At 47.8% G+C, this 202,404-nt stretch overlaps 20 protein-coding genes and 1 long non-coding RNA gene across 35 annotated transcripts; 9 read left to right on the top strand and 12 right to left on the bottom strand.

Annotated features, from left to right (window-relative positions):
- Positions 1-278: 278 nt before the first annotated feature.
- Positions 279-10,691, top strand: tnfsf10 (TNF superfamily member 10). The gene is made up of 7 exons (XM_052054908.1): positions 279-285; positions 3,580-3,860; positions 5,320-5,445; positions 7,538-7,583; positions 7,809-7,925; positions 9,230-9,483; positions 9,747-10,691. The coding sequence occupies exons 1-7, from the start codon at positions 279-281 to the stop codon at positions 9,954-9,956; spliced, it is 1,041 nt and encodes a 346-aa protein (XP_051910868.1). The 3' UTR covers positions 9,957-10,691.
- A 537-nt stretch (positions 10,692-11,228) lies between these two features.
- Positions 11,229-15,501, bottom strand: msl2b (MSL complex subunit 2b). Its single transcript, XM_052054615.1, has 3 exons — positions 15,317-15,501; positions 12,808-14,021; positions 11,229-12,357 (listed from the first exon to the last, which is right to left on the bottom strand). The coding sequence occupies exons 1-3, from the start codon at positions 15,456-15,458 to the stop codon at positions 12,058-12,060; spliced, it is 1,656 nt and encodes a 551-aa protein (XP_051910575.1). The 5' UTR covers positions 15,459-15,501; the 3' UTR covers positions 11,229-12,057.
- An 11,097-nt stretch (positions 15,502-26,598) lies between these two features.
- On the bottom strand, positions 26,599-33,163 carry LOC127593293 (vasoactive intestinal polypeptide receptor 2-like). Its single transcript, XM_052054624.1, has 13 exons — positions 32,861-33,163; positions 31,700-31,799; positions 31,478-31,585; positions 30,872-30,969; positions 29,727-29,824; positions 29,127-29,274; positions 28,831-28,981; positions 28,322-28,382; positions 28,012-28,081; positions 27,810-27,901; positions 27,434-27,572; positions 27,248-27,289; positions 26,599-27,178 (listed from the first exon to the last, which is right to left on the bottom strand). The coding sequence occupies exons 1-13, from the start codon at positions 32,897-32,899 to the stop codon at positions 26,999-27,001; spliced, it is 1,326 nt and encodes a 441-aa protein (XP_051910584.1). The 5' UTR covers positions 32,900-33,163; the 3' UTR covers positions 26,599-26,998.
- Positions 33,164-33,761: 598 nt separating this feature from the next.
- On the bottom strand, positions 33,762-54,334 carry LOC127593288 (disco-interacting protein 2 homolog C-like). 5 transcript variants are annotated; one of them, XM_052054608.1, is made up of 38 exons: positions 53,975-54,334; positions 48,852-48,923; positions 48,196-48,300; positions 47,539-47,664; positions 47,185-47,475; positions 46,980-47,102; positions 46,717-46,863; positions 45,999-46,118; positions 45,681-45,878; positions 45,508-45,599; positions 45,213-45,323; positions 44,851-44,974; positions 44,655-44,764; positions 44,362-44,464; positions 44,150-44,214; positions 43,645-43,738; positions 43,439-43,558; positions 43,023-43,137; positions 42,795-42,934; positions 41,760-41,896; positions 41,450-41,658; positions 41,232-41,346; positions 40,905-41,106; positions 40,387-40,487; positions 40,219-40,299; positions 39,952-40,075; positions 39,757-39,878; positions 39,317-39,428; positions 38,932-39,041; positions 38,677-38,807; positions 38,391-38,559; positions 38,135-38,305; positions 37,517-37,578; positions 37,376-37,433; positions 36,870-36,944; positions 36,621-36,795; positions 36,408-36,531; positions 33,762-36,115 (listed from the first exon to the last, which is right to left on the bottom strand). In XM_052054608.1, exons 1-38 carry the CDS (start codon positions 54,051-54,053, stop codon positions 35,863-35,865), a joined length of 4,866 nt encoding a protein of 1,621 aa, XP_051910568.1. In that variant the 5' UTR covers positions 54,054-54,334; the 3' UTR covers positions 33,762-35,862. The 5 variants fall into 5 exon arrangements, with proteins under 5 accessions (XP_051910568.1, XP_051910569.1, XP_051910565.1 ...); XM_052054609.1 differs by having other exon boundaries at positions 47,185-47,454; XM_052054605.1 differs by having other exon boundaries at positions 40,219-40,487.
- A 906-nt stretch (positions 54,335-55,240) lies between these two features.
- Positions 55,241-62,500, bottom strand: LOC127593450 (uncharacterized). Its single transcript, XM_052054907.1, has 14 exons — positions 61,501-62,500; positions 59,184-61,431; positions 59,006-59,126; positions 58,792-58,896; positions 58,643-58,691; positions 57,822-57,958; positions 57,638-57,750; positions 57,432-57,539; positions 56,898-57,113; positions 56,755-56,831; positions 56,417-56,602; positions 56,255-56,324; positions 56,040-56,177; positions 55,241-55,975 (listed from the first exon to the last, which is right to left on the bottom strand). Coding segments are annotated over exons 1-14 (3,651 nt in total). The 5' UTR covers positions 61,503-62,500; the 3' UTR covers positions 55,241-55,894.
- Positions 62,501-62,781: 281 nt separating this feature from the next.
- LOC127593313 (gamma-aminobutyric acid receptor subunit rho-3-like) lies at positions 62,782-75,226 on the bottom strand. 4 transcript variants are annotated; one of them, XM_052054674.1, is made up of 12 exons: positions 75,077-75,226; positions 72,832-72,970; positions 69,657-70,171; positions 69,044-69,156; positions 66,212-66,279; positions 65,422-65,645; positions 65,200-65,282; positions 64,983-65,120; positions 64,333-64,485; positions 63,760-63,821; positions 63,521-63,652; positions 62,782-63,437 (listed from the first exon to the last, which is right to left on the bottom strand). In XM_052054674.1, the coding sequence occupies exons 3-12, from the start codon at positions 69,791-69,793 to the stop codon at positions 63,135-63,137; spliced, it is 1,413 nt and encodes a 470-aa protein (XP_051910634.1). In that variant the 5' UTR covers positions 69,794-70,171; positions 72,832-72,970; positions 75,077-75,226; the 3' UTR covers positions 62,782-63,134. The 4 variants fall into 4 exon arrangements, with proteins under 4 accessions (XP_051910634.1, XP_051910633.1, XP_051910635.1 ...); XM_052054673.1 differs by having other exon boundaries at positions 72,869-72,970; XM_052054676.1 differs by having other exon boundaries at positions 63,274-63,437; positions 63,741-63,821; positions 72,869-72,970.
- Positions 70,498-76,915, top strand: LOC127593318 (CD276 antigen-like). The gene is made up of 8 exons (XM_052054684.1): positions 70,498-70,661; positions 71,984-72,154; positions 74,195-74,491; positions 74,650-74,934; positions 75,021-75,347; positions 75,482-75,589; positions 75,663-75,725; positions 76,765-76,915. The coding sequence occupies exons 2-8, from the start codon at positions 72,070-72,072 to the stop codon at positions 76,833-76,835; spliced, it is 1,236 nt and encodes a 411-aa protein (XP_051910644.1). The 5' UTR covers positions 70,498-70,661; positions 71,984-72,069; the 3' UTR covers positions 76,836-76,915.
- A 6,267-nt stretch (positions 76,916-83,182) lies between these two features.
- Positions 83,183-89,262, bottom strand: mynn (myoneurin). 2 transcript variants are annotated; one of them, XM_052054661.1, is made up of 9 exons: positions 89,172-89,262; positions 88,119-88,181; positions 87,606-87,873; positions 86,478-87,499; positions 86,190-86,349; positions 85,208-85,386; positions 85,036-85,128; positions 84,833-84,958; positions 83,183-84,148 (listed from the first exon to the last, which is right to left on the bottom strand). In XM_052054661.1, exons 3-9 carry the CDS (start codon positions 87,869-87,871, stop codon positions 83,754-83,756), a joined length of 2,241 nt encoding a protein of 746 aa, XP_051910621.1. In that variant the 5' UTR covers positions 87,872-87,873; positions 88,119-88,181; positions 89,172-89,262; the 3' UTR covers positions 83,183-83,753. The 2 variants fall into 2 exon arrangements, with proteins under 2 accessions (XP_051910621.1, XP_051910622.1); XM_052054662.1 differs by lacking the exon at positions 89,172-89,262 and adding an exon at positions 88,276-89,156.
- Positions 89,263-89,757: 495 nt separating this feature from the next.
- On the top strand, positions 89,758-91,479 carry emc9 (ER membrane protein complex subunit 9). Its single transcript, XM_052054701.1, has 6 exons — positions 89,758-89,919; positions 90,073-90,278; positions 90,350-90,426; positions 90,499-90,568; positions 90,652-90,746; positions 90,975-91,479. The coding sequence occupies exons 2-6, from the start codon at positions 90,084-90,086 to the stop codon at positions 91,153-91,155; spliced, it is 618 nt and encodes a 205-aa protein (XP_051910661.1). The 5' UTR covers positions 89,758-89,919; positions 90,073-90,083; the 3' UTR covers positions 91,156-91,479.
- A 233-nt stretch (positions 91,480-91,712) lies between these two features.
- irf9 (interferon regulatory factor 9) lies at positions 91,713-97,345 on the bottom strand. Its single transcript, XM_052054681.1, has 9 exons — positions 97,146-97,345; positions 96,658-96,780; positions 95,528-95,708; positions 95,198-95,343; positions 94,941-95,025; positions 94,473-94,532; positions 93,394-93,786; positions 92,673-92,788; positions 91,713-92,561 (listed from the first exon to the last, which is right to left on the bottom strand). Exons 1-9 carry the CDS (start codon positions 97,200-97,202, stop codon positions 92,427-92,429), a joined length of 1,296 nt encoding a protein of 431 aa, XP_051910641.1. The 5' UTR covers positions 97,203-97,345; the 3' UTR covers positions 91,713-92,426.
- Positions 97,346-98,289: 944 nt separating this feature from the next.
- LOC127593298 (E3 ubiquitin-protein ligase RNF31-like) lies at positions 98,290-106,740 on the bottom strand. Its single transcript, XM_052054641.1, has 25 exons — positions 106,588-106,740; positions 105,907-106,111; positions 105,607-105,753; positions 105,381-105,536; positions 105,250-105,309; positions 105,045-105,180; positions 104,433-104,582; positions 104,186-104,336; positions 104,024-104,043; positions 103,675-103,817; positions 103,107-103,337; positions 102,579-102,851; positions 102,267-102,452; positions 101,654-101,860; positions 101,264-101,437; positions 101,037-101,135; positions 100,639-100,728; positions 100,440-100,554; positions 100,071-100,183; positions 99,417-99,530; positions 99,280-99,328; positions 99,045-99,141; positions 98,748-98,913; positions 98,501-98,574; positions 98,290-98,465 (listed from the first exon to the last, which is right to left on the bottom strand). The coding sequence occupies exons 2-24, from the start codon at positions 106,078-106,080 to the stop codon at positions 98,506-98,508; spliced, it is 3,120 nt and encodes a 1,039-aa protein (XP_051910601.1). The 5' UTR covers positions 106,081-106,111; positions 106,588-106,740; the 3' UTR covers positions 98,290-98,465; positions 98,501-98,505.
- Positions 106,741-106,877: 137 nt separating this feature from the next.
- Positions 106,878-109,210, top strand: psme2 (proteasome activator subunit 2). Its single transcript, XM_052054693.1, has 11 exons — positions 106,878-107,092; positions 107,321-107,353; positions 107,472-107,534; positions 107,669-107,746; positions 108,116-108,158; positions 108,241-108,338; positions 108,423-108,491; positions 108,602-108,669; positions 108,746-108,800; positions 108,882-108,968; positions 109,036-109,210. Exons 1-11 carry the CDS (start codon positions 107,045-107,047, stop codon positions 109,114-109,116), a joined length of 723 nt encoding a protein of 240 aa, XP_051910653.1. The 5' UTR covers positions 106,878-107,044; the 3' UTR covers positions 109,117-109,210.
- Positions 109,206-110,674, bottom strand: lsm5 (LSM5 homolog, U6 small nuclear RNA and mRNA degradation associated). The gene is made up of 5 exons (XM_052054703.1): positions 110,413-110,674; positions 109,782-109,877; positions 109,618-109,645; positions 109,469-109,541; positions 109,206-109,390 (listed from the first exon to the last, which is right to left on the bottom strand). The coding sequence occupies exons 1-5, from the start codon at positions 110,471-110,473 to the stop codon at positions 109,358-109,360; spliced, it is 291 nt and encodes a 96-aa protein (XP_051910663.1). The 5' UTR covers positions 110,474-110,674; the 3' UTR covers positions 109,206-109,357.
- Positions 110,675-110,875: 201 nt separating this feature from the next.
- Positions 110,876-116,667, top strand: avl9 (AVL9 homolog (S. cerevisiase)). The gene is made up of 16 exons (XM_052054669.1): positions 110,876-111,235; positions 112,068-112,188; positions 112,287-112,372; positions 112,469-112,540; positions 112,650-112,739; positions 112,806-112,872; positions 112,952-112,992; positions 113,200-113,238; positions 113,319-113,388; positions 113,462-113,856; positions 114,247-114,390; positions 114,464-114,674; positions 114,848-114,965; positions 115,296-115,349; positions 115,470-115,558; positions 115,823-116,667. Exons 1-16 carry the CDS (start codon positions 111,152-111,154, stop codon positions 115,942-115,944), a joined length of 1,803 nt encoding a protein of 600 aa, XP_051910629.1. The 5' UTR covers positions 110,876-111,151; the 3' UTR covers positions 115,945-116,667.
- Positions 116,668-116,858: 191 nt separating this feature from the next.
- On the bottom strand, positions 116,859-122,447 carry kbtbd2 (kelch repeat and BTB (POZ) domain containing 2). Its single transcript, XM_052054668.1, has 4 exons — positions 122,274-122,447; positions 120,137-120,678; positions 119,886-120,051; positions 116,859-119,785 (listed from the first exon to the last, which is right to left on the bottom strand). The coding sequence occupies exons 2-4, from the start codon at positions 120,307-120,309 to the stop codon at positions 118,253-118,255; spliced, it is 1,872 nt and encodes a 623-aa protein (XP_051910628.1). The 5' UTR covers positions 120,310-120,678; positions 122,274-122,447; the 3' UTR covers positions 116,859-118,252.
- Positions 122,448-123,037: 590 nt separating this feature from the next.
- Positions 123,038-126,786, top strand: LOC127593311 (bucky ball-like). Of its 2 annotated transcripts, none has more exons than XM_052054671.1 (7): positions 123,038-123,469; positions 124,187-124,339; positions 124,455-125,819; positions 125,913-126,026; positions 126,247-126,357; positions 126,430-126,482; positions 126,547-126,786. In XM_052054671.1, the coding sequence occupies exons 1-6, from the start codon at positions 123,463-123,465 to the stop codon at positions 126,453-126,455; spliced, it is 1,776 nt and encodes a 591-aa protein (XP_051910631.1). In that variant the 5' UTR covers positions 123,038-123,462; the 3' UTR covers positions 126,456-126,482; positions 126,547-126,786. The 2 variants fall into 2 exon arrangements, with proteins under 2 accessions (XP_051910631.1, XP_051910630.1); XM_052054670.1 differs by having other exon boundaries at positions 123,040-123,469; positions 124,187-124,366.
- Positions 126,787-127,899: 1,113 nt separating this feature from the next.
- LOC127593307 (uncharacterized) lies at positions 127,900-131,336 on the top strand. 4 transcript variants are annotated; one of them, XM_052054666.1, is made up of 4 exons: positions 127,900-128,345; positions 128,827-130,563; positions 130,955-131,041; positions 131,161-131,336. In XM_052054666.1, the coding sequence occupies exons 1-4, from the start codon at positions 128,072-128,074 to the stop codon at positions 131,187-131,189; spliced, it is 2,127 nt and encodes a 708-aa protein (XP_051910626.1). In that variant the 5' UTR covers positions 127,900-128,071; the 3' UTR covers positions 131,190-131,336. The 4 variants fall into 4 exon arrangements, with proteins under 4 accessions (XP_051910626.1, XP_051910627.1, XP_051910623.1 ...); XM_052054667.1 differs by having other exon boundaries at positions 127,901-128,345; positions 130,958-131,041; XM_052054663.1 differs by having other exon boundaries at positions 127,901-128,345; positions 128,827-130,578.
- Positions 131,337-135,134: 3,798 nt separating this feature from the next.
- Positions 135,135-142,404, top strand: rnf152 (ring finger protein 152). 2 transcript variants are annotated; one of them, XM_052054700.1, is made up of 4 exons: positions 135,141-135,279; positions 140,610-140,643; positions 140,675-142,173; positions 142,208-142,404. In XM_052054700.1, exon 3 carries the CDS (start codon positions 140,778-140,780, stop codon positions 141,399-141,401), a length of 624 nt encoding a protein of 207 aa, XP_051910660.1. In that variant the 5' UTR covers positions 135,141-135,279; positions 140,610-140,643; positions 140,675-140,777; the 3' UTR covers positions 141,402-142,173; positions 142,208-142,404. The 2 variants fall into 2 exon arrangements, with proteins under 2 accessions (XP_051910659.1, XP_051910660.1); XM_052054699.1 differs by having other exon boundaries at positions 135,135-135,279; positions 140,610-142,173.
- LOC127593300 (cadherin-20-like) lies at positions 142,402-172,113 on the bottom strand. Its single transcript, XM_052054648.1, has 12 exons — positions 171,891-172,113; positions 148,713-148,971; positions 147,321-147,615; positions 147,030-147,149; positions 146,774-146,941; positions 146,111-146,298; positions 145,604-145,878; positions 145,232-145,368; positions 144,846-144,967; positions 144,668-144,785; positions 144,253-144,504; positions 142,402-144,144 (listed from the first exon to the last, which is right to left on the bottom strand). Exons 2-12 carry the CDS (start codon positions 148,965-148,967, stop codon positions 143,639-143,641), a joined length of 2,436 nt encoding a protein of 811 aa, XP_051910608.1. The 5' UTR covers positions 148,968-148,971; positions 171,891-172,113; the 3' UTR covers positions 142,402-143,638.
- LOC127593327 (uncharacterized) lies at positions 144,961-186,616 on the top strand. Of its 2 annotated transcripts, XR_007960373.1 has the most exons (6): positions 144,961-145,116; positions 145,206-145,507; positions 145,611-145,692; positions 182,768-182,872; positions 183,043-183,122; positions 185,705-186,616. It is a non-coding gene; the product is annotated as an uncharacterized LOC127593327 (long non-coding RNA). The 2 variants fall into 2 exon arrangements; XR_007960372.1 differs by having other exon boundaries at positions 144,961-145,507.
- Positions 186,617-195,384: 8,768 nt separating this feature from the next.
- mc4r (melanocortin 4 receptor) lies at positions 195,385-198,458 on the bottom strand. The gene has a single exon (XM_052054689.1). The coding sequence runs from the start codon at positions 198,192-198,194 to the stop codon at positions 197,214-197,216; it is 981 nt and encodes a 326-aa protein (XP_051910649.1). The 5' UTR covers positions 198,195-198,458; the 3' UTR covers positions 195,385-197,213.
- Positions 198,459-202,404: the final 3,946 nt, after the last annotated feature.

Genomic DNA, 202,404 nt, shown 5'->3' with positions numbered 1-202,404 from the left:
TCCAGGTGGTTCGTGATAGAGTCACTTTTTTTCCTTTTTGGATACCTTCCCATTGGATTTACACTTGACACTTCCTTACTCTGAATTACGTCCGGTTGGTGTCATACAAGAATGTGATGGCGGGGGAGTTGGAGGTGATGGGTGGGCGGTAGGGGCCCCTGGAATACACCGTCCCCCGAGAGCCCTGTTGGAGCTTGTTACAAACCTGCAGACGAGCGAAAGAGCAACAAGACATCCAGCTACGATTCAACTGTTGAAAGCAAACATGTCTGCCACACATGGAGGGTGAGGGTGTGTGTGTTGAGAGGGTGGGGGTGGGGGTTGGGGGTCTGCGTGTTCCCTCCCACACCTCCTCATTAATCTGGGACCAGAGGATGAGGTTGAAGAAAAACACAGGCGCCGTAAAAATAAGCAGCCAGAATGTGAAAGGAAAGCTGCGGCTGGGAGGAATTCTCCTGGGAGAATGTTATCACCGCCGCTGAGGGGCACATTGTTCACTCTTCCTGACAGGCCCAATGCGTGGGTGTGGGCATGGGGTGGGGGCATCGGGCACCTGGAAGGCTGAAGGGAGGGTAATGAGTGGGGCTCTGCTCCGCTGCTTCCATACCTCTGTTTGTGGTTGGTACGGAAAACTAAGACGAATGGAAACACCTTGAAAATATCTTCGTTCTCAAAGTAAATGAAAAAAAAAATCGAACTTTTTTTTTGGGGGGGGGGGGTTATTCTCCAAAGATTGTTGAAAAAATATGTCCGTATTCTTTTTGAGAATTATTTTCGTCTACATTTTTTTCTTGAAAAAAACGTCATCCAAGTGACAACGCGTAAGGCGTGACGTAATCAAGCTTCCATGTGACCACGTGACCTCACTCCAAGCTCGCTCATTTTCAATTTGGTGGATGTTGTCGAATCAGAACCTTCAATCATTCACTCATGTCTGACAGTGAACTTTACTCCACATTCCTCAATTAAAATTAAACACGCGGAATAAAAGTTTTGTCTAGTCAAGAACAAAAAAAGAAGAAGAAAAACGTTGAGAAAAGCAAGTACAGGCAAGAAAAAAATGTTTGGAAAGTCCCCAAATGTTTGTTACGTTGTGATTGGTCAGCTGTCAGCTTTCTGGCGTGCCCACATGGCCAACCCCATTGTGTGTGTTGCGTGTGTGAGAGAAAGAAAGAGAGAAAAAGAGAACGAGATTGTCCGCAGGGCGTCGACTTTGGCACGTCGACAGGAAAGGAAAATTTATCAGATGATGTCCACATTTGGATTCTTTCTTTTGTTTTCGTAGCGAACCCAGAGCCAACTTCAGCCTGCTAAACACATCAGCTCGCGCGGCATCAAAGACCAAATGAAGTTGTTGGCTTCCATTTTATTTATTTGTTCCTTTGTTTGAACGCTCATTTGTGTCAACTCTGAAATTATGTCTTTCTCTTTTCTACTCAGCACGTAGTTGTAATAACCCATTTTAGCGAAGAGTCGTTTTAACTTCTTTGACTGACGTGCGTGCGTGCGCGTGTGTATGCGATAAATTGTTGGGTAGAAAATTGTGCACATATGACTTTTTAACCACCTTATTAAAAAGGACATTAAAGTCAGTCCAGACGTTTTCTGGTGAGTCAGCATTAAGGGAGGATGCTGTCATGGACTACCATGACCTCTGCGTGCACACACACACACACACACACACACACACACACACACACACACACACTTGCCCCCAGCAGGCCTCTTAGGCGTAGCACTGGAGTGTAACTCCAGCGTTGAGTGTCTCCCACGGGCCTGCGAGGCGTACGATTCCAGATTGAGGCCAGATGTTCGTGTTCCTCATGTGGCCGCCAGCCTACCAGCGGCATCCATTTATAGGCGGCGGCGTTTCCAACATGCAACAGGACGCCGCCGCCGGCGGCGGGGTGGTGATCACAGGGGTCGGCGTGCCGGCGGGGATCTTCCAGTTCTGACGCAGACGCTATAAAGTTGTAAAGTGGACACACACGCGGGCGCAGTGGGAGTTGAAATGAGTTACGCCAGGATGGGGGCGGAGGGGGTTGAAGAGAGAAACCGTCCACTTGTAAATGTATGACTTTCACCATCTTTCCTGCGCCTCTTCAGTGAAACTTTGTCCCCGGACGGCGCACGGGAAGCGGTTGCACGCAGAGGAAAGAAAAGGGGGGACTTAGCCTCAAAGCTAACATGTTAGCCTTGTGATTCTTTGTGTGCATGTGTTTATGGCCTATCTCGAGTGTGTCGGCACAGCGGGCCAATAATGAAAGCAACATGCTAACAGCAGGCAGTGAAAGCAACACGTGTACTTTGGACTTGACCGCCTTTTCTTCTTTCCTTTCCTTTTGTTTTATATTCTTTGTACTTGTGCCCCTGAGCGACTTTATCTTCTTTAATGCAGTCAGTCAACATCCAAACGGCACTTTTTCACGCGCTGCTCCTTATAGCGTGTTGACGTGTTAGCGTGTCAACGCCAAAGTGACCCGGCTGCATCCGTTTGCTATTCCCTCTTCGCAAATTAGTAGCCTGACACTTGATATGAACACCATGCGGTCGCTTTGACCTTCAGAAGCTTTGAAATGTTTTCCCATTTCGATCCAATTCTCTCAGCGCTGGGTGGCTCCGTGTGGACGCGATCTTGCTAGCTGCTGAGCCATTCATATTGATTTTAATTTCTGTCGGAGATCACCTGAGGTCAACGCTAATTAGTAACAGGGTGAAAATGTCACAAAGATGCCATTGAACATCACAATGTGACATTATTGCATGGCATCTTTGTGTGAGATAGCGTTATGACGTCGCGTTATGACGTCGCGTTATGACGTAGCGTTATAAGATAAGATAAGAAAACCTTTATTAGTCTCGCAATGGAGAAATTCCCGATTCACAGCAGCAAAGTTATGAAAGGAAGAAGTAGAACAACAAAATATCGGAGCTGCCGGAAAGGCAGCCACTCACGCGACGCCATTTTGAAGTCCAAATAACAAAAATAACACAACACATAGGACACAGACAGTCGTGCAATCTTCACCACTTTTCTGCATACACTTTGTTCTCTTATGACGTAGCGTTACGGCGTAGCGTCACGGCGTAGCGTTACGGCCTAGCGTTAAGTCGTAGCGGGAGGTTGTCGCATTACATCATCGTCCTACGTCATTGTGTTCCGTCATTGTTAGGTCGTTGCGCTCGATTATCGTGTTGCCGTATTACGTTGCGGCGGGATGTCATTGCGCTACATCATTTCGTGACGAGCGCACTCTCTTAATGCGTTACGTTACATCGCGGCATTATTTCGTAGCACGGTCGCATGTATTTCACCTTTCACATCGTTGCGGCACATCAGTGTGTCGCATCACATTGCGCGCAACATCCGCGCGATATTGTGCGACAGCAATATCATATTGTCGCAATTGAGTTATGTAATGACATCGTCGGTTACATGCTCGCATCAAATTGTAATTTCCCATCTGACAACACCAAAAAGATTTGTGGAGCACACAAGGCAGTAAGACCCCCCCCCCCCCCCCCCCCCCCGGCCGGCACTCCTCCTGGGCGGGGAGGGTTGAGGAGGTTCGGCTACAGCTGCGGAACCTCCCCCGTCCCGTTCCCCCCCCCCCCCCCCCTTCACCTTCCCTCCTCCTCGACAAACTTTCTCCTCCTCCCCTTCGTCACTCCTCCCCGGCCATTGTTCGTGCTCGCGCGCTGGAAGACTGTGGGGCTGCCTGTGGCCGCGTACCGGGCGGCGCTCTGTCGCCATGACGGGCTCCGCTCCGCAGTTCGGAGTCGTGCTACTGCTGGCCGTCCTGCTGCAGACCGTCCTCGTCGCCGTCACCGTGTTGCACTTCAGCACTTCGCTCAACGCCGTAAGTCGCACCAGCGCGCCGCGCGCAAACCGGGAAGATGAGCGAGCGAGCGAGTAGGTGCGCGGAAGTCAATAAAGTAAGTCGCGAGCACGTCGATAAGTCAACGAGTAAGTAAACACGCGAGTGGGTCGATAACTAAGGACGTGCGCGAGTAAATAAGTCGGGTAAATGAGTCAACAGATGAGTAAATGCCAAGTAAATAAGTGAGAGAGCGCGGGGGGGAGTGTGTAAGTAGTCAGTAGGTGAGCACGTCGATAACTAATAACCAAATGAATAAATAAGTAAACACGTAAGTGAGCAGAGGAGTATAACTAAGTGTGTGCGTCAGGAAATGAATACGTAAGTAAATGAGTAGATAAGTGAGTGAGCTGATAAGTACTTAAGCAGAGAAGTAAATAAGTACGTCAGTAAACGCGTAAATAAGCGAGTAAGTACGTGAGTGGGGGGGGGGCGAGGTAAACAACGATAAGTAAGTGTTTTTTGTTATTGTAAAGTGTCCTTGGGTGTCTTGAAAGGCGCTTATAAATAAAATGTATTATTATTATTATAAAAGCAAACGAGCAAGTAGTCAAGAAGTGAGTGAGCGTGAGTAAATAGGTGAGTAATTATGCAAGAGTAAAAAAAAGTAAAAAGCAAGCCTGCCCGTACGTTTTTACTCTCACTCGGTATACATTCGAAAACCGGTCAGCTTTACGTGCTTTGTCAAAATAGGTTCGCAACGCTTTTTTCCCCCAACTTTTGCAGATGTAAGAAAGATCGTTAAAAATACTTTAAGACGAGCGGTTCTTCAACTTTCATTGGTTATATTTGAACACAACTTATCAGTGCTTTTGCTTTCTGTTGCCACCGCTGTTGTTTCGAAAGATGCCCCAGAAGAACTTCGAGTTGTCGTTTTTGAACTCTTGCGAGCAATCAGGAAGTTTTTTTTTAAAATATATAACCGTGCATGTGCGCGTGCATGTGCCTTCTGGATCACGTCCAACAAAGTCAAGTTGAATCAGTGAGGCATGCGAAGTGCAGAGTAATGGATACTCATGAGCAGCGCAATCCTCAGCTCGACTGTCTTTCCCAATCTTTAATTCGCCACGGCTAACGTACCGTTTTTCTTCTTATTATTATTATTATTATTATGATTGGAACAGGTCATCTTTTTATCTTCGAACAATCTCCCGGCACACCATCAAACAAATGATGAGCACAAAAAAAAAGTATCAATGGCGACGATCTTCCAAAACAAAGCGGCTGTGAAACGCGGGCCTGTTTTGTCAAGCACAAACACGCATTTCCAAATTCGGTTGTCTCAATGTCAACGGGCGGGACACTCGGGCTTGTCGCGGCGTCCGCACGTCACTGTACGTCACTGGCATGGATAGGATGTCGGAAATGAATTGGCATTTGGCAGATAGGCGAGTCATTCACTTACTCATCTCCTCATCTTCTCCGTGTTGACGCCGTGCAGCTGAAGGAGACGTTCTCCAGGAGCAGCGTGTCGTGCCTGAAAGGCTGGGACCTGCAGAGCACGTCGACGGTGCCGGACGATCCCTGCTGGCAGGTCACGCAGCAGTTCCATCAACTCATCGAGAAGGTCAGCCGCGCGAAAACTTCCGTTTTTTTTTTTTCTTCAGTGGCAGGAAACGGCTGCGGAGACACAATCGAGAATTAATTTCTAGTCGTCATAAAGTATCTTAATAATAATAATAGAAATAATAATGTGGTTTTAAATTCATTCATTCATTTATCTTCCGAGCCGCTTGATCCACACTAGGGTCGCGGGGGTTGCTGGAGCCTATCCCAGCTGTCTTCGGGCAGTAGGCGGGGGGGACAACCCGGAATCGGTTGCCAGCCAATCGCAGTTGCATGGTTTTAAATTAAAATATCAAATAAAGTTGTGATGAAGTGTTGACAAGAACCACAGAGAATGGAGTGCATTTCTGCCCTTTTGAAGATCTCAAGGCTTCGATTTGTTTGACAGTGCGCAATGACAATAAAAACGCTAATTCTCATGTTTTTATTTGCGCTGGCGCATCTGCACCGCATCACGCTGAAAGCTCTTTCTAATCATTTCCACGACTTTGTTGGATCACAAAGCTTCTCGCAAATACATTTTCAGGCCACAATAATAAGCTAATGCGAAAACAATAAGCGCTCGGATTGTCAATCAGATGTCAGCGTGCGCGGGTGTTCTTTGTCAAGGCAGAACCGGTCACGATGAAACATGATCACAACGTCGTCATTGTAATTGATTCCAAAATATCACCTGTTGGCGACGTAGCATAATGAAAAATACTTGTGAATGTCCGATTAGCTTTCTTGCTAAATGTTAGCATACCAACCGTAGCAGTGCTAGCATTTGAGATATTCTCTTGTCCAAAAAGTACCTGGCCATAAGGACAGAATTAAAAACCTCGATTCATTTTGTAAGTCTGCTGTGGGTTAGCATCTGAGCTATTCACTTTCATACGAGTACCTGACCACGGGAAAAAAATATGGACAAATCTTAAAAGGGGAACTAAAATTATCAACATTTTCTGTAGTATGTTTAAGGTGCATATCTTCTTGATCCGCTGCGGTGTACTAAAATGTAAATACCGGTAGTATTTATTCTTTAAAAACATTTGTAAAACACAGGGGTCGGCATGTTTACGTGTTTTCCATCCCGCGACAAATTTCACATCGGTAAGACCCACTTTACAGTATGTAACCTTGCAACAGCTCTTCAGGAATCGTTCAGGTTGCTTTTCCAACTTTTATTGCCACCAAGGCCTACACAACACCATCCTCAAATTCACATGCGGTCGCAATCATGTTTGCCGGCTAATTTAATACGCTAACAAAAGTATACGTAACTACGTCTGATACACCGCTAGTCGCGACTGTTAGCGACATGTGGCTAGCAGCTAGCCGCTTCAAATGCACTTCACTGACTCGCTCACGTTAACGGGCCGCAATAAATAAAATTCACACGTGAATGTTTCGAGTTTATAAGAACATTTCTTTCGTGCTGAATCCGAATCACTGTAATGTTAGCATTGGCGTTTAAAAAAAAAAAAGTTCAAGATGTTAATCGCAGTGACACACAATGAAGTCATTGACGTCTGCGCGTGTGATGTGATCCCCTGCGCTTGAATCGCCGTTGGAATGTGCGCACCTGCGCATGCGCATGGACACACACAGAAGAGGCTTGTGCCACCGTCAAAGCAGGAAGTTCTCATCGCGTAAAAATGAAGAAATAAATTGACTGTAAAAAGGTGCGGGCGCATTGCTAATCATTTCAAGTAATCAAGTTAGTGCGGGCGGCACTATTAGTGAGCGTCTCTGTCGAATATAGCGAATTTTTTTTGACATCATGCTTGATGCTCTCGCGGTGTTCCGAGATGAATTTGGAATTTGAACATTTCCAGATGATTTACGGGGCACACTTGGGTGCTGTTACGTTGCCTGTTTTCGATAATTGCGATGCGATTGTGGCGCTGCACAGAGCTGGATTGCATCGGGTAAATCTCGACTGAAGGCCGACTGGAAAGGGGCTATTCAGATATTATCCAGTCAAGGATGTTTGACGGTGTTTCCGAGAACCTTCTGGAGTTCGTTGTTGTTTCCCCCCAATTTGCGTGAGACAAGCAAATACCCAACTCGACTGTGTTTTAATGTGTGTTTTTTGTTTTGTTGCGGAGCAGTCGCTGTCGCAGCGCTACCAGAAGCAGATCTCGTCAGCGGTCAGAGGTGACAAATATATCACATCTTCTTCAGATTCGATTAGATAAGAAACATGGAGGGGGGCACAATTTGGCAGCAGTGCTCTTGGAGTGCCATTTAGGATTGAAAAAAATGTTTTTTTTTAAGGGGGGGCACGTGTAGAGTGGCGCAGTTGGCCAAGTTACGCTCTCTAAGAACAATAGTGCAATTATTGTTGCCGTTTGACTCACCGATGGGGCACTTCCTGTTCAGATGAAGTGTCTCGGGTTCTGCCCTCGCTGGTGCCAGAGGGCGGCACGTCGCCACGGCCCAAAGTCGCCGCTCACGTCACCGGAAACTTCGCACCCAAACTGGAGGGAGGAGGAGCTGGTAAGACGTCCGCAATGGAACACAAGAGAAGAGAATCAGCTTTTGCCCCGACTCGCAAACAGCAAATTTTCACTTTTACAGCAGCAGACCACAATCATGGCAGAATTGAAAATGACCAAATCATCTGCTGCGCGGCCGTTATGTTTTGATATTTTCAATTGCGCTCCACAGATCGATGCAGCTACTAGTTTTGATTGTAAAGTCAACAATCAATTATCGACACAAATGATAGTCGGCCATTTTGGCGAATTGGAGGAGCTGCACACCGAAACAAGCAAATGAGATGCGATGTGTTGCTGTCCAACCTGCTTCCCACATATCCAGGGCAAGAGAGCACAAAATGAAACGGTCATTTTTTTTCCTCCAAAATACAAGCACTGAAATGTGCGTGCAAAACTGTTTGGAAGAATCAAATCATGAATCATTCTCATTCTACAGGCATTACGCAAGATTCTTTTGGTCAGACTCAATTAACCAGATACTGACCATAACAAGGCATTTCAAGCTGGTTCCAATGTTAACAACCGAGCCCCAACTGTCAACAGATGCCAGACAAGGTGGCGTTAAAGCGCTGCTTTGATATGAATGAAACTCCTCAGCCTACTGCAACATAGTGTAGTTTCCTTGGTGGCAAGATGCCACAAAATGATGCCAGAACACTGTGAAATGAAACTCCCAAATTCACTTTAACTTATTTCCTTGGTAGCAACATGTGAATTTCTCAGTCAAGAACAGAATAAAGGTCCCAAGGGGGTGGGGTGACAACCCACAGAGAACACTCTAAAATGAATTAAACAGATTTCCAGTTCGGCAGTCACAGATTGAGGGGAAGATATCACTGGTTATTGAAAAACTCATCTAGTTGCGGTTTTTGTGCTTGGCCTAAATGGATACAAAATTACTGCATCGCGGCCAAAGACGACGCTGAAGTGAGGGGAGGCGCTCCATTTACAATTTGTGTATTATAATTTAAATGCTTTGCTGCCACCTTGTGGCCATCAGCATCTATTACAAGCCTTTTTGAGTGGGCTTGCAGATGTTTGCTGGTTGGTGCATGTGTTGAAATAAGTCAATATGAAAAAACCAAAACAAAAAATAACGATCACCTTCTTAAAACAAAGTCTCATTTTGACAAAAACAACATTTTGTACTGCCTGACAAAACTGCAAAAATGACTTTTTGACATTTTAGGAAGGTGACACGACAGCACTCTGGATAATGTAAATATTCGGTGGACTGGATGGAAAAACAAAGTGTGGCATACATCTCTTACATGCGATGACATACCCGATTTTGGTGTTCAGTCTCCTCCGCAGGGCCTACGGTGGCCATCCGGCGCGTTCACGGCCAAAAGATTTCGTGGTGGGAGGGCGAGAAAGGTCTGGCGTTCCTGCAGGACGTCCAGCTGGTGGACGGCGAGCTGGTGGTGCCGCGGCCAGGTCTTTACTACGTCTACGCCCAGACCTACTTCAGACATAGCCGCGCCCTGGACGAGGACGCCCAGGACGATGGTGGCGAGGACAGAGGGAGGCCTCTCCTGCAGTACATCTACAAGAAGGTGATGGCGCTCTCGTGCATTTTCCCACATACTGCCTGATCGCTCCTGCAAAAGCTTCAAATTATTCCCCCCCCCCCTCACAAAAATCCAAATCTCAATCACAAAATGACAAATATCAAAATATCTGTCGTGTGGCGCAGCCATATTGCTAGTGTCAGCAGTGCACATCAGCAAAGACGCGCTTTGGCCCCCAGAGGGAGCTAAAAAATCTAAATGAAATTCATGGACCGGGATGATGAGCTTTTTCTCCTCGCTTTTCGCAGGTGAGCAGCTACCCGGTTCCCATCCTGCTGATGAAGACCAGCAGGACTTCCTGCTGGTCCCGGGACTCCCAATTTTCGCTGCACTCGGCACACCAAGGGGGGCTCTTCTCTCTCAGCCCCGGAGACCGCCTCTTTGTCACCGTCACCAATGCCTCCGCCGTGGACATGGATGAGAAGAGCAGCTTCTTTGGTGCCTTCCTCATCAGCTAGAACGCAAGGGGGCGCTGTTGCACTTTGAAGGCCTTTGGAGGAACCTGTCAAGCAAAACTTGATGAACATCAACGTTACATGCCTAGGACGAAGGCGGGAGTGGCGCCGAGCGTTGACGGGAGATGAGGTGGCAATGGACACGACCATTTGGAAACTTTTTTTCGAATTGAAAATAATAAATAAAAAATGTCCTACCCAATTCGGCCACTAGGAGGCTCCCTTCCACAAATGGTTTATTTGTTGAAGGGAATTCTTCCTTTTCAGCTGATTGAAAAGTGGTTTTCTCAAGCACTTCTGAGTTTTGAAGACACAGCTGCATTGAGGAAAAAGGTGATCTTCAAATCTGTGAACTTAAAGATGTTTGTAATCGACCTTGTTTGTGCTTCGTTCATGTTTGCCCGCTAAACGTGCGTGGGATCCGAAACAAGCGAATGGCTCCATTTGCTGTTCACTGAACAACTCGCCCATCGCTCCAGTGCCATTTGGTGACAATCTTGGTGCTAAAGAAACCGTTTTTCTGTGACTCGAAGTGCTTCACTTGGACCAAAGTAGCCCTTTGCCACCATCTTGTGTCATCAACAGGTAACTTCAAACCCCCTTCAGAGTAGCGTGAGTGACTCGCAGATTCCAATTGTAAAAAGGAGAGGATTGCCTCTCAGATGTAAATAAAACGTGAATGTAAATATCTTTGATCTGTAAATATGTGCAATAAAGATTTTGAAACTTTCTAACAAATTATTACCAGTTGTTTTTTTTGCTTGCTTGGTCGTCAATCTGCTCAGTAGCGCCACCTGTGGACAACTGTCAGAAGAAGAGCATCAAAGACTCAAGTCACAGCAGTCAACTGTTTGGATTTTCTTTTGTTTGTGGAAATATGATACAGTTATATTACAGGTACTCAAATGCCCGAGGAGGGTGGAGGGGATGGGAGGAGGGCAGGGGGGGGCGGGCAACGGCAATGGGGGACACCAGACATGAAACGCAAAGAAAGCGACCCTCAGAGAATCTACAATAAATACTCGTAACGCACGTTTGAAAAAAAACAAAAAAAGATCAACCTCATCCTCGTCTTTTTAGCAGCAAATTGGTGAGGGGAGGGACCCACAAAAATGTAAAAACGACGTCGACATGAGGAGTGCCTAAACACAAAACAGCACGGTAACACCCCCCCGCCCCCAAGAGGAAAATGAAAAGTAAACTCACGTGTAAGCTGGTGGATGTTTTTCGTTTTGTTTGTTTTCACTTCCTGTCACATTTTTTTTTGAACTTCCAGCCAGAATTGCCAAAACACACAGGCCCTCCGTGGTGCGCCTGTGGTGTATGTCGCAAGCAGACTTCAATCATTCGTTTTCTGTTGTCCTCCTCGGAGTCGCCAGACAAACACTCACACTTGGGGCCAATTTCGTGTCTTCAATTGAACAATGTTCCTGGAATTTGGGAGGAAGAAAAGTTCAGAGAGGAAACCCGGGAGGTTGGATTCAAACCCGCAACCACAAAAATGCGCCAAGCGTTTTGAACATGGCGGCAAAATGTTTGTGTCTGCTTCTTCTTATTAGTGTTGAGCTTGTGGGATTTTTCAGCTTAAAGCGCCAATTGTTGGCTTCATTTTTCAAAGTCAAGATTGAAAAATTGGGAGGTATATTTGAATTTCTGCTTTCTTGGATTCGAGTCCTGACTGAGGACCGGTCACTCGTAAATCACAGGACAAACACTCCCATTCACACCTATGGACAATTTACAGTCTTCAATTAACCTAACATGCATGTTTTTGGCATGTTGGGAAAAGAACACGCAAACTCCACGCAGGAAGCCCAGATTCGAACGCAGAACTGCGAACCAGAAGTGTCAACCACTCCACCCACTGTGCTGCCCTGTCTAAGACGTAATGTATAAAATAGATCCTACAATGGCTTCCACGGAGGTTCATGTACAAAACATTCATCGATATAAATTATACCAGTCAGTGATGACGACGACGACGACGACAAAGCTAACGGCGACGGGCGTGACGGTAAAAGACACGTGACCGCCACGTCCCCGGGGTGACCCGACGGGAATGCGTGCGAGACGGGGGCACCAAGTTTTTCGAGTGGGTGGAAAGTCAACAGTCAAAGTGCATCTCCAGCGAGTCGTCAAAGGCGCGGCCGTCGTGACCCGCCGCCGACAGGAAGGCGGTGGCGACCGGCGAGCCCGTAGCGCCGGCCACGTTGAGCAGGGCGGCGCCGGGGGCGGCGCCGGCCGGCCCCCGCAGGGCGGCGGCGGCGATGCTGGTGAGGTTGATGCCCAGCGTCAGCCGTGTCTGCTCCAGGGCTTTCTCGGGCACGGCGAAGGCCTCCAGCTTCTTCTCGCCATTTGCCATGTACGAGTTCTGGCAGCCGCGGCAGATGCAGTCCTGGCACGCCTACAAAACACACATACACACAAATGAATAGGTTAGATGTAGATACATTTTGTAGGCATTGTCTTGTCTTGGCGCCCCCACTAAAACTGTATTCTGCCACCAGTGATTGCCTGACAATGCCGTGCAGTGCCCCTAGTGGTGGAAGTAGTTAAAACCACCCAAAATTGCATTAGAGTACAGTAAAGTGCCCCCCAGTGGCAAAAGTAGTTAAAACCATGAACAAAATTAGAATAAAATGAAATGAATATTTAAAAAAAGCTAAATTACAAAAAGGAGTAGAATTTAAAAATGCATTTCACTATTTCCATCGGATCATTTTATAACGATGACGATCAGCATGATAGTAATGTTAGTAGCAATAATAAATGTATTTCAATTACCGGTAATAAAGAGATAACAAAAGGTTTTGATGTCTGGCATTGGCCGTCTGCCTCGTGCTCGGTTGCTCACCTTGCGGTTGGAGTAGCACGGACAGCGCTGCCCCCTGCAGGTGAGCACCGAGGGGTTCTGTGTGGCTCGGCCGCACTTGCAGCCCTTCTTCTCCACGGGCTTCTTGTACAGCGGCTTGGAGGGGCTGGCCGGGTGACTGAGCGGGTGAGCGTGGGGGTGGGGGGGCCCGCGGGGCTGCGAGCGGGGCTTGGGGGCCCTGGCCTTGGCCTTTTTGGCGCACCCGTGGTGCTCCCCCGTCTTCCTGGGCGGCTTGCTGGAGCCCAGCGGGGCCTTGCCCACCTTGGGCGGGCCGCCGTTGGGCACGGGCGCCAAGTGGAAATGGGGCGTGGCGGCGGGAAAGTCGCACACGGGTGTGGCGCCGAGGCGGGGGCAGTGGGGGGCGCCGTTGGGAGGGGTTCCCCGCAGGAGGCTGTCAATGGGGAGGGGCCGCAGTTTCTCGCTGTCGCTTTCCGAGCGGGAGCGCTTGCGTTGGCAGCGAGAAGGTCCACGGGGGGCGGCGCTGGGGGACGTAGTGGGCGCTTGCGGGTGAGGGCGGAAGGGGTGACAGCTGCTCTCCAGAGGGAGGGCCGGGCAGAGAGGCCCGTTGACAGACAGAGGCGTGGGGGGGTCGTCGGGCTCGGTGTCCGTGTCAAGAGTCCGCAGAACCTCCTCCACGCTCAGCAGCAGCGGCCCCGTTCCGTGTTTCAGCTCGTCGCCGAAGCCGCCCAAGTCGCAAAGGCCCCCCACCGCCACCGCCCCCGTCGGGATCTCCTCGCAAAAGTCCTCCTGCTTGACGACCGCTCGGCCCGGATCCAGCGAGGAGCCCAATCCGTTACAATCGTGAAGCCCGTTGACACCGGCGGTGGTGGTGGCGACCTCGTTGGGATGCGGCGCTTCCTCGGGTGGCGCCTCGCCTTCCGCGGGGTCAGGCTCAAGTTCAGATTCGGACTCGCTCTCGGCCAGCCGCAGGCCCTCGTTGAGGACGGCCTGCAGGTCGGGCGAGTCGGCGGCGGCGCCGGCGATGTGTGGGGCGAGCGGCGAGTGCGTGATGTACAGGCACAGCTTGCGATAGCATCGCACCAACAGGGACAGCTGCCGGTTCTCCTGGAACCGCGAATAGTCTTTGCACCAGCTGCACGACGGCTTCAGCTGCATCCGTTGACCTTTGCACCCACGGCACACATAATGCTGACACGATGAGTCGGTGGGGGCCATGGGGTCCTGCAGCAGGTTACCTGCGACGCAAGATGGAGGACGGCAAACATTAAAGTACAGAAAAAAAAATTAAGGCCATAGTGCAAATTGATCAGCATCAGGGCACCTAATTCACCGTTTTGAGAGCTTTCCCACACTCCAAAATGTCACCAAATAGCCTCAGTAGGTCCCCAAGACTTTTTTTATTCAATTCAACTCAGATTTAGGTGGCAAGAAAAAAAAATGGTAGGCATGTTTAAATGTTGAATTGTAAGGAAAGTTACTCTTGACCATTGCGTGTTTGACGAAGCACTAGAACACAAAACTAATTACTCAACCCTGACTAAACAAACTCTTTCAGTCAGACGACTCTTATCAACGCCCCCATGCAGCCCACCTTCCTTCTTTTTAACATCCGGGAGCCTTTTTTTCATCACGAGCATTATATCTGGAATGGATGAACTTTTCCTCCTTCCTGTCTCCTCACAGCTGCCTCAAGTGTGTTTATTTATATTCCGCGGCGACAAACGGCTCTTTGAGCGCCGCTTCCTTAGCAACGTTGGCCGCTAACGTCTGCAGCTGCAGGCAGGAGAAAAAAAATAGGATGAAGGCTCATTGATAAGGGCAACCGCAAGTTGTATGGGCCACTGTCTCGTATTGATCATTCATTCGGACTGAGGAGGATGAACAGGAAAGAGAACGTTAAAAAAAAAATTCAACCAGTCCACCCACCCATCCACTTGGCATATGTTACGTTGAATCCAGAACGTCAGAATTTTTTAAAATTATACTTATGACCTTTTTTTCCCCCCACTGAAAATTCACTCTGCTCGAGTCACATGGAAATCCAAAACAGCAGCAGCGCAAGAGCACAAAAGGGGGTGTGTCGTGATGCTGGAAGCTGCCTTCACTATCCTCGGGAAAACATAAGCTCACATTGCCGCGGGGACAATATTTCATTACTTTTCCCTTCTGATTGGAATGCTGCCTTGCGAAACATGTTGAAAGCAATACTTTTAGTCAATACAATAAAGATTCGTCTCATAACGTGCAGCGGTTCTGCCCGGGTCAGTAAACTGTCAGAATGTAAACGGAATGTAAAATAGTGCTACGGATGGGTAGGATGGCGGCACGATGCGTGTTTCGAAGTGATGTGGGACAATGACTTGAATAGTTGCATTGCGACTAAATTGTGAATTACTCTTCGTCACTTCCGACTGCACTTAAACGCATCATCGCGGAAAAAAACCGCTCGCATGGCAGCTGACAACAACCACGCAAAGCAAGCCAGTCAAATGATGAAAAGACAACTTTTTTATCGCATTCTCGCACTCACCGCAGACCAAACAGGACACAGACTGTCGGAAGAAAGGCAGTAGCTTGCACAGCTCGGACAGGGCGCGGGGGTCTCGGGGGTCGCACTGCAGCACCGAGCGGCTCGCAGACACGTAGAGCGACGTCGCGTTCACCGGGTTCATCGCAGCGGCCTGACCCGGCGAGCCGGTCAGCTCGGTTCTGATGCGTTCAAAGCAGCAACAAAGTGTCCGGGAAACACAAAGACGACACGCGGCGAATGGACACTGGGGGCTTTGAAGACAACATATGGGGCCAGGGTCTTAACCTCGCTTCCTCACTCCCATCCCAAATTTATCCTCAATGCAGAGTCGTACACAAGCAGGCCCTGGTTCGGGTCGGTGGAGCATAGTGTGCAGACCGAAGCCTGGACGTCGCTTCAGAGCTGCTCGGCCGGTGCTCTCTCATTGGGGCTTTGGTTACAAAAATGACCAGCTTTGCTGCGGCTGCACCGCGATACTTCCATAGTCGGTGTGCGTCCTAGGCCCGGTTTGAAAAGCGGCCGCCGGGCTGGTGTCATGGAAGGCGGGCTCGGTACCGGACCAGTGGTCTTCCGTGTCTTGTTATTGTTCGCCGAGACTCATGGCGGCCCACAACAAACCAACCGAAAAGGCCGCGTCGTCGCCAACAAGCTCTCCTTTGGCCACAAGGAGCAGCGCCTGGCCGTCGACGAGCTAGCAGTCCCCCCTGGATGAGATTTTCAGTTCGTCAAGGAAGAATTTCGCGGCTCCACCGGTTCGCTTGGGAGCGCAAAGCTGAGGGCAGCGAAAGCCTCGGGCTCTCGTGACGGCGCTAGCCGCCCGAACTACACAGGAAAGCGGGCTGAGGAAGCAGGCCGCAGGGGCTCCGCGCGGGTGTCAGCGGGGTTCAACTCTTGCCGTTGCTCCCCTCGGTGGTCTTGAGGCGTCCAAAAGGAAACTTGGAACCGAAATAAAAAACCTCTCCGAGCGTCGGTGGAGCCAGCGGCCACGGAAACTGAATTTAGTCCGTGTTTGTGTTGGATGCTACAGCTAGCAGCGGCGTAGTCCACATACCGCCTGTCGCCTTTCCCACACACGTCCACCTAGGGGCGCTGTGCCGCAAATCTCGCGAGGACGTTTATGACGTAGTTTGACGTCACGAGACGCTCATGAATGAATCTGACCAGGATATCAACTTTGTTTCAAAATAAAACAAAAGAATTTAAATGTTTTGAAGGTGTTATCTTAGATCTCTATTCATAATCATAATTGTCAAGGAAATTAATGAAATTGCATCTTGATCGTTGCATTTTAATTCCTGTAATTGCCTCATAGAGCTTTGCTCTGTCTGCTGCGTCGTCTGTAGCACCTACAACCATAATGAGGATAAGCACTGTAGAAAATGGACAGCTGATTGTACAACAATTTTTAATAGTGAGCACATGGCTGTGACTAATTCCTCTTCTTGGAGTGTTTCAGCAGTGTCTCGCGCCACAATGTTTTAAAATCATTATGCTTTATAGTGTCGTCGCCTGCTCCCTATGAGGTCTATTCTTAGTAGAGCCGTGATTCCCCCTGACTCACACATTGCACTAAAATAAATCTTTTGCGCATATATGGGCACAATGATGCTAAACTCTGGCAGCTTCCGCACCTTTTTCCGACTGCCTAATTATATTTTCCACTTCACACACATGTGCATGGTACACATGCTTCCTATTTTGCCGCGTGTCCTCGTAGTACTTAAGGTCAACACGCATCGGGCTTCTATCACATCACCAGCAGAGTCCAGTTCGTGGAGCGTTTAAGGATGTGGACCACTCTCGAGACCCGATGTTGTATTTTCCTCTTCATCTTTGGATTTGTGCTGATACAAGGTAAATTTGTGGGTGACATACAGCTGCAGTGGGAGGATAAATCCTTCTCCGTTAGTCTAAACAATATCAGTAGCTCTGACCTCAATTTTAAATACATTAATCGTGCTGTATGTAGCACACTTACGTGCTTTTGTATTGCGTTTGTATAGGCCAAGGTACCAAATACATGGACCACCACTGCATATGTATTTCTTGTTCTGTGATTCTGCAGTGGATTCCAACGTTCCGGATGTGCGGCTGCCTTGCTGTCGCAGTGTAAGCTCCAGGAGGTTTCTGCGTATCATGCGGTGCTTTGAGCAAAAACCACGAGAGGACTGCAAGCAGCACGCTTTCCTGTAAGCGACACCAACCCCCCCCCCCAAAAAAACACACACACACACAAACAGAACAGCGCATGACGGTTCTTTTGATTAGGATCATCCCTGGAACTTGTGTGATCGCAACTCAGCATGGATACTGCGTGGGGGCGAAACCACTCATGATTTGAACTCTTTTGTAGCATCGTAACCAAGAGAAGCAAACAGTGGTGTGTCAGTCCTGCGGCCAAGTGGCTCAAAGACATGATGGATAAGGTGAGCGTGTTTAAACACTGTCAAAAATCTTGAACATGTGTCTATCATCCAGCAATCATAACGGCTTGGGCCCCAACCCTGACTCCTGTGGGACACCACAAGTAAATATCCCAAGAAGTTGATCAGAGATTAGGTTTTACAATTTTTTTGACAGCCATGGAAATAACTTTATTTAAATGAAACATGAAAGGTATTTTTTCAGTCGTCCACTGTAAAGGTTTTCATTAAAAAAACGTAATAGCTGTTGCATAACATGCTGTAACAAACATGACGAATAAAAGGGCTAACATAAAATATGTGTGATGACCACGACCAAAATTAAAATACATAAGAACAGATAGGGTGAAGAAAATAATTGTGCTCACTTTGTCACTCTCAAACAGCTGAGCACCATTTGTCACCTTTGCACTCCCCCAGTGGTTTTCACTCCTCCACCCAGATCAACTATTTCAGACTCTTGACTGACTCATTGTCAGATTGTTCGCTCAGTACTTATGAAAGATGTACTAGCACAAGCTTTCTTGGAATTATCTTCAGTTGCCAACCCTGTCTACCTGCCCGACCTTCTTGCCTCACCTGCTACGCTCAACCGCGACTTTTACCTGAACATGTTTGCCTGATTTCATAGCATGACATGACCTGGCTTCAAACCCCATTCCCATCTGGATTTTGCAGTTAACATTCCTGTCGTGTGGTATACTGCAGTTGGGTTCGACATACACTCGAGTCAGATTCAGTTGAATATCCAGGCCCATTATCGTGCCTCACTTGTGACCACAGACTTTTCATCAGATGCCACAGAGCCCACATACACAAGGAACACGACCAGACCCGCCAGAACGAGACAAAACAACTTCGTCTTGTATTCGTTCGAGTTTCAAAAGTGTCTTGCCGACTCGAACAGCTCACAAAATTATGTTTCGACCCGCATAAATGTGTACAATTGACAACAGTGAAGCTGATGTGTGCTTGACTGTTAAAAGCTATTTTACAAGCCACATTTAAATTGCTTCCAAATGAGTTATGTGGATCGCACGTGAACTGAATTGAGGCGATCGTCCCCCATCATAAAAAGCAAAGGTTGATGTATCGCAAGTGGGGGCGGGGGGGGCGGGCATGTCGTCTAATAACTGTCACAGCCACTGAGTGCTGTACCGAATAAAGTGAGTCGCGGTAAATTACACGGCACTCCTTTCCCACGTGTAAAGAGTTAAAATCGAGATCGGGTGGTCGGAGGAGATAGGAGGGTGGGCCCGCTCAAAGTGTTTGTGACAATTCAAGGGTTTCAGTGACAGTCGGAATGTTAACAAGCGCAAAAGACAAATGTTCCCACAGCGCGTTAAAAGGAAATGGAGGAGGAAGAGGAGAATCTTGCATCAAGACTTCCTCACTCGTAAACAAAATCAGCTCTCTTTTAGATCATTTTTTTCCCTCCATATTTGCAATCGGTGCTTCCTGACCTCTCAACACAGTACAGCGAATCCCCCGGTGAAACACATTTCACCGTCTCAAATCAGACTTTTAAATGTCAGTAATTGCAATCTATTTTTTTAATGCCAACATATCATATGAAACATCATTGAGGGGCTAGAAGCAATAATGTAAATTATTGTTATTTACGAAACAGAACCTCTATGTAGAATTTTTCAACTTGAAATAACAACATAGGCGTCATCTCTTCCATGGAACTCCACTACAGCACAATTCTACTGTGTACAAAAAATAAATAAAATAAAATACAAAAAAAAACCCACCAACAACCAAAAATAATCTGTGCTATCGCGGCGGAGCGAATGACGAACAGCCTTGACTAGACGTTTTTGGTATTACTCAAAAATGTGTTGATTGTCACCACCCAAGCGTGGCTCAGTAAATGTACACTTGTGCTAATTCGCGTTTGTCTTCCGTTTTAGAACAAGTTGAAGTGTCCTCCGGCAATGTCCATGTGGTCCTCCAACTGAACATGTCACACCGGATTTTTTTTTATTTTCTATTTATTTTTTTTCTTACACGAATATCCTCTTCTCCCCAAAAAGTTATTTTTTGTATATTTGTTGCATTTTTTAAGCTACAAAAATAAACGCTGATTGGATCTTTGACTGGATGTTCACTTGGCGTCAAATAAGTAAGCAAAGAACTAAAGTGAGCCAAGATTTTGCCGTTGCCCCTATTTGTAGTGCCAGTCTTCTCCACTGGGTGTCACCAAAGACGAACAAGAACGAGAAACTGCCGACAACTGCTTTACGACTTTCCAAAAACTTTTTTTAAATGGATTGTTCACAAGAGCAAGCTACATTTTTCTTTCCTTCGCAAAGAAAAATGAAAATAATGAAATGATAAAAAGAGAAAGAATAGCGGTCATGACTTGACAATTTACAAATATTTACACATTTATTGACAGACTGATGAGGATTGCTGTTACCTCATCTTAGCATAGCCTGACTCAGCTGGCCACACACATAAAAAGACGCACACACACATCCTTCCTGTTTGCGTAAAAAAGGGAGAACACACTCATGCCGGAAGGAATCACGGGCACGATTAGAAATCACGAATGATGTCCACATTTTCCATCGTACGCCTCCTTTACTCATCACTTGTTTGACCCTTGACATATTTCTTTCACGTGGGAACGCACCGTGCTCGACGGCTGATTTACTTCGGCGCTGCCACATTTGTGTCAATGACACGAACGAACAATTGTCTTTTGTTTTCAAAATGTTCATCAGGATGACACAAAATTAAAAAAAAAAGATTTAAATCTGTAGGCTGCAAATAAATATCAAGTCAAGGTCCGATGACGTGGCTTTTAATCGCTCATGCTGACATATCAGGACAGATATGAAATCGTATTTTATCACGAGCTACAAATAAGTGTAGTCTGAGAACCTGCTGTTGAGAGAAAAGAGAATGACGCTTAAATTCAAAGTAGACTTCAATATAAATCGGAAGCATTTCAGAAAAAGCGGATCTATTTTTGGGGGCCATAGTGCGCTAAGCGAGAGCAGACCCTTGTGGCACTTGACCCCGTCTCCGTGCCGATCATGTGGTGACATGTCAGAAAGAAAATGGAAAGACAGAAAGAGCAAGTCACATCAAAAGATCCGGTAGTGACACACACACACACCACACACACAACCCGCAACAGACAAAACCGCAGGCAGGAATGCTCAGCACAGACAGCACTTCTTGAGGAAGCTGAAGAAAATATAGAATTCCCCACAAATTGCTCAGCAAATTTTACAGATGCACAACAGAAGTAGACCACACACACATCGGTGGAGGAGCCTTCAAACCATGAAACGACTCATTTGTAAGCCGTGCCGCAAAAGGGGGCACACAACATGACCCCCCCCCAAAAAAAAAACAACCCCCCCCCAAAAAAAACATGCTCGTCAAACTTCTCCCATCTGGCAGATGCGACACCAGCGTGGGGCCTAAAAAAAACTACCCGAGCAAATGCCGATCTGTCACCCCCGCTGTGCAATACTTCAACGTTAATACTGTGCAATAAATATCTCCATATCTTAAATTCGACTGAATAGAATTCATCCATCTTTTGCGCATTTGATACCTCTTTTTCTTTTTGCACTAATAAAGCTATTTTATGACAACTTCACTCAAACTCACAGTCTGCTTTTTTTTAATCTTCATGGGTTTTTCCTTGTTTTCCTTTATTCATTCATATTTTCTTTCATTATTTAAAACTATTTAAAAAAATATTCTCTATGTAGAGTGAGTAGAGGAAAATTTGCATTTCCCCGCTCAATGCTGCCATTTGGTTTTCATTGTGCAGATTAGACATTTTCCCGACATTCCAGTTTGGTCAATTCCTCAACAGCGCGTTGATCAAAGGTGCCACCAAAAAAAAAAAAAAAAACTGCACCACAACATCGAGTTCAGCCGACTTTGGTCACTCGAGTGATTCCCAGCAAATGAGGGTGTTGTCCATTCAGAAGAAGAGAATCCGGAAAGAGAAAAGGGAGGATGATTAAACTCTTGACACGACTTCACTTCTGCTTTTTTTACGCCTTAAATTCGGATGTCCGATTGTTGCCGCTTCACAAAATTCTCCAACACAAACCAAGAGGTCTTCTTTCGATTTGTCCCGTCTTATCTCCCCAGTGGTGTTAAAATGCTGAACTCTGGAAGCCTGCAGAAGACATTTTTGCTGGCCACCGTTCTGGTGGCCCTGGTCCAGTGCGGACATGGGCAAGGTAAGTTGGATCTTCTGATTTGCGCCGGAGCACGAAACTAAATCTTGGTGTGTTTTGGCCCGTTAGGTAAGCCCACCGAATGCTGCAGGAGGGTCAGCGACGTGGAGCTAACGGAGGAAATCTTCGCCTACCGAGTGGACGCAAAGGCTCGATTGCCGTGCCTGCCCGCTGTCATGTGAGTATCACTTGATCCCACCACGTAAAAAGGTCGCAGCTCCGCATATCTTTCATAACAGCCGCTCACCTGGACTTCATGATTACAATGATTGAGCTTGCGCCGGCTTTCAGTCAAGTCGGTTAATAAAATTCAAATCCCAACTCAAACCGCCGTCCGTTTGCGCCACCGCGGTGCGGTCCAACCTTGCGGCTTTCTGGAAAAGCTGCGCAGCACCGCCCCCTACAGCCAATCGTGTGCACAGCACCGTCCCCAACAGCCAACTGTAGCTGCCGATAAAATCGACACAGAGCACTCGCAATGACTTGGCGACACCAAGCTAACGATGCTAACCGTTGTCGTCCTGCAGCTTCTACACCCAAAACGACTCCTACTGCGCCGCAATCCGCGCCCCGTGGGTCTTCCAGAAGGCCGCCGCCATCAGGTGACTTTCACCATCATACTCATCATCTTTATCATCATCATGATCCACCTCATCCTCATCTTCCTCTCGCTTCGTGTTCCTCACAGGAAGGCCGCCGCCGCTCAGGCTCTGACCACGAGCCCGCCGTCCAAAAAGTCGCTGCTCGCCATCATCACTTCGGCGGCCTCCGCCCCTTCGTCATCTGCACCGTCATCATCATCCTCACCCTAAGCCCTTGCATCTTTTTGACTTCGCCAAGCAGACGAGCACTTTGTGGGAGGATGAAGATCGAATCGCTTTTGCGTCTGACAATTATTTATTAGTTCATGAATCGAATTGGGTTATCGTGTTTATTTATTAAAAACAAAAACAAAAGTACCATTTAGAAAAATGCTACTTTGTAACTTATTTTGTTTTATTTATTGATGATGTTATGATTGGCACCTTGGTTACCAGAGGTCACGAATAAATTTTTTTTTTTTAAATGTAATGAACTTGTCTGGTGTTTTAATTTACATTTAAGCAGCTGCAGCACTTTGGTGAACACCAATGAGGTTGGGCATCTAAAATTCTTGCATGTGGGCAAAGAGTCATTGTCGCGAATGCACTTTGGCTCCTGATTGACAGCCCAACAAACAAATACAAAATGAGAACACTTGCAAGGAGCAGCAGTCGTTCACAACTCATGCCCAGACACTAACATGCAGACCGCCCTGCTCCGACTCAGAACGTCACTACCTAGGCAACGCCTCTCAAGGAACACAAATACAACAGTTCTTGAAATTCTCATCAATGCGTTTGGTTCCTTCTGACCTTCTTCACCCTTTTCGGACAATCCGTGACGAGCACAGAGTCAAGTCAAGTCAACAGTATTTATAGAGCACTTTCAAACAGCCATCGCTGCATACAAAGTGCTGTACATGGAGCGATTTAACATACACAATAAACAGTAAGACGAAATGGTAATAAAGGCGGTAGAAAGCACCAAGCAGTAAAATCATGCCGAGTCGAACGCCAAAGAATACAAGTGGGTTTTGAGGAGGGCTTTAAAGATGGGCAGCGAGGAGGCTTGCCGAATGTTCAGTGGGAGGTCATTCCAGAGAGAGGGACCAGCAACAGAAAAGGCTCGATCCCCTCTGAGCCTGAGTTTAGTTCTTGGTACTTCTAACAAAGACTGGTCCACAGACCTGAGGCGCCAGGCAGGTGTGTAGGGGCGGATGAGCTCAGAGAGGTAAGGTGGCGGTCACACGAGTCAATCACACCCCTAGCATGTGTCACTGTCATTGGACCACGTCAACAGTGAAGTTCCCCAGAGGAATGAGGGCGTCCAAAAGTGGGAATGCTCTCTAGCGCCCCCTATAAAGACTCCAACAAGCTCGGTATTCCGAGCTGCTGTTTGCTGCACAAACAACAGTCAGGAAGAGGTTCAATCTTTGGCTCATCAGGCCCAAAGATTTTTTTTCTCATGGTCTGAGAGGCCTTCAGGTGCCTTTTGGGAAACTCCAGGCAGGCTGCCATGTGCCTTTTACAAAGGAGTACCTTCCGTCAAACCAGAGTTATTCATTGATTAGCACATTGTTCTTTTTTTGGGGGCAAATTCAGTTCAGAAAACAGAGCTGTGCAAAGTGCCTGTCACAAAGCAGTTAACAGGAGAATCAAACAACGCGTTACAAAGGCTGACTGGCGACTCGGCATTAACTCATTCAGTACCAGCCAATTCTGGACCAAGTCTGAAAAGACGTTTAAAAACGTCTTTGGGAGTGAATGAGTTAAATGAGGTGACCCGCCGAAGACTGCCGAACAAAAGCATTTTGGTTGTAAAGCACGTTGCTAAGTAAGAACCTGGGTTGGTTGTGTAAAAAAACAAAACAAAACAAATGCTTGCAATAGTTTTTGCCCCCAAAAAGTACGCAAAAGGCGGTTGGCCAAGTGGATGACGGCAATGGCACCTGGATGAGACAGCGGGGACTTGACATTGTTTCCACCCGACTCATGTGGTGACATGTCATGAAGAAATCGATGACAGAGTATATTTAAAAAAAAAAAAAAAGTCACACAAACATCCGCAAGTGACACATCCCCCACGATGTGGTTTCACAACACACCTTTTTGACCGAGGGGGGTGTCATCTGAGAATTTCAGACAACTGTCAAGTCGTGGTGCCAATTGTCACATTGTTTGAGCGAAAAATACATTTTTGTTTTTTGCGGTCAGTGTGTGAAAATACCTGTTAAATTTTTTTATTAATAAATACATATATAAGTAAATAAATAAATGAAACCATACCATAATTTGATGTGTCTGCTTCGTGGCGACAGTGGAAAATTTAAACTCTAAATCTATGCCATGCAAAAATAAATAGCAGAAAAGTAGAAAGTGATGCGTTCAAGGACCACACGGCATTTTTAAAACACATGGGCCAGGTAATTCACAGAAAGTCAAATTCGACTTGATTAAAAGAAGCTAAAAAAAAAAGAAACGGAGCCGGAAGATGACGTTCGGAAAGATCCAACATGGGTCACTTTGAGCAATTCCGAGCAAATGAAGGCGTCAGTCAATGAGAAAAAGCGAAAACCGGGTGGGGGGGGGGGGGGGGGGATGATGACTCAAGCGCAAGACTTCACTTCTGCTTTTTTTTACGCCTTAAATGTGCCCGCCTGAGAGTTGTCGCTTCAGACGCTTCTGCAGCACTCCAGCGAAAGATAAACCAAGAGAGCTTTCGACTTTTTCTTTTCCAATTCTTCCCGTCTTATCTCCCGCTGGTGTTAAAATGCTGAACTCTGGAAGCCTACAGAAGACATTTTTGCTGGCCGCCGTTCTGGTGGCCCTGGTCCAGTGCGGACACGGCCAAGGTAAGTTGATCTTTTGATTTGTGTTGGGAGGACCAAACTCAAGTCTTGTTTGCGTTTCGACCCGGTAGGAAAGCCCACCGAATGCTGCACCAAAGTGAGCTCCAAGGAGATCACGGAGGAAGTCTTTGGATTTCGAGTGCAGATTCCTCAGGGCAGGTGCCTACCCGCCATCATGTGAGTATCACTTACTTTATTTTTTGAATGGTATCTTGAGTTTTAGGAAGTACGTTGAAGTGACTTTCATTTGGAGGGAAGGAGTGCCTTGACGCCATCTTGTGGCTCCGAGCAACCAGTCCACTGTTCCGTCTATACAGTATTACTTTTTTACTTCCCCTCCTCACAAAGTTTAGCACGGTCCAAATCCCATAGCTGGGGGAGAAAAAATAAAATTAAACACCAACTGAGATGGCTTAGAACTATTTTCCTGCCATCTTAAATTGGAGTTTAAACTGGAATAAAAGATGCTGAATTTTTCAAGGCTAAAAAAATTAATAAATAAGCATTTCTCATTGAAATTTAAACTCAGAAGACATGAACACGCGAGCTTTCAGGGAAAGATGTGAAACAGCGCCCCCCTATGGCCAATCACTGATGCAATTACGGTGACTCGATGGCGCCATGCTAACGCTGCTAACTGTTCTCATCGCGCAGCTTCTACACCAAGGATAACTACTACTGCGCTGCGGTCAACGCCCCGTGGGTCCGCCAGAAGGCCAACGCCATCAGGTGACTTTCACCTTCATCCTCATCGCCACCCCCATCATCTTCATCCTCATCTAATTCTCGCTTTGTGCCCTCACAGGAAGGCCGCCGCCAAAGCCGCCGCCGCTCGGGCTTTGACCGCCAGCCCGCCGGCCAAAAGCTCGCCGATCGCCATCCTCACCTCCACAGCCTCCGCTCCTTCATCATCTCCACCACCACCACCATCATCATCCTCATCGTCCACTTCATCCTACACCTTCTCCCCTCGCCTCCGTCCCACACTTCATTAAAAAAGACGCGCACTTTGTTCGGAAGATGAAGATCGAATCACTTTAGGGTCTTACAATTATTTATTGGTTATTTAATGCGTTATTTATTGGCCAACTTTGACTATGTAATTTATTTAGTGTCATGAAAATGTGTATTTATTTATGATGTGACAATGGCCTGATAGTGGTCACAAAAAAGAAGAGTAATAAAAAACAAACAAAAAAATGGGACTTGGAAGATTTTCTGGTGTTTTTAATCACATTTAAAGAGTTGACGAGTAGTTTGCGTATCTGCCACATTTCGGAGGTTGGGGGTTCGAATCGGCCTCTGGGTCAATTTGCATGTGCTGCACATGCTAGTGTAGAGTTTCTCTTCGAAAAACATGCATTGAAGCCTTTTTTTTTATGTGCCCTTTTTCTTTATAAGCAAAAGGTCAAAATCTTCAGGGTGTTGCTATTAGTCCCATTATAATATTCGACGCAAGCGGTGGAAATAAACGATTCGGGTTTCAAAGAAATGTATCGGAATAAGGAAATAGTTGCACTATGTTGCGTGTGAAGATAGCGTATTTAGAATGAAAGGTGAAAAAAAATGAATAGTTTTTTTTTTTGTAGAGGAACCTTGAGGATCATGGCGGTCACAGCAGAAAGGTCTCCGTCTGCAAGATGGATGCCGTTCGGGAGTTCCTGGGGAACGGGGCCGAGTGTTCAGCGCCGTTAGCGGCCAGCGTGGCTGCGGCGCGCAGATCGCACTCCCGGCCGCTCACGTAGCGTTTGAAGGACAAGCTCCGACGTATCCTCCGCAGCTCGCTTTGGACCTGGGTGGGGGGGGGGGGGACATTTTAATAGATGGCAAAGCGCTTAGGAGGATGAAGCCTGGAGCTCACCTCGCAGTTGAGGAAGCAGTAAAGTACGGCCACGATGAAACCCTGAAACACACAAAATTGGACGATGAGGATGTTTGGGGGGGGGGGGGGGGGAATCATCAATCAGCAACTTTATATGTCAAAGTAAGTTAAAAAAATAATAATCATAATCAAGAAAAAGCATTGTGGCATTTTTTATGGTGAGACCTGGAAAGATCCGAGGCCCAGTTCAAAGAAGATCTTGACGCGCCGCATGGTTTTATCGCTGGGCTCCATCAGGTGGACGAAGACCACGTAGTTGATCCCAAACAAAGGGATGAGCAGGAGGGTGGATTTGGCCAATCGCCTTGCACACACAAGCCCAAGAAAAAAAAAAAAGTGCTAACCAGATTATCTTTTTTCATCGCTTGGCTGCAGTATCAATTTTCCTCCAATAGAGGGTGCTAATCGAGTGGGAAAACAGTCCTGAGAACATGTTGACTACCCCCTCCCCCTAAGCCTTAAAATCTAATGGACATCGTAAATGGTTACATACTGAAAAGTTCACCGTGAGCAAAGAGAAAAAGAACGGACGCCGGCTTACTTGTATTGCGACTGCTCGTTGCCGCCCACGTCGGTGCAGCGCAGCTTCTGCACCAGGATGCGAATGATGCTGATGAACAGGATGAAGTTCACCTGGCGACACACAACACACATGCGCAGGATTGAAAAAACAAGCAGGGTAACACTCAGGACTGGTCGCCGACAAGTCCTATCACCCGGCTCCGGTTGTGGGGCGTACGTACGACGACACACGCCAGGATGGGCCAGTCCAGCACTCTGCTGGGAACAGGGTTGTCGTTCCTTTCCCAGCACCTGAAATCGAGTGCGCAGGATTTTAGCATCTCATTCGTTAGCGCGACAAAAACAGCGAATCGCAAAGTCGTTTTCTGAACTAGAGAATGCGGATTACGGCTCAAATGCAGTGGGCGGGTTTCGCGAGCCACGGAGGCGCCACCACACCTCATCTCCAGCCATGCCATAATAGAGAAAAGGGGAGGGGCTTAGTGGCAAATGGCGCTCTTTGGCATTGGGAAAGGTCCCGGAAGGACTCACCAAGTGTCATCCAGGTGGAGGCGACATAAGATCCATGCCACCGTGAACACGCACGGAATTCCTGAAGGCCACAAAGACAGGAAGTGTTCACAGCGAAGCTCGGCCAGACACACACACACACACACACACACGATGGATGTTGTGAGCCAGACAATGTTTGGATCCCGTGCGGCTGAGTGAAAACACTTTGGAGACCGAGACTGATGACTCGTTTTGTTCCCGGTGACGTGTTTTGGGAAAATGTCAGCAGTGTCTCACCGTAGGGTTTCAAGCTAGGATGTTGCAAGTCAGACTTGGGATCTTAGATATGGATTAGGGTTCCAAATGAAAAATAGGATATCCAGTCAGGTTAGGAGTTTAAAAAAATAGTAGTCACCTAGTTAAATTTCAAATTAAGGGTTTAATTGGCAAAAAAAATGTTGAAAGGAGTGTTGAGGTTTCAAAAGGGGTGAGGGCAAATTGCGGCGCAATGCATCCGACGGGTTGGCCCGCGGCCGCGCGTGTCCTACCCCAGCCAATCAGCAAGTAGACGGCGAGTCGGGCGTAGCGAGCGTGGACCACCAGGAGCAGCGTGTGAAGGTAGAGTGCCTCCACCAGGAGCCAGAAGAAGTTAGCCATGATGGAGTAGTTCAGGAAGACCAAACTGCTCTTGCAGCCCACCTGCAACAACGTAACGGACGCACACACGGATTTTTTTTGTTGTCATACGACATCGAGAAATGTATCGTGAAGAGTGAAAGAAATGCGGAGCTGATGAAGGGATGTATTTTGATTAGAGCATGTCGGGGCGCGTCGATGACATCACCAGCGAGGGTTGGACGCTGCAGTCGAGCGTCTCCGCCTCCTCCTCGTTGGAGAAGAGCAGCAGGTCTTTGGTGAGCACGGCCACGCCCCTCAGCATGAAGGATGCAAACAGGTTGATGTGGATGTAGTTCCTCATGCAGTGAAGCCTCCTGCCCAAAAAAAACGTTTTACGCGGGCGAAGGAGGATGAATGTTAAAAATGTAAACAAGATGAACGTTTGGCAACGGTGTGTAAACACGTACACGACCTAATCCAAATCCAGCTCGGCATGCTGCCTAAATCGTCGCGGTGGCGTATTAGACCAGCCATGCCGACATGTATCAAAAAATGTCCGGTCTGCGCCGTTGTGGGTGTGGACACAGCAGACTCCGTTTGTTGCCAATCAAAGGGACTCCTCTTGATGAAGAGGATGCCGCCATCTTGATTGTAACTACCGATTATTATAACTGCTCTTTAAAATACAGAATGAGCCTTAAGATGCGAGTGGACCTCCACCAGGACGACGCTAACCATAGCTACGACTCTTCGTGAAGGGATCTTAATGATAATCAATAACTAGTCTATGGGATGCAAAATGTGTGTGTGTGGTGTGCGCGCACACCTGATGAAAGCGATGATGACGGTGCTGCTGAGCAGACTGAGAAGAGATAAGCTGTGACCCAGCGTGGAAAGACCCATCACCACTTTGTAGAACACCAGCTGAAGACACAAACGCATCATCCTCTCAGGTCAGGATTTCTTTGGACAACAGTAAGAAAATGCTCGAGTATTGCCTGCAAAGTTTGAAGCCCGAAGGGATTGTGTGGGACTTAAAAGAGATTCTGCTGTAAGACGACGCACAATAGGAGGAATTCTGACCCGGGTTGTGCAACGCGTACACAAAAACGCTGAAGAGCGAGTCTTCGAGTGCAGCTGCTTTCTTTTTATGAGCCTCCGAGCTTTAAGATGTCCATTTTGGGAGACATTTTGTCTTTTTTGACGTGTTTGGGTCTGGCCAACCACTCACACACACACACACACACACACACACACACAAACTGCCTTGCATACTTGTGTGGGTGTACGTCGACGTGTGCGCGTCTGTAAAGTGTGTGTGTGTGTGTGTAAATCCCTACATGTGTTTCTGTGTGCGTCTTTGTGTCCATCCATCCATCTGGCCATCCGTCCGTCCGTCAGTCCTCGTGTATTGCGCGTGTGCTCGCGTTACTTTGCACACATGCCAACTTCTGCACGGGCATCTGTCAACGTGTGTGTGCATGTGTGTCTGTACGTTGCTGTGCATGTATGTCTATCCATGTCCATGTGTGTGTGTGTTTACATATGTGAGCGTGTGCCCGATTTCCACGAAACGTTCTCCAGATGGAAAAGCGTGGAACGTCCAACAGGAAACAAACAGAAGCTTCCCTGAGATGAAGTCTCACACACACACACACACACCTGACAGCTCTGGACAAGATCTCATGCCAGGCGTGGAAGAGTGATGGTGTGTGTGTGTGTGTGTGTGTGTATGTGTGTGTGTTCATCTTTCACTCCTATTGAACGTCTCAGTGTGTTCTTTTTAGTCAAGTGGCACATTGTTTAGCAGCGATGACAACACAAAGTCGTCTTTCATGTCTTCTTCCTCGTCACGTAAACACAGGCTGATGATGAGTCCTGACAGGAAGTCAGCACTTTCCACGTAGCCATGTTGGAGTGAGCCCAAAAAAAAAAAAAAAAGAAAAAATGTGTTTGACTCATTGGGCTCACCTCGTTTGGTTGGTCGGTGTCGTTGGACGAACAGGCGGCGGCGATGACGGGGTAAACGTCCGACCAACCTTGCTGGGTGCACTTCCTGCTCAGGTTACCTACGGCACATCACAGGAGCAGTTGATGATGTGAAATAAAATAAAGCGAAACAATCTTCTTCCCCAACATTCACAGTATTCACGAACACTTGACGTACTTAAGACAACAGTTGGCGAATACCTGCCTAATTAAGACAACAGAAGCTAACACTTAGCAAATAACTGACAACAGTTAGCAAACAATGGCTAACAATTAGCAAATGACTCCCGACGGCTAATGTATTGACGCTGAGAGTTAGCGACTAAATTACCCACCAAAAGCTAACGTAGAGAAGCTAACAATTAGCAAATAACTGCCAACAGTTAGCAAACAATGGCTAACAATTAGCAAATGACTCCCGACGGCTAATGTATTGACGCTGAGAGTTAGCGACTAAATTACCCACCAAAAGCTAACGTAAAGAAGCTAACAATTAGCCGGCCACAATTAGCAAATATCTACTCAGAATTATCTCTGGAGCTATGAAGATAATGCTAACTAAATTAGCGTCGCGTGCTAACGACTTACCCTTCTTCCCAAACAGGTGCTGGAGGGGCACAGGGCAGGGTTGGGTGACCACTTCGCCCACCGCCGCGCTGCGCCAGCATGAAGCGTTGTCCCACTCGCCGACGCATCCTGAGAGATCCACGAAATGAAAACAATGAACGCAAAGTGGTTTGAGCATTTATTTTTGCAAGCTGCAAACAAAGAATAGTAAATAATCAATGATGGTGTAAGTGCGCAGTGCACCTGCGGGGGGCGCTGTTAACTCCTGCAAGCCTGCATGGCACTCTTGACTTGCTCTCTTCATCTCCCAGCTGAAGTGGCAGCGAGGAAATCTGCCGGCCGCCTGCCGGGAGATCAACCAAAAGAGAACAAGATTTGGGAATAAGTCAAAAGTTCATGTTGAGAAACGCCACTGCCGCAGCTTTGTGGACAAAGTTCACCACTGCGATAAAAAAAAAAAAAAAACTTGCACAATGTGTCTATAATTCTTCACAAGCATGATGCAGAAAACTTTTGAAACACAGAGGGAACCGTTTTACTTAAAAGGAAAAAAAAATAGCAGAATGCAGTTTGTGTCCTAAATGTTTTCCTCGAAAAGAAAATTTGGCGCTGGTCAGGTAAACACAGCTGGCATCAGAAAAAAACGTCTTTCCCCACAATTTACTCGCTTTTGCTCTCTTCACTCTCACACTGCAAAATAAGAAGTGAGCTGATTGAGTCCGTCCGTCAGATTAACTTCACTGTTAGTTACTGTGTGTGTGTGTGTGTGTCTGTGTTTGGGGGAGTGGGAGTGGGGGGTCGGGGTTAGGCAGAGGCTGTTTACATTAAGACTCTAAAGCATTTATGAGCTGTCGGGGTGTTTTCAGTGCACTTACCCCCCCCCCCACACACACACACACACACACTCGCACACACACATTCATTAACAAAAACAACTTCGGTTGAAACAAAGAGAACCACACGCATGTGGACCATTTGTTGACTCCCGTGTGTGCTTTTGGGTCAAAACGATAACACGGAGAAGATAAAGAAGATAAAACATTAACCAGACGCACTGGCAGCCAACTTTGTCACATCGTTGGACACTTCGCGCAGCCCGTGGAAGTGTGATGTCATCGCGCATGTGTACGTGACGTCACTGCGTATGCCAATAGGAATGTGGCGCGTTGTACGAGGTGTTAAAATCCACGAAAAGACGAGTTGAGAGGACAATATGACTCTAAAACGCATGAAAAGAATGACCACGACATCAGGGGAGACGAGAAGGTGATGCCATAGCGCATGGGCCGAATGTAAATGACTTCCGATGATGTGAGATGTTAAAATGATAAGATGATGTCATGGGAGATTCGACAAAGTTATGAGAGGTTATTGTCATAGGAGATGAGAATATGATGAACCAACCTCATGCGTGAAGAATACGAGGAACAGGATGAACTTCATGATCTTGTCATTCAGCGGACTTGCGGACCTCCGGACTTCTTCACATCCGTGCCTGTTCTTGTTCCGGAATGCACAAGTCCTTTAAAAGTTGACTCGACGGACAACAAACCCCAAAAGTTTTCCATGCATGTTCCGTTGTCGAGGAGCACAGAGGTGAGTGCAGCACACATGAGCTGCTTCAACTGCAGCTCATTGCAAGAGGTGCGCGCGCTCGCCACACGAATGGGAGTCACGCGCAATCCCACCTTCTGGGCAACGGCGACCTCTGGCGGACAAAAGTGTATCTTTAAAAAAATGGTCAAGTATTCATGCAAAAGTCAGGGCAGTAATGAAGGCTATACCATCGCAGAAATAGCAAGAACGTCGTTCAAATAGGTGCACACAAATACAGTTTAGTCAATTTTTGCGGCCTCACAATCCGAGATTTGTTCCTTTCTTAATCAAAATGTATTCATTTTCAGGCCAATAAATCGACTGAAGTTGAATATCAAGTTCGGCATTGCGGATGTTTTGAGATTAAAGTATATTGGTACTCGTAAACACCGAAGAGTGCAAGAAATATCTAAACGCATTACACTCGAACATAAATATATGGCTTTTGTTGACATTTTGGTACCTGTGGAGCTCCAGCATACAAATACCTGGATTTTTTTCGGGCTGCCATCTTGGAAATGTGCATGGCCCGCCCGAGTGCGATTTAAAATGCCACATTTCGTGCTTTTTTTTCCTTTCACTTATCTGCACCAGTAAAGTAGCTAAAAACACGGTGTAAACAAATCTATCTTTTTTTTTTACAGGCTAAATGTTTCAAATGTCTTCTTTCGAGTGGTCACGTGATCACAAGTACACCTTGAAGGCGGAGTCTCTTTAGCCAATCAAAGCACTTTATTGCACTTGTTTAGTGTGACGTGAGCCAGTAGACGACTCTTATAAAAGTGTCATTTCATCTTTTTTAAGTCATGTGTACAAAACAAGTCACACACATTTGTACCGTACAAAATCAACACTATTTACATACAATACACTCTCAAGCACACGCACGCAGACACACACACACTCACAAACACACTTGATGGGACGTCCTTTGTCGCGCTTGAACACACACGGAGGCTAAAACCGCTAGCATCGCTGAACTAGCTGATATGCATAAAGACATCCTCGCTTCCCCTTCCTGTCGGTGATGAAATAAAAGACTTGATGACACATATTGAAAATATTCTACATAATCTGCGTCACAGTCCGCGGCATACTGCTAACTACGCTAACAGCGCAAAGCTAGCCAACACCAACACCTCCACCTTTTCGGGATGGACTGACAATAAAGTTTTTATTTGTAATAAATATTCATCTTTAATCGTCTTCATTCTTTTCTAGACTTTGAATAAAACATCTGAGTTAGTGCACGTAAGACACAGCAAAGTGTTTTGTAGCAAAACACGCAACCACACGACTACTAAAGATACTCGTCTTGGTCAAAATGATTTCGAAGGTGGTGAGGAGAAATGAACTCTTAAAAGTTAGTGTTTCATTTCATTGCAAAAAGGTTAGCGTTCAACAAAATGGGGCAATATGACGAAGACTAAAAACAGATATTTTGCCGTGATGCAGCTTTTTAAAACAACAAGCCAACTGCATCAACTGTTTTCCATGGGGAAAATAAAGTCTTTTTTTCAGCTGGCAAAGGAAATGAGGACAAACTAGTTGTTGGCTCAGAGAAAATAAAGTGTCGGCCGCCAAAGTGTGGACAGGCTTCCCTTTGTTCAGCGTGTCGCACATACAACTTTGGGGTATCCTATTGCTACAGTGTTAGCTTAGCCCATGGGAATGAAATGGCAAGATCTCATGTCAAAACATCAATATCAATATTTTGTTTTGTTATAAGCAGACACCCATGCAAAACAATGCTCTCTTTGCCCACATGCGGGGGGCATTACACTCGCGAATTGCGCCAGCCTTTTCATTCCTCAGAAATGGAATTCAAAAGAGGAAAAATAGCATGTTGTAGTTTCCAAGAACATTGTGTAACAACATAATTAGATAGAATGTAAAGAATAAAACAATATCTTCATTCTGATGAAATGCTGCAATCGAATTCATTGTGCTGCTCCTTCTGGTGTGCCCGCCTTGACCACACGGAGGCAGTACAGTACCACAATCATGCAGACTCAAGCGAAGAAGAGTACTTCTTCTATTCTGACTGCTGTAATAGTCTTCATTTTTTGCAGAGGATAAACAATATATGTACCCGTGAGAATTGTTTTCTAAAACCACAACTGCTGTTTTAAATATCGAAAGTGTCATTGTTTTTGTTCTCAGTTTAGCTTTTGAGTAAACTTAAAATGGGATTGGCATGAAACAGCTGGAAGCCTTTTTTGGACAACTTTTTGCTTACTGGGGAGGTGCCACACAATGCTCACATCTCAAGGCACCACTCTGCCTAAAAGGAGTAAAATCAACTTATTTTGCATGATTTCCCCCCCCCCAAAAAAAGTCTTCCAACTTGCAAAAATTCCTGGTTTTATACCCAGAGAAAGTTTCCGACTCCAAAATTAGCGCAATTTTACAACCGTAGTTGATGGTAGCTAAAATCCCTTCAAATTCCCACTGAAGCGACACCAAATGTCCCTGTCTCACTCACTCACTCACACACAAACACACACACATCCACACACACATGCGCACACACGCGGTCTGCTGGGGTGGTGAGAGGGCTGCATATTGGGGCTACTCGACACCTCCTGGTCTTTTCGCTTCCTCTCCATATAGATTGTTATGTCAATGTACAATATTTATATTTTTTACAAGAGGCTCCTTGCGGGTTTCCCTTCCGTTACCACGAAGCTTCCCTGGCGGCGGTCACGCGCACGACGTTAGCGGCGCGCTCAGTCAACTAACGAGGGACAAAAGCGACAAGTGGAGAGCGCACACACACACACGCACACACACACGCACGCACGTGCACGCTACATGTTGTAGGCCACGTAGATGGGGTCCAGCTGGTCCTGCAGGAAGCCGTCGCGCAGGTGCATCCGCTGTTTTTCGCCGCGCGAGTTGATGGGGATGACCCCAATGTCGGTCACCACCACCACGCCCACAATCAGGTAATGCTCCTCCAGCACCGCCTTGGTCACCATGGGAACTAGGTCCAGCGCCTCCTGCTCCGAGCCCTCCAGCTCCACCACCACCACCAGCAGGTTGGTCCACGGGAACACGGCACTGGGGGAACAAGCGTGAGCTCGTTAGGTAAGCTGAGCTGCAACCTTGCGCAATATGTAGAGGGCCAACGAAGTACAGCTTATACGCACCCGCGGCATATTGCTTAATTGAGGGGAACTTTTTCTGAGAGTAAGTCTGTGGCTTCACAGTTTGCCGGTAATACTTGCGTATGTGCACTATTTGGGGCGGGGCTTGAGTTGAGTCGAGTTACGTCTAGTTCAGGCACATCGCGCGACGCGCGGTCAGCTTGAGGTATGACGGCATTAAGTGTGGCGCAATGGTGGCGACGTACCACTCCATGATGCTCTTATGCGCGCGGATGACAGACGTCTCGATGTCGATGGGGTGGTAGCGCATCCCCCGCAGCTCCATGGCCTCCTCCAGGGCGCCCACCACAAACAAAGCGTCGTGTCTCTCTGCCGCGCACACACACAGCGGCCGCGTTGGAAAACCTCTCGTGGGCCACACTTGAGTTTTGGAAAGCAGGCAGGCGGCGAAGGCTAACCTCCGTTGGCGTCGGTGAGCTCGGTGCGGCGGAGGAAGCCCAGGTAGCCCGTCCGGGCCCAAACGGTCTGCGTGTCGCCGAAGCTCAGCCTGGAGTTGAAGTGGTCCGACTGCAGGACCTCCTCGCCGTAGCCGCTGTAGTAGCCGCTGCCGTTGTGGGCGCTGTGCACCCAGATCTGAGGCGAGAAGAACGAGGAGAGAGGTCAGCCCCGCCACCAGGTGGCAGCGGCCACGGGTCTGATGATAGCACCTCTCCCAGGTGCGAGTCCCCCAGAGGGCCTTTGGTCTCGGGGTTGGCGATAATGATGCGAACTCCAGGCAGGATCTAAAAAAAAAAAAAACACATCAAGAGAGAGACAGATGTGGCGTTGCCATGGTTAGTGCCACAAATTCATCAGATGCGGGTTATTATGAAACACAAAGAAAGAAAGAAATAAAGAGGCGGGGTCTTCTTGAGTGTGGAGCGCACACGCATGCCGTGTTTGAGAACGGGCAGCGTGCCCGTAGCCCTCGTATGTGCAGACGAGCAGGCGGGGCGAGGAGATTGTTTATCACAGATGGGTTTGAGTCACTTGACTGTGTGAGGACACGTCGTCCACGCCGCAAATACTCTTGACATTTAACTCTTGCTGGGAAAATGGATGGCATCCGGCTTTTTTTTTTTTTTCAACAAAAATCTCAAGTATCTCCTCTCGACTGATCCACTCGACCGAGCAGCAAAAAAAAAAAAAAAAGTGTTTGTGCGGGTGTGCTGACCTTTCCGGATTCCATCAGAGGGAGACTGTGAGGAGAACCTCTCTCCACCAGACGCACCCTGAAACACACGCACACGCGTTTTGACGGTCACACGCCTTTTCATAATCAAGAGGAGACACTTGGACAAGAAAACGGTCTGACCTGTCATGGCGCAGTGCCCTCATGTCCACATAGACCGTGGTGGGGTCCGGTCCTGACGTGCCCTGCGCACGATGAAAATAATAATAAGCCAACATTTACGCTGCAGTCAACTTTTGCCAATGAAATTCATTGAAACGACAAAATCTGTCCTAGCCATAAAAATAAAATAAAATAAATAAACAGAACAAACGACTCAAAACAACTGTAGTTATACAGTATGTGTGTTTTAATGGGTCTGGCCCAGGAACCAGGCCGTTTTTTGGGGTGGTGAGCATTTGGGTGTAATTAGTATTTTTGATGGTTAGCAACTGGCATCATAAATCCCAGTATAATTTTTTTCCTCCTCATGAAATGATCCGGCATCCATTTTTTGGGGTCATCAAGTCAAATTAGATCAGATCATAACAGTCCACCTGCACAGGGAAGGCTTTGCGAGCCATCGGGGCGCCACCACATCCCATGTGCAGCTGCGCCATAATAAAGGAAAACCTCGCATAGTATCTTAAAACAAAATACCACCAGATGGCGCTATTTTTTAATCAAAATGTATTGTTTTTGTCTCTCTCCCTCACTCCCCCCCCCCCACACACACACACTCAGTGCATGGCGTATATTTACCTGCAAGCAGATGGCCAGGTTGACCCTGCAGCCAAAGGCTGTGCTGACCGAACGCGGGTGCAGGCCGAGATCTTTGAAGAGTTTGGAGAAGGAGAGCGTGAGGGACATCCTGGGCCTCTCCTCGGCCACCACCACACACGCCCGCACCCGCGACAGGTCCAGACCACGGGCCTGCGCGAAGTAAAAACCGCAAGCCGCCTCAGCATCGCGTGACCTCGCGCGTCCGAGCGGCGGCTGTGACGAGACAGGAACTCACCTTGAGGGTTTCGGTTTGCAGGCCGAGACCTTTGGTGCAAAGCTCCATGACGCTGTAGGAGCAGAAGGTGTCTCGCACCCGCAACTGGCTGACGGCCAGCAGCCACAGCGCCGGGTTGGACTCCAGCTCCACTGGCGGGATCAGGATGGACTGGTGGCCTGAGTAGACACTGCACGCACACACACACACACACACACACACACGTTGAAAGCGAATGGTTGTCATGCCAGCAGTCATAGAAAAGGGTGGAAAACCGAGTTAAGCGACAGAATAAGCGAGGCCCAACCTGCAGAGACACCAGAGGACGAAGCCGAGGCCGCAGTACGGGTCGAGGCAGATGGCCACCTCTCTTGACGGGTACAACTCACACTGCAGCTTCACAGAGCGGCAGAACGCTCCCACGGCATTATGGGACATCTGTCAGTGGAGGTGGCGAGGGGAGACACGAGGGCTCGGATGATGGGAATGTTTGAAGCCAGCATGAAAGGGACAACGGGGACCCCCTAAATGATGTTGAGGCCGGTCGGGGTCATGAACTGACCTGGACGCCCGCCAGCATGCCGGTGGTGGACACGCTGAAGTCCAAATATGCCAAACCGTCAGGGTTGCTGGGTTTGTACAATGCCGGAGGTTTCTTCTTTGGCAGGTCGTCTGCAGCGCGCACACAAAGGGAGGAAAAGGTTGCTGAGCTGTTTGGTCATGGAATCCATTTTTTGAGAGTTTAAAAAAAAAATGAAAAATTGGATGTCAAATTTCGGCCCTCGAGGGCCACGATGCTCATTTCAATCAGGTCGAAAGTACAGATAATCAGTTTTCAAATTCATGAACTAAAAGTAAAACATCACCAGAAAAATAAGACATGAGTTCAGACACACCACCAAAAAACCCAACAACAAAAAACCCGTGTGTGTGTGTGTGTGTGTTACCAGTGTCCAGGACAGGCGGCCAATTTCTGATGTCCACGGTGGCCGTGGCCTCTTTGGAGCGGAGCAGCTTGCAAATGACGGCCGTGGTCATCACGCAGGCCGATTGGCTAACCTGCAGCGGGGGCGGGGGATGACACGGCTCGTAAGTGCTGCGCGCCGCAAAAGAATCTTTTTCGAAAAAACAACGAGCAGCAGGGAACTTCCGGCGGGGCAGAAAGCAATTGACTAAAGTTGATTTATCTAAAAGTGAAACAAAGGTTCAGCCACCTGATAGGGTTCCCCCTCCCCCAATTAAAATCAACAAATAATATAAATAAACCAAATGAAAAATAAAAAAATCCAGCATCTGTGGGTGAGAAGGTTGAAATCGAGTGATTTTCATAAATGAATAAGCCAAAGCTCGTGCCACCCGGAAGTACATGTCCTGCCTCCGGTCAGACCTCCACGATCATCTTGACGGTGGGCAGCGTGGTGGAGATGTTCTGCGGGTGGGGCGGTCGCACTGTGATGGGGACGCAGCCGGCGTACAGCGCGCCGTAGAAGGCGGCGATCAGGTCGATACCTGCGGGGGCCGTTGCGTGGGGTCAGCGGGGAATTCGGGAGTTTCAAAACCGGATCAGTGGAGCGGTTCCTACCGGGTGGGTAGACCAGAGCCACGTGGTCTCCTTCCTGCAGGCCGCCGCGCTCCATTAGCAGAGCCGCCACTCGCTCTGCCCGCTTGTGGAGCTGCAGGCAGGTGAGGGAGTTGGAGACTGCCCCCTGGTGGAGGCAGAGGGAAGCGCAGCTTTCAAAACCGCAGACGAGTGAGCGCCACATCCGTTTATGACCCGCCCATCAAGACATTTGAGGAGGTCGGACTATCACAGTAATCGTCGAGGCGCATCCTGGAGTGGCGTCCTTACCCGAGAGCTGAGCAGAGTGTAGAGAATGTGGTCAGGTGTTGTTTGAGCTCGCCACTGCAAAACCTCTGACAGGAACAGGAACTGCGTACCCAGGAAGTGAGTTGAGAGTGGAAAGGATGTCGAGGAAGAACAACAACATAAAAATTCTATTGAGATGATTCGTCTCACCTGGTCGTTGTCATCCGTCTGTCCCAGATCTCTCCCGCTCGCCTGAGCGATCCGCTTGCCTGACACCAGATTGCCCACCATCACGGAGGCGGGGCCGATTTCTGCAACCCACGCCCACAATCAAGAAGACAAACAGGCATCCCTCGACACTTCAAAATAAAAATGTTTTGGTGAAAATGAAAATTTGCAGAAACTAGATCTTCCTAGAATTATATAGAAGTACGTTGCGACCTTTTTTGAAAATTTTATTTTACCACATATATTAAAAAACTAAAACTAACACTAAATCAAAAAAAACCTTTAAAACAAAGCATTTAAAAAAAATAAAGAGGAACAAGACCTTTTTTCCCCCCACATATATTAAAAAAAACTAAAACTAACACTAAAACAAAAAATAAACCTTAAAACAAAGCATTAAAAAAATAAAAAGTAACAAACCTGCACTTAGAAACTAAGTAAAGGTAACGGAATAAACACACACACACACACACTTATTCAGACACGAGCGTGGTTCCCACCTGGCTGCTTCTGTCGAGGCTTGGGAAGGTTGCTGACGCAGGTGTGGGGGCACATGAGGACGTTGCAGGGGTGCAGTCCCCCCTCCAGGTACAGCTGCTTGATCTCAGACAGGTGGATGCCGCCCAGCGGAGTCTTGGGCAACGTGTTGGCCGGAACCAGAGCCAAACAGAAGACGCCCACGCCGTGGATGCTGTCGATTGCCTGGCAGGTGGGTTGGGCGGGGGGGAGGAGGGTGTGTGGGGACCATTCATGAAAATCTCTAGGCCACGTGAGAAGCGTTTGCGGCGTACTGTCGGTGAACTTGAAGGCAGCGCGCGGCCTCTTACCTGCAGGACGCGACTCATCCACTGGAAGCTGTCTTCCTCGGTGGAGTCCGGCCGCTGCTCGGCCACCACCACGATCCGCTCGTCCCTCAGGACGGTCACGGAGAAAACGGCTATCCTGCAATGGCGGCAGCACAACCGTTATTAAATGCCGTCGGCATCCGGCCGCTTGCCGGGAGCTTGTTGGCGTCAATGTGACTCGCGGGGGGGGGGGGGCTCACCTTCCCCTGTAGACGAACTTCATGGGCTCCACCGCCAAGGCCGTGGCCACGACGTCGTCGGCGTTGTGCCGGCGCCCGCTGACCATGATGAGGCCGTCCATCTTGCCTGTGATGAAGACCAGGCCGCCGGGTCCAATGAAGCCCAGCAGGCCGGTCCGCACGAAGGCGTACTCGCTCACCAGCCCGCCGCCGCCGCTCACCGGGTACACCTTGCGGGGCAAATGTGTCAGCGTCATTTCTTTGATCTCAAGATCGGTCGCAAGTTTGGGTTGGAGGCGGAAAAGACCGACGATGGAAGGGATGAGCTGACCTCGAAGGTGTTCTTGGTCATGCCGGTGAGGCCGTAGTAGGACGTGCCGGTGGCGATGGCGCACACGCACAGCTCGCCAATCTCGTCCGTCTGACAGAGCTGAGGGACGCCTTCGGGCTTCACCACGCACACCAGCCCTGGATGAGCGCCGCACACCCGAGTCACAACGCCATTTAAGTTTTGTGCCGATGTACAGCCAATGAGACCGATTTGGAATAAATAACTTGCAATGTGTACGCAAGCTATGAAAAGGAGTTCATTTTGTAGAAGTTAATTTAATATTGTACATGATTTAATGGTACATTTCAATTTTACACAATCTATTGAATTATTAGTTACCGTATTGGCCCGAATATAAGACGCATTGCATTGAAATAAGAAGGTGGGGATCGTCTGATATTCGGGGTCTAGACGTTATACCCACTCACGACGCTAGATGGCGACAGATATCATTGAAGCGAATGCTGAACTTGACTCCCCAGGGCCAAAGCGAACCCCTGTCACGAAGAATAAAAATAAAAATAGCGATAGCACAAAGAAGAAAAATAAAAAATAGCGCTAAGAAAGAAAAGAGAAGGAAATAATAGAAGAGAGAACAGAAAATGGAGAAACGTAGCGACAATCTGGAGAAAAGTGGGTCGAAGATCGGCCAGGTTAACTGGCAGCTGAGGAGAAGTTATGATGTAAACTTCAAGATGCTTTTTCTCTCAAATATATTGTTATAATCATTTGTTTCGGATGGACTGTAATATTTTTTGTATAAAAATTTATTTGGTGTTCAAAAAGTCTTTTTTTTCAAATTTGAGTCTTGAAAAAGAGGGGGTTGTCTTATAATCGGGGCCGTCTAATATTCGGGCCATACGGTAATTACTTGATGAAATCAATTTCACAAAATGTTACTGGCGATGGATTTTTTTTTCTAATATGGTTTATTATTATGTGCTATGAAACAAATTGACCAATTATACTCAACTATTTTTTTATTTTATTTTATTTTTAATCAGTGATGCAAAAAAAAACAACCAAGAAACGTACCTCCTGGCATCACCGTCCCGACGTCCTGCACGGTGAGGACAGAGAGACGCTCCTCCGTGTCCACGCGGACCACTCCGTAACTGAGACCCTGCATGGACAGCACGCCGCGACCTGGTGGCTGGCTGCTGTCCTCCGCTGGCCTGTAAACACACACACACACAAATACACACACGGAATGCCTAAGTTTGCAGTCTTTTGCATATGGACCGTACATGTGTGTGTGCGTACCTCCTGATGGCGACCGTCAGAGCCTCGGGCGAACTGGCGCAGGGACAGATGACCTCCGCTCGCAGGCCTTTGGTCTGAAAGACGTTGAGGAACGCGTCGCACGACGAGATGGACCCTGAGAGGAATGAGAAGAATGCGCTGGGGTTCAACAACCATCTGCACAGGTGACTCTTTTTGTCCATTTTTCAATGTCCAACCTTGCTGTTCTGTCACAAGAACAGTGAATGGCCAAAACTCACAATAGAATCTAATCTAATATCTAGTCACCGCAGTCAATTTTGAAGTGAAAGAACACCAACGCAAGAAGAGCCGCATTGAAACTCATGAATCTGCCAAGACTCCATTAAGCTGCGAAGTGGCTGTCATTAAAACGAGGAATTTTTATAACACTTTAAATGACATCAAACGGGAATTACAAGGGTTGGAACCGTCGGCCACGAGAAGCATGCGCAGGGAGCTCAGGTTGATGTCCTTCTGGTCCTTGTGGGCCACCAGAGCCCAGTGCATGTCCCTGGACTTCACACAGGACACTTTGGCTGCAGCGACACACACACACACACATATGTCATGTATTTGACGGACAGGTGAAGTCGGCGCTCCGAGTGACGTTTTCCAAGCTCACCTTTGTACTGGCACACTTTCTGGATCCATGATAGAGGGTTGACCTTCATCAGCGAGTAAGGCACGCTGATCACGTGCATCATGTTCATCACGCTCTGCACACACACACAAACACACACACGCACGCACGCAGCACATTAGCGCCGTGTTGGCAGAGGAGACATCGTCTTGATTTATGAGTGGCCCAACCGACACATGAAAGAAAAAGAACATGAAACATTCCCGGTTTAAGCCCTTTGAGTTTTGACTGATTGTGCAAACGAAACCGCCCCAAGAAAGGGGAGACTTGCTCCTTTCAACCAGAAAAAAAAAATAATTCTAGCTTTTCCAGTTCTTTAGTTAGCAGTTGAATAATGATTGGGTTTCAACAAAAATGCCCAGTTTCTGACAACAACAAAAAAGCGGAGAGTGAGCATTCTGTGAAAAGAAACAACTTGATATTTTCTTTCGGATTTGCTTGCTTTTGCGATGACTCAAATGCTTTTTTAAAAAAGTGAAGTTATCACCGTCAGGATGCCGTGCCACAATCCCACGTCCTTCTTGAAGTCCAGAACGTTGACGATGGTCTCGGCTGCGGGAGGAGAGATGTGTTCCGAAGGTTACTATGCAGCCATCGGAGGGGAAGGGCGGTTGGAGGAGGGGGGAGGGGTTCTCTGTGTGCATTTTGTGTCAAAAAGGGACCTTGAAACCCATGAATAGTTGGTTGTACGCGTCTCACCCTCAGTGTAGCAGCAGGACTGCGTGAGGGCCTGGCAGTGCGTGAGCAGAGCGATCCTGGTCACCGTGACGCCCAGCACGCTGCCGTCTTTGCACGTTTTATACTGGAAAAAAGGTACAACATGAACTCATTCAGTACCAGACCAAAAGTCTGAAAAGACGTTTAAAAACGTCTTTGGGAGTGAATGAGTTAACGACCGCGCACACGGATGAAACAGTTCTCCCAAATGATGGCCGAATAAATTATTATTTTTTTTTTTTGCTCATGTCAATTGTGATTTTCCTTTCGTGCACCTCAATGTAAGCCGTGTCGTTGTTTGCGTCCTTAATGTGAGGGAACCAGTCTCTGGGCGGCTTGGACAGGTGCTTGGACTCGGTGACGAACCACAGCAGTTTGGGCCAACCTGCGCACGCGTAAAAGCGGCGACGGGACTCAAAGTTTGCCCGGACACGTGCGGCGATAAATCACAGACGTTTAAAATGGACTTACCTTTGAATTGTGGAATCTCCCCCGTGGCGCTCTTGGGGAGCCCCTTATGGCAGGCGTCACTGGTCAGCGCCACGGTGACGCCGCAGCTTCCCAGCAGGAAACCGATCTGCTGACTTCCCGCATCCTATGCGAGGGCACGCGGAAGAAGGTTTTATGTGAAACTGACGGCGCATTTGTCCATCTGTGGCACACGCGTGACTTCGCGCAGGTGGGAAGAAGCTTTCAGCGCTCTGTAACCACGGCGACGCAGGCCCGCAGTGGGAGTGGCTTTCAAAGAAACCGTTTCTGACAGCGGTGACGCTCAAAGGCCGTCCGTACGCCCGCCACTAGCGGCGCATTGAATAGATATTTTTTTGCGTTACCTTGCGGCTGAGGGGCACCTCGATGGGAACCGGGACCACCTCGGCCAGCAGGCAGCCATAGAACGCCACCACGAAGGCCACCGGGTCGTTGTTGGGGAACACCAGCGCCACCTGCGGGTGGAGAGTGAGGGTGTCATTTCCAAAAAGTATATGCAGCTCATGGGTGAATTTTTTTTTTTCAGGGGATTAGGAAAAAAAAAAAACAAGCCCAAAAATTGCCCAAACTCACTGGCCTGCGAGTGTATTTTTCAAACAGGAGGTTGAAAGAAAGAAAGAAATGAGACGCGGCCCTCACCCTGTCTCCGGGCCGCACCATGGGCTCCTGCTTGCTGCCCAACTTGTGGAGGATGTTGTAAGCTAGCTTGATGCTGCGCGACCACAGCTTCCCTGCATGCACACGTACGCACATCGTGAGGCTTGAAAGATTGGGATGGGGGTTGGGGGGGGCATGCCCGCCTGCCCACCTACCGTAAGTGAGCACGTAGAGAGGCTTGCCCGCCGTGTCCAGACTGGTAAGGCAGGGGGCTTTCGGGGAGATGGTGCCCCAGCGTTGGAGGGCGGCCTCCAGCGAAGGCGGCCAGTTGGTGACCACCCCCAGGGAGTCACCTCGCACCGGCATCATCTCCGCCCCCTCGGGGCGAGGCTGATTGGGGTCCGGCTGTTGGACTGGACACAAGTAGACAATTGTACGTTTGTCTGATTTGTCAGATTTTCCTTCTCCAAAATATTTTCAGCACTCCTGCGGCGACATTTTGTGTCACCTATTTGGAATTTGTGACTTCTAACCTTCCAGAAGTTCGTCAAAGTCATCGACGAAGAACTCGCGTAGCGGCGGCCGGCGAGGTTGCTTGAGCGTGTTGACAAGCTGCTGGATCTTGGCCGACACGCGACTGCTGACCGGGACGCCTGCCAAGGCAAAAAACAAAAATTGCGATGAGAGTCACCGTGCCGCACTGTTGGCCTCGGGTGAACCTGCCACCGTCGTGGATATAACCACTTATTACGCAAGTCGGAGAGTTGGAGGCTTAGCGCAGAGAAGATATTGTAGTGGTGCCCTTGAGCAAGGCATCAAACTAGTATACAACGTGGCCTTGAGTTACAGGTGCCATTGTTTAGGCTGAAATCTTTGTCTTAAAATACAAGTAAAAATCAGAGATACCAATCCGTTTCAGACCCCCACCACTAGATAGCGCTAGTATACTTCACAACAACATCAGTAGGTGGCGCTCTTACACTATTTTTCCATTCACTCCCAAAGACGTTTTTAAACGTCTTTTCAGACTTGGTCCAGAATTGGCTGGTACTGAATGAGTCAAGCTGCTGTGCCAAATGCTACTAAAGCCCACAGAAGAAGAAGCAGCTGCCGCTTGAGTCAAGCTATCAAGGGCGACGCCCCTTTATGTGAGTAAGGGAATGATGTCGCTTTTGCGCGGATCCCTGTTGACGACAATAAAAATCGAAAAGCTGAAAAAAAAAATGGAGCATTTGTGTACGGCGCTCTTACCGTCGCCGGTTTCCATGCGCTCTGCGTTGCCGTACTTCTGCGTGTTGCGGGCGATGGTGCCCATGTTGGACATGGGATGGCGCTCCGTGTGGGAGTGAGGTGAGTCTGACGAGTAGCCAGACACGTCCGGCGGGCCCGAGTGGTTTTCTGGAAGGGGCAGAATGACGGAAGCGGTATTTATTTTTTTGCGGTTTGCACAGGCGTGAGGTTTTATGTGAGGGTGATATCGGCTAGCTGAGGGAAGGAGGAAGTACGGGGCGTACCGTCAGACTCCAGCGGCGGCGGCCACAGCATATCGGAGCCAAACTCGCAGGAGCGCCGCAAAGATCCTCCGTTCTCAGCGACGCTCAGCGCTCCTTTCCTCTTCAGAGATAGGTGGCCGATGCCTGCGCGTGCCAACGCAAACGCATGAGTCACATGCCTTCATCGTTAGCATCAGGCTAGCAAACTTTGGTGCGATTGCGTCACCGTGGTGCGAGGGCGCTAGGTGGCCCTGCTGCAGGTGTCCCGGTCCTCCGTGCGTGTGCCCCAAGTGGGCCAGATGCGAGATGTGCGCATGCGCCAGCGAGTCGGCCAGACGCCCGGCATTGCCGCTGCCGCCGCTTTGCGTCGATGAAGACGAGGAGGAGGTGGAGCCCAGGTGGGCGGGGCCGAGCTGGGACGGCCGGCCCATCCAGTGCTCCATGCTCGACATGTCGTCGCAAGGGCCCGCCTCCTCCTCCGAACCCGACGAGGAGTCTGAGCACAAGGGCGACAGGCCTAGTGAGGGTCAGTCACGTGTCGCGTGCGTGTGCGCGGCGGCGCCGTGCGGCGTGCGCTCACCTGGCGGCGTGTACGCGTCCATGGAGGTCTGCACGACCAGGGAGCGACGTTTGGACGGCATGGGCACCGCCACCTTCCTTTCCACGTGGCGCGCCAGCATGGCTTGGACCGCCTCTGTGTGAACGTCTGGGACAGAGAGAGAGGCGTCCGTCAGTCACGTGACATTAATACAAAGCATGTCCACTTCTACGCCTTTCTGCGACTGGCGCAGAAATTATGGCGACTACCTCCGTCGTAATGTTTAAATCTCGACTTAAGACTTATTTGTACAGTCAGGCACCTAGTTTGCAAAATAGTCCCCTTTGTCATCTGGATTTCGGGCTGTTTTACTGCCTCTTCTCCACTGCACCTAGTTTGCAAAATAATCCCCTTTGTCAGCTGGATTTTGGGCTGTTTTACTGCCCCTTCTCCACTGCACCTAGTTTGCAAAATAGTCCCCTTTGTCATCTGGATTTTGGGCTGTTTTACTGCCTCTTCTCCACTACAAGATTCTGCCAAACAAGGGAGCAGCAGACAATATGAAAGTTTCGAGGAGTAAAACTAGAACTGTTTCATCCTAATTTGAAGAGCAGATTTTCTATCACCGATATCACCAGAGACCAATGAGACCAATTTTAATGAGACACAAATAACAGCGGGATTTTTTTTTTTCTTTACCTGAGCGGTAGCGTTCATCTCTGGTGCCCGATGTTCGCCGTCGATGGAAGCGGGCGGCAGAGGGCGGGCCCAAAGGGACCCGATGCGACATTGGACCTTCCATCCCTGCGGAGAGCAGCACGCAAACACACAAACACGCGCACGTGCAAGCACACACCCACACAAACACCGAAATTAACGCACGCACGCACGCACACACGCACACAAACCACCACATGGACAAACACACATTCAGACACACAAACATTTGCACAACCGCACACAAGTTTCAAAACAGAAGAGCACACGGCAAAAAAAAAAGGAAAACATGAAGATGATTTATCAGAAAAATTGTCATTTTTCTGCACTGATCAAATGAAATAAGTGATCAAGGAAAAAAAAGCAATAAAACGCCTAAAAAAAACCGTGATCAATCAAATAAAAGGTGATTGGCTGTTTGCATCAAGAGCAGACCCCGCCGTGCAGGAGAGCAGGCCCAAGCTGAGCTCCAGGGAGCATTCGCCTACGTCAGCTAACGGCGGCGGCTAAACGGCTAATCAAGCGCTGTCGTAGTTTGTCGTGATTGCAAATTGATTGGGGCCACATATCATTTTTTGGGGGGTGGGGGGTCCCTTCTACTTTAGCAGAGTGAGGGGGTTCAGAGGTGGCTAAATTACCTCCAGCATGAGGAACAAACGCTCTGATCAGCTTGGACCTCTTCTTCTCATAACCCTTCTGAGTGATGTCGCCTGAAAACACACACACACACAAAACGTCTCTGCCAATCAGTGACACGCACCGGGCGGTTCAAAGGTGACAAATTAAAATGAGATGATGATGAAAAATGGATGTGGACGGACGAGCGAGCAGAGGACTTTGTACTCGAAGGTCCAAACCGAGGACAACTGGAGGGACGTTGGGCCAAGTTGCCATGGGAACATGGTCCCGGCCACTCGACGAGCCCTCGGGTGCAACAAGCAGGACTAACACAGATAATCCCGCCGCTCATACTCCATTAAACGCACCGCTTGACTAATTATTGATCCGGAGACTCCACAACAACACAGAACCTCGGTGGCGCCGCTAATAAACTATGCAAGAGGAGGAAGAGCGGGAGGAAGGACGAAGAGGAGGAGTTGAGAGGCGGGCGTGGAGGAAAAAGGAGTGAAAGCGCACGAGGAGCAAAAGGAGGAGGAAGGGTCGGGAGGATGAGAAAGGGGAGGGGGCCAGAACAGGAAGTGCAGGAAGAGAAGTCGAAAAAGGAAGAGAGGGAAGAGGAGGAGCATGAGAAGGGTGGGGGAGGAGGAGGAGGAGGAGCATCAGTCATCCCGTGCGAGTGCACATCGTGTCAATAACAGGAGCGCCATGATTGGACTCCACAAACTAGCCAATGACAGTGCGTCGGCATCCACGCATCTCTCACGACGTGCGTGCGGGTGTGTGTGTGTGTGTCTCTGATCAACTTCGATGATGGCCTTATTATTTTTTTTTTCCACACACATTCACATGCACGCACGCACACACACCGAGCGGGTCCACAGGGAGAAGACATCTTCCACCAACATCGCAGTGTGGAACAGGGAGGGAGTTGCCTAGCAACGTTTCTCCAGGAGAAGGCCGCCGCAGCCCAGGCGGCCATCTTGGATGTGGAACGTGTTCATATGCGTGTGCGTCTGCATCCTCTGTGTGTGTGTGTGTGTGTGTGTGTGTACTCATTGCGGTCTGAGAGGCATTCGATGGCACAGGAGTTTTACTTCGAGATGAGATGAATGAATGAATTGGTCCTTGTTTAGGGACACACGTCACCCACAGCGTAGCCCAGCCGACTTTGGCTGAGAGGTGGCCAACACCTTGAACTGGTCGCCACTCAACATCAGGTCATGTCGACAAACAACGGACTGGTTGCTGGTCAACATCAGAGTACAATTAGGAAAAACAAAGTGGTGATTAATTTTTTTTTTTAAAAAGCCAGAACGGACGCTGCATCTTCAGCTTTATCTTCCATCTTGTTTCTCTTTGTTTCCCTCCCTGCTCACATCTGCATCGACATCCTGTTTTATTTGATCTCCTTTTTCTCATCACATCACACACACACCATGCAAACCGGCTCCATGGTAACAAGACACACACACACACAAGCATGCGTCATGCACTGGGACCTTGGGCTGTCACGCTCACATGTTGGGACCCGTGTGGTCTGAAGAGCGTCTGCTAGCTGATTAGCCCGCGCGGGCTCGCGCACGCACGCACACGCGCGCAAAGCTACATAAGCGTCAGCAGAAAAACAAAGTAGGCCTGGCTGGTGATTCAATGGGTCAAGACGTCAAGAAGTGTAAAAATAGCCGCATGGCACTTGAGGAGATGAAAAGAAAATATCGCCCATCGCGCGGCGCACGAGGCGTGACGCAGCCTCTCAGATGCTGCCTTCAATCGCCGCATGATGTTGTTGTCGAAAATCTGGATGATTGGTCTTTTTCACCAGGATGAGGAGCTTTTAAGCAGGGCGGAATGTGATTGGCTGATGGCAGAGTTGTAAACGAGCCTTCAATTACCTTTTCTCTTTCAGCGAGCAGAAAGGGGAGGGATGAGCACTTGCTAATAATAATAATAGTAATAGTCCATACTCTGACAAGGACAGCATGCTTAGCATGTGTTCTAAAAAAAAACAGCTCACTAGTGATTGGACGCTGCGACTACCTCAGAAGAATTAAAACAAAAGAAAAATGTCAACATTTATTTTTTCTCACTAAACATGACCAAATATTCGCAAAGAGACTTCATCTCACTTTCAGTCAGTGGAAACAACCTAACCAGATGGAAACTTTGGGAAAAAATAAGTCCTCCGGAAAAACCGCCAGCTTTTCTTTTTTTTTGGCGTTCACGCACACATTCGTCCATCTACGTCGAGGCGCATGGCCACCGGAGCGTTTCGCGGATTAGTCACCAACACCCTGAACAAAGATGGTGTCTTTGCCTCTCGAAAAACACACCCGCACACTCTCAAGCAGCTGCATCAACTCGTTTTGCTCCTTACTTGAGTGACTCAAACAGGCTTCAGGTGAGCAATTCAAACGCAGCATGGAGACGCGCTAATTAAATCAACCGCCGCGCTGGAGGAAATTATCCAATTTCACTTTAATTGGCCCCGAAATTATTTTTTTCCTTTTAGGACAAAGTAATGTATCTCCGTTCGATCGTCGTCAATGCCAGCGACGTACGGGTGACAGGAGGAATCATTTAAATGTTTGGCAAACGCAATCGAGCGCCCGTTGCCATTCACGCAGGAGTAGAAGTCCGAGTGAAGCCGAAGTCCATCATCAACAGGCACCGATTTTCACCGTGTGCAAAATAAGACCAGCTCATCAATATTTCAGCGTGCAGCTGCAAATAATGTACACCCGCGGGCAATTAGACACCGCTCCAGAAAGGATCATTTTGCCGACAGATGCCAGGAGATGAAGATGAAGTTCCTTGGCATCAACATACCACCAAGGTAGCAACAAAGGCACTTTAATGTAGTTCCTTGACACCGAAGCAAACACCGTACATGATTTTTGTGCCATTTTTGGTTGGTAAGGTGACGTAAGATTTTTCAACAGGTGCCTTGGCTGAATAAAGGTTGAGAAAAATAAACCCTCAGGTGATCAAAAAGTGATCTCGCTGACTTTTGAGTCACAGTGCACGAGGGCCAGAAAAGGAGATGATCGCACTTGGCAAGCCAGCAAAAAAATCATGTTTTTCATATTTGGGGTTTCCAAAAGAGGCGGAGTCTCTCAGAGACCAACAAGTGAGCTTTGGCAAGCATCGATCGACAAATCCCATCGCGCCTCAATGCCTCTCTTTCGGGGGGACTCGTTTCCTAAAGAGACATGTCACTAGGGGAACACCAAATATGTTGCGACTGAGTCATCTCCAGTGACGAGAAACATCCACCTTGAGACTCTTATCACGAATGAGAACTCTGAAACAAACAAGGACGTCCGCCACACATTCATCCATAAATTCAAGGCAACGAAAGAAACATGAAAGCGCTCAAATGTCCAAAAGCACACATGCGGCTTGATACCAGCAGGAGTATTTCATCACACAATCCAACACGTCAACGCTCGCCGATGAGTCGTCAGTGATATTTACATTTCAAATCCAGGCTCAGCGTATTCATATTCAGCAATTCATCTGAACCGGAAGTTAGCCGACCACCAGGGGGCGAAGGCACAGTGAAGGCTTCATAAAGTTGTCTAAATAAACTAGTCGGAAGGCTTGTTGAGCATTTGCCAATTTGGCAGACCGGCATCCACCGAGCTGGGCGGGCCGGCGCAGCAGAGGGAGGGACTTGGAGATGCACGTGGCTGCGTCACAGTTTGGTGGCTGGAAGCCAATCGAAATCTTACGCTCATGCTGTGTCTAAAACCGGCGCAGGCTAGACAGCTGGTCCAATGCAGCGCATTCCATTCATAAATATGTGAACAGCGGGCATCAAGCCTGAATCATTGTATTATATTTATACATCATCTCAATGGCTGGCACATCTATGGGTGGGCCACAAATGACTGAGGGTGCGCGTTCTCCAATTGTCCACTTTGTGCTTCCACCATGTTGAGATGCTAATGTGCGACGAGCAAACACAGCATTTGAAGAGAATGAAAGGAATCTCTTTAAATGGCCACGATTGAAGTCGGCTCTGACCACTCCCACAGCGGCGCAGCCCTTGCACAGACCACATAAGGGAACCTTATGGGCCAAACAGCTCAGTGAAGGGTTCAAAGAGCAACAGGTGAGCAAATGTGACTCATTCAAACCACTTGTCTTCAAATAGAAGTCGAAGCGCTGTCAATTATTATGCGGCAAGCAAACTTGTGCCTCACTCTTTGCATTGTCCAGGTATTAGACTCAACCAATTCTCCAAATCAAGTGACTCCACTAACTTGGGTGCAAAGAAATTTGATTGGGACAGCCCTAGCTATAACTAAATACAAACTTTCTGCAGACTGGGTGATTTTTATTGCAACACGCACACACTTAAGATGTGCTCACCGGAAGTGTGCGGTAGATCATCACCAGTATGTTTCTGGGCCGTGCAAGCCACGATGAATAAAATATGTCGCTTCCATTATATAAGGCTCAAATGCTCCAATGTGAGATGCTCGTTGTGTGTTCTAGCAGCTGTGACTGAGCTCCACATGCATGCAAGGATCACCGTGCATGTGTGTGGCGGGAAAAGGCGGAGTAAAGGGGATGGATTGGGGTGGTGAAAAATCTCCTCCAGCATCCCCCTCCTCAGAGCAGGCCTAGCCAGCCTCAAATGTCGGACGTCAGAAGGCCCAAATAAACGGCGCCGATCCGCTGCATCCGCAATGCCAACAACATGCGCGCTCCCGCACAATCGCGCACACGCACGTGCACAGGTAACCTCGCACGACGGTGTCAACATCTCAAGGTCAAACCGGGAGGGGGTGTTGCGGGTGGGGGGGGGGGTATGTTGACCTCACTCGCGGGGACCAGACAAAGAGCCAAACAGGACCGAGGCTCGCCGTCGCCCCCCGCCCCCCCCTCCGACTGAGGCTCGCCGTCGGCCTGCTGCACGGAGCTGGCCGGGCCGGTGCCTGACAAACATCTGGATGGGAGGAGCGGGCGGGCGGGCGGGCGGTGGAGGAGGGGCAGGAGGAAGGAGTCGGGAGTAGGAGGAGAGGGTGGGGGGGCTCTAACAATTAAATTCCGTTAGTGTCGGTGCGGATGGCGATGAGATAAGAGAGCAGGGGGGGCTTTGATTGAGGGTGGGGTTGCTGAGGGGTGGTCTTACCCTCTGACAGCTCCAGCTCCAACTCGGCCAGGCGGGCTCGGATCTCCAACGGTATCGGCGACGCCTCTCGGTCCGCCATTCCGCCTCGTATCGCGGTGAAAACACCTTCAGCCTCCTCCTCCGGCTTCCTCCTCCTAGTCGCTTCCCTCCTCGGCGAAAGGCGCGCGCGACGACCAGCGAGGAGAACAAAGAAAGGGGGCTGCAAAGTCTCGCCTCTTAGCGGGGGTCCGTCATGGCGTCCGCCGACCTCGAATGGCTCAAGTCCGTCGCGGCGCAGTGGCTGGGGCTCGGGTGGTCGCGCTCCTCGCGGTGGGGATGGGGAGGATGAGGATGAGGACGAGGAGGCTCGCCGAGCTTTGCTGCCGCTTTGCTTGGATTGCCAATGGGGTCACGTGACGACGACGAGGCACAGGAGGGGATGCGGCGTCGATCGTCACCGCCAGGGGGCGCTGCAGACAACCACACCGAGTCAACAGTGACGTGGATATCGCCATGTGGACAGACGACAGAGGTTTTGAAACTTTTTAGAGCCAAGTGCCACCAGAATTAATTGTTCGCTCTCTGTTTATACCACAAACACGATCCACAATTAAAACAAAAAGCTTTTAATTCCAAAGAAGTGCGTTTGATCTACAATTTTTAACCAATGTAACACAGTTTCAACATTAACTCTGCGCTTAAATGAAGCAATGCAAAGCAATCAATCGAGCAATGTTAATGGAGTGGCTTCGTGATGAAATGCTGCATCCAGCAGTGATGATCCACTGAACTCTCTGGATGATGGCTTGAAGTGAGATAACAGTGTTGGCATCTGATGAACGACTAGATTGGGCCGTGAATTTTTGGGCGGGTCACGAGTTTGTGTTTGAGGTTGTTTTGATGATTGCCTGGGGTGCTCCCCAATCGCACAAGGAGGAAAGCAGGCGCCCTGCTTTTCAAACTAACGTTAAATCGGAACATTGCAATAAATATTCTGGAAAAACGATTATTCGTGATGCTTGAGGGATTTGGACCAAATGTTGCGAGGACACCTGGGAACCGTTTTTAATATGGTTAGAAAATGCATACGTCTCAAGCTCCCAATGTGTAATATTCCTGATGTTTTTCATGACAGATGGTTGTTTACGTTGTCATTCCTGATCATTCTTGTGGTGGAACTCACCTGCCCCCTACTGGCCACCAAGTCATACTGCAGCGATCCTGTTTTGACCCACATAAAAAAAATTTTTTTTTTACCTTTTACCAGCAGCACGGACAAGCCACACATTTTATCATCGAAAAGGCACTTGTTTAATATTTCTCAGTATTATATACAATTTACAAACGGACAACGTACCTGGTTCACACGTAAAATCAGGAGCAAAATGGAACTTGGCAGTCAAAAGAAATCAAGTACACTGAGGAATCGGTACTTTTGTTGAGGACTCAAATGTTTACCTCGATGGAACAGTCAGATATCACAAATAAAAACAAAACACGTGATCATCCAGCCTTGGCAATTTTGCTTGTGCATACAGTCAGGCAGTAATGCTTTCAGTGAAAAAATATATATTTCTGAGAAGGGAAAGAAAATGTAAAATAAGCAACTGAGATAATCTAGTGGCCAAAGTGTGCGCACCCTCATAAATGCGAGTGTACCTGTGCTCAGAATTAACCAATCACATTCAAACTCATGTTCGAAGAAAAAAAAAATGGCCACCAGAAAGCTTGGAAGGTTCAATGAAATTAAAAGTGATGAAACACATGCAGAAAAACAAAACCTGATCGTGATTTGTGGAAAATCTCACCCGTCACAAAATGTGAGTGAGAAGGAAACACAAACTAGCAACGGGAAAAGGAACAGATGTGAAAACAGTCACCGGTGCATGAGGAAGTCCACCAGGTGCACGTTGACATTCCACCTCAAGTATTTTCCAAAATCTACTTCTCTTCAACGGGAGGTGCTGGCCTACCAGACGAAGATTTCTGGCAGATGGCAGCGTAGCTCAGCTTCTGGGTTGCCTGCTCAATCACAAATCGATGTGACGATTGGCCAACTAATCCACCTTTAATTGATATGTTTTACCTCATGAGCGATGTCGTCGGCAGCGGTGGTGGTGGTCAAAGGTTGAGCCGGTTCGGGTGTCTTCTCCACGCCGAGGGGAGGAAAGTCGGAGGCTACGAGCTGGATGGGTGATGACTGGCGAGGAGTTGCCGGTTTTGTCTAGACAGACGCGCGCTGTCAAAGCTGCAAGGGCAAACCAAGCCAGAAAAAAAAAAAAAGAGTCCGATCGAACTTACATGATGCACGCCAGCTGTCTTAAGAGCAGCCCAAAGCTTCTTTCTCCTTCTCTGATCGTCATTTACAGACCTGCAGATCAGGGCGGTGACGTCACGCTCACTCCACACCCTCCGCAAAAAGTAATTCACTGCTGCATTTTATATTCCGCTTCATTTTTTTACCTTCCTGTGTGCCCCCCGGTCAGGCTATCGTAGCATCTGCTGTGACGAGGCCTGTTGCCTCTTGAATGGGACCACCCTCGAGCCGGCCTCGAGGCGTTGGACATTTCCACCGAGGATTTCCCCGCCAGGTCGTCAGAATTCTTTTGATGACCGATTTGATACCAGCCCGATGTCCTGGCGCCATTCCTGAGTGACGGCGACCGCAATTAACTCATTCGGTACCAGCCAATTCTGGACCAAGTCCGAAAAGACGTTTCAAAACGTCTTTGGGAGTGAATGGAGTTAACGACGTCGAGTGTATGAAAAGAAATGCGAATTTTTCTTCCGATGGACAGTACCTTTTTCTGCGCGCGACGTGATGTTGGAAGTAAGGGGACGCTTGCAAGCCATTCAGGGCGCCGCTGAGCTCAAGTGGCTACGGACAAAAAGTTCTCAGTTGGTGTGACGAGAAAGAGGAGGAAAGCTTCCCGCGGCGACTCACCTCAGCTCCGTCGGAGTATCCGGAATCAGACCACACGGGGTAGGTGAAATCGTAAAGCTGCTGGTAAGCGTCCGGGGGCAAATAAGACGGCTCCACGTTGGGGCAAAAGCCGTTTCCGGGTATGTGGGACGTGGGGGTTGTTGATTTGGCTTTCATCCTCACCTTGATGGGCTTCCCCTGGAAAAGCCGAACTTCCTCTCGCAGGTACACGTAGGCCTGAGGACATGCGCAAAAAGTGGCACGTTTAATCAGCACGCGGGCCATTAATAGCTTTTATCGACTCATGACATTTGATTTGGACGGCCTGGAACTCAGTTTTCATTTTTGTTCAAAGAAAAAAAAAATTTTCGGACCCGTATTGAATCCAGCTGTCACATTTAGCACTACAAGTACAATTCAAAACATCGCCAGAAAGGTACAACATAAGTCATGAGAGTTTGCTTCCATTTTGCATCCTGTTTTGTCACCGCCCTACGTGGAATCCTCTCGCATGATCAGCCACAAACTCGCCATGCGGTGACAGCTGTCAATCACCTGGTAGGCGTCGGCCTCGGATCCGAAGGTGACGAACCAGTAGTCGCCGCTCACAACCTCGCAGCTCAGGAACTTGGGCAGCTTCTTGTCACTGAAGAGAGCTTCCACCTCCTGCGGAAAAAAAAAAATCGGCATTTTTAGGAAAGGGGGGTGGGGTGGGGGTGAGGGGGGGGTCGGACGAGGGTGAGGATGAAGAGGAGTCGGACAGGTCTTTCCTCGCGAGGGGTACTGCTGGGGATCTCCCGCAGGATGAGGACATATCGGATGGGGTTGGCTCGCACTTTGTGCCCGCAAGGTGACATCTGGACCTGCGGCACAGCTGAGGAGCGACGAGATTAAGTCCGAGTGGCCCACGTTGAGAAGGATCAGCCCGACGTCACCGGCACTGACTTTTAACGACGTCTGTGACGAGCTGCAAATCGGCACCGAGACATTTGATGGCGTGGAGGCCGGCCAGCGCCGCGATGGGAACGTATTGCTCGTCATCCATCCGCGACTGGAGGTACAAGTCACTGGCCAGGTAGTCCCTGGTAAGAAACGCAGGAAGTGGTGCAAACGTCCGAACATTGACTTGATTCGAAGTGCGGAAATTTGAGTCTCTGAGGCCTGGGCCCCCCTGTGCCGGAAAATAAATTTACATTTTCGATTTGATATTTTTCCTCTTTGCGTCGAGACAAAGCTAAAGAAAATGGGGTTACGGTCAAACCTCAGTTTTCATCCATAATCCGTTCCAGAAGGCGGTTCAAAAACCGAAACCGCGCTTTTTCAAATAAAAATGTTTACTGAACACGTCTGCCCACAATGGAAAGCAACGAGGAGGAAGCGTCGCTTCCTCGTGTAAGGAAGGCAAGAGGAGTCAAATGGTGCATTCAAGTCACCTCAGTTCGTTCGAGAACCGAAATTCATTCATCATCCGAGGCACAAAAAAAACCCTCTAAATTTTTGGTCGAAAAGCGAACCGAGATGTTCGAAAACTGAGGTTTGACTGTACTTCATTTTGCATTTTTGGACTTCCCCTGCGATCAAAGCAGTCTTTCTTTCCAGATACTGTGGAATTAGTGACGCTCGCATCACGATCGCTTGCCGATTTCCGGGAGAAAAGTACGTGATCGGCATATGTCGATCGGTGCTCAGTGCCGATCACACAAAAAAATAAATAAATAACTCACACGATGACTGCTTTGTGTCTCATCGAAGACGAACGTTCTCACCTACTCAGACAACAGTCCAGCGTAGACCTCAGCTGTTCCATTAGCTCACCTGAAAGGACAAAAAAGCCGTGAGCGCAAAGTGGGCCTACACAGACAAGGAAGGGTGCAGCATGGTGGTGGTGGTGGGTTGGGAGGGGGGGGGGGTATACCTGAGTCTGGTTCTGGTAGGATGTGGTTTTCGGTTGCTTTGGGTTGGTCTTCAACCTCAGTCACGCCCACGCCGATGTAGCCGAGCTCCGTGTGCAGCGCGTGGCCTTCCCGCCAACCGTGCAACACGCCACCGAAATGAATCCAATCCAAAATAAACTCTTTTACATTTGAGAAAAGAAGGAAAAAAAAACAAAAAAAGAAGAAGCAGCTCACTTTGCGGGTCCACCCGCTCGTCGGGAAGCTGCAGCCAAGGCTGTCGAGCTTGCGGAAGGTTGTAGTTGGATCCGGTCCACACCTCAGCGTCAGGGTTGAGGGTCTGCGACGATCCGAGCGGCTGAAAGCGGCACAAACGAGCGTCTTCGACGTCCAAAGGAGAAGGCGCAACACTTACGGCCTCGGGGCAGCCCGTGTGCCAGGCCCAGTGAGGGACCATCTCATCCGGGCTCTGCGGCGCCCCCTGGACCCATGCCTGGCAGGGGTCCTCTACAGCGGGCCCGATCCAGGTCTGGTGGACCGAGGCGTCGGCGTCCCCTCCGAGCAGCTCTGACACCAAGTCCCGCATGTCGCTCTCCTCGCCCGGCGCCTCTCGACCCAGGATCTCGTAAGATGGCGTCAGAGCGTGAAGGTCCAGCTGGTCGAACTCCACCTGGACGCCGAGGTCCCGCAGATGACGTGAAATCTCATCCGGACGGCCCACGTCGACCGTTTCGGCGTCGGAAAAAGCATGCGGCGGAGTTTTCGGATGCTCCAAGGGGACCGTTTCCTCTTCACCCCGCAGAGATCCGTTTGTCGGTTCTGGAGGATCCGACTCATGAGATCTTCTCGAACTTGCGTCGGGCTCGGAGAATGCAGCCAAACTGACTTTCGCTCTCATGTCTTCATTATCTCTCGCTGTGCCTTCTCCATTTCCGCACTGTTGGGGTGAAGTTGAGAGGACGCCGGGAAAGGACACTTGCGAGTGTGTCGGGTTGCCGTGGATGAGTTTGTCTTCGGGAGCATCTTCTTGGCACTCGTCGTGCTGCTCCGTGACATTCGATTCTGGACCGCAGCTCAGACGGGAACGAGGGACTTCTTTGAGATTGTCACCAGCATGTTGTGAATTCTCCTGGAAGATGGCGTTTTTTTTCCGCCATGTTTGAAGCTCCGAAGACGCACTCTGCTCCAGGAGCATCATCCCGTCACACGAGTCTTCTTCATCGGTGAGTCCAAGACATTCGACGCTTTCCCTCTCGGGGACATCGTCTTCTCCCCGCGATGAACATTTATCTTCGCCTTCAATTTGCGACTCTGTGATGTCAGATTCTGGACAGGAGTGGAATTCTTTGGGACTATCGATAGTTGGATGTGAACGTTGGACGTGATCGAGTTGGTTTTCCCGGAAGATGGCGGGCGTTTGCTTTGAGGTGCGACTCATCGAGGGCTCCTCCTCCGTGAACGTTGTCCGGTCGCACGAGTCGTCTTCATCATCTAGTCCGGGAGTTTTCAACTCGACCACACTGGTTAAGATGAGTGGGGCAGGGGTCAGTTGTGTGAGAGTTGCGTTTTGGCGGATGACCTCGTCTTCCTGGCTTTTATTTGCGGGGACACCATCTTCTCTCAGGATTGAACTTTGATCTTCTTCATCGCTTTGTTGCTCTGTGACGTCAGGTTTCGGAAACGAACGTGCTTCTTTGGGACTTTCACTAGCCGGTTGCGAGCGCCGGATGTGATCGAGTTGAATTTCCTCTGAGGCCTGGATTGAAGACGCGCTCTGCTCGGTCAGCATCGGGTGGTCACCTTCTGCTTTTGAAGGCTCGTTGCCTTCAGGAATTCCTCTCGGCACGTGCGGGTCGACTTGAAGTTCTGGAATTATTCCTGAAGCGGCGGTCAGTGGTGCCGAGTTCAAGGGCTGGTTGAGCAGAGGCGAGGTTGTCTGTCCACCAGCACATGTTCCAGATTCTCGGGTCTGGTTGTGGTCGTCGTGGTCAAGGTCATTTGTGTCGATGGAGCAGATGCTGTAGAACCTCCGAGTCCTCGTTTGGAAGTCCTGACCCAGTGTTGTTGTGACAATACAGTCCTCACCTATTAGGGAAACCCGATCCTGATGCGAGACCGATGACAACGTCAAGTCACGCGGCACCTTGCCACAACTGTCGCCCTTTGTTCCACTGGAACCGGACCGGTAATCTTCTGGGTGGGGGAGCTTCTGACCCTCAAGGTTTTGAGTGAACCACTGGGCTCGTCGTGTAGCGTTTGCCACGATGTTTTGTCCGGTCAGACTCTGGGAGAGCACCTCCATGTAGGCGGCCGGCTCACAGTTGCGCAAGCGGGAGAGGGTCACGCCTGCCGATGAGTCCGGGATAACGCTCGCGCCGACCGGGATAAGAATAGCTCGCTCCTCCTTGTGAGAGCTCGGAGCTTGGACAGTCTTCTCACTGACGACCGTCCGCGCTTGGTGATCAAGTCCCGGACGACCTTCCGCGCGGGCCGCTCCAGAATCTTCTTCTTCATCCAGAGAAACATGTTGAGCCACGGCCACGGCCTGGTGCCTCACTTGTTCCACGCCGTTATGGATGTGGTCCCGGTGAGGGGTGTGCAGTAAGCTGCTTTTCTCGCTGTTCCGGTCTGGCCCGGCCTCCTTACTGAAGCAGCAGCCCATCCTGCCAGAGGATACAATTCAACGAAAAGAACACGCGGAAATGAGAAGGTCCTCGCATAGGCTTACTCACATGCGGAAAGACAAGAGCTTCTACTGCCCACCGGCCTCACTCCCCGAACCCCCTCCCTTACCAGGAATAGCGCATGTGAAGGGGTTCATATGTCGCTGCCACTCAACACAACACCGTATGCGACTGAGTGTGTGCGTATGTGTGCCCCTTAGAGGCTTCAGTGAGTCGGGTCAGCACATGGTCCGGTGGCCCCCAATCACAGTGCGCGACTCCCCCCCCTCCCACTCATCCCACTATTGAACTCTTGTGCTCTCCCGCTGTTTCTTTCTCTTTCACTTACAACAACTCGGCCCTGGCCACTTTTGGGCCCCTCCCTGGCGAAACATGTACATTATTCCTTCTACAGGACTATAGGATGAAAGTTACCCCCTGAAAGGTCACGTGAGCAAAAAGTTTAGAGGTCATATGAAGTTCAGCTGTTAAAGTTACCGGTATCTTGCATTTTATGCTCATCCTGAAGTTTCCTGGCGGTGGCGTGAACTTTTTCCTGATCACGTCCTGCAATTGAGGACTGTGCACTAAACGTGATCAAAATCAGTAAAGATATCTGTCATTTATCACGCAGTGTATTTGGACGACAGTTCAAACGTGGAGTCACCTCCGCAGCTCATAGCGCGACGTGTGCCTGTGTATAGTGTGTCGAATCAAGTTCATTTTTATTTCTCCGCCAATAATATTTGCCCCTTATACTTCAAAGAACATTGTACGTCCAATGTACCAATTGCTAAAAATCTCATACCATCTATCGATGCTATACATACTCAAAATGCATAGAAAATCAAAGGTTAGTGAACTATTCTAAGATAATGTGAAGCCAAATTTCGCTGAATCACCTGTACAAAAACTCATTTCCAACTCAAAAGCTCACCCGCTCTACCTCTTAGCCTAGCTAGTTAGCCTAGCTAGCAGGCTTGAAAGTAAGAGTGCTAACGAGAGCCATGAGGTAAAGTTGTTGCGTTCGCTAAACACATGAACTCATATTTAAACTTTAATTAATTTCATGTGTTATCAAAGAAGGAAAATGTACAAACGGGGACTCACTGAAAGTTGTGCTCGGTGAGCTCAGCATCCAAAACTTACGTAGGGCGCGTGTGATCCTCGCGCCATTTTGGCTTTTTGTTGCAGCCACGCAGTAATGGTCTTGAGTAGCTATGGCAACAGCGCACTTCCTGCTTTACGTGACAGACTCAAAGTAGATCAAAAAGATTCAAGTCGACCCAACACCTTGTATGTGTGTGTGGTTTTTTTTTAAAATAAAGAATATAATAAAAAGACAAAAGCTTGAGGAGGGTGAAATCACATTTTTGATCAATGAATGCAACCATCCAAAAGGTTTGCCGCGCAATTTCTTGAAACTGAAGATGACTTGTAGCTGACGAAATTAATATACAGTAGAGTGAGTAGACAGTTAAAAAAAAATGGAAAAGAGCTGTCTTCAGAAAGAAGTCGTAGACGTTGAAATGAGTCTTTGACTCCATTATTTCCTTTACCATGAAGTGATGACTGCAAACAATCACTCTGAGTGACTCCAACGATAAACAATATTTGCCGTTTTAAGGTTAAGAACGTTAATCAGCAAAACTCAGATCGATTGTGAATATTTGGAAAAGAGCTCATATCAGCCGACTGTTGTCTCAGGAATAGAGGCTCCAGTAGATGGTGTTGAAGAGGAGATAGGACAGCGGGAAGGCCAGGCGGGAGTACGAGTCGATCATGTAGCTGTTGCTGACCAAGAGGTCCACATTCTCGCGCACGGACCGCTGCCGGCGGAGGCGCGTCCCCTCCGAGGGCCGCGGGTCGCGCTGGGGCGACGCGTTCGGCGGGGGCTCGGAGGCCAGCCCCTGGGCCGCACGGGGGAACGGCGTCAGCTCCATATCGTTGTCGTGGAAGCAGCCGTCAAACGCCATGGCCTGGCTAGCGTTGAAGGAGGACGGCAGCTGGGAGGACACCAAAGGCAAATGAGGCAACGCTTGTCCACTCGAGGGAGCCGCTTCCTCTTTTTTTTTTTTTTTTTGCTCACCTTCCCCCTCCTCATTTTCCTCATCTCCTCCAGGGTGGTGCAGTAGTTGACCGCCGCGTACTCGATGACAGACAGGAAAACAAAGAGGAAGCTGGTCCACAGGTAGATGTCCACCGCCTTCACGTACGACACCTGCGAGTGACGCAGATCAATCAGTACGTCTTTCTTTTTCGCGCAAGCATGAGTACTTGTACTTAAGTCGCCCGTGTGAGTACTCAGCTGGTGAAGGCAGGTGGTACCTGAGGCATGGAGGACGACACTCCTGTGATGATGGTGGACATGGTGAGCACGGTGGTCATACCTGCAGGGGGACATGGGAAGTATCAAAAGTATCGGGTCACATTGCAGCACAATTCAATCAGATTTTTTTTTCTCTCTTAAAATTGGTTGGTGAAAATATCTTTATTCATTCATTTTTAAATATGTATTTTCATTCCTTTTATGGGTATATTTATTGTAAGTATTCAAATCAAAAATATTTGAAAAATTTTACACAAACAGCGCACTTACATTTTATTTTATAAAATGATTGTTGAATATTATTTCGTTATTTTTTACAAATCCAACAAAGCAAATACGATTTTCTTTTTAAATCAGACAATGTGACATCATCATCGTTGACGCACAAAGGTTCACAATTTTTTTCCTGCATTAGTGACGTCAACGTATCCTTTTTCTCCTTAAAATGGATTCAATTAAAAACTATTTGTAATTATTCGACTTCCTTCATTTGTTTGTTTTCAAGATCAAACGTTGCGCCGGGGAGGGGGGGGGGGGGGGCCTCAGTCACCGACATGCGTTTGCGTGCGCACCCAGAGAGACGCGGGCCGGTACGGCTCTGCGGTCGATCCAGAAGGAAACCCAGGACAGGACCACCATCAGCATGGTGGGGAAGTACGTCTGCAGCATGAAGAAGAAGATGTGCCGCCGCAGGATGAAGTTGATGAGCAGCCGGTTGTACCAACCTGACACACGCGCACACAAATACACAAACGCACGATATTGAAATGCCAAGTTGTTGTGATTTCCAAACTTTTCCCACTGTGACGGTCAACCGTAACTTGTACAACGCAATTGAAAAAAAAAAATGCATGCAACTGAAACTGCACACCCTCCTATATTCAAAGAAAACTAAAACTAATCCTAAAACAATGAAAGTAAAAGTTTAAAAAAAAATCTAAAAAAAAAAAAAGAAGCAATGTAACCACATTGAAACGCATGTTAAACGGGAGTCAGCACACCCCCGTCCGTCTCTGAGCAACCCCAAATAAACTTCAGCTGTTCTAGTAGGCTTTCGTGATATTGGAGCGTTTCACTTTTTATCGGCGCTGTGGTTGTGCTACAATCGTTCCGACTATTGTTGCTGAATTGTCTCATTAGTGAGGACAAGTGTATACTAGTACACAGAAATGAAGCTGGACATCAAGGACGTGGAAAAACTTGACTCCGCACTGCCACATACCTGTGCTGCTGTAGAAGGCCAAGCCACTGGACGGGCGGAAATGCTCAATGAAGAACTGAGACAAAACAATCTCATCCGTCCTCAGGGAGTCGTTGCCGTTTTTCCAGTAGAGCATCAGATCATTCTCGTTGTACGCGTCTGAGGACAAAATATTCCATGTCAATCCGTTATATTTCTACCGCGATCAACTGTGCGTGTGTGTGTGTGTGTGCCTCACAGCTCTCCAGTTCCAACGAGCAGTTCTGCGTGTCCAGAGGGAAGCTGCTGAAGTCCATGGAGCAAAGAGACGTAACGGTCACCCTGAAAGCAACACAAAACTCTTCAGCAGCCAGGCATGCGGCATCCATCTTGTCCCAGATTGACCTTTCTGCTCATGTTGCCATGGCGAGCTGGCGGCAGCAAGTCAAGGTTTTCTTCCGAGAGCATCTTGGCGGCCCACCTGACGCTGTAGAGGATGTTCCCGTCGGGGTACACGCGTAGCATGATGTTCTCCATGGTGGTATCGTGGATAAAGGAACGCTTGGAGTGCGCAAAGAAGATATCTGGCACCCAGATCTTCTTGACCAACCGCGAGTCGAACGTCCTGCTCTGGTTGTTGTGCGACGGGAATGCCAGACGCTCGTCCTTCCAATAGTGACGCAGGTACAAGGTCATGGTGAAGTCCTGCGGACACGTCCGTGTGAGCGCCGGCGCCACTTTAGTCGATCGCAAGCGTGTTCTACTTTTCTACGTTTGGTATTTTCATAAAGGCGGCCCGGTAGTCCAGTGGTTAGCGCGTCGGCTTCACAGTGCAGAGGTACCGGGTTCGATTCCAGCTCCGGCCTCCCTGTGTGGAGTTTGCATGTTCTCCCCGGGCCTGCGTGGGTTTTCTCCGGGTGCTCCGGTTTCCTCCCACATTCCAAAAACATGCATGGCAGGCTGATTGGACGTTCTAAATTGTCCCTAGGTGTGAATGTGAGCGTGGATGGTTGTTCGTCTCTGTGTGCCCTGCGATTGGCTGGCAACCGATTCAGGGTGTCCCCCGCCTACTGCCCGAAGACAGCTGGGATAGGCTCCAGCACCCCCCGTGACCCTAGTGAGGATTAAGCGGTTCGGAAAATGGATGGATGGATGGATGGTATTTTCATACACGGGAACAGTTAGGAATTGGCCGTTTGCGCCGTTGTGGGAGTGGAAATGATGGAAGATTAATAATGAAAAAATAATAATAATAATTGAAACTGACTCACCATGTTGACTTCGGAGATGCTGTCAATGCTCTCCACCTGCACGTCGATGCCCACGGGGATGGCCGCTCCTGCCAGTCACAAAGTTTCAACGATATCAGGACCTCTTCCGAAATTTTTTTTTTTTCAACTTTAGCCAGACGTAGCATCCCTCACAACATTTTGGAAACCGACATTTGTACAGTTTTCCAAATTGCCTTGTCAAAAGGCGCAGCCATCTGCCGCCACCAGGAAGTAAATGTGGCGAAATGTGGCGAAAATCCCCATGACGTGTTTGTCACGGTGCTTGTCGTCGGGGCTGTTGCGGTCGTGAATGTTCTGTCATGAAACAACAATGTTGCAGTGAGCATCTTTTTTTTTTTTTTAACCACATCCACGGAGGTGCGCCAAATGTTGGCGACTGGGAAATGTTCAGTCATGAAACAACAACGTTGCGATGACCAGGCTTTTTTTTTTTCTTTTCTTTTTTTAAACCACGTCTTCGGGCTGTCTGTGATAAACTGTGGTTTGGGTTGTTCACTGACCTCGATCTGCTTGGGGTTATAAGTGTGTGTGTGTGTGTGCGCGCGTTCTATTGTGTGCCAGAGAGTGTGTTAATTCCACCTGAGCGTCAGCACGACAGCAGCTCAATAAACACTTTATCTAATGAAGCTCGGCAAAGCTCCCGCAGAGGCTGTCGCCACGACAACCGATGCCAGGGTGGGAAAAAAAAAAGTGAGTGGGGGGGTGACTCATGCACTCTTTTCCCACGTCACGCCCCAATGCCGGTGGTGCGTGCGCTTGAGATGCTTCTCTGAAATTCCACCTCGAGTGGCAGTTATGTCATGCTGCCAGTGGTATTGATGTGTTAGTATCAGAGCTTTTTTTTTTTTAAATCACACTAAAAAGGTATCTGCACCAGTATGATAGTGTTGTCGGTTTTCGTGTACAAATAAGTCAAAATTAAAAAAAAAAAGGGGAATGGCATTGCCAACAATGCTTCAGTTATCGGTCGCTTGACGGGATGATGAATGTCGAGTGAACGCCTGTATCGCATGACCACATGCGCGACTGCAAGCGAGAACTTGCGCTCACAAACATGTCCGTCGGTCACGGTACGAATGACGTATGGTCACAAACATGTGAATTGCGCTCGACGAGGGACAAGAATGGCGCTAATGATGAGGAGGAGGACGAAGAGGAGGATGATGGATGGGTAAGCGATGGGGGATCTGGTCAATCACGATACCTTGACGGATGCCGGCTGCGACCTCTCCGTCAAATCCGTCGCGTGACGCGAAAACGAACTCCGACAAGACTCAACAATAAGAAGTGTTAAAACGTCTTCTGCGTGAATGGCGAGTGATCATTTCATGACGGTTAAAATGATTTGGCCAAGATTAGCTGTTCTAAAATCAGTAAAAAAAAATCAGCGGCCTTTTTGAAAATTCATTTCACTTGTGGTAAAAAAAAAAAATACTCAAGGACTATTATTGTAAAGATTTTAAATATATAAAATATATAATAAATGATATAATAAAATTATATTAAATTAATTATTATTATTTAAAATTAAATAATGTAATATTGTCACTGTTTAAGAGGCAAAAAAAAAATACAATCTTTTATTCATTCAATTGCTGTTTAAATTAATGGGTCAATTAATTAATTTAAATGTTCGCCATTGAACAGAAAAAACTGTCGCGGCTGACCTTTACTTGCCTTAAAAAAAAAAAAAAACACACAAATAAATCGATAAATAAAAATGCAAAACCAAAGTAACTTCCCAATTCAGGCAGGATTACCATCGTGCGGCGCGAAAAGCTGTGCAGTGGCAAAGCAACCCCGTTGAGACATTTGAGTGCAAATGAGAGGACAGGACGAAAAAGGGAACATAATCACGGGGAGTCAGTCTGGCAATTATCATCAAGAGCGGCCCCAAACCAGCAACTAAATTCCACGAAGACACGCTACGCTCGTACAGCACCAACGTCATACCGTACATGCATGGAGGTGGGAGTAAATATGAGGCGGAGTCTCACTCCTACACCATCACTATTGACTCAACACACAACGCCATCAAAGTATTGTACAGTGTGTGTGTGTGTGTGTGTGTGTGTGTGTGCGCGTTTCCATTTCAAAGTTCAACTCTCCCGAGCCCTTAAGGGCTTGACCTGACAGCACCTCAAGTGACAGTGATTGGTTACGCGAGAGAGAATGTGTGCTTGCGAGGAACCGAGTGTCCCCGGGACAGGGCGGAGGGAGGCGGGGGGCCTCATTTTGTTTTCTGTGGCATGCGAGCACACGCTGGAACGCAAACACACGTGCACTGCAATTAGGCGAAAGGACACGGCAACGCTCACGCAGAAAACAGAGTATGCGATAAACAAACAGTGTGTGTGTGCGTGTGTGTTTTAGAACATCTTTGTTTGTTTGTTTTGGAAAGACACCCCCCCCCTCCCACACCCCCATTACCTCACGTCATTGTGCATATTGTCGTGCATGGGACATTTCAGACAATACTTTGTTTCCATCTGTTCCAGACCGGGAATATAATCCAGATTATGGCACATGACCCCCCCCCCCACCCTTTCCAACTCACATAATAGCAGCACACGCTCGTTGTATTACAATAACACGCACGCAAGGACACACACACACAATCCTGTCGGGAGTGAGTGCGCACACACTTGTGGTATCTGGGTCATTTGTTGAGTGATTTGGGATTGGTTGAATCGCCCCAGTGCCCTTCATCACATCATCGGGTCGAGCGTCATGATCGGATCTTAGAATAGTTGGGGGCCTTCTCTGCCTCTTTTTCATGCTGCGAATGAAAAGTGTGTGTGTGTGAGGGACCTCCAAAGCCAGGCCTCATGGCGAAGTCGTGCTCCTCGATTCTCAGCAGCTGTTCGGTTTTGATCAGCAGAGTTTTGGTGCTGTCCTGCTTCTTCAGTTTGTAGTCGATGCGTCTAGCCAAAGAAAAACACACACGCGCGGCGTGAGCACCAAAATTCCTCGAACGTGCCCCCAGGCCCATAGCGCATCAGATTAGATCAGATTACAAGGTCACAAATGACGTGGCCTTGTTGCCAATTTTGGCTTTTGCTTGCTGTATTTAGTGACTGGCCGAGGTAGTACACCCATCCAGGCATCCATTTTGTAATCCGCTGATCCAGGAACCTATCCCAGCTTGTCTTCCGGCAGGACGCGGGGGGGGACACACCCTGAACTGGTTGCCAGCCAATCACAGGGCACCGATCGCACTCATACTGACACCTAAGGCCGATTTTGAGTGTTTCGTTGACCTGCCGTGCATGTTTTTGGCATGTGGGAGGAAATTGGAGTACCCGCAGAAAACCCACTCAGGCACGGGGGGAGAGCAGGCAAACTCCACACGGGGAGGCCGGAGCCGTAATCGAACCCTGCATCTGTGTGTGTGTGTGTGTGTGTGTGTGAGCGTATCCCTCACCCTCCAAACTTGAACTTGCTGTTTTCCCCGAGGAAGATCTCCTTGTGCCTCCTGCGTCCGGAGCTGCGGCCGCCGGTCACCATGGCGACCAGGCTGGCGACGGCCACGGTCAAGCAGGTCAGTACGTCGACCTTCATCTTTCACAGCATCACCCCAACCCTCAGCGGCCGATAACCTATCTCCGCCCGCCCCACCCCGCCTCCTCCGAGACGCCTCCACCTCTTCTGCGCTCCAGTCGGGCCCACTAACGGCGGACGTCAATCATCTGGCGGAGGGTGGCCAACGCTTGCAGAAGCATCTCGGGAAGTGGTCCATCTTCTTCATCTCCGGGCGGTTTGCCTCCCGGGCGCTCGTCGGTCGTCCTCCGTCTGCCTGCCGCCTGCTTCATCCGTGTATTGTTCTCTCTCTCTCTCTCGCTGATTAAAATCGATATGAATCCATTTCTACCGGCGATAGAGGAATGACACTAATTCCACGCTAATCCTCTTATGCGCGGACAGCAATCTTTCTTTAACCTACAAACACACACACACACACACACGCTTTTGGCGGCATTTCGAAACATCGTTTTGAAAAAGGAACTATGTTGACGTGACGGGAGGGGCTTCCTTTCACGGGGCCACAGCCTCGTCTTTGCGTTCAATCAAATCAATGGATGGATTATTTTCCCGATGCTTTTGATTGTGCGCACGAAAAAGGATTTGCGAATGAGAAAACAAAATCAACGTTGAGGGAATAAAAGTGAATTTTGGCGCAACATGCAAGCTGCCCTTTGAAAACAAACCGCTCTGACATTTCGGCAAACGGGTTGCCTGTGCGCGCGTGCGTGCGCGTGTCCAAGTGAGCTCCGCCCACGGCGAGAGAGACCGAGTGTGCGGCGGAGTGTGTGAGAGGGCGTGCGCGAGTGTCTATTCTCTAAATAACCTGTTGATCCAGTCAAGCTCGGGCGCTCGCGGGGCTCTCTCACTCACTCGCTCAACTTTTCCTCTTTCGCCTCAAGTCAGAGTAAGTGCTCCCCAACTTCCACACATCTGGCTCCTCTCTCGCAATTCATCACTCGTGTCTAATCGGGACCCAATCTTCTGTTCTTCTCACTTTGCTTTTTGCACCTCCAACATTTCACACATTCAGAGGTACTGATCTCAGGTTTGCCGTGGTGCTTTTGATCTCTCACTACTCTCAGAGTTTGAAAAGTCTGGCTTCTTTTGTCTCACTCCTCTCTCGAATATTTCTGAAGACATCCTAACTCGCACTTTGTGGCATCTCGCTTCGCTCGCACTCAAGCCTCGCTCATCACTTCAAGTTTAGGCGTCTCACTCCTTTCGCCAATCTCAGACGTCTCTGCCTCCTCTCACACATTCTCAGAATTTCTGATCTCACTCTTCCAGGAGTGCTGCTATGCCTCACTCATCTCACATTCTCAAAGCGGTTGACATCCCATTCCTGAAATGATTTTGGCGATCTCGCGCCTCTCCTCGACTCACTCCTGACAAACTGGTGTCTCACGCACTGACTGGACTTTCTTACGTCTTACTCCTCTCACACATCAATATACCAAAAGAATCTCGGGAATAGTGACGCTGCGAAATACATCGCAGCATTTTATTTGCCTCTTTCATCCGAGAAGCTATGCGTTGCTTTTTTTTTTGGCGGTCAAGCACACAAACTGTGGTCAGAGTGTAACAAACGGTGCTGATAAAGTGGTTTAATAATAAAGCGGTTATTAATATCATGCGCCAGCTGGACTCGTGGAAGGGATCAGGTTTTAACCTGCAGCTAGTCTTTGATTCCAATGATCGGCCGACTGTTGCATTTTGTCCGTCGCGGCAGTCAATTTATCGTTATTTGAAGAGCCGCGAGCGGCTCCCGATCGTGTCAGCAGCAGCTTTACTTTTTGTGTGTGTGTGTGTTGATGTTTTGTTTTGAATTGACGCGCCTTTATCGGCTGTGGATTAGCGCGCTTCATCTAGCTTTGCGTCGGAGCGTGACGAGCTCTTGCGCTCTATCGCGTCACTCATCAGGTCGTCAGCGGAGATAAAGAGATGCTAAGAAATGCCAAAGAAAGTGCGACGGGTGTCAAAGGGAGAAGGAAAAAAAAAACCATTCTCCGGAAGGACATAACTCGCTTTTGATTTTCGACTTTGAGGTGATGAAAAGGGAGGTTGAAGCAAAATCCTCCCGGGGGATCAAAACCTGGATTCTCCCGGAACGACAGCACATGCTCTGTCACGTTCTCCGTCTTACCGTGTCCACATCAGCCAGAAGTGCTCTGTCATTATGCCTTTTTCTTTTTCTTATGTGTGGGTACGGGCCGCAAAACCGCACAGATCCAAAGAAAAACCTGCGAGGAAGCAGCACGGCGACACAGCGGAGAGCATGGACTGAAGGCTGCACGATTCTACGGCCTCGAACCATGTCGGCATTTATTTGCATCTGGGCCTGCTTCCTGCTCCGGATCAGCGCGACTGCCACCGCCGCCACACACGACAAGACGCCAGGTGAGAAACAAACGCGTCTTTGTCCCGCAACGAACCGGCAAAAACCCCCGGGAGGGTTCGCTTTGAGAGGAAAATCGGATCACGTATCTGGCTAGAACAGATAGGGCTTGATTTGACAAAAAGCAACTGAAAACCAGGACACGATTTCGTACATCTGAAAGACATGCTGAAAGGACACCGGAGAATTGATCTTTTTTCTTATTTTCATTACAAAAATAATTTGCTGAGTAAGCAAAGCGGTTTTTAAGCTTCGGAATCGAAGGCGGTATGAGGTGGAATTAAGCTTGTCACAATGAGGCAGCTTTGGCCTGTCAAGACAAGTCAGCAGGGACGAAGCGGTGGGGCAAAAAATGTGCTGCGGGGGTCTTTGCTGACCGTTCAACTCCGCTCCAGACTAATTGCAAGTCTGATGGGACACGATTGGATTTGTTTCCTCTACTGCGGTGGGTCTTAAATTATTAGAATGCCTGTTAGGGGAGTGAGGAAAGTTTGTAATATTAAAAGTGTATTTCTTCATACAGGAGGACTAACGTTCTAAATTACCCCTCGCTAGCTTTGACTCTTGCATTGAGTCATTTTTAAAATTATTTTTTTTCCAGAAACAAAAGCTGTATTTTTCAACAATATACAGTGCAACACTTTTCCGCGATTACAAAAATTAATTACTGTGTACATACTGGGAAAGGAGAGCAGCTAGAAAATGAGAAGACTCACATGGTAGCTGATGTTGGCCCCCGCTCACACACCGGAGATCACACGAAGCCTCGTCGACGTCGCGCGGCACCTGACCAGGCCACGCCTCTTAAAGGGTCATGTCTAAAATACAGATATGACAATATTTACAGGGTTTTCTATACATTTTATACGCTCATTTTTTGTGTGTTCCAATACATTTACAGGGTGTTCAAAAAATACACAATTAATATGACCAATTTGTTGAACACTAAATGATTGAGATTTTTCTGTCAACAATAGAAAACGTTTTAAACTCCTCGTGATGTTTACGATCGCGATTTAAAATGTTCTCCCGCGAATCCCAAATTTTTGACAACCCCTTTCTCTTTAACTCTGTTTCTGAGGAACAGGTGAGCATATCAAGGAGTTTTCGGGGCTTTGCTAATCTGCGCGGTGAGTCAGCCAAGTGCTACTGTCTGTGCTGCAATTCAGACAAAGAATTACGGGAACGTCCGTTCCCGTCTGCTTTGCGAGGGAGCAGGCAAATGCTCGAGGAAAAGTCATGCCAGGCAGGGAGGGAGACTCGGCGCCTCATTTCAGAGCCTCGGGGGCGACAAAAACACACATCACGTGCTCCTGCAGGCCTCCGATGCCTGCGCTTGCCGAACAGAATTCAAAGTAGAAAGTCTCAAAAATGCGCTCTGCTTCCTCTTTTGATGTGATGAGCAACCCACGTCATGGCCTGTCACAAAGAACCTTAGTGGAAGTGACACCCACTTAAATACGTCAGCATGGTTTCCAAATCAGTGTAACACACACAGCATCTCGACTTTAAGGTGAACTAACCTATGAGTTTTTCAAAAGACGTGCTTGTGTCGATTCCAAAATTCCCTCAAATTATAAACATGTTTCCCCTTTAAATTCTCGTTTTATTGTCTCTCTATATGGACACCGTTTAATACTGTGCCCTCAATTAGGTTGTACACTCTGTCTCCCTCTAGCGGACACAGAGATACACTGCAGCTGTAATCTGCTTTCAGGCTGGATTTCTGCTAAAAGTGGCTAAAGTATCCATCTGAACCTTACATTGAAAGAAAAAGCCTTCTTGAACACCTGAACTTTATTTGGGGTTCACTTGAGGCACTTTAAACATTGGCAGGTATGTGCTGAGTTCCATTGAAGATGAGTTCACATCTAATTGGTTAATTCTGAACACAACATCTTCCTCAGCTGTATTGTTTATTTTGATTTCGCCTCACTAAAAATCTCTTGTGCAGGTTGTGTGGGTGGACATTAAATCTGGAAAAAATGGCATTCTAAACACAGGGTGTGCAGACTTTTAATATCCTCTCCTTCCCGTTCCAGATGAAACCGTCACATGCTTGGTGTCAGAGGAGTGCCACCTGCCGTGCATGTTCACCCCCGCCCCCAACCAAAGCGTGCGCTGGTTCCGGCGGGACGTGGTAATGTTCAGCTTCGGCGAGACGCAAGCCGAGAGTCAAGCGCTGGCCGGGCGGGCCACCATGTTCCCGCCCATGATCGCGGGGGGCAACGCCACCCTGGTCCTCAGGGAGGTTGGTCTAAAGGACCGCGGCATGTACCGGTGTCACGTACGAACATCCGAGGGGGAACACAGCGCCAAGGTCGTCTTGAAGGTGGAGGGTACGTTTCGCGACCGCTTTAGGACAATCAATTGTTGAGCGACAGAGTAGAGCGGCAATCTTATACCAACCAATTTTTGACTCTTCACGACTTAATGATTTCCAGTTCCTGACTTTTTTTTCCCCTCATGGTATTTTGACTCTTGTCCGTAAGTGTAGCGCTCATCCATGGCCTTTCCCTGGAGCTTTCGCGGCTGAGCGGTTACGAGGAGATGAAGTGCACCGTACGAGATGTGTTCCCACCGCCCCGGGTCACCTGGGCCACGGAACCGCCCACTTTCGAGGACCTGCGGCCGATCACCCGCATGCTGGCTGACAAGCGCGGTCTGTACACTGCCGACAGCAGACTGAAGGTTCTAAAAGGCCAGCCGGACCTTATCTACATTTGCAAAGTCACCACCTCCTACGGGGGGCCCACGTGGACGTCGTCATTGCGGGAGAGGAGTAAGAGCGTCGACGTTAAGAGCGGAATGAGAACCTTTTCCGTTGTCTCGAAATATCTGTGTTCCAATTATGTTCCCCCCCGACAGCAATAACAGGAAATGAGGGTCGGGATTTGACCATCCCGTGTTTCGCCCCGCCGTACCTGAACAGCCCCATCCTCCACTGGAGCTTCTCCAAGGGCGAAGACCCGGCGCACATCCTGACTTATGACAGCCGCTCGGGGCACAGCACCGCGGCGCCCGCCTGGGAGCACCACGTAGAACTGGACGGCTTCAGGGTCCCGTTCGGAGACGGCTCGCTGCGCCTGATGGACCCCGAGCACACCCGACACCAGGGAACCTACAGCTGCATCTTCTCCATGCCGTACAATACGCACACGGAGCGATCCGACGTCGCCATCGACTTACCCACTGGTGAGCAGAAGGTTACATCAACATCATGTTTGTAGTCTGCCTGAATTTATACTACACAAAACGGGCTAATGACAAGAGCTAGTTGGGGTAAACTAACCCAGAAACATAATAAATGTGTGTGTTTTCACGCGTAGCCAATCGAAGCACCTCACCGCAGACGTCTTACTGGTGGATCGTCGGCCTGGTGGTTGCTGTGACGGTCCTGGCACTGACGGCCATGTTGGTCTACCTGAGGCTCCGAGGTGAGACCACGGCAGGCTTGGTACAAGCGTGTGGATGAGACATTCACTCTCCGTTTGGTTGTGTGTGTGTCAGGAAACGCGGCGAAATCTTCATCCCGTTACCCCGAGGAGGAGACTGAGTTGAATTCGGTCAGAGGTACGGCAGAAGACGATGGAAAATGTGTCGGATAGAAATACTTACACATGAACACGAGGTGGCGCCATTGTGTTTTCCTGGCAGAGTCCGACTTGCAACAACAACCCGAAAAAGACCTTCGGGGGGGGGGGGGTTGCCTTTTTTTTCAACAATCATTTGAATCATTGACCATTGAATTTAAATCAGTATCAAAAATACTTTTATTATATGAAGCAATAAAGTAATTCAGACGTTTGGAATTTGTTACATTTCCCTTTCAGGGATTTAAAAATAAACATTTCTCGATTAAAAAAAAAAAACATTTTAAAAATGCTGGCTGTTTGGACGTTCTAAATTGTCCCTGCATGCATGGTTGTTCGTCTCTGTGTGCCCTGATCGGCTGGCAACTGATTCAGGGTGTCCCCCGCCTACTGCCCGAAGACGGCTGGGATAGGCTCCAGCACCCCCCGCGACCCTAGTGAGGATCAAGCGGTTCGGAAAATGGATGGATTTTAAAAATAATATAATACACAATACAGTATATATTAATATATTATCAACCCAGATTTTTTTCTGGCAGGTTTAGCACAATAAATTACAACGAACTGCACTTGACATAAAGTACAAAATCATTTTGATCCATTTTATCTTCCCGTTTATGTCAATTAGTACTTGCGGGATCAAATTTAGTGCAAGGAAAATCACATTCGATGTGCATGCAGACCAAATTTGTATGTTGTACATTCATATTCTGAACCGCTTATCCACACTAGATGGCACTCCTCTGTCACCATACATTTGTAAGAACAATTTTCTTTCCCATGAGAGTTCAAATTAGCACTATCAATGCTGCTAAAAATGTTTTTTTAAACGTGAATACAACTCATTGAAAAAAATTCATGTTGGTATGATTTTGCCCTTGAAGAATTTAATTAATATGCATTAAGCCGCAAGAAAACTACATAACTGCATTTACTGCTTTACCGCATGTGGGGAAGTCACTATTTGTGTGAGATGATATTTCTCTCAAATTGCTTACAGTATTTTGTGGCCTTTTCAGACGTGGAGGGCGAAGGTGAGAACAGCCGTCGTCCCGCTGGAGACAACAACGGACAGCCGGGCCTCTCCTGACCCCCACCACGGACAAGCACACATGAACACTCTGTCCTACGTGTCTATGGTGTCGAGACATTTTGTATGATGTGATATATATATATAGTAACTACTCACAAAAAAAAACATTATTGAGATCTATTGGACTTTCATTTTAAATTTATGGAACAACCTAAAATGCACTCTGGGCTTGGAAGGTGAACCTTATCGGACCTTTGGTCAACTTTTGAAAGCCTGTGTGAAACCGTTAAATGTTTCCATATTTTTTTGGATAGCTGTCGGCCAAAGGGCAAAATTCAGCGTGGGTGTTTGATGATCTCGTCTTGGCTTTTCTGGCACTCTTCCAGCGTCTCTGTTCGCCGCCGATAAGATAAAATATCCTTCATTCGTCCCACACTGGGGAAATTTACAATGTCAAATTTACAAGGCCGATGACACTCCGGCGAGGTTTTCAGAGGGAGACGGCGGCCATTGAGCTTGGAGTGTCATCAGTGGGTTGCGACAGAGAGACTGGAAGTGGGACAGAAAGGCTTAGAAAGGGATTTTCTGGGAAACTTTCTTGGATCAAAAACAAGCCTCCTGAATTTGGGCGTTTAGCTCCCCTAGAGAGAGAAAATGCAATCCAGATGTGCTTTTGAGAAAGGGAGGCCAAAATGGAATGCAGCCCGGGTGGATACCAAAGAGGGTTGGAATGTCTTGCAGACATCTAGCCTGCGTTGACTCAGCGGCACTCAGCGCCACAGTGTAATCATGTTCAAGCCGCCAACATTGAACAACAAAAACAGTCTCAGATCACGCGCAAGGGAGCCACAAACGTCAATGTATGCCTGTGGAAACTGGGCCACAGGGCAGTATTCCGACACTATCATGACACAGACGCTGCTCACTTGCCTCGCTAAAGAAACTGAAGGTAAAGGGGATGGCTTGGCCGAGCATGTCCCCAGAACTAAACCCTGTTGAGCGTCTGTGGGGCATCGTCAAACGGAAGGCAAATTTGAGGGGTGTCCTCACTCTTGTGCACCCACAAACTATTTTTGAAATAGGGCGATAGTTTCAACTGAGCAGCAGAATGAGTTTGAGTTCCATTTTTTTTTTCGTTCATTACTGCTGTCTGATTTTATTGTGTTTTCACCCAGTGACGCTAGTTAAAAGTTAAACCTCCTCATGAGCGCAGGAAGGCCGCTGAATTTTTTTTTTTTTTAATGGGCGGCCGCGTCGTGTGGGTGTGTGTGTACGCTAGAGGGAAGGCGGGATCGCCTCACACACACACGCAGATGATACCATGGACTGCAGTGGACAACTTTAGCTGCACTCCTCTTGGACCCTTGACCTCAGCGGAATGGAATGCTGGTGGACCAGTTGTGAACTTGGAGGCCAATGAGTAACGCCAAGAGGACGATGACAATAAAGACAAGGACAGCTGCGGTGGTGGCGCTCCTGTGCCACCTGGTCATTGGAGGTAAGGAGTACCTGGACATATCTCCCCCTTGCCCCTCTTTTTTTGGGGGGGTCTGATGAAGGAAAAACTGTTTGATGTTGTCGGAAACAAGAATGATTCATGGCCAACGTGTGCATGTCGTATCACGCGGTACAATAAAATCTAATCAATTGTCAATGACGGCTATTCAAGTCGAAAGGTTGACTGTTTTACAAAGGGCTGGCAATGATTCAAAACCACCAGTTTCTCGCGTTCAAAAAGACATGGTCTCATCTCAATAGTTTTTACCTGTTGATGAATGCGGCGTAGCATTTTTTGGGTTTTGTTTCCTTTCGCCCGTTGTAGGACCTGTTGTCGGTTCAGTTTGGAGCAGGCTGTCAGTATTTAACTCATGCCAGCAAAGCCTGTTGCTGTTCCACGGGTGGGGGTCCTGTCCAGCTGTCACAAAGACGATCAAGTTAACAAGTTAACAATGCGAAGATTTAGTTTTTGTTCTTTCTCCCCAATCTTGCTGTTGTAGACTGTAAATTTCCCCAATGTGGGACAAATAAAGGATATCTTATCTTAAGTACCTAAAGTGGTAAACAAATTATTTTGGAAGAAATAACAGAGCATGCCGTTATCTATCATTGTTGTCCTATGGTCTTACCTAGAAATCATTTCCTCAATGATGAACCATTAACAAAATGACTATCCAGATTCTGAGACGGATGGCAGCAAAATTATAAAAACATCACCATGTTGTATGAAAACACGATCAAATAAACGGGGGAAAAAAATTGAAATAGAGCCCTCCCGTGAGGGGCTGAAACACACAAAGGACACTATCGAAGAGTAATTGCTCATATTTTAAAATGTACACATATATTTTTCCCTTGACTTGAGTGGCGGCATAACGCAAACTTTGGCTAGCAAAAAAAAAAATCTATTTAGCTATATATATATATATATATTTATATTAGATAGATAGATAGATAGATAGATAGATAGATAGATAGATAGATAGATAGATAGATAGATAGATAGATAGATAGATAGATAGATAGATAGATAGATAGATAGATAGATAGATAGATAGATAGATAGATAGATAGATAGATAGATAGATAGATAGATAGATAGATAGATAGATAAGCTAGCTAGCTCCTATCTATCTAGCTCACGAGAATGAAGCTAGCTAACTCCTATCTCGCTAGCTAGCTACACACACACACACACACACACACAAGTATTTTAATTTTGGTCATGATGGAGCTACTTGGACATCTTAGTAGCCTACAATTTTTTTTTTCCTACTTGGAGTAAGAAGTTTGAGAACAAGCGTTAGGTCGGGAAACAGCTGCTGATGGTCTGTTTCCTTCGTGAAGTATCGGATGACACGTCACGTTCACTAGTCACAGAGTATCACCTTCCAGATAAAAAATCCCAAGGTCAAGGGCACGCCTTGGATTACTGGAAAGGGAAGGTTGAATCTTGCCATTTGTAGGCGATGGTATTTTATAACGCTTGACGCGGAAGCACTCTTATCCAGGTCTAGTTTGAACACATTTTAAATATCGAGTCAGACTTAGACGTACTCGCTTGAATTAAAAGGAAGAACCAAGTTACTTTTCAGCATTCCAGCGCACGAGTTGTGATTGCTCAATGAGGACAGTACATCTATTCAGGAGCATGTCACTGTGTAGTCATTGTGCATGTGATTGGTTTCACTCGACAGGAGATGATTTCACTTTCATTTTCAATATGGTGCCAATTTGAATCTGGTTGAATTTTATTTTATCGGTTACTGTGTCTTCAATTTGATTTTACGGCGGATTGAACTGGACCGCAAATGTGATTTTATCTCATTCCGGCAGCGCATTCAATCTCATCCAACGTCATTTTGGATTCAAGATGACTTCAATGGGGATGAAAATGAATTTTACAGTCGATTGAAGCGCAATTAACCGCAGATTTAATTCGACTCGAATCTAATTTCTTTGTGGATTCAATCGTCTTAAATCGGATTTCACGTGGGCTTGCTTCTGACCTGCTCGCGGTGATGTTTGATAGATGTCAGCGACGTTCTGTGTCGATGGAACAGCAGCTGCCTTTTAGAGTGCAAATTCTCCATCGGAGATGACGTGGTCATCCACTGGCACCAGCTTCCAGAGATCCAGGTTCATTCCTTCTACTACAACGCCGATCAGCTCCAGAACCAGAATGAGAGCTTCAAGGGCCGAACGTTGCTGTTCAAGGAAAATATCCGCAAAGGAAACGCTTCTCTGCTACTCAAGGACGTGAATGTTGGAGATGGAGGGAGGTACAAGTGCTATGTGGGAACCCTCATGGGCACCAATGAGTCGTTCGTCAACCTCCACATCGAAGGCAAGTCGACAAATAGTCTGATATACATCAGAGATGCAAGCAAAGACTTTCGACGATTTTCAATCATCCAGGTTCACTGTTGATACTCTACCTGGACATTATTTTCTCGTCGGCTGTTCGCAGCTCCGGTCACTCGAATCCATTTTCATCGCGACGGACGGCAGCTGAACTGCAGCTCAGACAGAATCTTCCCTCGACCTGAACTTCGCTGGTCCACAGAGCCTGCGCTGCCTCACGCCCTCATCAACACCAGCGAAGTCCGCCAAGAGACGCAGACGGAGCTGTACAACATCAGCGGCTCGCTCGACCTGGCGGGTGACGCTCTTCCGGACGTGGAATACGTCTGTGACGTCAGCAGCTCCCGCAGCGGCAACAGAGTCACGTGGAAGAAAACAGGTGAGATAATTCATTGGTTATTTTTCGTGAAGATTTTTTTTTGTCATTAGCAAGATTGTTTTCGTTCATAGTGCGAGTCATTCTTGTCTTCTTCCAGTTGTGAACATTTCCGACGTAGAAACAAGCATCGAGTGCGCGTCAGTGAGTGACCAAATCAGCCTCGAGTGGACGTTCAACAGCACCGACATCATCGCCAGCAAGCGAGCCGGCCACAAACTCTACATCGCTGAGCATTGGAGGAAGCACGTGAAGGCCTTGTCCGAGGCGGGAAGACTCGATCTGCGAGCTCTAACGGGTTGCCAGAGTGGAATGTACACGTGCATGCTGAGCAACGCCACGCAAAGACGCATTCACGACGTCTACCTGGTAGTGATGGTAATGGCAACCCAAGACGGTGAGCTCCGACTCAAATGAGATGACGTCACCGGAAAAGACAAAAACGATTTACGGCAGACCCTCGCCAATCAGTCAACTGCCATTTGCGAGGGTTCTGCTACATTTTATTTGAAAGCGTCCGTAGAATATGTTTGTTTTCAGTGGAAACTCTCCTTTATTGTGAGGGTTACAATCCGGATATGCATCATCGAGTATTTGGGAAAAAAAGCGCAGAGGGAAGGAGTACTCCGTGTTCTGAAATTGTTTGGGGTAAAACGTTCAAACACTTTCGACACTTTTTTAAAATGGTTTTTAAAATTTTTTTTAGCAGGGATTGATCATTTAACCACGACCTAATGACATTGAACTGGTTCAAAAAGATCCCGAATCAGCTTCACATTTTGTGTTTTGGTCAATTTTGCTGCTGTTGAGAAATGACAACACGCCGTCGGAACGAACAAATGAACTCGGATCTTCTTGTTGCAGGAAGTCCCAAGTCGGCTGGCGTCGTGATCGGCGGCGCGATCGCCGGCGTGATCGGCGTTGTGATCGTCGTATCCGCGTGGGTCACCTACAAGAAAAAAAGTAGGCCCTTCCAACCGTGATTGTGTTTCTGAGACATTGTCTTATAACGTTATAAAAGACTTGTTCAATAGAACATTATCAAGATAAGCGCAACTGATGATGAAAACTTTCCACTTTGAAATGTTTTAAGATTTTGCTTTGCTGTCATCATCAGGAAACAGAGGAAAGCCAAAATTGAGGGATGAAGCATCGAATCCACTTTCATCACTGTCAGCCCAAGAGCGGAAAGACGAACGAGTGAGCGAGCAGGATTTACTTTGAACCCCGGGTGGGGGACATCCTGATCCTGGAATGGTCGCCAGTCAATCACAGGGCACAGAAAGATAAACACTCGCACTGATGGGACAACTTAGGGTCACATTTAAGCTTGAACTGTGCCTCAATGACTTTTTTGAGGGGGCGGGGGAAGCGGGGTGAGACCTGGATTGGCTGTCGGTCAGTCTCAGCTAGGTCGCTGAGAAATAAGCAATCATTCACACCGGATGTATGATTGAGGCTCGACGCTGAGCTGGAGTCGAGCCCAGTTGACTTTTGGAGAGAGAAGTGGGGTCCATCATCCTGAATGGTAAAAGAGAAAAGCATCCAGCGCTGCCTTCCAACTAAAAATGTGAAATTGGAGCTGTCCGTCCTGCTGCCTCTTTTGTGGACTTTTTTTTTTAAGAATGTATTATGACATGTGTACATGCCTTGTCAGTTTCATCTCACTTATGTGTGTGTGTGTGTGTATAATTGTGTCAACCCATCGGAAAAGATTGATCATTTACTGTACTGCCAATAACATGATTTCTCAAAGGTCAATTTCAAATTGACTACTTGGAGAAGAAGAAAAAAAAACCTGACATTATCTTCGGAAAGCTTCGTCAACATGGGGAAAATTCCCATCAAATTAAAAATCTGCATGTGAAAGACACGATCAGTAGTCACGCTTAAAATAGAAATGTCGCCTTCCACACCCACGCCTGAAATTTAACACCTTGTTTCGATTTCCAACGTGCCACCTTTGTGACGTGACTCCAGGTAAGATAAGATATAAGATAAGATATCCTTTATTTGTCCCACAATGGGGAAATTTGTAGTTGCGCGTCAGAGCTAAGGTGCGCTGAGACAAAAGATGAAACGCTCGCCAAAGGATTGAAAAGAAACACTCAAGTCGCCTGACAATGTCGCGGGACATTGAGAACAATCTGATGACAAGTCAAACGGGTTGTGTTGAATCGCTATTTTTTAATTACATGGTAATGTTTTTATCCGGTCACAAGTCTAATGAGCATTTTCTGTACAGAAGCCAAAACGTTCATCCAAACCAAGTAGGAAAAAAACAAAACAAAAGCAAACAACCCATAAACATTTGGCGTGCGCACGAGGTGAAGAAGCACAAAAATGATCACGTCACATGTCTTGAATGTTCCGACTGGGGCGCGGCCGTCAACGCGCGAGGCCTGACTTCGCGTTAAGATCTCGTGTTTGCGCTCGAGCGCTTTTCTCTCTTTCAAAGGATCACGTTTGTCACAACAAGGAATGGGCCACGCGCACACGATTTCATTTCATATGCAGCTCAAGGTCTCTGTACTAGTCCACGTTTTGTCCTCACTAAGTATGATTCGGCGCCAACCGTGTCTAAGGAGCGGCTACTCGTGCACGACCGTGTAGAGTTCCTAGTTTTAATTGTGTACTCGTCGGCCAAACGCGGCACGGCTAGTATAAAGTCAAAGAGCGTACTAGTACACGAACCCTCAAATGTCCATCAAGGATATGAAACCAACGCTCGAAGCGCGTCACTGTGGCGGCGCCGGCGCGTTGTGTTCCATGTTGTCCACCGTGCGGATGATGACGATCTGCTCCAGGTTCTGCGCCGGCGAAGGCGGCGGCCTCAACTGCTCCACCAGCGCGTGCAGCGTTTCCGAGTTGATGGTGGACACGGGGTCGGCTTCAAAGCCCTCCGGCTCGGGTTGGGAGATGGCCGTGTTGCTGGGCTCCGCCTTCATCCCCCGCAGAGAGTCGCTCAGAGAGGCGGCGTCTGACGGGCCGCCGCCTTCTGCGCCGCCGGCCGGCGGCGTCGCCGGTTCCGGGTTGCTCGGCTCGGCTTCGGGGATAGAGCTCAGACTTTTGCCGTCCTTGCTCAGTTTGCTCTGTACGAAGGCGATGGGATGGCTGGACGCCAGCAGGACGACTGCGGGCACGAGAGCACAAAGTAAAATGGCGCCGAAAAAGCCGAGGGCGCAAACGTTCTCGTGCTCTCGTCGCAAAAAGAGACTCTGGTGAGAACACCGAAGGATCTTCAATTGTGAAAATGACGCCAATAGGGCGACCCGGAGGGCAAGTGGTTAGCACGTTGGCCTCACGGTGCAGAGGTGCAAGGGTTTGAGTCCGACTACGACCTTCCTGAGTGGAGTTCGCATGTTCTCCCACGTGCCTACATGGGTTTTCTCTGGGTACTCCGGTTTCCTCCCACATTCCCAAAACATGCGCGGCCCATCGCAAAATGGCGGGATGACGCCACGAGTCCATTGCGGCCTGCCTAAAAGCATCTTAGGTTTTCGGAAAAGCGACTCCTTGCGGGTCTCTTGCTGTTGTATTCGTCTGCAGGCATTTAATTTTTCCAAAGACACCGTTACAGCGTTACACCGTTGTTGTTGTTTTTTTTAAGTCATCTCAAAATAAATTTTTCTGTGCGTAAAATGTAAAATGAAGAGCTAAAACTTTATATGGAACTTTTGAGTCCCTCTCGACTAAGTGGCAACTCGTAACTTGAAAAATTGGCGGTCATTTTTTTTTTTTTGAATTGTTTTTTTTCCCGTCCTGCAGCAGCGATCGGAGTTTAACATGACAAGATTGAAGGGCGGTGCCGGCTCACCTGCCCGCGCTCTCTCCTTGTGTTGTCGCACTTCGTCGGCGTGCGCCTTCTCCTGGTGTTTGATCATGTTCTTCACGCTAGCGAAGCGATTGCCGCAAAGCAGGCACTGCACGCCGTTGGTGCCGTCTTGAGTCGGCGCACACAAAAGAGCGTCGTAAACGAGTGAAGGCGGAACGTTGGAAGCTCACCGGCGGGAAGCTCACCGGGGTGAAGTCGCCGCATGTGCTTCTTCAGTTCCGACGACGTGACGAAGCTGCTCTCGCACTGCGGCTGGGAGCACTTGTACGGCGTCTCGCCTGGACGCAAACGGGACGGGGGGGGGTCACGCCATCATCAAACGCGGTTGTTTTGCGACGGGCGGCCCGCTTTCCTTACCTGTGTGCTTGCGCGCGTGCGCGATGAGCGAGGACGAGACGGAGAAGGACATGCCGCACAGGTCGCACTGGTACGGCTTCTCGCCCGTGTGCCGCCGCTTGTGGTAGGTCAGCGTGCTGGACTGGGCGAAGGCCTGGCCGCATACGTCGCACACGTACGGCTTTTCGCCGCTGTGCAGCCTGCAGGGGGAGCAGCCGCGACACATTTTTAAACAATCATGTTTATTTTATTCATTCATTCATCTTCCGAGCCGCTTGATCCTCACTAGGGTCGCGGGGGGTGCTGGAGCCTATCCCAGCCGTCTTCGGGCAGTAGGCGGGGGACACCCTGGATCAGTTGCCAGCCAATCGCAGGGCACACAGAAACGAACAACCATCCACGCTCACACTCACACCTAGGGACAATTTAGAGCGTCCAATCAGCCTGCTATGCATATTTTTGGAATGTGGGAGGAAACCGGAGCACCCGGAGAAAACCCACGCAGGCCCGGGGAAGACATGCAAACTCCACACAGGGAGGCCGGAGCTGGAATCGAACCCGGTACCTCTGCACTGTGAAGCCGACGTGCTAACCACTGGGCTACCGGGCCGCCCGCGTTTATTTTATTTTATTTTTATTTTTTTTACAGCGTACAGGCAAGTCTGTGTTTTGAGTCGCGCTCCTTTCGTGTCGCAACACCGCAGGCGGCACCGAGCGGTTGCTAGTTGAGCATATGTGGTTCAGATTTCAATTTATATTGCTTGGTTGAAAATGCGGGTGTTGAAAAAAAACTCTTTTTAGGTTTCCTTGGTTGAATTTGGGTGTCAAGTTGTTTAGTTAGCGACAACTGCAAATAAATGGCGTGAAGCAGCTTTTTTTTGCATGAGGGTAAATAGAGCGATGGATTTGAATACGTTTGCATCGTGTTCACATGTGTCAAAACATTTGAGCAAAAAAAAAAAAAAAAAATCGAGTGAAGCGCAAAACCCTGCCCCGCCCCTACCTGACGTGGATCTTGTAGTTGGACGAGGTGGCGAACTTGAAGCCGCAGCGGTCGCACGTGTACGGCTTCTCCTCGCCGTGGTGCATGCGGCGGTGGGCCACCAGCTGACACTTCTGAGCAAAACACTTGTCGCAGTCGTTGCAGCTAAAGGGCTTCTCGCCTGCGGCAAACACGGACAACGTCCTTGTGTGATGCGATCATGACCTCGGCCACACATTTAAAACATTCTGCCGCCGCCCTCGGCCGGCTAGCGACCCTCCACGGCTTTTTTATGAATCCGCCGCTTACCCGTGTGCGTACGCAGGTGAGTTTTGAGCTGCGTAGCCTGTCGGAAGGTTTTGGAGCAGAAGATGCAGATGAAGGGCTTGAGGCCCGCGTGGATCTGCTCGTGCCTCCGCAGGCTGCACAAGTCTTTGAACGTTCTGTTGCACTCGATGCAGGACCGCGTCGTCTCTTCCGAGGCGTTGGAGGCGTTCTGCTCCGCGTCCTCCGCCGCCTCCGCGCCGCTGTCGTCGTCCTCGCCGTCCGTTTTGCTCCGGCCGCGGCCCCTCCCCCGACCCCGCCCGCGACCCCGGCTGCGTCCGCGCCGCACCTCCCCGACGCGCTGCCTCTTGGCAGGCGGTTCGTCCAGCGAGGGGCTCCAGTCGGCCGACGTGTCGCCAAAATCCTTCACGCTCGTGTCGGAATCCTCAAGGAAGTCTTCTTCGGTCTTGACCTGGCTTGTTCCTCCTCTTCCTCTGCCCCTCCCCCTGCCCCTGCCACGGCCACGGCCTCTCCCCCTGTGGGCTGCGGGTTTCGGGGTATTGTCGGCCGGGTTGCTCTCCTCTGCCGGACTGCTACTCTGAATTCCTCCTTCTTCATCCAAACAAGCGGCTTTGCTCCCCTGACTTTCCTGGCCTTCCGGATTTTCTCGGCCTTCTTGATTTTCTCGGCCTTCCTGACCTCCCTGGTCCTCCTGGTCTTCCTCACCTCCCTGGCCTTCCTCGCCTCCCTGGCCTTCCTCGCCTCCCTCGGCTCCCTTGCCTTCCTCGCTTACCTGGCCTTCCTTGCCTCCCTGGCCTTCCTCAGCAACCCGGCCTTTCTGACCCTCATCCATCCACCCACCCGCCACCGAGACGATGGCCAGAGAGACCGGAGAGTCAGGACTCCCCGGAGAGCCCGGACTGAGCGAAGAGAGGCCCGCCTCTTTGTCCAACTCTGAGTGGGACGCCTCGCCGGCCTCGGACGAGTGAGAAATTCCTTCCAGATACTTTGTAGCGTCGGACATTCCCAGGAAGATGGCGGCTCGGCGTACAGCAGATTGTCTGGTGCTGAAAGTAACATCCATAAACAATCCATTTATTATCCGCGGCGGGTAGTAACCAAGCACAAAGCGTCGGCTGTCGCCTGAAAATTTTGAAGCTGTATCTATCTTACCTGCTGAGGTTCATTTGTCCCGTGTAGACAAACTCCAGCAGCTTCTCCAGGGCATAGCGGCTGACTTTGTCAGGGTCCAAAGTGGTGATGGCCTGTTCCTTCTCAGCCTGGGAGGAGAAGTACTTGCTGAACGCCGCGAGGATGTTTCGGTGAGCCCGGAACTCCACGTCTCTCACCATAATGGTGACGTCGCACAGGAAGTCCATTTCCCGCTGCTGATGCAGGCGCTGCAGGAGCAGCTTGCCATGATTGGCGCTGAGAGCCATCGCTGTCAGAGAGTCGACATTAATCACACCGACTCTTGTCGATCCGAGCTCATTTCTCTCAGGCGGACTATGGCGTTTCACATTGTATGTTAGTAGGAAGGAGTGAGAACAGGCTCTAAGGAATATGTGTGTTCGTAAAGTGTAAATGTTTATTAAAGCGTGTAGGATGGGGAGGGGGGGAACTATATTTAAAAAAAAGTTAATTCACAAGTGTATCTTGAGTGTGTAACACTAAAAACTTTCTTACTTTCAGCAGTTTCCCAGTGATGCTGAGAAGTTGAGTCCTCTGTTAATGTCACTTGTGTGTGCTCTACAAGAAATAAAAGCTGGGGTTAGGGTTTAAACAAGGGTTTTTACGTTCAAAATTTATGCTTTTAAGTTACACGGTGCAGCGTTATAAGTACCGGTTTAGGTTTCAAAGTCAAGTCCAGCGTGAGTGTTCACACCACCAGACTTCGGTTTCTTTGTAAAGTTTCAGTCCGGTGATGGAACTTTAGATCAGGATTTGCGTTTCGAAGAAAAGCTTGAAAGCTGAGCGACAGTTTTAAAGACTGAAAGTCGGATTTCAAGACTGACCCAAGGTGAGACTAGGGTTGGGGTTTAAAAGTATGGTTTTAAGACAACGAGGGAGTTTCAAAGGCAGGTAGGTAAGGTTTCAAGCTACTGTGAGGGTGTATAAGTAAGGTTTCGAGGCACGCTGAGCATTTCAAACAGTGGTTATGGGTCTTTAATTGAGGGTTATTTAAAACAACATTTATTTTAGTTCATAACTGCCAAAGAAGTGTCAAGGCAAGTTAAGCAAACTGTTGGGGTTAGAAGTCGAGTGGGGAACACTAGCTGTCGGCTAATAAGAAGCAGTTTTGGAAAATAAAAGCTCCCTCCCGTTTCCTGAGTAGGCCTTCGAGCAATGCTAATGCTAATAGCCGTCCCGAAGCTCGCCTTAAGCGAAAAGCCCCGTCTGCTTCGTGTGGCACAGAGTCCACTTCCCAGCACGTAATCTCGCCAGCACGCTGGTTCCGAAGAGCTTCTACCGCCCGCTTGTCGGTTCGGGCTGCTGTTGTCGAGAAGCTGAAGCTAAGGCAACTAAAACGGGACCAAAAGGCGCGCATAATACTGTGCTCTTATTTCGAAGGATTCACCGATTGCCCCGGCGGTGGCCACATAAGTTCGCCCAAATTGCAGCAAACACCCAATTCGGAGGCAAATCGTGCAAACGTGCCATTCGTGGTCAGAATCAGTCAGCTTCAAAGCTCCATTTTTAAACGAAGTCAAAGTAAATAAAAGCAGTAAAGTGCTGTACCTTGGAATATCCGTGCACCGCGGCCGTTACCTCGGGATTGTCTGAGATCTCGCGAGACTAAGGTGGCCGCCTAGTAAGACTCAATAATCAGCTGCTCAGTCGGAATCGGAATGATATTGGTCATGCTCTTCTTTAATGATGTAAATAATTGATTGAGATTGACTAAAAGAATTACTTAATTACTCAAAACATGCAAAAGTATTTATTTTGCCATATTTGGGGTACTTTATGAGGAATATATTGAAGATGTGTTTCATTTACGTCAAACACTTTCACGGCGAGTGGTCAAACGCGTACTACAAATAACGCATTAACGTACTAACAATTGTTGTTACAACAATATCATATTTCAAGGGAGTACTTTTTTTCATTTACGTTCGCATTTTGGTTAGATGAGACCGCAGAAGAAACAACAGTGATCGACAAGCTTCTACTCCAATCAGGTTATGGAAGGTCGCAACGTTAACCAATGAATGATCGCATCTGAGAAACACGAGAACGCGATGAGACGGAACCAAAGATGATTGGCACGCGTTTTCTCCAATCAAGTAAAGACAATCTCATTACGTTGACCAATGATTGCTCTTGGCAACAGAATCAACCCATTTGCATTAGCAGTCTCTCGACTGGATGTTGTTGCCGTCAACAAGGCTCGTTATCTTGTACCTTTTTGGTTGATAGATTTAAATGAATCGCTACATTTTGGTAACAAGTTGAATTTTTCAGACGATAGCCGACGTTTTTTATGGTTAGATCTTTATTGCGTTCGACGCAAGCCTGCATTTAGTACTTGTGTTTAGCGTTGATGCTAATGTAATACATTCTCCATCACTTGTAGCGAGCTACTGTAACCCTTTTGCTAGCTCGCTCGCGATTAGGAGCAGTTGTATCCTAAATTCAGGTGCTGCTGTCATGGGGGAGGTGGAGCTGTCATGCCGGGCCTACGTCAAGATGTACCTCCACGCCTGCCTGTTCCCCCGTTGTAGCGTCAACGGGCTGCTGTTGTCTTCCAGCTCGGCAGGGGGCGCCGTCTGCGTGACTGACTGCGTGCCGCTGCTGCACTCGCACCTGTCCCTGGCACCCGTCACTCAGCTGGCACTCACACAGGTAAGAATCCGTTTACATGGATGCAATGGACGGATGGAGACCATTTAATGAAAATAATCCTGATGTTGCAGGTGGACGTGTGGTGCTCGCAGACGCAGCAAAGGATTGTGGGATACTACCAAGCCAATGCCTGCGCGTCAGACTGCAGGTGAGTCCCTGCCAATTGTCCATAAGTAAACTGAGTTACAAGAGGTGATGGAAGCAACCAACCTTTTGACAGCCCAACACAAGCAGCCATGAAGATCGCCGACAAGATTGCAGAGCAGTTTGACGGCGCCGTTCTACTCATGGTCAGAATGTTTTATTCGCCTCAAACGATGACATGCAGGTACGAAGTGTCTTCATCTGTTCTGATGTTTGTCACCCTCTACAGCTGGACGGGAGCAAAATGTCTCCCGACTACCGGGTTCCTCCCATCGTCATGTATGAACGCAAAGACTCGAAATGGATGCTGAAAGACAAGCACACGTAAGGAGAGGTCATGTCCGATTCTGCCATGTCCAGGTTTTTGTTGAACAGCCCACTAGCTTGATGGTAACAGAATCCAGAACGCCATAGACGGGCTATCTGAAATTAGTCTAAATATTTTGGTCATTATAAACTTAACCCAGCTGATACTATAACAAAAGCAAATACATTTACATTGATCCACAAACATTTTATAATGAAATCATGATTCACCTCTTCCAATTCCAGGATCATGCTGAGGCAGTGGGAGGAGACGCGTGGTATTGCCGTCCAGATGTTGGAGTCCGGCGACCACTCGCTCTTGGTGGATTTCGACAGCCACCTGGATGACATCACCAGAGACTGGACCAATCAGAAACTGAACGCCAAAATCGCTGAGTTGGCCTCGCCAGCCAATGGTAATATCTAGAAGCAAGGGAGAAGTCCTTCAAGTAATTCATGAACTTTTTTTCTGTTACCGGGAGGGATGATGACAAGAATGCTGTTGAAAACTTTTATTCTTCATCTCGTTGTTTCACGAACACAACAGAACAAACGACAAGAACAGTATGTGTGCCAACCCGTGTTTTTGTCCCGAGGAATGTCGTTTTGACTTCAAGGACATGTAAACATACCACAAGAAGACTCCACTTCACATTCCATCCACTTGGACTTTTTCTGTTTTTGCTGACATGAAATGACCCTAACCTATCAGTGAGTGTGTTTAATAATAATAATAAAAAGGTTAACCGTGCACTATGTTATTGGTTGTTAGTAAAAAAAAAAGTTTGATTGACAAAAAACAATTGCCAAACCGTAAATATTCCTGACATGATTTTGATCTTCAGTGACCATGACCAATAATAATAAAAAAAACATCCTGTGTTTAAACGACAAGATCGACATTTTGTATGCTCTCAAGTGTCAAAAGCAGGACATGCAAATAAATGTGACCAATATCGGAGATATGCCGATTTGAGTGCAGCGTAAACGCCTGGACGGAATAAACCTGATCGATGTCTGCACAAATGAACAAAAAAAAACTATAAACACAAACAACCACACTACGAATATAACATTAAATATGGTCTAAAATTAATACATTGGAGGTGCATAGAACATTAAATACGTAGTAACGTTGGGCGGGTCAATACAAGCGGAACGAACTCGACGAAACACATCATTGTGTTATTTTACTGGACGCACGACTGCGTACGTCCATGTCGTCACGGCACAGTGTTGACACTTGTGGAGTTATTTAGATGCCATTTGGAGGTCTGGTGGTGGTTTTGTGTGTTCTAAGAATGTAAACGGAAATCTCTGCACACCCTTGACCCCTGTCCTATCATTTATATTTCCCCCTTTGAAAATATTGAAACTGACATACAGGTTGTAGGTCCTGCCACTGGCGGGAAAATATTTGAAATGAGTTCTCTTGGTCTAATTTTGATCTCACGAAAATGGCATTGAACGGGTGGGTCGACTTTTGATGACCTCTCGACATGGAATCCAATTCTCCATTAAATTGGCCACCTTGAGCCACAGTGGAATTCCAGCCAGTGTGTTTTGTTTCAGTTTGTAGTGTGTGCCACGTCATTCCATTCAGTCGGGCAGAATTCAAACTTGATGAAAAGACCCCCGCCAATTCAAGAAAAGTGACATTTGTGCTATTTTGGCTTAAGAGCCCGCCGCGACCTTCCGTCAAGGCGCCGGTTCGCCCGTCTGCACGGCCACCAAGTTGAGCGTGATCTCGTCCAGCGGAGACTGCAGGAGGCCAAAGGGGTCCAGGATGGAGCGAGCGCTTTCCACCTGCTGCTCGGCCCACGGCAGCGTCACCTGACATCCGCCGCCAAGAATCACAATTGAAAGGATTCAAACATCCGGACCATGGATGTGTCCCCTGGTTTGGCCAGGAAGTGCCCCCCCCCCCCCGGGGTACTCGAGTACCTGAACGATGATGAGTTTTCCGGCCGGATCGTCGGTGCAGCTGAGTTCTTCGCCGAAGCTGAGAGTGAGGCTGCACTGCGGCGGCTCGCCGCCGTTCACGCGGAAGTTGTCCAGCTCTGAAATTCGACCGTCATGACAAAAAGGACAAAAATCACATGTCGGCCTACGTTTGAAGACAAATGGGAACCAATGCGTGAAGACGGGAGCATTGAGCTGACCACCGCAACTCACAGCTGAGTTCTCTGTCAAGGACAACGTTGCACTCTTATTGCGAAACTGAGCAACTCTTCAGACTTGTAATAAAAAAAAAAAAAAAAAAAAAAAAAATCAAAAAATGTCACTACTTTAAAATTGATCAACTTTTACAACCTGCGAAGATAATGAGGGTCACGCAAATCACTGATGACAATTTGACTCCCCCCCCCCCCCCCCCCGAAGGGGTGGACTTTCTTTTGTTGCCAGCAGTTTAGACGTTCATCTTTGTGAAATGCATTTGCCTTGACTGAATTTGTTCGGTGACCACGCTTGTTACAAATTTTCAACAAAAAAAAAAAAAACACCACCAAAAATAAAAAATAAAACACTATAAAAAAAAACAATGGAATTAATCCAGCAGTTTTGTGCACGCCAGGTTTCAAGCTGATATCCTACAACGTGTGCTTTTACCCCCCCACCCCAAGCAGATATCGAAGCAAAACAATCCAAACACATCGTCACTCACGTTGCTTGAAGGCGTCTTTGCTGAAGAGCAGGACGGGCTCAGAGTTCCTCTCCATTTTGCACAGACCCGGCGAGGTGGCGTGCGGCCCCGTCCAGAAGACCCGGCCGCGGCAGAAGCGGCGGCCGTACACACCCTGGCGGGTGGACGTGAGCACCACGCCCTTCTCCATGAAAGGCAGCAGGGAGAGCAGCGCCGCCCTATCGGTGGGCGGCGAAGGCGGCGAGGGCAGCGGTTCCGGCAGGTGGATGCGCGGGAAGCAGACGTCGGGGGCCGGCATGGGCGGCATGGGCGAGGTCGACGGGGCGTACAAGACGCGCACGTCGGGCCCGTGGATGTGACGCGTCAGCATTTGCTGGCCCAAGTAGTGCACCGTCACGTGTAGTGAGTCCTTTTCTAAACAACCGTCCACAAAATACAATTATCTTTTATTTACATTTCCAAATTGATGTTCTTTCATCCTCAATGAAACAAATATAGACATGATATCTCAATTTGCAATTTTGAATTAGTTTTGCGACCTGTCACGTTATTCATTACATATTTTTTGTTCTTTCACTTAAAAAAAAAATTCTGTTCAGTTACCACAAAAAAAGGAGAGCGGTATTTATTTGACTTAATTTGGATATTTAATATTTATGAATGTGATTGTATTTATTTCCCATGTAAAGTTAATTAAAAAGTAGCTTTGTCATTTTGCTATTCATTTGAATGATATCAGCTATTTTAATTACAGTTTTGATACTTCACATTCATTTCAACCTTTATGACATTTTAATTTTGGATTATTTTTTGGAACTTGTGATGTATTATTATTACTACAATAGTGTATTTTTATTTCACTTGTAGAAAACTTTCAAATAAATTAAAACAAAAATCCTTTGTAATTCTAAATAAATTGAATTTTGCCATTTTATTATTGATTACATTTTGATCGATGCCCCTTTTACATATTTTATTCTCCCCTCCCCCCTAAAAAATTGAATAGCGATTTTGACACTTTGCCACAGTTTATTGCATTTTTCGTTCAATGTTTTTTTACGTTCTTTTATAAAGACGGATGGATGGAGCCGAGCGCTTACCTTCTTCTGGAGGCGTGACGCTCTCCTCAATGCGGACGTCCAGTTGGATCTCCCTGAGCGCTGCAGGGACGGAAAGTGCAAAAACTTTGAGCCCCGACCCCGATCTTATGGCACAACACGAAACGTCACAAAAAGTATACGTTGGCATGATTCTCCCGTGCAAAGAACCCACATGCTTACTTCGAGCTGCACGTTGTGTATTTAAAAAATAAATAGAAATAGAAAACTGAATCAAATACTGTTAGCTCAATGCTAATGCAAAACGGCATAAATTATCTAACTCATCTTAGATTCTTTATCCTCTGCAAACAACTCATATCACAGGTTAATTGTATCTCCTGCCATTTAGTGGAAAAAAAATATTGTTCTCCCCGTCAGTATATAATAAAAATATTTTTTTTGTCATAAACCCCCTCCCCAAAATGATTGATGTCGCATATATTAGCGGCGTCTGTGGTTGAAACTCACAGGCTTCCTGCGTGGCGTCGTCTATCTGGACCGGATGCTGTTCTGGCAGGAGATGCTCAGTCTGGAGCTCGACGTCTTCAGCACCCTGCGCCGCAGCCACAAAACACTGTCACGCAAGCTAGCACGCTAACAGCAATAAAGAAAGAATGCTAACAAGCTAACACAACAAGCCTCCCTTTTCTTCTTCTTGTCTTTGGGACATGTAGCGTGGCAAGAATCCTTTGAATTTATACACTTTGGACCGATTTGACACGCACCAGCTGGATTTTGACGTCATTCTCCATCTTGATGCGCTTGACGTGAGCGATATCTTCACTGACTGGTACGTCTCTGCTGCTGCAGCTGGTCCTGCGCTTCGACTTCCTGACGCTTTTCTTACATTTCTTCTCCGGCTTTTGTGCTCCTTGACAGATACACAAACCAAACGAGTCAGCATGTTTTTTTCTTTTAATGTGCTTATTTACTTTATTTTATTCATATGTGGGTGTGAATTCTTGTTTGTCTGTATGTGAACTGACATGTAGCTGGAACCAGTCGATTGTTCTTCTCTCTCTAGGCAAGCTACCCCCATAAATTGGTGAGCATACCATTTTCACCCTGCTCGCCGGTGGGTACCAGTCGGTAGACTTTGTAGGGCTCGGAGATGTCCAGCTGGGCTCGCTCCACCACCTCGCTGAACTCGGGGCTCTTGTTGAGGGCGCAGCGGAGTCGCGTCTTCCAGCTGGCCGGATTGCTGTCGCTCAGCCTGCCCTTGAACTGCGCCCACGCCTCAACAACAACAAAAAGTACGTTTTTCCTTTTTTTTTTTTTTTGTTGGCAACTTTTGTAGTTCTGGTGACATGCACAGTTTACACCCACAACACTTATCCGCTTCCCAATTGACGCTTCTAGCACTTAATGAGGAAAATCTCGAGGTGCTGGCGATGATTTGACAACAACGGACAAACAGAGAGCAGCTAGTTTACAAAAGACGAGTCAGCTTTCCCAACTTTGCTATTTGGTTGCGATATTGAGCAACTTTTCTGAGCCCTCGAGCAACTTTAATTTCAATCAGTGGAATCATTTTCACATCGTTTTGGGACAAGGACCTCCTCGGCCAAGTCGTTTGATAGCTCATTTTACAATCTTACATTAATTGATTCATTTCAAATGTGAATTTATGATTACAAACCACATCTATTTGCGAAAACACTCACGAGAAGGATAAAGAAGATGTGCACAATCGATGGCGGCCCAAGCTTAAACGGTGCCCCGTGTGCGAGGCAACACCCACCCTCACCTTGAAATCATTTACACATTCCCTCGGCATAATCAATCTGGATTCATCTTCAACACGACAGGCGGTTTTCAAGGATTTCTTTCGATTGGGAGCCGCCCAACCTTGACAAACATTTACTTGTCTGATGCATCGATGAGTCACAAAAGAAACGAGTACACGTTCATAAGTGCAGTTTGAAGGAAAGGCCGAGATTGTGTAAGCATCAGACATGAGCAAGCGCTCACCGAGCGTGATGTGGAGAAATGAACCGCCGCAACTTTCAACACAACAGTAACCTACTAACTAAAGAATGAACAAGTAGCGGAATGCGCATGCAACTACGAGAAGGAAACGCAAACTCACATTGAAACCCTGCTCTTTACAAAATGCTGCTTGCCATTAGATAGGACGCCCTTCCAAACAGAATCACACACACACACACAGTCACACAAATCACACCTTGAAAATGGCGGCATCCTCGTCCTTGCGGAAGTCCTGCTTGCCAGCATGTTTCCATGGAATGCGGAACATGGTTTGGGCCTCATCCTCCCACTTCAGACCAGGAAACTGACCGCTGGTCACCTGCCAGCACGCATAACTTTTAGTTGACAGGTTCTAAAACAAGATTTGAGCAAAGCACTTCTTTCACCTAAATCACAGATGTCAAACTCCGGTCCTCGAAGGGCCCCATTATCGCGCATGTTTTCGATGTTTCCCTCCTCTAACACACCTAATTCGAAATGATCAAGAACATCATCAGGCTCCTGCGGGGCTTGAGCTGATCATTTGAATCAGTTGTGTTGCAGCAGAGAGAGATGGAAAAACAATGCCGAGGTGAGTTTTCAGGTCAGCAAATCGCGGGGAACAAGTTGGGGGCGGGGAAGGGGGGGGATATTTCTTGATCACATCCTGCACCTCCTCCTGAGCTGACTCACACGCACGCGTACCTGTTCCACGATCCACGAGCGCAATCGACGCGTGCATCGCGGCGTCTTCGGTGCCATGGCTCCAAACAAGCGACTCCGAGCCAAGCTGTGGGTGGGTGTGTTGGGAGACGCACACAAAAAAACAAAAAAAAAAAAAAATAAATACACACACAAAACACATAACGCAGTTAGTTTGTAACTTAATAAATACACAGATAAAAAGAGCTGGTTCGCAAGTCGGCACTTCCTCGTTGAATCTATAAACACTTTCGTTCGGTCGCGCAAACGAGAAGAAACATTTAGCAAAGCGAGAGCGCGTCTAAAATTGTCCCCCAAAATGTCGGCGGTCTCAATTCGGAAGTGGATTTAAGTTTCGTTTACCTCAGTGGGCGCCACAGCTTGTTCTGCCGCTGTGTCGGGGTCGGTACGTGCGTGCGTGCGCGCGCGCATTCCCGTGGCCTGCGTGAGCGTTTGTGTATTGCCTCGACAGGGCTCGCGTGAACGCGCTTCAGCAGATCGCTGGGAGTTTCTATGAAATCACGTGACATGCAGGAAACCTGACAACTGCTGGCCACTAGGAGGACACAAAGTACGCAGACGCACGCAGCGATCCACTTTGTTGAGACATATGCATAAAAATAATTATATATACAGTATATATTAATCATGGACTCTATTAAAATGCATTGTCATCCAAGGTTACATTTGTGCTTCCAGTCAATTTATGACGGTGAACTATTTATATGCGACATTTTCACTGACAACCCCCCCCCCCCCCCCACACCAGCTGTCTTGTTTTCTTAAAACTTTTCTGAGCCAAGCATATATTTTATATCCAGTTCCAAGTCACAGGACACCTCGAAATAGAAATAGAAGAGACGAAACATACAAAAATCATGTAGGTCATTATTATCGTAATACTTGGTCGTGTTTTCTGAGGCGTTACTTGGTATATAAAGACTTGTCACATCATCAATACACACAAAAAAAATAGTTGCTTCAAAAATAAATAAATGTTTCTGTCTGTGTAGGCGGTCATCTGTCCTGATAATGTGTGATCCAAGTAACACTTGTGTATAAGTTGTCGCGTTTGTCTTATATACCCCAAAATGGAAATGACTCCAACAAATATGTTATTTGTCTAATAAAAAGTCACATAGTGGAATTGTTTGGACAGTATATTTTTATTGATCAATAAAGCACAAAAATGATCATCTTGGCACAGTTAAGTACGTAGAAACGGGATAGATAATGCCAAATAAATATCTTTCTTCTTTGCTGACAAACTTGATGAACATTGACTCATGAGGTATGCAGCTAGTTCAAAATAACCGTTATATGCGTGTGTACACTGCATACCGTACGCCAGACGGAAGTTGGCTCAGCTTGTGTCAGGGTGGTGCGTTGCGTTCCTGGGAACCTTTTCGCCCAGAGGAATCTCCATTAGTTTCTGTAGGAAAGAATCGAGGCATTTAAAAAAAAATGTTGGCAACCTATCCTGCTCTAAACCGAGTCCTTTTGGGAAGTCATTTGTCATATTTTCATGAAAAAACAGGGCAATCATTCATAATTCAAGCGACCACAGAAAAAACAACTTTGCCTTGATGCATTCAAAGATTTCACCTTGCGCAGTCGAGCGTGGTAGGTGTCGTCGTCTTCGTTGTCGGCCCTCTGCATCTCCACGTGGTGGCGTTCGCAGGTTCGGATCAAGTCGTGTGCGTCGTAGACAAGCGCGGGGTCCAGCGAGTGGGCGTTGATCAGACTGACCAGGTACTCTCCGTAGTGTTTGCTGCACAGAGTGATTTTACTTCCTTCATTCACTCGGGCGGCATTGCAAATGTCAAACCTGTTCCATATTTACGATGTCGAATCCTCATGTGTGCCATCACGACGGAGTTGCGTGAGGGGCGTCATACTCACCCGCAGAGTCCGGCCTGGCCGGGCTGAGTCTGGATGCCACAGGGCGAGTCGACGAGCTGACCTCCTTCCTCTTTCTGCTCCATCACGCCGCAAGTGCCTGCGTCATACAGGAGAGTACACGAAAGGTACACATTTAACGGAGGAGGGAGAAAAGCAGTGGGCCAAATACAGACCCCTCTGTTCATTTCCGGGAACATGTGAGCATTTACATAAAACACTTGCTGGTCACTCTTACCCGCCTGCAGTTCGTCAGAAGGTTCTGTGTTGAATTCCACGCCTCTCATCTGACAAACAGAAGCGGATGGGGACATGTGAGCCAACAATTAAGACGCTGAGATGAAATCTGGAGCTAGCACTGGCGTGGGGTCGCACTTGCAGCAGCGCCTGCAGCCGTGTGGTCTCCCAGTCTCTTAGGTAGAAGAGACAATCGCGAGGATGGTGAGTGTGGAAGCCCTTGAAGTGGCACTGTTCGGTCCTGCAGCCCGTCTGCAACACATTGGGAGGGAAAAGTGCTCGTAATCTGCTCAACACAAATAGAAGTTGACATGCTTGTTTCAAGTAGCAAAAGTCTAAGTACTGATTGAACTACTTTCCTCATAGTAATTGGTATAAAGTAGTGCTTTTCTACCTCGGGTACTCAAAGCGCTTTGCGCTGCCACCTCATTTACCGACTGACAACGCAGCATCGGGAGCAACTGGGGGGTTCAGTGTCTTGCTCAAGGACACTACGACATGGGTCGCAATGGCCGGGGATCGATCACCAACCTCTCTGGGTTGGGAAACGGCCACTCTACCATTGAGCCACACTCGTCCCCCCAACCGGAATATGAATAAGCGGCATAGAAAATAGATGCACGAATGATGAATAAGCACAACTGCGCCGTCATCTGCGTCTGCTTCAAACTGGCGCCATTTCCATCTACAAGAACTTGCACCGAACGCAAGAACATTCGGGAGGGCTGCTTCCCTTTGTAATACTCCACAGAATAAAAGCGTCGGGTCAACCAAAGTATGTTGTGCACCCACCGTGTAGTAAGGGTTGTTGCAGCCACTGCAGAACTGGTACCTGCATTGGGAGCAAGTGAAGTGCATGCAGCCGCCTTTCGTCAGCGCGTACTGGAAGCGGCAATGAGGACAGGCTGCAACGACAAGCTGACATTTACTCAACAACCTTGTCAATCATCATCGGGTGTGTGTGAATGCTCGGACTGGGCGATATGGACTTAAAATAAAGGCCCACATTTTCCTCATAAAATTCAGTTGACGGTCCTCCGATTAACCCCAGTTGGAAGTTCCCAAGAACATCTGAACTTTATTTGGGGCTTAGCAGAGGCACTTGAAATGGTGGCTGGTAGGTGCTGATGTCTAAACTGCTAAAATGGAATCCCAACCCACTGATGCCGTTGTCCCTCAGGTAGCCAGCCAGGCCCTGCCTCTGGTACTCGGGGTCGTTGTCCCGCTTCCACTGATGGAATTGCTCGCAGGTCAGATCCTGGTGCTGAGGCTCCCACTTACAACACAGACGGATGGAATCCAGCGGTCAGCGTATCAAAACTTGACGACAATCGCTCCCCGCGTGTGTTCTGTCACTCACCGTTTTCTTGCACTTGGCACAGAAGCTGTTGCAACACGACAGACATGTCACCTTCAGTTGGTCGCCTTCATTGATGAAGCCCGAGACGCACTGCAGGACATGACATCAACAAAAGACGTTCACCAACACTGCCACGGTAAGACTTAAAAGTGATAAATATGTACAATATCTCATAAAAGTGAGGACGCCTCGCACATCTGTTCGTGACACAACACTGAAGAAGTGACACTTGGCAGCAACGTGCAGTAGTCAGGCATGAATGTAAATAAGCGGCAACAAATGCATGTCGACCCATAAGAGAAAATGTCCATAATCGGCTATCAATTTGATTTTGCCACTGAGATGTGGTCGTTTGGACGGCAACATTTCGTCGCGGCTTTGGTAAAGACGACACGCACGTGGCAGCACCACAGGAACTTGGGGTCCTTCATCAGCGCGTGCTCCGTCAGTTTTCTGTGGAAGAGCTCGTAGACGTCAGGCTCCAGACAACCCCGCAGCTGTGAAGCACACGCATCCAGTGAGGTCATAGCGGCCCTTTCCACATCCGCCTATACATGCCTCCTCATAACTCTGCATTTCCCCCCCGCACCCCTTGGGCCCCTCCCTCCCCGCTTCCAGGTCGCACCTGGATATCCAGCGTGAAGAAGTAACTGTCCAGCTGCTCGGGATCAGTGATGTCGGGCCCGCGGCAGATGGGACAAACCATTTCCCAGATGTGCCCGTCGCGCACCTTGATGGTGAAGTGCTGCGTGAAGCAGTCCAGACACACCGAGCACTGGCATGACGTCAGAGACTGCATCTGCACACGGACCCCCCAAAAAAAAAAGAAAGTATTTTGTCAGTTTAAAAAATAAAAATCAACAAAAAGCATGAGCAGGTAAAAATGTATTTAAATCTAGAAAAAAATGCATTAAATTGGCATTTGTTGTGAATGCCTTGAATATAGATTTTTTGATGATTTAATGAACTTTTGGGGGGGCAATGATTCCCCCCCACCCATTGGAGGTATGCCGACCTTGCTCCGAGGGAAGATGCTGAGGCAGCACGGACACTTATTGTTGAGGACACGCCTGATGAAATCGCGGTCGTGCGACTCCCTGACCGCTTGCACCACGTCCTCGAGCGAGTAGGCAACGCCGGGCTCCTGCAGCAGCGACAGGGTCAGCTCGCAGCGCCCCCAGCTGGGCAGGCCGTACAGCGCCAGCAGACGTCGGCACATCCGCTGCGGGGGGGTGGGCGAGAGATGTTAGCCGAGGTGCGCGCTGCAAATGAAAACCCGTTGCGGCATTTATCCCGGCTTGAGGCCCGTGTACTAGTACACTCTTTGCACTCACTAGTTGGACAATTCAGCTCACGGGCGGAACGACAATTGTACTAGTATTTTTTTTTTTTAGCTGATGTATGACATTTTTGCACTGTAGTACAACTTTAGTTTAATCATAGGACAGCTGAATATTACTAGTGAAGGAAAACAGCAGTACTTGACACCTGTGTGCTACTAGTACTATTAGAGAAGCTCCTACTTGTATGCCAAAGTTGTCATACTAGTATGCAGGATTAGACATACATGTTACAGAAACGCTCTACGAGCTGGAACGGTTTTCCACAGCGGCATCGTAAGGGTCTACCTCTTTGTTGGGGTGGTTGGGGTCCACGGGTGGCTCGGGCTGCTCGTTCCAGATCCGCTGATGGAAAGCGTCCAGTAGGGGTCGCTGCAGCACAGACAGGGCTCCTTTCACCTCGCCGCCGCTTTGCAGCAGGGCCTCCTCGCACTGGCATGCGTCCCGAAAGCCCAGAGAGTGGAGCTCCGCCATCTGTCCGCACACACACTTTTATTCAGCCGCCGTCCATTTTCGTACTTTGACTCATGTCACTCCGATGATTTTTAAATGCTTTGCAGCCGGCTGCTGCAAAAACAATTTTGTTGTTGTAGCTCCAACCTTCATCTGTCGGTCTCTGAGCAGCTGCGTCACGGCTCGCTCGGTGTCACCCCCCGACGCCAACCAGGCCAGCTTGGCCTCGGCTTTGGAGAGCTTCACGGCTTGGCCGCCGGCCGAGGCGCTCACCTGCACCGAGGCGGCCAAGGCGCAAAGCTCGTCCAGCAGGTGCGGCAGTTCCGACGCCTGCCAATCACACGGGTCCACGCTGCTGCCGCCGCACGCGCGCAGCGCGGCGTACACTTCCTCGGGGCTGATGCCGTGCTTCTCGGCTTCCTGCAGGCCGAGCGCATGATAAGATTGCGAGAAAGAGTCGTCGTTCTGGCCAAAGGCATGTCTACAAAAATCATGATTACAAAAATATTGCTTTGGCGATATCTTGGTGCCAAAGAAACTGTTGAAATGAAGGAAAAAAAGCTTCATTCAAGTCAGGCCGTAGCCTTGTCTAATCATAAAAAAAATGCTTTGCTGCCATCTTGTGACAGTTTCTACAAACAGAGGGGGTTCACTGCAAGGATGAAAGCTTCTTACTTTGATCTGGCGCACGAGCTTGAGCCCGTCTTCCCTCATGCGTTCCTGCCTCTTCAGATCCAAACTGGCTCTTGGCTTGGGCCTGGGTGGGTTGCCTTGATGCTTGGCATCACCTGAGGCCTTTGGGGGGTGCGGGGGTGCATCTGACTGTGAACCCAGAGAGCTGCACACCTTGCACGCCTCTGCGGACGCGGGGTTGACAAAGGTGCAGAACCGACACGTCCAAGGAGACTGAGGAAGACAAAAAAATTCCCATCCGGAGGTCACACCTTGCTAAGGGTCATTTCACAGCAGGGGAAAGCAGACAGAGTGGACGTCATTGGCTGAGAAACTTGGCTGGGGGGGGGGGGGGGGTGTTAAAGGAAGTCATTTGGCCCCACTGCTGGGCAGGGCGCAGGGCTTAAGCGCAGAAGGACTCGCGCAAAGACAAAAGATCAGAAATATGTAAATGACAACAATCACCAGCCACTGCTGACACCCAACTCTTTGTTCACAAACATTTTAAAAGTCGATGATCCATCGTCTTGTTATTTTTCAGTGTTTTTGAAAATCACACAACTGTACCAACCTGTCCGCGGGTGTCCGTACCAGAACTCAGGCTGGAAAAACCCAGGTTGATCAATGGGCGAGGGGCCAGACGGGGGCGCTCACACACCTCACACAGGATACTGCTGCCTTGATTGATGACCGTGCAGCTCTTACACTGCCACTCTGTGAACACATTTGAACAGGGATTTTTTTGCACGTGGGTGCTAGATTATTTTTGCTCACTACTATTATGATTTTTATTTTTTTTTAATCTCTCTTAACTTCCCATACAAATGTTCCAAAAACTGTCCGGCCATTTGCAACCCAAGTTGGAATGATGCACGGCAAGGCGTCACATCTCATTTCCACTGCAAGCAGACCCCTCTCACCTGCGTTGGAGGGCGTCGAGCTGTGTTTCCAGGTAGGGCGCAAGCGAGTCGCGTGGATTGTTGACGCACGTCAACATCGATGGCGGCATGTTAGAAGGAGGAAAAGAGTTAACGTGGACCTTGTGTTTGGATTAAACCCTTTCCGGTATCCCCTTTCCATACCTGTTCGTCTTGGCGGGTGTGAGCACTGTCCTGGTGTGACCTTTGCGCTCGGGGTGCGAGTGGAAGAGGCCATCGCATTTCAGGCACAGCGTGTGTTCGCATGTGGCGCACTGAGCATGCACGGGTGACACGCCGCAGATGGAACACATTCCTTCAGAGGTAGCAAACAAACAACACGTTCAAGGAAAGGGGAGAAAAAAAACGAGAGATGAGTGTAATTATGAATATGACGTTTGAAGTGGCATACCCTGCATTGTTTTCAGTCTTCGCTCTCGCTTGTGACTGGTCCTCGCCGGGTGACGATGGAAGAGGTCGTCGCACGCATCACAGAAGGACTGGTTGGCACACGAGGGGCAGACGACCATTGCCGAGCCTCCGCACAGGTTGCACTGGTCCGCTGCACGCACAATTTCAAAGTCGGTACTTCCCAAAACTTGAATTCAATAGCACTGTGCTGTAATTTGGCAGTCATTCTTTTGCACGCCACTCACTAAATCAGTGGTTGTCAACTGTTGTCACCGATTTTCACTGAGTCACGAAACACTTTTACAGAAATTAAGAACAATAAAGTAAATAGTTTTTTTACAAAAAGCCCTTGAACACATGCAATAATTTTTTTAAAACATCAGTTTTTGTTACACGTTCAGAGCACCTAATTTCGAAACCGGGGATCAACACAACCGATCGGACGGTGACTTTAGTCAAATTAAACTTTCATGCATTTTTTTGAAAGAATTCTACACTATCTGTCAAGCTGCTTTTTGTTGTGAAGCGAGTTGCGTTCACTGACAGCATACAGCGCTGTAGCACTCTCCTAATCCTAATGTGATCAATCACTAAACATTTGTGAGCAACTGACATGACGACGGCGGTTCCGGAGCTTGTCCGGCGACTGCTGCTAAGTTGGGCTTGGGCATCAAGGGCGGCGGTGGCGGCTTGGGTGATGACTTCTTCTCTTCTGGTACGGTTACGGGGGCTTCAGTCACCGTCGCATCCTGGATTACAAAAATAAAAATTGTCTGTCTTCACCTTGGCTTTGCAAGAGTGCGAAATATTATGTACACCTGCGGTCCGGCCAACTCAGGGACCAACTCTTTGAAGACTTCTCGATGAGGATGCGTGCCCTGAAGATGTATAAATAAGGACGCTGTGAATCCGCAAAGATAGCAAATGGCTCCTTAGGGACAAGTCAAACCTTAATGAGCATTTCCAGCTCCCTGCGAAACGTCATGACTTCCAGCGTCACCTTGGCGACTGTGTCGCGATCAGGCTCGGCGACATCATCGGGAAAGCTGAGGCCGTCCGACTGCTCTTTGGTGTAGCCGTAAAGGAAGAGCACCCTCCGCCCGCCCTGCGCGACAGCGACTTGGCCATCAGGCATCGGTTTGGGTTGTCGACATGACGCCAGTGGCGACGCTCACCTGGATGGCGTCCACGGTGGATCTGAAGACCGGATTGTTGTGCTTGACACTGCGCCAGTACTTGGGCCTAGTGACGCTGGTCAGGTTGTAGCCATACTTTTCCAAAATGCTCAAGGCTTTCATCAAATTATTCAATGAATCCAACACCTGAAGGGAAAAGATTACACCATTCTAAATTACCATTTTCAATTACCGGTAGGTTCAACTTACATTTATGTACTCTAACCAGCTAAATGTTACGAAATGTACACCTCTCGTCTCTTCATCAAAACTTAGAGGAGTCGAATGTCAAGTGCTGACCTGAGCTCTGCTGCTGCCAGACACATTTTCCCTCAGCATTGTCTCTACCATGAGGTGACGATACTTCTGGGACAGCGGCAGTGGGTAGCTGGCCATCAACTGGGCCTCAGCCTTTCCGCCCTGGCCCAGTCCTGAGGTAAGGTAGGCTATGGCTCTATTCCTTGCCTCCTCCATCTGCCCAATGCTGCTACTCACTGCAAATAAACTGGGGAGACAGATTAATTCACATTTAAAGTGTAGAGAGGCGTCATGTTTGATCCAATCTGTGAGCAACATTTTGTCAGTGTGATGAAGGAAATATGGCGCAGGTATCAACAACAAAGTACAGAGCATCAGAACCTCAACTGAAGGACATTTTTAAAAAAACTATATGAATAGTTTTCCTGAAAATAATTCCTCTGGTATTCTCTTTGAGCTAACGCATATCGTTTGCTTTCATTGACGCCGGTAACTTCCTGTCAAGGTAAAATCCAAACCCAGAGGAACAACGAGTTCAACTTAACGAGCGACATAAAGCCAAACGTCGACGTTTCATGTACTCAAACTTTGCTTCAGCGAGAAAAGAAGCGTCACCACGTACACGCAAACACCGTTTAACGTAGCTTTTAACCGCCGAGTACCCAAAAGACAACATTTAAGAAAAAAACGAAAACATAAGACAATCGACGCGTTTTGCCTCACCTGAACTTAATCGAGTACAGTAGTCATATCGGCAGAACGAAGTCGGAAGTTCAGATCCAACGCTACTTCTGGTCCGGTCCGGTTTGGTTTTCACATTAAAAGTGTATTGAAAATGCTTCGAGTGTACTGTATTTCCGTCGTGGTTTACGATTTTCATGGGAACATTTTCCAGCAAAGTGGAGAAAGTAGAATCATAAATCAAATCAAGAACTAAATTAATCCATCTGAGTTAAATGACATTGTTTATTTTATTGAACAATATGCGTTACTTTGAGTTGAAGGTCAAAGCGGAAATTGTCAGTTAAACGCGAAGAGGGAGGCGGTGCTTCAAATCGAAAGTAAACTCTAGCGTACGAGGAAATAAAATAAAATCACTTTTCTTCGTTCTGCCGTTGCACCTTTGCTGACTTTCACGTTTTTGTTTTACTCGTTTGAAAAAAGTAGTTTTCCGGCTGCCATGCCCAAAAGTTCCGTGTTGAAGATAAGCAGCGAAAATGCAGCTAGGGTAAGTTTTTGTTTTCATTTTAAACGAAGGAAAATGACCAGAAACTCGCCTGCAGAAAATGCCTACCATGTTTAGCATCACTAACGTGTTCTAATAAATGGATTCGGTGTTGCTGGCAATGGAAGCCATTAATTTGATGCAAAATGAAAGTAAAATGAGAAGTGAGTCAGCAGATCGTGAGGCTAAACGTTCAGTCTTCGATTTTCACTTATTTGTTATCTTTTGCAGGTGGAAATCTTCCACCAGGCCATGTCAAATGAGGTTTGTTTCCGAAATGTGCTTCAGTTCCTTTTTTTAAATATTATAAATCTAAAAAACTACAGGGAAAATCTCCTAAGTAATGTTCTCAAGATGCAACATGACATTTTTTCCTCTCTAGGCAAAAAATCTCTTCTCCACCGTCATTCCGTCCAAGATCCTCCAGATGGACGCTCTGCTCCAGGTCCAAAATCAAATCAATAAAAAACATTCTATTGCCAAGCAACATACACACGATAATCAAAGCTGGACTTTGACCGGCTAAAAAGTCCCACGTGATATATGAAAGCAGTCAAGTGATTAAATGTTTCTTGTCAGGATGTCTCCGTGACAGACATGTCGTCGCTCAAAGCTCCACTGGACATCCCCATACCTGACCCACCCCCCGCCGATGAGGTGTCTACTCGGGAATTTTCTGACTTCTATTGACCATGATTCGTTTGAGATTTGCGCGTCAGTAATTTATGACACTTTGCTTCTGTCCTTTTGCACCATGACATGAAGAATAAAGGCTTGCTTGATTATCAGGAAATGCTTAAGATGGATTTAAGACACTACTGACACATATGCACATTTGTACCGCTAGAGGGAGCCAACTTACCACACTGAGAACCTTTGTTAATTCATGCCAATGTTCACAGCTTTGTAGTGGCCCTTTTATAAACCGTTTTGAAAAGGTACCGTTGCAGTAGTCCAGACGAGAAGGAATTTGGTAAAAGAACGAATGATGGTGGTTCCCTAATTGCTCATGTGACTTTGTGACAGGACATGGAGACGAATGAGGACGAAGAGAAGAAGAAGAAAAAAAGTCAAGTATTGTTGATGCTTACTGTGGTGCAGGGATTTGGTTGTGATGTCCAGGAGCTTGAGCCCTCTGCTTGCTCCCACAGAACCCATATGCGGCTTCATCAAGTCCCACGAGATCATCTTGGCGCTGGTGGGCAGATTGAAACCCGAGATTGTCAGCCTGCGAGAGACCATCATCACCGTAAGCTTGTTGGCGACATGACTGCTTGGAGCGTATTCCCCACACGCTTTGGCTTGGGCGCGACTTCCGTCTGTGTATTTACAGGTCACAAGCTGGATTCAACACCTCATCCCCAAAATTGAAGATGGTAATGACTTTGGCGTCGGCATTCAGGTACGTTTTAACCTGTGTGCTTTTCAGATTTGAGCTGTATTACATATTGTGACATCACAGCTCGTTAAAATGTCACCACACGCCAAGTTTCTAATTTTGTTGGCTTGCAGGAGAAAATCTTGGAGAGAATCACTGCAGTCAAAACAAAAGTAGAAGGCTTTCAGACGAACCTCAACAAGTAGGTGGTGAGGCGTGAAAACAAGAAACTGTGCCAAATCGCCAATATGTGATCGGCACGTCGTGATCTGATTTAGGTACTTGCTGGAGAGGGGAGACGCTGTGGCCAAAGCGTCCAAAGACACTCACGTGGTGAGTTGGAAAACCTTGTGACAGTTTTTTTTTGGGGGGGGGGGTGTCGGAGGCACAGAGGTGGACTTGTTTTCTTTCCAGATGGACTACCGCTTGCTGGTCCATGACAAGGATGTGGCCATCTACTCCGACATCCGTATGATCATCCTGGACTTGCGTAGTTTCTATGTGAGTGGAGGAAAGAAAAAAAAAGTTTAGCAATTAACGTGTCTTACACCGCTTTCCTTCCTTTAAGGTGGAACTGTACGACATGATCAGCAAGAACATGGACAAGGTGACCAATCCCAAAGGCGAGGAGAAGCCGTCCATGTACTGAAACAGGCAACCCATGAGCAGATTTTTTTTTTTTTTTTTGCTCTCAGATAAACTTAGTTAAACACAGAAGTACTCAATAAAACAGTATCATTTTATGTGTGTGTGTGTGCACACTTCATCTTGCACTTTTTATTGTCAAACCAAGAAGCTTTTTTACAAAAAGTGCCCTTCTACCCTGAAGAACAAGAAGGAACAACAAAAAAATCAAAAATAAAACAAAACTGCTCCAACAGATGCCGGTCTTAAACTTCCGGGCCTTCTCCGCCTGGGATGAGCTGCACAGGAAACACAAAATCTTTATTTTCATCTTCTATACTGATGACACATTGAGCTGTCACGGGGCAGTTCGTTACCATGGTGATGTTGTTGCCATTGAGCAAGATCTGGTCCAGTTTGGTGATCCTGCGGCCCTCTGGTGTTAGTTCACTAAAGCACGGGAACATGCACCATTAATGAACAAGAAACAGAAGACTTGAAGCAGGAAAAAATATATACAACTTACAATTCAGTCACATCCTCGAGGACCATGTCTTAAGCGCAACAAGTTATGGAATCTCCACCATGACCAGGAAAACAATATGATAAACATATACAGTCCCAGATACTCAAAATCAAGTGACTCTGACTCGGGACGTTCCTAATACACAGGTTTGCTTTTTAGGATACTGACAAAGTCATCAAAGCCCAGCAAAGTGCCGACAATTTCTTTGTCCGTCTTCATGACAATGTGGATGCGAGAACCGATGCACTTGTCCACAAGCTCTGAAACACCCAAAAACATACATTTGCATACATAGAAAAACAAACAAAAAAAGATTACAAACCATTCACCCTGAGCAATAAACCTAAATTAATTGCCCAGCCGTAGGACAGGATATATTCAATAGATGAACAAAATTGTGTTTATTTAATGAGTATGAAAAACAGTTTTCCAGTCATTTTATACAAACGTGGCTTATGAATGGACAGAACTGTGGTCGTCATTTCTACTTACAAAATTCAGGACACCTGGATTGGTGTGCAAATGCAATTACTTCAAATGTGTCGCCATGCTGTATTGTATTTAGTGGTACAACAGTTAGCTTTAACACATAACCGCTTTTCTACATCATACTCTAAAAATTCTCTTTTAAAAAATGAAATGTTAACACCACGCGGAAGAGCTACGCCGCTTACATGAGCTGTAAAATGTTATCTGTTGTTCAAGTGAGGCGAATTTTAGTGTGGTCAGGGTCATTTGTCCAACCTAATAATGTTGTACTATATGTATTTTTAATAATTCTTAAAATGTACAAACCCAACGGGAGCAACTGAGAAGGATTCGTCGCTTGATTTGCCGCCATGTTTGATGAAAGCATCCAGACAGAAGCAATTGAAGGCCGCAAACCAGGCCAAAGGCGTCGAGCCCCGACGTCGAGGATGTTTTCTTGTCAAATGCAAATGTGAATTAAAACATTAATAAATGTTACTTTGAATCGACGGGTGCGTTCGATTCAATTTATGTTGAAAAAAAAGGTACTCAAACAGAAGGACTCACATCGATGAGTAACACGTGACGCTGCAATTTGTTGTGGTAAAACATGACGTTATCGTTTACTTTCAAAGAGTACAGAGTCCAAGTCAAGAGGGTTTTCGGATACAGTATTGACAAGATGGTGGTCCCCGGTCCGTCGTTTGCGACGGATATCCGGCTACCAAACACAAAACAAATCCATAAGAACTGCTGGGTAGATCCAGTACACACTTTATAACGTATCCTCAAAGCGCGAACAATGTACACATTAACACAGTCATAATTGTCTGCTGTTGTCGTTTTTATTCATCCTATGAGGTTTGGTGGGTGTAGCCGGAAATAACAGGCAATGCCTGCCTTTACTGAATTTTGTTCTCTGCGCGCTCTGATTAGGCGGAAGTGAGAATCAGTTCTACGGTACTGTGTTGACACCGTTTCATTCCGTTGTGGTCTGACTGGATTCAACCGCGGCTCCATCAGTGTTGTGTTCAAGCCCCACGAGTGGGAGCCCGGATTGGAGCCTATGGAGCCGCAGGACGTAGACGAGCCACGGGGGCCGGTGATCCACATCGTCGTGGTCGGCTTTCATCACAAGAAGGGCTGCCAGGTCCGTCAACCTTCTGCTGCTGCATACCACGATAGCAACATGCTAACAACTACATTACAACCGCACGAAAGAAGGCAGGCGCGATGATAATGATCATGACGATGCATCAGCTGTTTTCTGGTGGTTACGTAATGTCCTGCACATCTTTCCATCTGTTGCTCCAGTTGTTGTTGCACAAAAGACAACAGCAACATCCCAAAGTAGGGTTTAAATCGGTTGCGATTTCAAAGTAGAGCTTCAAGTCATGGTTACGGTTTCAACACTGGAATAGGGTTTCAACCACGGGTGTCTATGTGGTATACATAATTTAAAGTAGGATTTCAAGTCTGGATTGGAGCGTCCATTTAAGGTTTCAAATCATGGTCAGAGTTTCAAAGCAGCGTTAGGATTTGGGTTTCCTATCAGATGATCTTGCTAGTGCTCTGTTGTCATCTTTGTTGGTGGGGAGCCAAACCTGCCTGTTGTGCTTTGATTGAGCTCATACGCAAAACCTGTTCTGCAAACCAACACCTGTTAGACAGCTCCGTTGCCATTTTGTCTTTTTCGCATGACAAAAGAAGCACGCGTTTGCGATGGAAGCGCCTGACTCCACCAACAGCCTCTCCTCCTTCCATAGTCTGCCACTTGTACGGTTACACACCTTAAGTATGCCACTAGTATTACTACTCTATGACATTTCTGCCCACTTGAAGTGCAATGGCATGTTGCTAGTGTGGCAAAACTGTGGGCTACGAGTATACCTAATGAAGTACTAGAATCATAAATGTTTACTAGTACAGGTTTGTCACGTTGCTACTTGCGAAATCTACTTTTTGTTTCTGTCCGACATCAGGTGGAGTTTTCGTACCCTCCGCTGATGCCGCACGAGGGTCACGATAGCAACGTGCTGCCCGAGGAGTGGAAGTACCTCCCGTTCCTGGCGCTGCCCGACGGAGCGCACAACTACCTGGAAGGTACGAGTGCAACTGCTGTGAAAAGCTAAATTTCACCTCCTGTGTCAAACAAACATGGCCGCCCCACACAGGTGAATTTTGTATTTTTTGTCCCGCAGATACGGTCTACTTCCATCTCCCCCCGCTTGGCAGAGACACCAAGTGCGTCTACGGTGTGTCCTGCTACCGGCAGATCGAGGCCAAGGTCATGCTAGGTTGCCACGGTGACGATGTGACAGCCATCCTTTGATTGAGAGTGCGGCAATTGCTGAATTTTTTTTGGTGTCGTTCCCATCCTCAGGCGCTGAAGGTCCGACAGGCCGACGTGACCCGTGAAACGGTGCAGAAGAGCGTCTGCGTGCTGAGCAGGGTGGTGAGGCACACCGCTCACGTTATGCTACGTCGCTAATGAAAAGGCGTGAACTCCAGCGCCCAAGTCCACCAAAACTTTTTTCCACAGCTAAGTTGTTTGTCGTTTGCAGCCTCTGTTCGGTCTTGTCCAAGCCAAACTGCAGCTCATCACACACGCTTACTTTGAGGAGAAAGACTTCTCTCAAATTTCCATCCTGAAGGTGAGAAAGCATCTTCCGCTTCACGCATGCGGACGCCACTCACCTTTTAATTGGCTTTTTCCGCAGGAACTTTACGAGCACATGAACGGCTCCTTGAGGGGCTCCGCTCTGGACGGCTCGCAGGTCTTCCTCGGTATGTCTTTGTCAGATGCAAATGTCCACGTTTGCTCTTCTTTGTGCCTTTGGTGATGAGCTTTTTCGTCTCTCTGCAGGCTTGTCACCGCGAGATCTCATCCTGCACTTCAGACACAAGGTAGAAGATGAAGGAGCATGCGCAAAATGTGGACGTAGGGGCAATAGCACATGAAGTGGAAAAAATATACAAATGGGACAAAAGTTTTGGGATGCCATGTGAAAAATGTCCCAATATTGTGACACCTTGTCCATTGGGTTAAAAAACAAAAACACACCCACCTAGCTGAATGTCCAAATCTAAAGAAATCGTCTTCCATCCCCACAGGTTCTCATCCTTGTCAAGCTCATCCTGCTGGAGAAGAAGGTGTCATCAAGCACACACATACACAGTCTACTTCCTGTCTGTGTCGCCGCTTTGTGACTGACGACCGGTCACCTCCATAGGTCCTCTTCTACGTGTCGCCCGTCAGCAGACTCGTGGGAACGCTGATGACAGTCCTGTCGTTGTTCCCAGGTGCGTAATGCGCAAAGAGCGGCCACTTCATTAGGTACGGCATTCACCATCGCGCGTGCGTGCGTGCGCGCAGGCATGATGGAGCACGGCCTGGTGGAGTCTTCGCACTACCAGCCCAAGAGCAGCCCGTCGGAGGACCCGAACCTAGCGGCGAGCGTCTCAGGGGCCGAGGAGTTTGAGGCGGTGTCCGCCTCGGAGCTGCTGCGGGGCGATGGGGACGCCCGGGGGTCGCCCTCCAGCAACGGCGCCGAGCCTCACCTCAAGCCGCCCTCCCGCGCATCCCCCGAGTCATCGGAGAGCGACTGGGAGACGTTGGATCCCGGCGTGCTGGACGAGGGGGCGGAGGGCAAGGCGCCGGCCGTGCCCATCACGGTGCAGCCGCTCGGGGGGCAGGGCGCCGTCGCACAGGGGCTGCTGTCCGGTCTGGAGGAGGACCAGTATGGCATGCCGCTTGCCATCTTCACCAAAGTAAATGCACATTGGCTGAATCGCGCTGACGCGCTCGTGCCTCTTCGTGCGTGGCGACATGCGGACGAGGGGTGAAAGTGCCAAATTTCGGGAGAGAAGCCACCCTGGATGGGTTGCCAGCCAGTCAGAGGGCACATGTAAACAAACAACGGATTGGTCGCCAGTCAGTGTCTGGCAACATATAGACAAACCCTGAACTGGTTGCTGCCAGTCAATGCGAGTACACAAATCCACATAGGAAGGCCTGGGCACAGATTCTAACCCAGAACCTTGACACAGTTCAGCAGACATGCTCACCACTCGTCCAGTGTGCTGCGGCGATGAGAAGCAAAATGCTTCTTCCCATTGTGATGGCACCGTGCCTCATGATGCGTCCGACCTTGCGCGCAGGGTTACCTGTGTCTCCCATACATGGCGCTGCAGCAGCACCACCTTCTGTCCGATGTGTCGGTACGCGGCTTTGTCGCCGGGGCAACCAACGTCCTCTTCCGTCAGCAGAGGCACCTAAGCGATGCCGTGGTGGAGGTCGAAGAGGTGAGCGAAGACGGAAAATTGTCAGAGCGTTTGTTCCCTCTCCGAATGGAATCTCTCAAGCGGCTTCCCGTAGGCCAACATCCAGATCCACGACGGCGAGTTGCGCAAAGTTTTGGGCCTGACCACGGCCGACCTGCGCTTTGCGGACTACCTGCTGAAGCATGTGACGGAGAACCGAGATGACGTCTTCCTGGACGGGACCGGCTGGGAGGGCGGCGACGAGTGGATCCGGGCACAGTTCGCGGTCTACCTCCACGCTCTGCTGGCGTCCTGCTTGCAAGAAGGTGCGAGGAGTCACGTTCACATCTCAGTCGCCCTCTGGGAATGCCGCCAAAAAATCGCAGTTGTACAAGACATTAATGCGAGACCAGCACATTTTTGGGGGGAAATGCATGAATACAATTTGAAAGAAATGCAAATTGCAGTTGTCAACATTCCCACACGTCTTTTGTGGCAGATAACGAGAGGCTGCTGGCGGATTACGGCACCCCTTTCATCACCAGCTGGAAGGTCACGCACAACTACCGCCTGTGGCACAGCAACAAGCATGCCGCCATGGCCGCCGTCACGCCCGGGTAACGCCACCTTGTCCTTTTGGCATCAAATGCCTGATTTCCCGCCCAATTACTAAAAGCTAGTTTCTATATTTATTTTTTTGCTGTTTTGGTGTCTTGTCTAATATAAACGTTGTACTTGGCTGCCAAGGAACTGTGTTGAAAGGAGAATTAATTAGGAGCCCTATTAAAATACACTATTCACCTTATCGAAATAGAATGCTTTGCTGCCATCTTGTGGCATCCATAAGCAATTACGAATCTTTGTCGGGGCTGGGTGGGGCGTTGATGACAAAGTAAAAAAAAATAAAATCTTACTTTGTTCTCTTCAACAAACCTCGTGTGCTGCAGACATCCGTTCCAGGGACAGTACAGCGTTGCCGATGTTAAACTGCGTCTGACACAGTGAGTCCCGCACGCTTGCAGCTCAACAGCAGCTTAAAATAAAAAAAAAGTTGTACCATAACTGTATTGAAATAATTGTTTGCCGATAATTCGAAAACATTTCTTTTTGCTTGTGTGCAGCTCGGTGAACAACAGCGAGCGCGGCAAGAAGATCGGCAATGCCATGATGACCACCAGCAGGAGTGTGGTCCAAACCGGGAAGGCCGTCGGTGAGAAAGCGCAAACATTTACAGAGTGTAGTTAACTGTCAAATTAAACATCACACAGACACCAAAGCAAAGTGCATTACATCTATTTTTCATGCGTCTGCATGACTGTATAACACACGGCTGCCTCTAGTGGCCAAGGCAGGCACAACATAAATTTGGATTGCACGATTTGACAATTTAATGAGCAAAATTCACTTTAAAAATAAACTTCACTTGACTCACCGATTGGCTGATGACTGGCCATTCACCATCTTGTGGTCTCAGGTCAGTCAGTGGGCGGAGCTTTCACCAGCGCCAAGTCAGCCATGTCGTCCTGGTTCTCCACCCTGGCCCAGCCAGCTGCCGCCTCCCACCCGGAGACTGCCGCTGACCAGGCTCAACCGTGACCCCACTCGTGTCAGGTTGGTCCCCTAACGGACCCCCACCCCCACCCCCTCCCCTGCTACCAGAGACTTGACCCTCTTGGCAACAAAGTGGCGCCGACGTGATTGCACTGTTCACATCACTGCTGTTTTGGATCGCTGGAGTACCTTCTGTGAAGCACGACGGATGCTCTCAACTTTAATGTCATCCGCATTTACCACGACACCAGTCCAGCTGTCATGACACTGTGGTTGCCTTGGTAACAGCATGGTTACTTTGGGTCAGGTTTTGGGCGGAGATATTGTGCTGCTTAATCAAAATGGGGAAATATCAACATTTTGGGGAATTTTTTTAGTCACAAAAGACAAACCAATTCACTGTTGACTGTGTAAAGGTTACGACCTTAGCAAGTTGCAGTTTATGCACACATTTTTAAAGCAGTTTTATAATGCTCAAGTTCCCCTTCTATAAAATATTTAGGCTATTGATGTGCTTATTTCAACTGATCAGTAACAGGTAATTTGGGGCTTTTCAAAACCATAGAAATATATTTGAGAAGGCTCTTTTAGCTGAAATACACCAGTAAGTAAGACATTTTGAGACATAAAAGGTTTTTCCGTGAGTAATATTTCCGACAATCTGCAAAAAAAAAAAAAAAATCAATGCTGTTACTTGAACAGGCACATTGTCATGACAATTATCCTTGTGTATAATTCAATTTCCTGAATGAAAACTGACAACCTTCACCTGCTTGTTATGTTCGGCCTTTTCTTTTTTCGTTGGTCTTATTTATTTGTCATGTATGAATTTCAATCAAATATCGACACGTTTTGTCTGCACCCTGGAGAAATGGATGTTTGCAGACTTGTCCTGTAAAAAAATAAATCATTTTATGCTTTGCGACAAATCCGTTCCATTCGACGAAAATGAGAAACTCTTTTCGATTATACTTTAATAAATTATAGTTCAGAGGGGAAACAGTGCCAACGGAATACGATGCAGCCAAACATGCTCCAAACGTCCGCCATGAAGCACCTGTGCTCATGGAGTTTAAGATCTCACCACGCCAGACTCCTGCTAGTGGTTGCCAAGGGCTGGTTTCCAGGGCAACAAGCTCCCAGGCCCGCTTAATGAACGAGGACCGACTTCCAGCCACAGTCACACTACAGTAATGTCTAATTTTCATTAAAAAAAAACAAACAAACCACTAATACAAAATAGAACGGGTTGTCGCCCCCCCCCACCGCCCCAAACTGTAACACATGTTTTAAACATATGAAAAATAGCTATTTATCATACTTCAGCAGCTTAGAAATGAGAACTGCTAAGAAGAGGTGTCTGTGTCTGTGTTACCAATGACGATCACCAGCATAGCGTGAGGCGTTAAACGATGGTTGTGTGGAAGGCCCCAGGCGCAGTGGGCGTAGCCAAGGGCAGAGTGGGCGAGCGACTGGACCCGCAGTCGCCCACAACCAAGAGAGGCAAGGGGGGTATCTACAGTCTCCCTGCCCCTGTACTGCCATAACAAGCCTTTTTTACATTTTATTTGTTGTTCAGAAAGTTGCTTGATTAGATTAATCCCGAGGTCACTCTCAGCTCCTCTGAAGAGATTGTCCAAACACGGTCGGAGGACGGGGGGGATCGAAAAGGGGCGGGGTGAGTGTTGAAGCACCCAGAGATGAGCCAGCCAACCAATTTTGGATCCCACTTGGCGCCTATCCCAGCTGATTTTTGGGCGAGGGCAATTGAACTGAAAAATTGGACGTTGAAAAGTGTTGATTTGGCGCCACCTTAATGTAAAAAGTATTTCGAGTTGCATTTAGGAGTAAGTAGTGCTTTGCTACCCTGTTATGGCATCCCGACGCAACGAGCGGACAGTTGCTGTGCACGGCAGGGCTCGGTCCCAATTCTCTGTATCCCAAACCTTTTTTTGTGGATCGTGTTTGAAGAGAAAAAGCGACGGAAAACTCTCAACACGTTTGGCCAATTGAGCTGACATGCATGGTTTTGGAATGTGGGAGCAAGCCGGAGTACTCGCAGGAAAACAAAAAACAAAACAAAAACCCCACGCAAGCACGGGGAGAACATGCAAACTCCACGCAGCAAACCAAGAGATTCGAATCCTTCAGCCTGGGAACCGCGAGGGCAAACGTGTTTGAGCAGACACCCCCCCCCCAACCCACCACCACCACGTTATGAGCTCAAGAAGAAAAGAAGTTTGCGAGGTCCGTTATGTTTGGAGCCAAGGTCCCCGAGCGGCAGATTCTGCGTCCTTTCGAGGGTTCCCGCGCCCCGCACCCCCAGCTGGCTCACCAGGGGGGTGCCTGAAAGCTATACGAGGGGGAGGGACACCAGCTCCCCATCCATGTTGAACTCCTCGGCGCCGTCGGGCGAGAAGAGGTAGGCGGGCGGCTTCCACGGGGACTCCTCCAGGCAGGATGGGTACAGCTTGCCCACAGTGCAGTGGAAGCCGGTGCCCAGTTCCCAGAGCACGCGCTCCGACACGGGCTGCCGCAGGTACCAGCGGTCCAGCTCCACCTCGTACTTGTAGATGGCGTACTTGGGCCGGTCGTTCATGTGCGTCTCGCGCTTAAAGATGCACAGCCCGTCGAGCAGCACCACGGCGTGCACGCTGGGGTCCGAGTAGGGCTTGGCGGGGATATTGGCGGCCTGGCGCCACTCGTTCTTGTTGATGTCGTAGATCTCCACGTCCAGCGAGGAGGAGTCGGGCGGCGGGCAGGCGCCGCGAGCCGAGCTGCCCCTCACGTGCAGGCCGCCCAGGTAGAAGATGAGGTCCCCGAAGGCGGCGGCCGAGGCGTAGCAGCGGCTGGTTTTGCGAAGGGCCATCTCCACCCAGGCGTCGGCGCGCGGCAGGTAGCAGTACATGAGGTCGAGGGTCAGCACGTAGATGCAGTCGTGCGCCACCACGCACGTGCTCCAGCTCCACGCCAGCGGCAGCGGGCTCACCATACTCCACTCGTCCTTCACGCGGTCGTAGCGCTCCACCGTGCGCCGGTTGAGCTCGCCGCCGACGTTGTCGCCGCCCACGGCGTAGATGCAGCCGTCGCAGTAGACCAGCGAGGGCTTGAGCCGGGCGCACAGCATGGGCGTCTTGGCCACCCAGGTGTTCTGCTGGGCGTCCAGCCAGAAGAAGCTGTCCACCGCCACCTGCAGGCCGCCGCCGCGGCTAAAGGCGTTCTCCAGCACCACCTCGCCGCCGGCGATGAACACGTCGTTGTCGGGGGTGACCAGCGTGCCCACCTTCTGCAGGTTTCGCGGCGGGTTGCGCAGCTTGTAGACCTTCTCGGCCTGCGGGCTGTAGCACACCATGGCGGGCACCAGCGGCATCATCACGTTCATGACCGGCATCTCGGACAGCGCCTCCACGAAGATGAGCATCTCCTCCTTGGTCATGCCCAGGCGCGGCTTGAAGAACTTGGGCATGGACTTGTAGAGGCCCTGCACCACCACCGACTTGTCGTTGGGCGGCAGGCCCCGGAACCAGGCCCGCTGTGTCACCTCGGAGAGCGCGTCGATGCGGATCTGGCTGAGCACCGACGACAGGTGCTGCGAGCGCGCCTCCATGTTGTACTCCAGCCACAGCATGGCCGCCTCTCGCACGGTCTCCTCCTTCTCCACGTTGAGGTTGTCGCTGCTCAGCACGTCCAGCAGCAGCTCGTGCGACAGCTGCAGGAAGGCGTCCTGCCGGTACACCATGGGGAACTTGTGCTCCACCATGCGCTTGGCGCTCTGCTTTAGCTCGCTGCAGCTGAACAGGTCGCCGATGCTCAGCATGCGCACGCAGTTCTCGGGGTTGATCTTCTTCACCAGGTAATCGCGGCACTGCAGCAGGGCGTCCTCCACCTGGACGGACATTTGTGAAACAAAATGCCCACGGGATTTGATTTTATTTTTTCAGCCCCAATAACATTTTATACAAGCGTACGACGGCTTGCCAGCTGACCTGCAGAAAGCAAGCGGTCTCGTAGAGCGGCTCCACGGTGCTGTCGCTGATGGCCAGGTGGCCTGTGTAGGCGTACGTGATGATGATCTGCAGCGTGGCGGCGTCCACGTTCCTCAGGTGCACGTGCGTCTGCTTGCTCTCGCTCAGGCCGCCCATGAACATCGCCCTGCGCGCACACCGCCGCCGCCACCAATCAGGGGGTTTCCTCGCACGTAAAACTTGAGGGGGTGAGGGGGAGCACACTAACTGACCTGAAATAGGAGCTGCACGCAGCCAACACCATCTTGTGGCACGGGAACTCCGTGTCGTCCACTAGCAGCACCACGTCCGTCAGCAGCTTCTGCTCGTAGAAGAACTTGAGCTGCTCCAGCAGGGAGACGGCGTAGTCCGCGTTGACCGGCCGGCGCTCGCCCAGACCCGACATGGTCGCATCACACGAATCGCGCCCCAGTTTTGAAGAGTACGCGCGGCCGGCTGAGCCGGGCTCGATACCACCAGAAGAAAAACCGTAGACCTCTGAGGGATTCTGGGACAAGGAGGGAGGGAGAGGGAGCGGGAGGAGGGGGGGTGGGGGGATAGACAGCTCCTCTGGTCCAAGTGGAGTCACCCGGCTGCTCCTTGGCGAGGAGGCGAAGGGCAAGCTTGGGTGCTCCGGAGGAAGAAATCCTCTGTCTTGATGGTGTGCAGAGGTTAGAGGTCATACAGCAGCGAAGAGGCACCGGGGGGTCGGGAGGAGGCTGGAGGTAGTGGCGACGCGGGACCAGCGTCACAACACAACTACATCAGCAGCGGCCTGCGGGAGACGGAAGACAAGGAGCGCAGCTGGGATGAGTCAGACGTCCGGCGGAAAAGACGATGACAAACGCCCCTGAGGTTTATTGTTGTTTTCATTTAAACAGTGTTCCACTTGTATCACTGCTGATACCGTTACCCAGGAATGAATGGAAAGTCACCAGCAACTCGAAGGCAAACAAAGAGAATCCTGCGTTCACTTCCACTATAAATGACGAGCTGCGACTTCCATCAATCAAGCGTCTTATCTTTCCCCATTGAAATCAACCCAAATGCCATGAATGCAGTCCAGCCTAAAAACAAACTCAAAAGTGTTCAACGCAGAACAATTGCACTCAATATGAGACTTTATCAAAACATTTTGTGATTACGCAAATAAAATAACGAATCCCATTTTTTGGTCACACGTTCTCCTTCAATTGTGCTGCTGCTTCTTCTGGTGTGCTTATATATACGGTATTGGAGGGTCAGCTCCTCTGTGCTCCTCAGCACGTCACTAATATTACTTGCTTTTCCAGAGGATAAAGACCATATACCAGTCAGTATAATATTAGCTTTCTACAAATGAGCCACCCATTTATCTTGCACATGTCAAGTATCTTTTTGTCACCTTTACATGTGCCCGGCAGCTGTAAGTAACAACCTCTATTCACCTCTTCGATGACCACCCAACGGCTTGCTGACATAGATGACATCTATCTACCTTTTTATACTCATTGCTTCCCGGCTCAAATATGAATTACAGCCTGGGGAAAATATGCATGTTTCGGGGATGTGGGAGGGGACGCCGACACAAGCGAGAAATGTTGGGAGATGCAAACTCTCCATAGGAAGGAAAGATTCAAACACAGGCCGGAAACTTAGAACAAAAGGGACCGACGTGCTCAACACTCGATCACCATGCCGCCTATTCTGGGGGTGTTTTTATAAACGACAACAATCCGTTGCGGGGTGTGGTGTCTTGCAAACGCTAACAGCTAATCGGGATTGGATGATACAAGCATGCCACCCTTCTCATCGCGTTTTATTTGGGGTAATTTTAATTCCAGAACGAAAAAGTTGACAAACGGCAAAATCGTGTTTCCGGTCATCACATTTTTAAAGGAACCTTACGGTGTGCTAAGCGGGGGTTAGCTCGTCATCACCCTAATGTCCAAACATACAAATGGCCTCCTCTTCATTAACGCTTTACTTAATACACTCTTCTCACAGTCAACTCGACAAATCACCCCCCGGGGAGCCGGGAGTCGAGTGCCCTCGCCTTTTGATCGAGCGTACGTCTAAATCAGTCCGCCTCTATGCAATGTTCCATACGCGGCTCAAGTAACATTAGCAACGCCGCGGCCAATTAGTTAGTAGCTTTGGCTCTCAGTTTACGCGCCATCAATCATGCCGCTTGCCGCCGCGAACCAAAATCAAGTGTCTCCATTATAGAGTCAAATGTGTCAAATATTTCCATAGAAAGACAAAAAAAACAAACAAAGACGGTGGCCATTGCGAGTGAACGACACGGGTAGGCTAACGGCAAGCTAAACGCTCGTCTGGTTCTTCCTCCTCCCGGACGCCTCAAACACGAAGCAAGAATGCTTTTCTCACGCTCGTTTGATGATGACTCCAAGCGACGAGAGGTCACGAAGTGGTTTCTTGTCAACGGGAGGTGTAGAACGTAGTCCAAAAGATAAGTTTCGATGGTAAATAAGTGTGTTCGGTTGAGCCGAAATGACAGCCTTCCAGCGCATTTTCAAGCGCCTGAAAGAACCCAGTCGCGGAGGCCGAAGGAGGACAACACTGCGCATGCGTAGAAAACTCACTATTTTACCGGAACGCATTCGTCATTTTCACCTCACTTAAATGTGTAAAATGACACAACCGCCCCAATAAGACGTTCTTTGTGCTATACCGCCACTCCAACTGTTTTTTGTTTATTTGTTTGTTTGTTTCTTCATTTATTAATTCATTCATTCATTCTTTTACATCCGCCATGTCGGCGAAAGCAAACTGCGCATGCCTGTAAACTGTCCCACTGAATTCAGTAACCACATTCATTTCTTTTTTTTTTAATTTTATTTTGTTCGCCACGTAAACGTTTTAACTAATCAAACCGTCATACTGAAGGCCAGTATGTATTTGTCATTCATTTATGGATTTATTTATTCCTTTATTTGTCCGTACGAGCGGCTAAGCTTAATGCGCATGCGTGTAAAACTGTCTATGATTTTTAAAAAATATATATATTTCGCATATATTTACAGTAATATGAGAAATGTATAAAATACGAAATTCATCTTATTCATAGATTTGTAAACCTTGAGTATTTACCAAAAATATAAAGGAAAGCAATTAGGACTGTTCATTAGTCCAACATCCGCATATCTGCATTAGTTGTTGTTTTCAATTAATTTAAACTTTTTAACTGTCCACGTTGTTACACACACAGCCACACAAAACGCGCCTGTCTGTCTACTTATTAATTACACACAAGGCACGGTTTTTTTTTGGTTTGTTTTTTTTGTCACACCACCATTTTGTCGCAGTCTTGTCTGTTTTTGATTTTATTAGTTTGTCTCCTGATCCATTGAGGACCTGTATTCCTATATTGCTGCAGCCAGGTGCCGGCTGTTGAACTAATTACAAGTTTTTAGTCGGTTCAAGTTCTCAGTGACTTGTTAAACGATTCGGACACTAAGTTTGAAAGCTTGTTGCTGCTTATTTGTCGGCCGTTGTGCTTCTGTGTTTTTTTTTTATTTCGGACGGCCCGAGTGTAAGGAAAGAAAGGACGGAAGACATGGAAGGTAAGGAATTGTTTATTAAGTCGCGTCCCGTCAATTGCTGTGATCTTTTCTTCTGTTTTTCAACCTTCCTATGCATCTGCACCCTTGCACACATCTACTTGAAAACACGAAAGTCTGTGGAGTCACACGTTGTCACATGGGCTAGGCCTAAGGCCTAGACTCAGGGGTTGAAAAGAGTTGCAACCATGAGTACAAAAGTATTTAATTGTCAATTACGGTTCCCATTTTATTTTTTTTTGGGGGGGGGGATTGGGGGTGCTCTCATTGTTTTTATTTCATTAACTTGCGCAGTGCTTGTATTGAAAAGAAAAAAAACCCCAACACAAGCTTATCAAAACAACGCACTTCCATAGTTTTGCTACTGTTGTGAACCGATCAACAAAAATGCTAACCTAGCAAAAGATTGCACCTGACAAATTATATTTTACAGGCATGTTTTAAGACCCCCCTCCCATTAAATATGAAATTTGAATCTTTAAATCTGAAAAAATATATTTAAATTCAATGTTTTGGTTACAGATCATTCTTGGTGCTAACTTATCTCTTGAATAAGTCGGTGAATGAGGAAATGATGAATCGCGAATCTGTTGCAGTTGTCGTTAATGCTCCCGGGCTCGGCTGTTCCTCCATGTTGTGTTGTTCCTTTTTATTGGCTTTCGATCAAGATCCCAACCGCAGTGAACTGTATCTCTGGCCTGAAGTCTGATTTCATTCCAGACGGAGGCAGGCCACCGTATTCCTGTGGCAACGGACAGCAGAGAGGTCATCACCCCAGACCTTTCTTCTATGTGCAGCCTCCCTCTCAACCTTACTACATTCATCAACACTGGCAGATGAATAACCCCTATCACCACTATGGCCTGCCTACAGGTGTCAAATTAGAAGACCTTTGCATTCGTAAGTCTCCAGATAGAAGTCCTCTGGACTTCTGTTATGGGGTTCCGTTATAAATGTATACATAAATAAATTTTGTGTTGAAATCCAGGCTTTCATTTCGGCCGTCCCTATATGACTCCTTACCAGTACATGCCGTACCCGGGCTTCGTTGTCCCTCACTCCCCGTTGTATCCCATGGATTCCCGACGCATGTTTGAGCCTCGCTTCTACGCTCCCGCCTGGAACGACGTTCTGCGACCGCCACACCATCAGCAGTCTCACACCCGGCGAGAGACGGTCAGCTGCGAGGTCCAGACCGACCCCAGCGACGGCATCAGCAACCTGCTGGATTCCCTGGACAAGATCCAAGCCACCGAGAGGGAGCTGGACTCTGGAATGGCGTCGCAGTCCTCCGGGATGTCCTCGGTCGAGGAGAAGAAAGCTCAAGAGCAAGGCGATGCTAACCTTGTGTCAGCGGTGCCGGATGCGACTCGTTTAGAGTCTCCGACTGCGGCATTCAGTGACTCCACCACCGCTGTGTATGATGCCGAATCCAGCCACAGGAGCCTGGATGCCTCGAGCCCTCAGGCATGCTGGTCCGGAAGTTTGGAAGTGGAGCTGCCTCTCGACAGTTCTTCCCTTCACGAGGACGGTCCTGATCCTGAGCATCCAGCGTCGCTGGAGTTTTTCCTCGCTTGCGATAAGTCACAAGTCACAGATATCCAGTCAGATATTCCGGTGGCTGATCACAGTACTCCCAAATGTGATGCCGACGACACCGTCAAGCGAGCAGATGCTGTCGGGCCCCCATCGCCTTCTCTTTCGTCTGGGAAGCTGAAGGATGAAAAGAGTGGCTGCAAAACTTTGAGCCAAGTCGATACAGATTACAAGATCCTTCAGATGCCTTTAGAAGGCGTTTTCACCTCAGAAGCGGGTTCACACGTCTCGCCCTTGGCTAGCCCGCCCTACTACTACCACCGCCACAGCCTCTCCATGCAGAGCACCCACGAGCGCATGAGCGTCCTAAGCCCGTCCCTGGATGAGCTCTCCTCTCGGGATGAAATGTTTTCCACAGACCTAGAGGACGGGGATCTCTTCCCAAGGCAGGCCTACACGGGCGGAAGGCTCGCAGAAGTTGCGGAGCACGTGTGGCTTCCCTCCCCCAAGAGGCTAATGTGCGCCTGCTGCGGGAAAAATCTGCCCAAAGGCAGCGGTCGAAGCAAAGGCCACGCCGTCAAGGCGTATAGGGACGAGGCCGCCGACTCCGAGGAGGATGTCAGGTACGCAAGAGTGCCACCCAGAAAGCATTTCACCCCCAGGAAGCTTTTTTTGGGCCCCCAGAGGCAGCCTGCCAAGTTCTGGTACAAAAGGAGCCCCTACAAGGAGCCTGCGGACTCTCCGGACCCCGACCAGGGTTATGACGGCAAGCCTGTGGAGATGAGTGGCGGCGAGCTGCAGTGCGGAACCTGTGGGGGTGCGTGTCATCTCTCGGTATTATTATTAACACTGAATGGAAATGTATCGCATTCAAGCATAAATATACACCATTTGTCGTGGTCGTTCACAGACAGATTCTGCAGAGAGGAGCACGGCGTACCCGAGCAAAGCAAGAGGGCCAACGGCGGTGGGGGTGGAGGAGGCGTTCCCAGAAGATGGCAAGCGTCTCCTGTGCAGCGACAAGGTCCAAAGATGATGACTTGATGGTCATGTGCGACTTCAGCATTTAAAATAAGAGCAGCAAATATGTACTTGGTGACCTGGCGGCTTTTGGAATTCGGAAACGCCTGGCAGGGACACCCGTGTTGGTTCAGGAAATCAAATCCAGAGAGGCTTTGGGCATTTAACTGCTTGGCATAGAATCAACACGGAGCAATGTCACCAAATTGGCGTTTGATCGGCAGAATCGAGCGCTCCAAGGAAGGCAATGGCGCACCAAAGGCACCGAGATGATGATGACGACAACGGCCGTAATGACGACGACAAAGAACTGCCGTCCTCGCACCGGGACAGAGGTTTGTTGTCGTTTTTTTTTTCCTCCTCTTGTTTTTATTTTTGCTGCAATTTTCAATGACATTTGCTTCCAGGCGCCTTAGCGAGAGAACCGAAATGATTTCTCATGACTGACTTCTGTTGAACTGTAAGTTACCATCTTCAGAATGTGGATTATGAATATTATATGACGATGATTTCTCCTTCCACAGGTCCCCCTTGATGGTGTAAATGTTGGTGGATATTAAAAAAAATAAAAGCATGAAATGTTTCTAGGGCACCAGGTGTAAATGCACTGCACAGAAAGCCTCTTTTTGTTGGCAAAAAAAATAATTTAAAAAATACATTGCATGTTTCTGGATATCACAAAGAGGCAAGTGGGCTCAAAGGTTGTATTGCAGTTGATGATGTCACAGTTTGGGGCCAGTCCAATAAAATGTTGTCATAACCGACGCTTTGTCTGCTCTTTATTACTCACGCAAGGATTGACTCGTTTTGTATCCATTTAGAGATCTGTGGAGAGACTTGCATAGTTTGGTTTGTAAAGAAACCAGTTTACCAGAGTCACTTTTTGTACATACCAGATAAGTTGTCATGTTACATTTTCGAGACCGTACACTAGCTGGACACTTTATTTGACGGATATGTAAAAAGTAAGCAGCCGGAAATGTCCGTCCAATGCGAGCCGCCTGCTGGAGCCCATCCCAGCTGTCTTCGGAGTTCACCCTGAACTGGTCGCAGGGCACACATAGACAAACGGCCACTCGCAATCACACCTCGGGATGAAATTACCGTCCAATCAACCTACCATGCATGTACCAGGAGAACATGCAAACCGCGCAGGAAGGCCGGATTCCGGATTCGAACCCTGAACCTCTGTACTGTCAAGCAGATGTGCTAACCACTGATCAACTGTAATACAGTACAATTAAACTTCTTTTTTTCTACAGCGTGTATATTCATTTTGTGTCTAAGGTGAGCTGAAGGCTATCTCGGCCGGCTCCGGGCGAGTAATAGACTACACCCTAGACTGGTCGCCGGGGCAATCACAGAGCACATATTCACAAGCATTCACCATTCAGATTCGAACCAAGAACCTCCGAATTGTGAAGCAGACTTGCCAAACGTTTGTCCAATGATCAAAGGGTCACGCTGCCTTCCACTGCAGATGGAAGTCAGGGATTTTAGAGAAAATTGACATCTGGCAGAAGCAACTGAATGTCAAATCAATGATGATAGAAATGATTTGGCTACGTTTGTTGGTTACACAACATGGCAGAATGTGTTTGTTTAAAAAAAATGTCCAGAAGTGCATTGGTTGTTCGCTTATTATCCAATTTAACCAGTTGTGCCTAAACTTTTACTCCCAAACCGCATAAAGAAAGAAACGATGCAAGGCTGTCCACTTTTGGAAAAGTGTTGTACTTTAAATACAGCCATGATGGGACACTTGCCACCATCTTGCCTCCTCGATCTGTGCTCAACTGGCCGCACGCACGCTCAGCTGCAGGAAATCATCAATCTTGATCGGGCGCTCATCACCTGCAGCCACGCTCCATCCAATCAGAGCAAGAACACCCCCCCCCCTGCCCCACCCGGTGAAGCATTATCAGGAGGGTTCACCTTTGACTTTGGTCTAAATGCTGCCACGTGAGCTGAGTTGCTTTGTCTCACGCAGTCTTTTGGAAAGAAAGTTTGCTCGTTCAACTCGACTACATTTGGCTTTGTTTCCCGGGAATGGAGGCAGAGTCTTCAAACGTGCACGCTTCCTACGGTTTGGGCCTTGGCGGTCCAAAATTGCCACCTGGACCTGCACAAGGAGCTCCGCGGGCCTGCGAGCCTCCCGACGAGGCTCGTCCTGAGGATCCGCAACAGCAGAGCCATCAGAACCACAAGCCTCTCTTCTATTTTCCGCCCTCGCAGCCGTACCTGCCCATGCAGGGTCTTCAGTGGCCGCTCCCCATGGCAGTGCCGGTTGGCTACAACCCCTATTACGGCTACCCGCCTTTAGGTTGGTTTGTGCTTCCGCCTTGTTTTACACCGCATGTTCTTATGAGCTCATGCAAAGCATTGAAGCCAAATTTTTGAGAAGAGCGTGGAAAAAAATCTCTATTTTTAAAACAAAAAATGATTTGCACATTCTGTATTTTTTAATTTTTTTGTCATAAATTGAAGTAGAGATGGTTTACTTGAGTGGGGCCCCATTCAAGTGTGGTGCACTGCATCTGACCACCAGTCCTTAATTTAAAACTCATTCACTCCCAAAGACGTTTTTAAACGTCTTTTCAGACTTGGTCTAGAAATGGCTGGTACTGAATGAGTTTTGAATTTTGTCTCCTGAAAATGATTAACGGATTGCGTTTAAAAATATGAAGTGGGCTCTTTGTGTACACAGGGATGCTGCTCCCCCCCCCCCCCCCCCGAAGTTTGGCTCCAAATTAAAATATCCCATGTTGGAGCTTTCTAATAAACCCTTTTGCACTCCGTTCCAGGTTACGGCATGCCAATGATTCCACACTACCAGCCCAATCCTTACATGGAGACTCCCACCTTCATCATGCCCCGCTCGAACCTCCACCTGACGGACTACAGGCGCATGTTGAACCCTTACTACTACCAGGCCATGGCCTACCGCGCCCGCAGGTACCGCTACCAGCACAGCGCACCGGCCAAAGAAGTCACCAGCAGTGAGGTCCAAACGGAACCGCTCACGAGTACTCGTATCGCCAGCAATCCAGATTCTGGCAATCCTGGGGTTCTCAATGTTTGTCCTGGTGAGAATACACAAAGCGGACCCCCCGGTGTGCCCCCCTTACTGGTGCAGAGTGATGACAAGCGCACTATGGAGGCGAGAACTCCTCCCAACGGAAGTTTCGTCATCCAGACGGAGGAGTTGACCATCGAGTGCTGCGCCACACCAGTTGGAATCCAACTTCTTCACTCTCGTGAGAACGCCGAGGTCTCCTGTGGCTTCCCCACGGACGACGGGCCGGGCGTTCCTGCAGAGAAGACGCACCAAACTTGCCCTGATATCATCTTGGTTGAGAGTCCCGGTGAGACGATTCTCAAGTTGGAGGAGGAGTCCAAGAACCATCAAGATGCCCCCATGGGATCTGTGGTTCAGGACATGACCGCCATGAACGATCTACAACTGGCCTCACGGAGTGTCCAATCTCAAATTGAGCAGGAGCGACCAGTGTGGTCAATAGAGGACACTTTGGTTCCCTCCACTGACTCGCTGACCCCCACGGAAGAATCAGATGGAAGGCTCCATCTGGCTGAAGAAGCGCCACCGGATGAGGCTCAGACGGGAGACACCGGTCCCTCTGTGGAGGATGAGCTGGTCTGTGAGGCAGAGGTGTGCTATAGTATGGAGGAATCTCCTGAGCGAGAGCACAAAGCAGAATCTCATCTTTCGCCCGGTTTAGGAAGTTCTCATCAGGAAGATAAAACGCAACCGAGGCAAGAACCACATTTCCAGGAGCATCAGGACATCTCGTTCGAGTCCTTACCCACGTACCTTCCCTCCAGTAGCTGGAGAGCAGACTTTGACAGGGTCTACGTTTCTAGCAGGATGCCACCCGCTCCCAAAAAGCAGAACCAAGCTATGAACCGGACCGATTTAGAGGTTCCCAGTCGGAGGAGAAAACTGGAGCTGGATTTCAGGGACCAGTATTCTGTGCGGAAGCCCAAGGAGAGGTACAAGCCCAAAGGCAAGGTGGATTGCCAAAGCCTCTCGGACCACGAGTGTTGCCTCACCAGAACCTTCAACGAAAACATATTCCCTCTAAAGACTGAACGACTTTGCACCAGATGTTTGGCCAAGGCCGGTCCGGGTCACAAAAGGAAGGCTGTCCCCTTCCAGCAGTGCAACCAGGCCTTGATGTCCACCTGCGACGCCTGCAAATCTCACGCCAACAAAAAACATCGGAGGAAAGGTTCCGTCCCCGATGTCGGGGCCCCATGGCGCGGACGCGACACGGAGGCCGAGTCTTCGGACAACAGCTCGAGTCGCGCAGGCCTCAAGTGGCGACCCGACAGGTGGAAGAGGCCGCTGGGCTCCAAGCAGAACTGGGAGAAGAACTACACGTGTGATGAAACGCAGCCTCGCCAACTTGTGGCTTGGGAGAGACGACAGCAGTGTCCCCACGGCATTCGAGAGCTGGACGAGAACTTGCCAGTGTCCCCGCAGGACAAACGGAGGCACGCTGACCAGCTTTACTGGACACGTAGGTGGCAAACAGGTGTACTTGTATGACCCTTGTAAAGCTTGAACCATTGACCTTGACCAGATGGACGTGCATGTTCAAAAGTTTAGAGAGTCAAATGAAGTTCACCTGTGAAAGGTTTTCGTGGGTAGGTGTCAAACTCCGGTCCTCCAAAGCATCCAGCCTTCATGTTTTCGGTGTTTTCCCTCCAACACGCCTAATTCAAGTGATGGGGATTATCAGGCTCTTGCAGAGCTTGCTGATGATCTGCTCCTTTGTAATGGGTGTGTTGGAGGGAGATACAGAAAAAAATGCAGGATGGTGGGGCCGGTGTTTGACACTTGAAAGGGATTTATTTTTTTAATGTTTGAGAATTTGACAAACTATCTTAATGTGCAACCTTTTCGTCCAGCAGAGAAGTCATGGAAAACGGTCACAGCCAATCCCGAAGGCACGAGATCACCGCACTTGAACAAACACAAAATGTCACATTCACAAGGTGCCTCCTCTCTCCGTGTCCGATTCACTGACGTTAAAAATTTTTTGAAAAATATTACAATAAGCATATTACAATAAGCAACGCATGAAATGTTTAACCATTTTTTTCTCTCTGTTCAGGAACTCACAGAAAAGACACTCGATGCTGATTTGCACAAGAGCACCACCCACTTTTACTTTTAAATGTCACTTTTAAATGTTTTGTACACTTAAATTATTTCCACGTATTTATAGACAACACAACTGTCACTATTTATTAGCCATTACATAAACACCGATTTGAAGTAATATATTTTTTGTGCATTGTTTGTATTGTAAATTAATGAAAATAAAAACGTGAACACACAACAACACTGCCTTGTTCGAGTCACTCTGTGGTTGGGAAATGTAGTTCTTGACAAAACCAAAAAGTTTCGGACGTAACTTTTCCAAATTACGAGCACAAATGTGGCCTTGCTGAGATCCAGTTAGCTTAGTAATGAGGTTAATATTAGCACCGAGTTGTAAATACAATATGCCCCCCCCCCCCCCCCCCCAATGCTAATGATCGTTGAGCTGTGTGGCTCCTTCTGGACTGAACGCTAATGCTAGCTGTGTACCCGCTAATGCTAGCTGTGTATGTACCCATTAGCATTCTGGACTGAATGCTAATGCTAGTTGTGTACTCTGACGCGTCTCCATCTTGTATCACGTGATTTATGGAAACTGAAATGACAGTGTTTAGCAATTTATTGACCACCCCCCACCTCATAAAATGTCCATTTTCAAATTAAACTGCTGCGTATTCACATAAGCTACAGTGTTTCTATCAAGCTACGCAGGCGATTGTGTCCTCCATTATTGTCCAATCTGTTATGTCAGGCCGTGGGCCAAACGTGTTAAATAATGATTCATCACAAACCGTTATAGTTCACGCTGTGTGGAATCAAGTGATTGGACCCGTTTTGCTGCGGTATAGTCATTCTAAATGAATCCTGTAGCGCAGCACGTGAAAATGTATAGAAATAGATTTATTGTAAATTTCAAGTAAATTCGAAAATGTGACCTCTTTCTACACACAGTCACTTGTGTTAGATGTGTATCTTATGGATAGTTGCAAGGAAAATTCAGGCTACAATGTAGGTTTTCTAACAAGGATTAGGGTTTCGTTGAACACGCACAGACACACAAGCTTGAAAACGACTTGTCGCTGTTAAAGTCAAAGAAGTTGCTCTGCCGGCTGCTAACAGCAGATATCATATCCCTCCCCCCCAATCCCAACTTCTGTCATCCCTCTTCTCCCCCGCCCGATGCCCGCCGCCGTGTCACGGATCACCGCCGGCAAATGGCCAACAGTGCGCTGCGGTGGGCTGCGATGCCGCTTTTCAAGTGCGCCCGTTTACCGACACGCCTTGGAAATCGTTGAAGGCTCGCCTGGCGGAGACCATGCGGCTCATAAAAAGGTCATTAGACCTGCGGATGCTGCACAAACTAGATTGAAGGGGGAAAAAAACCTACACACACATTGCAGAAATGTCAAAGTGTGTGTGTGTGTCTTTTTGAAGAATGATGCGAGAAGGAAGGAAAGGTAGATGGGAGCGAGCGAGGGTGCGAGGAAATTTGAAAGCAAGGTGAAAAAGTATTGACATATAGGAACTATAGGAAGGAAAAAAGAAAGTAGGTCGGGAAGAGGGAAGTCAAGAAGGACGAAAAAGGAAAAAGTGGAGGAAGAAAGGAAGCAAAGGAGGAAGGTCAGAAGGGACGGAAGAAAAAAAAGGAAGGCTTCTGGCCTGAAAATTCTTCATTTCCGAGATGTTCACGCACCCCCACCACCACCCCCTGCCATGTCAATGCTGCCACCCCCTCAGCACCTTCCACCCACCTTCCCCGCAGCCGAGCTCCAACGTGTCCAAAGTGAAAAGCAAATTAGCCGGCGATCATTCATCACCCGCAGAGAGAAGATGAGAGAATTAATTAGCGCGGCAGGAGGAGCAAAGAGCTTTGGCGAGTTGTTGCTGAGCGCGGAGGAGGCGTCACTGGCCCATTCGCGGCGACTCCGAATAAACAAACGTTAGGGTTTCAAATTGTGACTCATGTTGCGGATGAAAAAGTCGCAAATGTTCTCCAAGGCGTTTGCAGACGTAAACGAACGAACCGGGCGAGACGAGCTTTCAGTTTTATTCATGGAAGATGGAGTGTCAGTCATTTTGATTTTATTTGATTTTATTCAATTTTAGCTTTAGTTAGGTCACTAGTTTTCATTAACCTTGGTACCAGATGTAATTTCTCCTCTTTGCAATGAACGAACCCGGGAAGGTAACTCTTGGCTTTTACCCGAGTCACACACTCCAAAGTATTGCCTCCGCAAAGGTTTTTGGAGTGCAAGATGATATTGGCGGTGCGATGAAGGTTAACCCGCTTACCGAATCTCCATCTCGGGGCCGGTAAAGTGATTCCGCTCGTTCCCGGGCGTCTATCTCCCCGGCCGGAGCGAACCTTCCGTAGCCGGAATGAACTCAATCTCCCGTCACGGTGGATCCGATTATCCAACTTTGCACCGAGGTCACCTTCCAGATTTTGATTGCGTTTGGACGGAAAGGCTCAGACGTGCTCCTTATGGAACAGTTGAAATTGCAATGCTGTTGTCATGGTGACAAGAGTCCAAGTGAGCGAGCACACGTTCAGGGTTGGGAATCTTAACGCGACTTATTTCAGATATGCGGAACCTAGTTTTTTGGCATGAGGGCGGAGGCGGCGATAAAAATGCCGTCATTCAAAAGCGCAACATTTTTAATTTTCAAGAAAATGTTATTGAAATCCCATCCCAGCCGTCTTCGGGGTGTAGGCGAGGGACAACCCTGAACCGATAACCAATCGCAAGGGCGCACAGAGACGAACAAACATCCGCGTTATTCGCACTCACACCTCAGGACAATTTCGAGTGCTCAATCGGCCCACCATGCATGTTTTTGGCACGTGGGAGGAAACTGGAATACCCGGAGAAAAGCCACGCAGGCCCGGGGAGAACATGCAAACTCCACAAAGGGAGACCGGAGCAGGAATTGAACCTGGTACTTCTGCACTGTGAGGTCAACGCGCCAACCACTTGACCACCCGGCCGCCACCCCCCCCCCCCCCCTCCCCACGAGAACAAACACGCTAAATTGGTTCAGCACGTGTTTGTCCAGGTAGTGGCGTGCTAACCGCTAACCGCAACAAATTTTCAAACAAGTCAACAGGAGTTCACGGTACAAACCTGACAAAACATTTCATCTTTACCCAATTTGCAGCCATATTACCGCCACTTTAAAGTTTTGTAGCAAAAAGTCGCAGGTAATTAGCATAGCCGCAAGCGCCGCCGAGCGACATTGATCCTGAGCGTCATGATCTTAATTGTCATTCATCGCCATCTTCGGCGAGTAAATAAACATGAATGGGATGCAACCTTGAATCTTTGTTTTCTTTTCCTTTCTTGATCAATAACGCAGCCCGTGCTCGTCCGATGACGGCTGATTAGCAACAAAGTCAACAAGCAGCAGAAAATGACTTTGTAAGCAGAGAAATGACTGAGCAGGTTTTGGTTTTAGTTTTTGTGTGTGTTTTTTTTTTTTCATTATGATGTCGAAGAACATTTCATCACAAGAGTGTCGCCCCATTTTCGTCTGACCTCCTTTTCCAGGAAAGTCGTCCTCCCTTGCGCCTGGCAGGAAAGCAGATGAGGCGTGTTTAAAAAATTGTGTTGGTGCGGATGAGCTGCATACCCCCCTCGCCCCCACCTCCCCCGTGGGAGGCTAACAGATGCGCTGGCTTCGGGAGTCATCCACTGCACCATAAGGTGGCGCTAGAACAAGAAGAGGCAGAGAAGGTTCCTAATTGGAAATTCGTTCGTACCCTTCCGTGGACTGATATCAGTGGAAGATGAAGCCGACTCGAACATTTCATCTTTACTTGTGGTTTGACAATTGAATTCTGAGCACTTCCGCAGTTAGAAGAGGGTGTGTGAACTTGAGTTACTCACTCCCCTCAATAACCCCCACCCCGCTCCCCCCTATAAACCCCTCGATCCACCCAATCTACCTTGTACAACCTGCTCGGGCGCCAGTGCGCATGCGCGATGGAGGCAGGCGGGCAGGGAGGGCGTGGCCGCCTCCTTGTTGTGCGTTCCTCCCCCCTTGTATTCCTCCCCGTGTTGTTGTGTTGCATTCCCGCAACGAGGACCAGCTGCAGACACGCACGCACGCACGCACACTGCCGCGCGAGGTGAGTCTCTTCCTTTTTGCGTCATTGAGTCACCGTTTGTCCGCTCGCCTTTGTTTGTTTTGTTTTTTTTGTGTTCGTCTTTACTGTCACGATATGCGTCGTTCGGGCGCGCGTGTGTTGGAGAGTATGTGTGCACTGGGCGTGTGTTTGCGTGCGGGACTATTGTTGTGTCTGGAACAAATTGTGTGTTCATGTTATTGTCCAGATGCTGTTGGTTTGTGTGTGTGTGCGTGTGTATGTGTGTGTGTGAGCGCGCATTGCGCGTGCTCGTCTTCATTGTCCCAGCAATTGTGAGACAAGCAGACAAAGTTAAAGTCCACAATAAGGTTGATTTTGATCTTGTTTTTTTTTTCCATCTCGATGTTCCCAGCGTTGTGAGCGCTGGAATAATGGAAGGTCACACCAGGACGAGTTTAGAGACCCCCCCCCCCCCCCCCCTCCTGGGCCCCCCCCCCCCCCCACCCCAAAAGTGTTTTTCTTTAAATAACAAGTTGGATATGCTCCCACTTTTAGGAAGTGTCGCCTTAATCTTGCCGTGTAATTGCCTGCAGGATTACGAAGTCTTAACACAGCGTCCCTGCCAGCTCGTTGCTTCTTGTCTTGACTCCAGATTGTGTGTGTGCACGCTCGTACGCGCGCTTGTGTTTGTGAAATAACACGTTTGTAAATCAGCGAGAACATGCCAAACATTCCCTAGTTTGTTGTTTTCCCCTGGAATCTCAAACAGGGCGTCACTTTGGCTTCATGAAATCACGGACTGAGTGGCCAGAAGGCCCCAAAAGGGCCGAATGCCTCTCGAGGGAACCTGTGTTCGTAAGACTGCAATGGAATGTAATTCTCTCCCCCAAAGGAGGTTTTTGTTTGATAAATACACAAAACAAGTATGGCGAAAGGGGGTCAAGGATCGTGGTAAAAGCGCAGTAAAAATTTGGCTGAGCCTTAAATGTTGACTCTGATTTTGGGAATGTTGCTGAAGTAAATGTAACCTTCAGCTTTGGGTTTCGTAGATGTAACATTGGATCACGTAGATGTCACGTAGATGTCACCCTGGAATGTGTCCGTGGTAGCCTCAGATCACGTTAATGAAGCCTAGGATGAGCTTTTCATCAAGTGGTGTAAAATTCAGTCTCAGATCATGAAATCTGTAGCCCCGCCCGAATCTTCGCCTCTTGATCCGATCATGCAAATGTGATCTGCACAAAGGTGTGGATGCTCCTAGTGGGAATTTATTTTTCCATATTTTCATCATCAGCATGTGTCAATGATGTCACATTTATGGAAGAAAACATCGAAATAAGGACATTTAATTTTTAAAAAAAAGTGTTTTCATATGCACCTCATCCATAATGAAAAGCAATATACACTTTAAAAAAAATCATTTTTGATCATTTATTTAATTTTTGTGAATCTGGGATGGTTTTCACACCTTTGTTGGCATGTTTCCATTTTCTTAAAGCAGAATGCATGAATCTTAATCGTTCCACCTGGCTCATGCGCTATTGATCAGACATCTTGTCTGATTAGCATACGGAGCTAATGAGGACTTCCTTTGCATCTCTGATGTTTTTTTTTTCCCCCTTATCGTCCCCCAATCGGCTCGCACCTGGGCTTCATTTTCATTCCCGAAACGTTCCTTGGAAGGCCAAGCGTGTTTGTCCACGCGGGGCTGCATGATCGCTCTCCATCTGTCAGGATGAATTTTGCAACCGTTCGGTGGTTTCTGGTGTGGCTCTTTGTGGTCTTGTGGTTTTTCACATTTTTTTTGAAAAAAATTTCAAAAAAATTTTAATTCCCCCCCCCCCCATGCGTTCGCTTTCCACGGCGCTTGGAATCAATCTCCGTCTCGCGGGTGTTCCTGTTGTTCGGCGCTCTGTCTGCCAGCCGTGATCGATGGTCGTCGTTTCAGTTGGCCGGACGGATCGTAAGCGCTGACGAATGGCCCGGGTTGAACGTCTCTGTTCGGTTGTCGCTCCCAGAAAAATGGATTAGTTTGCCTTTCGCTGTCAAGGAGGAGAAAACCTGGAAGTGACTTCCTGTTAGGATCGTTTTTATTGAATTGGCTGCTGGCTATTTTTACAACAACAACAAAAAATAATCAATGGTTGTTTGTGTATGTGTGCCCTGCGATTGGCTAGCAACCAGTTCAGTGTGTACCCTACCTACTGTCCCAAGACTCCAGCACGCCTGCGTAGCCCTCATAAGGATAAGCGGTTGGATATTTCATCCAGTTTTTTTCGGATTGTGGGTTAATCCCACTACGGTGTTCACACCTGGTTTGCCGGCCCATTGCTGGCTAGCACGCACGATACAAAATGTTATTAAAAGGCTTCCTACCCCGACCGCTGCGGGACACAACGACGCCGCTAATGAGATAGAAACCCCGCTGGCCGGCCGTATCCCGACCGTGCGAGCACCGAATCATTCAGTCTTTTAATTGGCGGGATGTTGCTCCAGGAAATGCAATCAACCAGACGATGTTATGAATAGAGATGAAGTTGTGTGTGTGTGTGTGTGTGTGTGTGAGGAAGCAGAATGTTGGAGGAGTGCTTAACACAACTGCCTCACACGTCTGAATTTGGGGGAGGGAGGTGGTTGAGGGGTCAAATCCACTTTCTGAACTTCCTGGATGTCGTCGGCATGTACCCCCTTTTCTCCTCCCACATTCCATAAACATGCATGTGCAATGAAGGCTCGAAATGAGGGATGACTAACTCCGGTCCTCGAGGGTCCCTCTGCTGCATATTTTAAATGTTTCCCTCCTCCAACAAAATTATAAATAGTTGTCGAAATGCGACCTCTGATTGGCTGGCGACCAGCCTCAAGTTAACTGGTATAGGGTCAAACTGCCCTGCGCCCCTGCGGAAGGTAAGCGCTCGAGAAAACGGATGGATGGATGCGAGGTACAAAAAGACCATGAAGAAGAGACGCAGACTGTGTGTCCTTGGACCGCTTGAAGGCCAAGGGTGTTGTCGGTGAACTGTTGTCTGAATGCAACATGGAGATGATTACGATCTATTATCGCCGCTAATCAAGTGTGAGTGCACACAAGTGCTGCTTGGGAGAATGCAAATAACGCCAGCATCCCCTTGTCACGGCAACAGAAAAACTGCAGAAACGCCATCAGCTCATTTGTTTCGTTCACCTGCTAAAAAAGAGATTCAGCACCAGCTCATGTTAGCGGTACGGTGACAGTGTTTATTCTTGCTTACGTCTTAGCTAAGCTAACATTCGCTGTCTGGGCCTGGCTCGATACTTTGGACCAGAAAGCTAATCAAATCTTGATATGTCAGTTTATGTGACCTGTGAAAGAAACTTTATTGGTCTTTGTCGTATGATCAGGAGCACCAAATGCAAAACACAACATCTTCAGAGGTATCGGTGCACCCACCTTCTGATCTAATCTGATCGAGCTTTATAAAGGCTTTATAAAGTGCTTTGATAAGGCACCCAGATATATTTGTGTGTGTGTTTGTTGACGGAAATCAGTTGGACTTTGTGTTCTGACTGATTACATCACATTGATTGCAGATTGATTCACGCGCTAATTTAACTCTCGCCACATTTAATTCCTGAGTGGATGTCTCCTGCAGCCCATTTAGGCAGCAAATTTAGTTCTCTAAATTCCAATGGATTTTTCCCCCCTCCCTAATGAAGCCTAAGGCTTATTTGCCAACAAACTCTGTGTTTGGCACCCAATTTAGCTCTTTCCACATTTTGCAATGTCAATCAAATCAAGCAAGCTTTTAAATCTCTGCTAAATCATGTTAATTAATGGTACAGATGTAGATGTATAGTCGTATATGCATGTTATATGAAACACCACACAGACTTACGGTTGGATTTTTATTTTTATTGTTGGATTTTATGACCTTCATAATGCTTTGTGTGTGTGAGTGTGTGTGAGAGAGAGAGAGAGAGACCTGGTAGAGCAGCCGCATGTGCTTGGGAAACATTCAAAGAGACAACGCGGCGGCGTAAAATATAGCAATTAATGTTTATTAGCATCATTTTCATGGCTGATCGACCGCCATTGTTGCGCTCTTCTTCTTCTCCTTTTCCCTTCTCTCCTTCTTCTTCTACTACTAATTCTGATTCGTATATTAAAGGGCACGCGGCGCCTCCCACTGGAGCTTCTCGCTCTCGCCGCGGACATGCGTGCTAACGGGAACACGTATTCATCACGCCAAGCGCCGCATGGGGTTCGCGTGACATTTTTGCCTGACATTTTTAGCTCTGTGCGGGGTCTCACATTAAAAGGAGTTGCGCTTGTTCTTGCAGGTATTTTGTTGCGCCCTCACACTCCGTGGCCAGTGCGAATGTGTCCGTGTTTGTGTGTGCGTGTCAATGCTGCCGGCCATAGTGGTTATTTTTAAACTTGTGCACTTTCCCTTTGGCTGATTGTATGTGGATGCCCCGAGGGAGTCCGTGTGTGTGTGAGCGCGCGTGACTTCGTTAACTTGCTGGTGTGTGTGTGTGTGTGTGTGGGTGCCACCTGCATGTGATGACGTCATGACTACCCTCCGGTGGAATTATTCATACGCTTGCTGAGGACAAAAAATACAATAAATAACTGTCCTATATAACTACTGTTGACTACATTTCCCCCTACAATACTGCATTTTTTTTTACAATCACAACTTTTTTTTTAAATACACAGTCTAGCAGCGTGTGTTTAAAATGGGTCATACGAGGCAGATCGAAGTCATAAATCAAATGACATCATCGCTGTTTGCTTGTTTCAACCCGGCCTCTGAACAGCACCCCCTAGCGGCCCACGATACCATTAGCGGTTGTCATGTTTACGCCACGCCGACGCCCACATACGTCAATTCCCCGCATTCAAACATTTATCTGCCAACTAAAAGTTGACGCTTTTATTCCGTGTAAAATGTACTTTTAGATTTATGCTCGTATAATTACTATAAAAATTAGGAGACATACATGGCACACAAAATGCAAAAAACTGATTGAGTGGCATTGGTGAGCAATGATGTCCTTTAATGAGTGAGCAGAGGAAAAGAATAATGAGAGCAAATGGGAGGGGGGGGGCGTGGATCACGACCCCCCCGTCCTTTCCTCTAAAAATGCCTTTGCAAGTGCGTCTTTGATTGTTTCTCTGAAAATGATTTTCATGACCATCGAAGCGGGCCAAGTCGTGACTCAGCATTTTTTCCTGCTCACTCGCCACCGACTCTTGAGTCAGCACTTTTGGACAAACTCTCACAACGCAATCAAGTAATGAGGTCGCATTAATCAGTGCACTGCTCATCGCTGACCCCCACCCCCCGCCCTCCGGTTTTCATTTGAACGTTGATGCTCTTTTGTTGCAGATGGACGAGCATGTCGCCGGCAGCAGGCCGTGACGTCGCCGCGACGCCATCGAGGTCGTCGTCAGAGCACCGGTTAAGGACGTTTTCGGAATCCCTTTTTGGGGTGAATTGAAATCACAGCGAATTATTGAGGGACCGCAGAGACATTTTTTTTTCCCCTGTCCCGCCATGGAGACTCTTTCCCAAGATTCCCTGCTGGAATGCCAGATCTGCTTCAACTATTTCAGCCCCCGGCGGCGACCAAAGCTGCTGGACTGCCGCCACACGTGCTGCTCGGTGTGCCTGACGCAGATGCGCAGCAGCCACAAGGAGATTCGCTGCCCGTGGTGTCGCAACGTCACCAAGCTGCCGCCCGGCCTCTCCGTGGCCCACCTGCCCGACGACCCCGACGCGGCGGGCGCCGTGGCCATCCCGCGCGCCTGCGAGCGCGCGCCCGTCTTCATCCGCCTGCCCGGCAGCGGCTGCTACGTGCTGCCGCTGCCCGCCGACGAAGAACACCCGGCGAGCCTGCTGGCGTGCCGCTTCCTGCCGGGCGGCGGGCAGAAGGGCGTGGCGGTGGTCACCGTGCCTGAAGAGAGACGACCTCTTGGCGCCCTTCTGGAGCTGGAGGCCGACGACGAGTTGGAGCGACGGGCCGGGGGTCCGGCGGCGGGCGGGGGGGCCAAGGGGTCCGCGTGGTCAGGCGTGTGTACGGTGGTGCTCGTAGCGTGCGTGCTGCTCTTTCTGCTCGGCATCGTGCTGCACAACATGTCGTGCATCTCCAAGCGCTTCACCGTCATCTCCTGCGGATGAAGCGCCGCCGGGGTTGACCTTGACCTTCCAAACGACCTTTTCGGAGGTCAACCTTTTGGAGACGAAACATTCCCAAACAAACACTTCCAAGACCTCATCCAGTCCTTCCTTTCACCCTTTTGTTATTCTAGGCTCAGGCTTGTGTGATTGGTTGTTTAGTTCGTGATGAGTTCAGTTGTCGTGAGTCAAAAGATTTGGGACTTGGACTCCCAACGAAGTGGGAAAGGACGTCTGTGTGACTTGTCACCTGAAGTCCACGTCGACGATAAAATTCTTAGAAGACAAAACGTGATGTTTTTTTTTCATCCGTGTCCACTTTGGAATTCAGATTTCATGTCCGGATCCTGGGGCGGCCCGGTAGTCCAGTGGTTAGCACGTCGGCTTCACAGTGCAGAGGTACCGGGTTCGATTCCAGCTCCGGCCTCCCTGTGTGGAGTTTGCATGTTCTCCCCGGGCCTGCGTGGGTTTTCTCCGGGTGCTCCGGTTTCCTCCCACATTCCGAAAACATGCGTGGCGGGCTGATTGAACACTCTGAATTGTCCCTAAGTGTGAGTGTGATTGCGAATGGTTGTTCGTTTCTGTGTGCCCTGCGATTGGCTGGCAACCGATTCAGGGTGTCCCCCGCCTACTGCCCGGAGACAGCTGGGATAGGCTCCAGCACCCCCCGCGACCCTAATGAGGATCAAGCGGCTCGGAAGATGAATGAATGAATGAATGAATGTCCGGATCCTATTTTGGAACTGTGTAGTTCCAAATCGAGGTGACAAATCAAGTCAGTCTAGACAAATCGGTCCGCCTAAAGTCAGTCTAAATGTTTTTAATCGCAGGCGAAAAACCGTTTTTCTTTGCGAATGTGTCTTTTGCGTTGTTCTGTTAACGTTTTTAACTGTCGGTGTGCTTTCGGTTTGTGTGAAACACATCTTGTCTAGGAAATGTGATATTTTTAAAATAAATTCGCCATGCCTTGCTTCATTTGTCGGAACGTAATCAGGGCACCAAGTCAGCTTTTGAGTCTTTTTATTACCAAGAATACAAAAAAAAAAGTACCGACATTCGCATACTACCTTTGGCGTAGCATGAGCAACCCAATATGTTCAAGTAAAAAGATCAAAAAGCACCCTCACAGTTTGTTTTCTTTTGCTGCTCTTGTTGGTTTTTAAAATCCCAAAATGTTCTTTTGTACATTTGGCACTTAATGCAGACGACAGCGACAAGTGGCGTTTAACGTGGCGGCGATGACATCGTCGACCCCGTCGATGCACGCAGGCCTTTGGACTGGCGCGATGTTCTCCTGGATGAAAGCCGCTCGTGAAAACTTCTCATGTGAATGAGCAGCTGCTTCCCGTCCATCAATAAATTAGCTCCGATATAAATACAAAACCAACAAATATTCCTCCAGACCCGATGAGGCGTCATCGGCGTTTTTCTGCTGGGAATCTTTTCATCTTTTGTGGCGCTGTTTCGTACATGTGTGCTTTGCAGTTGGCTCTCCAGGACGTGGAAGCCACTCAAGGGTTACAACCAGGCCCGTCGAGGCGGAATTGGGTCCGTGTTTATGAATGCCTCTTCGTCCAGAACGCCCGTCATCTAGGCGAGCTCCTTTAAGCGTGACTTTATAACCCCCTAAAATCAGTTAGCATCAACATATTTAGACTAATAAATTAAGCTCCAGACCCGATGAGGCGGTGGCAGTGTCAGTACTCATTCAACCTTCTTTTCCAGTGCCTTGATGTCGATTCTCTGGAGGCTGGATATTGGAATGCAAAGAACCAGGCCCGTTGAGGCAAATCTATGTTGCATTCTTTCCAGATAGTTCTCCAGCACACTCCGCATTGACAACTTTTTGCAACAGTCTTGATGATGTAGCTCACCCATTGAGGCACCACTGGATGGTTAAATCAGGCCCGTCGAGGTGTAATTCAGTCGGTTCCTGGTGCTTTAGCTTTATTTCCAGATGACTTTGAAGGGCTGTGTGTATTCCTAGCGTCCAGTATGCTGTACATCTTGACCTTGGAACCCACTGAACCAGGCCCGTTGAGGCGGAAAAGCTGTCAGTCTTTACGTTCTTTGTGGATGGTTCGAGAAAGACATGAGCGTTGCCACTGTATTAGAGACACTCAACGATGTAACTTCTCGAAAAGCCACTGTGGAGTTAAAATCAGGCCCGTCTAAGCGGAATTCAATCCATTTGATGCTTTGTGCTCTTTCCAGAAGGTTCCTGAAAGCCGTGTGTGTTGCTAGCACATGGGAGGACTGTTAGCGTCCAGCACGCCGTACATCTCGGCCAGCTTCTTGAAGCGCGGTCCCCAGTCGTTGAGGTAGTCGTACTCGTGGTCGCTGCTCGACACAACCGACTGCAGTGAACTGAGCGACTCCGCCACCGAGCCCTCGCCCTCGTAGGCGTACGTCTGCAGGGAGTCGTAGGGCGGCGCGCACGGGTCCACGTCGGCCTCCAGCAGCTTGGAAAGGACGTAGCCGTGAACGCCGCCGCTGCCGGCGTCAGCCATCGGTACGTAGCGAGACAAAGTCTGGATCTCCGGAAACATCTCCTGCCGGGTCTCGCCCGCCTGGGGGTGCACCTGGCACGGGTTCCACATGGCGGCGATGTCGAAAGCCTCCGTGTCCTCCTCGCCGCCGCCCTCGTCGTCGTAGCGGACGATGTTCTCGTGCACGTTCTCCTCCTCATCGCTGAGGTACGGCTTCTTGCGGTGCGTCCTCAGCGACAGCATCAGCAGGATCATCACTGACGCGACGCGCAAATAGCAATGTTAGCCCAATTAGCGCAAAAGCTAACGCTAGCTCAAGAAAGTGTTTTTTTTAGTTCGTTTGTATAATGTGGTGCGTCACTCACCCAGGAGGACAAAGATGGCGGACAGGATGGCGATGAGCGCAGCCCTGCTGAGGCTGGCGGGAAGGCTATAAGCTTCGGGATTGCAGCTCATGACGTTTCCGTCGCGGTCACAGGCGCAAACGCGCACGCTCAGCGTGGAGGTGCTGATATGCACCGGCGCCTCGCCGTCCGTCACCGTGATGGGAAGGTAGAAGATGCTCTGCTCACGCTGGGACCAGCCGCCGCGACGCGTCACGATCCACGCCGTGTTGTCTGAGCATGCAAGGAGAGAGTTACTATCTATTCATATCTCTCTATTTCTCTTTTTTGGGAATATTTATCTGTTTTGTCTATTATTTGAATCATTTATTGATAAAGTATATCTATGGATATAGCTTGACACTTAGTATATCTTTCCATTGGTGTATGTGTTTACCTTGGTTGTCCCGCAGGGTGAAATTGGGATTGTTGGCAGCGTGTGGCGCTAATGCGTAGGAGAAGTGATGTCCGCTGGGAGGGTCGTCGGGGTCAACGGCCGTCACCGCCTGGATCAGCTATGACGGCACGGAGCGTCAGCGGGTGACGTGATTGGCCCGTGCGCACTCGTTACCCACCTGTCCCGCCTTGGCGCCGTTGCAGACGAACGCTTCCAGGGAGTCGCTGAGCGTGGGGGGATTATCGTTCACATCCTGCACGCGGATGGACACGGCCACGCTGGACAGCTGAGAAGGATTATCTGACACACACACACGGAAAACCCCACAAGCACAATATGAGCACAATCATCAGGTGTCAGCTTTAGACCTTCATTTGAAAACCGAACCATAGCTTCAGCACTAGCCTGTGTGAAAAACCCCGAAGTTAGGGATGGGCAACTGGTATCAGGTATCATATCGTTGTTTAAAATCCGAACCCTTAATCGTGTCTTCAACCCTCTTAAAACTGCATTATGATGCTGCATTTTTGACTAAAAGGCAAAAGTGGCGCCCATTGCACGTACTCATCTCCATGGCCAGCACGCTGATGTTGTGCCAGCCCAGCTGCTCACGGTCCAGATGACGCAATGTCATCAGAGCGCCAGACGTGATGTCCACGTAGAAAAATTTGTCCGGGTCACTGGAACGGTCCAAGGAGTACCTGAAGAGAAAAACGAGGAACAGGAAAATGATGCGGAGTCGGAGGATATTGAAAGTAGGAAGGGATGAGGAGGAGAATAACACAGAGGAGATTGCCTATCACCTGTAGAGATGACGTGATGCAACGGCGACATCTGTTGGTAAGTAAGCGGCATTACGCCTGACTAATCACGTGATACGTCACCCTCCTGAGCCACACGTGTAGCTGACGACGCATCCGCGCCGTGACGTCTCACCTCACAGTGTTGTTGTCGCTGTCCGGATCCCTGGCGCACAGTGTCCTGACCAGCGTGCCCAATTCGGCGTCCTCGGCCACGTCCACCAGGTAAGCAGGCGCGTCAAACACGGGCGGCTCGTCCACATCGTCCACGCTCACGTGCACGATGGTGACGTCGTGCAAGGCTGGGACGTCATGTCGGGACGAGGAGGAGGAGGAGGAGGCAGGCTCGACGTGCGTGTTTGCGCCTTCCACCTTGAGCGTGTAACTGCGCTTGGTCTCGAAGTCGAGTGGCTTCCGGACAAAAACGTCACAACAGTGTCAACCCCTCATTTGAAACCTCAACACAGGCTTGAAACCCCAACTCGAAACCTTAATCATGGCTTGAAACCTAAATCTAAAACGCCAACCGTGGCTGCTCCGAAACCCGAACCAAACCACACTTGCTACCCGAAACTAACCGGGAAATCCAACCCTTGATTAAAACACTTTGCCGAGACGCCCTAACTCAAAAGCGGAGCCCTACCTTCTTGACGGTGATGATGGCGTATCTGTTGCCGGGGTCAGTGATGATGCCGAAGGTGTCTCTGCCGTCGCCGTCGATGACACTGTACGTCATGTCGGCATTGACGCCTACGTCGCGGTCCTTGGCCCAGATGCGTCCCACCTCGGAGTCCACCGAGGCCGACTCAGGGACGCTCATCTGGTACAACCCTGTGCACAAGATGTAACGGGCGTTCTATAAACCACCGCCAGAGGGAGCCAAACCTCCACACAGGAAGACGAATGAGGGAAACACACTCGATGGGGTGAAATTAAAACGCAACAAAACAATAGTAAGAGTGCTCCTTTTAAATGAATTTGTTTTGAAAAGAAGTCCAAATAACATTTTTTTTTGCTTTTTAGTGTATTTTTTTGTTTCCAATGCTGTACGGTTGTATTTAAAACCTTTGTTGTACAGGTTTTTTTTTTTTATTTAGTGTAAATCCTGGCTCTTGATGCATATACTAACCCAGGTTCAATACCCAACCATACTTTAAAACTCTAACCCTGTTTGAAAACCCGTATTTGAAATCCTGGCTTAACCCCTTATTTAAAACCTTTCTTAAAATCCTAATTTGAAACATTAGCGCTCAGACAGATGACAAATTGTCCCAGGACGAACAATAGGAGTGGCTTATTGTCTCACTTTGATCAAAGACGGGCGGGTTGTCGTTCACGTCGCCAAGTGAGATTTCTACCCGTGCAGTTCCGGCGAGGCCGCCCAGCTGTCCGCCCATGTCCTTGGCCTGGATGACCACCGTGTAGTTCTCCCTGGTCTCCCGATCCATGTCGGCCAGCGAGACCCGCACCACGCCTGAGGAGACAACCGCGAGGTTACGGCCAACCCCGAAAGCCAAAAAAGAAACTCTCCCCTTGGCCTGGAGCAAACGGGCCTCGCGTACCGGTCTTGGCGTCCACTGAGAAGTAAGGCTGACCCTCCAGGATGCTGTAGACCACCCGGGCGCTGTTGCCGTACGTCGGGTCGTCTGCGTCCGTTGCGGTCAGCCGAATCACTGACGTTCCTGGTAAAGATTTTGAATTGTATGGAGATGGCGGCAAAAAAAATATTTTTAGACAAGGCTATGGCCTGACTAACTTTCTTCATTTATCAATGCCAGCAGCGCATAGTGAAGGCAGAACAATTAAATGGAGACCCATTCGATGTCAGAATGATGGATGACAACGTACTGTACCTATATTGGACATCTCCGGCACCGACGCTCGGTAGGGTCCGTCCAGGAACTTGGGTTCGTTGTCGTTGATGTCTTGGATCTTGACGATGAACTCGGACTCGGGTTCGAGCGGCCTGTCGGTGAGGCGGTTGCGGGCCTGAGCTCGTAGCACGTACTGAGCCTTGACCTCACGGTCCAGCCTCTGGATGGCGTGAATGTCGCCCGTGCTGTCATCGATGGTGAAGGTGGTGCCAGCGCCTTCGCCCGTCAGAATGTACTTGATGGACCCGTCGCCTTTGTCCATGTCCGAGTGGAGCTGCCGCAAAACAACAGCGGCTCAATCTTGGTCTCGCCGCTTCATTCGGAAAAATTCAGCTCTGATCATAAATGAATCCGACTATGTCACAAAGCCAACCGGCTCAACTCCTCATTGCATTTAAGATGAGATAATCCTTTCTGGATCCCGCAGGGGGGCTAATTCCAAAACTCTATTAATTAAAAACAATGCAAGGGGGGGGGGCAGGATCAGCATTGCAATCAATGCTAATTTTGACATTTGTCAAGCAAGCACAAAAGCACATGTTGACCTCTCAAAGATGAGACCGGCGGCGGAACAGCATTTGCGCAGCGACTCGCTAATCACTGCGGAATCGGAAGCGAATCACCATCCTTTTGTTGCCAGGGACGACCGTGTGCCGCAATCACAATCCCTTTTGTGGTCCCCGGGGAGTGCAAATGGCAGCCTTTTCACGGGAAATCACTTTGTCAAGCACCTCGCCGACGTCCGACAGCGCCTCTAAATGCGACCCTTGGCGGCCATCTTGTGCGTTAATCAACCAAAGTAACGAGGGGAAAATATTTTCTTCCACGAAGTCGCACTTGTCGTATTTGTCAAGATGGCAGGAAAATAATTGCCCAAAAATTTGCATATTTGAGAAAAAATATATATTTCAAGGCCAGATCTGTTTAAAAGTGGAGACGAAACCTGTGATCGCTTAAAATTGAAGCAGATTAAGATTGTCTTTCACAAAGACCGGACCAAGCTAGTCCACAAATGTGGATGGGGCACTTTTATTTTTTCTCGTGAATTCCCAAGATGCTTCCACCTGAACTCGTTAGCTAGCTAACCGATCGTGGATTTTTCCTCGAGCCTTTTCGTAGTTTTCAACTTGACTTTGTGATTGGACGACAAGTCGGCGACTTGGCACATGTTGCTATTGCTAGTGCTCGGATTATGTTTTTGTTTTTGTGTCCTCTCTTTGTCATCCGGGTCCCTTGTGTCAACTCGGTTTTCTTCGTACGACTCCAGTATCACAAAAAATAAAATTGTCCCGGCCGGGGGCAGCGGGTCTACAATCGCGGACCGGCGAACTTTCGGAGGTTTTTGTGTACGCGTGTTTGTGTCGGACCAACCTTTCCGATATAAAGCGGGTCCAGCCCGGTATACTCCTCCAGGACGAAAAACTGGTTCCACACCCAACCTCGTTTGACCCTCTGAACCCTCGGCGTGACGTCTGCGTGATTACCCAGCAGGCCTTGGGGCAGGATGCTCATCACGCAGAGCGTCACGTACAGCCACAATCCCAACCGGGGTTCCATTTTGAACTCCGCTGACTTGGTCCTCTTTTTAATCCTCTTTTCTTCTGATGGATGGTTGACGGTGGTCATATATCTGGAAACGATGATTGGAGTTGTTAAAAATAGCAAGTACCGGACATTCTTTGGTCAATAACTTTGACATTATAGGTCATAGATTTCAAAATTTCCCCGCGAGGCTGGATCATAAATCTGACTTGAAACTTTTGCTTCGCAGCCTCCTCCGTGCTTTGAACATCTGCTCGGAAGGTGGCAAAAAAGGTTGGCGAGGTGGGAGGGGCCCAGAAGTTTTTCTTCTTGTCTGCTGAGGGGGGGGGGCTTTGTGACACTCTTGTGAGGCCGATAGACTACCGGACTCCATGATGTATTTGCGAGAGCCGGGCGCTTTTGTGCCACTGTCTGCAGACTCTATCAATCTGCCAGTTCGTTCCATCATTGTCCCCACCATTCTTGGGGCGGGGGTGACTGCTTTGTGTGCGTACGGCGGGCGGGGACGGCTGACATTTAACCTCACAGCTCACCACAATGTAGCCAAATTTGCTTCCACTCCGCCCCCCCACCGTGAGGTCACTGCTTTCGGAGGCGATGCACGTTGCCCTCAACTCATCGGGCACTTGTTTAAGAACCAGCAGCTGGCTGAAGATGAAGAGGAGGAGGGTGGGGGGTGGAGTTGGGGAGTGGGGGGTGCATCATATGAAGGAGCTTAACTTTTCCCACTGCATTCCGATACACTTGCGATGTCAGCTCTCGAAGCCAAAGAAGGAGAAAAAAAAATTTGCAGTTTTGTTTGATGTCTTAAAAAGGGCAAATGAAGCAGGAGGCGATGCGGGGAGAGCGCCAGCATCTGCCGGGGGTGGGGGGGGGGGGGGGAATGATGGAGGAGTCTCAGCGCTGCTCCACCTGCTGCCCCATTAAATGAGCCGGCAACAACAACAATTCGTCATTAGCGGATCATGCTAGCAGTCCGTAGACTTTAGGCTAACTGCGACTTCATCGATATAAGTCACCACAGAGACGTCTAGGAAATCTAGATTTGACAAAGTTTTTGGGCTATGTTTCGGTGCAGATCGTTAGAGCCGCAGGGATCCATATTTTCTTTCCCGTTTACAAACATTGCTGTCATCATTTAAAAAAAAATGTTATTTTTGTTTCAAAATTTTTAATTTCAAACCCCCAAAAAAGAAGAGTCAGTTCAGTTTTGGTTCACATCTGGATAAAAGTGTGGCTACAAGTCCGGATTTAAAAAAAAAAACAGCACATTTGGTGGATTTTTTTTACTACGTTTGCCAATCAGGGATTTAAAAAAATAGGATAAAACGGATAAAAAATGTCCATAAAAAAATGATAAAAACTGGGATAATTTTTTTGCAAATGCAATTGCAAATTGGGGATTTAAAAAAATATTAAAATTAATTAAAAAGCAGACATCTAAAAACATAATGAAGTATTTAACATAATTAAAATGTATTAATTTATTTAGTTGTTTAAAAAAAAACATATGAATGTTGTCCAATACAAAGCATGCAGATTAGAGGAGGAGTGTCTGTATTCGGAAGTTGGTGCCTTGGTGGAGGTCCTGCACTCTCCCCGAGTGTGATTGGCCATGAAATCGGATGAGATCTCCAAAGTCATCTCAGTGTGTGTGGCACAAACGTACAATTTGGGAATGTGAAGCGCAATCGGGTGTTAATTTCACAGTGGCCGTGTTTCCACCATACGTTCACCTCCCATGCAAAAAGAATCCCCCCCACGCCGTGGAAAAAGGCCCTTTCAAAGTGGGAGGACCCGTGAAAAAGGCTCCCCCACCCTTCCCAACCTCCTCCTGCCTCCCTCTGGCTGGTTGAAAGGTCACGGCCAATTTGTTAAACACAATCCATTTTACACGCCGGATCCTTTGGAACGAAAGTAAAGAATTAATAACCGGCCAGAATGACGGATACGCGCCTGTCCCGTCAACCGATAGGTGCCTTGTGTCCCAATACTTTTGCTGACATGTTGTATTTGAAAAGGCTTCGAAAGCCTGGACAGGGGGGGGGGGGGGCGGGAGTCCTTTGACTCCCTCGCTCAAAGCCCGGCGAGTTTATTCAGCGCTCTGCAGAACGCCGTAAAAATAGTCCCGTCGTTTACGAGGAAACTAAATCACCACAAACTGGCGGCGGTCCCGGGCGATGATGTCATCGGGCATAAACATCAAGCGGGGAGAGTTTGCAATCAACGTCGGGCAAATTAAGCCACGCATCCGTTCAAATTAAGTCAAACGACATCAGCGAGAGTCAACGATTGCTGTCGGTTGATTTGCAAATGCCGCTAGGGGAATAACAAAAAAGAAATAAATCTCAAGGCTTCGGGGCTCTCAAACCTCAGTTCTGAGTCTTTCTACCCCCCCCCCCCCCCAAAAAAGAAGCAAGTCATCAGAAGAAAGTAGAACCTTGGCACAGGTTGAGATTTTGAGGTCAGAATGCCAACGGGAGTTTGCGCGTGCTTGGCCTGGCAACTCAGCAGACCATCTGACAACTTCCAACACGCCCCCCCCCCCCCATAACCCCCACACAAAAACTCCACGAGGTCAGGCCTACCAACATGAAATGATATTTGATTCAATTCAGAAATAGATTCTTTTTTTTTTCTCAAATCAACTGTCAAATTAGAAACCTCGCGACACACGGACAGTTTCCATTCCTTTCTGTGACACTTCCAGTCTCTCTGGAAATGGAATTAAATCCAGAACCAAAGTATCTGGACTTCTTGACTTCCCACCCTGTGCAACAGTTGAAATGCAAATGAGCTATTGAAGAAAAGTAAAAAGGACAAAAGGGTCTCCGTGTGTCCCTGTCCACCCCCCCCCCCCCCCCATGTGCGACATCACAGAACAAACGGTTCTCGTCTTACCTTCTTCCTGCCTCGTTTCCGCTAGTTTATCTCCTGTCCAAGCAAAGTCACTTTGAGTCGCCGCTCCTTTTGGCAAATTTGTCGGACTGGCCGCCTTCCTCCCCGTCTGCACGCTCTCTTGTGCCACATGGAAGCCGGCGTTGCTTATCTGGGGAGCCAATCAGAGCTGAGTGCCAATTGTCCCGCTTGACGCCCCCCCCCCCCTCCCCGCTAATGCAGGCATCCGGAGAACTCAGAGGGAGGGAAGGACTGAGTAGGAGCAAGGGAGGGGTGGACGATGGTCATTGACAGCAAAATAGAGATTGAGGGAGGGGGGGGGGGCGAGTTTTGAAATCAGGCCTGATATTTTTCACCCTGAAGTTTGATGACTTTTCCTAAAGTGACCCAAAATACACAAACCGGTCGCGGGTATAAACTCATTTTTACTCTTTAGCTTGTTGTTGTGCGACTCCATTTTTTTTTTTGGTGCACTTTGGAAACAGTGGTGGTGGTTTTAAAGTGCTCGATTAAATCCACCAGAGTTGAGTCAAGTTGAGTTTGCACGTCCCCGTGGCCGTTCGGGCTTTGGCTACAAAGGCAACAAAAGTGTGACTTCGGCGTCCTGCTTTATCGCAGCTCAAGGCGAGGAAATTGTTCGGTCGACGTTGCAATTGCTTTAATGAATCCTGCGGAGGAATTCATGAGCATAAAAGACGAAACTTCCTATGTTACCGCATCCGTGGCCAGTCAGGGGAACAGCAATTAGTTTTCCAAATTGCTCGGAGAAAAAAAAAATGTTGAAAAATGAGGCGATGATGACAAATGGCGACGGGAGTGGGGGGGGGGATGTGGGGGGATTGGGCGGTGGTCACGGAGATGTGATCCGTGTTTGGGGGAGAAGGCGATGGGGGTCTGGCAGAGGCAATCGCGGAATGAACGGCGCCGCCAGAGAGCGGGCGACGCCGCATTCCTTCTCGGGAGAATCATATCGGAGAGGCGATGGAGCGTGTTGGAAGTGAAATGAGAATATATTAGAGGGGAACGGGCGGCTGCGTGCACGCCTTCTTGCTTTTCATTACACACTCGCGAGTGTTTAAATATTGGATTTACTAAAGTGATGGAAAATTCCACTTGCTACACAGGAGCCCCCCCTCCCCACACACCACCCCAACCCCCCAAACACACTAAAAACTGTGGAGGCAGATGTGGAAAACTTAACAATGTTTCTTCCTGGTTCAACATATTGTTTTTCTTCACCTGAAACCCCGCCCCCTCCCATGCCCCTCCCACCAGCCTTTCCTCCGTTACTTTTTGGTGCTTTTTTTTTTTAAATGCTGAAAAAGGTCATCCGATTTCAGAAAACTAGTCCAATCAAATCACATTAAACTGAATGTAATTCACTTCTGAACCATTTTAATGAAATAAGATTAAACTGAAAGGTCCTGTCATGTTCTTTTGAAAAATAAACAATGGCACACACAATGTGAAATCGATTTGAATTGAAAGGCCGCAGAGAATTGAAAAAAAAAACCTGAAAAAATTTGTGTAATTAGCTCCGGAGCTCGTTTCATTTCTTAATTGAATTACCTAAATGAAAAGGGCGCGATCCAATTTAAAAAAAAAAGAAATTATTTTACGTGAGATTTAATGAACATGAAATAATTAATTGACAAAAAATCTTTTTTTTTTTTAAATCAAGTCAAAAATTGCACAAACTTGCTTTGGATTGGAATTAACATGTTGCAAGCTTTCTTTTGTTTTGAAATTCACAGTTACATTCATTTGAGTCTACTTTTCTGTACATTTTTCAACTCACTTTTTTCAGAAACTGGATTGTAACACATAACAAAATTAAATTAAAGGGACCTTACCCTCTTGAGAAGAAATTGTCATAAAATTCCATTAAAGTAAATGATCCATTCTTTTATTTTGAAATTGATAAATTGTGAAACTGTCAAGTGCCATCCATTTTGTTGAATTAAAATGTCCTGATCCATTGGAAACAACTTTTGAAAAAAAAATTGAATAAAATCACAACTGAATGAGCTCCTTTTTTGTCAACAGCAAAAGGCCCCCCCCTGTTCTTAAATGTCTTTTTCCTCGTGTGGCGGCTCATTCTTCAAACCCCCCAACGTCTCCCCCCCATCGCCCACCCCAACATCTTTGTCCGTGCTCAGGACCCGAGTCAATCTGTCAGCGGGTGCCTGAGCAGCCCCCCACCCACTCTCACGGAAGAAAAGGCAGAATACCCACCCCCCACCCCCCTCCCTCCTGGCAGCAGCTTCCATCACAGTGGCAGAGCTGGATAATAATTGGCAGAACAAATTGAAGCTAAAAGGCTTATGGAACCGCTTTGAAAGTCTGTTTTACTGGAGGAGGAACTTGGGGACAGGGTTGGGGCGTGGGGGGCATATGTGGAAAACAAGGCCCTGAGGGTCCGCCACACAAAGGCACAGAACCGCCGTCAAAAAAGATTGTCTACAGTGGCGTGGCGCAAACTCGTGGACTTTGGTTTGGGGCTAATATGCGAGATGTCGAACGGACACGCTACTTTCACGGCTGGTGTCTTGTTGGCCTCCCCCTTAAAGCTTCCTTCAAGGCCCCTGCATGTCAGGTCAGCTCGCCGTAAATCCACCGCCTCCTCTGGTCCCTCGTGAAAGCTAATTTTACGCTCAATACTTTTAAAGCGGACAAATTGTGGAAAAGAAGCAGCACCAACTCATCCAACCCCCCGACCCTCCAAAAACAAAAAATCCTAGCTTTTCAGTCTGTGAACGTGATGCTAATGCCTTTGTTTGAGCAACAAAGTGAACACAAACAGTATTCACAGTCATGTATTCTTTATCCTCTGTGAAGAACAACTAATAATAGTACCGTACTGATGAACTAAGAGGAGTTGGGGTAAAAATTCATTCTTTTTAATTTGAATGCATTCTGTCATGAATATACTTTTATTTTGGTGGTGCTAATGTATTTTTCCTCACTAAAATAAACCCAAGCAAAATTGCGGTGTGTTACATGTTATTAAGAAACATGATAACTCCTAAACGCCCCGGCCCCGCATCATATGCCTGTTTTAAGCAGCGCAGTCTGTGAAGTCTGCAAAAACTGGACTCTGCAAACTTTGGGGAAAAAAAAAAAGAGAATGTGCAAAGCGCTCTTTGTTCAAACGAGTTAAAAGTATAGCACAAAAGCAGACAATTGTATCCTTTTCAAGGAGCGAAGTGAGGGAAGCCCTTGCTACCCTGCTAGGCTAATGAGCTCACGGGGGACGCTTAGCGAGCAGAGAACGGTTTTGGTTGCCGTGTTTGATGAATAAAAAGGTGCAGGATAACAAGCGACGCTCCGGGAAGCTGCGGCGTGTTTGCGCAAAATAGCAACTGAGGCTTTTCTTTTTTGGGGCGGGGGAGGGGGGTAACTTAGTTTTCATCTTCAAGATAGCATTTACTAGCCTGACAGGCGTTTTGACTGGGAAAGTATTTTCGGATCTTGAACGCAAACAGATAATTTTCTGTGGTTGTTGGCATCGTCTGGAACATTTCCCGTGGTGTTCCTCAAAGGTCCGTCTTAAGGCCCATTTAGAATTCTTCCTCTAAGCAAATTTGAAGGGATCTCATGTCGCTTGTATGCAGAGGATTCTTTGTCGCCGCTCCAAAAATCAAGCAGTCACTTTCAGAGACCTCAATCGCCAGCCTCCTCCATACTTGGTAGATCTCTTTGCTCATTTTGGGTGTTTGGCGGGGCACCTCCAAATATTAGAAAACCTTTCGGGTCGGAAGCAAACAACCCGCCCTCACTTAGCGAGCCCACATAGCACTCGGCTTGTGTCGCCACCAACGCCATGAAGAGCCCCGCGCGTGAAAGAAGGTTACGCTGGGGAGGAACTCAAGCCTCCGTGTCATCTCAGATAAGAAGCTGAGCTCTCGGCCCCTACTGCCCCACGTTAAAAACGTCACGGAGATTTACAAAATTGTCTTTACTAAATCGCAGTGGTGGGAAGTAACCAAGTTTTTTTTTTTAGGTGTTTGATTTCGTGGTGACTCTCTACATTTGAAAACTTTCTACTCCTTATTTGGCCCAAATAGGCTTTTTAGTATTTTTCAATCTCCGAGTAAAAAGACATGACGGTAAAAATAGATTTTTTTTTTTTTGCAAGAAAGTGTCTTTGTTGTTGTTGTTCTGGTGCGAGGCAGCAGTGGGCCAAAGCGGCAACCTTTTCAGAAATTGGCTGGCTCGAAACTTTAATTGTAAGACATTGCAGTTGGCACAAGGTCAAGAGAGTCAATCGTGACATTAAGTGGCATCATGTGACTTCCTGCTGGCCGGCTTGGCCTCCGACAAGCTGTTTCTTTCGGGGGAACCTTCTCCATGTGACCTTTTCAACGTGCGTGTGTGCGTGGCGGGGTATTGACTTTCATTCCGCCACGTTAAGCTTCCATTGGCTACCATGGGGAGGGGGAAGAAGAGCGCCGGGCGATGAAAGGCTCCCAGGGTCGTTTGATGTCGTACGTCGACGGGGATGAGCCGACGGGAGCCGAGGTGATGCGGGGCCTCGGAGCGGCGCAACCGCGGACCCTTCTGATATTTTGACTCACACCCCTACACCCCCCCACGTCCCCTAATGTCATCATCCCCCGGCCTCCGCCACTCCTGTTCTCAGTGACCCTGGCTAGCGCCAGCACATCTGAGTGAGCAAAGTGACTTTTGAAGTGGCTGCCTCGCTACGTGTTGCGACTGATGCAAGGCAAACACAGCGAGCGGCTCCATTATGGATGCGGCTTCAATATTTATTAACCTGCATCTCAACACACGAGTGCCTTCACTCACTGTGACAAGTGAGGTTGCGTCGGTGGTGGCGGCGGCGGGATTACAGCACCCCACCATGAAGATGTCATTCAAATGCTCAAGGATTATTGTCTTTTTCGAGACGATCGCTCACGCAATATACGTCAATCCATGACGACTTTTTTTTTTTTTGTCATACGAAGAAATGAAGGAGCCAAACAAATAAGCATAAGGCGCCATGCTCCGTCCAGTGTGTGGACAAAAAACACTTGGCAATTGATCGCCCGTTTAGGCCTGCTTACACTCGGGGCTCATTTGGGCGAATCCCCTCGTAGGAGTGGGTCAATGTACAAGCTCTGGAATTTGCGAAAAATGACTGCTCCAAATCAAAATGGCCGACCTCCCATTAAATATTGACCGTGGGTCCTTGAGACTTTTTCCATGCATCCTTTTATGATATTCGTGTCTACCCAATTTTATGTTTACCGGTTGATCTCGGGTCTTCGTCTGGGAGTGTGCTCTGAACCACAAACATTCTTGAAGAGGGATATATGTGACAACGTTGCGGCGTTCGGCGGCATGTTGAGGTCTCCCCAAAGTACAGTTTCATTTGCCATCAGGCTGGCACTCCAGTCTCACATGTGGAATATCTGAAACACGCCACACAGCAAGCGTCCATTTACTAAATAAATAAGCAGGGCGTTGTGAGAGTACTACCTCTAATCGTCCCCCCCCAACCCAGGGAACGGAATGAGACATCCACCCTTGAATGGACTCACTATCTTACATTCCCCGCACGGGTCAGCAGGTCGGACCCCGAGTCACTCGGCAGAGTCAATTGAACGCCAATTTAGAAGCCAGCGCGCATGCTTCATTACATGTTTGGCATGCAAGGCGAAGGGCTTGGTTGAGAGGGGGCAAGGGGGGGTGTCTTTACCTGAAACACAACAGATTAATGTCTCGCCGTGTCGCTTTGTGTACGTTTGGACTAGTCTTGAGCCGGTGATCACAGGAGGAAAAATTGTTCCACGGGGTTTTGAACAGTGACACCGTCTTGTCGGCGCCGCTCCGCCCCACCGGCTTCAAACAAACCTTATCGGACTGCTTCCTTGAAAAGGGGCTTTTGAACCTTTTAGTTTACGCTTCGTTCACTCGACAAGCGCGCGTAAGGTGTTCCAGGAAAATTTAACCTGTGCCAACGTTATCCTTGTAACACACAAACAGCCACCATTAAATTATGCACCGCCCATTTTAATGCGTACGCATAAACAAGCCATCTGATATTAATCCATTTTCCATTTTCCGAACCGCTTGATCCTCACTAGGGGCGCGGGGGGCGCTGGAGCCTATCCCAGCTGTCTTCGGGCAGTAGGCAGGGGCACACCCTGAATCGGTTGCCAGCCAATCACAGGGCACACAGAGACGAACAACCATCCACGCTCACATTCACACCTAGGGACAATTTAGAGCGTTCAATCAGCCTGCCATGCATGTTTTTGGAATGTGGGAGGAAACCGGAGTACCCAGAGAAAACCCACCCAGGCCCGGGGAGAACATGCAAACTCCACACAGGGAGGCCGGAGCTGGAATCGAACCCGGTACCTCTGCACTGTGAAGCCGACGTGCTAACCACTGGACTACCGGGCCGTCTGATATTAATCCTTTAAAATGTATTTTTATTTTCAACTCTACGCCGCAGGTACCCGTCTTGCGCCCATCTCGAGTCACCCTCTGACCTCGTCCGGCTGGCGCTCCCTCAAAAGAGCATCAAATAGCCGCAGCTCATTCCCAATGCTCCAGCGCGCGCTCTGACCGGAACGAAGAGATCTCCAGGTCGCCGCATTCAAGTCGACTCGGTCATCCAGCGCATTGAAACATTCCAGGTGCATAAAAAAAAAAGCCCCGTGTAAAGGGTGGGGGAGCATCCGTCACTCAAAAAAGTCCCAACTCAACAAAGTCTTTATTTATACAAAAACACGAGCTGGACGGTTAGAAGTTCTCTGACTGGAGTCTGACCCTGATGGGTTGTTGTTTGGCAGGAAGGAAGCGTGAAGGTCTTTTGACCTCAATTCCGCCATGATGACTGATCCGCAGCCACAGGAAATTACTTTTGGGCACTAGGGCCATTCGAGTTGGTGTTATTTATTGAGTTAGTTAGTCAGGTATTTAACTCACGGACGGATTCTTTCGGCAGTTGTTCAATGTGCATGCCCGCGTGACGATTAACAACAAAAAAAAAAAGGTCGTGAACCCTTTTTACTAAAGTGGGCAGCGTTTGCCTAATTAGCGATTTGGTGTTGTTAGCAAGTTTTTCTGATCCGCGTAGCGAATGTTTTTCAAGACGATTAACTCGAAGAGGAAGCGCTTGTCTTCACATTATCCGTGAAGGTAAAAAAAAAAAAGAATATTTCAAAGTTGACGTAGGTTAAAATTGAAGTGAAGACCCATTGACTTTTTCATTGTCAACTCACGTGACACCTCGGTCGCACGTGTGAGCGTCAAAGTCACAGCAATCCGATTACAGTGGAAGGATTCACTCATTCCCCCCCCCCACGCGTAAAAAGCGTCAGAAAATCAGGACAAAAGTCGCGTCTGACCTTCCGAGCGATCGCCTAGCTCACTCTGTGCCGATGTGACACTTCTGGGGCTAACGTTGGAGAGAATTGCCCTTGTGACTCATCTGGCGGCATAATGTGACACCGTAACTGTTGCAGAAGTGACACTCCCTCATGTTTAAAAAAAAAAAATTAGATTCAGGTGAGGGAGGTGCAGATATGTACTCTTAGGGTGTCGGCAAGAGTGTTTTCAAGGCGGAAAGATCCACGAGGGCTGTTTTCGATCGGGTTTTAGTATTTCAGTCATTACAAAAAAAAAAATCAGAGCAACCTAAGCGAAAAAAAAAATATATATATAACACAAAAATAAGTCTAACAATTAATTAATGAATTATTTAATTTTTTTAATGGTTTTTACGAATACATTAGTGGCAAATTTGCACTCATACAATTTCACGTCACAAATTCGCATCACGTCACGCCCGCTCGTATGACCTTACGAGCTGTCCTAGCTGGCAAAAAAAGTTTCAAAGTCGAGTCCCGGAGAGCCTGCGGGTCGTATTTCGTGAAGCTCTCCCCCTTCCTGAACCCTTCCATGCCTGCAGGTATAGGTAAGCACACCGCTCGCTACGTTCGAGCACACGATGCGCGGCTAATACGCAGCTGTCTGACCCCATTAGCTTTAGCGTTAACGTTCCCCGCCGAGCCCCTCTGCTCCATCAGAGGGAATTTCTGCTCGGCTGCACACCGGCCCGCGTTGACGCTGCTTGACGGCGGGAAAGTGAGAATGCGGATTGGATCTGAGAGCGCATGAAGCTCATGTGCCAGACTCCCCCTTGGCAGGAGCAAGACTGCGGTGCTTCCTCGCTGACGCTTCTAACGAGTTTGCTTGTATACGCGAGACGATGGAAGTATCCATCTTACATCGATCTTGCTTTTAGTAGTACATAAAAAAAAATTGTGTTTTAGCTGTGGGGGGGGGGGGTAGAGAACATATTGACTGTAATTTTGAGGAAAAGCTAACTGTTGTTGTGCTGTTTGTCCATTGGAGGGCGCAGTAACAACTACTTTGATCCGTCTCTCCCGGGTTCGCCTTCCCGGGTCAACGGGGCGTCACTTTAAAGATTTTCTTTTCCAGTCAGAAGACGAACTTCCCGTGAAGCGGAACAAAAGGCAAACAAACAAAGCAGCCGGCCGGGGCGGCGGCTCGGCGGTGTTGGAGGTGATTGGATATTTTCTCATTCATTAGCTTAGCTATAATCTGCGGCGGCCTCTGAGAGCAATAAGCAATTATGCCGTGTTTATCCCCGCGACTCCGACAGAACTAATCTGCTCTCAACAGCCAGCGCCGGAAATAATGAAATTAATTACGACAATGAATGCGACTGGCGGAGAACGCTAGAAACGTAATTAGCCGTATTGCTGCTTCCCCCCCTCCACCGCCAACCCCCTTGTCGGTCGGGATAAATGTTATGCTACCTTTTCATTCTTCATCATAACAAGAGGAATCGTGCTGATTTGGGCTCATCCTCATCTTCGTCATCCCGCTCAATCAAATCACGGGCCGCAGTGACCTCGCAGGAAGGCGGCATGACCAAGAAAGGAGCTCTTCAAATTTAAAGCCAAATAATTTCATAATTGCGCATTAAAACTCTCTGAGTCACAACATTGCAAACTATGATTTAAAAACAACCTTGAATATTTGAGGAAAAAAAAACACTTGAAGCGATCAGAGCAGGAGATGATTCGCAAAAATAAATCGAAAAAAATTGGTCAATCATGAGGAGATGGACCAAAAAGTTTGAAACTGCTCGTTTAGAGCTTAATGCGACAATTTACCAAGATCGACCGAAACAATCGAAAAAAAAAAAACAAAACGGTAGCCTCCCATGGTCAGTTTCAACTAGACGCATGAGATTTGGTAGGCATAGTGTATGTACCATGAGTAGACCCACAAAAAAATTTGCATGTTTTGAGGACACAGAAAGGAGGCCATATTGGCTCTAAGTGGGGTCAGTTGGACAATTTCCAGGAGTCATCGAAAAGCCCGTGTCTTCGCAACAGGAAATTTGGTCGATGTTTTTATCATGTGTTGACCCACAAAAAAAAAGCCTCAAGAAGCCCTATCTTATAAGCCACAAGAAGTCGACCATTTTGTTTTGAAGCAACTCAATTTGGCCTTTTCCATGGATCCTTGAAAACGGGTCTTATCGATTCTCTCCTATTGCTACCAAATTTCTATCACATTGACTCCACAGAATTTGTAATGCAAAATCGCCAAAAATCATTGCCTTTTCCCAAAATCTGCTTCTCAGCTCAGACGAGCTTCCTGTTTGAGGGGTTGTACCGCCACCTGTTTCTTTGACACACACTTGTTAGCCTGCCGATGTGCCTCCGTGTGGACAAATGTAATGAATTATTCAAGAAAACCGATGCGCAACGCCCGACAGCTGCAATATGAGGCGGCAAAACCGTAATAGGAGTCACGCTGCGCCTCTGCCTCCAGTGCTGTACATCAAGTTCAATAGGCAGTCGGCATGTACAACATGACTGTCTTCAGTGTACCCACTTCCTGCTCTAGTTTCAGAACCGCGGGGGGGGGGGGGGGGGGGGGGGGGGGTGGCGGGGTTAATGGGAGGGGCGCGGATCTTCCTTTCAGGGCTGAACAATTTTCACATGGACACGGACACTTGCCCCACTACTCCAGACACAAACGTCTTTTTGTCTTGAGATGATTTTCATACACTAAGTGATTGTTCCGGAAGCTTCTTATTAAATTCAAAGTCCCCCGAGGCTAACAACCATCCTCCTCCCAACTCGGATCCTCTCCCAGGCATCAAAACAGGTCCTGTAAAAGTGTGAAAAGCAGCACCTGAAGAGAGCAAGTGTGCATCATGCGCCCTATCATGTAATTACGTTTAATGGAGAGTGTTTTGAATAAGTCTGGAGCCATTCAGGCGTCTTGAACGCGTTTTCCATTAAAGACTCAAATTGCTCCAAAGCCGCCATGGGTCGTTTGTGTGTGCATCAAAAAAAAAAAGAAAGAAAAATTGGTGCAGCGGCGTACACCTCCCAGGTGCAAAAACGTTGCGCTTTTGTTCGCCCTCGTTGTGTCTACCCTGTGCTCCAATTGAGCTGCAATTCCCAAGTCAGCTTTGCTATCGATTTACACACACACACAAGCATTTTGACCGTCAGCGTGAATCCTGAACTTCTTGAAATGACGCATCTTAATTGTTGCTCCTCTTGATTCCGTGTCAGCTTTCACATGCTCACAATTTGATTGTGATGTATTTCAGAGTATCGTATATTATATTTAAGACATTTTAAGCCCCTTTTAAGACCGCGTTGATCACAATTTATACCTCCCCCTTGCCCAAATATGACTGAGTGATATCAGTTCAGTTTTGTGGCATTCCGATTTACAAACGGCTTCTATTTTTTTTTTTTTTATTCATCTGCTGCTGCGGAAAAAAAACCCCCAATGATAACGCCAGCTCAATAATAATAATACTAATACCGCAGTCAGAGCATCTGGGCCATCCATCAAGAGGACTAATAAGCCGCCTCCTTTTTTCTCACCCTCCTCCTCCTGCTCCTTCTCGCTGCGGCGTTTGTGATAAACACGCGTTGAGACATGCAGACTCCCACCCGCCGATACAATCGACCCCCTGACAGATTGCCTAACCCCACGTCGGAGCCCCCCTCCACCCACACACACACCTCCGGGATGAATTACCCACAGCTCCAAGTGCCAACAATTAGCTAAATAGGCCGAGGATTGATTGATGACAAGCTAAGTGGGAGGATCGACTGTCTGTTGAGGTAAATATAAAAGACGTCATGTTGAAAAGTCAGTCGGGAAGCTACGACTCATCAATGTCTTCATTTCGGATTGGCCTACCCGACACAATTTACTAAGCGTCCTCTTGCGGCAGCAAAAAGTTCACGCCGCAAAAAAAAAAAACCTAATTGGCATTGATTCCACGCGAGAGCAACTGAAAACAAAATGAAAATGGGATCATTTCATACAATATGAATATAGTTATCAAGCTGATAAGCAGATTGAGGACGTTCGCAGTCACAACAACAAAACAAAACCAAAAAAAAAAACGTTTCTGGGAAAAAAAATCGGTTCAAAATGCAATCTCGTCATCGTCAGTGTGACAATGACACGTGGCAGCTGAGGTGCGTCGATGTTGGTTGGCACGGCAGTAAAGATGATTTAACGATCACTTTCATGTCAACCAAGGATAAAAGTACCCCCCCCCCCCACCCCACCCAAGCTCATTTCCAATCCAGCAGACTTCCACATGCCTGCACCACAAGCCGCCCCCCCCCCCCCTGCCACCGAAAACTTCAGAGACATCCCTTTCACATAAATGTCGTAAATCAGAGTGCAGAGCCAACCGGGGCGGGGGCATGGGGGGGGGGGGGAGCAGGTGGCAGTCACGTGGTTTGAAGCAGCGCAGCCGTTGGAAGAAGATAAATGGAGATGTTAAACGTGGTGCATGGATCCCTATGGAGGGATTACGTTTGGATGAGGATGGACATGTCTGAAAAGACACAGGAAGTCTGCCATTTTGGTTCCAATCAAGCCTTTTTAGGGTCATTTCCCGTCATCGTCTCCACAACTTTCTCAGCCGCAACGTGAGCTGCCGTTTGTTGTCAGCAGACGGACTCTTTAGTTCCTTGCAGAAAAATAACCCAATCGTTGTCAACATGAAACATGACATCTCGTGTCATGTTCTCGTGCCATTCAGCCCCTCGGAGCCGATTTAAGAAGCGATTTATCTTTACGATGGCACAGCGTCCCCGTCTTCTGCCTTCAAGGTGAACTCTATCATGAATAATATGCCGAATATTCAGGAAAAAAACATGGCATACATTACGCAAGCAATTTATTCAACCATCATGTTCGAGTCTTCACAGTGTCCCAAGGGTAAACAACATAAGGCCTTGCGACTAAATGTCCCACTTCTGACACCATTTTGTCACTAACACAAAGTCAAAGCTCTGTTAGAATCAAAATTGCTATTTGTCAAGTCAAGTCAAGTCAACAATATTTCTCGAGCACTTTCAAACAGCCATCGCTGCGTACAAAGTGCTGTACATGGAGATATTTGAATAATATCTAGTTGACCAGGATATGTCAACTAGATTAAAGATGATTCTGGCAAGAAGGAACAACAACCATACAACAAAAGCAACATAGATGCATCTATCCCAACATGAAAAATGAGCAAGGTACAGTACTACTTCAATTGCTTGAATTCCGGTTATTTAAATCAGGTTTAGGCTGAAGCATAAATTATATTTGCTTTCAAATTTGGGCATCGCTGAGAAAAACGTCAAGCACCAAAAGGATGGGCCCTTAGACTTGACCCCTGAGGTACACCGCAGGAAAGGGGTACAGACTGCCAACAACCACAAATAAATTATGTATTTCAGTTAGGAGGAGGGGGAATATTCAATTATGTAAACTCCTGGTTTATTCATATTTACTACGATTCACACCCGTGGAAATTTTCCAACTTTGAAAAGTGGCATCATCTTGCAACCTTTGTCAAGTGTGATGATTTAAGAGTCCTGTCAGGCTTCCTCTGGAGCGCCAAGTTTATGATATGAGGCAACAGAGGAACTGAAGCCGAAGCGATTGCATCTCAATTGGCTCTGGGAGCAAGTGAATAATCGAAAGCCATGCCGAGTTTTCCAGGTGATGTCGGTGGGATATGCGAGTCGGTTGAATCCGAACGTTTGCAGACTGCCGGCGTTTGGGCCTCCATGCTTCAGTAGGCGTACATGCTCCTTAAATAGGCTGATGGGTCAAACGCTCGCCTAGCGGACCTGCGGGCATGGAGGCCAATTACGCGTGTTCTGCTCTGCACAAACACCTCCGTGTGTCTGCAAGGAGAAGCGCCGGCCTCTTGTTTAAACAGGGGAAATGTGTTTGCTGTGTGGAAGGTGTGGGAGGACAGATTTGTATATCTCTTTCTTTTTTTTTTTTTTCCTTCCCCTGCCGCTCTCCTCATCAGTCTCATCCACTCTGACAAGCTTCCTAGCGAGGGCTTCTGCATGGGCTCCGAAGAACACGTGGAAAATCAATGAGGTTTAGATAAGTTGGCTATCAATCCAGACATCTTCTCTTCATCTTCTCCTCCGCTCCGCAACAGAACAAACACAAGCCTGCCAGACATTCTACTTTGTCTTGCCGCTTGTACGCATCACATCAGAGCGTGTCGACAAGGAGGCGGGGGGTGGTGGGGGGGGTTACGCCATACGCGTTGGGAAGGCGGATTGTGGGTAATTCTACAGGCTGTCCCCTTGGCTGAGATCTGAAATGTTTCTGAACGATTTTTTTGTTTCGTGCTCCCCTTTCACAATGGCCACCAAAACCTGAATTTTACCGGCATACTGTGCCGTGGAAATGGGATAGAAATCGAGACTCTTGATTTGAACTCATTAAAAAAAATTCCCCCCCCCCAAAAAAATCGAATTGTGATTGAATTCTTATGCTAACAATCCATACAAGACTTGCTCCATTCCCCAACATAGAACGCTTGTCTCTCACTTCCACATAGTTCCTAGTGAGTAAATGTACAACCTTCCTATTAGAAAGGGCTTGGCAGACATCTTGTAACATGTTCAGTTGTTTCAATATGCTTTGCCGCAATCTTTTGGCATGTTGACGTCAAGGAACTACCGTACGTTGAAGTTAGTTGAGGAGCTTCATTTCGACAAAGTCATACTTTGCTCACATGTTGTGGGCATCGTGAGACGAGCCACCCCTGCAAATTTGGCAGCTTCCAATTTCATATCAGAAAACGAAGTTCAGACCAGTTTGACATCTGACCAAGACCTAGCGTTGAGAGCCAACGTTGCTAACCCAAAGCTTTTGTTTTCACGTGGGGAAATTTCGAATAACCGTTCGAACCTCTGATCGGCCAATTTCTTCTCGTCAGCCCCTCCCATCAGGTTACCGCCGATGTGTCCCAACTATTTACCCCCACACCCATGAGTTTGCCTGGAGCGATTTCCCTTCTGTCAAGTGTGCCAAGCTGTCATTGTGTTCATTGAGTTGATCTTCTAGTGTCGCGGTCGCAGAAGGAGGGCGGACCCCAAATGCCAACTCCTTCCTGGCAGACAGTGAAAGAAGCTCTCTGTTTTCACAAAGAAAAAAAAAAACACTCAGGAGGTCAGCACCAGCGGCAAGGAATGACATACCAGCAGGAACACAATGCTCCCAAAAACGGCGATAATAGGCTTAGGGGGGTGTTCCATCTGCTCGTCGCCTCAGGTTCGCGACCTGTGTGATGTTGTTTTTGGACTCGCTCTCTCTCTTTTATCCTGCATACGGAATCCATTCGAAAACATCTCGCCAGGCTTCAATCGCTGACCTCTAAGTAAGTTCCTTGTTGTTTCCTTTCTGAAGTTCGAGTGGGAAATAAGCCTGAACGGACACCGGGATGAAGTGAACACAAAGACGGCAAATGAGACCAGGTCAAGCCAATCGTTGAGGAAAATCTCAGGTCTTGCTCAGGTGGTAGAGTAAACCCAAACCTACAAATATCTTGTTGTACTGTCCAAATGACTACTTTCCTATTGGCCTCTCAGGGTTTTGTCACCGTATTGTGTAAAACGTTTGTGAAGCAAACATGTCCCAACATGACAGTGATGCCAAACCCTTGGGAGGGTTCCTTGTCACCAGATGTCGCCATATGCTGCCGACCGGTCCCGCAGTGCCTTGCGGACGATTAACCGGGTGCGGAGGCTAAACCGCTGCAAAACGCAAAAAAAGCTATTATCTGATTTGCTGAGGTGGGATAAACTCGTCATGTGGGGTCTAATCACTCCGTTGGCACTCTCGGGTTGTTTCTCGCGGCAGCGGTCAAGAAAGGAGCGCTAGCCCACCCCCCCCAATCCGAAATGTCACGACTCGCCTTTTTGTCTCAACTTCCACGTCCCTGCCATGCTCTGGTCTGCTCGGCTGCGTTTCCCTCATGACCCCCCCCCATGCGACGCCCTCAAGGTGCCGAGCGTGTCGACACGAATCGCAGCGCCAGAGCGGCAAACACAAACAAAGCGCCCGCCGAGCGACCACTCGCGTCTCGGTTTGTTTGTGTGCATGAAATTGGGATTGCGATTGTTTAGGCTTTCACTTCGCTCGCTGATAAAGTCTTACCGTGAAGGAGGCGGGTGTTTATTTCTGTGCTTTCCTGCCGTGCAAACCTGAAATCTCCCCGGCGCGGATCACAAAGCGCAGCGGTCTTCTTTAGCTTATTCTTTCTGCTGCTCATTGCTCTGTGAGAATTCACCATTAACCTTCCCGTCGGCGGGGAGGGGGAGGATTGGGGGGGGGGGGGGGTCTTGTAACTTTTTCGAAGGTGACAATACTGGGTGTGTTACAGGATTTCACACCCAACTACTTTTTAGAAGTTCCATCCAATTTTGCCGACTGTCATGGGGCATTGCATTTTGGTGTGGCTAAATGATGATTTTTAAAAAATATTTTTTTTACTTAGGATTATGCATACTCTATTTCTGTGGAAGGTTTTTCTATGGCTGCTTCATCCTCCACCCATCGGACATTCTAATTTGGACTGGTGACATTTTCGACTGTGTTCGGCTCGGTGGTGCGAGCTGCGGCATTTCCTAATGACCATGTTTACTGATTTATGGGGTGTGGGGGGGTGCTGAAAAAAAAATCACACAGTAGAGGTAGTCGTAGGATGACTGAAATTTCCCTCGACCCATTTCCTCTTTTTGATCCTTGCTGTCATCTTTAAGGAACTATGTTGAATCGAGTTGAGGAACTTCACTTGTACAAAAATTATGCTTTGCTGCCATCTTGTGGCCACTAGAGGCAATTATTATTTTGGGACGGAACCAGATAAGGACAGCAAAGCACTACTTTTTTTATGAGAAACGGTTATCGTCTGATTATATTAAGCTCCTCCCCTTGGTTCGACATAGTTCTGATTTTGGGAACGCACGCTCCCGACCCTCGCGCAGTTCACAACTTCCCCGATACTCTGCGTTAATTTAGCTTAATCTGCGGGAGAGTCTGGGCAAAAGATGAAGCTGATTGCTCACCAGAGACCTTCATTTATTTTCAGAGGTTGGGGAGTCAATTAGAAAACTTAAATGGGCAAAGTTTTACAAAGTTAGCGTGTTGATTGCACAGGCTTTCTGTTGCTTTGCGACGAGTTTCCTGGGCAGTGTAATCACCTCCCTAATATGCGCAGCCTTTTATTCTGACACTCGCATTAATCAAGTGGTGCCGCTGAGCGAGAGCGGATGATTGCGACAATAAGTGGTGCGTGTCATCCAAACAGCCATTAAGTGTTTGGACACTACACCTTCATTACGGGGCCGATCGGGCCGCCGCGCTGTTTGACGTGAATTTCTCCCTCCCCCGTTGATCGTACGCATTCTGGAAATGTCAAGCGGGTCATACGTGGTGTGTCCAAAAAAAGTCAGAAAGGACAATTTTGCTCTTTCGGTATGAACCAAGCAATCGAGCGGCGTGGCTACAAAGAGAACCTGCCCTATTTGGCCAGTCCTGGAACTTTTCTGACACACCTCAGAAAAATTAGAATGCGGACATAAAAACTGCCGGCAGCAGAAACATGGCAGATTAAACTCGTCTGTCTGCCTGAAAATTGTCCGGACAGGGAGACTAACGGCCGCTCCGCGGGCTGACGGCAGCCATTCCGTCAGAGAAGATTGAGGAGGCATTGCGGAGATGGTCCACATCGTCCATAAATCATGTTGACAATTGACTTGAAATGCAAGTCTGCCATAAACAGCCGATGTAGGACACCCCCCCATTCCCCCCCCCCCCCTTCCACCAATACCCGCCAGCAGACTCCAATAAAATGACAACCCGATGCATCGTGCACGACCTGCGATGCAACCTACGCTTTTCAATGAAAGCGATAAAGGGGATTTTTTATTTTTTTTCCGCCCAAGTTACATTTTTGTCTGTGTTCCTTCCACCGCGATACGCCGCTTATCCCCGCAAACAGCCCCCCGTTTTGTTTGACGACTTGATGAGTAAATCTCTCTTTTATTTTCCACACCTGCGCTATCTGACAATATGCCTTTACAAAATGTTTGCCTTTGCACAGATCATAACGCTCCCCCGTTGATGGTGAGAGCTATTCATTGTTAAACAATGCGCCGCTACCTCGGAAGTTTACTATCAGGCCACGGACCAATCGCAACTCGGCGCACATTCGGTACCAGACTGACGACAAAATCATTTCTAGAGACTGAAAGAAGTTTCATTCGGAAAATAAGGCGCAAGCCAAACCACTTGAAGCGCTAAATAACTTACAACATCCAATTTGTGTAATCTAAAGATTTGGCCTTTTTTTTTTTTAGGACTCAAATTGACAAAAGTGCCTTCGGGCTCGCATGATAATGACCAAACCCAGATGAGCCGTGACTTTTACAACGCAAGCCCGAAGGCCACAAATGGGCTAACCGCCGTGTCTGTGTACAAATGATTAAAAGTCAATTTTGCATCATCGGGCCTTCTTTTTCATAAAGTTCAGCGTGCCTGTTTTGTCTTAACAGGACAGCGCAGACGCGTTGATGAGTGATGCTTCGCATCAGCGGGGCATCCGAGCTTCCGGCAGCTCAGCATGTGGCGTTTTGTGTGCGGCTTCCGCCAGATGTTGACTCCAGCGCCGCGCGGATGACAAACTTTGACAAATCTGCCATCTAACACTCGGCGGGGTTTCACTTTGCTACGTTTGCACGCGCCGCCCCTGCTTCGCATGCGCCACCCTCTGCGCGCGTCAACGCCAACCACTTTCGGAGGCCATCAAAAAAGTCCTTGCCTCGTTTTCTAATCAAAAATTGTATTCATAGGTTAGTCAGAACGAAATACGCAAATGAATGTGACAACTATTGCGCAACTTTTGATGATTTGGATTTTCTGCCGGCCAGATCTGCATTCAAAACTCACGACAGCTCCATATTTTAAGAAACATTCTTTCGACATGTCTCCGGGCCAACTTGAATGAATAAGCAGGAAGTGAATCAATCCCAATTAAGTCAGCGGCGGTGGTCCCAGTGTCCCTTTCTGGATGTAATTACTTCATGTAATAGACAGAGCCACCGCGTGCGTCACTGATTGCTTTTTTTTTTTTTTCCAAACCAGTCGTGAACCATTTGGCGAGTTTGCAGTCCGTTGCGGCAGCTGCTTCATTCAAATGGAAACTTACAAATGCGCAGTGAGCCTTTGAGGAGTTCGTAGCCACTTGATCAAAATAGGGAGAAAAAAAAAATAATAAAAACAAGGGGCTGTGTACGTTTGGGTCTGTTTGGTGGAGGCCAAACACAAAGTATCAAAACGTCTCGAACCTCACAAAAGCACTCGCGTGACCTTTTCAAACGTCTTTCGAGCACTCCGCTGTTATTTTTTTTGATTCATGTGCTAGAGTTGCAACATGAGGCCGGTGGTAAGTTGATCCATCCTCAGCCTTCAAAGCTTCCATACAAAGCTCACACAAAAAAAAAAAAAAAAACACCACACCGCTTCATCATTGTGCCCGACAAAGCCCCCCCTAGCCTGTTTCATTCGCCATCACCATGACGACGTGCGCGACACCACGCCGCGGTGTACAAAAAACAAAAGAAGCATCAAAGTAAACCGACGCAACAGGAGTTTCATGACAGGTGTGCGGTCGACGCCCACCTCCAGTTTGCCGGTTCACCTGGAGCGCCGCCTTGACTATTGAGTTACAATTGGTCTGAAACTCAAATCGTCCTTCCCAATTAAAACGACTGGAAATGCCATTAATGTGTTCCAGCTCACCGAGAAAAACGGCACGGGACAAAATCGTGCTTTATAACTGTCAACATACACGTGGTAGTAACGCTTCACGCAATCTGTTGTCAAATTTTAACATAAAGAAAACAACATGGAGAATTTGCAAATTCTCTTTGTGGGAAGAAGAAGCCCTCGAAGGCAAAAGTTCATCAAACAGCAAAGGCGCTTGTGCACCCACTCCGATTCTGAATTTCAAATCGGTGCGGCAAGTAAAGTTGAAGATGTTTTGGATCAAAACATTTTTAACTTTACCGTGCGTCCTTCCATTTTGAGGATTTTGGAATCGTGAGGCGGACGTGCTAATCGTTCTCATTGAAAAGATTCAGAATAGTTTCTAAACGCCAAACCAGGTCTGATAATTTTTTTTTTAAGTAGTCAATCTTCTCACCATGTAAACCGGGTCTAAACCACCTAGCTTATTCGCACTTGAGCCTGATCCCAAATAATTAGCGAGCGGAAGAAAAGCGAAAATGTGGAATCCGCGTGACGCTGGTTGACGAGTGCGCTGACCTCGCGTGGCTTTACGAAACTCCTGTTTAGTATTCAGCGCGGAGCTTCGGGGGGAAAAGTGTTGATGCAACAACAGCATCTCTGGGCACAAGTGAGTCCGGCACGGTGGTGGTGGGGGGGTCAGTTGGGGGCAGGTGGGGGTGGGTTGTGTGCGGGGGTCACATCGCTGCCTCATGAATCGGCTGCACAATGAAATCTTTCTCCTCCGCGGCGGCGGACTTGGCAGAGCTGCCCGGTGCTTCGGAGGGTGCAAAATAGAAATTCTGCGGCACCCCCCCCTCACTCGCCGTGGTTACTGAGCTCCTGACCGCCTACCAACCCACCGCCCCCCCCCCCCCCCCGCCCCCCATCAACCCACGAATAAATTCTCCATCACTTTCTCACACTGCTGAGGCTCATCTTGGGACAACATCAGCAAAAACAAGACGGTGTTACCTTCTTAGAAGTGGATGCTCAAACTTCTTTTCTTCTTGTTTCTCTCTCCCCCCCCCCCCCAAAAAAAACAATCTTGGAAAAACAAACCAACAGAACCTCCGTCTTCTCTCATCGCTCCTCAAACGTGAGGTGAGGTAAATTTCGAGGGGGGGTGTAGAGACTTCCTCTCGCCGCCTCGCCTCCGCCTGCACTGACTGCCTTCCCGGCGCTCCTCATCCTCCTACTGCCCTCGCCCGCCCTCCTCCCCCCCCCCGGCCCCCCCCCCCACCTCCTCCCGTAACCCTGCTGCTGCTGCTGCTTTGCCTCATGAATGTTTTGACACGCCAATTGAATCTGAAAGGCAGCAAATTAACCTGTAGGATTGGGAATTCACTCAGCCCCCCCCCCCACTTTTCGAGATTCTTAAGGCTCTCCCTCACCGCCACATCACCGAGAACCCCGTCGAGAGGTGCGATGGCTTTCGGCGAGGTGCTCGATTGCTTTAGCGGGCCGTGCAAAACCGGGCATGACAAAATGAACAAACATGAGCATTAAACAGAAATATGTTTGATGAATAAGTAAATGTTTGCTACCGGCCGGCCCTCCTCTGATCAATCATTTATCCATCGCAAATGAGTCGAGCTGCTGAACAAATTGAATCATTAGGCGTCGACTCACTCTTCGCCAAGCTCGGAAAGAGAAGCGCAAATATGGTCGGGGCGAGTTATGCAAGTCTCGTTTGTAAACAGATCTTGATTGGCTCATTGAAATATGCATTCCGATGCTCACGATAGCTTTTACGTCTGTCGGAAGTTGTCCGTACGAGCCCTGGACTTCAATCATGACACCCGGAAACTGACCAAGCATTGACGAGCCCGTGATAAATAAGATCTGACACTTCCCAAGTGATCATCACATTTCGACACCAAACTATTTTGACGCCGTGCTCCGGCTTGGCAAAATCCGTCAGCTTTTCGGGTATGCGAAGGCCCTCAACAAAGCGCCGATTTCCATTCCTGTTCTCCGACTCCAAACGATGTTCGAGTCGGCGTCGACAAAGAAAGCTCATGCTCCCGCAAAGGTAGCAGCGAGCTTCTTAGTGGCGCGCATCCAGCGTCTTATGTTCCGCCGCACTGTTTCCGTTGTTCTGGAGAAAGCTCCTTGGAGTCGCGCCGGGGACGTGATAGCAATGCGCCATTAGCTTCCGGGCTGTGCGCCAACGCCATTTAGCAACGCCGCACAGGTAAAAATGGAGGCAGTTTTCTTTTTTCCCCCCCTCCAACAAAGAATGTTTGGACAATGGAAATGAAAGGAAATGGCATCGGAATTGAACTGAACCAAACAACTCGGATGGAATGTATGCTAACAGCTAATACGGAATGTATGCTAACGGCTAATACGGAATGTATGCTAACAGCTAAGACGGAATGTATGCTAATGGTGATTTTTGGAGGAAACTGAACTAGCCAGAGAAAAGCATTGGGGAGAAAATAGCCACAGTGGGGCTCCGTGTACAATATTCACTTTTAAAAAATGACATTATTCTTTCTTATCTCATCTCGTTCAGCCTGCAACCCAGCTTTTAAACTGACAGCCCCTGTCATCCACGCCTTGCCGTAAAAGTCTCTCACCTTCTCTCGAGTCCTAAGGGCATGATGTTAGAATGTTGCGGATCGATTGTCCGTGTTCCCGTGTTGATTTTAATGTGCCGGCCGGCAGATGCGCCGCACCAGGAATGAAAACTAATTCAGAGCACAGAAGAATCCGATAATCTCTTGAAAGCGGGCTTCCATTGTACCCGATGTTGCCGGCAATCAACTCGAATCACCACAGCGATCGATATGCACAAAACGGGACCATTGACAATCAAGCCTCGTGGCGGTCTATTTATTTATTCCTTAAAATGTTGTTCGACAAAAATATAACTCGTGTGAAATGTCGCCGTGGAAATCAACACAACTGGAGGACATTGATGGGATTATGTTAACAAGGCGGCCATCTGCATGCTGGCAAACCTTCTTTCTCACTTGACAGCAATCCAAATGGATCACGAAACTGATTTTTTTCTTTTCCTCCAGAAGCTTTGTGGCTTGAGTACCTTTCACGCAGCCAGCTAGCTGGTGAGACATTGATTTCTGGGCTTTAGCCTCAGGAGATGAGACACTTTGCATGTTCGACCGCCAGGAGCTATAAATCACATCGATCAGCTGCCATAATAAGGCCATGCTGATACCCCCCGCCCCCTCCTTGACCCCCCCCCCCCATCCCAGGCTTCAGAAAACAATTACAGACAAAGAAGAAGCGTCAAGGAGGCCAAATGGTAGACGCGCCAATACAATCGTTGATATTTTAGTCTTTTTCATTCATACGAAGCGTATGCTAATCTCCTGCTAGCATGCTACACGTTAGCACTGATCCTGTCATGATGATGTTTTCGGTCTGGCCAGCAGGTGGCATGAGCGGACTTCGGTACGCACCTGCTCCCAATCTGTAATTTGTAAACTCTGTATTTAAGGTCTCTTCTGCTATGCACCTGTGTCGGAGTATTGTTTCTGGCATTGCTATTCTCGCTGCTCATGGACTATTTGGCTAGTGACCTCGTCGTGTTTCGCGTTTTGCACTCTCGGTACCCCGCTTTTTGTAAGTACGATTTTGGTTTTGCGATTTGGCTTTTCGCTCGCGTGTATTTTGATACATTGTTTTAGTTTGTATTGGCGGTCTTTAATTTTCTCCCTTGCCTTTTGTGCAAGCGCTTTTTGTTATTTGTTTATGTTCTCTCTGGTCCTTGTTTTGACGGGCGCTTTATGTTGCGTCTTTGTCGGTGCGGTTATTAGCATTAAAACCTATTTTTGTTACGGAGACCTTATTTACGTCTACGTTTTTGGGATCCAGACTTAACTCGGCTTGTCATATGTCACCATATGAATTATGTATGGTCCTCATGAGTCATTTTGATGACATTTCAATGTACAGCAGACATAAATCTGGAGAGTTACGCTTGGATCGCACCAAGTTTGACCAAGTTTGTCCGATGGGTGTCCAAAGTCTGTCAAAGGTGTCAATGTCGGATGCATGATTTATGTTGTTTGCGACCATTTTCTCGGGCATCTATTTTTAACAATTACTAAATATTCCGTATGTTCCTCTTGTCCTGCTCACTTTTGATGAATAATTTGGGCTGCTGCCGAAGCGAAATGTTGAGAAAACTTCACCGCGGGGCCGCCGAGCCTCCAAGGAGGAGCGGTTTTGATCCTGACTGGCTTCTACAGCTAATCTATCTCCAAAGCCGAACGTGCAATTGCATGTCAGTCAGCGGGCCAGTGGAGTGGATTGTCTCATAGTTGCTCGGTAAAAGACGCGTGAGTGCGTGCGCCCCAGGTGGGCTCCGAGCGGGAGGAAGTGCAACGAATCCCACGTGGACCAATGAGAAAAAAAAAAAAAAACAATCTAAAGCTGTATTGAAATGATTGCGTCAGTCGCACGAGAAAGATGAGACAGATACGACAAGTTCCTGCGTTTGGCAAATCCAACTTTCCGATGATGAATCGCATCGCAAAGAATCGTGTTTCCTTTATTTCCCGCCAGAAAAACAGATTTTCCCGGGAGTTCGTTAAGCACGGCTACCGTACATATTGCGATTCAGCTTGACATCACATCATAAAGCAACGCCGCGTAATGGATTTTCCAAAGAAGTCTTATAATATATATATATATTTATGTTTATGGCTATAATGTATTTATTTAAAGGGAAAAACATTAATTTTTTGATGCATTGTTCATCTGCTTCAAGTCAAGACACCCCAATATGGGTCAAAGGGCTACTGAGCAAACCTTTGAGGCTCTTAATTTTACAGTTGGGTCAAAAAGAACCAAATATGGTCAAAGGTCATTCATTGAATCCCAAAAGCTGGGTCAAAATCGATATAAAGCGACATCCCTTTCCGGGATGAGTGGAACAGCCTCTAGGAATTGATCATTTATCATGTTGGCGGCGGTGGCCCGCAGTCAGATAAAAACCGAACAACAACGGGAAAACAGCGCTGGGTCTGATCGGCGCCATGTTCCTCTTCCCGTTTTCTGTATCAACACCCAAGCCAAACACCCCCCAGCAACCCCTCTCGGTCGCCCCCCCCCCCCCACCCCCGCTTACCCCGTCTACCTCCTGCTAGCCTCCAGTTGTCATATGGATGTTGGGAGCCAACAGGATTTTGAAGGCGAAGTCGGTGGTTGTGTTGAGCTCCTCCTGGGATTACCCAGCTTGGCTTTTTGGCTCCACTTGAGACGGCGCTCTGGAGAGCTTCTGGCTTTTACGTTGCGTGCGTATATGCGTGTGTTTGTGCATCTGCCACTTCCTCCCAGGGGGGGATGCGTTGAGCACAGTCTTTAGCCTCTTTCCAGTGCCATAACAAGAGCCACTTGGGACAATTTGATCACATGTAATCATTTTTGATGTTTTTACGTCAATTGTTAGCACGTGAGAAACGCTGTTTTGGAGATCTTCCGATTTCTCAACTCTCGCGCTTGGTTTAACCACACCAAGTAGGCAACGAGTCTATTTTCCTGCCTCACCATCTCGCACCTGGATTTTGGTCTGTTTTACTGCCACTTCTCCTTTCATTTTCCCCTGCCCTGCTCTCCTAAGGTGCTTCCAGACTGTGTAGAGATTTCAAAGAAGTAGAGAGAGTGTTTGTGGAGGAAGAAACTTATCGCGTTTGCAATAACCGCATTTGGCATCATAAATATTAAGCAACTTTAATATTTACGACGATTGTCCACGGATGGTTTTTCAGATTGGATCAGCGGGAGAACGTGCTCAAATTTAGCCCGATTTTCTGTTTTGTGACACAATCCCATCCAGGATTTATCATCGTAAATACAGAACCGGTTTCAACACGATGGTTGACGCAGGGCAGATAAAGGGATGGGGAAATCATTCTTACAGAAGAAAACAGACAATAATCGCTCAGGCTAATCTTCGAGATTCACGATCGCTGGCCATCATGTTTGGTTCTCATCGGGGTAGTCGGCATAAAAGTGCGGGGTGATCCGAGTGTTTCAAAGAAAAGTCACGCTCGCCGTCGATCTTTGATTTGAAGTTAGCTCATCGCGAAGAAAGCAGCGTTCTAACGAGCCAGAATAAAAAAAGCTGACGATGCCACATCTCGGGCATCGATATTTGGCGTAATTATATCCTGAGAGGAATTTCTGTGTTGTTGTTGTTTTTTTTTTCCAGGGCAGAAAGACAAGAGAAATGTTTTTATTTCTTCCCCATCCGCGGCTGTAATTATTCGTAAACTCCTTCTCACGCCTCCTACCCCGTGGCAGAAGATTGACGGGAAAATAAAGATTGTTGTTGTGACGCCGGGCGCGCTCCTCGCGCAATTAGAATCAAATGGCAGCCGTGTAAGAAGAAGCAAAAGGAGGCGCTAATTGAAAACATAAAAAGATCCCTCAATTAAGTCTGGAGGCGAGCGAGCATGCAGCGGTGAATTATTTGCATTGTTAGGCGGCGGGAAAAATGGCCGAATCGCCCGTAAGACAAACACAACCACCTCGGCGGGGAGTCACACCCAACAACATCAAAAGCCTCTATCAATTGGCACTAATTCACCCACAGCAGCTGCTTTGAAGGAGACAGAAGCATTTTTTCTCCTCTCCTTTCGTAATTTACAGCAGTTCCCAGAGGTCTTAATAGCACGTCTGTGGCATACTTTCGTCAAAATACCCCAAGGATCAACAATGGGGAAATTGGCTTGTTCTAGGGGTGGAACTGTCTCTTCCAATGAGCCAGCCCGGCGCTGGAATAGTTTCGGATTCAAAACAAAATTTTTTGGGGGGTTTGTTTGTTTTTTTCAGCAGGTTGGTTCATTTTTATTTTTTTTGAAAATGCTTTAAAAAAAAGGTTTTAGTATTATTTTAAAAAAATCTAATACTAAAACTAATGGAGTATTTGTCTCGTGAAAATTAAAAAATATATATATTTATAAGGTGTGGCTTTGCTTATTTTTAATTTTTTTAAAAAGCATTTTCGTTTGGAATTTATTCCATGACCCAAAAAAAAAAACATTTGGTTCATTTTTGTGAACTACAATAATCTGGACGACCAAAGTGCTTGCTAATTCCTCTCATTTGTTCATTTGTACTTACAAAAAGCAAAGCCCAGCCGGAGAGAAAAGCAAAGCGAGCAGCCAAGACCACGAGCACCCAACCAACAACTTCACGGCAATCGGGTAAGCATCATTCATGACAACGGTGATTCCCAACCAGTTTGCATGAACCCTTTCAGGGACAGCGGTTACTACAGTGCACAGCTTATCCGTTTATCAGGTTACAGGTTATCATTATTTGTTATGAAACGGTTAAAACCGCTTTTCATCATGTCCTTTTTCCGATTGCCGGGCCCTGAAATGAAACTCCTGAAATAAAAGGAGATGAATGGAAAGCCATGGGAGACAGACACCAAAAGTAATAAGAGCATTCAACAACAACAAAAAAACAACACAAGTCAGAGAATGTCACAGTCGTACTTCCACGAAACAACAACAATTTATTTCCCGCCTTTAAAAAGTGACATTTTTATAAAGTGTCCCCTTTAAATTGCTGCGGCTACCGGAGGAGAACCTTCTCGTGATTTATCAGGCAACACGTCAAGATTACAATCCGGGGGGAGGGGGGGGGGAGCAATCTGCCTCCGTCTTCCGAGAAGCAGGAAGTCGCTCACCTGTGGAAAGAAACAAAAATGACACGTGTCGGCGTCACACGACTCCCGTTTTGTAAGTCTGTGGAAAAAAAAAATGCACATTTTCCTCAACAAATGCTGAACTCTTTAGTTTAGCGTATCCAAAGTCGATTCTCATTCTCGAGTCTCGTTCACATGCAAACGACAAGCAATGAAGACCTCTGCGGCACATGCCTTTCTGTGACTCTTCCGGTACCTCTGGTGCAACCCGCCGACGACATTCTAAGCTTAGAGAAAACTTCCTATTGAGATCACTTGCTAGGAGTCGACTTGGGATTCATGCTGTGAACTTTGCTATTCATCTCCATGTTGTCAAACGTACTGAACGGTTAAAAGGTCAGAGGTCGCATAAAGTTCAGCTGTTCAGGGTAGAATTGTACATTTTAAATTCCTCCTGTAATCTCACCGAAACGACTTTTTGTGGGTAGTTCGTGAGTTAAAAGTGACTTTTCACAAGCTCGTATACAAGTCGTTGTCCGTTTGGAACACCTGCGCACGTGGATTTCGGCGTCTTCGTAACCCGAACAAATGCATGAAAGAAGACAGACTTTTGACGGCACGCGCCAAGTGGACCCAGGAGCTTGTTTATCGGACAATAAGAAGAAAAATCGGCTTTGAGTGCTTTTTTTTTTTTTTCAAAGTAGCATCAAATCCATTAGCGCATGTTGTTGTGTGTTTGAAAAATGGAACAGAAGTCCATTTGCACAGGTTGGATTGCTTTTGAAATGCAAATAAAGTCAATTTGCGTACATTGTGGTGTATTTCAATTCAAAATCAATCCAGCCATGCGTGTTATGCTGCGATGGTTCTGAACCCTTTTCGGGGACAGCGGTTACTACAGTGGGCAGCTTATCATGTTATCGGGTTACAGGTTATCATTATTGGCGCATGAAAGTTTTAAGATGGAGTGGAGAAGACATCAGACATATGTTTTTTGTCTCTTAAAAATACGTATAATCAATATGCGTGTCAAAGTGCCTTTCAATTGGACACCTTTTCATGTGTGCCTTTCAAATGGATCGCACTCCATTTGCACGTTTTTTTTTCTAGTGCTTTAATAAGCGACTAACTCCATTCGGGTTGTTCCGGTGTCTTTTAAATGGAATAAAAATCGAGCCACTCAACTTGCAGTGCTTTCGTTTGCAAGAATAAAATACGGCTGTTCTTGTTGCGATACCCCCGACAAAGAAAATCCAAGACTGAGTCTGCGTAAGTCTTGCATGTACAAGAAGCAGACGACGACCGGGAAATGACCACCACCCCAAAAAAAAATAAATCATCTCGGACAAAAGCGTAGAAGATGTTCATCCGCTGCTGCTGTCAGTGCGTCACGCCTGCCAAACGTCAGCCCGGCGGAAGAAAGCCGACTCAATCCGTTTACGACGTGACGATATCTCTTAAAATGGCAGCTCGCGGGCGGGCGTGCTGTGAATTTGCAGCCGTCAATGTATTTTTATAACATTACAACTTTTTTTTTTCCACTTTTATATCGATTTTTGGAGCAGCAATGTCGTGATTCCGTTTATGACCAACAGGTGGCACTGTAGGGCTCCGAATTCTGTTCTTTGGTGTCCCCGCTGTTTTGCATTGTGGGGTCTCCAGTCTACCCTCACTCTGGTCTTCCAACTCGGGCGCTCAGCGTATTTTGGCACTTGGACTGCCTCCGAGTGGACTTTGCTGACTTGCTCGCCGAATCTCAGAAGCTTGGCAGGCGGGGAGGACGACGGGGCTCTCTGGCACAGCGGCGCAGCTGAGCGCTCGGAGGTCTGCGCCCGAGATTATCCCAGTCCAAACGTCTCTCGCGTTTGTGTCAACAAATCCCAACAGGGAGGGAGGAAGGAGCGCAGGCGGCGCATTTCTCCGGCTAAAGCCTTTTCTTCGCTTCGCCTGCCATTGGAGACACATGAAAGCTCGGTTTGGCATCCTCACCTGCTCCTCCCTTCCTCTTCTCGTTTTTCTTCCATCCTCGCGCCCACTTCACTGCCCAAGGAGTTGCTTTCGTCCCGCCGCAAAATGTGTAGCATGAAAGCTTTTAGTGTTCCAGTCAAAAGTTTGGAAACACCTCATCAACCTACCAACCCACAAACAATCTAAGCTAACAGCAGTGCCGCATTTTTTCGCTTGCTAGCTAGCGGTAACAATTGTAGTGATCATCGTCGAGCGTTGAGAGTCTTTTGAAGAGATAAAACACAATCAAGGCTCCGGTTGGAGGGGGAATTGAAAGTGTTCAACTCCATTTACCGTCTTTGCAACCGACTTGCGCTCCACCGCGAGACCTCTCTGAAGTGCGTGATGAGCGAGTGAAATAATTATCAGCGTTCCTTTTGAGACTGCATTGTGTCCCCCGTCGGAGAGGCTGACTTGCTGTCTAGTCTGCTTGATAACAACACTCATTGTTGTCACTTGTGCGCGTTTGTTTGGCCTCTTGAGCTGGAGACACGGGATTAATTCTTTGGTGAGCAGGCCCTCGCTGACTTTTAACAGGTGGAGGGGTGGGGGGGCGCAATCATCTCAGCCGTGACCGAGGGGATGAGAGCCTCTGGTTGCCACGTTGCATTTCACTTTCTGCTTCGCACATCAACCAACCAGCGTGAGAGTAATCAGCCTCGATACTTCAGTGGATGTTTTGATACCTCACAATACACAACTACATGTTACTGCAACTTATCGAGCAGTTGTTGCCATCCTATTTGTGCGTTCGTTAGACTGCCCCCTGGTGGCCAATGTGAAGAAGCCCGAAATCATGACGCACTTTGTCCACAGCACAGAACGTAGTTTAAAAATGCAGCTTGAAAACTTGATGCTTGAAAATGGAGAGCGATTGTTATTTTGTTGTGACACAGCGCACACGTGACATCACTCCGACAGATGGGAATGCAAATTGTAAAGTCCCAGAGTGCTTCACCTCAGGTTGTATACACTCTCGTCCTCCTTTCTTATATGTTCTATCATGTACAGTCGTTTGCTCTGCGTCTTTATCTATTATTTGTCATTTATCAGTTTGGTTTCATGTACACGCATGAGGGGGAAAAAAGAAAATTTCTCATTTGACTGTCCTTCCCACACACTCGAACACAAAGTTAAGATATCACCCCAGCGTCTCATCACACTGAATCTATCCATCCATTTATTTATTTTTCCTCACCGTGCGGTCAAAAGGATGAAATCAATAGCGCAGTGAAAGCCTCTCTCCGGAACCTTCTTTAATTGTCCCCATGCAGGAAAAGAGCACATTCATGGTGCTGTCAAGATGAGTGCAGTGTAAATACAGCCAGACATCACCTCACACTCCAGAATTTATTAGCCTTGCAAACGTACTCGCCAGTGCACTCCATCAAGTTTTTTCTTTCCGGCGAGGGCTTTTTTTAGTGGACCTAAAACCGGCTCCCAAGGAACAGCGGTGTTAGCGACGACAGTATTTTAAAATGACATGTCTCCTAATCAGGCCCGCAGGAGCGCACGGGCTGCTGTTCTTGTTGTTGTGCTGTTCTAACATACTATGCTAAAATGCCATAAATGGGCTAACGGAACTAGCATCAATGTTGTGATCATACTCTTGCAAAGCGTATATTTGACCTTTGACCTTTTAGCTTTGACCGTGTCTTGCGTTTCTTTTGTTCGGGAACGTTGATCATCCTAGCTGATGACTTGATTGTGCCGCTGGCTGAGAATCCTTGCGTCGGGTATATTTATTATGTTATGTTAATTAGCCTCGCAGTGATGTCACAATTTGGCCACAATTTGGCGCAATTGAGAAGGGCGCACTCAACAGACACGTTTTCAAAAGACTTGATGATCATGAAACATGAAACATGAAAGATTAATTGTCCATTTAAGGTCACATTAAAGGGAAATAGCTCAGTTAGCATTTCAGCTCAGTTAGCATACCAGCGCACACGTTCCGAATGAGAGTGAAGGTATGTCCGCGAGGCACTAAAACTTTGAAACTCATCTCAAGAGAGCTCATTTCACCTGGAGTGGCTCTCTTTTGAGAAGACGGAGGGCCTTCAAGAAAGGTGGGCGATGCCTAACGAGATGCAGTCGTAACGAGCTGAGGTCACGCCCGCGCCGGGGTGGAAGTCGTTAGCCTCGAGAGCGTCTCTCAGCATCTCTGCCGAGTGTTTGTCGAGATGGAAAGGAAATGTTTCTATAATTTCAGGGCTGCAAGATGCCAGCGGGTTCGCCGGCTTATAACACATCCACAATAGATTGTCGTGGACCTCCAACGCCATTGGTTCTTTAATTTGGAATCCAACTTTGGGAGGTGAGCAGGTTCATTTTTGACACGAGCAGCACCTGACAATCAGCCACGATACCTGCAAAGTGGATTAGCTATTGATGAGTCACGTCATCATTTGTGCGTTGTGCGCGTCCGAAAAGGATGGGCTTCTCGTGCATACATTTATTGACTGAGTGCATTTTGTTCCCTTGCAGAAGGAAGTGAAGTCCAAAAAGGATGCAGCGTTCCCTGGCTTTGCCCCAGCGGGACCAAATTGGGTGACAAAGTCATTCTGGTAAGTCCGAGCAATTTCCTCAGACACCCCTATCCAAGTCATTTTGTCGCTCTGGTCTTGTTTTATTGAAAGGCTGAGTGCTTGCGCCTTGATTTGAAAGCAAACGAGAACGATGTAATGCTAAAAAAAAATGAATAAATAAATAAATACTCCAATCATGAAGGCCGAAACAAAAAAACTGCACTTTTATGTATTTTTCAAAAAGGCACCAGACTTTTTGGTTTTGGACTTATTGACATTATTGGGGACAGGAAGATGCTTACATAGTGTTAGCCTGTCTATGGCGTTTTGCATTGCAATTAAGCATGAAGCTAGCGGACTTTTGTTATTAAATGGGTTGATTAAACGTTTTGCTGTTTCAGTACAAAATTTTTAAATCTCTTTTGTGTGGGGGTCAGTTTTACGATAACCTTCAACTGTGAGTACCTAGAATTTATCACAATTTGTAAAGGCAAAAATGTTTGCGAAAGCTGTAGTCAAAAGTAAAGATGATAAGCTCATCAGCACTGGAGCAGCCCAAATCCTCAAATCAACTTCAAACCGTCAGAAATCAAGCAATAAATGTAAGCTTTGCTTGCCCTGAGTTCCACTCTGTTGTAAGGTGTTCCACAGGGTTCAATTTGGGGCCCCTGTTGTTTTCAATGTATTTGCTAGCCCTGGGTTCCATCTTAAGGAAATACAGTATTTCCTTTCCCTGCTACGCGGAGTAGCCAATTCCTCATGTGAACATCGAAATGTGTTGAACATTAGCATGTGGTTGTTAGCATGTCAAGTCTGAGCGGCTCGGAACACATTTTGGCGGCGGCGATATTGATCATCAACTTCATCATCGGGATTTTGTATGCTTGCGTGTGTCTCGTCACCTCAGTAATGAAGCAAGGTGGCAGATAATGGTTTTATTATCCTTGTGTGGCCAGGTGCCTCTTTAGCCGCCATATGTGTCATAATGTCTTGATTGCGGCAGTTAGCCAGGAGGCAGCGCAAATGGCCAGCGCCCGCATCTCGCCATTATCACCGTGGTGGTGAAACAGAAAAAAAAAGCCCTGTGGCGATGAGACAAAAGCGTATTTAAGCACAAAATGGGCCAACCGGGCAAATGCGACTGAAAAGTCGCCTTCCTGGACGGACGTAAGTACACCATTAGGCGACGCCGCCGCTTTCATCTCTTACTTCAAGACGCAAGAGAAGATAATGAGCGCTCGGATTGGCCGTTGCACGCTCTCGGGGCCTTCCATTAGTACCGCTGCCTGCAGCACTCTGTCGATGACACCTCTTCATCCGGCTGCCGCCACAAAGGCGACGGTTCCACATGAACAAAAAAAAAAAAAAGAAAAAGAATTGACTCTTCAACAACAAAAGCTGCAAAACTGAAATTGTAAGAAAATATGACTCAAGATGAGTGCTTGAAAAACCGCCATCAGCACACAGAAGAGAACACGTGCTGTCCAAACTTGTTTGCAACAAAAATTTCAAGATCAGATGATTCTTGTTGAAGATCTTGACAGTTCAAGCGCCACACTTGACATTAAATGACACCAATTACAAACATGAAAAAAAGAAAGCTGTTCATCTTTTCTTCATCTTAAGCCCCCCGTCCATCATGTGACCCAACGAGACTCCAGAAGTAGATTCGTCCGTACAAAAAATTTTCCCTTGCCTTTTTCCCATCACATGTCATTAACTCTGAAGGATCCCTCCTAGCCGCATCTTCCCCCCCCAAAGTCTCATTGCGCAGCGGACTTTCATCACCTCTGACATCTTTTCCATATTTCAGTCTAATTGCTCCCACCTGCGTTAGCCACACCGTTCGCACAAGTCGCCGGCTGTGCTTTGATGCCGCTGTGTAGTTATTTGAAGTGCTAATGCTAATTTGGCACATTGCACTAATGAACGCGGAGAAGATTAGCACCAGCGCATCGAGCTAAGCCGATTCCTTCAGACGACGCCCCGCTGACAAAATCTCTCACCTGGAAAGATGAAATCAAAAATGTGTCCGCTGGGAAAGTTCACCCGAAAATCTAATGTGACACGTTGAGCTTTTTTGGGCAACTTGCGATCGCGCTTTCAAGTCAACTTTGGCTCAACCTGTCCTCACTAAAATTTCAACTTGGCCAGTGAACTTCCAAACGTGATCCGGTCTGCTTCATTTGCCTTCCAGATTAACATCCTGGCGACCTAAAATGGGACATGTTGACAAAAAGGGGACTTGACGCAAACATTGTAATGTGCATGCCAGGCCACTAGTTGATGATGACATTATAAAGACGCTTGTAGTTTGAGGAAAACTGTCGTCAGTTAGATCGTCTCGCCAGAGATATGGTAGTTAGTTGAACCACTTTGACACACGCTCCTATGGTGTTCCACAGGGTTCCGTTTTGGGGCCCCGGCTGTATATTCATTGTAGGTGGCTTTCATCTCCCACATTGTCACTTAATGCATTTTGTAGATGCGTTCGAATGTCGCGTGGAAATATAATGAGCCCATTTGCAGTTAGAGCAGCTGTGCCACGGCTACACGGCGGGTAAACGACGGCAGCGACATGTTATGCTCACGAGGACGTTTGCGTCTTTTGTTTTATTCAGCCATGGCGTTGCTGAGGTTGAGAAGCCTTCAGTGCGCTTGGGAGACAACAATGAAGATGAAGAGCAGGCCAACGATGGGAGGAGGATGATGAGGAGGAGGAAGAGTGAGCAGCGGGCCGCCTCTCAAGAGCCGCGGGTGCCTTTATTTTTAAACCCACCACTCGATTGTTTGCTAACGTCGAGATGGAGTTAGAGATGCAGCGTCTCGTGGGACATTTACATGCAATTCATGAGAAAGTGAGAGACCTGCCTGACTTTCAGCCACTCTCATTTATTGATTGTACACGTAATGAGGAGCGTGGCCTATTCATGAATCTAATTGTTTTCATTATTAGACCCAACGCCTCATCAGTTTGCACATGCAATAGATTTGCCCTCACGACTCAGTTCATTTAAAATGCTTTCATGAATATGCCACACTCCAATTTATTTCTGTTTTCATTAATATGCCAACCTGGAATTAATTTGTTTTCATTCATAGGCCACGCGTTTTGGACACCTGATGAGGAGCGTGGCCGATCACTTAATTTGAATGCTTTCATCGAAATGCCACGCTTCAATGAAATTACGTTTTCCTGAATATGCCAAGCCCTTCATCCGATGGGAAGGGTGACCGACTGAACTTGACCTAGAAGAAGTCATTTATTCGATTTATAGCGAGAGAATGTGGACAGTTTGGAGCAACGTATGACTTAGTAATGGATTGCTAACATCACTGGCAAGAATGAGGTTATCGTCATTTAGATTCGCAGCTGGCCGACCTTAGCCCACGCCTCCTTTTAAAGCGATCTTAAAGGGGAAGTCAACCCCCCAAATTTCTTGACAGTTATATGTGTCTCGACTACTCTAAACATGGCATTCTGATTAATATTGCGTCTGTGGAATGTTGCGCAGCAAAATCCACCCGACATCTCTGGGCGGCGGCCATTTTGCCATTTTTTTTGTCATCTGAAAATGACATCACAGTGGCTCAGGTAACAAACCAATCACAGCATATCAGTTTTTTTAAGCTGAGCCTTGAGCAACTGTGATGTCATTTTCAGTCGACAGCAAGTGGCAAGATGGCCGCCCCCTAAGATGGACAAAAAAGTGGATTTTATTGCTTAACTCATATTCCACAAACACAATTAATCAGAATGCCGTGTTCAGACTCGTAGTGCTGCGTAGAACTTATTAATGTAAAGAAAATGAAGGTGTTGACTTCCCCTTTAAGGTTTTCCACCACTTTCCAACGCACCATTTTTGGAAGCCTAAAAGGTTTATGTTTATGTTTGATTATGTTTGAATGTTCAGCGATGAAATCGTCAGCGTGACCTCCTCCGTCGCCCTCATCTTCCACTTTTTTTTTTCCCAAAAGCTTCCATCTCGAGATGCGTCCTTATTCGTCCAACGCCGCCGAAGCAAATCAAACTCCCAGCAGCGCAACAAAGCGGCGGGATCAGCACCTTTGTGTTGGCACCACCCCCCATTTTCAACAAGGGGCGGCGCCAAGTCAGCTCAAGGGGTAGACGGTGCATTCAGCGGCGATAATGAAAGCTGTGGTGCTCGCTCCACCAAAAAAATAAATAAAAAGAAGCTGCAAACGTATTCCGCCCCCTCCGCGATTGGGATGAGCGAGGATGAAACGCTCCAGAAATGGCTGTCGGGGCCCAATGTTTACTCCGTGAATTATTGCTGGAGGAGACGCGCTCGAAGAAGCAGAAGCCACCCAAGCAATCCAAGCCATCACGATGGAAATCTTCGCCTTCATGCATAATCTCCACCTCATCCCGGGGGGGGTGGGGGTGAAGCGCTTTCAATATTGCATTGATGAGGCCGCGCAAATCTCTTCTAAATTGTTTATTACAAACAAAACATGGCTGCTACTCACCTCATCATACCACGTACAATTTGTTAACGTTGTGGCTACTCTAATAAACTACTACTGGCTACTCTTAAAAAAAAAAAAAAAAAAAAAAAACATTTAATGTGTTTGTATCGCTTGATCACAAAAATGACAAATATCCTCGTCAGTGTTTGGCATTAGCGTGCCTGCTGTGGATTTTTTTTTTTTTTTTTTTTGGGGACCTCTCCTGAAAGCAAACATTAAAAATACACTGCACATATACTTCGTCTTTGTCTCACATTCAAGTGAGGAAAAAGCACAGTGGCGTGCATATTTTAACGCGGCTGTGGGAGGATCTGAACAAGTGGAAGAGGCGCGTCGAGCACGTAGAAACTGAATACAAATTCAAGCAGATGATTTTTTTCCTTTTCGCTCGTCCTCATAAGTGAGCGGGTCCATGCCACGGCACTTCCGGACCGACAAGCGTTCGCACTCATCATCATCATCATCATCATCATCGTCATTCATCTTTAATCAAGCTAACATGCTAACGTGTTTAGGTTATGGGGGGAAAAAAACCACAGGAGCGCAAGAAGGCTGCAGCTCAGGTTCGAACCAGGGGATCACTCAACTGTGAGGCAGATTTATCAACCACTGGTCCAACGTGCTGCCCTCAACTGACCTTGGAGTAAGGGAGCAAGGAACAGGAAGTGGATGAGATGAGGAGAGCTCCACCAAGTGGCCAGGAAGGATTATGACAGCGGTGATGAAACAGGGGGGGACACGATTGAAAAAAAACACAAAAAAAACCATTTGAAGATATGGGTACTTGTGTACGCTGCTGATACCAAGCCACTAATAATAGATGTCGCTATACTGCGGCAGTTTGACTCATCATCTGCGCCAGGCCACAAAATGGCTGCTTAGGCGCCAAACATTAGTGCGTTCCGTCTCATTGGGCGCTCGGTGAGAACATTTGCCAGCCCAAGGTTAATGAACTCTGGATCACTTGTGCGTCTTCATAAAGCCTTCGCCATGCATGTTACAGCATCCCCCCCCCCGATGACATTTCAAAGGCTGGTTGATGAATCGCATGCACATTCCAGCACCTTGAAACAAAAGTGTCAGCCGACGTCTTAGAATAGCCTGGAAGGAAGAAGCGCAATACGCTTTTCATCGCATCATGGCGGAGGAGGAGGAAGCTGTAACGGCAATAATAATAATAATAATAATAATAAAGACTTGGAAGAGAGCACTTGAACCCAGAAGGTAACATTAATCCGTTTATTTTCGGGTGCTTGCTGCTTAGCGCTCGTGCCCTGAGAACATGTTGAAAATATATTTTGTTGTTGTTGTTGTTGTTTTTGTGTCTTATATATATACAAGCAGCCCACGAGGTATACTCAGCAGAAAAAGAATCTTGAAACCAGGCGCTAGAATCAATCATAATAATAATAATAATTTTTATCCATTTGTGTTCATATTGTATTTAATTGAAAGATGTTTGTTGTTTTTTTTTCTATTTCTCCTTTCTTCTTTCTACATACATTCTTGCTGCTGGAGGCTGTAAATTTCCCCTTGTGGGACGAATAAAGGATATCTAATCTTATCTTATCTTAGAACCGGTGATTTTGAAGCAAAAAAAAAAAAAGAGAATATTAGTGAGGCTTAAAAAAGAGTTAAAATTTGAATGTAGAATAAAGCCTTTCATGTGTTCATCACTGATGTTGATTCGAAGGAGCGAAAAGATGTAAAAAAAAAAAAAAAAACAGAGCTCTGACTTGAGGCTACAAACGACCTCACATGAAGCAAGAGGACACTTTTTGATGATGAAACTTTTTCTTTGTTGTACCACACAAAGCCAAGCAGCTCGGGTTCTTACGCAATAAATTCTGGGAACATTTCACACAAAAACTCACTTGAACTCTGCCAAATCCTTCAAAAGTGTGCGTTTTTCACGTTCCACATCTGTGAGTTTTTAATCAGTGACTTTTTATGTATCTCCAGATATTTGGATAGCAATTTTGCCTGAAAGATAAAAGGGGCCTTAAAGGCAAATCCCGTCCCTTTAAAGCGACGAGGGTAGCGTTGCCGGGAGCTGAGGTGGCTGTTGAGGTCATGAACAGTTGACCTTCGTAGCCTCTTATCTTGTTTCTAGTGTATGTCCAACTCGATCGCTCACACACGCACACACACACAAAAAAAAGGTTCTGGATGTCGGTGGTTAAAAAAAAACACAATAAAAAAAACATGGCCTTCCACACGGCTTGCTATTGACGCCCCCCCCCCACCCCCAAACACCCCCCGCCAACGTCATCCGTCTTGAGGAGACATCTTTCACTCGTGTCGGCCTTGAAACTTTTTCAGGCGGGATGCTGTCCTTTATTTATTTATTTTTTGGGGGGGGGGCCGCCTTTTGCCTTCGCCACCTGATTTATGAACACAGACGAGCTTGGCACAGAGCAAACATTTATCGCGTTTCGATGACAGGCACTCAGGCGCTGGCTTGCAGCAAAATACGTCACGGGTGATGGAAAAACTCTGCTCCGTAACGCGCACATGACTTCCACTGGGAAACGTTCTTATTTTCACAAAAGAATTCTCGTAAGCACAAAAACAACAAATCCGTCCAGTCTCTGTTGTGCTTTATTTTTCCTTCAGTGGGCCCCACAAAAAATAATTATGCAGCCAGTCACAATCCTGGCTTTGTGCTTTGAGTTTGAAATGTATGTTTTTTGTTCTATTCACCCACACGTGTTTTTTTTTTTAATGTGGCGATGTCAACTCCCAGCATGCACTTGTGTTTCGCACCAGCAACACCTTTTGTTGTCATGTCATGTGACATGACTGCACGTTAGCATAATAGCATCCTGGTGTGTTCAGAGAGCCCCGACGACTGAGCGCCAAGCTAATGCACGCTTGGAAAGATATTTTTTACACTTGTTGGAAAGATATTTTTGCACTTGTTGTTTTCGGAAAGCGGCAAGATTGAGTGAGAACAGACTTCGCTGTACGTGATGTCTTCCTAATTGCTCATTGTGCTCCGATTGCAAATTAATGTCATAGACCCGAGCGAACGCTTCCACCGTCAAAACGCAATACCAGTACCCATAAGGCTGAGTGGCTGTCGGATTGATTGATTACCGGCGTAAATGCCGAAAGGTTGAGTCTCTCACCTTGCGACATTTCACACCTTTTCCTTGGGAAAAGTTTTCTTTTGGAACGCAAGCAAAAGGGAAACAAAAGTGGTGAAATGAGTAAAAGGAGAGGAAATGTCAGGGGAAGCACGAGGATACAGTATGCGACACGAGGGCAGGAAGCCCCAGGAAAGAAGAAGAGATATTCATCCAACACCTGCCACCCCGTCAAAAAAAACAAGAGGAAAAGTCACCGTTGCGAGGCGTCAGAAGCCAGCAACACCCTCCATTCCACATTTCCACCCCAACCATCCATCCATCACATCTTCATCTGCTTAAATGACGAATATTAGTGCCGTACTGATGAGCTGAGAGAGGGGCGTTGAGATGTCTCAACGAACAGTTTATCCATCTGTCTGCCTCATACTACCCCCTCATGGCCAAGGTTGAGATAACACAAGAAGCAACTGATGTCAACTGATGTCGTAAGTGTTACTTTCCATATTATGGTTTAAAAAAAAAAAATTCTGGAAAGGCTGGAACGGATTATGTCACTTGACTTACGCCACTCCTTTTACATTTCGCAACTGACTCAAAGTATTCCAACTTTAGAATTTTCTGAAAGTTAACAGACAGTTTACATTCCCCAAATTCCTTAATCCCTATTTTCCCGTGTCACCATCCCCGAATCCATTTCACGGGCCCCACAAGCTACACAGATCTCCGGGGGACCCCAAAACCTAGTTTGAAGCACCCTGAGCTAGATGATGTGTCTCATGTCTGCAAGCTGTTAACCCCCCCCCCCCCCCCCCCCCCCCAGTTGCCGTGACGACCGGCCAGCATGCGTATCCTGCTCGGACATGTCACAACACATCATTTGCTTTCACGGCTGACTAGCTAAGTGAAAGTGAGTGTCGTGTGATCATAAACACACACACACACCCACACACACCCACACACACACACGCGCACGCACAGTGTCCGTGGGGTACTGCATGCTGGGTAATGAATAGTTTATTACCCCGTGGAACTTCGCCCCCGCCTCATCAACACAAGAGGTGTGTGGAAAAAAAAAGCTCCTTGAAAAGCTGGATATTTAACTCCATTGATGTGCTTGTTGGACACTTTCATCGACGACTTTCCGCCGATGCCTGTGCTCGCCTTCCCTCTAGCGGCGGAAAGAAGATCTACAAGTGTGAGAAAGTGCAAAGGGGAAGCATGAAAGGTGAAAGAAAGTTGTTCTCTAGTCTTGTCTTGCAATGTTTATGAGCATGTGTCTCATTAAATGAAAAATTGTTCAGAACACAAACTTTTACGTAACATGGCTTTTGTTTCACTCTAATGTCACGATGTATTTATTCTTTTTTGTTTAGTTGATACTATTGTTATTGCATTTATTGTTCAGTTTATTACCGTTATTTTTATATTATTAGGATTATTACGACTATTACACTTTCAAAGTGTGGCGTACGCTTGTTGCTGACGTCGCCGTGACGCAGGACGCAGTTTTGCTTTTTGAACGCGAGAGGGCGACACAGCGCTTCTGTCAAGCTTCAACTTGATGTTGGTTGACAAAGCTCACGGTGAAGTTGGCACGGGGATCGACTGGTTAACACGCCGCCTCACAGTGCAGAGGTAAACGCTTCGATTACGGCTCCGGCCTTCCTGTGTGGAGTTTGCATGTTCTCCTCGTCCCTGTCTGGGTTTTCTCTGAATTTCCTTCCTGATTTCAAATACATCCGTGGCAGGTTAATGGAGGGCTGAAATGATCATGAACAGTAGAATCAGGTGTGCTGGAGGAGGAAGGGACCTAAAACAGGCATGATATGGCTCTCGAGGAACCACAGTTCCCTATCACTCCCCTACTCAATGTGTGAGCACGCAACCCGTTTTAAAGCAGTTTCATTTAAAAAAAATCTTATTCCATTAATATGATTAGTTTTCATGAACGATGACAACATTGGTGTAGATGCCCCGCTGCAGGTTGTGATCAGAAAGATCCTGGTAGTCGACCGCAAGGCCATGAGCTCTTTGGAACCTTCTTACAATGGCCAGAGTGTCCTCGGAACTTGGAATAGTTTGTGGACGCATTCAGCATGAGCTGTTATTTATCCAATGTTGTGCACACCAGTTGGATAATAGTGATGAAGCAATGAAAATTGCACACAAAAACCACACAAAAAAAATTGCGGTCATGACTTCTTTTGAGAGAGAAATCCTTGTCCTTTCATGCAGCGCTCTTGTACGTTTCCATAGCAACTCAGCAGGTTGGACACCCAAGAAAGCAGAAGGAGCGCATGCGCCGACCCACAACGTCGAAATTGAATTATACACGCACCGACCGAGCACACACGCGCTTAATGATCGGATTCGGATGAATTATGAAGATGATGTTGATGATTATGATGCTCATCAGGCCTTTTGCTTGTGTGGTGTGTCCCACTCCACATTTTATTTTCATGTTCTTCCAACACAGCGAGCATATTTGTTGTCGGTTTAGTTGCCTAAGCTACTAATAGCACGGGTTAATTTAAAAACTCGAAATTGTCCATATTTGTTGATTTATACGTGCCCGGTGTTTGACTGGCGACCAGTCCAAGGGTGTACCCAAATTCACGAGGGACCGGCTCCATCCTTGCCGCAATTCCGATGAGGAGAAGCGCGGTAGAAAACGGGAGGGTTGATTAAGGAGTCTTTTAGTGGCGCGTTCCTAAAGGCTGACATTTCGAAATAATAAGTGGTGGCTTTTAGGCTGCAATCAAGCGTCTTGGAACGTGACTTCACTTAAAATCCTCCAACGCTTCGTTTTTAACATTAGGACATATTGCCGAGTGCATAAAATTGTGCTTTCTTGATGGCCAACCTGCACTTTCGCTTTCACTTTGACGAAGTTTTCAAAGTTTCTAAGTTTTCTGGGCGGGGAATCCTCAATGTCCGTAGTGAAGCTGACATGGTGTTGATGTACGAAATACTGCCCCCTTGTGGAGGGTGACAAACCAGGAACTCATTTCTTTGGATGTCGTTAAAATCCTGATGATGGTCCTGGGCCAGTTCCTCTTGTGGTTCTGCTTCACATTCAGGTTCTGATACCCAACCTCACTATGCCAGTTCTGAAGAAGATTCTGGTTCTAGTCCTAATTATGATTCCAAGTCATATTTTGGTCAGAGCAACGCTTGTTTTAAGCCAAGTCTGATGTGCTAAACACCACCTGACTACATCTCGAAGCATCTCAAGTTAGCTATGGCTCCGCTTTGTGTTTGTTGTGCACAATTTTTGGGTGACCAAGTGCAAGTGCGTGTGGTCTGGTTCTCTGAATTTTTTTTTTCTTCCCCGAAATGGGAGCGACAGGCCGCTAAACACGAGGAGCGCGGCGGGCCTGACCCTCTCAGCGCCACTTAGCCCATCACATCGGCACCGGAAGCACGGAGCCATTTACTGCATTTATAAAACGGCCTCGCTCACATGCATTAGCATTTGATTGGTTCGGCCAGCGTATGGGCATGGAAACAACACGACTGCTGAGCCGTAAACTTTAATTGCGTGTGTGTGTGTGTGTGTGTGTGTGTGTGTGTGTGTGTGTGCGCATGCATGCTTAATTTCAAATCCAGCTTGATTTGCCAACGTTTCGAGAATCCGACTGACTGATTTGCTTCACATCTCAGTGACGAACCGACCCAGCGCGCTTCCTAAAACTCGTCAATCTGTTAATTAAAAGTCTATTCAACAAACTTTGCTTTGGGCCACAAGCAAATAATGGAAAAAATAAAAATAAAGTCCAGATGTTGACAAATTCCCGTTGTTAATTAAATGCGCCATCTGTCACGATCAATATTTTTGTATTGCGCATTTCCTCCCTTGAATGGTCCTCTGGTTTCCTGCCCGCTGGATGTTTCCGCTTTCCTCTGTTGCCGTGGAAACCAAAGTATTGGCGAGCCTGCAGCGAGAGTCATCCCGTGTTTAATTCAAAGTGTTTTTATGATCAGATTCTCCCCCAAAAAATGCACTTTTGCCTCCGAGTACGTACGTTCGTTAAAAGTCCGATTTGGATCATTCTCGATATGGATTTTAAGAAACGTTTGCCTATAGTAAATCAAATGACAATGATTTGACTACTCTGAGAATGCAATCCAAAAACCTGACTTGATTAGTTGATTTTGATTTTTTTTTTTGTCCTCATCAAGAGAAGTCTGAAAATAATTTCAATTGGAATGCCTTGACTGAGCTTTTTTTTGAACGGAATGTTCTCTTCGCGCATTCATTCGCCCATCGTTGATGTCATCGATGGGTTTCAGTGATGTAACTGCTTGAATTCGCTTGATTGGTTGATTGAGCATACGCGTGCGGTCCAAGATTAAAAATCAAAATCGGAAGAACGAAATGTCTAAAATGATATTTTCTTGTTGTAATGGAAAAAAAAATGAAATTGTCTCCTCTTGTGTTTCCTTTAGTTCGGAATTGAATTATGAAGCCTGAACGGGCCTGTATCGACGTTCGTTCACCGCACATGCGGCTTTGAAAACAAAGTGAAATCAATATCAGTAGAAATGATCTGAGTGATACTTGAGCGGGATTTGATTTATTGTGCGCTGCGGTTGTTTCTTTTTACTTCATATTCATCAAGGACAATGACTGCCCTTGTGTGTGAATGCATGACGTGCATTTGTAGAAATCCATTAAAAAAAAATTGTTTTTACCCAAAATGAAGCAGACTCAAAGCACAATTCAATACCCCGGTGATGTTTTATTCATCTTTCCAGCGGTGGCTCAAATGACGCAGAGCAGCTTGACTTCACATTTAGTAACAGAACACCAAATAAGAATCCGTTTTTTTACGACATGCTTACACTCCGTTGAGGCCAAGATACAAGAAGCAACTTGTGACACGCTCGACTCCCAACAGGCGTCAAATGATTTGTCCGGCTGGGTTATGTCAGAGGATCTCAAGTCTCACATGATGATCAACAGATGCGTTCCGACAGGACGGTTGATTTGTTATCGACACTTGCACGGCGAAGCGCGGCGGATTGGAAACGTAACGACCGTTCAGATGGACACATAGCTAATGCTAGGTTAGCGCCACGCGGGGCATGACACGTCACGTGATCGACACAATTATGAGTTTTTCACAGTTACTCTTAAAAGTCAGCACGATGATGTCATTTTAAAGCCTTTTTATTTTATTTTATTTTTGTTGAAAGAGCAAAAGGTGCATTATTACACGAATGAAGTCTCAGTGTATTTTTTTTTTTTAGTAGCCAAGGAGTTTTTTTCCCCTGTTTTTGTTCAACATTGTCCTCTTTGTTTTTTCATTTTTCAGATCAAAAAGGCATATTCTTCCGAGACAAGTCCTACTTTTCCTCCAGAGCAGAGGTATGTGGAACAGAACCAAAGTTGACCTTTTGAAATTCACTCGTTAACACGTGACTTGCCCTTGCGAAACAACTCGTGACTTTGTCTTGGGAAAATACAACTCGATTCTCACGATGTCGGGAACTTGTCTTTTTTTTTTTTTTTTTAAACATTATGGTTTTATTTTTACATTAGGAGTTTTTTTTGTTTGATAAATTAAATAAATATAGATGTTTTTGTTCTAAAAAATGAATTCATTATGGTGACAGGAGTTTTATTTTACTTGAAAGAAAAAAAAAAAGAAATATATTCACACTTTTTTTCCTAAAAAAAGAATTTGTGAAGGATGACATTAGTTGTTTTGTTTGATAAATTAAAAAAATACATAAATATAGGTGTGTTTTTTTTCTCGGAAAAATGAATTCATTATGGTGACAGGAGATTTTTTTTTTTTTACTTGAAAGAAAAAAAATAGAAATATATTCACACTTTTTTTGAAGGATGACATTAGGAGTTTTTTACTTGGAATTTATTTTTAAATAATAAAAAATATATATATATAATACATATATATATTTTTTAAATTTTATTTTTAAGTCCTATAGCATTTAAGTGTTGACGCATCGTTTGTGTTCAGTTGGCATTTGAATCATGAGAGGACCTTGATAAAACGTCTTCCCTGTCAGGGGTCCCGGAACCTATAAAATTCGCCAAGCTGTAGCGGGTGCTTCGAGTGGACAAAAGATTGTGAAACGTCAAAAAGTTTTGACTCGTTCGGCTCATTCAGCTGTTTGGCTCAAGTCGTGATTGTACTTCACAAGAACTTTGTATGAGTGCAACAATCTCTCGTTTGTTGTGCTCTCTCGCCTCATGACTACCCCCGAGAGCATGTTCCCATCTTTTTTGGAGCAGCGGCGAGGGCGCATAACGAGGGCTACCACAACGGCAGAGGACACATCAAGTCTTCCCACATGCTTCCTGGAATCAGATGCTGCAATTGTTGAATTACTCAACTCTCCGGGTAAAAGTATTGGGGCACTTAATGTCTATTTTGGACATCGTTTTTTTTTTAAACTCATTCACTCCCAAAGACGTTTTTAAACGTCTTTTCAGACTTGGTCCAGAATTGGTTGGTACTGAATGTGTTAAAAGCTTTCTCAGTAAACATTCGTCCTGGACTTTGCGGTGTGAAGGCCGTCAGCCCCACTTGCTCGTTGACCCGCACGCGGTGGCGTGCACGCAGCAGAAGATCTCCTTAAAGGTTTTCCTCATCTCCTGGCTCCTGAAGGCGTAGATGATGGGGTCGATGACGGAATTGCACATGATGAGGATGAGGTACATGTCGAAGTGCGACATGAAGCAGGTGCAGTAGGGGTTGCGCGGGCAGCTGATCAAGAGGATGAGGTGTAGGAAGAAGGGCGCCCAGCACACCACAAAGACGCCCAGCAGGATGGTGAGCGTGATGGCGCCCTTCATGTTGGCGCGCTGCTGGACCGGCGCGCGGCCCGGCAGCGCGGCGATGCGCTTCATGTGCAGGCGCGCCAGCAGGAACATGTGCACGTACAGCGAGGCCATCAGCACCAGCATGGTGAAGAACATGCTGATCAGGCAGATGAGCACGGTGGTGCTCTCCGAGTAGACGATGAAGAGCACGCCCGACGCGATGCAGCCGGCCCAGATGCCGCCGATGACCAGCGCGGCCCTCCTCAGCGTGACGATGTTGTGGTAGCGCAGCGCGTAGAAGATGGTGACGTAGCGGTCGATGGCGATGGCCAGCAGGCTGCAGATGGACGTCAGCAGCGAGCTGCAGATCATGGAGTCAAAGACGTTGTCCATGGTCTTGACGAGCCGCGCCGGGATCTTCAGCTTGCCGGTGTTGATCAGCGCGATGACGATGGTCTCCGACGCGTTGGAGGCGCTCACCAGCATGTCGGCCACGGCCAGGCTGCAGATGAACAAGTACATGGGCGAGTGCAGGTTCTTGTTCTTGACGATGGCCACCACCACCAGGATGTTCTCCAGCAGGCTGATGATGCCCAGGGTCAAGAAGACCTCGGTGGAGATCAGCAGCTGCTCGTAGCACCCCTCCGAGGAATCCCGCTCGTCTGCTCCGGTGGGTGACGCTTGGCTCCGGTTGCCCTCGCCCGGGATCAGTCCCTCCTGCCCCGTGGCGTTCATGATTCTTCCTTCTTCACTCCTAAAAACCTTCGTCCTGTCGCGCACCCATTTTCAAAAGGGCCACCACACGTTCAGGGGCGCATCGAACGATCTCAGGTTGGTCCTCGCTAGGGGAGCAGGAGTGGCCGGAGCAAGAGTCGGAATGAGCTCCGCGAGCGAGTGCAGGGTGGGCAAACCTGGAGATGGGGAGTGCGATCCTCCCATTTACCGTTGTTATACTTCCTCAGCTCACACACACACGCACCACTGCCCCCCCCCCCCCCAACCCCCTCTCACCGGCCATCTTTCCCATTGGCTGGTGACGGAGATGTGAGTCAGGCCAGAAAGGGGGAGGATGTTCATGAATGAAAAGATTGAGAGAAGAAAGACATATTGTTGCTCAGCAATCGTGAAAATGGAAAAAGAAGACGCAGGCGATCGCCGCTCCCTGTAAATCGTCGGCATGTAAAAGTGAAAAGGCTTTCTGAACCCGAACAAAGACTTTCGGGCTCTTGAGAATGAATTCAAGGCCGCGCGGGGGATGAATCTCCCTCCCTGCAGCGGCTCGACAAGACTGTCTCGAAGGACGAGTTCTTCAGTCAAAAAGTTTTGCCGCCTGCTGCATTTGGACGACCTCGCGGGTTTCTCAACGTCGTTCGCGACAGCCGAGAGGGAAAACAGGACAAATGACAATCACTGAGGAGGTCCAATGAGCCGTGTCGAGAAAATGACTTCAGATTCACTCCTTTCAATTGAGTTATGCCGAATGACAAAAAACAAACGAGAGTTAGTTGCAGTCTGTGGATTGCAGCTGGTGGATTTCAGGCTGGCACAAAATATTCATTAATAAAAAATCAACATGATGTGATGTGTAACTTGTACAACTAAAGTAAAAATATATATAATATATAAACACACACACGAAGCAAAGTAAAAAAAAAAAGTAAAACAATTGATGTAGTTGCATAAGTGTGCACACCCTCTGACCACCGGAGATGTCGCTGTGTTTAGAACGTGAGCGCATTTTGTGTTTTCTCCTTTTTTTTTTTTTTTTTGGTGCAGTTGAGTTGTACATGTTACAGGTGACAAAACATTTTGAAATGATTGCCCTCGGTCTCCTTTTTAGAGACAGAACTTTCAAGTCATCATAATGACCGCTGCGCACATTGACATTCATGCATGCGCGACGCCAGCGCCACAGGAGTGAGTGTTATGCAGGAACAATTACGAGCTTTCATAAGGCTGGAGCAGGCAAATTGATCCATACATAAATAGATGAATGGTTGATTGTGCACCTGTGCGTGCATACGCTATGTCTTGTTGCAGGGGGATTTGGGGGTGGGGGAAGAAAAACCCAGTTAACTTGACACTCCCCCAAACCCCTCCTCCACCGTCACCCCTCCCTCCCATTAGCCTGTCAAGGAAAATCCTTAATGTCACATGTTTGCTTTGCTTCATGGACGTATTCTTGTGAATGGAGCGGCACGGGGAGGGGGGGGGGGGGCGATTGTAACAAAAGTTGTCAAGAATGTCACATGTCACAAGGATGTCGTTTGAAAGCGAGTTTGTCCCTCAATGTTTTTTTTTTTTCTTCGCTCGCAGTGGTCGCGCGAGACTTTGCGACATCATGAGTTGCGCCCTAACGAGCGCGCCGTCGCTTTTCTAAGTGGCCGTTCATGCCGGCGAATGTGATGCGAGCTCGCGGGAAATAAACAGGGTGTCGACTCTGCCGAATCATCTGACAAATAAGTGCAAAGTGGTGAATATGAGTCGGTGTGTATGCGAGGCGCGGCTTGATTAACCTTCTTCACTCGGCGGTTGCCGAGTGACCAAAAAATTTAAAAAAATATAAAAAAACAAGGAGGCGGCCCGGTAGTCCAGTGGTTGGCACGTCGGCTTCACAGTGCAGAGGTACCGGGTTCGATTCCAGCTCCGGCCTCCCTGTGTGAAGTTTGCATGTTCTCCCCGGGCCTGAGTGGATTTTCTCCGGGTGCTCCGGTTTCCTCCCACATTCCAAAAACATGCGTGGCAGGCTGATTGAACACTCTAAATTGTCCCTAGGTGTGAATGTGAGCGTGGATGGTGTGCCCTGCGATTGGCTGGCAACCGATTCAGGGTGTCCCCCGCCAACTGCCCGAAGACAGCTGGGATAGGCTCCAGCACCCCCCGCGACCCTAGTGAGGATCAAGCGGCTCGGAAGATGGATGAATGAATGAATAAAAAACAAGGCGAAAAATTGCTTGAACATTCAAAGCTCATTTGCTGCAGTTCCAATGGAGAGACAAAAAAAAAATAAATTGTGTTTTTAAATTGACCCCACTGAATACGATGCTAAAAAGTATACATCAAGTGGACAAAATGATGCTTCGGAATCGCGGAAAAAACCAAGCCATCGTCTCCACTACTTGCGGTTGTGGCCACTAAGTATATGCCGAAAGCTGCATGGATACAAAAACAACCCCCCCCCCCCCCCATTTTCATCATTGAGGCCAAGCACGTCGAATGAAATTCTCCGTTCTGATGATAGCTTTCAGACTGAAGAGCCTCGGTGACACCCCCCCCCCCCCCAACCCCATGATTGTTCTTCCACCGAAGATGTTCGGTTCACTTAAAGTCTTCACTCCTCATCCCTGAAAACACAAAGTTGTCACGCTGCACTCGCAGAGGCAGCACAGTTTGTTCCCGCTTTCACTGCGAGTGATAAAAAGAATAACAACAGTAGCAAAAAACATCAGTTTATTTATTTATTTATTTTGTCGCTCTTGTCATAAACTGATTTTTTTTTTTTTTAATTTGCAGTTAATACCAGTTCCAGCAACGGACACAACTTTTGGTAGACATTTCAATCATAAATAGACCCATTTTGGAAATCCAAATGAATTATTGTGACACACATGCGCGTCGAATAAGACGGTTTGGTTTCCATAGTAATTCGAGAAAGAATACACGTGAGTCCATTTTTTTTAAAAGGCAATAGGCCAGGGGCTCATCTCACAGCAAGGTCCTTGCCCTCTTGTCTTTTTTTTTTTTCCTTTTGGTGAAATTCATTCCCTTTGCTCGGCAGTCCAACTGAGTACATCGTCAGTGACCATATGAGGAATATGTTGCCAGGCGCCACGGATTTTGAGTTACTGCACAAAGGCATCAAGGTCAACAACTGGCACAAGATGACAATATATATTTAACATTTGATGTGTAGTTTATTAGGCAATGCGTTAATTAACAGCAACGACATGAATTAGACATAATGCAATGAAAAATGAGAGGGCGATAAATTATCCATATATTACAGCTTCCCGTGTCTCTGAACAGGATAAGCGCAATTAAAGATGGATGAATAGATTTGATTTGTCAGTTCATCGATTAACGCGCTGACCCATCTGTTTGTTTTTATAAATAAAATGTGGCCCTTCAGTGTAAAGGTTTGCCCACTTCTGAAGAAGAAACTTCTTCTAGGAGAATATCTGATTCGTCATCAATGCTCCTGGGATCAAGGCAACCATTTTACGCGAGGACAGAAAACATTATCAAAGACCAGCTGGATGAAAAGATGAACCGTTTGTGACTCCCTCGGACTGTACGTTTGCGCATGCTCAAAAAAGGAGCTGCAAAACTAATTTCCTTGCTTTATTTTTTTGCCTGTTATAAGGGAAAAGATGAGTCAGGCTGCAGAATGGTGGAGAATATGAACGCCCAGCCATCACGGTCACACATCAATACTCGGATTCTAAACAACAAATTTCAATTCCAACCAAACAATGTACATAATGGGGAGCAGTCCACTTCTCAAACAAGGTCAGCTAAGTCTCCAGTTGCACCCGAATGAGGAGATTTCCATACATGGATGAATTAGCTAGTCAATAAAAACAGATTATACGACAACATTCCCCAAAATATCCATGAGATTGATTGCGGTCTGAATACATCAAAAGTATTTACATTCTTTCTGTGCCATTCTTGATGCCGCGAGGCGCATAGCCATAGCATCGCCTGACGAGATGGATCAATATGGAATGCGGTGAGTGCCATGGATTTCCACTGCTAGAAACCCTCCCCGAGTTCCTAAAGAATGCACAAAACTAATAGAGCCCGAAGTAGTCAATGAACTCGACGGTGTATTTCATCCTCCCTGGATGCTCCTTTGTGCAACCCAAGGAAGTTGCCATAGTAACGCAGCTTCAAAAATGCATTGTGATAAATGTTCTTCTGCTACCCTCTAGAGGCTACCGAG

Source organism: Hippocampus zosterae, chromosome 20 (genome assembly GCF_025434085.1).
Source record: "Hippocampus zosterae strain Florida chromosome 20, ASM2543408v3, whole genome shotgun sequence".
Lineage (NCBI taxonomy): Eukaryota > Metazoa > Chordata > Actinopteri > Syngnathiformes > Syngnathidae > Hippocampus > Hippocampus zosterae.
This window is presented reverse-complemented; position numbering and strand designations above follow the sequence as displayed.

Bases quoted from the DNA above. Each gene is read 5' to 3' on its own strand.
- LOC127593307 (XM_052054663.1), top strand. From the start codon at position 128,072: ATGGAGGCAGAGTCTTCAAACGTGCACGCTTCCTACGGTTTGGGCCTT. The intron at 130,579-130,954 runs GTGTACTTGTAT...CTTTTCGTCCAG, and splicing joins GACACGTAGGTGGCAAACAG to CAGAGAAGTCATGGAAAACG. The intron at 131,042-131,160 runs GTGCCTCCTCTC...CTCTCTGTTCAG, and splicing joins CAAAATGTCACATTCACAAG to GAACTCACAGAAAAGACACT.
- LOC127593288 (XM_052054605.1), bottom strand. From the start codon at position 54,053: ATGGCGGACCGAGAGGCGTCGCCGATACCGTTGGAGATCCGAGCCCGC. The intron at 41,897-42,794 runs GTACGTTTCTTG...GCGCTCATCCAG, and splicing joins CGGGACGGTGATGCCAGGAG to GGCTGGTGTGCGTGGTGAAG. The intron at 36,796-36,869 runs GTGCTATCATCA...TTCTCGCCTCAG, and splicing joins GGGACTCGCACCTGGGAGAG to ATCTGGGTGCACAGCGCCCA.
- LOC127593318 (XM_052054684.1), top strand. From the start codon at position 72,070: ATGTCGGCATTTATTTGCATCTGGGCCTGCTTCCTGCTCCGGATCAGC. The intron at 74,935-75,020 runs GTAAGAGCGTCG...CCCCCCCGACAG, and splicing joins GTCGTCATTGCGGGAGAGGA to CAATAACAGGAAATGAGGGT. The intron at 75,348-75,481 runs GTGAGCAGAAGG...TTTCACGCGTAG, and splicing joins CGCCATCGACTTACCCACTG to CCAATCGAAGCACCTCACCG.
- irf9 (XM_052054681.1), bottom strand. From the start codon at position 97,202: ATGGCACCGAAGACGCCGCGATGCACGCGTCGATTGCGCTCGTGGATC. The intron at 96,781-97,145 runs GTACGCGTGCGT...GCGTGCTGGCAG, and splicing joins GCTCGTGGATCGTGGAACAG to GTGACCAGCGGTCAGTTTCC. The intron at 94,533-94,940 runs GTGAGTTTCAAC...CCGTCCCTGCAG, and splicing joins CGACGCCACGCAGGAAGCCT to CGCTCAGGGAGATCCAACTG.
- LOC127593298 (XM_052054641.1), bottom strand. From the start codon at position 106,080: ATGGAGGAGGCAAGGAATAGAGCCATAGCCTACCTTACCTCAGGACTG. The intron at 105,754-105,906 runs GTCAGCACTTGA...TTTTCCCTTCAG, and splicing joins CTGGCAGCAGCAGAGCTCAG to GTGTTGGATTCATTGAATAA. The intron at 101,136-101,263 runs GTGCGACCTGGA...TGTGCTTCACAG, and splicing joins TCTTCACGCTGGATATCCAG to CTGCGGGGTTGTCTGGAGCC.
- LOC127593450 (XM_052054907.1), bottom strand. The intron at 59,127-59,183 runs GTAAGTGTTGCG...TGCCGCTTTCAG, and splicing joins ACACGGGCTGCCCCGAGGCC to CCGCTCGGATCGTCGCAGAC. The intron at 55,976-56,039 runs GTAAAACATATC...GTGATTGAGCAG, and splicing joins CCGACGACATCGCTCATGAG to GCAACCCAGAAGCTGAGCTA.
- lsm5 (XM_052054703.1), bottom strand. From the start codon at position 110,473: ATGCTTTCATCAAACATGGCGGCAAATCAAGCGACGAATCCTTCTCAG. The intron at 109,646-109,781 runs GTATCCTAAAAA...GTTGCGCTTAAG, and splicing joins GGGCTTTGATGACTTTGTCA to ACATGGTCCTCGAGGATGTG. The intron at 109,542-109,617 runs GTAAGTTGTATA...CCCGTGCTTTAG, and splicing joins CTCGAGGATGTGACTGAATT to TGAACTAACACCAGAGGGCC.
- msl2b (XM_052054615.1), bottom strand. From the start codon at position 15,458: ATGAACCCGGTGAACGCGACGTCGCTCTACGTGTCTGCGAGCCGCTCG. The intron at 14,022-15,316 runs GTGAGTGCGAGA...CTTGCGTCGCAG, and splicing joins TGTGTCCTGTTTGGTCTGCG to GTAACCTGCTGCAGGACCCC. The intron at 12,358-12,807 runs GTGAGCAACCGA...TGTGTTTTGTAG, and splicing joins CGTGCTACTCCAACCGCAAG to GCGTGCCAGGACTGCATCTG.
- LOC127593313 (XM_052054674.1), bottom strand. From the start codon at position 69,793: ATGAAGGTCGACGTACTGACCTGCTTGACCGTGGCCGTCGCCAGCCTG. The intron at 63,653-63,759 runs GTACCACCTGCC...CGTCACTCGCAG, and splicing joins TGTCGTCCTCCATGCCTCAG to GTGTCGTACGTGAAGGCGGT. The intron at 63,438-63,520 runs GTGAGCAAAAAA...GTGTCCTCCCAG, and splicing joins GGAAAATGAGGAGGGGGAAG to CTGCCGTCCTCCTTCAACGC.
- LOC127593300 (XM_052054648.1), bottom strand. From the start codon at position 148,967: ATGACCACCGTCAACCATCCATCAGAAGAAAAGAGGATTAAAAAGAGG. The intron at 147,616-148,712 runs GTTGGTCCGACA...GTTTTGCGGCAG, and splicing joins ACCCGCTTTATATCGGAAAG to CTCCACTCGGACATGGACAA. The intron at 144,505-144,667 runs GTAAACACATAC...TTGCATGCTCAG, and splicing joins CACCCTGCGGGACAACCAAG to ACAACACGGCGTGGATCGTG.
- LOC127593311 (XM_052054670.1), top strand. The intron at 124,367-124,454 runs GTAAGTCTCCAG...GTTGAAATCCAG, and splicing joins ATTAGAAGACCTTTGCATTC to GCTTTCATTTCGGCCGTCCC. The intron at 125,820-125,912 runs GTGCGTGTCATC...GGTCGTTCACAG, and splicing joins GCAGTGCGGAACCTGTGGGG to ACAGATTCTGCAGAGAGGAG.
- avl9 (XM_052054669.1), top strand. From the start codon at position 111,152: ATGGAGCCGCAGGACGTAGACGAGCCACGGGGGCCGGTGATCCACATC. The intron at 112,373-112,468 runs GTCATGCTAGGT...TCCCATCCTCAG, and splicing joins ACCGGCAGATCGAGGCCAAG to GCGCTGAAGGTCCGACAGGC. The intron at 112,873-112,951 runs GTATGTCTTTGT...GTCTCTCTGCAG, and splicing joins CGGCTCGCAGGTCTTCCTCG to GCTTGTCACCGCGAGATCTC.
- LOC127593293 (XM_052054624.1), bottom strand. From the start codon at position 32,899: ATGAAGTTCATCCTGTTCCTCGTATTCTTCACGCATGAG. The intron at 31,586-31,699 runs GTGCACTGCGCA...TGGATCTCTCAG, and splicing joins GTTAACAGCGCCCCCCGCAG to GATGCGTCGGCGAGTGGGAC. The intron at 27,290-27,433 runs GTCTCACCATAA...TGTGTGTTTCAG, and splicing joins TGGGCCTCGGATCTTTCCAG to GGTTTCATCGTGGCCGTACT.
- mc4r (XM_052054689.1), bottom strand. From the start codon at position 198,194: ATGAACGCCACGGGGCAGGAGGGACTGATCCCGGGCGAGGGCAACCGG.
- kbtbd2 (XM_052054668.1), bottom strand. From the start codon at position 120,309: ATGTCGGGTCTGGGCGAGCGCCGGCCGGTCAACGCGGACTACGCCGTC. The intron at 120,052-120,136 runs GTCAGTTAGTGT...GTGTGCGCGCAG, and splicing joins GCGTGCAGCTCCTATTTCAG to GGCGATGTTCATGGGCGGCC. The intron at 119,786-119,885 runs GTCAGCTGGCAA...ATGTCCGTCCAG, and splicing joins AGACCGCTTGCTTTCTGCAG to GTGGAGGACGCCCTGCTGCA.
- psme2 (XM_052054693.1), top strand. From the start codon at position 107,045: ATGCCCAAAAGTTCCGTGTTGAAGATAAGCAGCGAAAATGCAGCTAGG. The intron at 107,747-108,115 runs GTGTCTACTCGG...ACTTTGTGACAG, and splicing joins ACCCACCCCCCGCCGATGAG to GACATGGAGACGAATGAGGA. The intron at 108,492-108,601 runs GTACGTTTTAAC...GTTGGCTTGCAG, and splicing joins ACTTTGGCGTCGGCATTCAG to GAGAAAATCTTGGAGAGAAT.
- mynn (XM_052054661.1), bottom strand. From the start codon at position 87,871: ATGGCTCTCAGCGCCAATCATGGCAAGCTGCTCCTGCAGCGCCTGCAT. The intron at 85,387-86,189 runs GTAGGGGCGGGG...CTCCCCCTGCAG, and splicing joins AACTACAAGATCCACGTCAG to GCTGCACAGCGGCGAAAAGC. The intron at 85,129-85,207 runs GTAAGGAAAGCG...GTTTGCGTCCAG, and splicing joins GCACGCGCGCAAGCACACAG to GCGAGACGCCGTACAAGTGC.
- emc9 (XM_052054701.1), top strand. From the start codon at position 90,084: ATGGGGGAGGTGGAGCTGTCATGCCGGGCCTACGTCAAGATGTACCTC. The intron at 90,569-90,651 runs GTCAGAATGTTT...CACCCTCTACAG, and splicing joins ACGGCGCCGTTCTACTCATG to CTGGACGGGAGCAAAATGTC. The intron at 90,747-90,974 runs GTAAGGAGAGGT...TTCCAATTCCAG, and splicing joins ATGCTGAAAGACAAGCACAC to GATCATGCTGAGGCAGTGGG.
- rnf152 (XM_052054699.1), top strand. From the start codon at position 140,778: ATGGAGACTCTTTCCCAAGATTCCCTGCTGGAATGCCAGATCTGCTTC.
- tnfsf10 (XM_052054908.1), top strand. The intron at 3,861-5,319 runs GTAAGTCGCACC...GACGCCGTGCAG, and splicing joins TCAGCACTTCGCTCAACGCC to CTGAAGGAGACGTTCTCCAG. The intron at 9,484-9,746 runs GTGATGGCGCTC...CGCTTTTCGCAG, and splicing joins TGCAGTACATCTACAAGAAG to GTGAGCAGCTACCCGGTTCC.